Genomic DNA, 239,772 nt, shown 5'->3' with positions numbered 1-239,772 from the left:
TAATAACTTATTTATATTATAACCTAATAAGGGAAGTGCTTATATTATATAACCTACTAATAATCCTGCTAATTATATAATAACTTATAATGAAACCCTATAATACCTATAAGCCTTGTAATATAGCTTATAATATTAACTTATAACTTATTATAACCTAACTTATAAATGCTATAATCTATTATATTATATATATATATTTATTTAGTAATAATAAAACTTAGCTTATTAGCTATTAATAAAACTTCTTTACCTTAATAAGCCTAACTTAATTATAATTATTAAAGATATAATACTTATTATTACTTAATATAAATATCTTATAACTTTATAAAAAACCTAATATAAACTAATTTACTTATTTAAAACCTATTTTATTATATATTAATAGCTCTTATTTAAAATTATTATATTAATAATTAAGTAATATATATTATTAAGATATTTAGTAATACTAATTTAATATTTCTTTATATTAAAATACTACTTAATATTATTAAAATAATAACTAAAATCTAATAACTTTATAATATTATTTATATTTTATAAGCTTAGGTAAATATATATCCTGCTATAACTATTAATAAAGGCAGTAATAAATAAGACTTAGGTAAAGTACTTAAGCCTCTTAAATTAAAACCTTTAGAGGCTAATTTGCTAATATAATCTTATTCCTAACTTAAATAAAGGCTTATTTTATCTTTATAAAAATAAGCTAAATACCCTTATAAAGAAACTCTTATGTATTATAAGCCTAATTTAAAGAGATTAAAGAATTAGTTTAAACCTATTTTAAAGACTTCCTTAAAATAAAGAAAAATAATAAACTAAATACTTAAAATATTTAAAACTAAGGAAATTTTAAATAAGCCTTAAAAAACTTTAAAGTAATTAATAAAAATAATAAGTTATAATAAAGTTACTTATACTTAAATAAACTAAGTTATATATACTTACTTTATTAAGTTTTAATAGCTTATATTTAAGACTAAATAAAATAATAAAGCCTTAATAAAAATTTACTATAAAAGAATTAAGGAAGAAGTTAAAAATAAACTATATCTAGTTATAAACTTAAAAAAGGTCTAATTATATATATTATTATAATAATTAAGATTAATAAATAATAATATAAATAAAAAGAAAAAAGTAATTCTAATAAGGTAATAATTAACTTATATTACCTTAATTAATAATATAATAATAATATTAAAATAACTTTTAGAACTAAGGCTAATAATAAGGTAATTATTAAAATAATACCTTATATAAAACCTAAATAAAACCTATAATACTTAAAGCTATATAATAAGGTAATAAGGGAAAATAAGATATATTTAATATAAATACTATAACTATAACTAATTTAGATATATAATATAATAATGCCCTAAATTATAAAAACCTTAATAGTAAAACTAAGGTAAGTAACCTTTTAAATTAACTTAAGCTTTAGTAATAACCTAAAGTAAGTATAATATAGTTTTATATTATAAGTTAACTTTATAAAACTATTACTTAAAACTATAAGAAAGAAGAAAAGAGAACTGCTTTTAAAAAGGAAAATAATAAAGACTTTATAAAAATAAAATTAATAATAACTATTATTATAAAAAGATAAAAGATTTAAAATAAAAAAAATACTTTTAATAAAAATAAAAAAAGAGATAATAATAAAAAAGGATAATAAAAAAGGTAATAAATAATAATAACTAAAAGTTTTAAAAATAATATAATAAAAAATAATAATTATCTTTAATATAAATAAAAAGCTAAATTAATTAGTAAAATAAATAATATCCTTATTAAACTATAATAATAAATAAGCTTTAGAAAAGGAAATAGCTTTAATAAGAAATAAGAAGTAGGAGCTAGAATTTATAATTATTATTATTAATTTTTTAAAATATAAAATATAAAGGAAAGTAATATAAGTAACTATATAATATCTTTATAAGGAAGATAAATACCTTAAGTAAAAATAAAAATAACCTTATAAGCTATTATTTAATAAAGTAAGAAATAAGATATAAATATTACTAAAAGATAGGTATATATAAAGAGCTAGAAAATATAAAAATACTAATATAATTAAACTCTTAAATATTAAAGTATATTATATTAATAATATTATAAACCTATTATATAAAGAAGAATAATTTAATAAATAAAATAATATTTAAATATTTTTAATAAATAAATAATATAAGGAAATCTTATAGCTATCTTATAAATACTATTAATATAAAATATGTAAATAAGAAAAGCTTAATAATAATTACTTTTTAATAACTATTTTTAATATACTTAATAATAAACCTTACCTAATAAAGGAAATAAAAAGATACTTAATATATATATAATATAAAATCCTAAAAGTAATAAAACTATAATTTAATATAACTTATTATTAATAAACTTATAAAGTAAATTAACTTTATAAAGAGATTTAATAATTATAAAAACTTATTAAAAATACTAAAAAGGAATTTTAAGTAATTACTAAAGGAAAGTTTAATTACTTAAGGAGATTAATAAAAAAACTAAATTAAATAATAATAATATAATTTAAAAAAGAATTTTTACCTTAATTAACTTTAAGGAAATATTTAATTAAGTAAAAGTTAATAAAATAAAGAAAAAACATTAAAAATAAGAAAAGGAGTATTAAAATAAATTAATAATAAATAATATAACTACCTAATAAAAGAACTATTAGTTAATAATATAAGTTTAAGAATTATTAAAGAGCTAATATACTAATAAGAAGCTAATAGACTTTACTTATATAATAACCCTATAAATCTTTAATAACTTAATAAGATTATAATTATAAAAGATATAATTAATAATAAATAATTTAAATAAGAAACTATATTAAATAAGTAAAATATAAAACTAAAAGAATACCTTTAGTAATTATTATATAATAGAGAATTTAAAAATAATTATATTAAAGGAAAAGGATACTATAATAGTAATTATAAATAAATTTACTAAATATATTAAGAAATAAAAAATACTATTTATAATAAAGCTATAGATATATAAAGCATAAAGATAAGAATAACTTAAACTAATAAGTACTTTAAGAGCTATTTAAAATAATAAGCCTAATAGCTTAATATTAAAAGTTTAAATTAAGGGGAAATAGCTAAATACTTAAATTAATTATAAAACTAAATATAACTTTATTAACCTAGACCTAGTTATAGAACTTAAATTATAATAAAGAAAAAAGTAAGTCTTATATCTAGTTATTAGCATAACGAGATAACCTTTTAATTATAATAATAAAATAGTAAATTAAGAAATTAATTACCTTAAGGTCTTTATTTAAGGGAAAAATTAAAAAATAAACTTAAATATTATTTCCTTATTACTAAATATAAATATTATCCTTAATATATTATAACTTAAATAAATATACCTATATATTAACTAGCTAACTAGCTAAGTTACTTTTTATAATAACTTAAATAGTAAAAATAAAATAATTATAATAAATAGTAAAAGATCTTAAACCCTAACTAAAAATAGTAGTATAAGTATATATAAAGTAAAGAATTTACTAACTCTAAAAGGAGTATAATATAAATATATAAAAGGTAAAAAATAATAAAATTAATAAGCCTAAGTCTTATTAAATACTAACTATATAATTTAAATAAATAACTAAAATATTAAAAATAACTTAAAGAAAAGAAATAATAAAATTAATTTAAACATATTTTAAAAAAGTATTATATTTATAAAAAGCTATTTAAAGAAAAACTTAAAATAAAAGTATTATAATATAGCTATTAAGATTATAAAATATAGCTTAAAATAAATAACTTATTATTTTAGAAGATTTATAATCTTAATAAAAAAGAACTTATTACTTTAAGAGATTATTTAAATATAAAATTAATAAAAAGAAATATTAAGATATTTAACTTATTAATAAGATTTTTAATAATATTTATTTTTAAAAAAAATAAGAAATTATAATTTATTATAAATTATAAGAGGTTAAATGCCTTTATAATTAAAAATAAGACCTTACTTTTACTTATTATAAAACTTAAAAACTACTTATAAAGTAAATAGATCTTTATTACTTTAGACCTTAAGGGAGCTTATAACTTAATTTATATTAGAGAAGGAGATAAATAAAAGATTATATTTAAAACTAAGTTTAAACTCTTTAAGTATTTAGTAATATTATTTAGATTTACTAATATATTTATAATATTTTAATAAATAATTAATAATATATTTTAATAATACTTAAATATCTTTATAATATATTACCTAAATAATATCTTAATTTTCTTAAATAATAAAAAAGAATATAAAAAATATATTTAAAAGGTTTTAAAAGCCTTATAAGAAATAAACTTATTAATTAAATTAAAGAAAAGTTACTTTTATATAAAAGAAGTAAATTTCTTAAGATATATTAATATATTTAATAAAATTAAAATAAAATAAAAGAAAATCTTAATAATAGTAAATTAGCCTTTATTAATAATAATTAAAGAAGTTTAAAGTTTTTTAAGATTTATTAATTATTTTTAAAGATTTATTAAAGACTTTAATAAAATTATAAACTTACTTATAAAACTTATAAAGAAAGATAAGAAATTTATATAAAAGCTAGATATATAAATAATACTTAAAGTATTATAATAAGCTATTTTTAATAAACTTATATTAATTATATTTTATTTCTATAAACTATATAAGGCAGAATTAAATTATCTTATTTATAATAAAGAATTCCTAATAATTATTAACTACTTTAAGGAGTTTAGATATTACCTTATAAAAAGTATATATTAAATTAAAGTTTATATTAATTATTAGAATATTTTATATTTTATTATAATATAAGAACTTAATTAATAATAGTTATATTATGCTAAATACCTATATAAGTTTAATTTTATAATTATTTATTATAAAGGTTTAGACAATAAATAAGCTAATACTATTAGCTAATAATTAAATTATAATATTAATATAATAAAAGTAAAAGAATAACTTTTAAGAAAAAATAATAAGGGAGAATATTAATTTACTTAATAAGTAGAAATTCTAAGACTTATAAGTAATAATAAGCTTAAAAACTAAAAAGATTAAATAAAAAAAATTTAAAATACTATTATAAGATATAATATTTAAGATTTTATTAAAAGTAAAGTAAAATACTTACTTATAATAATAAATTATAAGTATTTAAATAATTTAGAAAAAAACTAATATAAGATATATATAAATATCCCTTATATAGTTATTAATATATTATAAAAACCCTAAAATATATCTAGATATATTATAATTAAAAAGGAATTAGGAAAATAATAAAAAAGGTTATTAAATAATATAACTTATATATAAAAACTAAAGCATAATAATATAAACTATATAATTTACTATAATTACTAGAAGTAGTAAAAAGATTATAAAGTTTAATTATAATAAACTATATAATTAAGCTACCTTTATTAAAAGAACCCTTAACTAGAATCTTTTATAATAGTATTTTATTTATAATAAATTAACTTATTAAATTCTCTTATTATATACCTTATAAGGAAGATATAAATATAAAATAACTTTTTTATATTTTCTATAATAAGATAGTTAGAGAATATAAATTACTATATAAAATCCTAATAAATAAAGAAATAATATTTATAAGTAAGTTTTAATAGGCATTAATATTATATATAAAACTAAATTACTAATTCTTAATAATATTTAAACTATAAATAAATAAATAAATTAAATAAATAAACTAAGTATTAAAATAATATTTATAATATTATATTAACTATAAATAAAATAATTAGATAGAAAAGTTACTAAATGCCTAACTTATATATAATATAATATATAATATAATATATAATAAAAGTATATAAATAATACCCTTAAAAGCAAACTTTAGATTTACCTTAAATCTATATTATATAATATAAGAATTAAAAATAATTAACCTAGCTATTATAATTAAAATTAAAGATTTAAAAACTCTATATAAGGAATTAAAAAAAGAATTAAAGTTTATTAAAGAATAAATAAAAAAATACTATAATAATAAAAGGATTAAGAGACTAACCTTTTTAAAAGAAGATATAATCTACCTAGCTATAAAAATATTATAATAAAATAGTTAAGTTATAAATTAGACTATAAGTATATTAGGCTATATAAAGTTAAAAGAAAAATCTTAAAAAATAATTATAAACTAAACCTATTATTAAAAGTTAGGCTTTACCTAGTCTTTTATATTATATTACTTAAATTAGTAATTAATATAATATAGGTTAAAATTAGTAATAAATTAAAAAAAATTAAAAAACTAAAAACTTATAAAGTAAAAGTAATTAAGAAAATATATAAGGAAAATAGCAAAAAGAATATTTAATTAAATAAAAAATTACTTAAAAAATAAAAATATATAAAAACTAGCTAAATACCTTATTAATACCTAATAACTCTTAAGGAATTTTTATTAATATTAATAAAAAAAACCTTACCTTAATTAATAATATTAATAGCTCTTAATAATTAAGCCTTAATAATAATAAAAGACTTTATATTATTTAAAACCTTAAGATTATTTATAGTTTTAATATTATAATAAAGTATCTTATTATTATATTCTTATATCTATTACTTTTAATAATAAAGATATATTAAATAACTTAAATACTTATTTATTTATTATTATAATTATAATAATTTAGTTTTAGCTACCTCTTTTTTATATTTTAAATAATACTTTTTTATAATAAAATAATTAGCTATAAAAAAATTAAACTTAATATATAAAAGAAAAAATAGAAAATAAGTAATAAACCTTTAAGAATTAAAATATCCTTATTATTATACTAATAACTATATTAAGTATATTATATATACTTAAAATAGCCTTCCTTAGCTTAATATTTTAAACCTTAAGGTTTATAATAACTATATAATATATTAAAAAAACTAGTATTCTTAATTAAAATAGCTTATACTTAATAATTATAAGTAGCTTTAAACTTTAATATAGTATTAGTAACTTATATAGATAATTATAAGTCTAAGTTAGTATATATTAAGATAATATAGAAAAAAGGGCAGATATATAGGTCTTAAGGATAAGACTAATAAAGAGAGGGAGATTATATTATAACCTAAATAAGGAGAAATGCTTATATTATATATAACCTATTAATAATCCTGCTAATTATATAATAACTTATAAAGAAACCCTATAATACCTATAAGCCTTATAATATAGCTTATAATATTAACTTATAACTTACTATAAGCCTAACTTATAATACTATAAGCTACTATATTATATATATATATTTATTTAATAATAGATAAAACTTAGCTTACTAGCTATTAATAAGACTTCTTTACCTTAATAAGCCTAACTTATATTATTAACTATTAAGAGATATAATACTTTGCTATTACTTAGTATAAATGCCTTATAACTCTATAAAAAACCTAGTATAGACTAGTTTACCTGTTTGAAACCTATCCTGTTATATATATATTATATAAAGTTCTTCTTTATTAGCTACCTTTAGGGCAGGCCTAATAGCTAAATTAAGATTATAGCTAGTTATATAGTAAGTATAATTATATAGCTATAGGCTATTTTATGTAATAGGTATTAAGGCAGTATAGCTATTATACTATTAGTAAGAAGGGTTAGAAGTTAGGTTAAATAATATACTTTAGAAGTATAATAGATAAATTAGGTATAGTATATTATAAAGGTTAATTAAGGTATAGTCCTTTAGATAGGTTAAAGGAAGAAGGTTAATTTAGCTATTAAGATATAACTAATATTAATACTGCTTAGTTAAGGCAGTAATTATATTATTAAGGCAAATAAACCTTATTTAATTCTGACTTTTATAATAATAGCCTGCTATAGGGGTCTTATTATTTAACTTATTAATAAAAAAGCTAAAAAGCTTAATGGCCTTATATAAGGCTAAAGGTAAGGGAAAAAAAAATATTAATTTAATTAATTTAAATTAAGTTAATAATAAGTTATTAAATCTTAAAGATTTAAAAATAGCTTTAAAAAAAAGGTTATCTTTTTTAATTAAATAAAATAGCTTTTTTTATTATCTTTATAAATAACTTAATTATATATAAAAAGTAACTTTTTATATATTTATAAAGGTAATTAATATTATTAAAAAGCTATTTTTAAATTAATAAAAAGTTTTAAAATAAATATAAGATAAAGGCAAGGTTTAGAAATTTAAAGGAATTATATTAAGTTTACTTTATATAAAATATTATATAACTCTTCTATTTTAGGAAAAGCAGCTCCTTTTAGCAAAATGCCCTACTAATTAGCATCCGGCGGTTTAACAGCCCACCACGAGTATCGCATGCATTTACGTTTCACACGATGTCACTAAATCCTGCATGGGGTATGGAATAGTTTATTTAGACGGTTTAATACCTACGAGAAAAATACATCTTTGTTTTCGTTATTTTTTTCAATGCTGAAATGCAAATCTGTAGGCAGGTATTCCACCACGACTTTTGTCTAAATGGCGGGAAAAGGTTTGGGTATCAACAAGCAGTCAGCTCTGAGTCGAACCACTTCTAGACCACTCGCCCTGTAGTTTATTTCGTATCAAAAGAGCCACAATAGTCCTAGAACTCCTGTTGTCCTTGCTTATTAATACTCACCATGCTATACGACTCCGGCAGAATGATTTAAGACCGTGCTTTTCATCAGCTGATCTTATTCACGCGACGGCAAGCCAAGGATATCTGTAATAGCCTCACGTTTCAATTTGACATAAAATGATCTAGATGATGGAAAGAGGATCCTAATACTTGCGGAAACTACTAAGTCCCCAACCTGGCCTGTCAAATAAATAAAGTGAGCAGGGATAAACAGCTCTATCAGTTCTGGTGTCTCAGGCATCATAAGGTAAGCAACATCCATACTTTCTACCCACTCAACATTGAACGCCTCGTTCAAACCCCGCATCTCTACCAACACAAGTACCGATAACATGAAACTCACACCAATTTCGTTCGAACAAGTCACAGCCCTCACACCTGTCCCTCGTGATATGGCGGAGTACATAGATATCTTTGATAAACTTGGTACTCAAGGTTGTCTCTTGGACTGTGACACATGGGCCGCCAAGCAACAGCCCGCTGGTCGACGAACCACGACTCAAGGCGAGAAACGAGAAAAGCGGAAAGATCTAAAGGCACTCGGCAAAGGATCAGTAATGAAGCAGCGTCAACGTTGAATAATGATACAAGAATCAACAACAGTAAGCTCAAGTTCAGGCGTAAAGCTTTCAGATTGAAGGACGCAAAGGCTTCTGGAGATCGTGGCTGCGAGTGTTGCCTGTTCTTTCATGACTTGCTGAAAGCCCTGATGTCTGCGCGTGGGAGCTTTAATATCGAGAATCTCGTCTTTGAGTGGATCCGTTATAGCTTTCTTCTTAAAGTGCAGGAAACACAGAATAGTTTTTCTTTCCAATTCTTCTCTCCTCTGGGTATATATACATCTGACCTATGAACCAACACCAACTAAGCTATGATTAAGGATCCATGTCACTCATCAACGGCTTCAGATCTGCCAAGGTTCTTTCAGGTGATACAAACACCTCAATTTCCCTTGGCCTGGCAGAAAGCTGGATAAGGCAATGTGAAGAGACTCACGAGCAATGCGGTTCTGGACGAGGTGTCCCCCTCCCGAAGCGATGTCTGGACCTTAAGCCAGATACTGTCCCTGATGGCTCAGTGATACAGCTGGTACAAACGCATAGTATCAATGGTATGCTTGCCTTTCTCATTGTTGGGGCAAGGACCCGAAACACATAACGACCACATCTCAGACTATCGCGGATCACTTTAAGCGCATCCGCCTTACAGCACTTCCCAAGACGTTCAGGGATGCTGTGGTACTAGCAAGAAAACTTGGGCTACGATACCTTTGGATTGACTCCCTCTGTATTATTCAAGATTCTTCTGAAGATTGGCAAATTGAGTCCAGCAATATGGCCGACATCTATCACAACAGCTTTGTTACCATTGCGGCAATCTCATCGCCTGACTCCCGAGGCGGTTGCTTCTCCCCAGGAAATCAAGGTGATATATGCTTCAGGACTCAGGGAGACCATGGCCTTGATACTCTGATTGCTGCTCGGTATTGTGATGGCGAAGGTGCAGCAGATGACATCAAAGCATTCCAGAAGACCTTTCCAGCGCTAACTCGAGCATGGATCTATCAAGAGCGTATGCTGCCCCGGAGGCTACTCTATTGTACATATACCGAGCTCCAGTTTGAATGCCGGCAAAACAAGACGTGTGAGTGCGGCAACCGCTTTATGCCTCCGCATCCAGCACCAAAGACTGAGGCCAGTCAAGCTATGGCGCAAGGAAAGGATCATTACGATCAAGTTCAAAGACTCCACGGTGTCAGAGGATTGTACTCGATACCGCAATTATGTCAGCATTGGCAGAAGACAGTGATGCAGTATACTAAACTTCGCATCACACAGGGGAGTGATAAATTGCCGGCTTTGTCAGGGTGCGCCAAAGATATTGGGCGGATCACGAGAGACGAATACATTGCTGGACTCTGGAGGAACAGTTTAGCTGAGGGATTTCTTTGGGTCGTCAACAAGCCGGTGGACCAGACTCGCCCGACATGGAGAGCACCTAGCTGGTCGTGGGCGAGCGTGGATACTACTAGAGGCATAGATTACACCTATTCCCTGAGAACGCGCCACAGACGGCAGTTACAAGATAGGATCGAAGCGGTTGAGTATGTCCCCGCCGGCATCGACAAGACAGGAGCTGCAAAATCCGGTCACATCTGCGTACGAGCGTCTCTATGCGCTGTGCACCTCCGCAGCATCTGTAGAGTGTGCTCGACCTCCAGAAGCACCACTCATTACACCATAGAGAGCGAAAGTTGGGTGTTGACACGAAGCCCTCGGATAACACCCTGCCCTGTGACACCAGGCCACGATATCAAAGGACTAAAGCTGAAGGGTGCAAAGCCGAGTTTCTTTCCCGATTACAAGTATGACGACAGATTTGACTTTGAATTCTACCAGAGGAACGACGGGTTTGCTTGTCGGCATGCCCAAGTGTTTCTTCTCCACCTTTATGATAGTCAGTCGTTTGCGACTGATGTGATTACCGATTACTTCCTTGTTCTCAAGGTATCCAATAGCAAGGACTCATTCGAGCGGGTTGGGCTGTTTACTCTCAGTTTTGAGAAAAGGGCAACGAGAGATGAGTGGTTTCAGATGGAGTATGACCTAGCGGCTGGAAAAGAGAATCATGTGAAACTTGTATAGTGCTAGCTTCTAAGAAATGAAAGAAACCGGAAATCTGACAACTTTGAGCCAGAAGACTGTCTGTAATACAAGTGACTCTGGTGAGCAGTAGCAGTCAGCTGTCATATTGATACTGTGAGGATAATTAGAATCAATAGATATATGTTCCTCTTTAATTTTCCTCTTGTTTTGACTTTCCCCGCCTCGTCCGGAAGCCTTCCCGGCCATCAAACCTGCAAGTCAATATCACGGATTATCAAGAAGGGAAAACTTTTAGGAACGGCTGTAGATCATCCCTGGTCTATCGAATTGCAAGCGCAGATCTCAACTTTCAACTAGCGGGGCAATCAGGGGTCGTGTGACTCAGGGTAGACGACGATCACCATTATTTTCTTATTCGATGCATGTCTGACATGTACACCATTGATCTATCGCATCTCGCATTTATTCGAAACGAAAAGCTAATCTAACCTTTATCGAATGGGGCATTTGCCGTTTGGACAAACACACTAGTCCTGTTCATTTCCCGTCAGACTCTGCTGCGTGAATTTCCACATATTCCATCTCAGGCTCAAACTTAATTGCAACACTCTCCTAAGGCTTTATAGTCACGCCCTCTCGGTAATTACCACGAATAGGTCTCTATATCTATCTAAAGCCATAGGACCTAGTTCCTGTTTAACTTTATTCCACTCCTCGCCCAGATTCTCCTTTATAGGCTAGATTATATTAATATTAATAACAGTAAAGTTGTCATAATAAACCCATTCCTCGCACTTATTGGTCCTCACGTCTCGTTTCAAAAAATCCTCCAGGCTGCTTTTGGGTGTCAATACCATCTGAATCCAAGCCAAACTGATTCGTGTTGAGACCCGCTGAAAGAACCAGAAAATCAAGTCGATCAAGGGATTCGCGCAGACCGCCAAAAACTTCGCGGATTTGAGCGAGGTTGCCCATGCCGCATTCTTTCCAGTCAATATCGGCGTTAGACTTTTCGTTCTGGATGGCGGAGATGGCATCCTGGCCTTGTTCTTCTTTGCGGTTGATCATGATGACTTTGCAGCCGGCGTGGGCGAGGGCGCGTGATACTTCATAGCCGATGCCCAGGGCGCCGCCTGTTACGATTGCGACGCGGCCTTCGAGATGTTCGGGTTTGACGACTTGGGGGCCGATGCCTGTTGTTTTTTGGAGGATGGATTGCATTTTGGTGCTATGCTTGGTTGAGTTGATCTGAAGTGAACGAAACAAGAAGGATTCGAGGTGAAAAGTTGAAGAATGTTTGCAATTCTCAGTTTGGAGATCTCATTTTGAAATGAGGTATTGTCCTATATATTTGCCTGTAAGTCGTGGTTGAAGCCAATCATGTATCACTGTGACGTTGACAAAGAGTTATTGACAGGGGAAAGCTGTTATGAATGACATCATTATTTCTTCAGCATCGCATTTCCATGTCGCATATCTCGCAAATCCATGATCAAACTGAGATAAAATTGAGTACACAATTATCATATCTATTCACTTTATACCGACTGATTTTGAGAGACCCAACGCGTAGAGCTACTATGACATGCTCTTTTTTTGCGCGGCTTATCAGATATGAACGCGACAATCCGTGAATGCAACACAAAAAGGACAGACGAAATTAATATCTCCCAATCACCCATCAAAACAAACCCTCGATTAATTTGGCAGACCTTACAATCGTGCTTTTCAGCTCTACACCAGCGCCCATGCACCTGTCAATTCCCCATCTTCGGTGATTTTTCGCGTTTAAAGTTCACCAGTCCAGGGTAGCTCCCTCTAAGCGAAGGCCTGTGCTTCAGCTGAACAACATCAGGTAGCATCGTGAAAAAATTGAGTTCACAAGTAGCGGAAATTGGCAGGAAATTAAACATAAAACATCTTCGGGTGAACCTAGCCACATCTAACAACCTCACCGTTTCCTAGCAAGGCAGCAGTACTCCACTGATCAACCGACCAAACATGTGCTAAGCAGTCTAAACTTCAGCTAAGGTGAATGCAAATGGTGATCTTCACTTACTTTGCAAATCTTGATAGCATAAAGCCGTTGTATTTCCCAGCCTGCAGATCTTCACACGTGGATGGTAGTCATTGTTGGGACCAAAAGTCAGGGCTGGCAGTGCGTGTTATTGGGGGTGTTTTGGGGGTTTTCTCCGTCGGCCGACACGACGATACAACCTTGGTAATTAAAAATCCTAAGGCTGAGGGAAAAAAACACCGACGGGCCTCGGGCCGGGTGCAAGTGAAGACGCCAAGTCTCCGAGATGATTCAACTTCCATAACGGGGTTAGCTATCTAATCACGATAATGACTGAGTCGCTGATTCAAAAACGGGTCATCGGTCGAACCCTCAGCTCTCGGTCCTCAGTGCTCGCTGCGTTTGACGACAGGTGTCAACTGTCACAGGCTCCATGATTTTGTATTCCGACGTCAGTGGCTTTCAGGCCGTTATTAAACTAAGCTAATCACCGTTCTTCTCCGCGATATCACAAAAGCCTCAAATTAAAATTACCCATCAGCCCAGCGCCTAAACGTGCATGTTCGGTTCAATAAAGTGATTCCGTCGGGGACCGGCAACTTCTGTATTCAATCTAGACCAGGGGTATTTTTCTCACCCAATCCCTGTAACAAATCGCGCGACAAAAGGGCCTACTTGCCTTAGCGCTTAGCATTGACAGAATGATTGTTAAGAAATAGTGGGAGAGTGGGTGGGCGGGCTAACAGGGAATTTTGGGGGGGGGGGGGGGGGGGGCTTAAGCGATAACAGGCTGATTTGAGATCTAGACCCAGCTACTTGGGCGAAAAAGGAAATCACCGGACTTAAGCAGGGGGAAGAAAGTGTTGTTGGTTTTGAAATGTGACAAATGGATGAAGCGAGAAAAGAGGAAGTGATAGACAATTGTTTGTAAGAAGAAGACAAACACCACCAAGTGAGATACTGAAGGTAATCGTTTTATCGGCAACCTATAGCAGTATGAACGTCATTCTGTCAATCGGAAACATTGATAGCCTGGGAGGATCATATCGTCCGGGGGTCAACGTTAACGCAAGGGTCAGCAGCCTTACAGCAAACCACCATGTTCCTGCACTAGCACTAGCCAGGGGTTCGACCCTCTCCATCCACAACCGAGTCAACGTGGTCTTGGACTATTCATCCCAAATTGTACGCCGTCCACATGCCAGTCCAGCCCACTACCTACTACGCCTCTTTTCAATAATGGCGCCCATCGTTAAAAACATGACGCTTAGCCTCTCTCTCCCTTCTCCCCCCCTCAACCCCCATCAGTCACTCTTTTGAACCCTCTATCTTGACTGTTTGAGTCAAGAAGTACACGCCCACGATGGCTAATTCACTCTTTACTTTTTTTCTTCTTACATTCCTTTCATTCTTTGTATCCGCCCAAGACGATGTTAACCCCGGTGATGTGAACCCCGTCCCCCCCGTCGGGGAGATAAAGACCGAAGATCCCATCTCCAGTCCTCTCACCGAAGGATGTCCTCAGCCTTGTAACATCGCGGGTAACGATCCCGCCAACTGGACGCAACTTCACAGTCTGGAGGAACTCGCGGGTTGTACTCTTCCTATGCTGTTTGCCTTCAATGTTGAGAACGATTACAGCGAGTCCGCAACTTTGTATACCTGCCTTACCGAGACGAGCTCTACACAGACCAAGAGGGATGAGGGAACAAAAGTTCAGGCGAGAGCGGCGGAGAGCTCTGTTTCTCTTGCTAGTAACTGCGGTGCTGAGAAAGCTACCGTAAAGACGACCTCATCTTTTGGTAAGACTGTTCTTCGATCTGGTAACAACGTCGCTGCTGCCGCTGGTCTTCTTGCCGATTATCTTGATCACGGCGCTACATGCGGTACTACCATCCTCTTCGCAAAGTCTGGTTCTTCCATCGCTGGCCTTTACGTCGGAGGTGAGGTTCAAAAGGGCAGTGCTTCCAACATTCTTCGTCAATCTACTTCTCGTCTTCAAAAGGGCGTTCAGGCATTCCAGGTCTGCAATGCTAATGACAAGACTGCTGAGACTGTTGGTCTTTTCGCAGCTGATAACGTGAATGGCCTTGAGGCTGTTCAGAATGCTGTGAGGACTTGGTCTCATGGACAGTGTGTTAGCATTGCCCAAGCTTCCAAAGAGTCTATCAACCTTGGTGTTCTGACTACTACCACCGTCAAGGCTCGAGATGTTGAGCTCCGCTCTCGCTTTGCGGGCGTTGAGTCCCTTCTTGCACCCCGCGCCGACTGTCGCGCTATTCAAGTTGTCTCTGGTGATTCTTGTGCTTCGCTCGCTAAGAAGTGCAAGGTTACTACCGCCAACTTCAACAAGTATAACCCCCAGAAGAACTTTTGCTCTACACTCGCTCCTAAGCAGTGGGTTTGCTGCTCTGCTGGTACTCTTCCCGATAAGACTCCTCAGCCTAGCAAGGATGGAACATGCTTCATTTACAAGATAAAGTCTGGCGATGGCTGCTACTCCCTCGGTCAGAACTTTGGTATCACTCAGAAGTTTATTGAGGATGTTAACAAGAACACCTGGGGCTTCGCCGGATGCAACCGTCTTCAGCTCGGTCAGCCTATCTGTCTTAGCAAGGGAAAGAACCCTATGCCTTTACCTATCGCCGGCGCTGTCTGCGGTCCTCAAAAGCCTGGATCTAAGAAACCCTCTAGTGCCAAGACAGGTTGGGATCTCGCCAATATGAACCCTTGCCCTCTTAACGCCTGCTGCTCTGGTTATGGTTTCTGCGGCATTACTTCTGAGTTCTGCACCAACACTACCGCCAAGGGCGCTGCGCCAGGTACAAGCCAGGCGAACACTCCCGGCTGTATCGGAAACTGCGGTACCAAGATCGTCGGTAACTCCAAGAAGCCCGCCAAGTTCCTCAACGTGGGTTACTTCCAGGGCTACAACCTCGGTCGACCCTGCTTGAACATGGACGTCACCAAACTCCCCCAAGTCACGACTCCTTACACTCACATCCACTTTTCTTTTGCCGGTCTCAAGTCCGATTTCTCCGTTCTTCTGCAACCTGATGTCCGTGAGCAATTCCTAAAGTTCAAGGAAGTCAAGGGCAGCTGGAAGAAGATCATCTCCTTCGGTGGCTGGGCTGGTTCAACTGATGCGTCAACATACCAGCTGTACCGCGATGCTATAAAGCCTGCGAACCGTGACAAATTTGCTTACAATATCATGACTGTTCTTAACAACCATAAGCTTGATGGTGTTGATTTCGATTGGGAGTATCCCGGTTCCGCTGGCTCTGACGGCTCTTCTACCGATACTGCCAACTATGTTGCGTTCCTCAAGGTCATGAGGAATAAGATTGGAAAGAGTGGAAAGACTATTTCTGTTGCTCTTCCTGCTGCTTATTGGTATCTTAAGCCGTTCCCTGTTACGCAGATTGCGCCTCTCGTTGATTACATGGTCTACATGACCTACGATCTGCACGGTCAATGGGGTATGTCTCCCTCCCTCGATTCTCGTTTATGACTTATACTAATCTGTTACAGACTACGGTAACAAGTTCATCAGCTCCGGCTGCCCCAACGGCAACTGTCTCCGCTCCCACGTCAACAAGACCGAAACTCTCGACTCCCTCGCAATGATCACCAAAGCCGGCGTCGACCCCGCCAAGGTCGTCATCGGTATCTCCAGCTACGGCCGCAGCTTCCGAATGAAAGACCCCAAGTGCACAGGCCCAACATGTCAATTCACCGGAAGCTTCAGCGTCTCTGAAGCCGAACCTGGTGTCTGCACCGGTGAAGCCGGATACCTCTCCGACGCTGAGATTCGTCTCATCGCGTATGATGCTAAGCAGGGCAAGAAGGGTGTCACGGCGAAGACTTGGTATGATAAGGATTCGGACTCGGATATCATGACGTTTGGAACAAAGGGTAAGGGTATGACTGATTGGGTTGCGTATATGGGACCTACGACGAAGCAGAAGCGTACGGATTGGGCGAAGAGCTTGAACTTTGGTGGTGTTGTTGATTGGGCCGTTGATCTGGAGACCTGGTTCTCTCCCAAGCCTTAGATAGTTCTTTTCTAATATGCTTGCTACCACGGATTATATATACTAATAGCTCATGAATATAATGAACTAAGACTGTGGTGCCTTTGCGTCTTCTTCGTATTGTTTCCATCGATATTCTTTCTCAATTCCTTTTCTTCTCTGCGCCGTATCACAGAGCTTTTCATTCCCGCATTCACATTCTGCACCCTCGCGAAGCCAACGATATGTAAGACTCCATCGAATCTGTCGTAATCGCACTGTTCCATCAGGGAGGGTATCTGTTTTGCGAGATTTAATCCCGTGCGTCCAGTGTAATCGTGAATCACCGCTCATCTGCATCATACTCCTCGGTAACAAGTCAACCTCAATCTTCTCGCCTGTTTCTTTGTTTGAGAATTGCATGAATAGTGGCGAGCCAAGAGATAGTGAGTAGAGCTGATCGAATGGGCCGTGGGTGTCGACGTGAGGCGGTATTCCTGTTCCTGGGGCGTATTGTTGAAGACAGACTTGATCTGGCGGACGGCCTTCGGTTGTTGGCAGCAAAGGGACTAGCCAGTCTGGAAAAGGTTTGAAGGGAGTTTCTTCATCGATGCCGAATGTTTTGTAGCTGAATGTGTAGCCGTAGTGAAGCGAGAGTCGTCCTGGTCGAGTTGGCCATTCTAGCTCATTCTCGAAAATGTGAATGAGTTTCTCTTCATGCTCTGGTGTGATGAAATCTTGTTGCATGAAGATACCCGAGGGTTTGATTGGCAGTTCCTCCATTTTAAGTGTTATAATTTGATGTATTTCGTATTTGGGCTGTGACGAGTGAGATTTCTTTATGGCCTGGATTTCTTGTGGAGATAAGTCCACGTGACATTTTGTGTTTTCATACCACATAAAGTACTAACTACTATTACCCTTACAATATGTAAAAATATATATAACTATTTTAATAACTTTAATAATTTATATATTATAATATTCTTTTCCCCTTGCCTTTAACCTTATAAAAAGCTATTAGGCTTTTTACCTTTTTTATTAAAAACTTAAATAAAAAAAACCTCTATAATAAGCTATTATATTAAAAGTAAATATTAAATAAGGTGTATTTGCCTTATTAATATAATTACGATTTTAATTAAGTAATATAAATACTAGCTCTTAATATAATCCTAGTAATTATCTTATATATACCTTATAACTTTTACTAATTATATATAATTATTATAAATTTATAAATTCTATTTATAAATGCTTTTATAAACTTAGCTAATTAACTATAATATAACTTTTTTATATTAATTAAGCCTAATATATATTAGATTTATTATTAAGAAATATAATACTTTAATAATACTGAATATATATCTTATATTATTTATTAATAATATACTTAATATAACTTAATTTAATATAATTAAATTTAATTATTATAATAAGGGTTTATATTATAAACTTTAAATAATACTTAAATTTATTAAAAAATAAATATAAAAATACTTGCCTTTTTAAAAAGAGATATAATTTACTTATATATTAAAAATATTATTATAAAGTAATTAATTTATAAATTAAATTTTAAATATATTAGACTATATATAATTATTAAAAATATAATTATAAACTAAACTTATTATTAAAGGTTAAGCTTTATATAATCTTTTATATTTTATTACTTAAGTTAATAATAAATATAATATAAATTAAAATAAATAATAAACTTATAAAAATTAAAAGATTAAAAGTTTATAATATAAAAGTAATTAACAAAATATAGAAAATTAATAAGAAAATATAATACCTTATTAAATAGAAATATTACTTAAAAAGTAAAAATATATAAGAATTATTAAAATACTTTATTAATACTTAGTAATTACTAAAGAATTTCTATTAGTAATATTAAAAGAGAAAAGTTTACTTTAATTAATAGTATTTATAATACTAGTTAACTAAGCCTTAATAGTATTAAAAGACTTAGTATTTTTAACTACTTCTAGTATATTTAAAGTATAATAATTTAAGTCTAATTATATTAAGCTAAGTTATACTAGGTTTATTATTAATAGATTATATATAATATATATTAAGTATTATTAAAGTATTATATCTCTTAATAGTAAATTTATTATATATTAGGCTTAATTAATATAAAGAAGTTATATTAATAGCTAGTAAGCTAAGTTCTATTTAATGCTAAATATATATATATATATACTGAGATAGACTGAGGTGCGTTTCCCTTGGACTGCAGGTTAAATGGTGTTAGACTGTAAGGATTGGTACTTCGGTCTTTATTGGTGTTGAGGGATTATAGCTTCTTAAGCTCGGTCTTAACGTAGGTCGATCTGATTAGTGGATAGAGCGGGAAGTTTTGTAGGGTACACGTGACGTAAGCGCGAATATTGTAACATAAAGTCCTAATATTTAATAAAGTATTTTAATATTATACTTATTTAGCTGTCTTTTTTAATAATAAAAATATATTAAGTAATTTAAATACTGATTAGCTTATTATTATAATTATAATAATTTAATTTTAATAACTTTTTTTTTATATTTTAAATACTGCTTTTTTACTATAAAATAATTAGCTAAAGAATAAATTAATATAAAAAAAAGTAAAAAATAAATAAAAAGATTATTTACCTTTAAGAATTAAAATACCCTTTTTATTATATTTATAATTATAATAAGTATATTATATATACTTAAAATAACTATCCCTAGCCTAGTACTTTAGGCCTTAAGCCTTATAATAATTATATTATATATTAAGGAAACTAGTATTTTTAATATATATATAATTATAAGTTTAAGTTAATATATATTAAGATAATATATAAAGAAAGTAAATATATAAGTCTTAAGGGCAAGGCTAATAAAAAGAGAGAGATTATATTATAATCTAAAGGATAAAAGCACTTATATTATATATACCTTACTTAATTTTTACTAATTATATATTAATTTATATTAAACCCCTATAATAAATTATAAGCTATATAAAATAACTTATAATATTAATATATAACTTATTTCAAGCCTGTTTTATAATACTATAAGCTATTATAATATATATATATATATATTTATTTAGCCTTAAATAAAACTTAACTAACTAGCTATTAATATAACATCTTTACTTTAATAAGCCTAATATATATTACTTAAATATTAAAAGATATAATACTTTATATTACTTAATATTATACCTTATATTATCTGCTAATATAAACCTAATATTAACTAGTTTATTTCTTATAAATTATAAATTATTATAAATAACTTATAAATTAAATAAAAAAAGTATAATATATATTTATTTATAATATATACTTATTAAATATATTATATTATAAAAATTATATTTAATTAATCTTATATATATATAAATAAATAAAATAAAGTTAATAAAAAAGTAATAAGTTAAGTAAGGGATATTATAATATAATATTTCCCCTATTTATATTAATAATATACTAATATTATAGCTAATTTGCTTATTTGGTTATATGGCTTATCTTATAACTTATTTAATCCTCTTTTTGCCGCCAATGCCAAATTCACGACTTCAGGTCTTTAACTTCAGGTAACTAAACTTATACAAAACTTAATACATTTCTTCTATTTTCCTGCAAAACCCCGCAATTACCCCGCTTCTATCCTCGCGCTCTCGTAGTCTAAGACCATAACCAGCCTGGTCTTTATAAGTTCTTAGTCTTCTCTAGTACCTCCTTGGCCTACTACTAGATATCCTTAAGCTACTTATTATATAAGCTACCTAAGTTAAGGGCCTTAAGGAACCCCCTCTCCCTCCTGCTTAGCTATATCTTTTTATATAGCTTTTTTTTTAAATCCTTAAGCTTTTACTTTTTATATTTAAGAAAGTCTTTATTAATTAAAGGGTTTTTATAAATAGATTATATAAGTAAGAAGATCTTATAATTAAAGATTATTATCTTAATATAGCTAGTATTATCCTTATTAAATTAGGCCTTTTTAATATTTATAGCTATTATATATAATATATTACCCTTGCCCTTATTTTGCCTAAGAGCTTCTTTAATCTTAAGGATTATATTATAGCCTTTAGTTAGATAAGGCTTATTAGCCCTAGGTGCCTACAGGCTTCTTTAGAGCATTATAGCAGGGCAGCTGTAATACTATTAGCGGTTGCAGCCAGAAGAGGGAAAGTCAGGTCAGATAACTTACTGCAGAAGTATAATAGATAATTAAAGCATAGTATCCATTTAGGTAGGTTATAGGAAGAAGGTTAGGGCCAGCTAATAAGCAGGTAAGGCTTTTTAGCTAGCATATATACAGCTAGGTTTAGGCTGTAATTAAGGCAGCTAACTATAATGATTTGACTTAATAAAGCTTTACTGGCTATAGGGGTAATAAATATTTAAACTATATTAGATTCTAGAGATATTTAGATATACCTTTTAAGGCTAACTTATAAACTTAAAAAAAAAAAAATAATATAATATTTAAGTTTTATTTTTAAATTATTATTAAGTAAAAGTTATAAGATAATTATAATAGTTATATAAGCTATTAAGCTATATGGCAAAAGATTAGGCTATAATTACTATATAAGTAATTATAAATATATTATAGCTGCCTTATAAAAGCCTTATAGCGCTATTACAGGCACGAATTATAATAATAATTAAATATTTTATATTATATACTTATAAATTATATAAAAATATTTAATAATAAGGTAAAAGTAAATATACTAATATATTAATATACTTAAGAACTTTATATACTTAAGAACTTTATATAACTTATTAGCATAGTATCTTTCCGCATTCTAGTTTAAAGCCTGCAGATTTATGTACAGCAAGTAATGAATCATTGAAGTCCTTGAACCAGCGCTGTAATCTCCTTTCCTATCCGCTCCACCATGACCCTGGTTTCCTCTTCATCCATTACACCTCCCTGCACACGGACACCAAAGTCAATCGCGTCTGTTCGAGTATTAGGTGCAACGTCAATGTAGATGTTTCCTTCCGGCAAGTAGGATATGTCGAGTTTGGAAACCGATGTAGCGGACCTTTCTTCATCCGGAAAAGGCTCTGGGGGTATGAAGTCCGTAGGCACGCCTATAGGTAGATGCTTCAACAAGCTGTTTGATTGGGTCGACTCTGGAGCGTCTTCCGTGCCTTGGGATTGGGGTTGCATCCAAAGTAGGTTCAGCCACACGTTGAACAAATGCAGTGAGGTGTCCTCAACGCCCTCCCTCCAACAGGTTAGGATATCACGTAACGAACTCTGTTCATACAGCACTCGTTCGGCTAGTGTGTCTTGGATCCAGCGGGCCTTTTTACCAACTCCAATAGGCTCAACCTCTCCATCAGGTAAAGCATCTTGAACTGTGAGGGGAGTCACGTTAAGACAAGGGCCAGTCACGCGATCAATGTCATTGAAAGCAGCCGATCGACCAGTTTGGTATAGACCCAGTGTTGGGCTTGATAGGCCAGTATCACGGGCAAGAATACGGGAGACTGCAAGGATGACAATGCTTTGAAGGGAGACGTTTGCGGAGCGACAGACCCTGTCTAGATGATCACAGTTCTTGACTGTCTCCCAAGCGCCGACGAACAGTTGCGTGTTGTGCGGCTTCTTGTTATCCACTTGGCCGCTGCGAGTACATTTGACGAGCGTGGGAGCGCTGTGGCCAATTGCTGAGCGCCAGTAGGCAGGCTCGTCCAGCTTCTTTAATGACTGCAGTGTGAATTCAATATATGAAGCAAATTCAGGTCTGGGTGGAGATTGAACTCGGCGGTAATGATCTGATAACTCATTAATGAAGATAGGCATTGTCCATGCATCGTATATAGCGTGATTCATGATAATATGAATTCCATCTCTATCGCCAGCCTTGAGAAGGAGAAGTCGTACAGGCGGCGTGTTTAGGGACGATGGCTTCAAGGCAGCTGCCCGTGCCTGAGCGATGGCAAGACTTTCGAGAGTTTCCGTAGATGTCATGACCTGGAATGTGCTGTCGTTGCGGTCACATTCGCTCAACACAACTTGAACGGCTTCAGAAGGCGAGACAGCATAAAAGCAAGTCCTCAAGACCGGGTTGTTATGGCGCAATGAGAACCAAGCGTCTCTCATAGTTTCCACGTCGATGCGCTCGGAGCATGAGAATGGCCATGCGGGCTCGAAGAGTATCCGCCCAGTCTGTAGCCAAGAAGCAAGATGATACATCTGGCCGCTGAGGCAGGGTAGGATCTTGTCGATTGCATTCGGCGTCAAGCCCAGCTGACCAATCACCTCTTGCTTGATACTGCTGTAGTCCTCGATAAATGAATCCTCGTTGATGGCCTCCTCGGGCATACCCTTGACCCGTAGAGAAATACCACGGAGGGTGTTTCCCTGAAGAACATCAGAAACTCCTGCCTTGAGTCCTGCAGCGCGGCACATGGATGCAACACGAATCGCAGAAAGTGAATCTAATCCTATTTTGAAGATGCTTGTGTCGGGTTGAATGGACTCCGCCGACACCTTGGAAACTTTGGATAGTATGTCTCGGATGATAGACTCATGAGGCGGCGCAGATGTATCAGCCACCGAGACCACGCCGTCAGCAGACGATCCAAGACTGAGGGGTAAGATCTGAAGCTCGTCTGAGAACATTGACACGCATCGTGAGGGGTGTTCAACAATATCGCAAAATGCTTTACTAAAGTCCTTGACAGCCTGGTCGAGATCCCCTTGAGCCATGACTTCTCCTTGGCACGAGACGCGAACCATGATTGCTTTGTCTGTTTGTTCAACCTCGAGATTCATCTTGTACTCTGAGTCGGGAATGTAGTCATCCGTGATATAGGGCACCCAAATCTTATCATCTGTCGGGTTATCCTGCAACATGTGCACATTATTCTGGAACACGAACAATGTGTCGACTAACGCAGCTGCACTGAGCGCCCCGTTCCGTCTCAGAGACTTCTGAACCTCGTGTAAAGGAGCATGCTCATGGCTTTGCGCCTCAATAGTGAAATTCTGTATCATCTGAACCTTGCTTCGATTACTGATGAATGTGGGATCTAGTGTCACCCTCATGGCCACTGTGTTGAAGAGAGGTCCAACCACACGTTCGGCTTCGGGTTCCAAAGATGAGCGCCCGGCAAGCACTTGGCCAAATGCAACGTCTTGTTTCCCTGTCATCTTGGCGAGGACCTTTGCATATGCTAGAATGGCAACACTTTGCACCGTCACCTCCATTTCCTTGCAGCTGTCGGATATGTGCTTCATACCAAGTTCAATCTCGGCTTCAGAATAGAACATTTCTGGAGATGGTTGGTGATGAGGGAATCGCGGTAACGGTGTGACTTCATAACCTTCGAAAGTCTTGATCCAGAATTGGCAAGCTTTGGACTGATCCTGAGACAGCGATCGGACTGCGTCTGCAAATCGTGGGCGATTTGGTAATGAGGTGCCATGGTAAGCTGAAGCTAGGTCATCGAAGATAAAGGGCAGCGAGACGCCATCATAGAGCGCATGATGCATGATGATAACTAAGAGTCTGCCTTCAGCCTCGTTCACGATCACGGGTTGAATTGGTGGGGTGGAAAAGGCCGATTCTGTATCCAATTTGACATATGGTGTGATCGCCTGGATGACGTCGGTTCCCGATGGAAGAGTGACTTCTTGCCAAGTAGCTGGGACATGGCTGTGGACGATGCCAATCCAGGAAGAGTCCATCTCGGGAGCCGGATGGAATGATGTGCGCAGTATGTCATTGGCCATGATGGTGAGGCGATATGCTTCCCTCAACTGATCAACACTAGTCGATTCTGCGAGTCTTACAACGTGCGGATGAACATATAGAACCCCGTTGGCTCCAATGGTTTGAGTGATCATAGCACTCTGTAGTGGACTACATTTGAAGACGGAGTCGACCGTGTCATCTGGACTGAGACGTTCCACTTGAGATGCAAACTCGTCGAGCTGGACATCATCATCGCAGTTGGACCGTGGCGGGCTTGGAGCCCCTGCCCTGGCTTTCTCAATAATACTGTGAGCCAATGCCCCAACGCATGGAAAGCGCATCACCTCGCCCGATGAAACAGTAATTCCAGCATCACGAAGCTGGCTGGAGAATCGTATGGCGGTCACTGAATCCAGTCCAAGACTCAAGAACGACGCGTTCTTGGATATCTGCAAGCCTTCTAAACCACAGAAACGCTTGACGATACCGCAAATCTCGAGCTCGAGGTTCGACCACTGATGGTCGTCCCAGTCTTTCCTGGTGTCCATCTTGGCGGTGGCGCCTGGCCAAGAAGAATGTAGAGAATCAAGGGGCATGGGTTGATTGGATACCACAGCAGACAGAATCAGATTGATCTTTGCCATGAAATCTTGGGCATCATTTTGGTGACCGAAAGCTGATGTAAAACCACAAGTCATGCGAACACACTTGTTCTTTTCATCTGCCTCCACCTCTAGGGCAATAGGGTAATCTGAAGGCATGGTGCTCTCCATTTCCTCCCATAAGTCGTGGCTCTGCTCTTGGGCAGATTTGATGAATGAGAACAGACAGTCGAAGATGGGGCCCTCTGCTTTGACCCATCGTTGAATGTGTCGCAGAGCTGTATGTTGATAATCTAAGGCCTCGGCGGTGCTCTTGTGAACATGTTGGATGACATCTTCCACGGAAGATCGGTTTTCTATGAGCAGTCTAGCAGGAATAGTAGTAATGCATGGTAAGAGCACAGAGTCGGCTCCTGTGACCGGAAGTGCCCTTCCAGAAAGTACGACGCCGTAAGTCACATCAGATGAGCCTACCGCGTCGGCCACGGCCAAAGCAAAAGCCGCCTGAATGAGTGAGGATAACGTAGATTTCAGTCCAGCGGCGCAGCTCTCGAGTTCAGGGAGGGATTGTGACAGTGTCGTGGAGTGGGCATGCCCAGTAGAGTCCCATACAGGTTTTTTGAAAATCGTTGGTCTACAATCGGAGAGTATCTGACGCCAGTACAATTCTGACTTTTCCATATTTTGGGAACAAACATGCTTGATGAAGGTCTCGGGTGATCCTCGATTAGGAGGCGGAACCACTGCCAAGTATCGTGCAGCAAAATCTTGCAGCAACATACCGAGTGATGCACCGTCGTAGAGACAGTGATGTATTGAGATGAACAACGCCAGTGCTTGTTTGGAGACGGGGCTAACTGCGTGCAGAATGCGAAGGGGTGGGACACACGCTATATTACTGGTAATATCCCGCCCGATTGCGTCCTGGCGACAGTGGAAGTCTGCCATGGCCACTTCAAAGCTGTCGTACTGCCTCTCCGTCCAATCGCCGCAATGGCTAGGCTCAAGTATGACCTGTACAATCTCCGAAGGTAGCGGGACAAAAACCGTTCTCAAGATTTCAGTTTCTTTGATAGTATCCTGCCATGCGGCTTGGAGCCTGGCCGGATCAACAGATGAGTTCATCTTCAGCACGATATGGTTGACGTAAAGATCTGAATTGCTGTTCATGGATCGTGCGACAAGACCCTCTTGAAGCGGCAAACAGGGTCTCACAGACGCTACAGATGACCGATGTATATTGGATGGTCGGCTTTCAAATAACTCGGCTTCTAGCTTTGAGAATCTCGTTTGCACTTTCGAGGATGAATCTGCCTCCGACGCTGGGCTTGAGTCCCGCGGGAGGCGAGCGAGCTGTTCCACTACAGGGTTGCCCATAACAAGTGCGACGGAAGCAGACAGGCCAACGTTTCGAAGACGGACCGAGAGATTGATTGCGCTCAAGCTGTCAATGCCAATCTCGAAGATGTTTGTATGCGGATAGATTGTGGACCGCTCAATTGCAATCGTGTCGCAGATGGCGTCTATGACAACCTCTTCATCCGTTGTCAACTCCCTGCCCTGGTGCAGACCGTTATGCATAGTCTCGTTGCCGCCAAGAACTTGAGGCAGGGGCATACTTGCAAACAGCTCCTGCAGTAGATTGCTGTTTACCTTGTCTGACATGGCAGCAAAGGGTATGTAGTTGACAGGAAGAACAATATCTGGGACCATATAACAGGGCAGTTTTCGGCGACACGCGCTTTGTATATACTTGCCCAATGTGTAAATATCATCTGAGATGACTGACGGGATGTCCTTCGAACTGCATCGCTGCGCCCCTAAGCGGGCGATGAATGAGACAAGCTGGCTGCGTGCGAGTCCAGGATGCTTGGCAATGATAGTGACAACGTCAATAGGGTCTCTGGAAGACGTCCTCAAAACCTCAGAAACCTCGCCCAACTCGAGCCGTTGGCCACGGATCTTGGTTTGATCATCGCCACGCCCAAGGTACTCGATACTGCCATCTGGCATGATTCTTCCGATATCACCCGTCCGGTACATTTTCTCACCACCAGGTCCGGTGGCAAACCCTTTGGTATCAGGCCTGTTCAAGTATCCTTTCCCAACAAGGTCCCCCGTGAAGCAAAGCTCCCCTGTCTGCCCACGGAGAGCATAGTCGAGGCTGTCGGGAAGAAGAACATGACAAGCACAGGACGACAAGGGAAGCCCAATGTTGCGCAAGGTCGAATGTTCATTGACCAGTGCAAATGAACATCCAACTGTCAGCTCGGTAGGTCCATAGGCATTCATGACGGCCACCTGACTTGCGCAGCCCCATGTATCCAATACCCTTTGGGAGATTTTCTCTCCACCGACACTCAAGAGTCTTAGACTAGGGCAGTCCCGGGGACGGATGTCAGCCTGATCAAGCAAAGACGGGACAAAACCGGCATGGGTGATCTCCAACTTGGCAACTGTCAATCTGAAATCGTCCACCAATAGTGAACGTGCGCCAGTGGATGTTGCCATGCCGTGGCGCCACGGGAAGAACATCTCGGCTATATGAGGATCAAAAGCTCGACTGGCCTGGCCTAACCAACGACCCTTGCCACCAAGGTCGAGAGTAGCTGGCGCAATCTTGCAAACGAACTCAGATAGAGACTCGATGAAAGAAGACAGATTACCTCGAGTTATCATGACGCCTTTGGGCTTGCCGGTCGACCCAGAAGTGTAAAGAATGTATGCAGTATCGTGAGGATCGGCTGCATAGGTCTTATTCTCGGACGGAAATCCTAGTAACTCTTGCTGGAATGATGGCTCGTCAATGCATATAGTCCGGCATTGGCTCGATCTATGCCGAAAGCTTGAGGCAAAAGCTGTTTCAGTGAATACTACAGGAGCATCGCCATCATCGATCAGAAACGCCTTGCGATCATCAGGAAGTCCTTCGTCAATCGGAAGATAAGCATTCCCAGATTTGATAATTCCAACAAGTACCGGATAAGAGGCAAGGTTTCGTCGAGAGCACAGAGCAACCGTCCGATTCTTGATCTTGTAGTGGTTGAGATAGGCTGCAACTTGATTTGCAGCAGAGTTGAGCTGACCATAGTTCATACAGAGCTTCTCAACTCCAGTTTCGGTGATTGACAATGCCTCTTCGACTGCTGTCCACATGGGGTGCTGTTCAGCGTTGATCTCGATCCAGCGTACAGGACTCAGATTTGATGATTCCTTCACAGCATCGCTTGAGTTAGGGGCTGAGACGGATATTAAAGACTTTCTGATCAAACTAGGAAGAGACTTTAGAGGCACATCTGGATTACAGAGCATGGCGCCAACTAAGGCATCGATTTGGTGGGCCAAGATGGCCAGTTGCTCAGAACTCATAATCGTGTCCAGCGACGATGCTTGAAGGATGACTATACCATCAGGATCCTGATACACGTTCAAAGCCATGGGATGCTCAACAGCCAACCCAAAGTCATCTGGCTTCGGATCCCAGACGGTTCCAGCAGAGGCAGCCATAAGATCCACCTCGTTGCTGGAGTGGAATGTAAATACGCCGGGATACAGACACTCGCCTCGTTTCTTGTTCAGGAGCTTGCGGATGACTCGTGCATGGATATGGCGGTACTTTCTTGCATTTGTGGACAAGCGATGCTGTTCTGCTAACACTTCTCTCACGGTGCCATTTGAGTTGAATGGTACGGGTACAACTGAAATGAGAGGTCCGATGGTACGATCGACATCTGCATCCAACACACGATCCGATAGTGTCTCTGCAAATACGACGCCGGGGTTTCCCAGGTAACTCAACAGCACAAGTCCAAAGACCGCTCGCACAACAGATGCGATGGATGAAACACCGAGTCCAGCAACCGTTGCTTCTAATTGCGAGACAGGAAATGAAAGCCGAACTGTCTCGGTGATGAAATTGCGGTGCTTTGCTTGCCCAGGCGTGGTTCTCTCCCCTGTGAGGTCCGGCCATGAAGGGACTTCAAGTTTTGCATACTCAGCAAGTTCTGGTTCCCAGAAACTCTGAGCATCGAGACACGCTTTGTTGCTGGGGAGCACGAGAGGCAGAACGTTCCGGAGTTGAGGCCTGCTGGGCACCTCAGCGCCGTATGCACAGCAGACATCACTGGTGATGTACCCAAGTGACTGGCCGTCGTGTAAGACGTGATGGACAGAGAAAACCATGGTTTTCTCTCCGTCATTGTCCATGATGGTGACAGCCCACGGCGGATGCTGGAAATAACTTGATTGATGCTCGTTCAGAAGTGCGACAATTCTCTGGTGCAAGTCTTGTCGATAACTCTTGTTTGTGCATTCAATGTACTTCCAGTCAACCTCGTGTTGCTCATAAATGATTTGTAAGACGCCGAAATAATCTCTGTGGCTAAAACCCTCCTTCTGAGTGGCTGCAACCGGAAGGAAACCAATCCGAAGCGCCTCGTTGTTCTGACAGACAGTGTCCCGCGCCTGCTTGAGTTTTCCAATGTCTATGTCTGAGTGAAGACTGAAGGAGTGATGGCTCCAATACATCTCCGAAGTTGTCAGTGTCTCGCTAAGGAAACTCTCTTGAATGGCCCTTGCGGGGCAAACGAAGAAGCTCCCCGAAACCAAGACCGACACGTCTCGGTGCCATTCCCGATTGAAATGCTCGAGATCAAACAAATCCTCCGCCTGACAAGCCTCCGACCATGAACCAGCCAAAAGGATCAGGTCTTTGACAGTTTCGCATTGTAGGACATCAACAACGGAGATGCGGTAACCCGCTTCGTTTAGGCGTGAGGCAAGGCGAATGGCTCTAATGGAGTCGATGCCCAAACCGCGAAGCCTACTCAACTCGTTGAAAGAAGTTACCGGGACGCTAGACAGGGATGAAATGTTACAGATGATGCTCTTCTTCAAATCACTATCAATCTCATCACTTGGTGCTTCGTAATTCTCATCCCGAGTATGGCAAGCTGCCTCCCAGCCGTCCACGTCCAAGCTCGTGTACAGAGCCTGAAGCGCACGTCGATCGGCTTTGGCTGACTGCGTTTTGGGGATGCTCGGAACAACGACAAAGGTAGACGGAATCATATGACCTGGGAGAGTGACAGATGCCTCCCTGATAGCAGAGCGAGCAATGCCAATCGCAGTGTCGTTCAAGAGGATGGTCTGTACTTGTTGGCTAGGCTCGACAGCTTGTGGGGCAGCGATGAAAGCCACAACAGCTTCGTTTGGTCTGTCAGGACGCTTGAGAACCATGGTTTCGATGGATTCGACCAATGGGTGACAGTGGCGTAGGGAGAAGCTGATTTCACTGAGTTCAACACGAATACCGCCAAGTTTAACAAGGTCGTCTGCTCGATTGATGTATTCCAACGAACCGTCTGAAAGCATACGGACTAGGTCTCCAGTGTAATAGAGAATCTGGTTGAATTCCTCGTTCCACACGTATTTTGCTTTGTTTGTCTCGGGTTGCTTTAGATAGCCAGGAGACAATTGAGGGCCACCCAGTGCCAGTTCTCCGACGGCATGCTTCATGACGAACTTACTGTCTTGTGTGACAAATACGGAGACGGATTTCAAAGGCCAGCCAATGTTTCCGCTCTTGACTTGATTTTGTTCGTTTCCAAACTCGCGAAGGGTAGAAACGATTGTTGCCTCGGCCGGACAATATGTGTTGAAGGCTCTCATGTTCTGTCCCCAGTCGTCAGCGACAGGCTGCGGGAGCTTCTCGCCAATCATAGTGATGGTCTGTAGAGTCTTGCAACTACTCCTCTGCAGACCAGCAGAGAACGTAGGGGTAAGGTGAGCATGAGTCGCGCCGGTCACGTTTGCGAGCTCCGCAAATGAACCAAGCATCACGTCTCGAGGCGCCGAAATTAACAACCCACCAGAGCTCCATGTGAAAAATAGGTCCTGAATAGAGACGTCGAATGTAGGTTGGGAGAATTGGAGACATCGAACGGGCTGTCCATCTCTCGTTCCGGGAATTGCTTCGATCAAAGAATTGATGCTTGCAAAAGCAGACGAATGGCTAATGGGTACACCCTTGGGCATACCAGTTGTACCACTGGTCCAGATCATATATGCCGTTTTGGTTGGGTCAGTGATAGGTGAGTCGCTAGCTTGGACGTCCATATAATAATCAGATTCTTGTGTGAAAGGGAACACATCGACTGTCATAACGCCGTTCGGTAAGGCTGCCTCCATCCCAATGCAGTCGCGAGATGAGGTCAAAATCAACTGTGCTTCAGTTCGGCCAATAAGGTCGCAGCGACGTTGGGGTGGTGAATACACATCGATAGGGCACCAAGCGCCACCAGCCTTCAGAGTACCTAAGATGGCCACATATAGCGCGGGGCTCTTCTCGATGTGTATAGGAACAATGGTCCCTGACAATGGTCCAAAGTGAGATACCATGAAGTTTGCAAGGGACTGGGCTTTAGCATTCAGTTCCGCATAAGTCCAGCAGATATTGGCTGGACTATCTCCGTCGAAGAGATTGCCTCTAAAAAGTAGAGCATGGTCGTCAGGATCCGACTTTGCGTGAGCTTCGAACTGAGAGTGAATGAGGGCATTGGGTGGAATCTCTTGGGATATGACTTGATCAAGACAGGATCTTAGTGACAAATCACCAACAAAACGGTTTCCCAAGAAGCTCTCCTCTGGTTGACTTAGGATGCGAGAGATGATGAGACTCATTTCGCGGAGCATTAGCTCAGCAGCGTCGTATTCCAAGTATGAATCATTGAAAGTAGCCCTGAGTGTCAGACTCGAGTCCTTTCCTGGCCAGGCTTCTACCATGACCGCAAAGTCATTCTCCATCGCAGGGTGGTGAATGGAAGTCCAGAGCCCTTCAGATGCAGACTCAGTGTTGAAGTCTTGGTAAGCCAAAAGTGTGTCGTAATGAAGGCGGCCGTCTGCTGTGACTACTGAGCCAAGTCGAGGTTGAAGGTGTGAGAGTGATGCAGCATTTGATGCTACAAGAGACTCTGCAACGGAGCGGTTGGTCCACTCAACCCCATTGAGTTGTTCGTCCTCCAGTCTAAGGCGAATGGGGACGGTGGTAAACGTTGGACCGATGCAGTTCTCAGTTCGTGGATCCAGTCTCCCTGATACTACGCTTCCGATCACAACATCTTGTTCTGGTGTTCCAGAATAAGCCAGAAGAATTGAAGCCCACGCCGCTTGGAGGACAGAGACAGGCGTGGCGCCCATACTCTTGGATGCCTTTTTCAGTTCGCTGTTCCCAATGTGAGAGTTGACCTCGACCATCTGAGTTTTGGAGCTTGAACCAGGTTGATACGGAGTGAGAGATGGGAATCCAACTGGCGAATGCCCTTCTAGATGCTTGTTCCAGAATCGCGCAGCTGCCTCAAAGTTGGCCGAGAAATGACGATGCACAATGTGCTCCAAGGATGTGCGCGTTCGCACAGGCCTGCCTTGGTAAGCATCAGTGACATCTTGCAGGAGGATTTCAAGAGAACCACCATCAAATATACCATGGAACATGCTCAGTACAATAGTACACTTGCTTGCGGAGGAGGCGAGCGAAATATGCGAAGGATTCATGCCAATATCAATTTTGGCTTCGGCATTTTGACAGGCCTGCTCAAGAGCGAGATCGTAATCGCCGTATGCCAGGCCAGCGCTATACGTGCTCCAGGTGGGTTTGACAAAATCGCCTCCCGGTTTGAGAATACACTGAGCGAAAGGAGACATGTTGTCATCCAGATGGCAAAATACTGTCCTGAAAGAGTCGTAGCTACTCATCACAGTGTCCCAGGAGCTTTTCAACCTTTCAATGTCAACGCCATCACAAACAGGCATGACTGAATGGTAGATATAGGTCGGGGTAGAAACAGTTGTGGCATTTGAACCTCGCAAGAAGCTGGCAAGCATTCCTGACTGTGTCGCTGTAGTTGGTAGCACCGACTGAATCTGGTCCTCACGTAATCCAAGCCTCTTGGCACAACCCGATAAGTTTCTTTTGGCGAATGAATCAAGGCTCTTCCGAAGTTGTGCTTCATCGATAGTACTCTTTGAGCTCGAGCCTTCAGTCTGAGAGGCGAGCCTAACTTTGGTTGCCAAAGCTCCAATAGTTCTAGATTGGAGGACGTCTCCAACTTCCAGGCCGTTGATAGAGTGATCTCGCAACTTCTGGAGAAGTCGCACTGCTCCGAGGCTTTCCAAACCAAGCGAGGCTAGTGATGTTTCTGGACTAATAGTAGAGCTTACTTCGGCAACCGTCTCGCATAGCGCTTCCATGAGAACAGTCGGAGTATAGGTCTGCAATGGCTTGTCGTATGAATCAAGCTCATCGTAGGTAGTGGACAGATCCTGAGACTCGCTTGAGGGAATGAACGTATGGTATCTGTTCGATTGTGATATCTCGGAGTATACTCTCTTGCGATCGACTTTCCCAGAGCTGGATCGCGGCAGACTATCAAGGAAGATGTACCTTGAAGGTCGCATGTAGGCAGGTAAGAACTTGTCACTGTTGCGAGAGCAGCTGTCAACAATAACCTGCCTTTCATCTGATGACTGCGTCTTCGTCACGATGCAGGCAACAATCTGGTCACTTCCCTCCCGATTACCACTCGATTTGGAGACTGCAACGACCAACTCAGTCACTCCATGTACAGTGGCAAGAACCGACTCGATCTCGCCCAGCTCGACACGACGGCCGCTCAGTTTGACTTGATCAGAGCTGATTCGTCCAAGGAACTCGATAAGCTGTCTGCCAGACTCATCCCAAACAATACGCGCCATATCACCAGTTCGATACAGCCGACCGTACTCCATGCTTGAGATATAAGCCTTGGCCGTCTCTTCAGGTTGATGCAAGTACCCTTTGCTTACTTGAGGGCCCCCTATGGCAAGCTCTCCGACAAATCCAGTCGGCATCACTTTGGGTACTTGGCTCCTATGATCCAGAATAAACATAGAACATGTTGGAAGAGCTTCACCAATGATTGACCCCCGAACTGAGTACTTGACCGGTGCCAAAAATGTGCAGTTAATGGCAGCTTCAGTCGGTCCGTAGAAATTGGCTAGGGTATAAGTAGTATCTGGTGATCGAAGGCCAAAGTTATCGATCACAGTTCGATTCAGCTTTTCACCCATACACCATAGGGACTTCAGTGTCTGGAGGCGAGATGGTCGTAACAACGCAGCTAAGCTAGGCGTAGCCATCATTATGGTTGCCCGTGCTTCGTTGATGGTCCCTTCCGGGTCTGTTAAAGTCAGGTTCCGCGGTGCGGCGCATAGCGTTCCTCCGTTGCTCAAGGTGACAAAGATTTCCATGATGGATGGATCAAAGGTGGGCGCTGCAAACTGAAACCAGCGGAAACTGCCATTTTGTGGTTCTGGAAGAACAATAGCTGTTGAGTGTGACCCAATCGAGCAGGCTGCTGCTGAATGAGATACTTGAACTCCCTTGGGTTTGCCAGTCGATCCGCTGGTGAAAAGCAAATAAGCCAACTGACAGCTGGAAATTGGCCGTGGCTGAAAATTGCACTCTGCATTCGTAACCGACGTGTCTAGATTTGACAGAGTTGTCCATCTAGACATCCGACTAACATCAATCCGGGTCGCCTGGATACCTTGATCGGCCCATGCGTCTGGCTTCTCACCGATACCGAGCACAACAGGAGGTGATATGTCCTGGATGAGCTCTCGTACCCGTTCAAGGGGAGCTTCCATGGGTAGCGGGGAGAATGCGAAGCCGGCTTTGAGAATGGCAAGGTAGGAGATATACAACTCAGGAGAAGTTGACATGTAGACTGGGAGAACATATTGATCTGCTGTAATTGTATCTTGAGATGCCAGGCCGACCAGGCAGGAGGCCAAATAATTAGCGGCGTTATTGAGTATACCGTAGCTCAAGACTTGATGCTGCGCGGGCTCCTTCGAGTTCGAGAGGGACAAGACGAAATCTACAGCGGGAGAGTTTGGAGTTTTGAAAGCCCAATACTCAAAGCCCGCATGTAGATGAGTCGCTCTGGTGGCAATATCCCAATTACTACTGAATCGAGGAGGTGGTTCTAGCAGAGGGGGGTGGTTGACAACAGAAGACTGGGGGGCAAGGTGATCACCAAATTCAGTGCCAGGGACAATTTGTGAAATGAAGACTCTGAGAAGTTGCGTGGCCGCTTGTTCAGGGATGCGTTCAGAAGGATAGGAGATATGGATAGTAACCGTGTTTGCTGCCGCGCTTGGTCGAATATGGAGGATGAACAACTACCGTAAGGTCAGCCTAAAGCAGAACAAACAAAAAACAGACTACGTAGCTCTCACATCTTGTCTTTCTAGCTTGGGGTCGTCACCAGGATCGGATGTGCGCAAGTCCAGAGCGAATTGTATCTCGTCTTCCTGGCAGAACGACAGATCCAATTCATCCCAGCGGGGCATGAGAGACTCACCCGCTTGCAGAGTTCCATGATGAATCACGGCAGAGACAACTGAAATGGAGGACAATGATGTCTCAGACTCCGAACCCCGGGCAAGGATGAAAGCGACCTCGTCTGCACCAGTACAGCCCGACACAAGTCGAGCATAAGACTCAATAAATTTGGCCTCGTTGGAAGTTTTAAAACAGTATGGTAGGTTTATTTTCTCGGTGAAACCTTTACAGTCTTCCGCGGGGGTAGCCAAGTAATGATCGAGGATATCCAGTGCTGGCACTTTCGTGGCTGGAGGTGTCCCAGCAGGTTGTTCACCACATATGATTGATGGTGTCATCTTTTCAGAGAATAGAATAGGAGATTAAAACGAAATAATTGAATGATTTTTTTATTGTAATTTTTTAATTCTTTTTTGTAGCAAAACTGAAGGAGTCAAAATCGCGCCAGATCTTCACATCACTTCCATACATAATCATTTAAAGCTTGCACCACCTCCCTATGGAACATTGAGGGATATAACCTTGAAAAGGACCGCCTTGGTTGTAACTGTCATAATTACCATGGACACGCCGATGCCGGTTGAAATGACATTGTTCATCAGGACCCAACCATTCCATAAAATTGGTAAACTTGTAGTTGAGGTCGCATGGCTATTGGAGAGCCCGCTTTGTTATGCAAATGTTGGGCGGTTATTTCTTATGGTACATGTTGTTTCGAGTTTGAATCGGGCTATACGCCCGAGTGAGGTGGACGATCTTATCAATCTGATAAAGTATGGCAATGAAAGCCCCCACGTCCCACAGAATTCATACATGGGCATCGGCCGGCCAACATCCCAGTTACCCTCTGATAGGTCTACTCTTCTCCGTCTTAAATGTCAGAGTTGCGTGATGATCCTAGTAGATGTGCGGCGAAACCCAGTAGCAAATACATCAGTGATACAAGGTCAAGAGCCAGTCCACTGCCAATTTCTGTTCTCTCCTCTGAATGCTTCCCTGTGCAAAGTAGACACGAGCTCTCTTGCAGCAACAATGTATTTGTAGACACCCATAAATTCTTACGAAACTAATCCCGGGTATCACGGCTGGAACCAACAGATGACTCCCAAAAATGAAAGTAGAACGAGATCCTTCGGTTTCCCGGGTATCACGGGTGGAACCAAAACGTAACTCCGAGAAAGGAAAAAAAAAGAGACCGGTCGGTTTTACAAAAGTCCCTCCAGCGCTGGCTTTGTAGATTCGTCCGGTCAACTCGTACGTTTCGAGAAGAACAGGGCGGTAGCAAACCTAGCCCGATCGAGAAATGGGTTTAAAGTTATCAATCTATCAAACGAATAATCTCGGATGATCGAGCAACCAAGTTTCGCTTCTGCATTAACCTCGTATTCGAGTGGAAATTGGATCCTGTGTGGACCGTGGATGCAGTGATTGGCCGAAGACGAAATGCCATGGGTCCCTCACAGAGCCAACACGAAGGTCAGGAGATTGATAAGTTGTTATTTTTTGGTCCATTTTTTTCTTTATGGATGCAGGTAGGGTAGCACGGTGTGTGCTCCTCTCTTTACAGTAGAGTAAGTAATAGGAAGTTAAGGAAAAAACTTACTTGCCATATACTTTATATTAGTAGTATTTAATAACCTTAAAGAAAGTATAGTAATAGTATTAAGGCTATATTTAATAACTATATTTATCATATAGTATATATATCTAATAAAGAACTTAACTTAATAGAAGTACTTAGTTTAATAATATTTTTATTTAAATAAAAAAAAACATAATAATATTAGTCGTTTTATATATTAGTTAACCCTTATAACCTACATAATAGGAAGGTTACATATGTTTTTTCTCGTCTGCATTTATCAATTAATCCATCCTAGATCCTTGCAGCATTATCCGCAATGGTACATCTCTCTCTCCCTGTACCCTTACGGCTGGTGATTGCGCCGTTATCGGAGTCATCACAGATTGTAAGGATCTCGGACAGGGCTTGTCTCTCGCTCACTCTTCTCTTTTTGACCCTTCTCACACTTCTAGCTTGGTTTCGACTCTGTAGTCACAGAAGCGCCAGTGTTGAACACCATGCGGTCAAGCAGCCAACCCAGTGTCCGCGAGGCATCGCACCTTAAAATGGTAAGTAATAGCATACAATCCATTGCAGAATGTCACGGCCGGAACACAGATTGACATTGGTTCAGACCCAGAGGGTCAAGGATATATTCCGCAAGTTCTTTGCATTTATACACCTTCTCTTTTCTTTGGGCTACACAAAGCTCGATGCTCTTCTCATCGCTGCTGGCACCTTCTTCGCGATCGCCTCGGGCATTCCGTTTCCCCTCCTGGGAATCGTCTTCGGTGAATTGATCAACGACCTCAATACTACAACCTGCTCCGAAACGGCGTCGGCGTCGGCATCGGCGTCGAATGATGTCACGAATGGTGTGCGAAAAAAGGTGCTCTACGTTATCTACATCACCATTGCCAACTTCTGCTTCATCTACATCCACTGCAGCTGCTGGAGTTACGCCAGCGAGCGCATCGCTCGACGATACCGCCGACGCTATTTCCAGAGCATCATCAGACAAGAAACGGCCTATATTGAAGGACTTCCCTCTGGCGACGTTATATCACGGCTGGTGCGTGACATTGAAGTGGTGCAGTCTGGTACCTCTGAAAAGGTTGGTATTCTCATCTCCACTGTCTCATACTTCGTCACGTCGTACATCGTTGCCTTTATGAAAGCCCCCAAGATTGCGGGCATGCTGGTCTCAGTAGTGCCCTGCTACTTCCTCATGTCGTACGTCGGAGGTTATTTCATCAAGAGATACGCGACTCGCATCAATAACCACGTCGACGCTGCCACCGCTATCGCCTCCTCCAGTCTGTCGCATCTTCCACTCGTGTATGCCTTTAGCTCCGGTGATCGTCTGATCAGGTTGTTCTCTGATCACCTTCTTGAGTCACGCAAAGACGCCCTCAAGAAGGCTGGCACGCACGCAGTGCAACTTGGTCTTCTGTACTTTATCGCGTACAGCTCCAACGCTTTAGCCTTCTGGGCTGGCTCTCGTCAGATAGCCGAAGCTGTTGAATCCAATCAAGGTGGCGTGTCTGTCGGTGCAGTTTACACTGTCATTTTCGTCTTGATCGACGCGTCTTTTATTCTCAGCCAGGTGGCGCCGTTCATTCACATGTTTGCTGCTGCCGCTGGCGCTTCTGATCGCCTACAATCAGTCATCAACAGGGACTCTCTCATTGACGGTACGTCAGGAGAGGGCGACACATACGCTCCCTTTGGTGAGGAAGACATCGTCTTTCGTGACGTGCACTTCTCCTATCCTTCCCGCCCCGATACACTTGTATTGAATGGATTCAATCTGGCGATCCCTCCCCGACAACATACAGCGATTGTGGGACCATCTGGAGGCGGCAAGTCCACTGTACTATCTCTCCTAGAGCGCTTCTACGATCCGGCATCCGGACAGTTGCTGATCGGCAGCCAACGCTTCCAGGACTTGAACGTTAAGTACCTCCGAGGCAGTATCGGCTATGTACAGCAAGAGCCGACATTATTCGATCGCTCCATCCTTGAAAATATTGCCGATGGGTTGGCAAACTCGTCTAACGAGAGTTACAAGGATCTGACTTCCGTGGTCTTGGGTTCCGCTCTGGCTGATCTCGCAGCAAGCATACGCAACGGCATGCCAGCAAACGAAGCTATTCGTTCACATGACCACAGGGTGGCCAGAATAGTTGATTTGGTTCGACAGGCGGCGGCGAGTTCAAATGCGTTAACATTCATCGAAACAATGGCGCATGGCCTAGCCACAATCACAGGGCCTGCCGGCAGTCAACTCAGCGGTGGGCAGAAACAGCGAATTGCTTTAGCACGCGCTTTAGTTCGTGATCCCTCAATCCTGATCCTTGACGAGGCCACGGCAGCCTTGGATTCGACCAGCGAAATGCTGATTCAAGACGCGCTGGCCAAGCTACAAGATCGTGTTACCATGGTATCGATAGCTCATCGACTTGCCACTGCCAAAGATGCCAACAAGATTGTGGTCGTCGATAAAGGCAAAGTGGTTGAGCAAGGTCCCCACGCTGAACTGGTTGCCAAAGGTGGCGTTTATGCCAAAATGGTCCAGTCCCAGAACCTCGAGACGCTGGAAATGCCAGTCATGTCTGAGGATACTGTGAGCCCCTATAAGAGTTCTATCCACTGTGAGTTGCCTGATCTCAGAAGCAAGGAAATGCCGGTCCAGGAGAGCGTTCGCAAGACCTCTGGCGAGGAAACCAAAACGCGAACTGGCTCAGATGACACGGTAGAGGAGCCGGACAACTTGAATCCTCCTAGGTGGCTCACCGCCAAATTCATGTTCGCATTGGTCCGTCCTAATATCGGTTATCTTATCCTCGGTCTTTCTGCGTCCGTCATAATTGGTGGTAGTTACATTGCGGAGGCTGTCATCTTTGGCCACACTGTCAGCAGCCTGAGCCCTTGTGGAGGAGCAGATAATATCCGCCACGGAGGTCACCTGTATGGACTTCTGTTCTTCATCATGGCTCTGGTAGAGTTCTCGGCGAACGTCGTCGGTGGATGTGCGTTTGGCTGGGCAGCCGAAAAGATTCTGACCCGGGTTCGAATCCTCTCTCTCAAATCTCTCTTGAGTCAGACCTTAGGATGGCATGTTATGGGTGATCGCACCCCTGGAACTTTGATCAGTTACATCATTAGCGATGCCAGTGCGCTGAGCAACATCACTGGCTCCACCGTTGGCCTTGTTCTCGCTGCCGCTGTCAATTTAGTTGCTGGGCTCGTCGTCTCTTTCGCCATTGCTTGGAAGATTGCCATCGTCCTGGCCCCGTGCATTCCTGTCCTCCTCGCTTCAGGCATAATGAAACTACGGACGCAAGCAAAGTTCGCTGAGAGACATCAGAAGGCATTTGCCCAGGCAACTTCGATCACTGTCGAGGCCGTCGACAACATTCGGATAGTGTCGGCTTTCTCGCTGGAGACCCAGTCAAACGTTCGATATGAGCATGCATTGCGAGAACCATATCAGGAGACGCTGCGTTCAATTGCATATGGCAACGTCTTCTTGGCTCTTGCTTTCAGTATTAGTAACCTTGTGTATGCCCTGGCTTATTGGTGGGGTACTCGACAGGTGGTGGCTGGTCTTTATTCTCAGACCCAATTCTTCATTATTCTGCCTGCCCTCCTCTTCAGTACCCAATCATGTAGTCAGATGTTCGCTCTTGCACCTGACATTTCCAAGGCGGGGCTTGCGGCATCTAATATTCACAAGCTACTCACCACAGACTCGGCAGATGACGAGCTGAACCCTCAGAGCTGCGGCCAGAAAGCCGGCAACTACAAGTTGCTTCTTTCTGAAAAGCTCTATGACACAGAGGCGGCGGGCTCGAGCGTTCCACTTTCATCTCGTGAGGGCATGTCCATCCAGTTGCGAGACGTACACTTCGAGTACCCATCACGACCTGGGCATCCAGTCCTCTGCGGCGTTAGCTTGAACATTCAGCCGGGTCAATTCTGCGCCCTGGCTGGCCCAAGTGGTTCAGGCAAGTCCACCATCTTCACAATGCTGGAGCGATTTTACCGCCCTAATCGTGGAGCTGTGGTCATGGACGGGACCGATATTACACGCCAACTTGGAACCGAATTTCGGGACGACATAGCGCTTGTTCCCCAAGAAAATGTGCTTTTCGAAGGTTCCGTCGCCTTCAATCTTGGCCTGGGTGCTCGACCCGGTTATCAGCCAAGCCAGGAGGAGATGGAAGAAGCTTGTCGCGCGGCCAGTATTCACGATGTGATTATGAGCTTGCCCCAAGGCTACCAGACGCTGTGCACCCATGATGGCAAGCAGTTCTCCGGTGGCCAGCGTCAGCGACTATCAATCGCGCGTGCTCTGCTGCGTCATCCACGCCTGTTGTTGCTCGACGAGTCTACTAGTGCATTGGATGGCGAGTCTGAGAGGCGAATCCAAGATGCACTTATGGCATTGAAAGGTCGCACAACCATCATCGCCATTGCACATCGCCTGAATACTATTCAGCATGCAGACTGCATCTTCTTGATTGAAGGAGGCCAGTGTGTGGAGCAGGGCACTCATCATGAGCTCATTGAACGCAGCGAAACATACCGCTCAAGCGTCATCCAACAATCCATCCAATCCTAGATCCACAATTATAACAGTTATTTTCGTAGAAGCCACTGGCTGCGCGACCCTTTAGCGTAGGATTTTGTATTTACTATAGATCAATGCATTAATCTTATCGCTGATATTAAAATAGAAGCGGAAGCTGAAGTCGTGATCTGCTGAAAAGCCGAGGACCGGCATGTATGTGTCCATATGGTGACACAGCCGTTGAGGTCTTACATTCACTTTGCTCGGGTAGGGTCTAGAGACCGACCCCCATGCTTTCCTTTCCACCGTAGGTGCCTGTGCATTAAGCATGGGGGGTAGACTGACTAGGTAAAGTGTTACGACCCTAGCGGTTACTTCACGTGAGCCCCATTATTGTTCCCAATCACAGGAATAGACCCACTCTCTCAAATTAGACCGACCTTCCAAACAGTTCAGTCTACTAATAAGATAAGGACTAAAGACTCTTTTTTAATAATCTATCTAGACTAATATATAAATATTACCTGTTTATAAGAGATTAATTCTACTTTATTATTAATCCTTATTATAATCTTAAGTATATAAATTATATTTATTAATACTTTTATAGATTTTAGCTTATTAGCTATTAATAAAACTTCTTTATATTAATTAAGCCTAATATATATTAAATTTACTATTAAGAGATATAATACTTTAATAATACTTAATATATACCTTATATAATCTGCTAATAATAAACCTAATATAGCTTAGTTTAATATAAGTAGATTTAATTATTATATAAAGAGGCAGGTAATTAAGGAATAAACTAAATGCCTTAGTTTTATATCTAGCCTTATTAAAAAATAAATTACTTTTTTAATTAAATTATCTCTTTTTATTATATTAATAATACTTATAATATATTATTTTATTTTATTATATTAATAATACTTATAATATATTATTACTTTTTATAATTATTATTATAAAATTACTAGTTAATATATATTATAATAATAAAATAATTATTTTATTTAATTAAAATAATAAATATATTAATTAAAAGCCTTAAATTAAGATTTATTTTAATATAAAAATATATTAATTTTAACTTTTAAAACTTTAAAATTTTATAATATATAACTTATAACTTTAAAATATATATTATTATAATTATTAAACTTTTAAAAAAGAAAAAGAATTTTATTATTAATAAACTTATTAAGTTATAAAAAATAATATATAAAAAGTAAATTTTTTAATAAAAAATAAACTTTTTATTTTTTTAAATAATAATAATTTTATATTCTTTTTTTAAAAAAAAATTAAAAAGAAATTTTATTTAAATTTAATATTTATATTATTATTATTATTTTTTTTTAAGTTTATAAACTAGCCTTAAAAGGTATATTTAAGTATTTCTAGAATTTAATATAATTTAAATATTTATTACCTATATAGCTAATAAAGCTTTATTAAGTTAAATTATTATAATTAGCTGCTTTAATTATAGCCTAAACCTAGCTATATATATACTAACTGAAATGCCTTGCTTATTAGCTAGCCCTAACCTTCTTTTTATAACCTAGCTAAAAGGCTAAGATACTTTACATTAGTTTTTAGTATTACAGACCACGGCTATAATTATAAAGCAAGGCGAGGAGGAAGTAAAACCTTAGAGACTAGGAAAGTAAAAGAAATATATAAAGTTTTAAATAAGTTTAGTTACTTAAAGTTAAAGATATTTAGTATTAGTAATAAAAAGAGAATTAAATAAGGTAATAAATAAATTATATAACTAAATAAGTAAATTAATTATAATAATAATATATTATTAATATAAATAAAAGAGTTTTTAAAATATATTATATTTTAAATATTTATTATATTCTTATTATTAGTTATTTAACTTAATTTTTTTTAATTATAATTATTATTAATAATAATTCTTTTCCCTTTTTACCTTTAGCCTTATATAAGGCTATTAAGCTTTTTAGCTTTTTTATTAATAATTTAAATAATAAAACCCTTATAGCAAGCTATTATTATTAAAATTAAAATTAAATATAGTTTATCTGCCTTAATACTATAATTATTACCTTAACTAAGTAATATAAATACTAAATCTTAATAGCTAAATTAACCTTTTTTCTTTAACTTATTTAAAGGACTATACCTTAATTAACCTTTATAATATATTATACCTAATTTATTTATTATAAAATATATTTTTTAAGTTAACCTTCCCTTTTAACCTTTTATATTAATAAATTAATAGCTATATTACCTTAATACTTATTATATAAAGTAGCTTATAGTTATATAATTATATTTATTATAAAATTAATTATAATTTTAATTTAGCTATTAGGCTTACTTTAAAAGTAATTAATAAAAAAGAACTTTATACTTTATATATAATTAATATTAGTATTATAAAAAACTTCTTATTAAAAAATAAATTTAAATTTATTAAAGTAAAATTTATAAAAAAGCAGTAATTTAAACTAGGAAATATTAATTACTAATAGTATTATAATACTAATTTATATTAACCTATAGCTTAATTAGGGCTATTATATAGTTAATTATAATTTTATTAATATAATTAAATTTGCCTTAAAATAAGCTATAAGTAAAAATAATTATATATTATATATAATTATTATAATTATTAAGAAAAACTTTTTCTAAAAAAGAAGTTTAACTTAATTAAAAATAATTATTTTTTATTATAGCCTAATTTAAATAATTAAGTATATAAATTTAAATTAACCTTAATTAATTAAATATATATAAAAAGGCATATAGTTAATTAACCTTATATATAAATAAAATTTAAAAAAAAATTAATAATTTAAATTAAAAATATTTCAAATATATAATAAATATATTTCCTAGCTTAAATTACTGCTTTTTTACTAATTTTACTTTATTTATTTTTAAATATAAGGTTAATTAGTTATATGCCCTATTATATATATTTAATTAATTAAACTAGTTATAACTTTAGGTTAGTTTAACTTTTACTAACTAACTTATATAAAACCTAATATAATTCCTTTTAATTTCTAAACCCTGCATTTACCTTATATTTATCCTAAAACTTTATATATTGTGACGGTTGTGGCAAGCATTCCAGGGTAAGAGGTCTAAGCTTCGTTAGTAGGGGCCAGATGGATATCTACGGTAACAAGGTATAAAAGGGTAATATCCCTTTAGGACTAAAGACTTTCCTTATGCTTTTTAAGAGGCTTCTTTAGACTTAATTCTTATTCTTTTTTTTTTTTTCTTTATATTTAATACTATTAAACTAATTATTTAATTCTCTATCTTATAATAAAGACCCTATCTTAATTAAACCTAACTAGCAGTCTATACTTAGCTTGCAGTTAAGAAGTATTAGAAGATATTATCTTATATAGTCTTTTCTTTATTATTGCTCTTTACCTTTAAATTAGTCCTTAAAACCTGGAAAATCTACTTTATTAATATAGTTAGTCTCTAAAGGGACTTTAGAATAACCTAATTATTTAAAGAGGAGGCACTTCTATACTGCCTAAACTATAGATTATAATAATTAAAGAGAAAGGAAATATACTAGATAAAGAATAGGCAAAAGGCCAAGATAAATAACAAAACCGCTTATAGAAGCAACAGGAGGCAATAAATCCCTTAGTTACTAAGCTAAAAGCAGTAAAACTAAATAGCTTATATATATAAAAAGTAATATTAGAATTGCAGAGCTGGTATTATTTTATAATAATTCCCTATACTAAGGCAGTGCTAGAATCTGCTATATAAAGAAATCTAGCCTTAACCTGGCAGGAGAATATTAAGATTATATTATATATTATAGATTATAATAGACCTAGTATAGCCTAGGATTAACTAAACTTAAAAACTAGCATTAGGGCGCTTACTAAGCTACTTAAGTATAGATTACTTAAAAAGGTTACTTTTATAATAACCGAACCTGCCAATATCCTAGTAAAATAGTCCGAAATCCTATAGAATTAACTAATTAGTTAGATTTTAAAGACTTTAGTATAAGATATTCTTATATTTATTATATTCTAGACTATTATAAGGAACCTAGTAGTTATAATAACGGCTGGCATAATTATCTTAATAAAGATAAATAAAAGGGATACCTATAGCTCCTTATAATTATTCCCCTATCTAGAAAAGACCTTACTAAAGCACCCTATATTAATTAATTAATTAATACTTACTATAATAAGCTTTACTAATACTTCCTTATCCTCTAATAATATAAGGACTGCATTTATTAAGCTAGTAACCTAGTCAAACCGACCTCAGGAAGTAATAATGGCCCTAGCTATAATAGCTAGCTAGCTCCAGGATCTTATTATGGCTATCTGTAAGTATAAGCCCTATACTATAGTTAACTAAATGACTCTATATATAGCTATCTTTAATAGTAAGGATATTTTAAAATATCTTTATCTCTTTAAATGCTATATAGATAATACTAATATGCCTAAGGGGAAACGCGCTATAATGCTAGAGATATGCATTATTCTAACTCTTATAGAAGATATTTATTAAGCCTATAAAGGGTATAACTAAGAGGAAGCTAAGAAAAACCTTAAGGAAATCTTTATTACTAAAGATAATACTACCTCTAATAGCCCTAAAGCCAGGCTTAAGAGGCTTAACTAGGAATAACTTCTTAAGGATTACCCCTAAATAATTAAATAGTTAACCTAATACTAGTTTGAGTTTAGAAAGCTAGATACTAACTATAAAGAGCAAACCACTTAGTTAGAAAACGTTCTTAATGCTATCCACTAAGAAGTCCTAAATAAGGTTGCCTTATAATATAAAAAGACTTAAGATAAGATAAAAACAATACCTTATAAGGATCTGACCTAAATAATTAGATTAACTACTAATAATAAGATAGCTAAAGCCAAGAATTACTATTATCTTAAAGATATTAAGGATATCTTTAAGATCTAAAAACCTAAGCCTGCTAAAAACCCCTTTAAGGTTATCTTTAAGAAGGACTTAAAGCTAGCTAGGGAACTTAATATTAATAACCTTACTAATATAATATAGAAGCTGCAGGTTAACTTAATAAATACTATTAAGGATTTAATTAAGGATTATATAGAGATACTTAATACTTAAATAAAGAAGAAGCTTATAAACTAAATAATATCTCTCCCTTAGTATTTAGGAATTTAGACTTACTTAATAGCTATTACTTTAACTAATTAGTTAAAAGAGGAGTTTAATATAAATATTAATACTTAGTATACTAATTAGGGGCAGCAGTATTAATACTAGTATTGCACTAAGAGAGGCCATTTTCTAAAGACCTATTATAACTTGGAGTATAATAGGAAGTATAACTTGGCTAATTATAATGTTTTAAGCGGCATAGCTTGGATAGGTGTTTAAGAAACCCCTATCCTAAGCACCCTTATTAATAGAGTTAGGAGTAACTTTAGGGTCAGAAGACTTATTTATGCCTAGATTAAGAGGTTTCCTAACTCTTACCTATACTATAATATAATAGCTATAAAGAAGTATAATAATAGAAGGATTAGTTAGAATATCTAAGGTAAGCTAGGAGAGCTTATTTAGGAGTACCTAAATAAGAACCCTCTATATCTAAAGATATATACTCTACCCTATACCTACCCTAGTAGTAATATATACCTTCTAATAGAAGTAATAAATAGAGTAAATAACTATATTTAGTTTAAGGCTTATAAGATAGCCTAAATAAATCTCCTTATATTTAATATTAGTAATAATAAGGAACTAACTAATTAGGTAATCCTACTACCTATAGACCTTTAAGTCTCTAATATTAATATAAATATAAATATAAGGAAGTATGTTTATATTAAAGATAAAGAAGAGATATAAGTTGCCGAGGTCCCTAAGAGGAGAACTATAAAAAAGGACTTAGGGAGTCTTAGTCTTATTAAAAAGGGGAAAGGTGCTAAGGGATTAGATAACCTAGATATATGCCAGGCTCTTATCTATAACTATATTAAAAGCAACTTTTATATAAAGAAAATTGGCATTTCCCTATCTAATCTAATAACCCTAGATATATAAATAGGTAAGGAGCTTGTAGATAAACTTATAGATATAGCAGATAGTATTTCTAAGATCTTATATATAATAATTAGAAACCCTAAGCCTAGTTAGAATAGCTTAATGCTTATAAATGCAATTTAATTTAATAATTAGGATTTTAGTAATAGCTATTAAGAAGATATAAGTAAAAGAGCTGGCATTTATACTATCCTCTTTAAGACTAAGGATTAAGAAAAGACTAATTAGTTAAATAATTATATATAGGATTATATATAGGATAGTAAAACAGGCCTAGTACTAACTAAAGGAGAGTATAAGGTTATTAAAGATAAGGATACCTTATAAGAGTCTAGATAAGTTATTTAGACTATTAAGGAGTAAGAAGAAAAGTCTTAAGTAATAACCCTATAAAACATATAAGAGGACTTTATAAATAATAAGGTTTTAATCTATATTAAGTAATTAATAAATCTAATAGTTAATAGTATTAGAGTTAACTTTTACTTAAGGGATAGTAATAAGACTTTTATATAAGTATAAGAACTACTAAAGATTATAGTTAGACTTAATAACCTAGATAATATAGTTATAAAAGCTATAGTAAATATAGGATTTAAAGGAAATATTATCTTAAAAAGGATTATAAGAGATTATAAGCTAAAGATTACTAATATAAATATAACTATAATATCCTTTATAGGAGATAAGCTTAAAATAGTTAGCTAAATAGAAGCTAAGGTATATTTAGTAAATACTTAGATATTATAATGCCTCTTTATGGCCCTAGAAGCCATAATATTAATCCCTTTTATCCTTAATATACCCTTTATTAAATCTACCTAAGCTATATTTAACTATTTACTATAAGACAGTTTAATACTCCTAATCTACTAACTAAAGAATATAAAGTTTATTACCTTAGTAGCAGGATTAGTTAGGTAAGAGCTAGTAAAGACTAGAATTAAAAGATTAGTTAATTTAAAATAAATATTAATTCCTTTATTAAGCCAGGAGTTAAGGATATTACAGGCTTAGAAGAGGATAATATCCTATTAACTATTAGGATAATAAGCCAAGAATCTATAAATAAGGTTATTAAGCTAATTATATAAGAGGGTATAAAATAATATAAGGAAGTCCTTAAGAGTATAAGTTAAGAGATTAGATAGTATATAGAGCTAGTAGCTATAAAGAAGAAAGCTACTAGAGCAGGAAAGAAGAAGGAAAAAGGAAAAAAGGACCTAAAATACACTATACCCCTAGACCCTAATAAGCTAGAATCCAGAACTACTAACATTAAGGTTAATATAATATATAAGCATAAAGGAGTTAAGATTTATTTAGTAAATAATATGCCTTTAGATGGTTTAGTTCTAGATAGTAATCCTCTTTAAAAGGAAAAGAAATAGGCTTAGATTAAGGATATACTTAATAATACTGCAAAGTATGCTAAGTAGGTTATTTTAAAGTTTTTTAAATTAAAGTAAGGAAGTAAATTAAAAAGGGAGAGGCTTAAGAAACTAAAGGATTAGGTAAGTAAAATATTAACTATAGCTAAACTTAATATATTTCTTAAGATTATATATAATTATAAAGCAGCACTAGCTTAAGACTTTATAGAATACAGATAGCTAGATCTAATCATAGCCCCTCTATAAGTACTAAAGGTAGTCCCTTATAAGGCATAATAAGCAAGAGATATCCTAATTCTAAAGGGATATAAAGCAGCAGTTATTAAACTACTAAAAGAACAGCTTATACAGGGAGTACTAGAAGAATCCTATAAAGCCTATTAAAACCCTTAGTTCTTAGTCACCAAGAAGGATAGAAACTTCTATCTAATTAACTCTATAACTCTTATAAATAAGGTAACTATAAGGGATAGCTTATCCCCTCCCTATATAGATAAATTCTTAGCAGATTTTACTATATATAAAGTTATATTACTATTAGATTTCTTCTTAAGATATAATTAGTTCCCTCTTAATAAGAAAAGCCGAGATATAATTATATTTAATATACTAATAGGACTATTAAGGATATATAGTCTTTTATAAGGAGTAATAAACTCTATTACCTAGTTTATAAGGAATATTATTTATATCCTTAGAGACCTTATCTTAAAAGTCTGTAGGGCCTTCCTTAATAATATCTACATTAGGAGACTAACTATAACTTATAATAAGGAAGAGGTTGCTCCTAGGGTTAAAAGGTATATACTTAAGCATCTTATTAACATTAATAAGGTCTTTATTAATATTAAGCTCTTAGGCTATACTATTACCGGTAGTAAGTTATAATTCTGCTAGAAGATTATAATAGTAATTAGATATCTTTATAAGATAAATAGCAGGGTATTAAATAATACTAAGGTAATTAAGATTATAAAGTAAAAGAGTTATACTAATATAGAGGAGGTATAGTTATTCCTTAGGATTACTAGGTATTATAGGTAATAGATTTATTACTTTATATGGATTACTAAGCCCTTTATAAAGCTGCTTTAAAAGGATATTAATTTCTATTAGGGCCAGTCAGAACAAGAAGCAATAGACACTCTAAAGGCTAAAGTTATATAACCTCCGCTCCTAATCACCCTTAACTACGCTAAGGAAGCCAGGGAGGTAATTCTTATAGTTAATGCTAGCCTTATAGGCTAGGGAGCAGCACTAATATAGGTAATTAATAGCAAGAGATAACCAGTCTAGTTTAAATTAGGTTTTTAGAATAAGGCTAAGTCTATATATAATATAATAAAGAGGGAGTGTTATGCAGCCCTATATATGTTCTAATAGCTAAGAGGAATAATCTATAGTATTAGGTTTACCCTTAAGATAGATATATAGGTACTTATATATTAGTTAAATAGGAAAGTAAATAATATGCCTAGATTACTAATTCTGTAATAGATTAGTTACCTCCTGCTCTTTAACTTCTAGGTTTAATATATATTAGGGAAGAAGAATAAAGTAGCTAATAGCTTATTAAGGAAGCTTATAAGACTATTTAATTAATTAGATATAGAGGTTAAGAATAATATTAAGGACTTTATTAACCTTTATCTTAATATAATTAAGATTAATAAAGTACTTAAGATTTTAAATAAAAACTATTTACTAGAGTTAGAATAATTAGCTTAATACCTAATAACCTTAGAAAGGCTACCTAATATAATAAATTCTTAGTACTATACCTTATAAGGCTAAAGTAAGAATTTCTTTATGTAAGGATATTGCCTCTAGAAACGCCCTTGCAGATATTAGGACTAGCCCCTACTAGTAAAAGAGGATCTAGCAGTATAGAGGCAAGTAATTAGATAATACTATAAGGCAAGTAGCTATAAAGGATAGGATATTATAGTAAACCTTATTAGAAAAAGGTATTACTAAAAGAACCTTTAGGGAGAAGTTATTACTGCCTTTTATATATGCTTTATATACTAGAAATATTACTTATAAAGACCTCTTAAGAAGGTTTAATATATAGTACTAGCTAATCCCTTTATTAAAGTCTATTTTAATATATAATATATACTTAAGGACTAAAGATATAAATATTTACTTAAGGTATATTATAACCTTATAAGGTAAATAAAAGTAAAGCTATTAAAGGTATTATTAATAAAGGCTATAAAGAAGTTTATTAAGGGATTAATCTTTTAGTATAAGATAATATTAATTACTATAGTAGATAGGGGACTTAAGATAAAGAAGGAGTTACCTAGGGTATTAAACTTATATAGTATTAGATAGATTAAGACCTTATTATATAATCCCAAGGCTAATAGCTTAAATAAGTATAGGCATAATATACTATATAAGGTCTTTAAGAAGCTATAGTATAAAGGGAAGAATATATAGGTTAAGAATCTTAAATATGCCTTATTTGCAGAATAGATAGCTGCAAAAGGATTGTATAGATACTTACCCTTTTACTTAATATATAGCTAGGAGCCTGTATACCTATTAGAAGTTAAGTACCCTACCTGGCGACTAATTAATTAGAATAAGGTATATATGCCAGAAGAGAGGTTATAGGCTTAAATCTATATCCTAGAAATAAAAAGGGTAGATATAAATAAGGCTAAAGTTAAGGTTATTAAATATTAAAAGCTTACTACTGCCTAGCATAATAAGGAGCTTAAGTATAAGATTAGGAAGTAGCTGCTAGAAGTTAAAGACCTTATCTTAAAATATAATATTCCTAAGGTAAATAATATATTAACTAAGTATAAGATAATTAAGAAATAGGATAGCCCTTTTTGCATTATTAAGCACTACCTAGGCATTAATTTCTATACCCTGCAGGAGCCAGGAGGGGAGCTATTAAAGAAGTCAGTATATAGGGACTATCTATATAAGTTTATGCAGGATAAGGATAGTTAGTAAATAAGTAAGGAAGATCTAAAGCCAAAGAATAAGGATAAAGAAAGTAAAGAAGATAATCTTGGGATTAGCTTTATAGAAATATTAAAAGAAATAGATTTAATTAATTAAATAACTTATAGGGTTATTAGGTTATAGGCTACTATAAATGCCTTTAGTAATTTAGAGAATAACTTATATAAAAGTAATAATAATAAGGAAGATCTTAATATACTAAACTTAATACTAAACCTAAGTTATAGACTAAGGATATACTTTAAGGTTAAGTTAAAGGGCCTTTTAAAGAGCAAAAAGGCGACCTATAAACTAATTAATTAATCTTAGATTAATTAGTAAAGGTCTTTAAAGCCTTATTCTTTAGGTATTTAGTATTAAGGAAGCTAGAATTGCAATATTAAAAGCAGGCTATAATATTCTGCTTTTAGTAGGGGAGGAAGTATATAGATAAGGTAATAATAGAAAACACTATTACTTTACTATAATAAGGAGAATAAAGAGGAAGAAAATGTTATTATATAAAGGAGCTTATAATCTCTATAGAGCTGCTTTTGTTTTTATATTTAGAGGGAAAGGAGGAAAGGAATATAAGAGTTTTAGAAAAAGGAATAAGAAGGCAAGATACCTAACTACTACTAAAATAGGGAAAAGATATAGCCTAAAAAAGGCTAGACAACTACTAATTTAGCACTAGATATAAGGGATTAGATAATAGATAGGGGAGGACTGCCGTAAATAGGTAATTCTAAGCTTAAATGTAAAAGGCAAAGATAAGATTTTAAGGAGATAATTTTACTTAAATAAGGCCTAAGAACTCTAAATATAGCCATAATACCACTTAGATAGATAGAATATATACTAGATATGCCTTAGATATAGCTTAGATATCCTAAATAGCAGCTAAATAAGTCCTAGATTTCTTAAATATAGCACCAAAATCGCAGATTTTCTAAACACTAATTTTATTCTTATTAAATAAAGCAAGATCTAATATAAGGAGAAGGCTATTTCCTAAAGCAGGATACTAACTAATTATTTATTTTTATGCCCTTTATATTCTAAAACTTATTTCCTCTTACTAAAGATACTTTATTTCTTACCTACTAGCTTATTAATCTCCTGCTTAATAGCCTTTACTATATCTTTATTATTTAATTTAAAATCCTAAGGCATTAGTAGCTATTAACTAGTAATTTAAAGGCATAACTAAGGGTTTAGTTAATCCTTAGAGACCTTATAAGGTTTATCTGCAGGGAGTGCAAAACCTGATTGCAGAAGGTTATCTTTCCTTAAGAGGGGAGCTTTAAGTAAGCTAGATTAAGGCTTATTAGCCTAATAGATAGAGAGAGAGCGCTAGTTACAGTTACTTTTAGTATTCTAAATATAATTAGAATACTAGCTACTTTAGAAACCCTTAATTAAGATATAGTAATAAAAAGGCTAAAAGATATACTTATTATTCTAGCTAGTTATTAAGAGGTAGGAAATAATATAATTATAGCATATTTTAGGATTGCAAATACTAAACAAACTAATCAGAAGGGCCTTTAGTTAGGGCATACTTCTAATAAGCTTATAAAAGAACTAGCCTTAATAATAGGCAAACTTAGCTAGGATATATATAGGCTAAAGCTAGTAATAAAGATACTTATTAAGCTAATCTGAAAGCGCGGCATTAGTAAAGCCTAATAAAGAGAGGATCTTTACTTAAAAAGAAACGGCTAACTAGTTAGTTATTATTATATAATTAGGAGGAGGGTAATATATAAGCTTAATATATAAAAGGTATTATATATAATTAAGAGCCTTATTAGCATAGATCTAGATATTAAATAAGTTAAAGATCTATATAATTAGTTAATATTAAGGTAATTTAGAAAGAAAAATAATACCTATAGTTATATAGGAAACAGATTCCTTAAATGCCTTTATAGTAATTTAAATACTACTGCGATTTCTCTATTAATAATTAATACTAGGGAGGAATTCCTCCTTACTAATATTGCATTTAGTAATTATAATAAGATTAGGAAGAGTCTTCTTTCCCTTCCTTAGGAGATTAAGATTATTAAGGGCTTTAGTAGTTATAATAAAGAATATAGGGATTAAAAGAGAAGAGAAGGATTAAATAAAGATATAGGTATTAAGATAAGGTTAAAGGAATTAAGGAAGAGAAGAAGAGGTAAAAAGGAATAAATATAAAAAGGATCCTAAGTTTAAGATAAGAGCTTTTAGGTATATAAAGAGGTTAAATTACTAACCTAGCTATATAAGAGGTTCTTAAGGCATAAAAACCTCTCCTTACTTTCTCCCTCTTCCTTTCTCTTTTCTCTCCTTAATATATTACTTACTTCCTACTTTATTAATTAATTAAATTGCCTGCCTTATATACTTTAGATTACTTAAAGCTATTTATAACTCTTAGCCCCTTATACCTGCACCTTACCCCTTTCCCTCTATAACTTATAATTTTATAATTATAGATATAGCTATTATATTTATAATTCCCCTATATATATTAATTTAAAAGTATTTAATTAGTTAATCTATTTACTTAATTTGCCTATCTATAGTCTTTATCCCCTTTTAAAGTGCTAAAGACCCCTGCTATCTGCACTTATATTTATTACCTTTAAATATTTCCTTTTATCTCCTAAACTTATCTATTACTATAACTAATAAAGAATATATCCTTACTAATATATCTAGCAGCCTTAGTAATATGCCTTTAACCTTACTAGCCCTAATTCCCTCTACTATGCCCTTAAACTCTACTACGCCTAGTAGTAAACTTAATTACTTCCTAAATAAGTTAGTAATATACCCTTTAATTATTAATAACTATATAGGAGAGAATAGCAAGGGAAGCTTTTTTAATATCGGCGAATCTGCTTCTAGGCGCTTTAAATACTTATTATTAATACTTATATACTAACTAGCTATTATATACCTATAAGAAGACTAAGGAAAGCTAGAATTAATTAATCCCTTAATTTATAATATTATATATTATACTTAATAATATAAGGAGATTACTAAAAAGGTGCTATATTTAGATAGGTTTATAGCTTTTAATATAAATAGTAAATTAATTATATCCTAGTAAGGATACTGCGCCCTCTTTATATAGCTATTATAGGAAATTAATAGTAATTACTTTACTAATAGGGAAGCCTTAACCAGGCTACTTATTATATTATCCTATAGCATAACTGATATTTATATAGCTTATTAGTATATTATTAAGGTCTAGAATAATAAGTCCTTTATAAATAACTCTTCCTTAAGTACCCCTGTTAACTTTACTATATAGTAATATAAGCTTAAGCTCCTTAATAGTATAATAAGGGTTAATATTAATTATAAAGGATATAATAACCTAAAGGATTAGAGAGAATAAGTCTTTAGGAAGAGATTTATTAGCACTTTTATCTTCTTTTATAAAGTATCTTATTAGGTTACTATCCTATAGGACTAAGTAAAAGGTTAGCTATATATCTTTAATACCTAGGAGAAAGGCAGAATCTTGTATATTAAGGTAATAGTCTTAGCTTAGAGGGAATAACTTAGGATATATAGACTTCTATATACCTTTAACTATTTTACTTCTCCCTTAATATACTAGCTAAATAATAATAGTTATAGGCCTTTAGCTATCTAATCTCTTAGTCTAGCTATATATAGCTATATTAGAGTTACCTACTATGCGCTTAAAGGTAATAAACCTTCTCTTGCCTTAAATATTAATAAGAGAAGAGACCCTGCCTAAGCTAAAGCTAAGCTGTGGTATTATAATTAGGTGCTTATATTATAGGAGATTAAAAGTAGAGAAGATATATAAAAGTAATGCAATATAGCCTATAATCTTATAAAACTTATAATACTTAAAGAGCTTAGGTTAATTAATAAGAGCTTCTAGCGCTAGAAGATAAATAAAAAGGGCAAGCTAATTAGGCCTATATATAAGGTTTATATAGGGATAGAAGGAGAGCTAATGCTTATTTAAGGGATTACTTAGAATATTACTAAGGATAATATATTTAATTACTTTAAAAGATATAATTATATCTTTATTATAAGGCTTAGTTAGGAGACCGGATTCTGAGGGCAATATAAACTTAAGAAGGTAGGATCTTCTATAACCTAGGGCATTATAACCTAGAGGAAAGAGAGCCTATATAAAGAGAGCCTAAGGATAATACTAATAAGGATAAGAGACCCCTAGGCTAAGAGGTTAAGTGCCCTTAATATAGCAGTCTATAAACTAATACTTAATAATAATAAGGTTATATTATAAGTAAGATTACTAATAGTAATTAATTTAAGTAATTAATTAAAACTACCTTTATACTAAGTCTTACTTATTATCTAACTAAAGTATTTAATATTACTACCTTTAGCTACTTTAAAGACCTTAAAGCTAAAAAGTCTAAAGACTTTAAAGAACCCCCTTACTAATCCTTAATCTATTAAAGTAACTCCTCTAGCTAAGCTTAAAATTACTAGTTTATTTCTTAATTTAAAGCTAAAGGATTAATTAAACTCTAGAGTTAATAATGCCCTAGTTATTATTAAAACTAATATTCCTCCTAATATTAAAGGCGCTTTCTATATATATAAGAATCAGGTTCCTGTACTAAATAAGCAAATAGCTAAATAAATAGTATAAGACCTAGAGACTTATATAAGAGAAATAACTATTAAGCCTACTTAATAGGGCTTGCCTGTGGTTAGTAAACCTGAATTTGTATATCTCCTGACTTTAAAGACCTAGGCCTTATTTATCCTAGCTAGACTAATAAGTCCTAGTTAATAGGATAATACTTAGAATTCTATAGTTAATGCCTTTTGCCCTTAGCCTATTACTAGAAGATTTAGGAAGGAATAAATAAAGAAGAGGAACTAAAAGAAGGAGGATTAATAAGTAAGTAATTAAGGATTAAATATTATAATAAGATTAGGGAGGCTTATATTTAGCTAGGAATGTTTATTTAGTATAGGATTAATTAATTACTTAATATAAAAGCTAAAAGCTATAGAAATAGGGACCTTATATATATATAATTACTTAGTATAGAATGCTTACTTAGTGTGGTTTCTTAAGCATAAGGGCATGCATTAAAACCATATAGGGACCTATGTAATAGTTATAGTAAGCATTCTAGGGTAAGAGGTCTAAGCTTTATTAATAGGGGCTAGATAGATATTTATAGTAATAAGGTATAAAAGGGTAATATCCCTTTAGGACTAAAGACTTTCCTTATGCTTTTTAAGAGGCTTCTTTAGACTTAATTCTTATTCTTTTTTTTTTTTTCTTTATATTTAATACTATTAAACTGATTATTTAATTCTCTATTTTATAATAAAGACCCTATCTTAATTAAACCTAACTGGCAGTCTATACTTAGCTTATAGTTAAGAAGTATTAGAAGATATTATCTTATGCAGTCTTTTCTTTATTGTTGCTCTTTACCTTTAAAATATAAACTCTCTCTATGCTTTTATAATCTAAGACTATAACTAGCCTAATTTATATATTTATATATAATAAAGAGAATATAAAGTATTTATTCTGCCTTTATAATTATATTAATAAATTACTTTTTATATTAGGCTAAGTTACTTATAAAGGTAATAAAAAAAGCTATTTCTTTTATTATTAAAGGCTAGTTATACTTTAAGGTTTTTTTTTAGCTTTTTTAATTTAAATAACATTTAATTAATTTAATCTAGAAATATTATATCTTTTAAATAGTTTAAATTTATATAATTAATTAACTTAATTAAGTTATAATTAAAAATAATTATTTTACTTAAATTAGATTTTATTTTTAATAAAAAGTTCTTTTTAATAATTATAATTATTATATATAATATATAATAATCTCTTTTTATAACTTACTTTAAGGCTAGTTTAATTATATTAATAAGATTATAATTAGTTATATAATAGCCCTAATTAGGCTATAGGCTATTATATATATAACCCACCTAAAAGGCACGCTTCAATTATCCATCACGCTTCTGCAGTAAGTCCTCCGACCCGACCCGACTTTCCCTCTTTTAGCCGCAACCGCTTACAGCATCACAGCTGCCCCGTCATGATGCCTGCTATCTAAAGAAGCCTGCAGGCACCTAGGCCTAATAAGCCTTATCTAACTAAAGGCTATAATATAATCCTTAAAATTAAAGAAACTTTTAGATAAAATAAAGATAAAGGTAATATATTATATATAATAGCTATAAATATTAAAAAGGCCTAATTTAATAAAGATAATATTAATTATATTAAGATAATAATCTTTAATTATAAGATCTTTTTATTTATATAATTTATTTATAAAAACCTTTTAATTAATAAAGACTTTCTTAAATATAAGAAGTAAAAGCTTAAAGATTTAAAAAGGAAGCTATATAGAGAGATATAGCTAAGCAGGAGAGAGAGGGGGTTCCTTAAGGCCCTTAATAGCGGCTTATATAATAAGTAGCTTAAGGATATCTGGTAGTAGGCCAAGGAGGTACTAGAGAAGACTAAGAACCTATAAGGGGGGATATTATACCGCGATATAGATAGAAGTAGGGTAATTGCGGGGTTTAGAGGAAAAATATATTAAGTTTTATATAAGTTTAGTTGCCTGAAGTTAAAGATATTTAGTATTAGCGGCAAAAAGAAGATTAAATAAGTTATAAAATAGATTATATAACTAAATAAGCAAATTAGCTATAATATTAATATATTATTAATATAAATAGGGGATTAACTTTTATTATAATAGCCTATTATAAAGGTCTTTTTATTTATATTATTAATAAAAAAGCTAAGAAGCTAAATAGCCTCTTATAAAGTTAAAGGTAAAAAGGAAAAAAATAAAATAATAAATATATTAATAATAAAAATTAATAAAACTTATATAATAATAAGAAAATTATATAAAAAGTATATATTTAAATATTAAAGAAGTTTAATATAACTAAATTATAAATATTAAATATATTAAATATTATAATAATTTATATATAATATAAAGAAAACATAAAAATAAAAAAACTTAAGTTAAATTTTATTTTACTTTTTTAATTAAAAAGCTAATATAAGGCAAGGTCTAGCTTATCTTTTTACTAACTTACTTTTAGTAAATAAGTAAAGCAAGGTCTAGCTTAGGTCAGGTCTATGGTCTGGCTTTCGTATATTAATTATTACTCTTCTAGGTTAATATCTCCGGTAAAGGCCGCAATTCGAAAGGAAATCCAAATAGACTTCCGAAGTATGCAAAAGCAAAAGTTGAGAAAAAGTCATTATCGTTTTACACACTGCACATCGATGTCAAGATGCAAAAGAAACTGCATTAAAACTATCTGTTAAAACCTATCTACAATTGCTTACAAGTGGTAGGCACTCGACATCCTTGCCGTCAGAAACTCCAGGCGGATCAAATCCTACAGATAGGTATCGGGATAGGTATTATCTCCATACGGCCTTGATCCAGATTGTGATGATTAAATCAAGGTTCCCTTGTTTTGGGCCTTGTCCACATTGTAGTTCTTCCACACGGCAATACAAGGAATGGCCAAGACGAGGATGGCAGTAGCAGAAATACAGTTGTACTTCTGGCTGTAACCCCATGAGTAGTTGATGGCGTCGCGCGTGGCACTACCGGGAGGATACAGCAACTGAGTTTGTGCTCCGCCAAGGTAGATTGTGGTCCAGTTGGCAAGTGTTTCTTGTGGAAGGCTATCTTGGAGAGCGACAGGGAATGTGTTGGTGTAGATGGCATTGGCGACAGCAAAGCCAACGGCTCCTCCAAGACTGGCAAACAAGTTGAGCATAGCCAGCATCATGGGCACGCCGTCGCGATCAGCCGAAGCCATAACAGCCATATCCTCGCCGATAACAAGAGTACCGCCGGAGATGGCGATAAAGATTTGGCACATGATGATGTAGCCAATATCGTCATCTTGACCACGAAAGTGAATCATAAGACCAGCGCCCAGAAACATGAGTGGGAGGCCAAAGAAGAGACAGGCGTACTTGAAGTGCTTGGTATAGCGGATGTATACTCCGAATACGACACCCCAGAAGCAGGAACCAATGTTGTAGATCTGGGTCATGTACCCTGTGTTGGAAATGTTGAGGTTATAGACAACCTGGACATAGTAGTAGAAGTACTGATCCCAAGAGTAGAAACTGAAGTAGAGGATAGCGGCAAGCAGGCAAGCTCCGAGGACAGTTCGGTTCGCCAAGAGCTCCCAACGAATGAAGTATCTTCGGGCACCATACTTCTCCCAGGCGGCAAAGACAAAAAATAAACAGAAGCCAATGATGAGCATGGCGATAAAGCTTGCCGACGAATAACCAGCACGGCCATTGCTGGCAAGGCTGAAAGGCAGAAGGAAGAGTACAAAAGCTGACATCAGAAGAAATGCACCAATTATGTCGAATTCATGGAAGTAATGAAAGATGGATTGAGTCAAGGTGCGACCGCTTCGGGCTTTGACAAACAGACCCATCTTCTCCGCCTTCATCTGGAAGAACTTGAAGACAATAGCCAGTGGGAATAGGACAAAAGCCATGATGATACAAAAGGAGCCAACCGCCCAGCGCCAAGACGCCATAGTAATGAATGACTGAGCCGCAAGAGGTCCGGTGAAAGCTGTGCAGATAAAAGGCGTGCTGACAAAGGCGAAGGCAAAGGCACGGTTGCGTAGGCCTGACGTATCAGCAATGAAAACGTCCATGATGAAGTAGACAGCACTGTAGCCGATATAGTATAGTACATAGCCCGCGGCGTAACTGTCAGGGCCATTGCAAGAGGCAATTATGATCATGCCCAAGAGGTAGACAGTGACAAAGATGACGAAGCCCTCAGCTCTACCCCAGAGGTTAAGAACCTTCGCAATGGGCAATTTGAGGACACCGCCAATGACGGAGGACAGTATCTGGGCGGTGGCGATCTGAGGGGCTTGTTGGAAGTCCGAGTAGGCGTAGTAGGTGACATTGTTGAGAATGGACTGTTGGAAGGCCAGCATGAAGAAGCAGACCCAGATCCTGTTTGCGTATTAGTCTAGTCCATGCTCGGGACGAGCCTCAGTCAAGTTCAAACACATCAGGTAGATTTACCAAGCATAAGTGATGTAAACAGTCTTCTTCGACCACACCAACGCTGCTGCTTCAGCCTTTTGGATCCCAAGCTGGGCTTCAGGCGTGACATGAGCGCCATTCTGAATAACCTCATTCTCGTTCTTGTCTATGAGGTCCAAGCTATCGGCTGAGGTTCCGGAAGATAGGACCCCGTTCTTACCGGGCGGGTTCGACGTCTGAGCAGTCTCATTAGGATGGTCTGTATTTTGGGCCGTCGTGTCTTTCTGCCCAAGAATTCTCTCAAGGAAAGGCATACTGCTGAGAACTTGGAGGAAAAGGTGCTTCCTGCCGTTATTGCGGAGAGACTGATTGATAAGACTGATTGATAAGATAAAAGAAACAATGCCAGCGGGTCGCACGCGTCATATATACATGTGAATCCCCTGAACTTGAGCGCATAACCCCCACGCAATGACAGGGGAAGAATAACATGGAATTGACATTATGTAACAGCCGGCGAAATCGGCGGCGGAATCTGATGCTACATCAAGACCCTGCGTTGGCCGGGGGTAGTCAGATGGATTGTGTAACGGTTGCACAAGCCGTTAAGCCACAGGGCAAAAGATCGGGCCATAATCGCTATGCAAGCAATTATGGGTGTGCTACAGCTGCCTTATAGAAGCCTTATAGCGCTATTACGGGCACGAATCGTAACACGATGCTCCCTCTTTAGGGGCTTTCGTCCTCGAAGCCCGCTAAAGCCGGCCGCCACAGGGGGAACCAAGCCCTGTGCGGTGCGCAGCTGCCAACCTCCCAAGGCGTACCCCGCAGTTGCCCCACTGCGTTTCGTAGGCACCCTTGTGAGCAGCTATACCAAAGGCTGCAAGGGGGAATCGAACCCTTGACCTTCGGGCCACCCGCTTAACAGCGATTATCGTGTAACGGTTGCACAAGCCGTTAAGCCACAGGGCAAAAGATCGGGCCATAATCGCTATGCAAGCAATTATGGGTGTGCTACAGCTGCCTTATAGAAGCCTTATAGCGCTATTACGGGCACGAATCGTAACAGATTGGCCGATAATAAAGGACTAACACGACAGAGGCTCTGGTTGTTTTAACTATTATTAAATAAGATTTATAATATATAAAAAGATAGATTAAGGTAGCTTAGTAGAAATATTAGTATATAAGTTATAAGTTTTATAATTATTTTTTCTTAAGTTTATAAAGTAATTTTTAAAGGTATATTTAAGTATTTTTAAATTTAATATAATTTAAATATTTATTACTTTTATAATTAATAAAGCTTTAATAAATTAAATTATTATAATTAAATGCCTTAAGTATAGCCAAAACCTAGTTATATATATATTAGCTAAAAAGCCTTATTTATTTATTAACTAGCTTTAACTTTCTTTTTATAACTTATTTAAAAAACTAATATATTAATAAAGCTTTATTATTTATAGAAATAATAAATATTTAAATTATATTAAACTTTAAAAATACTTATTTATACTTTTAAAGGTTAATTTATAAATATTTAAAGGAAATAAAATACTTTTAATTAAAAACAGGTTTAACTTTATTAAATTAAATAAGTTTAATATTTTTAATTAATTAATTATATATTTTATTATATGTATTTAATTAATTAAAGTTAGTTTAACTTTTATTAATTAACTTATATAAAACTTAATATAAATCTTTTATAAACTTTATTTTTATTTTATATTTATTTACACTTTATATATAAATTTTTTATTTTTATTTATATATAAAAAGAAAAAGAAAATACCTATTTTACCTTTATAATTATAGTAATAAGCTACTTTTTATATTAATATTATAAATCTAATAATTATATTATATATACCTTATAAAAGTTATGTAAGGCATTAGCTTTAAAACAGCATATCTATACTATAACTAGTTAATTATTTCCTTATTATATTAAAATAATAAATATTAAAATATAATATCTTAAGAAATAATACTTTAACAATAACTTACCTATAAGATTTATTATTTCTTATATAATTACTGTAATATATAAAATATATTTATTAGTATTTTTTTATAAATTCTAATATATTAATTATTAATAACGCTTCTTTATATTAATTAAGCCTAATATATAATAAATATATTATTAAAAAATATAATACTCTAATAATTCTTAAATTATATTTTATATAATATACTAATTATAAACTTAATATGTCTTAGTTTCTTATAGTAAAAACTTAATTAATATATATTAATAGCTTTTATTTAAATTAATTTATATAATACTAAGTAATAATAATATAATATCTGTTAACATTAACCCTATATAATAGTAAACTATAAATACTAACCCTTAAGGGTAATAAGCTATAATACCTACTTATTTTATATTTATTTTATAAGTAGTAAATAAACTATTAAATAACTATTAAATAAATAATAAAAACAACTTATCTTAAAGCTTTAATAACTTAGAAGTTAAATAACTTTATAAACAGCTTAAAAATATTATTAATAAAATAAATAAAATATACTAAATAATAAAGAGTTTTATAGCCTTATAATAATAATAAAACTAAAGTATATAAAGTACTTAGTAAGAACTAAATAATAAAGCCTTAATAATAAATATTAAGAAGGATCTTAAAGATATCTTTAAGCCTAATCTGCTTAAGCCTTTTAATAAAACCATTAATAAGTTATTTATATTTCTTATATAAAGATAAGTATTTAATATATATTTCTTAAACTGATTTTATTATAATTTTATAAGAGTTATATATAAAATAAAACAAGTATTTAAAAATATATTAATATTAAAGAAAGGAAATATATTAATTTTATAAAATAAAACAATAAATCTTAAATAATAATTAAGAGAATTAATATAACTAAGTTAAAACATAAGTTATATAACCCTAAAAGTCTTAATAATAAATATAACTTATTTCTAAGTAAAGAAGTAATTATTAAGAAATACTACTTTAATTTAATATTAAAATAATAGCTTATTCTTAGATATATAATAATAATTAATATATAATATAAGTATATAACCTAAAAATCCCTTACCTTATAATATTTCTATTTAATTAAATATCTTTTAATAACTAAATATATCTAGGTCCGTAAATAAAGCTAGAATCCTCCTTGCCCTTTAGGCCTTTTAAAATTAAGTTCTTCCTTACCTTTTATATTACTTTTTAAATTACTTTTATAAAAAGTAATACTGAAGAGGCTTTTAAAGGAGCTAGATTATATCTTTTAACCTAGAAATTATAATATTAAAGCTTAATATATAGCTATAAACTCTAATACCTCTTAAAAAGGTAATTAAGCCTTCTTTTTCCTAGACTTTAAAGATCTTAAAAATAATAATAAAGACCTAATCTTAATTTAAATACCTTACTAAATAAATTAAAAGACATTATAATAGCTCCTTAAAGTTAATTATTAAAGCTCTTTATTATCTTTTTAAAAGAACTAAAGTAATAATATATAAAATTACCTTATTAATAATAAAAAATAAAAAACTTTAATAAATAAATAAAATATTAAGTTAATATTATAAATAAAAAAGAATTAAATTATAAAAAAAAAAGATAATAATTATATAAGAAGTATTATAAGTAATTAATTAGATAAATATTAATACCTAAATAATAATAAAATTATTAAGAAATAGTAATTATAAAAGGTTAATTAAATTAGGTATTTAGTATTATAATATATATAGTAAAGGCAGATATAATATAAGAACTTATTAGGTATTTTTTAAGTTATTTAGGGAAGAATTTAATAAGTAAAAGCTAGCCTTTTTAAACTATAACTTAAGCTTTTAAGTTATAGTTTAAAAAGGTTAAAGAAAGTAGGTTATATACTTATTTAGGTTATATACTTCTTATATATATTACTATAAGTAAAAAAAAAAAAAAAAAAAAACAAATATCTAAATAAAAAAGACTGAAATATAATAAAATTATAAAAGACTTTAAATTTAAAGAAAAGAAAAATATTAAATAGGCTATTAAAATAAATAAAGGATTTAATAAGAAATAATATATAACTAAAAGTTAAATAATAAAACCTAGTTTTTATATTAAAAATATATAAGAATAATAAAAAAGGTATTATAATAATTAAAAAGAGAAATAAATTAACCTTAATATAAATACTAAACTAAATATTAAAAGACTTAATAAAAGTATTAACTAAGTATTAATATAAATTATATATAAAACTTAAAATACTTCTTAAAATTTAAATTTAAATAATTATATATGATTTGTGTTTAATAATAAATAATGTTCTTATTAAAACTATTTTTAAGTAATTTAATAAATATTATAAAAACTTAAAGTATTTTAGTATAATAAAAATATAAAAAGAGCTAAATATTACGAAAATTAAATAAAAGGAAATATAAATAATATAAAATACTAAAATTATATTTTTATTTAATATACTTAGATATTACTTAATAAAGTTATAAACTTATTACTTATTAATAAATAATATATTATATTTAATTAATTAAAAACTAATTATTATTTTATAAAATATAATTATAAAGAAAATCCTTATAAATTTAAATTAAAAATAATTAAGAAAGTTTTTTTAATAAATTTAAAAGAAAAATATATTATAAATAAATACCTTTCTAGATATAATATACTTACTTTTTAATAATTTAAGTAATACGATAAAAAGCTATGAGGTCACATTCTCAGGCGGGTCTTGGTGCTTAGCCGTCCAGGATATGCTAATGGCTAAGGATGAATGTCACTGGTAAAGTAGCCGACGGTTCCTTCAGATTGTATTATCTCATAATTATTGCCCAGCATCTGGTTCTTGACTGTCTTGTACACCACCACTGACCTCATCTTTGGCCGTTTCTAGCTGGCATTACTAACGACACCTTGCGACCAGAGCCAGCGGCAAACATCTCTCCGTTGATGACTATTCTCCTGCGTGTCTTTCCGTTCATTTTCGCTGGTCTGTTCTGTTGTTCCTCCTCGTCTGCACTGTTAAGCCTTTAGTCAACTGGGCAATGATAAAGGATGACAAGATACCACATACCAGATAACCCTGCGAACAGGTAATTCCTTCGCTGTTGTGCAACTACACAGAATGCGCATGTGTCCCGCTCACAGGCTCAGTACAGGTTTCTCGACAGGTCCCAATGGTCATTTCAAATCCTTCAAAGCCGCTCCGCTGCTGGGTCGTTGACGTCGTGAAGCGGCTCATCCGTTTTGGGGTCGCTGATCCCCGGCTCCGAGCCGCCATCGATGTGGTGGAGAGACTTGTTCATCTTGACCTCTGGCTTTGGCTGACACCTGATGTCGCGGAGAAGCTCCTCCACCTTGGGATACCTAAACTCCACCGTGAACCCAAAAGACTTCTTCAGTCTTCTCACCATGGATTGTCCAATCGTGCCAGAGTTATCAAGCGTGTCTGCCGCCTCGCAGAAGTTGGCGTCACCATCCCAACCTTGTCCTTCTGCAGCAACGCCAGAGTTAACCCACTTCCGAATTAACTTATCTTTGAAAAAGCACTGCGCGAAGTCAACGAGGAAAGGCTGATATGTAGAAGCTTTGACAACGACATTGCGAGGTGAGCTGTCGTCTAGGATGATGCCGCGCTTGTTGACCTCATATGTTGCGTCAATGGCTCGCTGAATGAGTGATGTCCAATCTTCCTGTGTTGCAGGACGAGTTTCCTCCTCAATAAGATCATAAATATTAACACTTGGATGTGTTCGAAGAGGATTCCGTAGACAGTTTGGTAATCTTCTTTAGGGGACGCTGGAGTAGCTCCTGGTGCGACGACGCGTACCAACGCATATAGCTTTGGAATCGAAACACCTTCAAGGTCTTTCAAGCGCTCGTAGACCTCAGCCTCGGTTCTGAAGTCCTGATTAGTGATCCTCCAGAGCGCCGCTTCAAACCTCACGATCCCATCAGGCCCCTCCCGAATCTCTGCTAGAGTACTAGGAATTTCCGAAGTGGCCTCATCCCGATCCATCTCTTCGAGAAAAGGGCCCATGGCGCCTTTCTTTAGGAATGACTGGTAAGCGGCTTCGACTTGGGTGGTACAGGGGATATGTTGGTCCCAATATTCACGAAAGTCTGTCCCGCAGCGACGATCGTAGACCTTGAGAATGGCGTGGCGATCGTGGAAGCGGACATGCATCACGGGAGCCATGGTCTCTGTGATAAGCTGTTCAACGACTACAGGGATGCCGTTTTGCGAGATCGACCAGGAACCGCTGTTGCCTTGGAGTATTTGCAATGTTATGACACTACCCGCCCGGTATTTGGCTGAACTGGTTAGCGGTGAAATGGCAAAGACGACGAAGAACTTACGAGGGCCGTCTGAAGGGGCCGACATGTCGAAGATGAGAGAAAGGATTCGGTGATGAAGATGATGAGCGCTACTGGTTTGTTATGTGAATGCGTTGGGTGATGAGTTGTGTTGATGTTGTTTGGAGAGGAAGTCTTGGAGGCACGTGCGGAGGCGAGCAGAGCAGTTGCTCCGAAATGACAGTGACACTCTGAGCCACGCCCTGACACTGTTGACCTGTGCCATGGGAGGTGACAGATGCACTGAATAAAGAACACTCACACCCCAAGGGAACAACTAGCCTCTCTCAAAATTGTGGAGCGTTTGTGCCAGTTGCTGTGATATGTTTAGCAGTGTCGGTCAGTTCAAACGAATCTTCCCTTCTACCTTTCGCGACTCTATTCAGGCCTCCCCAGTCCCCAGTCACCAGTCACCAGTCACCTAGCAACACCACTACGCAAGCTATGTTAGTAGGCATAGAGCACACTCCAGTCAGCATAGAAACCGTTCGACCGAGAGCAGTCAACCAAGGTGTCTCTGAGCGTCTAGGAGAATGCCAAGTGTTTCACCTCGCAGGCCATGTATGTCCATGAAGATGACCCCTCCAACAGCCTCTAAGTATATAAGATTGGAAAGAAGACTTATTTAGAATCTCCGACTCGCAAAGAATGAATCCTCGGGAACACTCGCAGTTTCTCACGTATCTTTCCGCCTGCTACACTGGGCAGATGAAGCAGTATAACCTTGTTCACCAGAGCATATATCTCACCAGCGCGTATCAATTACCCAGCTTTGCTAATATCATCGGCACGCTGTTGAAGGTTAGTGATCAAAGCAGCATGGATATGGGTAGGATTACGTATGAGAGCATGAGGGATGTGGGGATGAGTGATGAGAGCATGAGTTGGGGTTTGTATAAGGCTAGTAGAGAGCTGCGTGATGAATGCTTTCAAGGCGCAGGAACAGGGGAGAAAATCCTGTACGCGAAGAAGTTCAATATTGAGTAACACGCTCGTGTTATTATAAACAGGAAAGGCTCTTGTTAGGTTGAGAATGCGAGGGATATTGTGAGGACCCTAAGAGTATCGAGGAGGGTCCGGAAGACGGAGCATATCTACAGTGGACTCCTTATGTTCATTTCCCTGGGTAAACCGGCCACAGCATGCATAATAAGGCATTGTAGAGTATCTTTGAGTCACAATGCATACTTTATGAGCATAGCCTCTGTCCTAAGGTGTTGCGATACATTGTTCGTTGGCTCTCCGTTCGAAAACAAGGAGTGAGCGTTGATCTTCATTACCCTGCGTATAAAGTGCAAGAAGCCAACATTGAAGTCGGGTCACCGGGCATGAAAGTGTAGTATGTAATGACTCAACCCATGAAATTTCAAGGCTGTGCAAAATGGTTGGAAAAGTCGTACTCTGATAGGACTGATCATGGTAGATAAGATCAACCATGGTCCCGTTATCAGATTAGTCCAACGCCATTGTGTAACTAATTACCTTCAACATGGATGTGTTGATGGAAGCAAGGTTACATATCTTGACTACACCAATCAATCTTTGGAACCAAGGCGTATCGATGTACCCGAAGATGAGATTTCTCAGCTTATAAAGACATCACCATCCGGTTCGACGCGACTTGTCTTTGTTGAGAATAATTCGCCCGGAATCCTTATACTCCTTGGAGAGAAGCTAGATATTGACCCTTTGTTCTTTGCAGACTACATCCATGTTAGTTTTGAGAATCCAGCAGAGTCATCACCGCCTCCGTCACTAGCAACCCTACCGTCAGCCATAACAACAAGAGATCATATTCTTCTTCACTGCCAGAAAGTCATTGCTCTCGAGGGAACAGATGATGAGCTGAAGACTGTTCCATATTCTTTGAAAACGGAGTCGAATGTTCCGTGTAATATCCGACGGTTGGGCACTCTTCCTGGTGGACAACTGGCCCTATCGCAAACGTGTTGTTCTTCCACCATCAGGAAGATTGGAGACATACGTATCTGTAAGCATTCATCTAGAAAGCAATTTCACTTGTTTAACCGTAATAGGTCTATTCCTCGTGGACCCTCCTGTTACATCTGTTATTCGTTCACTTGGTGAAGATCAGACATCAAAGTACGAAGCCCGTACTTCACATGGTGTTTTTGAAGACTTCCGAGCACCGGAGTCCTTTTCTGCTTTCAATAAATCTCCCTCTGGTGACACCTGGGATAAGACATCAATGATAAAAAACATCATACACTACCTCCAGGCTTGTCCACCGCCGGGATTAGACATGAGTCACTTGACCCCTCCGAGTATACCAAGTATTGGTTACTACCCTATCTATATTACCTTATCCGAACGGAACATCTATAACCACCTGACAAGTCGGCGTTCTAAGCACTATGAGTACTCAGACCAGCTCAAAGCAAGCCATTTGCACGATAAAGTCCTGGTAGATCTCCAGCGCTGGAAAAGACGCAGCAAGAGCGGCCACCGGAAACTGAACATCCTAAGGGACGTTATCAGCTCTCATATCCTACCAAGTGACGATCCACTAGTCTGGAATGGCGCCCTTCAAGATATCAACTATCTTCGTGAGCAACTTCGCGATTACACTCAATCTTTTGAGCAGATGGTCGTGGTAGCGACATCGCTCGTCCAACTTCTCGACTCCCGACGTTCGATGTTGGAAGCTATCAATACGAAGCGGTTGACATTCCTTGCACTTTTCTTCGTGCCCTTAGCATGGGTATTGAGTCTTTTCAGTATGTCCGATGTGTATGTCCCTGGCCATGATCTATTCTGGGTCCATTTTGCTACTGCATTGCCGGTACTCGCCGTCGTGCTCTTACTGTCAGCACTTCCCTACAGTAAGTTCGCTATAGCTGTAGAGTGTTATAAGTCACGACTTCGAAATCAAGGAATGAGGATTCTAGAAGACCTAATCTAAGATATTTTACTAAGGTCATGAGCAGAGAGGTAGCGGCTAGGAAAGGTTTGGTATTTTATAACTCAGATTTAGGATGTTTATATGCCAGCCATGCTGGAGCTCTGTACCGTTTCTATTCCCTCAAGAGAAACCTACTGTAATGGTTTGAACTTGCTATCAGCACTCTCAACACAAGCCTTGACAACCTCATCCAAGTCCTCCTCGGGTAGCCCAAGAAGCTCATTGTGAAGCTTATCCTGAGTTTTTAGCTTTTGACCCTCTGGTGAGAAGATGAAAGAATAATAAGCCTGCACAAGTCCCATGATATTACCAGATCTCCCCATCGCCTTGCCATTGTCGATCCGATCAGCGCTGCTTTCATACTTGATGTCCCAGTCCGCGTCTGTCGTGTCCGTGACGCGCTGGATGCTTCTCAAAATATCCTTCTGGCTGACATAAAAGCTCGAGAGAAAGACAGGCTTGTTTTTGAACTGGGTGATAGTTGGGGATTTATCGTCTTCATCGTCAGGGACCTCTTTAAGACTTGCTAGTGCAGCAGCGGCACGACCGAACTGGGCCAAAGTACTAGTGTTGATCTTTGCTTCGCCGTCATCAAACAAAGTGACCTTGCGGTTATCGATATCAAAGCCCATGAAAGACTCTCCAGAGGGAAAACTGTAGTCGAACCAGACACCTCCTACGAGGAGGATCCAAGAGCTGACGCCGACCCGCTCGATTTCCTTGAGAAGATTGATTGGTGGAGCTGCGGGGAAGAAGTCGTCGACAGAGCCTTGGTTTTCAATAACAACATTGGCGGCGTAGATGTTGGGGATGATGTAGCGGATCCCTGCTTTTCCAGCTGCGCGAACGATGCGATGATGGACTTCTGGGTTGACATTGACGGCGAGGGTTATGATTAGGAGTTGCTGACCATTCAGAGCTGATGCGAGAGACTCTTCGTCTTCATAGTCGACGGGGATAACTTTTATCTTGTCTGGAAGCTTGGAAGTACTGCCGATCCGAGTCAGGGCAGTGATGGTGTGCTTTCCAGTCTTGAGAAGTTGTTCGGTTATATGAGCACCTTGCCGGCCGCCAGCCTGGATAGTGTCAGCAAGAAATGAGTCGTTATGAGACCATGGAACCTACTCCAACAATTGCAACCCTTTCGATGTGATTCGAGAAGCCTGCAGGCTGATCTTTTGCAAACTGTTGTGAAGACATGACTAAGTCTGAGCGTTGAATGATCGTTCTTCTGAAGGCTTGGTGATGTAAAGAGTAAATATTTATTGAGTTGAGGATGAGTTAGGAACGAATGTTGAGAGGCACCTCATCTTATGTACAAGAAGAGAAAACCGAGAATATATGGTTATTCGCGATGTTAAATCCGGACTTCGGCCGAATGTGTTTGGAGTTTAGGCTTTACGACCGTTTTTCGGCCGGGACCAACGGACAAATGATAGCAAAGGCAGTGATAAATTACAAATAAACGAATCCTTCAATAGCGATCTAAATGATGATTATGCAAACACGGAAACCCTGCAACTTCTGAACTTTTGCCAGTGATACTACTGCTCCTCCAAATAATGCTCTCCTGGCTCAATGGTTCTTACCGCACAGATGCTCAGCAAGTCTCAGCGAAAGTGCCGCCAGAGTCAAGGAAGGATTGGCCTCAGGACTAACAGGCAGAACCGAAAGATCACAGACCCATAAATTATCCAATCCTTTCACCTTGAGGTTCGAGTCCACAACACCAGGCCCCTTCGGCCCATCCATTCTCATCGTTCCACACTCATGAGAAAACACCCCAAAGCCCAAATGCTGCGGCCTCAATCCAGGATCAGGACACATTCCCGGATCAGCATACGTAGCTTGGTTAGGATTCAGCCCAACAAAAGCATCACGAACTCGACGGATGATATCTTCCATAGCACACTGAACCTCATGCTTGATCGGTGGTCGACGGATATCCAGCACAGGATCTAATCCCGGAAGACTGAGGACAGAATTCTCATCATCGAGTTTTCCAACAAACTCAAATAGTACACAAATAGTGTCGAAGTTCTCCTTCTCATCAGCCGCATCCTTAGTAGGACTCATGAGGGTACCATCACGACGATAGAAGTGCGTCGTGTTGAGTGTCGCAGAACTTCCAGCGAGGAAGAAATTCGCATTGATCGTCACTGTGACGAGACATTCTTCGCCGCCGACTTTGAGATGTGTTTTAAGGTTGAGGGGCTTTTCGGTGACGTTGTCGGACTTTTGCTTGGCGAAGCGCACGTAGCAGACGTTATGGTCGATGAGACCTTTGCCGACCAGGCGGTTTAAGTGGTCGAGACCGCTGTTGAGGGCGATGGAGGCGGTGCCGATTGTTCCGGCGGAGAGGATGACTTTGGCTTTGCCGACGTCGAGCTCTTTGATGGTGTTGGTGGCTTTGTCTCTGATTTTGAGAGCGTTGACGCTTTTGTTACTGCGCCTTCGTCGTCAGCTGGTAGCTTCAATTTATGAACGGATGTACTTACAAGGTGTTGCTAGCAGTGTGTTGAACAGCGATGACCTCTGTGTTGAGAAGAACAGAGAGATACTGATCGTTAGCATACATGCGGTTGATGATACCCAGAGTGGTACTGTATGCACCTTGGGCGAACTTATAAGGTGCTGGAGCATTGAATTGTGCCGCGATGGGCATGAGACTGAACTTTGATCCCGAGAGGGCATTGTTCAACATTTCATTTGCGTCGCCAATCTCTGAAGCGCTAACTTCATGCTTGCCATCGCCTTCTGGGTAGATGACATCGCCAGGCTGCGAATCGGTGAGGTACCTAAAGGCCTTTTTATACCCTTGGACTTGATCACCCTTGAGGTAATCAACAACATCGGGAGGGAAGAAAGCTCCAAGCGTCTCATCGCCAATCTCCGGAATCCAAGTACCCCAGAGATTCGACCGTCCTCCAACGCAGTACACTGGACCGCCGACATAACTATCAGAGCGATCAGTGCATTGGACCTTAGCTTTGACAGTGTCGTAGACACGCTCGTTACCCTCGGGAGAGTTACTTGCGCCGCGGTTGTAGTAAGGACGGGAAGTATTGAGAACGTGAGTTGAGAAGATAACGCTGCCACGCTCGATCAGCAAGACTTTGTATTGTTGGGATACGAGTTGTTCAGCTAAGGGACCTCCGCCGAAACCGCTTCCTACGATAATGTAGTCATAGGAGTTCAGTTTGGCGAGGAGACAGACGACGTCTGTATCGAGATGAAGGAGATGGTCCATTGTGAAGAATTGACCAATGGGAATGGTCTGAGAGAAGGTGTTGAGATTGGATGAGGGAAAGAGACGACAGAGACTTCAATGACAGAGGATTTGCGTGGTATTATAGATTCACGCCATGTAAGACAGAATTGAGGAGGATGTACCGATTTGGAGCTGACGAATGTGATATTGAGGTGATGAGTGCATAACATCAATCACATCCTTTACGGGAAATGTCAGCAAGCCACTTTTTGCTCAATTCAGCTGAAGTCGATCAACAATGGAACCTCAATATGCATGCAGAGACAGCTGAAGTCAGATCAATATTGAGGTCACTGGTGAGAAGTGATTGGATTGACGCAAATGCAGTATTTGGGGAATGCAACCAGGACAGAGGCTGTATCATGCGATGTTGAACTGTAAGTCCAGTCGGCAGATGTGTTTGAGGCCACCTGCGGTTGTTCTAGATGTGTTTCATTGCATTTAATACGCGGCACGGCACACGGCATGGACCGAGTCCGGTAAATAAACTTGATACGGCGGACTGGTATCGCAACATGTCGTGGATATGATGACTGGAACTTGGTCTCTGGAATGGGCCTCATCAGAGCACAAATGTTGAGAAACATGCAGAGTAGTCTTACTACAATTGGGACATCGAGAGACATAGGACTCGGCCAATTCTATCTGATGAAAAAACGCTGAAGCACAAAATACGCAATATTAATGATTGAGAAAATGCCAATGAGAAAACTTTTCAACGCCTCTTCCAAAAGAATGCCAAGATCAAAACATTGTAAGAAAGTTTAAGAGCACCGGCAAGAATAAACGCAAGCCAGAACTTATCCAATCCCGCAAACAAACCCGTGATATACAAACCAACACAACTTCCAATCGTCTTTGTAATATTAACAACACCCATAGCAGAAGTCCTCTCATGATCCAAAACCCCCGCCGAGATGAACGCCTGTCGCGGCGCATTATCAATCTCACGCGTAACAATTCTGAAAATGAAAATAACAAGAGCTATATACTTGTTCCCAGGCACAGACACCATGAGCAACGAGATGGAATTGACCGTGTGACAGAGAACCATGGTTTGCACCTGTCCGATGGCGCGTGACAGCGGTGACGATGCGAGGTTGAGCACAGAGGAGATTATGCCGGCGGTGAAGGTCGCGGAACCAAGGGCGCCCTCGGGCATGTCGTACTCGCGCTTGAAAAAATATGTCATCCATGAGATTTGTGCGAGACCTGAGCCCACAAAGTCGAGGATTAGTGCGAGGGAGAGCTTCCACATGAAGGTGAAGGATGATGGAGTGAAGAGACGCTTTTCTTGGACGGTGGCGATGACTTGGGCTTGTGTTTGGGTAACAGCTCCGTAGCCGGAGTTATTGTCATCGAGAAGAGGAGCAGTCTCATCATCAGAGATTTCTTCGGGGGTGAGGATGCCGGATTGGGGTGTTGAGCAGGATTCTTTTTGAAGGGGCATTTGCTCGACTTCTGAGCTGAGGAATAATGAGCAGAGGAGTTTGAGGAGGCCGATACCGGCGTAGCTGAGGAAGATGATTCGGTGGCAATCAACTTTTTTCATGCCGTTGTCTTCGAGGGCGTTGATGAGCCAGCCTGTTAGGAGATTACTTGCTGCTGTGCCGAACATGCCTAGCATTGACCACCAAGCAAACATGTCATTGCATGTATGAGATGTGCTGAGACGAGCAATAGCCGATTCTTCAAATGCTTTGAAGGGATCAATCTCATTCGCACTACATCGTCAGCTTCCCCCAATATCACAAACAAAGAGTGAACATACCTTGGATTGATAACAGCAACGATACTCGCAAGAAGCAACAGCCAAAAGTTCTCAAAGAACGCAAAGGCAACTCCTCCAGCACTCATCAACAAAGCACCAACAACAGCTGTTGATCGAACTCCAACACGATCACCGACCCAAGTGAGGATAAAGCTAATAGCAAGATCACCCACGAGCGTCAGCGTCATGAACAGACCAATCTGGGTATCATGAAATCCCAACGCGTTGAGATATAACGCCAGAACAAGGGTCGTTCCTCCATAGCCGAGGAGGCGGATGAAGCGGAGAAGGATGAGAATCTTTAGGTCTCGGCTTGACCGCCACAGAACATCGGCGCCGATACTAGAGAGGAAACGACCAGCTACCGCCATGATAATGCCCTAGAATCTAGGAAAAGGGATATGTACAAGCAAAAAACCTGAGGAGAGGTTGAGATGGTAGTTCAAGTCTTTGCCTCATTTAAACAGATATTTAATTTTCCGATATCTCTCCCCCGTCGTTTTTTGGCACCGTCGATCTTGTCTCGCACGGCCCTTCTTGTCCATGCATGTTCTAGATCATGCGATCGGACTAACCTTGGCTTTCGTCAGCTCCTAAGCAGAAAAAAAAAGAAAAAAGCGCCCCTTCTCAAAGGGGACTGCTACATAGACGAATCATGACCCAGACCGTCCTGCTGTGCGCGTGCCAGAGGCTCCCTTTGGCTAAGACGAGTCATACATTGCACAGCATGTGACCAATGAGGGTCAGGTAGTGTCTGACTTTTTTCTTTGCTACTTGTCATTCTGGCTAAGGTATTCATGTTTGTCTCGCCCGCTGATGCCTTACCGTGGGGGCGTTTACTCTACGGCATTGACCAGATTTTCTCCCTCAGGGGCAGAGACGGGCTATTTGCCTCCCGCACACTACGCCATGCCTCGTATTCTGCAAAGCGCTTCGCCGCATACCCTGCGTAGTCAAAGTCGATAGTTCCGGTCGCTGTCTCAGCCTGGATGAGAGCACATAGACCCCTGCGCAGCGGTGTATTAGTCCTGTGCTACCACTCATCTGTCTGTGAGACAATGAACTTACCAGTAAAACCCAGGAAAGCCCCTGTGATCGTCGACCTGACGCATGAGATGATCCACAGAAGCATCATTGACAGTCGGCACATTGTGCTCCCGAAAGAGTTCGGCGTGGGTCGTTAGATACTCTGCGATAAAGGCGCGTCGGGTTGATGTCTTGGGGAGGAGAGTGTAGTCGCACTCGAAGCCGGTCCATTCGGCGAAATGATTTGCCAGTTCGAAGGCCCGAGGACAGTATGTGGCGTGTCTTGGTGGGTGTTCAGTGTCTTTGTTTTGGGGACATATGTAATGCAGGGTATGACTTACTCGTAATCAATGAACCGAACTGATGCGACATCTATGCCATCACCCGACTCTTGTACAATTATGTTTGCGCACAAAAGGTCACCGTGAGCGAGAACCTGCGTGGGTCAGTCGCAGAGGACGCAAGAGAAATGCAACGACGTACCAAGGGTTCCGACATGTCAGTTGACAACAAGTTATCGGCTAGATACTTGAACTTTTCATGCAAATCGTCAATCTCGGCCTTTGTCCGGTGAGGATGTTTGGAAATAGCATCTAGCCATTTCTTCGCGGTGGACCAAACGCCCGGTTTGTAGGTCAAGACTTCTTTCGCGTCTGCTGTAGGAAGTGTCGCGTGCCACCGAGCCAACTCCCTCGCAACGCCGCGGAAAATTCTTGTGTCAAACATGTCGCCTTCAGAGCAGACTCGCCCAGAGATGAACTGATACGCATGTCCATTTTTGAAGCGAACCAGTGGAGATGAAGAGAGTTGACGCTCGGAGAGGAGCTTGTGTACCCTGAGTTCCTCTGTCGCAAGATGTCACGTTAGACACGAATCCAAAACGGAAGTTCCAGACGAGATGGACAAACAAAGACTGGGGGAAAGGGTACGTACTCTCGCGATCAATGGTGATGTCCGTGCCATCTCCGTAGACCTTGATCAGCACTGCATCTGCAGTGGATGCATCGATGGTAACCTTGAAAAGCTGCCAAATTGTTTTAGCGTGAAGCCCCTGTACCTGGATAGAGGAGGCCAGTATGAGGGAATACTCACGCCATTTGTCGTGCCCTGAGTCAAAGCAGAAATACGCATGTCGTCGATCTTCCGATCGGGGAACAGGAGCGGAAGAAGCGACAGGGCTGATCCATGAGGATCTGACGTATCAAAGACAGTATCCTTGAACGGGATATCCATTCTCCACTTTCGGCAGTTCAGCAGAACAAAAAATACCTATACAAACAAAGAATGTCCAATAAGGAATAAAAAATAAAAAGGTCGGGAGGATTAAGATGGGAAAGGCCTTAAAGTAGCTGTGCCTCTGGGTGTAACCGACCGTGCCGCTTTTCCAAGGGCGGGCTGTAAGCAGAAAAGATCGACGCTGGGGCTGCGGCTGAGATGAGACAGAGCAAATAGTTCTTGGCCATGCCTCACACTAAATGCAGATCCAGAGATGCTGTAGAATGAGAAAAGAGGAGTGATTGGAGGTGGCATAAGACACCACCTTGTTTCTTGCTGTGGCCCGAGCGGATGCGGCCCGCCAGAATGAGGATCATTACACTGCATACCTGGAAATATTGGTAAGCCACAGTCGCAACATCGGAGACTAAACACTTTCGCGTCTTGGGTTTATCAATGATTGTCAAGAGCTAGCAGAGCGATATACGCATCTCTGATATCATCTCGGGTATATAAGAAGAAAGGCACACGACACAATGAATCTTCAAATCATCACCATCAGTATTACATCATGGCACCTACCAACAGTCTTCTCTACAAAAACTTCCAGAAACATCCCGCTGCTCTTATTGAGTCGACGTCCGGGATTTATCTCAACACTAGCGATGGGCGCAAGATTCTAGACGCTACGAGTGGAGCGGCTGTTGCGTGTCTGGGCTATGATAACAAGGACGTTCAGAAAGCTGTTGTAGAGCAGCTTGTGAATGTTCCGTATTGTCATCCGGGCTTTTACAAGACTCAGGCGGCGGAAGATCTTGCGGGTTTTCTTGTCCAGTCTACGAATGGTCTTATGTCCAAGGCTGTTCTCTGTGGATCAGGTACGCTCCCTTTCATGAGAGATTGTAAAGAGTGTTGCTAATTGAGGTATAGGATCTGAAGCTGTCGAAGTAGCCCTCAAACTTGCGAAAACACACTTTTCTCATCTCGCTATCCCTCAGACCGAACGAAGTCACTTCATAGCTCGCGTGGGAGCTTGGCACGGCGCTACACTCGGTGCTTTGACACTGGGCGACTTTAAAGTACGAAAAGACCCATTCGTACAAATGATTTCGCAGAATGCTTCGCGTGTATCGGCATGCAGTGCATACAGAGGCCAGCGCGACGGTGAAGATGACGAGGCGTATGTTGCACGTCTCGCGCAGGAACTCGATGATGAATTTCTGAGGGTTGGGCCTGATAAGGTTTGCGCTTTTGTGGCTGAGACTGTTGGAGGGAGTGTAAGTCATCCGCTATCTTTGTCTTGCATATGTTCTGATCTGATATTTTTAGGCGAGTGGGTGTGCTATGCCCTTGAAGGGATATTTCCCTGCCATGAAGGCTGTTTGCGAAAAGCATAACGCTCTTCTTATCCTTGACGAAGTCATGTGCGGAATGGGCCGTACGGGCACCCTTCACGCTTGGGAGCAGGAAGATGTTGTTCCTGATATTCTTGTCGTCGGAAAGGGTCTTGGTGCAGGATACGCTCCTGTCTCTGCAGTCATGATCAACGCAAAGCTCGTTGAGTCGTTCCAGAAAAGCGGCAAGGGCTTTGCGCACGGTCAGACATACATGGCTCATCCCCAAGCCGCCGCTGCTGCCCTGAAAGTCCAGCAGATCATCCGCGATGAAAACATGGTATCGCACGTCCGCTCAATGGGCGCGTATCTCGGCCAACAACTCAAAGAGCGCTTACTCCCCATGCCCTACGTCGGCGACATTCGAGGCCGCGGGCTCTTCTGGGCCGTTGAATTCGTTACCAACAAAAAGACCAAAACACCCTTCCCCTACGATCTCGGCCTGAACAGCTTGTTGCACTCACGCGGAATGAGTGCTGGGTATGAAATCGCGCTGTTCAACGCTAATGGAGGGTATGATGGATACAGTGGAGATCACTTCTTGATCTGTCCGCCTTTTATTGTTACGAAGGAGGATGTTGATGATATTGTGGAGAGGACGGCGCGAGTGATTGAGGATACGTTTGAGGAGTTGGGTAAGGCGGCGGTTTGGGAGAAGATTACCCTGCAGATGGAGATTGATGAGGTTGAGGTTAAGCCTGTTGGGGCAATGGTTGCTGCGCAGTGAGGGAAAAGCTTATAAATTGATTTTTGTATTTATTTAGTAGATTTTTGATGATTATGTGTTATTTATTATATTGCTGACGCTTAAGTGCAGAATCATCTTGATGTGATGTTGGCGTTCATGCTTTGCCAAAATCGCCGTTGTAACGGTGCGGCTTAAAACGGGCCATTAAAGTTTCCAGTTCAAAAACTGATGACCCATCATGAATCCTATGAAGAAGTCAATCTCAGATAAAGCCCAAAACTATATCAAAGCCTCCAAGTATAACAAGCATGAATGGCTGCCGTTTCACATAACGGAACGGTATTGCCCGAGATGGGATGCAAAATCGCCGCAAAATTCCCGGCGCGAGCAATCTAGGCAGAAATTCAAGTTCCTTGTTCAACAATTCCGGGCGAATGGTTTAGTGGTATAATACTCCCTTAGCAAGTTTCGTCCATCAGATGCTCGCATCTGGGAGTGGTCCAGGGTTCGATTCCCTGTTCGTCCAATGAAGGTGGTTAGATTCCACCAAAAGTCCTCTTTTTGGTGGCTAAAGCAGCTGTCCTTTTGCCCCATGCTTTGTATATGTACTTTCACGACGAATTAGCAGTTGAATGATCAGTCTTTTGAACGGCGTGAACTGTGTACTGATTGATTTGAGGTTATTTCTTTTCATTGCCTTTAGTGGCAAAAGTTCACGCTCTGAAGCCAGCTCGACTCTTGCCTCTTGAAGCCCTATGGATCGATCGGTGATGAGAAAGAACCCAGGCCGTCACTTTCTAAAAACCCCCAATTTCTTTCTTGCCATATTGATGGAAAGCACGACACGTCTTCTACGCCTCCGATGGAATACCTAAACTTGCTTTCTCCAGTCACTCCCGCAATGTTTCCTCCTCTCTCATGTTCCCTTTCATCAATAACGCCCGAGACCAAAACCCAACAAAGCACTTTCTATTCTATTCAAACTTAAGAAACATTTTCTACATCACGGTGATGGACGACCTGACAGCCGGGACGCATCAAGCGACGCCAGACTTCGACGCGGACGAATTCCTCGCAAAGGTATCTTCCGACTACCACGCAAAAAGCAGAGGCGTCCTCAAAAGTCATTTCCACCGTACCGCTTCGCATATAGTGGCCCGTAAGAACGGGTTTATCTTAGCTGCGAAAGTATTCTACCAGAAAGACTGTGCGATCATCATTCGGGCAGACAATATCTGGCTAGCTATTCTTGCGCAGCTGACACCCTGGATCTATCAAGCCGCTCCCGTTCCAGAAAATCAACATATCCCGACCTTTACTCCAAATCAGCTCGATAACCCAGTCTGGGTGGCAAGGTACTTGTCCCATTGCGTCGAAATAAAATTTGGCCCCCAGGCCACGAAAGTTCTTATGCCGGATTTCTGCACGACCACGCCCGCAGATGCCACAGCGGCCGCCCTCATACTACTCGGCACACCTTGCACGAATCTCTTCTACCTGGCAATAGAGACGCCGAAGAAACATCCCAATTGCGACAATGTGTTTTTCAGAGGCGACAGCGCGAACTGGTATAAGATGTATCTAAGTCTTGAGGCACTCGGAACCTGGTCCACAGACCTGAATTACATCGCACTTCAGCATCAAGGCTTACTGCACAGCATTTTGACAACTGGGGAGAATGAATCATGGAGCGAGTTCTGGAAGAACATGATCATAATGGACCCCGAGAAATCTCTGATGAGTGGTTGGCTTTTTGCCTTCTTCAATTGGTACAAGCACGACAAAAATCCTTTATTTCCTGTTTGTACAGGTATGCCTTCTGCTGTTGCATCGCTGCCTATTATGGTCAGTGATGATCAGGGTGTCAAGAATTGCACAATGGTTGGAGGCTTAGCTGGGATTTCGGTTGAAGAACCAGATGTTATTGACTGTGAGACTGATATCGATGGTGTTGTTCAGCCGATGTCTGGCTGGCTGGTGTACTTGGACAAAGACCCTGAACCGGGGGAATAGGAGGAGCCAGAAGACATGGCGAGCGAGCCAGAAGACATGATGAGCGAGTCTGAGGAGACGGCGAGCGAGTCTGAGGAGATGGAAATATAGAAACAGAGGGAATTGAGCATCCAGGGCCTAAGAGTCCTATGCAGCTCTCGACTCTCACAAGAAGGATGGAAGCGACAAAAGAAAAGCGCAAACATGTTAGATAAAAAGCCTTGTTAAGTCTTGAACTATATACATAGAATGAGAATTAATTCTGACGCAAGAAGCCCCAGCGGATATACTGTCTTCGTCACGCCATACAACGCTTCAGCTCCCTTGTGTTCTTCAACACATGCCTGATTGCTAGGCGAGCTCTTCGACCCTGGTCGCTGTATAACCCGCTCTACTGGAACCTGAACTGAGCAGTAGTGACATCAGTGAGCACTTTCTCATTTCCATAGAAAATGTTGTTGCTCTCAATATGCCAATAAATAGGCGTCGAACCGCTCTCAGACTCGCACGATAGAAATCCCGCGACGACATCGCATTTGACAAAGTATCGATACTGGTTGTTCACGATGTTTTGACACGTATCAAACTGGAAGGAAAGTTGGGGACCCAGTGGAATGACGGTTTGGAGGTAGTATTTCGTGCCATCGGCGGTGGTGGTGGTGAGGCGACCGGTTGACGGCTCAAGGGTGAAGCGTGCAGGGATGTCTCCTTGATCGCTGAGGATCAGGCTGGAGGTGAGATAGGTATCTGTTACGGTTCCGTCGGAAAGAACTGCGACGATGGCAGTTCCTTCGGGGGCGGTTGTTGTAGTAGTGGTTGCTGCGACTATTGTAGTAGTCGACTCAGCGAGGGTAGTGGTGGTGATAGTGGGAGCGGCGAGTGAAGCAGTCGTCGACGGTCTGCATAGTCCCGCGGTAGCGAAACCTGCTTGAGTCGAGACCAGAAAAGGGCGAGAGACTGTACTGAAAAACGCATGATGAAAACGAATGGATGCAGTTAGCGAGTAAACGAGTGTGAAATGTCGAACGCCAAGGCTGGGGAACACGATCTCAGTTTTATAGATCGTCAATAAGGGGCATGTAATTTCGCAAATACACAACTATATCGGATGCTAATGGGTGACTATCAGCTATTGGTGTGCCGACCGGTCGGTACACTAGCTATAAATGCCATTAAGTTGAGCTATAAGGCTGGAAGAGTTAGCTATTGACGCCACGCTTCTTAGTTAGTCGTGGTCTTCCAAGGTAATTGGACCTGATTCGAGATATTACGAAAATATCTCAGTATGCTTCCCAGAGTCGTTTAACGCGATTTTACTTCAAGAGCACTAAATATAATCTATTTGCTTCAAGTTTGCATGGTAAAATTGCCTTCATGTTGACTAGACTGATACGTAAGTATAAGCTGTTCATGAGGCCAGGGACCACTTGTTCACTCCGCCCCTCAAGGGAATACTCAACTGTAAAATTAGGAACGCCCGCACTGATCATAAAGAGTGTTTTTGTATGTAGGTTTGGTTCTAAGCCCCGCTACCAATATTAGGAGAGTCGGGTCGTATGGTTCGGATAAACGTTTGATTCTGTGGACGATTGCAGAGGAAACTAATACACACCATGACTTTGTAAGGGACTGAACACACGGCCTAAGTATATGTGGTCAAGTTACATGGTATGATTGAACTTGATGTCATTCATATTTATAGTTTCCAGATAGAGAATCGACAAAAGTGGCCGTCTCCGAAAGCCCCTGATTTTCTAGACAACATACTGCTAGCCTTGCTAGTTACAAACATAGGAATAGCAAACATACCCTCCAGTAACAGTCGTACTACCCCCAGTAATACCACAGACCTTTCCAGCGTCACCAGCATTCCAATAACAAGTCCCAATGACCTTTCCATCACCTCCATCCTTATACATCAGAAAGGTGTTGCCGCTCTTGTAAAAGTTGAGCTTTCCAATGCCGTAGAAACCAGACTTGATGGAAAATACACTGTCGCCGAGAGTGCCGTCGACTTTACCCGTGCGGTCACCGCTGGTGAGACATTTGCAGTTCCAGTAGTTGGAGGGACAGGCGACGACGGATATCCAGCTTGATTGGCCGCCGGGACTGTTGACGACGGTGTTGCGGAGGTTGTCGATGTGGAAGTCTGCTAGAGTGAGGGTGGGAGAAGGGCGAGGGCGAGGGTTGAGAAGTGCATTTTGATAGGAGTTGGAGAATTGGGCTTGAGAAGTGGTTTTGGTAGAGGGTTTTGCTTCTGAGCGATGATTTTGTGACTGAGTATGAGTTTGAAACCAGCATTCTACAGAATGTCCAGAGACTTTTGTACTCAATTGGCGATCAAAGATCTTTCTATTGCGAATTTGGGCTGCGATGTCTGTCGAACGCTGCTGTTTGTATCGTGTGGAGATGCAACTGTGATGCGATAATACGAGTTTATACAAGGAGCGGCCGCTATATATCACCTCTTGGCATGATACATCACGATGTCCACATCACGCCAAGCATCCAAATTGAGAATTTAAAATCCTTCGATGTTCCTCGGCTTCCTCTCTTGGCACATATAAATCCACATGATGAGCTGTCAATTTGCTTGCTCAGCACTTACACGACTTTGTAATGTTCTTGATATTCTGAAGAATCAGATCAGAGGGACGTTTAAGACAATAGACGCACAATCATGCTACCGATATTCCGCTCTGGAGTTTTCAGCTGCCAGGCTAGTGTTGGTTGTATATACCCGTGCCGGCCCGGGCCGAATAAATGTATTGAACCTATCGAAGCAGCACTAGGGTAAAGGGAAGGAATTTCTTTGCACAAAAGTTTGTACCGATGGATGCTCACAATTTGCATAAATCTTCTGGCTGCTTTGTCACATAGAAAATAGGTTAAGCGATCGAAATATTTGCGCAACATGGGCACCTAGGCCTCATATCTCCATTCAATATTTACTACTCTTCGGGGTAAACTCTATATACACGAACAAAACACTCTTCAAGAGCTCAGGCATTAACAGTAGCACCGGTAATGCTAATAGTATAATCAAGACCCTTAGAAACCTCGGGGCTGAGGTTAAAGCCATCATACAGAATAGGCTTAGCAGGAGCATTGGCAACAACAACACTAACATCCTCGCCAGCTTGAACGGAAACAGTACCAGCTCCATCCTTTAGCGTAACGTAAGAAGACTCGCCGCCCTTGCGGTAGATAGCAACAGTGGCGACGAACTCAGCATCGGCAGAAACCTTGACCTCGAGTTGGGTACCAGTGACTTGGAGAGGGATGATGTTGGCACCCATGTAGCGAGGTTGACGATCAGCCTTGGGCTTGTAAGATCCAGTACCGGCAGCTTCCATGTTGGCGAAGCTGATCTCTGCACGTTGCTGGAAGAAGACCTCTTGGGCGGTAGGATGGCCGATGTCGACGTAGGCCATGCGAGCCCAGTAGCGACCGACGATGTCGCCAACTGTAGCGTTTTGCGAAACGCGAGCAAGAGTGTGAAGAGGAGTCTCGTTGCTATCCTTCTCGTACTGCAACTGAAGCTGTCGAATGGTATCTTGACCCAGACCAGCGAAATCATCGGGGTTATAGGTCAAGTAAGCAAGGAAAGGCCAAGCTTGGTAGTAATTACCAGTATCGACAGATCCATCGACAATAACCTGGTGAGAGTCACCGAGGACCTTCTTAAGCTCGATCTCAGTAGGTGAAGTCTCCTGATTATGGTTCTTTCGGGCGGGGGCGCAGATATCGGAGGTCTTGTACGTATCAGCGACCCAGTTGGCGAGAGTCTCCCACCAAGCACCGGTTCGACCCTGGTCAACCCAAGCTTTTTGATGATAATGCATTCCATGTCCGTACTCATGAACAGTAACGCCTGGAACAGCAAGATACTGATCAACGACCTCAAGATACGCCATGCCCGTTGCTTGATCACTGTGCATCACACCCGCCGCATTGGACAAATCACCAACACTGTAGACATTAGTCTTGTACCGAGGACCAGTATCAGCTTCATCGTTGAACGAAAGACCGGGAGATCGCCATTTCAGCGTTCCGACGAAGCACTCATATGCTGCTTCGAGCATATCAATTGCTTGGGCAGTTGCATCGGCGGAACCGGCGTAGATGCGGAAGTGCGCCGAGTCCTTGAAGTTGGAGCCGCCAGGGCCGATGTTGGGATTCGCGGTGTATGTTTCTGCTGCCGCCGGGGCATCAGCTGTTGGAGTCACGGCCTGGGGAAGAGCGTGAGCTCCAACGGCGAGGAGGGTTATAGTCGCAGACTTGAAGAGACCCATTGTAACGAGTGAAGAAACGAAAGTGATATTTTAAAAACAGAAAAATGAATGAAAGGAACGATGACAGCTGAAGCAACAGGAAGATGAGGATATGGGCGATCATTTTGTTTTTATGCTTGGTTCATGCTTAACTGGGACGTGCGAGGTCAAGTTCCTCCATTGGTGGACTTTTCATGTTTCGGGAAATAGTGGTTTCAATATGGAGTTTCAGAACAGGGGATTTGTTATGTTTAATTGTCAATACGAGAGAATTCGTTCAGGATCATCAAAATGCCAAGAGAAATTGGGGTTGTTTAATTGCAAAGTGGCACTGATAGTGTTTCATCTCGGAGTATTTTACACCGAGGATCCCGTTTGAGCTTCGAGAGTCCAACTGGCAGTGCGTTCAACTACGGTTTGAAGATGGAATGCGAAAGAAACAATATTATTACCATAACTAAGAATAGGTCTTAAGATTAAGCTTGTTTGTTGATCTGGTGACGAGACACTACCATCACGCCATAGCCGATGATTACCCGCCGTATCACGCAATGACCCACGGGTCATCCGGTCATGACTCCATCTCACAAACCCTCGACTCATCCTTGTTTCAACATCCTCAATACAACCTCTCATATAATCGCAACTCAAGATGTCTTCAGAACGCGCTGAAGACGCGAGTCAGCAGCCTCTTCTGGCTGAACATCGTCAAAGAGATCACGATGCAGCCGCGTCGCGAGGCACTTTTACGCGTAACCTCGGCGCCGTTGAAGCCTTCGGTATAGTCGTGAGTATCGTCATTGGAAGTGGTGTTTTTACTTCTCCTGGATCGATCGATACGAATGTTCCGTCGCCGGGCTTGGCGCTGGTTATTTGGTTAATTGGCGGTGTTTTGGCTTGGACTGGTGCTACGACCTTTGCTGAGCTTGGGACTGCTATTCCTGGAGAGGGTAAGATTCGTTCTGGTTGTTTTCGTGGAGATTGTCTGACGGGGTACAGGTGGTGTTCAACCATATCTTCAGCACATTTATGGTGATATCTGGGGCTTCCTCGCAGCATGGACATGGATCGTCACCGTCATGCCAGCAACTCTAGCAATCCTCTCCATCGTCTTCGTCGAAAGCGCCTACTCAGCCGCAGGCGTGACAAACGAAGACCACCGCATAACACACAAACTCCTCTCCATTCTAGTCCTCATCATAATGAGTGTTGCAAACTCTATCAGCACGAAAGCAAGTACTCGACTGAACGGCTTCTTCGTGGTCCTCAAGTTTGTGAGTATTCTTGTCGTGGTCATGGCTGCGCTAGCTGTTGTTGGCGTTCATGCTACGCACCCCGATAAAGAAGCTGGGGGAGGTGATTGGTTTAAGAAGAATTGGTTTGAGTATCGTGATACGTATAATCCGAATGGACCGGATACGGATTGGAGCAAGTTGAGCCAGTGGGAGATTTTTGGACATTATTCTGCTGCGCTTTATGCGGCTCTTTGGGCTTACTCGGGTTGGGATAAGGTGAGTTGAGCTTCTTGCGTGTATGGTTGGATACTGACGTGATCAGGCGATTTATGTCTCAGCTGAACTTTCACAGCCTGCCAAGCAACTTCCCCTTGCCATCAACACTTCAATCCCAACAGCGATCATCTGCTTCCTTGCCGCCAACGCTGGATACTACGTTCTACTCCCGTGGAACGTTGTTAGTACTACTGACAGCGTGGCAGTCACTGCTCTGACACGCCTCTTGGGAAGAGGGTTCGGCATCATCACGGCTGTCCTCATCTGTCTAGTAGTCGCAGGATCTTTGCTCGGCAACTCCTTTGTCGCAAGTCGCATGTGCGTCGCTGCAGCAAGGAAGGCTTGGATCCCTAGTCTCTTCACCATCGTCGGCCGAATTGGCGTCAAGCGTGATGCCGAAGAAACCGAGGAGTCTGGAGATGAAGGTGCCAAAGAAGCTGGAGACGCGCCCATCAACGCCGTCATTCTTTCAGTAGTCCTTGCATCTTTCTACATCCTCTTTGGAAGCTTTAGAGCCCTTTTGACCCTGAACGGTCTGGGAGAATACTCTTTCTTCTTCCTCACTGTCCTGGGCGCCATCATCCTCCGATATCGCGAGCCTGATCTGGAGCGTCCTTACAAGACGTTTTCTATCAACCCAATCGTGTTCGTATTGGTCAGCGGATTTGTGGTTGTTCGAGGAGCTATCTTTGCACCTGTTCAGGCAATTGTCATCCTAGTCATCTGGGCTCTGGGCATTGCCTTTTACAAGGCGCGACAGTATTGGGCCACGCGGTAGAGTTCGTCGTAAGTAGTGGGTGGGACGGAATTTGATTTGTGAGGCAATAGATAAAGCTGCCTCTGTCATAATGTGCCGATAGACAGAGTAATGGCGACATGGGAACTTGGCTTGGAAGTCATGGATAATAGTAAACAAATAACGCTAAATTCTCCATACGAATAGTATTTCGGAGACCGCTGATGTTGTATCTGATCGTCTCCGCTAACGGAGATTGTGCGGTTATTAATGCCGAGTATGGTAGTTCATGCGGCACGCAATGCTCATGGAGATGGCATCATCACAACTAGTATCTGCTAAACCACAAAACCGATTAGATCCAGCCATAGCATTGGACATCGATACAAAACATCATCGGAAGCATGTAACCTATCGTTATTTGTAAGAAAGATAGATGGTCTACCCCACAGAGTTAACGTTGATGTGCTTGTTGGATATCTGACGACTTCGCCGGGATGAAACCCAGCAATTTGGTAAAGGCTTTGTCGTGCCTTAGCCTCTGAGAGATCAGCATAAAGTGAACATCCCCCAACATTCAGTCGTAATTAGCATGGTAATACTGGCTTAGAATAAACATGTCTGAACCACCTGCGAGGAAGTGGTACCATTGGTACTCACCAACCGACACGCCTGAAGAAAAGAAGCTTATCTTGAAGCTTGACCTTCTACTGGTACCTTATGCGTTTGTTCTATACTGGGTAAAGTATGTCGATCAAACCAATATCAGTACGTACAACACCATCTTACGACAAGGAACCCACTGACAGTTTCAGATAACGCCTACGTCTCAGGCATGGCAGAAGACCTAGGCTTTCATGGCAACGAGTTAGTCCAGTTCCAGACGATTTTCGTCGTTGGAAATGTCGTCGGCCTTTTGCCTTTTATCTATCTCTTTCCTCGTGTTCCAATGCATATTCTAGTTCCCAGTCTTGACCTTGGTATGTCCTCCTCCATGAGCCGCTCAACTATCCGCTGACTTGTTAACAGGATGGGGCATCTTCACCCTCCTTCAGTACCGTGCCACAAGCTACGCAGAGATCATGGCCTATCGTTTCATGGTATCCATCTTTGAGGCATCATACTTCCCAGGCGTTCACTTCGTCCTAGGAAGCTGGTATAGATCAGATGAGATTGGCAGAAGAGGCGGTTTGTTTTATATTGGCCTGACCCTTGGAACCATGACTGCTGGTCTTCTGCAAGGTGCTGCGACTCAATATCTAGACGGCCATAGCGGTCTTGCTGGTTGGAGATGGAATTTCATCATCAACGCAATCATCACCCTGCCCCTTGCCTTTGTGGGGTATTTTCTCTGGCCTGGCACACCTGATAAGCCTAATCGGCTGGTCATGAAGAGATCTGAGATTGTCCTTGCCAAAGAACGCCTGGAACGCAATGGGTCAAAAGTTCGAAGCACACCTTTTTCGTTGACTTTGCTCCGCCGCATCTTCACGAGTTGGCAATTCTATCTACTCGTATTCTGGGACATTCTGTTCTTCAACACTAGTGCCAACAGCGCCGCATTTCTTCTTTGGATCAAAAGCCTGGACCGGTACAATACAACCAAGGTTAACCAGCTCGGGTCTATTAGTCCCGCCTTGGGCATCTTCTTCGTTCTGTTCATCAACTTCAGCGCTGATCTATGGATCGGAAGACCTGCGGCTATTACACTTGCGTCAGTAATCAACTTCACCGGCCTTGTTATTCTTGCGGTCTGGAATGTTCCCGAAGCCGCGAAATGGTACGCTTACAGCGTGGGCTACTCCGCCGTTGCAGTTTCGTCTGTCCTTTACGGCTGGGCGAATACCATTCTTCGACATAACAACGAGGAGCGAGCATTGACGCTCATTCTAATGACGGCTATAGCTACGTCGACTCAAGCTTGGATACCACTTCTTGTGTATCCTACTGTCGAAGCACCTCGCTTCCCGAAGGGTTATGTTTACTCAGCGATCATGGTTGTTCTTCTCGTGGCGATGACTCAGGTTATTCGTGTTGTTTATGGTAGTCATGGGTAAGTTTCGACGAAAGACGTTTATGGAACAAACTAACGATCGTATAGAGAAAAGGTTCGCACGCGAAGTGGAAGTCTCAGTGACGCAAGTGAGGATGGTGACATTCAGGCACCTCATGGGCTGAGCATTGGCAAAGATGCAGGGAAGCATATACAACCTTCCACGGTAGCTGTTTAGAGACAATGTTTTAGATCGCTAGGTATGAATAAGGCCACAACAGCAGAGAGTGGAATAGTAGGGACATCTACCAAGGAGACAATCAGGTATATGTTATGAAACGGGGAGTATTTGAGACTAGAATCTCTTCTATGTTGGCTTAATAAATGAGCCATCTTCAGAATTCTGATGAGATAATATTATGCAAGGGCGAAACTATTCACAGCTCGTCTTATGAGAATGAATGCTCTGGCCTACGGGTGTCCATCGAGGCCTCTTCGAAAAGCACGTATCAGGCAGCAGCCTTCAATGCAACGGGAGTATATCCATTGACTGGTCCAAAGCCAAGATACAGCACATCCCCCCTCTGATCAGACTTAGTCAGGGACTGTGTGATAGTTCTATACGTCCAGAAACAATGATAATCTCCACTTCCAGTTCCATCATGCGCACAAGCTTCCTCCAAAGCCTCGCACTCGAGCATACGATCATTAGCCTGGGTGCATTTGATATACTCGTGGCCGGAGTAGTCTGTGTTGCAAACACTGACAATACCGGGTTCATCGGCGCCAGTGGGACCGTCCCAGCCCGCGCACAAGTAACCGCCAAGCCTGGTCTTGAGACGGTTGGTTGTGGGTTCGATGGACAGAGTGTAGCCTACTGCGCTGTTGTCGAGAGGGTTAAAAGAAGCGATACTGCCTTCGTTGGGGTTGCCCTTCAGTGGTATTCGTTGATCGTTGTAAGTGACAATAGCGAAGATTTCGAGGGGGCCCTCTTCTTCAACAGTTGCAGTGGTGGCCTCAGTAGTTGAGCCGAAGTCTGCGGTCGTGGTGACAGCTTCCAAAGTTAGACTGCTCTCGAGCGATTCAGTCGAGCTGATGGCAGTTTTCAAAGACGAGAAGATGGTCGAGCTCGTAACGTCGGTCCAGACGGTAGAAGAAGACATGACGGCCAAACTTGTAGCTGAAGGAGAATCGGTTGCTGTGGTTCACGTCAGTGGAAGCTCAAACATCATTGGGGGTTGAAACCTTAGTGGTAGTATGAGGCTTGCAGGGGCTAGCAATAGCGACACCCGCCAAAAGGCCTGCGAAAAAGACAGAATGCATCGTGGTGAGTTTATGGTGTTTAAAGAAAGACAACGGTAGGAACGCCTTAAAATCACAATAACAAGAGACCATTCGGAAAACAAGGAGAGGTAAGCTTATTTATATAGATTCAAGCAATTTCAATACTTTCAACGTTATGTGTAGGCAAATGCTTTCCTAATAGAACAAGCAGGTGTCTAGGCGAAGTTGAGCCCCCGAGGCAGGTACACTGAATTGCCCATAACATCAATACGATTTTGACACGTTACAATCATATCAACGACCATTGTAAAACCACTCCTTTTCCCCATTGTCACTTGGTTACTTGTTTTTCAAGTTGGCAACTTCGACTTGAGACTGTTGCCCAGAACTAGATACAAGAACAAACAGCCGCCTAGGGAAACCCGCCGCCGAAAATGCCACCGCCGCCGAAAGGGTTTGGCCAGTTGGAAGGGTCGAGATCATGCAGAATCTTGTTACCAAAGTCTTCAAATTCTCCCCCGAGTGATTTGAAGGCTTGGCCAATCTGATCGGCGCTGAAGCCAATTTGTCCCAGCAAGCCGTTGATTTGGTCGGCACTCCAGCCGTACGCCGTTTGCAGGGCCGAAGCTATCTGCGCAGCGTCGTTGCCAAACACACTCTGTAGTGCCGAGGCCACTTCTTCGGCAGCAAACCCGACCTGCTGCATAGTTTGCGCGACAGCCGTTGCCGAAAGACCAAAGGCAGTTTGGAGACCACTCGCTATAGTGTTGGCGGCGAAGCCTGCGTCCTTCATGGTAGCGGCTACCTGGTTGGCGTCTTGGTTGAAGGCATTTTGCAAGACGCCTGCAACATTTTCAACCCCTGTGATGACATCCTGCTGAACCTTGTTGGCCCACGCGCCAGCCTCGTTCAACAGGTCGCCGAATATCTCCTTGGCATTGCTCTCGATATTGTCAACGATGGCCTTGAGTAGATCACTTAGGCTTGAGATGTTCACGTCAGCCGTGAAGTCGCCGAAGTTGCGCGTCAGGCCTTCGAAATCGAAGCTGCCCCCAACTGACAGCACGATGTCTGACGAGCTTGTATTTAGTGCGAAGTGCGCACCGACCAGTGCCTCCAAGGGAATAGAGCCCAGACTTATACCACCGATCGAGGGTAGCGAAATAGTGTCATTGAGGCCGTATTGGAACGAGGCGGCCAGGTTGTGGAAATCGGATAGTGTGCAACTCATGTCCGAAGTCAGGATTCCGCCAAAACCCACGTCGAACTTGATGCCGCTCGAGGTGATATCGGCATCCAGATGCCAATTTTCAACCTCGAATAGGCTTATAGCACCGTTGAGGTGCAGGAAGGGCGAGGCCAGCGTCTGAATCTTCAACACTGCGCCACCCGGGGGCACCATCTGCTTCGTCGTGGCATCTTTGAGTGCCTGCTTCTGCGCAGCCTTGGTGATTATCTGATTGTTTTTGATGGGATTGCCGCTGGCATCCACCTTCAAGGTAACGCCGGCGCCATCTCCCTTTATCGAGAATATGTTGCCGAGCGACAAGGGGGACATCTCAATGTCGGCTTTCACCCCGTTGGTGAGGTCAAGTTCCACGTCGCCGTAGAAGTCGAAGCCGAAGATGTCGGCAGCTGCGCTGAAGCCGTAGCCCATGTTGGAAAGGGACCCGTCAGGCAACACCACAGGTTCCATGGGGTTTTCGGACCACTGGAAGGAGAGATCGGAAAATAACACCGGCACGTCCACAGGACATTGGGTGTTGGTGAAGACTGTATACACGTCCGTCAGGTGCATCTTAGGCACGTAGAAGGAAATATAGAGAGGGTTTGGCACCTCCTCTATCAACTGGCAGACAACCACGAACGCGTCATCGTCAAGAGCCACTATGGTATTGTTGGCAGCGTCACCGATGTGCAGTTGACCTGACAAGCCAATTGCCGCACTTGGCGGCTCGAAGATGATTCCGATGCCTACGCCAAACGAATCAAAGTGCACGCCCTTCATCACTGGTGGCGCCGGCAGTGGGGTCTTGTCTCCCTTTATGACTACACCGAAGGCGGCCTCGATGTTGTCGATGGTCATGGACAAATCAGCCTCAAACTTGTTTCCGAATATATCAAACGGCATGTCGCCAGTGACGGTGAAGACGACGAACTTGAACAGTGGGTTGATGTCAATGGTGGCAGTGGGTTTATTGATGTTCAAGGTTCCCGCACCGCCAAAGGGTACGTGCATAGCATCAAGGCTGATAGAGAGGCGGGTGCCGAATATGTTCAAGCCCACAGCATAGTTGAACATGACCGAGACTTGGAGCTGCTGGACGTTGAATAGCGACCCGAAAAACTGCAGCGCCTCATCTGACTGGGCAGGCAGCTTCTTCAGGTCTATCCCGGCTTGAAGGGCGAGGATATCATTGTTAGTATTGCAAGTGAACTTGGTCACCACAATGTCCGGAAGGAATTCCGGCCAGGTTGCGCCTAGCAGCGTCGCGAGAGTACTGAGCGAATACAAGGCCTGGTCTATAGGCTTGCCTTTGGACTCTGGTTGCTCCGCTGTGTATGTAATACCCATCATGTAGGTAGCAAACGTGCAGCTCTTGTATTGCTCATGCTGGGCAAAGAATTTGTTCACGGGCGTGACCTGTGGCTTTGAGGTGTCTTTCCAGATGGCATTGAAGGCCTCCGTGAGCGGGTAGTTCTTATTCTTGGTGATGAAGTCGATGAAATCCATGGTTTGAGCCATGGCCTTGACATCGGCTTCCCCTACGGCAAATGGACCGGTGCTGACATCTTGCAAATAGATGATCCGCGCCAGGGGGGAATTAGACGTTGCATCGCTGATGATCAGCACCGAAGTTGGGTGCTTGAGCTGCACTGAAGCCGTAGTCTTGGCCGGTACAGTTGCAATGGAGGTCAAGGTGCCGAAATAGTTGGTCTTGTCTTGGTCACTAAATGAGTCGTAGACCGTGACGCTGACGTCCAAGTTATTGGCAAAAGATATTTTGGGGGCAGTGATGGGAGGAGACATGGCGACAAGGTTAAGCAGTGCTCAAAGAGAGAAGAGGGAAAAGTAAAAGAAAGTGATAAAATGTCTGGAAGCTGTGGTTGTTGCGGTGGTGGTGGTTGTTAATTAACTTGTTCCAGAGGAATGTTAACTGACATGCCGTTCAGGTTTCTTGTTAGTCGTTTGACACGATTAGCTTATGCGGGTGTACCCGCCAGATACCCGGGCCGTTCCCTCCGTTGTAACGCGGGATATCAGCTTCGCTTGTTGCGGGCGCTGTTTGTTCTAGACTCTGCATGTTTCTGCGAATTGAGTTAGAATCAGATGTCTGTGTGATGGCCGATTACTGCAAGCAGCCACATACGAATCAATTACGAGGCATGTTACTGAACCTTTTGCCATCCATGTAGACTGTTCATGCAGGGATGGGATGCTCCGCTCATTGACCGGTTGTGCGGCTGATGGTGAGTCCGGAGCTGACTGATTTAAACCAATAGCGACAGTGGTGGCTGGCTGATTCGAACGGCTGAATATGACTATTCATGTGATCGAGGTGTGATGGGCGGCCTGAGTGGCCCGGGCTCCTTGGTGGCGGTAGCTAGCTAGCAACAAATACCGATGATAGTGAGTCTACGGCAGCATGTTTCGTATCAATACCGAGAATGGTGGCTTACTGATTCGCAATCATAGTGAGACTAGTGGCTAGCTGAATACGACAAAAGGTCTGAGTTTAGGCATGTTGACTCCGCATGGGGGCAACGTCAACCATCCCAGCTGCGAGATTGATATTGTGAGCAACGCTTCCAATAATTCAATTCAAGTCTGTCTCAAGTCTCATTCAAGTCTAAAAAAGCAATTTCTGCCCTGCTCCTATTAGCTATATGCAGTTTTTAAACTGATCTGGCAAATTAGAAAGAGCCTTTCTTGCTTTTTTAGACTTGAATGAGATTTGAGACAGACTTGAATTGAATTATTGGAAGCGTTGATTGATAGTAGTAAGGTGAGGGCTGACTGACATCAGTAGTGAATCTTGGGCTGACCGATTTGAATTGGCGGTCAGAATCGTGGCTGGCTGAATTTCCCGTCCCTACAACGACTACACAATATGATACCTAGGCTTGTCATAGTATGTTAAGAATGAGTGTATTCAACGTCATCTGACAACACATGATTGGATAAGGACTGAGGAGAACGGGTAACGAGCATCCGAGACAGTGTGAGCGAGGCATCCTGGCTCTCCTTGTGCGGGACAACTTCAACAATTCCAGCCAGCACAGCAATAACAACACTATTCCGACTATCTTACCGTTTGCGTCTATTCCCAGTACTGTGGTAGACATTTTATGTATATATAGCTGCAAAGACTGCACTATTCACATCTATAGTCACTCGTGCTTACAGTCATTCAATACATCAAAACACTTCCTTCTCACTTAGCCATTCGTGCTTTTACTCTTTACCTTGAACAATCATGAGTTCCAACACTTCGAACAATCCTGTTGCCTCAATCACCAACAACTCTGGTTCTTCTGTGGACATATACGATGTGTTCAATCCCAGCACCGACCCCAAGATGCAGGGGCCATTGACATACACAAAACTGGCCACTGTGTCGAGCGGCAGCACCCAGCAGGTGCAGACCATTCATTTTGCCAGCCAGCTGCAGGCCATGCTTACGGGCAACATCACAGCACTGAGCGGCACCTACTACCAGCAGTTTCCTGTGGCCGTGCTGGCGGTCTCCCCTTTCGCTGATTCAAACGCCTTCACTATCACCAGTGACAATCAGCAAAGCATGGTGGACTCATTCAAGTTCATCAAGTACTCGCAGGCGAACCCGTCCTCGCAACTGGCCACGCAATTCCGCACAGCCCTGGGCGACACGAAAAGCCAGAAAGATGCGGTCAACAAGTTTTTCCAGAGTACTGGCAGCTTCAAGCTGTGCACAATCACTACCTGGACCGCGGTTTTTACTTGGCAAGCCCAGTTCACGAACCCCTGGCAGGGTACCTACTACCTCTACAGCCTAGATAAAGTCCCGGCTTTGGTAGCAACGCTGGCCATTACAGCTAGCGCTGCGAACAGCTCGGCAGTGCTAACAATGGCTGGTACAAACAACGAGAACACACCGGTAGTGATGGCAGGTGATGGTACCATGTCGGAGCAAAACCAAGGCACTGGCAACCTGTCCGTTGCGCTGACCCCCACCTGGCTGAATGTAGCCCAGACCAGCCAGCAGGACGGCAAGACCGTGTCCAACTATGTCATTGGAGCTGCGTTCACGGGCACCATCAACGGGCAGAAGGTGGCTGGCAACCTCAATCAGCTGGCCATCCCAAGCTCCTCTGATAGCTCCAAGAACGCCAACAATAAGAACTCGGCCAACGGGTTTTCTCTCAGCACCCTCGAGGGCTTGATCGGAATGTTGACCAGCATCGGTATGCTGTATTACATGGCCAAGGGCCACAAGCAGGCCGAAACCCAAAAGAAAAACGATGCGGAGAAAGACTCCACCAGCAAGAAAGACGCGCAAGACAAGGTTGAGAAGGTTGAGAAGGACTATCAGGCAGAATCAGTGCCAGAGGTGCAAGCACAGGCGCAAAAGGTGGAGGCCACCGTGCCTCAGGTGCAGCAGGGCTATAAGGAGGTCGTCCAGGCCCAAGACATCCAAAGCAAGCAAGATACTGTGCGTCAGCAGGAAAAGTCGCTAGAGGAGGTTTTGGAAGGTGGCGCTCCATCCCAGGCTACCGAGGACACGGCTGTGAACCTCGCAAAGGCCAGCAACGAAGTTGCAAAGGCGGCGGACCCTAACACGAGCCCGGCTGAGCGGGACGCAGCTTTGAGTGATGCCTCCACCACTCTGACCAAAACGAGCGAAGACATCCAAACGGCGTTGAAGGATCAGGCCGAGGAGCTTCCAAAGGAGGAGGCAGAGAAGCTGAAGGACGCTCAGGACGCGATCGACCAAGTGCAGGAGGAGGCCCAAGCTGAAAAGGAGAACCAAGAGGAGCAAGAGCAGCGGGACGAGGAAAGCCCGGAGAAAGAGGTAGAAGACACTACCTTCGACCCACCCGAGGGAAGAGAGGCACCTCCCTTCGAGGGGATCTAATAGGCCAAGCCAGTTGAGTACGACTCACCAGCGTTGCTCAAGTGCTCGATGTTAGGTTAGAACTTGAGACACTATCATTTAGTTGAAGAACCTAGGTACTATGTATGGAATTTGTTATTATAAAGACTGTTCTACACTTTAAGCTATTGCGTGATAGACTCCAGTTTCAGCTACAAGCGTTGTATAAATGCAGCACTCTGGATATCAAGAAAGTGCATTCTTAACATAAGGATCGAGACAAAATCTCATGTGTGATTTTATCAACATCACACCACCAGAGTGGCGATTTGCAAAGTTTTGTAACTTGACCTTGGAATGGCCGCAAGCCAAAATCGACCCGTGGCTTACGATTTTCCTAAACTATTGAAAATAGTTCACTTTGACAGGGCGCTAAGCCACGGCTTGCTTCTGACAACTCAGTCTATTAGAGTCTCGACTTTAAAAAGCGGGAATAATATGAGAAGCTGATTGTGACTGAAGAATTGACCAATACTTAATCTTGCGAAACTCCCCTATACATGAGGGCCATAGTTGTTCAGCCGGACGTGACGCAATCGTGGTTTTTCTTGAACGTTCAATACTCGAGCTATTTCGAGAAATCTGGGTGATGACTATGAGAGTCATACAAGATAGTAGCGCCTAGATTCTATTAATTGTCACAAGTGTTGTTCCGGACTTGTTGGTCCTCGTTCCTTATTAGCTCATGATCTGATATATCTTCAATGCTAGGCCATGACATGTCATCCGCCTCGTATATGGAGTTGAGTGCCGAAAAATTGTTGAAAGACGAAAAAAGGAGCCATTTAGGTCCAGGAACTCGTGATCGGGAAGTGGGAGACCATCATCTGACCAGACTTTAAGACTTGATCCTTCAATACCCTTATCAAAGTGTTCCTGAATATCACAATTAACAACGTGACATTCGGCAGTTAACCCTCCTCAAAATCGCGTCCCCTTTCCTCAGGATCCAGCCCCATCGAATAAAAACCACCAAACCCATGTCCATCTAAATTGCAAGCGAGCGCCGATCACTCCAACGGCTCTGGACCCTCATGGATATAAACCCTACCAGCGTACCTTTGGACCTAAGTGCAACCTATCAAAATAATTTCTATGTAGTATTCAGTGCAAAGTCGTAGCCGGGGAAGCCGTATAGCTTTTCCTGGCCGTTGGTTCTGGAAGAGGAGTACCCGTCTTGTCTGTTCATACAAAACCAACATCAGTCCACTTTCAATTGTTTCGTTCTGTTTCGTTTCTTTGTATGCATAATGTCTGGCTTCAAAGTTCTTATTATTGGCGCTGGGCCAACGGGTCTTCTGGCGGCTCTTGCGCTGCAACGAGCGGGCATTGAGTTTACGATTTTAGAGAGGAGGAAGGAAGCTGATTTGAACTGGGGTGCTTCTGTATGTCTTTGGCCGCAGAGTGCGAGAGTTCTGGACCAGCTTGGTTTGCTTGATGAGGCGCATGCCCTTCATTTGCCGATGAAGAGGAAGTGCAATCTTAGGCGGGATGGAAGTGTTATGAGTTGGAGTAACATGATTGAGAACATTGGTCACTAGTAAGTTGACGCACAGCTCTGTTAATTGACCCCAGCTGACCTTTATAGCCATGGCCATGAATGGATGCTCTTCCAGCGCGGCGATCTAGTCAATCTACTCATGGGCGATCTCTCCGACATAACGAACCAACTCCTCCTCGACAAACAAGTATCCTCCATCGCGTCAGGCCCCGACGGGGTCGAAGTCAAGTGTGCAGATGGCCATTCCTACAGTGGCGATCTCATTATCGGGGCAGACGGCATCAACAGCACAACCCGTTCCTTCGTCGATGAAATCACCTCCGATGCTACAAGCGGGGACTTCACAACAACATTCTACGGTTTTTACGGTCACGGCACCACTGTGTCAAAGGATCTCGAACCAGGCGTCGATTATGAATGTCACTCCGAGGGGTTCAGCTCCCAGCTCATCATGCCGTCGCACGAGAAATACTTCTTCACCATTTACTTGAAGCTTGATAAACCGACAAAAGATCGCTATTACATTACCGCCGAAGAAGCCGATGAACTTGCGAAGAAATATGGCGATATCTATCTTGCCCCAGGCGTCACGTTCAAAGAAGTCTGGGGTGCAAAGAATTGGACTCACACTGCACCATTTGAAGAAGGTGTTGCAAAGAAGTGGTTTAGAGATCGTGTCGTCCTCGTCGGCGATTCAGTCCACAAGATGACACCAAACATCGGCTTCGGTCTAAATACAGGATGGCAATCCACCGTCGTGCTGATCAACCTTCTTCGCGATCTTCTTCGTGACAACCCAAACCCCGATATCAAGGAGCTTACAAAGACGTTTGAAGAGTACAAAAGGACACGATTCAACCACGTTACAAAGGATGTTGAACTAGCGGGTACGTCTACGCGGGCTGTTATGTGGGATAATTTCCTGTGGAAGTTTTTGGATCAATATGTTTTGCCATATATCAACGGTGACACTATCTTGGCGAAGCTTATGTGTTCTCCGACGGTTCAAAAGGCTGTTACGTTGAACTTTTTGCCGGAGCCGAATTTTAAAGAGGGAGAGTTGAAGTGGCATACTAAGCCGGTTATTGTGAAGGAGTAAGGATAGTGGTTGGCAGTTTGGGGGGTTGTTTGCATAGAATCACGTAGCATAGCATGCTTTTGAGTTAAATGCCTAGTGTTTCTTTTTAGTCATCTTGTGTACAGTCTTGACCTTGAGTTATGTTGAATTGTAGCCAAACAACTTATCCTAGTTCCTCAAATCGGCTGTCGCTTCTTTCAAAGCCTCATTCAAAGTTGTCTTCCCATGAATAACATCCACATCGCTGGGTTTCGATAGATCTTTCTCAGCAATGCCACCTGGCAAAAAGCATGTACTCATTTCAACCCACTCATTCACAATCTGCGGCGCAAATATCTTGCCATAAAATTCCGCAAGGTCCTCTTTCTCAACAGCCTTGACCTCGACATCCTTACCAAGCGCCTCTGAAAATGCCTTTTGTGCGTCTAGTGGAGAATATGGCTCTGGCCCGTGAAGTTCCATGATATGCGGCTTGGTTGGAGGTGCCCAATCGCGAGTGAGTTGTGTCGCCATTGCTTCGCCGATGTCTTTGATAGCGACCATGGCGATCTTGAAGTCTAGTGGCGTGATGGTGGAGAAGAAGAAGGGGCTTGGGCCTTTGAGTGTTTCAACGGACATGGTCCAGTTTTCCATGAAGTAAGAGCATCTGATGATGATTATCTCAGGGATATCCGTTGACTTTAAGACTTGTTCGGAAATGTGATTTGTCTTGAGCTCGCCCTTTGTCTGTGAGCCAGTGAGATTCAATAACGGCGAATGGCGGACTCACCACGCCCTCCGAGAATTCAGCTCCAACACTCGATAGCAAAACAAGTCTCTTCACACCACCAGCTTTTTCAATCGCTGTTTTTACATTATTTGAGATTCTTTGCGCATGTTCAACGATATCGCGACCGTCGTAGGCAGGCGGAAGGACCATCAAAACAGCATTAGAGCCGGAGAAGTCTAGGGTATTCACGTCTCCAACATCACCTTGAACCGCCGAGAAGTTATTGGCAGATCTGAACTCATCAGGGACTTTCTTCGGATCACGGTACAAGCCTTTGACTTGTACTTGATTGTTTTGCGACAGCAGCGAGCGAATTGCTGCTGTGCTAGTTTTGTTGCTGGCTGGTGCGATTGTAACCTGCATGTTGGTTCAAAAGGGTGGTGCCAGTCGTGATACTCAACCGAGGGAAGATTAATTGGTAACAAGCTTATAACAAACTCGTAACTATGCAATATCATTGGCTTAATGCTTTAATCAGAGATAGTCGGTAATGTGCATATTCACGGTCGCTCAGCTGATGCTCCGCGTCGTTTGTGAACATTATCACGCCAGACGCCATGCCAGCCAGTGGCTGAAGAATGACGTCACGCTAGCGGACCCCTTTTGCACTTAGCCTATGTACCATTTGAAACTCCCTAGATAAGGTATTCATCTAGACAACCATGTATTGCGGATCCATAATATCTTCACTACACCTCCTTCTCTCTCATGTGATTGATGATGAGGTTATAGACATCGTAGTGGTCACGACCCAGAGCCAGAACTGCTGCCGTCTTGCCATCAACATCACGGATGCTTGCGTCGATTCCAGAGTATGACAACAGAAACTTGACTGCTCCCAAGCTACCCCCCAAGACTGCCTCGTGGAGTGGAGTCCTGTTCTTCTCTTTACTGCTGAGTTTCTCGGGTATGAGATAGTAAGTAGATCTTACAAGCCGCCATTCCGAGAAAGTGATATTCGGCAACTCAACCCTGTCCTTAAAATCTGCTGGCAGTTCTTTGAAGATATCTAGCCAGGTTTGTGGGGGTCTATCCGAGTCTGGTAGATAATCAGAGGTTGAATGATCGTGTTCAGCGTCCTGTCGCTGTGAAGGCATGCGCTCAGAACGAAGTAGTTCATTTTGAAGCCTCCATATATTAACTTTGCGGTCAAATAGGTTCGCTGGGAAAAGAAGGACCTTGAGTGCATCAACATCTCCCACAGCAGCTGCGTAGTGTACTGCCTTCATACCATTGTAATCGTGCTGGTGAATCGCGGTTTGTACCTGGTCCATGCCGAGGAAGTACAGGATATTGGCCGCTAGGACTGGATTCTTCCGTGCACACGTCTTCATTAACAATGTTTCGCCATCGGCATCTGATGCACCAAGATCGGCGGACTGACAGTATAAATTCTGAAAGCTTTTCTCTCCCGTATATGAACCCAGGAGTTGAGTCCACGTATCTCGACACTTGTAAAACCATGTTTGCTGGCCTCGCTTGCCACGGTGTCGAACAGATTTCCCTTCGCCGTAAACTTGGTCCCATGTCTGACCGAAATGGTATTTCCAATCTTTCGGATAGGTTGTCACTTGACAGGAATTACGAGAGTCAAGTTTAGACATTTGAGCGTGACTCCAGTTGTTATCAGTCGAAGGAGTAGACTGTTCTTTCTGACCAGGCTTTGGCACATGTGGGGATATCCGTGGTCTTGCTTTGTCCTTGGAGGTGTCTTGCAATTCATGTTGAAACTCTGATGTTGCGGTCTCTCCTGTCTCCTTCTGTACAGAAGGCTCGTCGGTCATTCCCAAATCCGAGAGTGTATTCAAGTATAGATCTCTTAAGGACTTCATTGTCACCTAGCTGTGCCTTTTGCTTCTTGTAATGTGTCCCAACGTTTTGAGGTTCGTCGAAGCACCGAGTTTGATCAATATCGCGAACTTGACAAAGCTCCTTTGCTCGAGCACAGCCTTCATCAGATAAGACTTCTGGAAAGAGCTCCCGCTAAGGACTGCACCATAGTCGACCAGGATTTGCAAAGCCTCAGAATTGGTGTTTTCTAGGAGAACGATTTGAAAAGGAGGTGCGAGCAAACGGATCACCGGAGCAATCAAGGCTATTGAATATATCAAGACGCATGAAACACAGAGTGGGAGTCATTATTAAGATATGCTCTTGTAACTGCTGTGACGGGCTGCAAGCTTTGCACCACCTACTTCAAGAACGAAGGCCGTGAGCTGGAAGATGTACTGGACATTGATCGGATGAGGAACTCGACGATATATTTGAGGGGCCTGCTAGGGAAAGTTCAGCATAGAGAATCTCGTATCAAACATGAGTTGTATTTTACGTTTACTGGTGCTGCGTAGCGCAATCGTTCCCTCTCAGTCACTGGTCCCAGCAGCCAGGACGCACATTAAAGCAGAGTTGCCCCTAGCTTTGTCACGAAGTATAATGCACTGCCAGGATGTTGTTAGCTTAATACTTCGTTACAAGGATTAACTTATGATATTCCTATTTATTTTAATGCTGACAACTCTAAACCAAGATAAAAACGAAAGAATAGTGTTGAATCTGACATGCCTTAGTTTCTATGGATAGGGATATGGCTTTTAGTGAGGTAAAAAGAAAGGCATTACTGTCCGGCCTGTTCTACGCTATTAATCATGGAGGGTACTGATATCCCAGCAATGCTACCCTAGAGCTGAAAAGATAAAAACGAAAAAAAAAACTCCAAGCAGTTGTGAAATGAGAGAGACCATCCCAGTCTTCCTTGGCCTGTTGAAAGTCAACTTGTCAAGTCTTCCGAAAACGGTAATCCGCTTCGGCTGAATTCCTGTGATCGACACCCTTCGGCAGTTATCGCCAAGCAAGAAAAGCCTCAACACCAAACCAACATCTCGTGATATAGAATCAGAAGACTTTTCACGGCATTTTAGGTAAAGGGGCCCACTAAAATAGGCAGCGAAATAAAAGTTGTTACCCCGTGTCATTGAATCCACAAAGTCTCCGCTGAAGAGAAATCCCCATGGAGTAGAAGGCCGAGAATTTGGCCGATGGGAACGGAGAACGAGAATCATCGGATGAAGACAAATTCAAGTGCTCACGACAGCTGTAGGATATCCCTTAGGTTGGCATATCATAGCAGCTCTGGTCAAAGCAGATTAGAAACAGTATAGATCAATTATAGCCCTTAGACTAGAGCCTCGATGCATGCGACAGGCAATCATGTAATAAATAAATGCAACAATCATCCAGATGAAACGTTTCGTCGCCAAGGATTGACTTAATCTCCATACCCAGCGCAACATTTAATTCTTGTTCCAGAAAACAAACCGGTAATAAGGAACCATGGAAGAAAAACCCACGCCATAAACTCCCGGAATTAATATCGCGATGGAGGCTCTGCGGTCCGTCATGCACCATGCACTTGACTCCCAAACACCAGCTGAAGCAAAAAAATTTGCTGGTGGAGAATCACGAGTCGTCCCCAGCGGAGCCCCAAATTGGGTCTGTCGCGTGCCAGAGACCCAGCGAGCCAGTCCAGTTTGGGGTTTGCAGCATGCTTATTCCCCAACTCAGTGATGACATTATTCCAGCTGCTGTACTCCGTGAGTCTGTTAATTCCGAACCCGCCAAGAAAAAGCCGAGAATTCAGGTCAGCCCGCCCTGCCCAGACACAGAAACGCTCGATCGCCCAGGACGGCTTCTTCGGGATGTCTCCTTGGCCATCTTGGCCATCAGCAAGTTAAACCCTCCGACCTGTAAAAGTTACAGGGGGTTAATGGTAGAGGCTGCAGAATGACGCAATAAACGCGGGAAATAAGCAGGACCTAAACTAAAAATTTCGAGCCTCCTTCGATGAAGTCATGTCATTGTGGAGCACAAAGAGTTTATCAAGAATTGTGCTGCCTGGTTGTGGACTCTAACGGTAAAACCGATTGGAAGACCATAAACATTAGTTGGTTGGTTGAATCCTTTGAGCATTTGTTTGTCGACGTCATCGTAGGACCTGACTCGGCCGAGTTCAAGCAGACAAGTCTCAATGATGCACCCCAGCTCAATGACCAGCAAATTAGCTGCGTGATGAAATAACCACATTCACTAAGCTTGTCTCCTCTAGGAAACCTGAACACCTGTAATATGTGCAAACCTCACCCTTAACTGCTGATCTCTTTCTTTGTGTCGGCTACAACGGCACACATCGAAAACTCCACATGCTCTCTTCCCCACGTACGTCCTTGACACCACCATCTGGGGACCATCGGTGATGTCAAGAGTGGATTCCCTCAAGTTCTACTCTCTGTCGAGCTGGTGATCCCCCAGCTTTTAAATATGCACTGCTATCCCCAGTTGCAACAAGCTTAAACCGCAGCACCAAAACTCGGGTAGCTGTTCAACATGCCGACTCACTTCTCAGACGATCCTCCGCAGGTCATCGATGCAGATGATCTGCACGTCGCTAATTCGCGTCTTCAGCAGAACTTGGATGGTTCTACGGACCAGAGCGGCGATGAGAGAACGCACAATGCTAATGGTGCTGGACTAGAGAAGCTGGGTACATATGACAAGTACGAGATCACTGAGGATGACTGCTACGATGAGTTGGGTTATTCGTTTCCCAAGTGGAAGAAGTGGTACATTCTTACTGTTATCTTCTGGGTAAGTTGCTCAAGTCCTTGGTGTTTTGACTGCTCTCTAATAATTGATAGGTCCAAGTGTCCATGAACTTCAACACATCCCTCTACTCAAACGCCATCCCAGGCATCTCCGAAGAATTCAACGTCAGCGCCCAAGCCGCGCGCTGCGGTGCCATGATCTTCCTCGTCCTCTACGCCTTTGGCTGTGAGCTCTGGGCCCCTTGGTCAGAAGAATTCGGTCGATGGCCCATCATGCAGGCCTCTCTCTTCCTCGTAAACATCTGGCAACTCCCCGTCGCACTGGCTCCCAACTTCGCTACCATCATGGTCGGTCGTGCCCTCGGTGGTCTTTCCTCCGCTGGTGGTTCCGTCACGCTCGGTATGATTGCTGATATGTGGGAATCTGACCACCAACAATACGCTGTCGCCTATGTTGTCTTTTCTTCGGTCGGTGGTTCGGTTCTTGGGCCTATTGTTGGTGGTTTCTGTGAACAGTACCTTCATTGGCGGTGGTCAATCTGGATCCAGCTTATTCTTGGTGGATTCGTCCAGATTGTTCATTTCCTTACTGTTCCCGAGACACGAAGCACTATTCTCATGAACCGCATCGCCAAGAAGCGAAGAAAGGAGACAAACGCCAACTTCTGGGGGCCTGATGAACTCGTCCCTTTCCGCGAGCGTTTCTCCGCCAAAGAAATCCTCATCACTTGGACCCGTCCCTTCAAGATGTTCCTCACAGAGCCCATCGTCCTTGTCCTTTCACTCCTCTCAGGTTTCTCCGACGCTCTTATCTTCATGTTTATCCAGTCTTTTGCGCTGGTTTACAAACAGTGGGACTTTGATGCTGTTCAGATTGGCCTTACTTTCCTCGCTATTGGTGTTGGATATGTCATTGCGTGGTTGGCGTTCATTCCAGCGATCAAGAAGAACATCAAGGAGCGACGGGAGAAGCCGAATGATGAGCGTGCGCAGTATGAGTCGCGTCTGTGGTTCTTGCTCTACACTGCGCCTTGCTTGCCTATCGGCTTGATTGGCTTTGCTTGGACGATTCAGGGCCCCCCTATTCACTGGATTGGCTCTTTGATCTTTGCTGCGATCGTTGGTATCGCCAACTATGCTATCTACATGGCTACCATCGACTACATGATCTGTGCCTGTAAGTTCACTCGCCTTCAAGTGAGGAGTCCTCAACTGACAACATTTAGACGGTCCCTACTCTGCTTCAGCTACTGGAGGTAACGGTTGGGCTCGAGATTTCCTCGCTGGTGTCCTCACAGTCCCTGCTACACCATTTTTCAGCAACATCGGTGCTTCATCCGGCAAGAATCTTGAATACGCCTCGACGATTCTGTTCTGTATCTCATTCGTTCTCGTGGTCGCTGTGTACGTCATTTACTGGAAGGGTCCAGCCCTAAGAGCCCGATCACCTTTCGCTCAGCGTCTGGCCGGTGAGCGTCAAGAAAACGTTGAGCAGGGCCGTCGTGGAAGCGTTGCCTACGATGCTCGACGACGGAGTAAGTCACCTGAATCACCTGACTCAATTATACATGCTAACAATACCTCAGGCTCAACTGCAACTGGAGCTTCTGATGTTGAACGTCCACCTGTTGCAGCCCGTCCAAGCTACGGACGTCAGTACAGTAACTCCAACCGTTTCTTCGGTGAGAGTCGTGTTACGCCTCGGGGCACTCCTAGGGGTACTCCATCAGCGAGTCGACGCAACAGCAAGCACTACTAGAGGGGATTATGTGGTTGCAAAGCTGTGAAGAGTATGAGTTGATTTAAATGATACCCTGTTGAAAACGAGTTTCATGAATAGTTTGCTTTTTATCTATAGCATTGCATAGCCAATGATTGATGGTTGCTCATTTACTACAATGACTCCCAGTGATTGCTTTCCCCCTTGAATTCGGTACCGAAAAGGCCCAGTGCTCCAAATCATGTGTTGTTAACATAGTAAATAAACCTACGTCATTGCTTCCGTTAAAAATGCCAGGTCAGTTGGCGAGTCAGGTCTTTCTAAGCTCAGTATTTCGTTTCCAGAGATTACGTCAACATGATGTTTCTTTGACGTGAGGCCTTTTGAAGGATCAAAGTGGACTGTTTAGTCATCAGTAGAATTCCATTATGAGCAGGTTTCCTTATCATAAGGGATCTGATCAACACGAACTCCGACAAATCTCCGATTACATTGAACCCCAAATAGGTGAGATGCAATGTATGGCCCTGTCAACCTGTTGGTCAAGATCAACATTTACGGTACACTGTAACGTCAACGACAGAGAGGTCATCCTAGTATTCCATGGACAAGAAGAAATACATATTAATACAAAAAAGAATTGAAGCTTGTTACATCATGTTTATAGACACAAGTTGTCTCGCCATTTACCATAGTCCAAGCACGTTCTTACAGCGGACCGTTTAAAGTGAGGGCAACCCCGCTGCTTGTATCAATCTCAACGAAGGACTGATCAGGGATAGAGTCGGGTTGGTTGTAGGAGTATTGGGAGAAAGGCTGGCCATTTTGAAGACCAACAGTAGCGCTCGAACCACGCATGGAGGTCTTATAGTACTCAAACCTGACCAAGCCGGGATAGTCTTCGTAGAGACTGACAGAGAAGTGCTGACTGGACGTACCACCACCACCAACGCCACCAACATACCACTCGACAGTGAACGTCTGTCCTCGGGCAGTTTCATAGACATCATAGTAGATACCAACTTGACAAACGCTACCTGCGAGGATGTATAGATCGTCCCAGTAGGGTACGATGGAAACAGACGGGATAGAGCTGCTACGTAGTGGTTGATTCACGAAAGAGGATGAACCTGTGAATAGGGACAAATAGCCGTTCGTGGAGACATAGACGGTGTTTGAAGTATCATCATCATAGATCCCGACCTGGAAAGGTACAGTGACCGCCCTGTATGAATCATCGTATGAATCAGTGGCTTCGGAGATAAAAATCGGGGTGGGGTTGGCGAGGACTAGAGTCTGGGCACAGACAGGCTCTGCGGTGGTTGTAGTCGCTGCTTCTGTAGTGGTAGTCTCGGCCTCCGCGGTTGTTGTCTCAACCTCTGTGGTGGTTTTCTCACCAATTGTAGTGGTAGTCTCGTCACCCGTGGTTGTTTTGTCTTCAGTAGTGGTAGTATCAACTGAAGATGCGGCAGTAGTGGTGGTCAAAAGCGTAGTAGCAGTCTCAGTCTCTGCCTCGCTGGTTTCGGTGGCAGTGCTGGTCTCAATAGTTGCCAGGGTAGTATCCGTGGTGGAGGGCACAGAAAGGATAGTGGTCGTAGACTCGGACAGCGAAGTTGAGGCTATGGAAGCTAGAAAGCATCAGTGAGGGTCCCAACACTGGATCGCATTCGCTTGATGCTCAGGGACCTACAAGCAGCAGAGGTAGTTTTCGGTTTGCAGGGACTTGCGACTACCGATTCCACAGCGAACAGGCTCAAAGCCAAACACAAAAGCTTCTTCAAATGCATGATTCTGAATGAGTGACAGGTTTTGCAAAGACTGACGAGAATTTAATGAGCGACAGTCTCTCAAACAAGAGACGAGAGGGAACGAAGGGGTTGATGAAAAGTACGGGTAGTCTCTGCGACTATAAATACCAGATGAGATGGTCCTTGTTAATTCATTTCAATCTTGAAGAGATCGATAGTCTATCACTACTATGGCTAGTGTTTTACTACTACCCGTTAGTTTGAACATGCATAAAGATAAGCATAATAAAAGTCATAGATAGCCTTTGGTATAAAAGGAGTGGAACAACAGTTATAAATCCAACTTGTATAGTTTGAAAAATTGAGTATAACAAGAAGTAACTGGAAGAGCTTGCAACTCAAGATACAGATTTAATATAGCAAACTGCTGATCTGCTAATGTAATAAGCAAGTCCAGCTGAAGAGAAAATCGGCGCTATTTTCAACCGATCACTAGAACTAGGTGCACTAGCACAGCCACATGCAGCCACCATTGTGCGATTTGTAAAACCTGAACGGCAAACCCCCTTTTCAATTACAATAACAAAACATTCATCGCGCCTCTGGACCTGCAATACCACCGGTAGAGCAGTCGAGCTGACGGTGTCGCATACGGAAATTTGATTGTGGATAACAAGGGCAGCGAAGGGCTTTGTTCACCGGTGTTCGAAGCACCAAATGACCTCTATTTCTTTATTACATATTCCATTTAGAGGTCTTTGCAATTAAAGGCATGGTAGAATGCAGAGTGTTGCCGCTGATTGACTTATCTGATGGCAAGTCAGACTCTGATTCTGAGCCACTACAAACAGCAATCTAGTAAATGTTAGGCTTCACTTGGCTTCGCTATTTCTAGGCAGTCGTAGAATTCTACAGCGATAACAGATGGGATGGGGAAGCCATATGTGAACTTTGGGCCTTTGACAAACGAGCATGAGCTATCCAAGTCGAGTGAGATGTGTATTGTCATACTAAGATACTAGTACTTGATGCATCCCTCCCATTTTGGCCTTCACCTATCTCAACCTTCCATATTAACCAATAATGATATCAAGTTCAAGGTTGTTTCCGTCCTTAACACGATACTTGGTAGAAATGTTCCTACGATCAATGTTCAAAATCGTCTGCTCAGTTCTCTGACTCTCTCGGCTTCGAGTCCTCTCAGAAGCCTCACCGTAGTACTCAGGCAAGGCCTTGACACCAGTAACGTTATCAGCAAGACCGGTGATGGTGTCAACCCAGGGCTTGTAGTTGTGCACGCCGAGGGCCACGAAGAAACCTTCCTTGCCCTGCTCGGTCTTGAAGCGGAGCAGGCCGGAGGTGCCGCTGCCGCCCATGTAGAGTGACAGAACGCCGTTCTCCTCTTTCCACTCGGAGCCGTTGGCATAGTGCCAGCAGGCTTTTTCGACGATGTGGAAATAGGCGTTTTGGCTGGTTTGGTAGACGCGGACTTTGATGGTGTAGGACATTCTGGGGCTGTTAACTTAGATCAAGAGGGGGAGCGGAGAGGACGGACTTGGCTGATTGTCTTGATGGGAAGACTAGAGTGAAGTTGTTGTGTTTAATTGTTGAGCTGCTTAGTTGGTAGTGATGAGAGATTGTTCTGGTGGCAGCAGTTGGGGCTTTTATATTCGTCTTTGACCTATTTTCCCCCCGACCCATTTTCGAAAGCTCGCTCGTCCCCTCATCGGCACATCGATCTCAACCTTGCACATCTGAAGTTGGGATCTTGGCGTCTTGCGGTGAAGGTATCCGTAGACGCTCGAGTGCCTGACGGATGTGCCGTGTCTCAGTCTCAAATTTTGTATCGTTGGTCAACATAAACATGCATGGATGATTGGCTCTTAGACACGCACGGAAAGTTGCGATTTTGAACCACGATGCAACACGGCACATAGTTTGTGTATGAGTTGCAGTCGAAAGAGAGGGTGTGCTACGAGACGAGTTTTCGAAGTCGGTGAAGCCATTTGAGAACTCACATGGAGTCGAGCATCATTTCGAGCGGAGTCTGGTATCAAACTCGTCCAGTAAGAGTTATAAGCAGTATTCCTCCTGGTTCAGTTCAAGCACATATTGTCACAAGCCAATACGAAGCTAACCCAGAACCAGGTTACATCCACCATCGAAGATATGATGAGAAGGACAAAAGGGTTGGACTGCAGTCTGTGTAAGACATCCTACGTAGGACGAATCTGCTCAACGTCTGCCATAAGCACCATAAAGGGTTGATACTGCGGGGTAAGGCGTTCTGATGCTCCAATAGTTCTGACATTTTGAGGCCCGAAACACAGAAATGGAGTTTCACGGAGATCTGGAAGGTGACATTTACAGATAGTTACTTACACCGAATGCAAGGCCCTCTAAAAGGACTTTACACAGGGAAGAGAATCATCCAATATTAGTGTATACAACGATTGAATTGGCTTCATGCATGGGACTTTGGTCTCAGCGGTGAAGTTTGCTTCACCAGCCAGCCACCAGACGGCAGATAGATCAGCCAGCCACTGAAAGCTGATCATGAGTACATTCAATATATTGACTCACAATGAAGCTTTCAGCTTTGAAAGTTCATATGATCGACGCTTTATTTTCCTAAATGTTTGAGACAGCTTTCTTGCCCCTCTTTACCCCTCCGCTAATTGCTGACGTATATGCATGTCGTCTAAAGGAGGATGATATTGGAATGCGGCCCGTTCCTACCCGGGGCTTGAATTCTATAGCTTTCTATCGTGATGCGGAGGCATATGTATGTTTCTAGTTATTGGCCTTGGTCGAAAGTTGATCTTGGTCGGTCAATGCGATTTGAGTCAATTAATATCATGACTGCATTCTGTGTCTCGGACATTATTTACGCGTCATCTCGGGGTAAGCGACAAGTTGACTGCTGGGCTGAGTATCCCGATGTCGGATGAATTGTGTCCCTAGGTGTTACCAGAAATGGTCACACCGCTCTGACAGGTTTTTTGGGAGAATAAGTATATGCAATACATGTGATCAAGTGTAAGTTAGCGAGGTCTGATGTAGCCTGTGAGTTGGCTGTTCCTGCTAGATGAGACCCGTCGCTGAGAGCTTGCATTCATCAGAGGTTGATCAAGATCAAGCCCGAAGGGTTGAAATAAGCATGTTGAAGGCCCGCTAAATATTAAAGTAACAACTAATACAAAATGTACTCCTCAATGATCTTCAAGAATATCATCTCCAAAGTTCCCATACTAACAGTATAATGAGCAACCCCCATACTCCTCTTATGCTGCTCCAAAGACTCAATCACCTCCACAACCTGTCCTTTTCTATTCTGAGATGCCGCAAAAGCTTCATCGGCACTATTATTCGCCGGGATGCTGAACCGAAATTGTCCACCTAGGCTCAGCCCTCTGAAGTTGGCACCTGGAAATGTCTGGCGAATCCACGCTTCCACCTTTTGCATTTCAAGCTGGTCAGAGGATGGTGCTGATTCTAAGACCAAATGTACTTCGTAGGAGTTGCTGTGCCTGTTGCGGAGTTCTTGGATTGTGCCGGCGGCGAGGATGCGTTTGGAGAGGATTGCGACGCGGGTTGCTAGCATGTCTGCTTCTTCCATCGAGTGTGTCTAGATATCGTCAGTACATCATTGCAAAGTGGGATTATAAAGGGGGACTCTAGGTACTGACCGTCAAGAGAACTGAGCGACTTGATGAGATGGATGAGAGCATAGCCCACATGTCGCGCTTGGCTATAGGGTCCATTGCTGAACTTGGTTCATCAAGGATGAGAATCGGTGGGTTACCTGGACTAGTCAGCTATACTCGGCGGTGTACGACGATCCAACAAACCTAGTAGTGCAATAGCCAAGCTCAGCTTCCGCTTGTTACCACCAGATAGTCGAGACGTCAGCTTATCGGCATGAGGTCGAAGTCCAACCTTGGACATGACCAAGTTGACGTTCCTCTGTACATCTGGAATGCCCTTTACACGAGCGTAGAAAGCGAGCTGTTGGCGCACGGTGATCTGATCCAAGGCGTCGAACTGTGGGCAGTCTATAATGTTATCAGCAGGTGAAAGGATCAAGTAGATGTCGGTGCTTACAGCCGATGCTCTGACGACCTGCTCGAATATCCTTCTGCATGTCCACGCCTTTGATGTAGATGTTGCCGTAGTCGGGACGAACTTCGCATCGCATCATGTTGATGGTAGTCGTCTTACCAGCGCCGTTGGGTCCGAGAAGTGCTACTCAAGCGTCAGTGTCGGTGGAAGAGAAAAGGCAGAGAACAGGACTTACCAAGTAGCTCTCCCTTCGCCATCGTGAGAGATACACCATCAACAGCAACATTACCTCCAAAAGACTTATGAATATGATCAACATCGACCAAGTTCCCTGTCATACCTCGACACTCTTTCATCGGCGCCATCTCGATGTGAGCATCCTTCACGTTCATCCTCTTCCTCTGATACAACGACACGATATGCTCTGCCCACAGACTTCGAAGTGTCCATGTTCTTCTATCGAGCAATAGTAGAAGAGCAAACAGGTACGCGATTTGAATACAGAGAAGAAGAATCGGGCCACCATATGCGTGGATGTTACCTGGGTAGCTTATCACTGCATCACCACGACATCCTGCGGCCCAGACGTTGAGGCCGACAACCATAGCACGGAAGAGATTGGCGACTGGGAAGATGAGACCGAGGATGAATACCGCTGTGTCCATGGAGGAAGATCGGTTGCCGGGACTTTGGTTGACGGACGCAATCTCACAAGTTAGTATCCGCCAGAAGAGAGGTTGAACTGACATACCATTAGACCCGCGACGGAAATGCCAAACATCAAAAGTGATACACAAAAGGATATACCAAAAGAAGAGAGTTCAGATCGGGCAAAGAGGGAGATGATATAACACGAGAGCATCATCGCAAAGCCATACAGCAGCATGACAGGAAACAAATGCCAAACGCCGTACCACTTCAAAATGATCAAAGAGATAAACAATGTTGATAGGCAGGAAATAATGAGAACGAAAACAATATCGATGATGATATGTGATGTCCAAAGTGCAAGAGGTTGGATAGAATTGGAGTATTGTAGGGTTCGGATCTTGCGAAGTCGTTCGTACGCCGGGTATAGGGCAAAGAAGGCTGGGTATAGGACGTGCAAAACAGTGAGCAGCTATAAACAAGTGAGTAATCTCCACTACACGAGGTCGAAAGTGACTTACGATAGCGAGAAACATTCCTGGGCCAGGGTCAGACTATGAAACTGGTTAGCAGAGTCAACGAAGCAGTGTGAAGTACGGACTGGGATAGATGAACTGAAGTACGCAAACGACAGAGAAATTGGAGTTTCACTCTTTAGTTGACTCCACATATTCAACATCAACATTGATCCATCCGGTCCAAGCTCAGCGTTGTAAGCAAGCGTGTTTTTATCCTTCCCATTCATGTACAACGCTCCAGGGACAAGCTCCCTCGGCTTATCACGAACTTGTTTCAGGAAAGCATCATAGTCATGTTGGAACTTGAACTGATCCTGATAAGCCTTAATATCATACTCTTTCCCAACAGGAAACTTCGATAAAGAGCGGAACAGGGTCTTGTTGAGAGAGTTTGGACCGACGAGCATAGATATATTGTCGAAACCTGCGAGATCGTAGTAACTATCTGGACGAAGAGCAATGGGCCACGGTTCGTCGAGAATTGATGAGTCGGCTGATACGCAGGGTGTTGGTTGGAAGGGAGTAGGATCGTTGGCCATGGCGCTGAAGATGGGTGTGAAGATTAGTGGGATTGCTAGGGCGAGTATATACCACCAGAAGCCTCTCTTGAGAACTAGAAGGCGCTTTACGAGTAGAGCTGACAGTTGCTGGAGGAATGAGGCTTGTGTTCCTGAACTAAGCTGACTGTCTGGTGTCTCGTTACCTCCAAGGAAAGGACTCCGATCAGAAGTTCCATCGTCGTCATCGTCACCGTCATCAGCGACTTTGAGGAAAACATCTTCCATAGTTGGCCCACTTAGCGATGTATCTGAGTATCCTCCCGCTTGTAGAGACGTCAAAAGCTGTGCAGCAGATGTCGAATCAGGAGTGTTGAACACAGTCTGCCCTTGATGTACAGTCGTAACATATGGCGTCTCCGGTGGATTCTGAACACCAGGTAAATGTACGCGATAACCTCCTCCGTGGAGGTTCTTCAATGCTGCTGTTGAACCTTGACATTTGACGTGGCCGTGTGATACAATGACGACTTGATCGGCCAAAACTTCGCATTCGTCGAGGAAATGGGTTGTGAGGATAAGGCTTCGTTTTTGACGTTCGGCGAGGATGATGTTCCACATTGCTCTTCGAGACACAGGGTCCTATACCTGTTATTGAGTGTATTATGGGTTGAAGGGGTTACTTACCATGCCGGTGGTGACTTCGTCCATGAGACATATTGAACTACCGCCTGCTAACATACATAGCATTTGGACCTTTCTCATCTGGCCTCCGCTTAGAGTTCCGACGGGACTATGCTTCTTTAAGGAGAGATCACAGGATTCGACGAGGGTGTCTAATGATTGAGGGTCTGTTGACCCGCCTTTCATCATGGCCCATAGTCTACCGTGTTCGAGAACTGAAAGCTCGGGCCAGTGGATGTTGCGTTGAGGGCAGATGCCTTGAGAGTTAGTTGAAGAACCAAGTTGTAGAGATGGACTTACCAAGATTGGAACGAGGAGCATTGACACGTATCGAGCCACTGGTAAGCTTTTGTGTACCAGCGATCAAACCTAGTGTTGTGGTCTTGCCAGATCCATTGATACCGAGAAGACACAAGACTTGCTTCCTCTGCATGGAAAAGCTAAGCGAGTTGACAGCGATCGTCGGACGAGCTCTTCGGCAGCACCGTCTCCAGAGGGAAGGTTTGTAAGTTTTCGTAAGGTCGACGATCTCAAGGGCAGTTGGGGAATCGGTCGTTCCATTGGCGCTTGAGAATTCCCTTCCCTTGTTGCTAACCCCGTGAGAACACTTCTCTATAAGGATAGCTACCAAGGGATAGAAAACTATGGTAAGGGACAATAGTCCCCATAGCATAGATACTGTGACTTCGTATATGCGAGGTTGATGGGGAGCTGGTTTCGAGATGTTCGTTGCGAGACCTTGTGATTCGCTTCGGCATAGTTGGTTCAGGAAGAAGATGTAGCTCGAGCTCGGGAAGATAGCGGATAGGATCAGGACGATAAGTGCAGGAACGTTCTCAGGTTTCGAGTCGAGGATTTCGCAGAGCGTGGCGAGGAGCATGAGCACAATGACCATGGATATGGCGGTGTATCGGATGTTGATGGTGGCTGCGAAGACGCTCATGCTTGTGAGGGATAGGCCGGATAGGATCTGCCAGAGGATGACGATGCCGGCGTTCGAGGTCGGGACAAGGAGGGTTGCGTACACTTAACGCATTAGCAGACACGACAAACAAGGGCTGGTCGATGGCCTTACAGGCTCCAAAGATGATCCAACTTGGCAAGTAGATGATATCAAAAGCAATAAGATAACTCAACACTCTCGCCGAAGCAGCACCACCCGTCATGACATCAATCAACTGCGCCATCCCCGCCTCCCTCTCAGTCGATATCATCCCAATGATGTGAAACACGGAAGATATCATACTCAGAAAACACACGATTCCAAAACCACCGACGATAGTCGCCGCAAAGTTACGACGCCTCAACTCGGCAGCTTCATCTTGTGTTATCCTCGTAAACATGTAGTTATTCGGAGTCGTAGTCGAGTTCGTGATGGCATTTTCGACGGCGAGTTGTAATGGTGCGTAGTGGTTCTTCGAAGGCGTGGTGATGTCGAATTTGGTTGATGCTCGTGCGGAACTAACCCTGATGGTGTAACTCCATGTCTTATTCCCCGCCTTGCTCAACGGCGAATCGCTGAAGATAATAGCAGCGTAACAATTCGTTACCCCGCTCAGACTCGTGGGACATCGTTTTCGTAAATCAGCCTCAGTATCAGCAACTTCAACACTCCCCTTCAAACCACTCTTGATCTTGTCAATAACACCCTCAACATCAGGCCCTGCGTTCGAACCCTGCACGAAAACAAGTTTCGTCCCAGAGGGTAGAGTCTCAGCAAGGCTTGGAATGGGGGATGGCTCTCCAACGCCATACCTGCTTCCATCGCCGGTGAAGTTCTGGATTTGAAGGACTAGAACGAGAATCAGGACGGGGATGAGGAGAGCTCGGAGGAGTGTTGAGAGCCAGTGCTTGACGAGCGTGATTAGGAAGATTTTCCTTATCAGGGCGTGCAGTTGCCGGAACCATAGTCTTGTGGTTGAGAACATGATTCGAGGATGTGTGAAGTATGGGGATATTCATGATATGATTAGATTGAGGTGCTATATACAGATTCATGATGGCCTAAAGAACTGGGCTGCCTCTGGACGAATTGGAATTGATAGTATTCGGCGGAGCTTCCATGATTAGGGGGTGACAGAAAACACGACAGCTGAATAGGCATGTGACCAACCAATCTTGGCTCAAGGGAGTCTTGTGATTTTTTGTCACAACGAGACCAGATGCATTATCACATTAACTGCCTTCTCAAACGAGTTAGAGGACTTACGTGCGTCCAGTTTCAGAGAGGTTGTTTACAAAATGTCACCAGAGAGTCTATAATAAGAAGGTTAAGGGGAAATTAAGTTGTGGAGACAAGGCTGATTCTGAGTTTCTCAGTAGGCATATTTCAGTCAAGCTCAACTAGATACGGCACCAAGGAATAAGTTCCTGCAGCCCTAAAGGGATCGTGGTGGCGCCTTGTCCCCTGAAGCGATGAAAATTGATTCTCGTATTGAAGATGTGAAACGGTGGGTACGTGCACCTTTGTTGCTCAGCCACCACCTTGACGTTGCCTTGCGGTCCACTATCACAAGCTAAAACAAGAGGGCACTAAAACAAACTATTGAGAATTTGTTTTAGTTCATCAGATCATTATTTGTGTATTGATTGGAGGTAGTTCGGTGATTTACTCTATGGGTTTAGCTTGCGGCTCGGTAGGTGACGTTGCATTCAGGTACACCAAGCGGAGTTGATACCATTGGAGGAATTGGCATGGTTTCCACCTTGCATTTCATGGTTTAGAGACCTTATTGGTTGCCCTTTTACGAAGTAGGAATGTCAGTAGGGAGGATTCTCGGCAGTGGGATCCTGGTAGTACCTGGAAGATGCTGAGACAGGCCGGTATTGGGAATGACACGAATAATGGGAGGATGTGAAGGAATGAGGAATATAGGAGAAGATAATCACAATCAATGGCTATTTCTGACTCTTGAGTTTATGGTCAGAGATTGACCAAGACTGTGTCAATTCTGCGGTGTTGGTAGTCAACCTTGACCGAATCCTATTGGCTGGCTGTCACTTAAAGCGAAGTTGACCTCCCAAACAGAATGCACCATAATACACTCTATAACTGTCAGACGTTGTCTTTCCTTTCAGCATATCTTACAAGTAAGCTTTAGCCAATTACATTCTACATGCAGTTACATCTTGGCACAAGAATCTCACCAATAACCTCGCCTTACAAATCAACGATTAGAAATCACAATGACACCATCTCCAACATCAACAACATCATCTCAACATATAAAACCCCCCAAATCAACCCAAACCTTTCACCTGAAAAAAACTCTAATCTTAACTAAACCACGAACCCACCATGGCACCAATTCGCACAGCCATCGTCGGCCTCTCATCCTCCGCCAAAACATCATGGGCTTCCAACACCCATCTCCAATATCTAACCTCGCCCCTCGGCCGCTCAAAATACAAGATCGTCGCCCTCCAAAACTCTTCCACGCAAGCCGCTAAGAACGCTATATCTCACTACAATCTTCCCCCTGAGACTAAAGCCTATGGTACGCCGGAAGATTTAGCCGCTGATAAAGACGTCGAGTTAGTCGTTGTAGCTACGCGTGTTGATGTTCATCATTCAAGTGCTCTCCCGAGTGTTAAAGCTGGAAAGGATTTATATGTGGAGTGGCCGCTTGCACAAGATGTTAAGCATGCAAGAGAACTTGTTGATGCGGCGAGGGAGAAGGGGGTGAAGACGATTGTTGGATTGCAGGGACGGTATGCGCCGCCGATAAAGAAGTTGAGGGAGATTGTCAAAGAGGGAAGAATTGGGAGAGTTGTTAGTGCAGAGTTGTATGCATCTGGAGGAACGAATGATAGGGAGATACTGCCCGCGAGCTTGGAGTATTTCACTCAACGAGCTGTTGGGGGTAATATCTTTACCATTGGTCTTGGACACAGTAAGTTAAGAATACCTAAGAAGTGAGGCAAGAGCTAACAATTCAGTCTTTGATCAGTTCCAGTACATCATCGGAGATATCACCAACTTCAAAAGCACCCTTCACAACCAACGCCCCAACATCCGCATCCGCGATCCCAAAACCAACGAAATCATCCGCACAACAACCTCCAAGGTGCCGGACCTTATTCTCGCAACAGGTCGACTCTCCGAATCCCCCACCGCCCAAAAAGACGCCGCCGTCCTCGTCCGCTTCCGCCGCGGTCAACCCTTCCCCGGTTCGCCTCACCTCAGTATAACCATCACTGGTGAAAAGGGCGAGATCAGAGTGCAAGTCTTTACCGGTACAACACTCCATGGAGCTTCGGCGTATGAGAAACCTGTTGTTATTGAAGTTCATGATTTTGAGAAGGATGTTGTTGAGCATGTTGAGTGGAAGTGGGAGGAGTGGCAGCAGGATATTCCGCTGCTGGCGAGGGGTGTTGCAGCTGTTTATGAGGCGTTTGCGAAGGGGGAGGAGTACGGGTTAGTTAGTTTTGAGGAGGCGTTGAAGAGGCATGAGCAGCTTGAGGGGTTGCTTGGGCAGTGGGATGAGGACAGGGCTGAGTGATGAGGGCGATTGAGTTGTGACTTGTAAAGATGTCATCATTTCATTCAGCATTCATGCTGTAGCAATTGGTCAGGCATTGTGGTATAATGTCTAAGTTGTGAGCTAAATGTGTTATTTGCAGTTGAGACCTGTGGCTGAGAGCATATATTCACCACGCAGAACTTAGTCATCATTTCATGGCATAAAGGACTATTTTATTTAATCATCACTCATTATGTCATTACTATTGGCCACGCTCGCCATCCCATGGGTTTGTATGGGACAATCAGGTTCTACATGGCATGTGGCGGGCTAATATTGATAAAGTCTTAAATGCCCGACGTCACCAATAGCGCCGTGGGATGGTGTTAACGGGCCATTACCAGGTAGCCTTTGCATTTCCATTTCTACATTAACAAAATAGACCAACTTCTATAGAATAATCAAAATATTGCTTTATATCATCTAATATATCGTGAATTAGTTATTCAACTAATCTAAAATTTGGTAACCTTAGACCAGACCTGCCTTCCGTGTCGCAGCTATTACACGGCAGTAGCAATCATAATGAACCAAACCACCAAATCAGCCCGCTAAGGAAATGGAATACTTATCGCATACCACCCTCGTATATCCTTTCAAGCATCCGTCTCACAAGATCACCTTCACAAAAAATGCCACTATTCTGAAGCCCGAGAACAAGCGAGAGAAGTGGCCCGAGTCTTTGAAGCCTCAAACCTACCCATCGAAAGGCAGAGAGTCAAGCTCAGGTCAGCGGGGCAGAGCCTCTCCACGGCGTATATATCGGCAATACGCCCCAAAAGAACTGTATCGCAATGTCCGTCCTCTACATCTTCCCGATGCTGTTCTTCCTCCTCGGCCTTTCAGGGCTCCTTTCTCTCAGCAATGCAGCTGTCGTCACGACGGCTCCTCCCCAGACAGACTATGATGCCATCGTCGTTGGCGGCGGCCCAGCTGGTCTCTCTACCTTGAGCGGTCTTGCGAGGGTGCGGAGAAATGTTCTTCTCGTTGACTCTGGAGAGTACAGAAACGGACCTACGACACATATGCACGATGTCATCGGATGGGATGGTAGGCAATCTAACCCATCAACGCAGTCATGTTCAGGTACTGACCTCGCAAAATAGGTGTTCAGCCTGCCTGGTTCCGCTACGAAGCCCGTCGTCTCCTATCACACTACAAAACCGTCAAGATGGAAAACGGAACAGTTACCAACATAAAACCCCTGCCCGGTATCAACACACGGTTCTCCGTCTCAGTAAAATGTCCCGCCCAGCCCACCAAGGAAATCACAGCTCGCAAGATCGTCCTCGCTACTGGTCTAAAGGACATTCTCCCCTCTACGCCCGGCATTGCTGAAAATTGGGGCAGGGGCATTTACTCGTGCCCCTGGTGCGACGGCCACGAATACGCTGATCAACCACTCGGTCTCCTGTGCCCTCTCAGCAAAGTTGCAAGTTACGTTAGAAAAGTCCTTACGCTTGATACAGATATCATCGCTTTTGTCAATGGGACTGATAATGACGAGATGAGAATGGCGGCGGATGAGGATCTTCCTCATTGGGAGGAGTACCTCAAGCTTCACAACGTCACGATCGATAATCGCACCATAACAGCTGTCAGACGTCTCAAGGATGGTGAGGAAGTGGATAAAAACCCCTGGTTGCCCTCGGTCCCCAAGGACGATCTCTTCAGCGTTCAGTTCACCAAAGGCGAGCCCATTCAACGTGTTGCCTTTCTGTCAAGCTTTCCCAATAAACAGCGCTCCAACATTGGAGAAGAAGCGGGTGTCGAGTTGACTAAGAATGGAAAACTACGGGTTACCAGGGCTGGCATGACAAATGTACCGGGTATTTACGCCGTTGGCGATGCGAATTCTGATGGTGCACCTAACGTCCCGCATGCGATGTACACAGGGAAGCAAGCGGCTGTGTCCCTACACGGTAAGTTACCTTATTCTTACAAGGTGAGGTCCTGTTTGTTTATGTTAATCATGCGCAGTGGCACTCGAGCGCGAGAAACAGGCTGTTGAGCTTGCAGGCATAGCAAACCACTTTAGATAATTAACATAATCCATCGCTCTACCTAGATCCAATGAATAATTAATAACTCTTTTTATACTTAACATCCTTATTAAAGTAATAAAAAGAAATATTAAAACAATTTTTAATATTTTTAATATATTATATAGGTTTTATAAAAAATTTATAAAGACTTTAGGGTGGCTGATGCTGAGACGATTGATATCCCCTACACCAAACATGGACTTGTCGCCATTACCATCGGAGATTGAACAGACAATCTAGATTTAATCTCGCTTCATGCCAAGAATAAATAAATATGCTGATATGATTGGTATATCTCAATGCTACTAAAATCCCATGCTGAACACCAAACATAATGCTTCGTGAGTAATCTTGCTCTATGGCAGATCCTCCCTTCTACTGTCATTGCCTCCACTCTATCTATTTAATCCCAAAGAACCCAACCCGCCCTTGCAGCTGGTCCATTCGGTTCATCTACACTAACCGCCTTGTTGGGTGTACTCGACAATTGGTGCACTTCAATCGTCTCCGGATCGCTGACATCTGTGTCCTCTCGGCCGTCGCTGGAGTGAAATACTTCACTTGGTTCTGCCTCTGTTGCGGACGTGATGTTGTCTGGCTCTGGTGTCGCTGGTTTGGATGTGTCGGATGCAGCTTGCGACTCGCTTCCCTTTGGGCTCTTTAATGGTGGAGTAATTGGTTTGGAAAAGTTGAATGTTGGGTTGACCTCTTCAGTATCAACGACAGCTGAGAGGGTAGCTCGAGTGTGAATATGGATCTGTGATCGCGCTGCGCGCTTGAGGCGGGGTTTGCGCTGTGCGACGGGAGACCCAGCGCGACGACGAGACTCCATTTCGATACGCTCCTCTTGCTCCGTCTCATCATCGGTGATAGTGTTCGTGTCAAGTAATAACCACTGTCGAGGTGCGACGTGCAGACTGCTTCCAGACTTGCGGCGATGTCGCTTCTGGTTCTTAATCTCTGTTGGCGGCTCAACGACTGCTTGGCCCTGCTTTACTCTAACCGGCAGCTTAAGAGGAATGTTTCCAGCAGTGACGTTCAAATGTCGAAGATCGCGCTGACTTTGCGAAAAGACAACTCGAGCGCGAAGTCTGTGTACAGCTCGATCCAATGCCAGTTCAATTGCGCATCGGTCGCGAACTCGGCTCAATTTGGGCCATGTCGCTCGTTCGCCCATGAGGCATGCTCGCATCATGAACTCTGGGCTTGGATTGCTTAATAACCGAGGCAAGTCGTTTATACTCATCTCGGGAAGAATGTTGATGTCGCCGGAATATTTCTGGCTGAGGACACTCTGGAACTTGGTCGCAAGGTTGGGCATGATACCGATTTCAGCCAGGAAATGGAGTCGATGCAAGGCCTCGTCGCGCGCAAGCGATGTCATGGTGTAGACCCAATCGTAGTCTTCTCCGTTGGTCTGTTGACCGCGTTCTGGCTTTCGGAATGGTGACAAGTGGTCGTCTTTCGCAAGAAAGGGCACAACGTGAGGATTGACTTGCGAAACAATGAAATGGTTCACGTTGAACATTTCCGCAAGGCGTGTCATGGGTAGATCATTATCCACAGACCCATCAATCCATCTTTGTGGTGTCGGGTTCCAAGGTTGATGCTCTCCAGTAATCGGATCCTTGACAAGCAACGGCGCCGCGCTGAAGACGAGAGGAACAGAACATGAGGCAGCGACGGCGGACCAAATCATGACATTTGGTGCAGTGACATAGTTGAGCAGTCTCGGTAGTTCGTACATCGAAGCCGTTGAAACGCAAATGTTCAGAATGCGCCGTGTCCGGTTATACGCTTCTTGAAACGTCATGTCTCCCATCAGTCCTCTCATTACCCGGGTAAGATTCTTTATGTCAGACCAACTTCCCTCTGTCAACAGTCGTCGCAAATTACTCCAAACACCATCTTGACCGCTAGGATCCTCGAAAACCGCAAGATCCCCATACGGAAACTCTTCAATAAGCTTCGGGATCTCCTCGTCCGTCCTGGTACACATGGCAGCGCATACAATACTTCCAGCGCTTGCACCTGAGATAATTCGCGGTAATAGTTGCGCTTCGAAAAGAGCTTTGAGAACACCAATATGCGACATGCCAAAGGTGCCGCCGCCAGACAAGAGCAATGCGCTTCGGCCATAGCTCTGTCGAGCGAATAATATCCCTTCTAGTAAGTCTCTGTTCTCGATACTCTGATCAAGGCGACTTTGCGTAACAACAGCATCAATAGTTCTTATTGTAGATTCGACATATCGTTCTATAAGGTGTTTCGTTCCGGAGTAAGAATGTCGGTAAAGATCAACGTTATCCATACCGCCAAGGTCGCGCGACAAAGCTGTACGGATCAAGTGCATCATTGTATGTACGTCGCATTTCGTCCGTGCTTCGTCGAGATCGTGGAGTCGTTGTTGGATCAATTCGGGGTTATAGTCGCCTGACGAAGAGTCGCGCTTCCATTCATCGTTGCCTTCGAGGCTGTCGAGCTCTTTCGCAGCACTTTCCCATTGTGCGTGGGACTCGGCCTGGCTGGTCAGTTGAGGGTTTCAGTATGGACGGGATGACGCACATTCTGCATGGACAAGCATAGCATGTGCTTCCTCTCCTCCAACTGCATGATCTTCAAACGCTGATCTTCTGTCAAGCCATCTTTACACCACTGCCATGTATCATTCGCCGATTTGATCGCTTTTTGTAGCGTCCCAACAACAGGAACTGAAGATACCGGCGGCCGCTTCGCTTTAGTATTTGATTTAACTGGAGATTTCGTAGATTTATTGTATAGGCTAGGAACCGCGCGGGCAGGAAGAATAAGGTCGGCCATGGTGAAAGCCCGCGCCGCGGAAGCGCAGGTTCGGTCGTGTGCGAGGTCGGAGAACGAGGTTATAGCATGGCAGACGGTGTATTGTATGTGTAAGTTTCGAGATGTAGTGTCGCAAGGCGTCGGGGGTTAAAGATATTATATTCGAGCAGACAAGTCGGACAAGAAATCGTGGTCACAAGTCGAGAAGCATTTGTAGGTGCGGTACGGTCAACGGAAGTGGTGGGGGGTAATGGAGGGGGCGCTGAGACATGAACAATTGGAGGTAGATATGATAAGGGAACGAGAAGGATGATCTTGAGGTGGTGATTTTGAACGATGAGATTATTGTATCCTTGGATTTAGAGTTAAAAGTGAGGAATTTCTTGGTTTAGTTTGGAAGGGAAAGACGAAATGACCCTTTCCTTTTTGCTGCCATTCCCAAATTGAATCCACTTGCCGAGCTGAGGCCCCATTCCCCACCAATTTTGACGTGGAGAAGCAGGGACCACTAAATGCCCTGTATTCAATCTTCTCCAGGGTTCCTAACAGCAGATTATCCCCAGCTAGAATTACTTTTTACTCAACAAGTTTAGCAGGCCATCACTGTCTTGATTCTTCTGATAGAGGTTATTTCAGCAAAATATGAACATCTGACTCTTGTCGTCCAGCCGCACACCGCTTGGAAAGGGTTGTATGACAGTCCGTCCAATCATGCAGCAGATGTTGGAGGTGCACGTGGTACAGTGGCTGTAACTAAACCAGGATGCGTCATGAATCGGAGCTGGGTCCCGTTCACATGTCAACAGAAAGAGTCTGTCGTTATTGGACTCTCCAGGTTTTGGAAAAGCCGATGTTCGGCAGGTGATTACTTTTTGAGTCTGGGGAATTTGCGGGGGAGTATGATATGATGGCTTGTAAATGGGGTTACCGTTAATGAGATTCTGGCTGGGAGAGAAGAGAACAGAAGAGAATGCAAGACGGCGAATTGCATCATGGCTTACGATAATTCTCGCCGTGACCACTCTTTCTTATGCACTTTCCCGTTCAAAAGTCCCGACTTCCAACTGTGGACAGCTGAAATATGAGACACGGGCTGACGCTCGCGAGCTTCGAGTCACCTGCGTCTCCTCCCGAGGTCGATCTTCAACGATCGAGATTCATCTCCTCAGATCTGCACTGACAAAGAAGTCAACCGAAACAAGGCAGGGAACAAGTATTCTTCCGTCTGAGCAAAATACTCCGGCTTCGGGTATTTGTGGTCCACAAAGTTCTAGCTTGACATGGAAACGCAAGTCTGGATCTTTAACTAACCTTGTTTGATATGCTTGTGACGTCTGTTTTCGTTGGTGTTTTTGTTACACGCTGTGTCTGGAGAGCTTTGTACTACAGCCACTTCCAGCTACTAAAAATATAACAAAACTGCTACTGGCTGTAACATAAATACGCACAAGTTGTATCGTTATTGTCCCATCATATGACAAAACGCATGCCCCTCTCACGATTCGCTACACAAATTACGTATTAGTGACGCCTCACACACGATACCCTCGCGTAACCTGAACCGTTCATTCCCCCGCATCCGAAATACCTGCTTTCTCTGTGCAAACTCCCGCAGTCTACATGTCATTGATGACGTTTTGTTTTCTTTACGATACATCCAATCCAATCATTCACTTGTGGCCGGAAACGCCTCAGGCAGATGCGGCGTAAGCTCTCGCCTCTCTTTTTATAAGCTCCCCACCCCAGCTTCGAGCTTCTGTTTCTTAGCTTCTTCATCGCCTTTTGCACTTGAAGATCTTCAATTGAATAGCTTCACTGATTGCTGAAATGGAGGCCTACAAGACTCATGGAGGGGTTGCTCCCATTCCCACCGTCGTTCGTATGTTCATCTTACCCTTTGGTGTAGATCTTCACTGATGATGATTTATTAGCTGAACCGACTCACTACCAAACAATCGGCCACAATGGCGTCCGCGCTCTATGGGTTCTCTTCGTCGCAATGACAGTCGTCTCCGCCATCTTCGCCCTGCTATCATGGAACGTCGCCGTCCAGCGTCGCATCTTTTACTTCCTCACAACCCTCACCACCATCATCTCTGCCCTCGCCTACTTCGCCATGGCATCTGGTCAGACATCGTACTTTAACTGTACCAGCGTGAGAGATCATCATAAGCATATTCCCGACACGCATCATGATGTTTGTCGTCAGGTGTTTTGGGCGCGATATGTTGACTGGACGCTTTCGACGCCGCTGCTTGTCCTGGAGCTTTGTCTTCTCGCGGGTGTTGATGGTGCACATACCGTTTTTGCGGTTATTGCCAATGTGATCTTTGTGCTGGCGGGCGCTTTCTCGGCGGTTGGACATGCGAATACTGCGCAGAAGTGGGGATGGTATGCTATCAGCGTCATTGCCTTCGTCTTTACCATCTGGCACGTCGCTGTTCCCGGCTCCCGAACCTCTCGTGCTCGCGGTACCAAGATCGCCCGCCTCTTTGGCTCCGTCTCCGTCGCTGCTCTGATCCTCTGGATCGTCTACGTTGTGTAAGTTATCTCACCATTCTTCAATTGGCATAGCTAATGGCATCAGTGTCTGGGGTGCTGCCGGTGGCGCTTGGAAGGTCAAGGTCGGCACCGAGGTCGTCATCTACGCCGTCCTCGACGTCCTCACCAAGGCTGTTCTCGGCCTCTGGATCATCACTGCTACGCGACAGAACCGCGACACTACTCCCGAGATTGGAGGCTACTGGGCCAGCGGCGCTGGTGCTGAGGGTACCATCCGCGTTGGCGATGACGACGAGGGAGCTTAAATGCGCCTCCAAAAAAGCCATTCAAGTCCACGGAACAATTCCGCATTGGACGTGGATGTTTCGTCATCCACTTTACAAACTTTCCGCTCACGATTTGACGAGTGGTTCTAAGCCCGAGCCAGCCGGTATGGAATGAATGATCAAGATTGTATGTTTTGGAATGAGCTGGGAAAATGCAACGCACATGCTCGATTGAAGGGAAATGGGCGTTTGGGGCGTCAATACGAGACATGTACCATATGATTCAAGTAGCATTAATGTGATGGGACACGAATACGACAGACCCCTCTTGACAGTGACACCATTCTGAGTTCCTGCATGTGTTTTTTATGCATCTGCATCAATCATGCAATATTGACGACAGAGATGACATGATCTCTTTTGTGATGAGCAAGACCTTGCATGAACTGATCGGTTCTCCGAATGCATATGACAACATCCGCGAATGTCTCCCGAAAGGTCCCGGCTGCCGTCAACCTGCCGTCCTCAAGCATTTCACGGAGCCCGAACAAGGATACAACCCCATTGCAGCAACTGCTCCATCAAGGTCCCCAAACCATGGCATCTATCAATTGAAGCATGATACAAACGCATATCTAAACAAAGACTCCAGCGGTAACCTTAACTCCGTCCCTGTCATCAACATATTGACTCTACCTTCTGGATGCGCTTATCAGCCTACCACTGCCATGTTTCATCTTTGCCTTTGCGATGGAAGCGTAGAGTCCTGTATTAGAGCCATTCGACCGAGTCCCGTAAAGCAACCTTAGGGATAGGTTTTAATTTTAAACATGATGCCTTGAATGTGGATCTGTCCCGGGCTTGTATTTCAATTAATGCTTGACCTCTTGTATTCACAAACATGGTAAAATTTGGCTTCGTGATCGAATCTACCAGCATATTGGTATCAATACGGATCTCAACCAGGAGCAATCTTATCATACATCATTTCCTAGACAAACAATCCAAAACTTCCGAACCTCATCCAAACTAACCCTGCCACTTAACACGCTTATCCCTAAACAAAGTAACCATAGCAATAGGCAACAACTCCGTATTAACAATATTCAACCTCCCAAACCTCTCAACAACGTCGGGCCCATAAAACGTAGCAACCCACGTCCAATACGCATTCATGTTATTCCACCATCCTACAATACCCTGCAGATTCGACTCCCTGCGCAACTGCTCCATCGCAGATGACATGTTTCCATCATCGGTATCAACCTTGCTGTCTTTAGGCCTCTTCATGAGTGTGCGGAAGATGCGGTGCAGTCGGTTCGTGGCGGTGAAGTGGCCGAAGAAAAAGGCTTCGCGGTAGCGGGTGAATTCTTCGAAGGACATGAATGTGTCTTTCTCGCGTTGGGACTCAGGTTCCCAGTCGGGGTCGTCGAGGGCGTATCGTTCATGTCTGGTTTTGCCGCTGAGGAAGGCTTCTTTGTAGCCTTCGTATGCGTGGCGTTCATCTTCTTCAAAATCGATCATGGATTGAGAAGGCTTCTTCGAGACTTCGTCATGAATTTGCATGAGTGAAATGAACGGGGACTGTAGATCAAGTCCGCCAAGCTCCATGGGGAAGTAGAGATAGCCATCGGGAATGTCCTTGATACCAAATCTCTGACTGATTTCTCGTTTCAAGAACTCGACCACGCTTGTGACTTGACCGTTTGAGAGCTTTGTGAAGACTTGCTTCTCAATCTTATTGTGAGTTGATAGCATGTTGTCAACGTGTTCACGACCAAAGCAATTAGCTGCTTTACCAAAATTTGACGTGAAGAAGGTCGCAGCGTAAGTATTCCAAGCTTGGATGAACCCAAGAATGCTCTTACGTTTGTCAAGTAGCTGCTTGTGAAGTTCATTGATGTGAGAGTCGACCATTTTCTGGTCAATCTCAAACCGACCTGTCCTGGGTGACAACCGAAGGAAGCCCCAACGAATCTCACCTTCGGGAAGTGAATCATCGATGGGAAGAGTTACATTGCTATCCTTCGAGATGCGGACTGTGCCTGTCTTGGTAGGATTGACACTAACGCCAGTGACGATGGTGAACTCATCAACAGTGTCCCAAGCCTTCACAGCAACCTTGTGGTCAGGCGACCAGAACCAAAAGTTATCATACATTCTCCACAAGTTATTCGAGGTAGCTTGGTTGACCGCAAAGTCAAGGCAAAACAGTGTTGTCTCGCCAAACACGTCACTCAGCACATGGGCTGCTGGCGTACCACGACGTCTCTTTCGTGCAGACGAGTCATCATCGTCGATAAACTTGAGAGGTGCCTCGAGGAACTTCTTGAAGAACCCAAGCCAATTGTCAGAGACACCAAGGAATTTGAGGATCGTGAAGACGGTTTCATGAGGAAGCTTGGGGTTCCAATCATCAAAAACGGAGTGGAATGCCGTCATCTCACCGTAGAGATGAGTGTTGATGGTGATCTCTGTTGATAGCAGATGAAGCAAAGTCTGCTTGAGTGCCATTGGACTGCGAGACTTGTCGTCCTGGTAATCTTCGTCATCATCTTCATCATCCTCATCCTCGTCAACCTCCGCCTGATAGACACTTTCAGGCATGATCTTGCGATGTCTCATCGCACCACTAGTTCCAAGACCTCTGGCCGTCGGTGCTGACATTCGCGCTGCTTTGGAAGCAAGCTGCCTACGTGGTGCCTGCATAGGTGCCTGAACTACAAGCCTGCGTTTATTACTATCAGCGGCGAAACGTTCGTACTCAGCCTCCTCTTCACCGTCAGCCGTGCCGGTGATTTCACGTTCATGGTTCATAAGCTGAGCCATGAAATATCTCTCTTCATTGACCTTGACGCGTTCACGCTGCAGGCAGGGTGAGTCCGAGAGTGGGCCGAGATAGTAACCCAGTCTCCGTTGATCGTTCCGAGGAATATCTTGTCTCTCCGACTTCCAAGCTCCAGAATCACGGAAAGCCTTGAAGGCGCTCTTGAAGAAGACACTCCATTGGACACCAATGTACTGTAGGAAGATTGCCTGGAGTAGATCTTCATGCATGTGGATATTGAAGACTCCACTAATCTTCTTCTCCATAGAAACCGGGACAGGAGTCTCCGAGTTCCAAGTCCACGACTCAAGAGCATTGATGCGCATGTTGAGGACATCTGCAATCTCCTTGAGAATCATATCATTACTTTCAAAGTCTTTGAGTACTTCTCGCTTTTCGTTAGAGAGAAGGTCAGATGAGTGAAGACCGGAAATGATCCACGTGAGAGAGCTAATGGTGAACTGATCAGGTGTTGACATCGATGCTTCGTGATCAGCGACAGATTGTCGAAGGCTTTTAAGACTATTGGCCATGGTCTTCTTATTCTTGTTGCTAGAGCTGAAGAGATGGCTGAGATAACTGTTGAGGGCCTTGGTATCGACATTGGCTGCTTGGAAGACAGTGTTTTCCCAGTCCATCCTGGACTGAAGCTTCGCTTGATCACCGACGTCTTCGAATGCCTCGCCCATCTCAACATCTGCTTCCGGTTCTTTCTCCTTATCGCCGGACAGCCATTCAGTTACAAGCTCCCCGTAGAGCCAAGCGTACTGATACTGAAGAGCTTGCATGTCGAGCTGACGAACGAGTGACTCCTCCCAGGTAGCCAGGATCTTGGGCGACACAGAAGGATCTGTCTTGGCCTGGCCAAGAAAGCGGTCGAGGTTCCTGAGGTCGATCTCAAGGCGTTTGTGAGTGGTGCGACGCAGGATGACTTTGTTCTCCTTGGTGAGCTTGATAGAGAAGCACTTCTTGACTCCATCGCTCAAGATGACAAGACGTTTAACAGCATCCTTCTCTGCTTCAACAGAAGAGAGGATAGCCGCCTTGGCTTCTTCAAAGCGAGAGCGTCTCTTGGAGAGCTCCTGGAGTTTGGTGTTGGTGATCTCTTGAAGAGTCTCGGAGAAGACACTACCGGAGGAAGCCATGGTGTAAGTGGTTTGAGGCTTAGGGGTAGTAGCCTGTTGTATATGTGTTGATCGTCTTGCTGTCTGTTTGGTTCTGGCCATTAATGATGAAGGGCCAGGTTTGGAAGATAACGGGATGATGGAATGGATATAAAAGAAAGGAGGGGAGGGGAGTTGAGGAGGAGGGTAGTGTGTCGTATATATACCAGGTAGGAGGAGGATTTGGTGTCCTCAGGCCAAAAGTTGCAGGGAGCTATGCCGTCTGGGCCGTATAAGCCAACAGCTTTGGCCAATTATCAGATGTCAAGACTGAGCTCGTATAATACAAAACAGGATCAAAAAACCAGATAAGTCTTAGTGGGTGAATAATAGGCCAGTAACGCGCGGCCGCACGTGTATCGCCGACCACAGGAGTATGAGTTGTAAGTTGTAAATGAAGGTGAAGTGAAGTGAAAGCTGAAGCGAAGCCAAGGAGAAGCTAAAATTGGCTGACTGTCCCTGTCGACAAAATTGATTCGTCAGATATCAGAATACAGTGGGTCACCTTAGGCTACAGCCTCTCGTGTTACATCATTTTCAACTCCATAGTTAACTCTCATATGAGTCGGAGCCCGTCAACAAAGCGTTTGTGCCTTGTACACAAAGACAAAAAGATCACAGATTGGCCCGTGGCCACTCTCTTCACCTTATCGAAACAGTTGTTAAGGCGGGACTGGTCTTAGGCTATATCAAGCAAATAACCACGCATCTCTCTTCAAACGCGATGACTAACAAAGCATAGGTTCTCTTTTTCTCCAATATCCCAATCACCCTGGCTCAAGAACAAGAATGAAACGGGCGGCATAAATTTGTGCAATGGGATTTGCAACTGTCACCTACGATCAGCTCATCGCTCTATTGTATGTTGTCCTTCTCCAGTATGTGGCCACAAAATCCCTCGCAGTCCACATATAAGCCCGCAAGGTGGTTCGATTCATTCAATCATCTCTAGCTTCTCCATTAGTTCTTTGAATGGCATCCTGCGGCTCTCTTCATCATCCTTTCTAACTTCATATACCCTTTCAAAGACTTCTTCTTTCTTCTCTTCTTCAACCCACAGAGTAATTCCAAGGTCTTTCAAGGCCTCATGATCAGGATTCCATGTAGACGCTAAAATCTGCTCAAGATTCCCCATCATTGATGGCAAAATGCGGTCCCAGAAATCCAAAGCACGGTGCTGGTGATATGTCTTATATATGGTAGTGTCACCCCTTTTTTCTTCGCAGTATCTGACGTTCGCATCTTCAGGCATGAATTGTTTGAAGTCGACAATCAGATTATTGATGAAGGCCGCCTTATCAGCGTCATCTTCCATGGGGTAGATTTGATCGTCAAGTGACTCATCCGGGGATTTTGGCCTGGTGGAACATGTATGAATCATATCGAGGTTTGCAAAGGCTGCTTGCCTCAATATAGCGGTGTATTGATACATTGTTAATTCTTGACCAAAGTCTTCCACGAATGATCGTAGCACGTCGGTATTTGATGAATACTTCTTCAGAAGACATCTTATCCCGTGCGTAAAGGGCGTATAGCCTTCAGGTGAACACTGACAGGTACGGCTGTCTGTGTATTCAATGGTCAAAGGGACGCTGACAAGATATTTCCAGAGATACTTTCTGTTGATGATGATGATTTCGGATAGAACAAAGCTGGATTCTTCTACTCTGCTGTTTTCGCAAATTACAGTCCAGAAATTCGGGCAGTGGTGGTATAACCACATCGCATATTGTGGCGAGATACAGTGCAAGACCTGCGGTACGTCTGAGCCGAACCGGTCGAATGCCTGCTTGCTTAGCGATGGATGCGTCCAGGTGTCATCAATATCGGTGAAATCCCGGTTCCAAAAAATAGATGCATCTTAAGGACATGTGATATCCAACCATATGGGTCTAAAGATGTGCATTTTAGTCCCCACGCCACTGATGTGTCCTGGCGGTGCTTTTAATGAAGTTCTAAATTTGGCAGTAGCTTTGTTTTGGCGAAAGGTGTCGATTTCAATAGATCGGACGTCGAATTGAGTTGCTGACGAACGCAAGTTTTCTGACCACAGTAGCGTTCTTGGAGCAAACTCTTCTAAATCTCGCTGACGCATTTGTAACTCCTCTGCAAGTAGGACCTTACAATGTCTGGAGGCACCAATTAACAGATTAAAAAACACCAGCATTCCAAATATATTGCGCTTCGCAAAATCATAATATGGTCTGATGGGGCATTTCGCTTCCAAGAGAACTTCGACTGCCTCAGTGCAGAGACAAACAGACCCGTTGGCAGTTCCACGACTACTGCAGATATCTTTGCTTATCTGGATCGCCCTTCCTAGAGGACTGATCATGCCAGATGCTATTCGGCATGGTTGAAGAAGCTGTCCTGGAGTTGCTCGTTTGACCAACAGTCGTAATATTTCCGGTTTCTCTATAGCCACGAAACAAGGAGTCTCGCCATAAAAGCTCACTTCTCCTATGCATTCTGGACTCCTATCAATCAGAACTTCAACTTCCTTCACATCGTTGCGTAGGATCGCAAGGGTCAATGGCCCGAACAAAGCTGTTCAGGTTCATTGTCAGCATAAAACCCGGTAAGACCAGGCAGCTGTCACATCATACCTTCGGCGATTCTTCCACTCACGCTATCATGCTTGGCAATGTCAATGGGGCCAAAACTGCTGCACCTCAGTTCTGGTCGCCTAGGAGCGGGTATCTCAGCATCGTCGACGCACAGCTGGGCAAGAATCGACGATGGAAGCACAAAGTCATCGGCAGCTACGTGTATGGCCAGGCTAGTTTTTGTCAATATTACAATCGCAATAGCACACGGCAAACATACCGACCGTCTGACCCTACGGCCGACACTGGAGTACCTGCTGCGATAAGGAAATCGAACAATGACTTCAGACCCGGATGTGCACGCTGCTGCTGGGTTAAAATCCGGAAGTCACCAGAGTTCATCTGTTAGTGTTAGTAAGTAGGCGAGTTTGACCTCATGGACCATGAGAACTAACCGCAAAAGTCAACTGATGGAGTAAAGAATAGCCCCGCGAATTAATATCGGTAGGCCTAGCCTTCCCGGAGCGGAAGATCACCTGGAGTTTCCGAGTAAGCGACTCGAATAAGAGTCCTGGGTAACTTTCCATAGCCCAACGGGCTCCGAGGCGGCTTTCCAATAGCAAGTTAATGACTCTAAAGGCTGGAGATTTATCTTCATCGACCATAGCAAAGTAATTGAGAGAGGGGCTGATACTGAATCCGCCTGCCCCAATAGTCGTGCGTAATGTTAACTCAACAGCTCTTCCTATCAGTCTAGTGAGTCCAGTGAACCTCAAGATTCTTTGTCGCGAATAATCATTAGCAGTAATATAGAAATCGCAGTCTCTGAAGTGAGGACGATGGGAAACAATTTGAGCCCGCCCAGGTAGCTCACAAGACCGGAACAGGTTTTGAGGCCAATTGGAATGATCGCAAGGGCTAGCTCTGCCATATCATTGACTGTTATGCGGAATGGAGAATGAGAGAGACAATACTTCGATCAAGAAGAAATGGGATGTTGGGGGAAGTTGATGCGCAAATCAGGCTACCAGTAATATCTCACCACGTTCGAGTCGCACCTGCTGCGGAACATTCACAATTACAGACGACGTAAGAGGCTGAAAAACACAATACTATTGGCTGCCTGAGTCCCTGCGCCTGAAACGATAAAGATCAGTGTTCATGGCAGTTCAGTGCCATATCATGATGTGAAGTATTTAGACCGTAGACAGCCCATATGATTTATTGCCAATGCTGTCATCGTCTCACGCGGGACAAGGTTTCACTGTCCCTCAGGAGCGTTTATGAGCATTTCGGTTGCTCCGGCTGGCAGCAATGCGTTTCTTGCTGCACGGCACAACCAATATGTTGTTGGCCCTTCTGATCGACCAGTGGCTCCAAGCCAAAGCACAGGTCATGTTTCAGTAAAATAGTGCTTGAATCACGTATTTTAGGCCACCGGGCGCCAAAACCAAACCTCTAAAACCCTCATTCTTCTCACTCCATTGCCAACTTGAGTCATCACAATGAGAATTTCCGAGAGTCCTCTGACTGATCGAAGCGCATCCGAACCTCCTGAGATCCAACTCGATCTTGAGAAAGAATATGCCATCGAGCAACTCTCACTTCTTCCCACTCCTCCTCCTCGCTCTCGCAGCATTGCCCCATCAGGCTTTCAGGAAGTCGTTGCAGAAGAGCCTGAACTACCAAAGCCTCGATTCCAAGATTGCGCATACTATAAACTACCCCCTGAAATCAGAAGACTTATTCTGCGACTTTCTTTTGGTGGTCGGCGCCTTCACATAGACTTCGTGTACAATCATCCGGACATGTCCTCTGAACTCATCACATCATTGACTGAGAATCACTGCGGCATTGCCAACGCGGACTTCGAGGATGGTAGATCCAGGGTCATCGACGATAACAAGCCAAGATCCTGGCATTGGTGGGGATCTGTTTGCCATAGACTCCCGCCAAATCTCGAGACGGGGCAAACAGGTCCGATGACCCATGGAGGACCTGATGGACCTTGGGCTGATACTTGTCGCATCGGCGAAGCTAAACATTGTCAATCATGGCCGGGTTCAATGCCTTACAAATGCCACATTGGTGTTATGGGATGGCTTTTGTCTTGTCGCCAGAAGTAAGTTGTTCGTATCTGTTCAAGAAGAGTACTAGCTTACGAATCGTTCAGTTATGCCGAAGCTATCGACGTGCTTTATTCTACAAACACTATCATTATGGCCAGCGAAGTAATGATAATGTACCTGTCAAAACTTCTATTGGCGCAACGTCTCCTGACCATCACTTCACTGGAGATCAGTTCGATCTTGAAGATACAGCTAGTGGGCGAAACCAGAGATGCCGTTGACTCGCCTAGTCTAGCTGCAATGTTGGAAACTATTTCCACAAACTTTCCTCAATTACGCCGCTTCTATCTTTCCCTCGAGGAGCCAAAGCAGTGGTGTCATTGGATGCCGCGCATCTGTGTCACAATTTGTCCACTACCAGACAGTTTTGCCCAGCGTATGCAATCACTAAAAGAACATGCTGTTGCGTTGCCAAACAGACCATTCGACGACCTATTCAGAATGGTTGGAGGAAGTAAGATCTGCTGTGCTTGGAGGAGAAACGTTATCAAGTCGTACTACCAAATTTGGAGACCACTTTCGGGCGACATGGAGATTATTCGTCTCCCATATGTTGACAGCTACCCAGATAGTCCCTACCATATTGCTTCTGACAGTTCTGGTCCGCCGGGCTATTGGATTCTCAATGGAACCAATGGTTGGAAGGAGAAGATTGTATACGTCCGCCCGGTAGCACCTCCTGTGATGGATAACAGTACAAGCTTATCTCTGGAAGGCTGGGATAAAGATGAGATCGCGACATTATTTTCATGGCCAGACCCTTGTGATGATCAATATTTTAACGCCAATCTATTTTAAGATTATGGAACGGAACTCTTGCCAAATCATCCTTTAGCCTTACATTCCTTATCGTGGAATCTCATAAGGATAGAATTCCAAAGTTCTTACAGGGAGGCTTTACGCTATTTTGTTAATGCCTTGGCTCAGCCGTATTTGCTATAGCTAAGGTGGGCATTGCAAGCCGTAAGAATGGACTTGAAGCCACCAGCCGGACTAGAGATTGTGCGTCGGGCATAAATACGGAACATGTTTAATGGGATTTTGGGTCAAGCGATTGGTTTTCCTTCTTAATCACTCATGATGTATATTTTAAGCCATGGTGGGCCTAAGCCAGTTGTATCCTCTGTAGATTCGGTGACCAGCCATGATCGACAAGTCGCTGGAGAGGTGCTATAATGTAGTTGCGGGCTTGTTAGATTTCATTGGCAACTATTTTGGGATCATTAGTACCTATATGACTGTGACTTTGCTGTTAGGTTCCGAAATAGATCAGGCGGCGAAATAAAATAGGAATCAATGAGAGTGACAACAGTCTAGGCAGCAAGACACAAGGAACCTACAAATACCACGATTATCATTCCATATACGACAGGCCATCAAACTACCGATAAGTCCAATCCAACTGGGAATATTTTCACAATGACGGTAACCGAAGTTGGCTGCATGGGCGTGAAGCCCAAAATGAACATCATGGACCATACCACGCCAGAGGGCAAAATCCTGACTGACGCTTGGAAGACTGTCATCAGCAAACCTGGTGGTCCTCAAAGAGTTTACTGGGGCTTGGAATCAGTTGAACCATCCAAAGTCTGGTGCTTTTTCGACTTTGACTCGGTCGAGCAACATCGACAATTTGCTGAAGAGTAAGTTCTACATTAGGATCCGACGCTAGGGGACTAACTGTCATAGATACGGCGCAGATGCAGTCAAAGACATTCCGAAGATTTGCACGTATGGAGAGTTCTCAAAGCATATCGAGCTGGTTCCGTCTTCCGACGTTCTTGAGTCACCTCTGACACAGATTGTACTTGCTTACTTCCCTCAAGACATTTCGGATGAAAAGAAACAAGCTCTTTCGTTTCAGATACAGGGAATTTTGAAACAAGGTTTTTCTAATGAAGCCAGAGTAGTTCACGCTTGGGGCTTAGAGAACGACTTTCCAGCGAGAAGTGAAGACGGGCAGCCGAGATCAGTTCTTATGGGTTTCGTTGGATTGTCTCATTGTGAAGCTTGGGGGGATTATCGCCAGACAGATGGTTGGAAAGAGGCACTCTCGAGTATTGAAGGGTTGGAGGGTTGTACGAGTACTTATAGTTTTGCAATAAGCTGTCAGCATCTTGAGAGGTTTTGAGGAGGACAACCCTTTAGTTAATTGGTCAGAGTATCTAGTCGTCATTGTGACTCTTTAGTTTTCCTCGATTGGTCATCCTCAAAATCCAATTCGAGAAATAATGCATCTTCTGCAAAGCCATGTTTCGGACTTTCGGTCATTTCTCTCTGGATATTTGATAATCAACCCTCCAACTCTTCCCTTCCAACCATTCCAACATGTGGAGCCGTAAGAGTCACAACTCCATCTTTTCCAACCGAGTTTTCTTTCAGGCGGCAAAGATCTCCGCTTCTGTCCGTCTTATCTCCACGACACTACTCTCAACAAGGCAATCCACGCCTCTTGGTTTAAGCTTATTCGCTGGATCGTGGTGAACTACCACTTTGAGATTAGCTGAGTCCGAAAGTCCGAAGATCCGGTGGCTTTTGGTAATTCCTATTCTGGATTATCGAGGGACGTCAGAGGGGTTGAGTTTGAATTTTTAAACATTTTGATGATCTAAGATAGATCTCGATAGTAGATTATATGCAGATGGGTATTTAAGACTATCTTTCGGATCCTACTTGATAGGTTTTTGTTGTAACTTCATCATATCATCCTGAGATCTCGTCTTCCGACAACAACGGATCCAAAATCCACAACCCCACACCCAATACGGTATAACTTGACGAAACCCTCCCAAATCTTTCATCACCGCCGTCAGAACTCAACCCAAACATCCTCTTTATCAAGTTATGACTGAAAAAGTCAACACTCCAACCGGTGTTCTCGACCAAGAACACAATGCCTCCCGCGAACCTTCACTCTTTGACCAAAAAGAACTCGATCGTCTAGGTCGAGAGCGTCCAGCATGTTTCTCAAATCTCTTATCAGAGCTTGGCTTTATCTTTGCGGTCGTGGGTTCGATGATGGTTAGCGAGTATTTTGTCTCTGGGTTTAATATTATCTTGCCTTCGTTGGCGGTTACGCTGGAGATTCCGGATCAAGTTAGGACTTGGCCTGCTGCTGTTATTAATCTTACTACGGCTGTTTTACTCCTTCCATTCGCGAGACTCTCTGAGATTCATGGTGGGAGGTTTATCTTTTTGGGTGGTCATGTTTGGTTGATTGTTTGGTCTATCATTGCTGGTTTCAGTCAGAATCCAACGATGCTTATCGCCTGTCGAGCGATGCAAGGTTTGGGACCTTCAGCTTTCTTGCCATCAAGTGTGGCGATCATGTCACGCATTTATCGCCCAGGTCCTCGAAAGAATCTCGTTTTCAGCATGTTCGGCGCTTTTTCATGCATTGGCTTCTACTCTGGAATTTTCTTTGGGGCTTTATCTGCCCAAGTCCTTGGCTGGAAGTGGTATTTCTTCATTGGTGCTTTCTTTTGTGCCAGTATCTTCATAACAGGTCTTTTGACTATTCCAAAGAGCCATGGGGATCCACTACCTGATTTGAAGATGGACTGGCTGGGTACGGCTACTGTTGTACCGGGTCTGGCATTGGTGGTGTATGCGCTGACTGACGGAGGAAATGCGCCTCAGGGCTGGAAAACACCTTATGTCTATGTTACCTTGATCTTGGGTATCATCTGTCTCGTGCTGTTTGTGTACATCGAGGGGTGGAGGGCCAGTCAGCCTCTTATGCCGGCAGAGGTTTTCAGGACGAAGTACATGAGTCGGTTGGTCTTTGCACTGTTCATGTCCTATGGCTCGTTCGGTCTGTTTCTTTTCTACGCTAGTTTCTAGTAAGTCCCGACTCATCAGGCCGCTTTCCTTCTTAGCTAACGTGTTCCTCAGCATTGAATCAGTCCTGCATATTGGACCTTTACTGACCGCCGCTTGGTTCATCCCTCTTGCGGCTGGCGGTTTCATTTTGGCTGTCGTTGGCGGCTTCGTTCTTCATATCCTCAGCGGACGACTGCTCCTGATCATTTCCGGCCTTGGTTTCCTCGGCTCAACAGTCCTTTTCGCCCTTATTCCTGACAGTGGAAGGTCCAGCACATTCCTTTACTGGGCATTCGTCTTCCCCGCCATGATTCTCGCAACAGTTGGAGTAGACATCGCCTTCAACGTCACCAACGTCTTCATCACAACATCTCTTCCTAATCATCTTCAAGCAGTCGCAGGTGCACTGATCACAAGTCTTCTCTACCTCGGTATGGCGTTTTGGTTGGGCGTTGGTGAGATGGCTGTATCTGCACAAAAGGATATCAAAGGTGCTGAGAATGTTGATGCACGAAGCCAGTATCAGATCGGATTCTGGACTGGTGCTGGACTTGCTGTAGCGTCACTGTTGATTTTTATCACGGTTAAGATGGAGTCGGCCAAGGCTGATTTGACAGCTGATGAGAAGGCACAGAGAGAAAGAGAGAGAGCTGTTGAGCAGAGTTTCGGGTAGTCAGCCTGAAGTTTGGCATAGGGATACTTATGACTGAATTTGGAGTTTCAAAAGTTGATTTACGGATCTGTAAAGGGAATAGAATACACTAGAATAATAATATAGAGGTTGTCGGATTTTGAGTACATTCCCATGATACGTGCTGAAGTTAAAGAGTTACAAGTCTTTTGATGACAGAGTAGCTCAAGATTTGGATATACTTCTATATGCTAAGACACAAGAGATGCATCTTTCGAGGATCATAAGTTCTTCTCATCACCGAAACCTGAGCACAACTCTGGGGTATCCGTTCTAGCAACATTGTGTGGTAGCATGAAATTGAGAAGAATATGTCCTCAAGCTCTGATTTCACTAATATGAATACATCTAAGCGTTTGTCGATAGTCCATCTCGCGCCGCACCTGTACATGATTTAATTAACTCTATCTCCAGTTGAACTCTAGACCAGTCTTTTGCAGTCTCGCATGATGTCCGTCCGTAGATAAGTCGGTCCTACCAGGGTCACATCTAAAGTTCTTATCCTCAAGTTTAATTACAGCTCTGAAACCACGACAGGGAACACCCAGCCGCACAAGCATCCAGACCGCCAGCACCCCAAAATCACGAACCCTTACAACAAACCTAATCCTTGAATTAAAAAATGTCATCCCTTCTCAAACAGTCGATCCGGCACCGTCGCCCCCTCGAATTTAATGTTGGGGTTTGCGGGGGAATTACCTTCCCAGCGTCGATGGGGGCGGGGTGATCTACCGCTAAGAATGGGGAAATACAGCTCCACGGGAACTCTGAGCCGCGGATAATTTACCGTCCACGAATGAGAGGCTGCCGCTGGGAACAAGCTTATTCAGAGGGCCACTGCAGACGTTGCTTTGTTAGCGAAAACAACACTTCTATCTGGGGTTTGTTAACTTTTGACATGAGACGAGGGCTATTAAACTATGCATTTTTGGGACCCGCTTGAGATACTGGGGGTCATGTATTCGGGAGTACCTCCGAAATGATCATCCACTCTTGTATATAAAACCTCTAAACATCCCTATGATTTTTTCTTCTGATCCTCAAGCAACTCATCTTCTGCACTGTCAATCCTTTCACAATGAAGATCACAAGCTTCTTCTCAACCCTCTCCCTCTTCGCAGGCGTTCTCGCCGAGGCCATCGACCTCCCTGCTGGTGTTCCTCGCAGCATTGAAGAGTTCCGCGCCAAGCATCCCTATGAACTTCCTGTCAAGAGAAGTCATCGTAAGGTTTTTACTATCAGACATAGTAAGAATGATAACGATGATGTATCCTCGGAGTTTTACAAGGGCTTGAAGAAGGCGAACAAGGGAGGTACTCTGTATCTTCCCAAGGGTCAGACTTTTGTCATTGGAAAGCCCCTTGATCTTACCTTTTTGAATGATATTCATGTTCATCTTGAGGGTGAGATTAAGTTTACCAATGATACAGAGTATTGGCAGAAGAATGCTTATAAGCATCCTTTCCAGGTATGTCACTGTTACTTCATGATGAATGAGTTGAGATGAGACTAATGTTTATAGAACTCCATCATGTTCTGGAAGTGGGGTGGCAAGAACATCAAGCTTTACGGAAAGGGTGTTCTGAACGGTAACGGTCAGCGATGGTGGAACGGTATGACTCCTCTCAACGTCTTTCAGATTGTATACTAACAATTTTCAGAGTTTGCCGGTAAGGAGATTCTCGACACGACCAACGCCTACCTCCGACCTATTCTGTTCTATGCTCAGAACGCCACCAACCTGGACATCCAGGGTGTTCACTTCAAGGACTCTCCCTGCTGGACTAACTTTGTCGTCACTTGTAAGTAATCCTTACCAAAATCTCGATAACCATGTACTGATATCCGTTTAGCCAAGGACATCTCCTTCAAGGACGTCATCTGCACTGCTCGCTCCACCAACGCCACTGCTCTTCCCAAGAACACTGACTTCTTTGACTCTCTGAACGTTGAGAACCTCAATGTTGAGCGTGCCTGGGTTGACATTGGTGATGATTGCTTCTCCCCCAAGAGCAACGCTACCAACGTCCACGTTGACACCATGTACTGCAACGGTACGTTTTCTCACCTTGATCAACATATACATCACACTAACAGCTTCAGGCACCCACGGCCAGTCCATTGGCTCTCTCGGTCAGTACAAGGGCGAGATGTCCTTCGTCAAGGATGTCGTCATCGAAAACGTCTGGATGCTCAACGGCCAGCACGGCGCCCGTCTCAAGACCTGGGCCGGCCCCGACATCGGCTACGGCTTCATCGACAACGTCACCTTCCGTAACTTCTGGGGCGGCAACAACGAGTACACCGCCTTCATCGACTCATGCTACTTCAACATCAACGCTACAACCTGCGCCCAGTACCCCTCTCGCATGAACATCACAAACGTTCTCTTCGACAACTTCACCGGTTACAGCTCCGGCAAGTACGGCAACGCTGTTGCACGATTGACTTGCTCGACTAGCAAGGATGCTGTTTGTGAGAATATCAAGTTTAAGGACTTTAACATCAAGACTCCTTGTGGTGGAGATCCTGTGTTCTTGTGTGATGGTGTTAAGGATATTGGGGTGGATTGTGTTAGTGCTACTAGTGCGGCGGGTAAGGCTGCTTTGGCGAACAAGTGCGTTGCGCCTCAGGCTTCTGCGAGCCCTTTCAAGGTTCGAAAGTTCAACGGTTAAAGAGTTGAGGGGGGTTTGGGGTAATTAGTGTTGTACGATGAATGAGATATCGACGTGGCTTTGGCCATTGACTTTGAAATGAGTACTATGATAACCAACTGTGATATCGTCTGTGACACAAGCTCGAAAAAAGACAGAGAAATTCATTATGAGAAGAATAGAATCGTGCAAGAATCTGATCAAGGTTGAAGGGGTTGAATCGAGAATTGAGGTTGCTCTCGTGATAGATATTCAACAGATAACGGAAATCCGTGGACGAGCTGAATTTAGCAACTATACTTACGATGTTACAGCACTGGGAGACGCAAATTAGCTGTTGAATCATTCTATGACACATAGTTATCGACTTTCTGTCGGGTGATGCTGTCAAAGTATCAAAGATTATTTTTCAAGTTACCAAGGTGATGGGAAGCTTTGAGGGTTCTACGAACTTGTTGTCCATTTGGGGTCATGAGATTTTACACGGCGAGAACTTACGTGCTTGAACATGAATGAAACACTGTAAACACCTTGAGCTGACAGCAGATCAGTGATAGGAATCAGTTTAAAGCACCAAGGAGTCTATCACTGTATCGACTACTCTTTAACTCAGTGGTCTCTGTCGTCATCATTGTTCACGGTGCGATGAGTGGACGATCCAGGGTAAGTCGAAGGAGCAATTTTGGCCTGGATCACAATGGAAATGATGATTGGGTCGTGGTAAGAACTGCCGGGAAGTGGGGCCTCTCAACGCTCCCCGCGTACCGACCGCGCTTGCCCAGTGCGAGAGACTCGCTAGACTCGGTTGCTGGGTTGTCACTTTCCAACTAACGCGTGAGGACGCGTGCACCCTGTACCCTATTAAATTACCTGGACGCGACTCCCGAGTCAATCAAAGAAAGTCATGGCCCTCCCAATTTGAAGCTCCCATCCACCATCCTCAACTTCTTTCAATCACCAACTTATTCTTTTTCGTCCAGACTTTTGCTGTTTTTGTCAATTGTTACTGATTGTTTGCCTACTGACACATAATCGTCGTCGAATACTGTCCATTGTCTCTTTTACCTGATTCACGTCTGTCGAGTCCCCTGCCTAGCACCTTTAATCGCTACATTCTGCTGAAGCCATTCACCATCATGGCGAGCGAACGATCAACTGTGGCCCGAACGCCCGCTAAAGCGACCAAACCGGCCGCCACTACTTCTTCAGCCAAACAACGTTCAATCGTTTCCTTCTTCCAAAAAGCGCCGCCCTCATCCCCCGCTGCCGCATCATCACCGCTGGCAAAGGCTTCGCCCGCAAACAAGCAGTCCTCGTGCTTGAAAGAAACAACCAAGGCAAACTCTTTACCAAAGACAACTCCGCTCTCCAAGGCCAAGGCCAAGCCAACTGTCGCCGTAAAGCAAACAACCCCCGTGCCTGATAGTGATGCTATTGAGCCTCCGAGCTCCCAGGAGAATATTGATTCGACCATGAAGGTAAAGAACGCCCCGAGAATGCGTAGCGACGCGAGCTGATACGGAATGACAGAAGTCTTCAACCAAAATGAACCACGACGCTCTCCCAAGCAGTCCGACTCGAAAGGTGAGACATTCGCAACGCACGATAATAGCAAGATCAGCCACTGATGCTCCGAAGGTCAAAAAGGTTGTTAGTTACGCCGAGTCCTCAGAGGAGGACGAGCCATTTCAATTTGGCGGGCCTGCAAGCTCGCGCCGAAGATCAAGAGCTCGACCGGTTGTTAGGGATGAGGACGATTACGAAGAACAAGAGGATGAAGCCGCAGAGGAAAACGATAGTGGTACGCCTCCCCGTGTCTGATTCACTGTTCAACTCTAACGATTGCAGATACTATGGATGACTTTATCGCATCAGACTCAGACGAAGATACCTCTCGGTCCAAGAAGCGAAAGCGAGCCTCAAAGCCCGCTGCTCCCCGGAAACGGTCGAACAAGTCATCGCCCATACCTGAACCCGATATAGATATCAAGGATAGCATTCTTGAAGAGGATGAGCTGATGGATGATGTGGGAGGCTCTACGGCCTCTCAGTGGAGCTATGATGCCACCTCTACCGATAGGCAACCGGTCGTGAAGCCCGCTGAAAGAGTGGCTATGAGGGACCCCAAATATAAGGAGAAGGCACACACCAAAGACCCCGATCAAAGGTATCCTTGGCTTGCCAATATTATGGATAAAGACAAGCGAAAGCCCGACCATCCTGAGTACGACAAGCGAACAATTTACATTCCTCCTGCTGCTTGGCAGAAGTTCTCTCCTTTCGAGACTCAGTACTGGAAGATCAAGCAGAACCTTTGGGACACAATTGTCTTCTTCAAGAAGGGCAAATTTTACGAATTATACGAGAACGATGCGACTGTAGGGCATCAGGAGTTCGACTTCAAGATGACAGACCGTGTCAACATGCGTATGGTTGGAGTGCCTGAGAGTTCGCTCGATCACTGGGTAAACCAGTTTATCGCCAAACAATATAAGGTTGCTCGTGTCGATCAGATGGAGACAAACTTGGGTAAAGAGATGCGCGAGCGACAGGATAAGAGCAAGAAGGCCGACAAGGTCATCACCCGCGAGCTTGCGTGCATCCTTACAGCCGGAACACTTGTCGACGGTAGCATGTTGCAAGACGACATGGCCTCCTACTGTGTTGCTATCAAGGAATCTCTCGTTGACGATCTCCCTGCTTTTGGTATCGCCTTTGCCGACACTGCTACTGGACGCTTCTACCTTTCTACTTTTGTGGACGATGTGGACTTGACCAAGTTTGAGACTCTTATTGCTCAAACCGGCCCACGTGAACTACTTCTCGAGAAGTCCCACCTGTCTACCAAGGCACTCCGTATCCTGAAGAACAATACTAGCCCAACCACCATCTGGACACACCTCAAGCCGGGTGCCGAGTTCTGGGAGGCGGATAAGACCCGTCGCGAACTCGACTGTGGAGGCTACTTCAAGGCAGAAGATGCTGATGAGGAGGTTTGGCCCGAGATTCTTCAGTCGCTACGAGACGATGACTTGGCCATGTCGGCAACCGGTGCATTGATCTCATACTTGCGCTTCCTCAAGCTTGAGAGACCTTTGTTGTCGCAGGGCAATTTCGAGCTCTACAACCCCATCCAAAAGAATGGAACACTGATCCTGGATGGGCAGACGCTTATCAACCTCGAAATCTTCTCCAACTCGGTTAATGGCGGTTCCGAGGGTACGTTGTTCAGCTTACTTAACAAGTGCGTCACGCCCTTTGGAAAACGTCTCTTCCGATCATGGGTCGCGCACCCGCTTTGCAACATTGATCGTATCAATGAACGTCTCGATGCTGTCGAGATGCTCAATGCCGATCAGACAGTCCGTGAACAATTCGCCTCACAGCTTGTCAAGATGCCCGACTTGGAGCGACTCATCTCCCGAATCCACGCTGGGGCTTGCAAACCCGAGGACTTTGTCAAGGTCCTAGAAGGCTTTGAGCAGATAGAGTACACCATGAGCCTTTTGGGAGCTTACAAGGGCGGCAATGGCCTTGTCGACCGCCTGATTTCGTCGATGCCGAACCTCGACGAGCCATTGAGCTATTGGAGATCAGCATTCGATCGCAGCAAGGCACGCGACGAGAAGCTTCTCATACCTGAGCGTGGTATTGAAGAGGATTTCGACCAGAGTTCCGATCGCATTGAGGAGATTAAGCAGCAACTTGAAGATCTCTTGGCCGAGAAGAAGAAGGAGTTCAAGTGCAAGCTCCTCAAGTTTACAGACGTTGGTAAAGAGATCTACCAGCTGGAAGCTCCCAAGAGTGTCAAGGTCCCTTCAACTTTCCGTCAAATGTCAGCGACAAAGGACGTCAAGCGATGGTACTTCCCCGAACTCTCCCAACTTGTGCGAGAGCTTCAAGAAGCGGAAGAAACCCACTCACAACTTGTACGCGAAGTTGCGTCGCGATTCTTCCAAAAGTTCGATGTTGACTACGAGACCTGGCTGCAAGCCATCAAGATTATCTCGCAGCTGGATTGTCTTGTCAGCTTAGCCAAGGCATCCGCGTCTCTTGGCCAGCCAAGTTGCCGCCCAGAGTTCGTGGACGAGGAGCGCAGCACTGTTGACTTCCAAGAACTGCGACATCCTTGTATGATGAACACAGTGGACGACTTCATCCCTAATGATATCAAGCTTGGTGGTGACCAGGCTAAGATCAACTTATTGACTGGAGCCAACGCTGCCGGTAAATCTACCGTCCTTCGCATGGTAAGTTCTGTCTTGTCTCCCTATTATTTTCCAATGCTAACATCTACAGTCTTGCGTTGCCGTCATCATGGCTCAGATCGGCTGCTATGTCCCTGCCACTTTCGCACGCCTCACTCCCGTCGATCGTATCATGTCTCGTCTAGGCGCCAACGACAACATCTTCGCCGCTCAATCGACCTTCTTTGTTGAGCTGTCCGAGACCAAGAAGATTCTCTCTGAAGCCACACCCCGATCGCTGGTCATTCTGGATGAACTTGGTCGTGGAACCAGCTCTTACGATGGTGTCGCCGTCGCCCAAGCTGTTCTTCACCACGTCGCTACTCACATCGGCTGTGTCGGCTACTTCGCTACGCACTACCACTCTCTTGCGACAGAGTTTGAGAACCATCCCGAGATCCGAGCACGAAGGATGCAGATCCACGTTGATGATGAGGAGCGTCGCGTTACCTTCTTGTACAAGCTGGAAGATGGTGTCGCCGAGGGTAGTTTCGGTATGCACTGCGCCGCTATGTGCGGTATCTCTTCTCGCGTCATCGACCGCGCAGAAGTCGCCGCCAAGGAATGGGAACACACCAGTCGACTCAAGGATAGTCTTGAGAAGGCAAAGACAGGGTGTTACATCCCGTTGGGTATTCTTAGCGACATCGGTGCACTACTCGGCGATAAGGGCGAGATGGGAGATGCAGGAGTGGATGTTCTTCTTAATGCTATCGAGGCATTATAATATGACACAACTAAGGCCTGGAACAAGGAGGAACGGACAGGGTTCTAGAGGAATTGGTGATATCTTGCAAGGCGTGTATGGCGTCGACTTCACATGTATTCGGACTGATGACCTCTGATAGAGTTGTCACAAAGGGATAAATAGGCGTTGCAATGGAGTTCTATTTGAGACAGAATTGCGAGATCAATGTGCTTTGGGGTGTTACAGACAGTACAATGAGAGGCGATTGCGATGGCGGTAAAGATATCTAGATACATAGCAAAAGATACAGGTTTCCAAAAGACCAGTACCCACCCATTCGTCCAACTCACCGAACAAACTCAATATAACATGACGCCATTCCCAAATCTTAACCAAACAAGAAAGTTGATACTTAATCAATCAGTTCAACATACAAATCACCCATCCCCATCTCAACCAAGAGTGGCCAATCCAACTCGTACACCATGCCGTCAAACAAATCACCTATCGGGATCACTGCTATCATAGTCAGGCTCTGGAGCCAGAGTCGCAGTCGTTGAAGCAGCTGCTTTTGAAGAAGCAGGTTTCAAAGCAGGTGCCGCTGCTGCCGCTGTTGAAGGAGCAGTCGACGGCGCAGGCGAAGCAGTAGCAGTTTTCTGCATTCGAATTCGACTCGAAGCACGCGAAGGTTGAGTGCTGGCTTTACCCGCCTTCTTACTACGCTTGACAGTATTAGTCCCTGTAACAACATCAGTATCCATTCACAACAACGAAATAAAGAGTAGGAGGGAATGGCGAGGAGAGTGTTGGGGCTTACCAGTCCTGGCCTTCTTCGCAGCAGGTTCCTCAGTCGCCTCCTCAATCGAAGTAATCGCACTCTCAGGCCTCTTCAGTGCCGGATTAGCATCAATGTTCAGATTACTAATATCCTCCGGAACAGCCGCCTGCATCGACCCATCAGTGTCAGAGTCGCTCTGGTACCTATACAGAGGATCATGAACCTGTACTCCGGTATACATCTCGCGTCGCCTTCGTCCAGCTGAGGTATCGTCCCATGGCAGATCGGGTGCCTCCCACGATCCAGGGAAGGGAGGATCTCCTTCGTAAGGAGGCCAGGGAATGTCCCACCATTCTTTGTTTTCTTCGTTATTGGGATCGGAGCGCCAGACTGATGCGAACTGGTCGTTTGAGTTGGTGGGATAGACCGTGCGTGCGTATGTTGGGTAGCGGCGGCGGAATGATTTCTTGATTTTGCCGAGTGTCTTGGGGATATCGGAGCCTTTGATCCAGCCGCTGCGGTTGGGGAGATGTTCGATAGAGCCTGGAGCGTTGCGGATACCACAGCATCGATGCTTGTCGGTATGAGCCTGTGATGCTTTAGTATGCATGCCTGTGAGTATGGTAGGGATAGATACAAACCTCGACTTCTGCATCGCGACCGATGGGCGAGTGGTTGGGACTCTTGCTTCGCTTCTTAGGTACCTTGCGGAGACATTTGGAGCAATACATGTCATCATCGGGATCAAAGTCGGGATCTTCAGGACCGAGTCTCTTCACCCAGTCTGGAGACTTGGCTCGACGACGAAAGGGCTTTCCTCCTTGCTCATTCGGTTCCTCGTCGTAGTCATCCGTCTCGTACCCATCATCTTCATACTCGCCATCCTTTTCTCCCGTACCGAGAGTCTTCTTGGCCTTCTTGGTCCGGGCTCGTCCTCCGGCGGCAGGGCTCGGAGCCTCGCTGCTTTGTGCTTCAGTGGAGGAAGTCGCTGTCTCAGGTGGTTCGGCTTGAGCTTTCTTGGCATATCGCCGTCGACCACGAGAAACTGTAGAAGCGGCTTCACTGTGACTCTCAATTGTCGATTCAATCTCCTGTGTTGGGGCCTTGCGTTTCTTGCCCCCTTTCTTCGCAGGGGGTTTCTTGGGGGCAGGCTTCTTGGTTACCACCACAGCACCAGCTGACTGGTTGGACTCATCCACAACCTCATCGTCTGAAGAGACCTCAGTCACCCGCGGAGTCGGAGATTTGCTCATCGAGGCATTTCTAGCGGGAGAAGGATTTCCACGAGCAGGTTTAAGAACAGAAGACTGTCGCTTGCTAGAATCGCTATGATCACCGCGATCTGCCTCGTCATCGTTGCTCTTACCCTCGTCATCTGATGGGAGCAAGTGCACCTGTTCCTCTTCATGCCATTCCCTAATATGACGACGATACTCCTTTACATCCATATCCCCAATGACAATACCGCACTTCCCGAAGTAGGCACACTTCTTGACAGGCGGAGGTCTGCACTGTCGAGCTTGAACTAGATCTTCAACTCGAGCGGCGGCTTCCTGTTCGGCCTTCTTCCTGGCTTCCTTTTCAGTCTTTTTTCTAGCCGCCTCTTGAGCTCTCGCTTCTATCTCTTCAGCCGCCGTTTCTTTGATCCTCCGGACAGTTTCCACCTCTCCCCTCACTGGGCTCTGGGTGTTCTGAGGATAGACCATATACGGACGTTCGTGGACTGGCTGTAGATGATGCCAGAGCTCATAGATATGACAGTCCATGTGCTTGATACACTCGTCTTCCTTTCGCGTACTGCCTATTTCTTTGCCTTCCCCATCTGTGCCCTGGACTTCGAAGAACGGAAGATCGCAGAATGGACACTTACTAAGCGTATGAAACCAATGGTCTTGCTTAAGGTGTTGCCATAAGCCCCAAGAGCCGAGGTTGCTGATATCAGGCATAGAGACGCACTTTTTCATGGGACAAAATTGTGGAGGATCGATGACAGCTGTCGGTCCAGTCATATCATACCAGGCAAGGGGGTTTGAGAGACTTCGTGGAGCCTGAGGGAGTTTATATTTATCCCCCGTCTTTTTCGGCGGTTGCCGCCAAGCCCTGGTGATACGATCCGGAAGCTGGAGCTTTTCCATTGCCTCTACCGGCGGTCGCCTAGGCATCAAACCAGGGCCAGAGATGTTTGGTATCACTGTACCAGCTGCCGGAGCCGGGGCTGTACGAGGTTCCATAGGAGCTACAGGAGCTGGGCGGCGAGCGGGGGCTGAACGAGGTGCAGTAAAAGGATTGGGAACCTGTCCCAGAGAGAACGGTTGAGCAGATTGGGATTGAACCACTGGCTGAGGGTAACCCGGAGGTTGCTGAGGAGGTTGGGCTGGGCGCGGCACTGCAGCCGTCGTCCTAGGAATAGGTTTATCCACAATACCCAAGACATTCTTCAAGTCCCTGGTATGCTTCTCCCGCATATGCTTCATCCTCTGAGGCTTATCCCACCATTCAAACATAGGCTCGGCGCACCAGGGACACGATCGTGACTTATGAGCTTCCATAGTATGTTTCTTCCTGGCCTCATGATCGTCAACCCGGCAGGTGAAGTCGCAGTCCTCGAAGATGCACTGCATGGTGCGCTTGAGGAGCAGGTTACGAGTGTCCCAGAGGGCGCGCTGAAGCTCAGCCTGCTCGGTAGGTGTGAGGATGGCTTTGGAGATCATTGGGACATTGCCGGAGTTAGAGGTGCGAAGCATCTTCTCCGCAGGCGCAGCAGTCACCGGAATGCCAATTTCAGCTAACGAAGACCCGGCTCTGAAGTTACCGAAGATACTGGGTTGAGTGGCCCATGTACGTTCTCGGGCCTCTCGTGGCGCGTATTCATCAAAATTCCAGGGTGATCTGTTGGAAGGACCAGGTTGAGAGGCAGCGATGTGTTCGGTTCCATTGCCATCTTCATTGTCATCGCCATTATCATCATCCATGCCCCCGTCATCGTCCCCTCTGCTTGATTCATCACTGCTGTGATCACTGGAGATTTGTATCTCAATCCTTGGGTTAGGGACGTCTCCCGACAATGAACCATCTCCCGAAGACGAATCATCCCCCGTCAATGAACACCCATAAGCTTCCGAATCCGAATCTGAATCTACCAGCCTGTTAACCCGAGGAAGGCGTGCAGGATAAGGCCTGTTAGCCCAGTCAGGTCGACTGGTTGCCAAGACACCAACATCATACTCCTGCTCCTCCTCAGCTTCAAACTGGCCATGAAGTACCGGGGCCTTGGGCAAAATGAGTTTCGGAGCTGGAGGCTCTCGAATTTCAACATGAGGTAGCGTAGGGCTCAGGAACGCCTCAGCTCTGTAGGATGAGCGTGCTCGGTCAATCTTCTCGTTATCCCCAGGTGTTTTGGGTGGGAGACGTTGAGGTTCTGAAGGGTAATTGACGACAGGGTCGGCTATTTCATCTTTGAGGTTCCTGATTTCAAGAACATCGTCGCCTAGCCGAGGGCGCACGACATAAAATTCGGGGTTGAAATCACGAATACCCCAGATGTTGTTCTCCGATATACATGTGTCCCAGTCGACATCCGATTTCTTGACAAATGACACTGTAATTTCTGGAGACGTGATGGATTCTCTCACACGATACCATTCAACTTCAGATGAGTCAGGGCTGATAAGATACGATGGTGTGTCTCTAGCTCCAAGGCTGTCGGCACAAGGAGTCTCTTTGAGCAATATATGATCCCGGCGCATGTCTCTCTCGTACTTGGTCTTGGATACCAGCTGATTTATCGCCTCAAAGAGCTGTCTGATTGAGGATGTCAGAGGTGGCAACTCTACAGAGACTTTTTGTCCATCGTGCCAAGCGGGGAACAGACGACAGTGCCCAGGACGAAAATGAGGGTGAACGGTAAAGAACCAGGTCGACAGAGTTTCGATCTTCTCACCAACGTCGCGTCCGCAGGAATCATTGTTCCCACCGCGATAACCACGTTTCGGAAGAATCTCCAAGCCCTTGATACCATCCCCATAGCTATTTGTGGGGTCGCCCTCAAGCACATACACTGTCTCAAGCTTTGTGCTCGACTCGTCGTCAAAAGCCTCCGTAGCAATCTCACAAATCGGGTGAAAGGCATCATGAAACTCATCTCCAGAATTACTGTCGCGTGCCAACAAGTGAGGGTTAGGCTTTGGGTAATAGTTGGGAAAGATAAGAGGTTTCACACCGGGGTCGAGCCAGGTGCAATCAATCATCCAGCAAGCACCTGGGTTATTCAACGGGTGAAGAAGCTCCCAGGCCGATTGCGGCAGACCCATGGCACCGTAAACGACAGGTACGGTCAATGAAGCGTCTGGCTTGTTCTTGTCATAGAGTCGGAACAAGGCATGGTTGTACTCGGAGCATCCTGCATCATAGTAGCCCATAGGTCGACCAAAGAGGATATCCGTGGCGGCCCTGAAGTAGACATTGTACTGCTGAGACCCGTAGTTGCTAGCGACGAAGCTTGGGGTATTGGTTTCAGGGAATGGGATATAAGCATAACTGATGGCATCCTTCTCAGGTCCATTGGGGAAAGACCCAAGAGAGCGCCCAATTCTGAGAGTGTCTGTCTCCAGTTGTTGCTGGGAAGGCTCCCAGTGCTCAACTCTGTTGTCGGGCTCCCTCCGAATTTGATCAATAAAGAGAGTACAGCAATCCTTGTGTGACTTATCTGGGCCATTGGCAAAGTGTTCCTGCAGGAAGGTCATTGCTTCACTATCCCTGGATAAGGGCAGTTTGTCACGAATGGTCTTCCGGTCGCCGGTCTTCTTGTCAAAGACATGGAGGTCGTATTTGTACTCCCTCTCCCTAATGTCGTCAGGGTGACCATGCAACAGTTGTCGTAGGACGAGTGCAAATGATCGCCACTTGCCAGTGCGAAATGGTATGCGCCCATAGAGGCTATAAAGATAAGTCCATCCATCCTGAGGGATGGCGGGAGTCTCGTTCTCGGGACGTAGTCACAAGCGATGCGATCATCGCATGTGGGTTGAGATGAGCGGGGTCCTTCGCCTCCACGAAGACTCAAAATCGGTTCGCTTGTCCTTGGAACCGGGACGGGCCAACTGAAGGCTTCCTTGGCTTGATGTTGTTAGTGGTGTATTGGAAGATATGAAGAGAGAATAATAGTCGGCTTACCTTTGAGGCTATCCTTTCCCAAGTTGCGACGATCGTGAGCTGTAAGAAAATGCAGTGGTGGTTTGATGTTGTACAATGGGACTTCCTCCTCCAGACCAACGGCCATGGAGAGCTCTTTGAGAATGTCCTCCATTGGCGCAATTGGCAGCCCAAAGTACATCATCGTGAGCTTTGTTTCCAAAGAGTCCCCGACGCCCTTAAAACGATCCTCCAGAAGGGCCTCGTAGCGCTTTGTGTTGGCAGCTTGCAATTCCTTCACGTCTGCGCGATCAGATGGCATCAACATGCGACTCTCATGGTATGTAAAGTTTTCTCGAATTATGTCTTTGATGGGAGTATCCGACTTCAACCTGTCGGAGAAAAACTTGAGCTTCTGCACCCATTGTGAATCGCTTGGGCCGATTAGAAGGTCGAGGCGCGTCGCGGCAATGTCAGGCGGTACGTAATCGAGGGAGGATTCATCCTGACCCGCGTAGGAGAGGATATCCGTCATTTCCTCCATTTGTGTGAAAAACCATATACTATCGCAAGATGAGATGCTCGTCAAAGGCGGATTGCGTTGAGGGTTGCGGTCTATGGGTATAATGAAAGGTCAAGTAAAGACACAGAGATAAAGGGTATCAACCAATGAGTGTATGTGTAAGTATTCTGGGAGCTCAGTTGGTGTGGAAAGAACAAGGGAAAGGACGATAAAGAGAAAGAGGTCATACTGGTCATACTGGTCAAAAAGTCTGGAGGGTCACGGAGGATGTTAAATCGCACACCTGGTGCAAGAAGGCCCTTTGAGGTGAACCTCGCCCGGTGGCCGTATTGGCCTGGGTGCAATACCATTGTTCTCAGACTAGCATCGCCGCACGTACCAGAAGTGGTTTGCCGTGGTGTTGGCAACAAAGAGAGGTGCCCTTTGACAAGTTGATGGGTGGTCTGTGACGAAGATCGCCCTTCCTCGGCGTTACCGTTCATCCTTTGGGCTTAGTTGGTCTTGTCTTCGAGGGTTAACTCAAAGGTCTAAAATCTTGCGCTGCATGTCGACTGCTGTACTAAAGCATAATTCAGTTTCTATGAGCGTTTTGTCTGTCGCAACCCGTGTTGATGCTTTGAGACAGAGAAAAAGACCGTTGGAAGCAAAAACGGTTGGTGACCTGACGGCCAATCACCCAGCCACACAAAACGTCAACCCCAAAAAGGTCGACAATAACACCTATTGATACAAAATTAGCAACAGACAGGCCAAAGCTTCAAGCACTCCTTGATGAGGGTGCAATCAAGCCTTCTCAAACAGAGAGGTGTGCCTGTTCTTTGTCTCCATCCGGGCTTGATAGGTCCGAAAAGAGGGGAAGCTCAGTCAATGTAAACAAAGAAGCTGGAAACACACGGCTGCATGAAAATAGCAACTGGCAATCTGTTGTTTTGGCTTCTTTGTTCATTCGCAAATAACGAGGAATCACGAGAAGGCGATGGAGGGTTGTAAATGAAGTCGTTCATTATCGTATTGTAAGGTGCTTCCTTTGTCCCAATTCGGTCTGGGTACCGGATGTTGCAGCACCAGCTTGACAGACCGATGCATCCGGAATCATTCAGCATGCTGCTTCACAAGTTCCTCGAGCTTGTCTTGGAAGTCGGCGAAGTAGTTGATGGCCTGGATGATCTTGCCTTCACTTGAGCCAAAGCCACTTCTGGTGAAAGCCATTCTCCATGAGCTTTCATCCTTAACCAGGGCATTGTAGTCTTTCGTTTCCCAGCTCTTGTTTGCAGGACCTTGCGCGAAGCATTCGCCTAGTTTGCCATTCCAGGCCGACAACTCAGTAGAAACGAGTCCATGGAGCAGGTTCGGTGAAATTGTGACATGTTGAATCCCGGCAAGCTGCATCACTTCATCCACAGATGTGAGCGACGCTGCCAAAACCTGTGTGCGGAATGAATGGCCAATGTAGTAGGCTTGCGCTTCTCGGCAAAAGTCAAAGGCTTTGTTTTCATCAACGTATCTACGCTTGTCAGATAACTGAGGGTCGCATGGCAAGTCGAACTTACCCAGCTTCGAAATGAACCTTGAGCTCATTGACATACGGTGCGATGTAGGTACACTGAGCCTCGGCAGCTAAGGCCGCTTGTTCCATGCAAAACATGGTGGTCGCAAGGGTCGCGATGCCTTTCATCTCAAGTGTCCGACACGCCTGGAGACCTTCCCAAGTGGCAGGGATCTTAATGCACACTCTCTTCTCATCAAAGTCAGGTGCCAGTTGTTTGAAGATACTCACAATGCCTTGGGATCTAGTGAGCATGGACAACAGAGACGGGCAAGGGGAAGCTTACGATAGGCATCGTCAATGGTACCAGCGGTTGAGTAGGACAGCTTTGGGTTGGTCTGAATATGCACGTAGCCTGTAACGTTAGATACGATCAATAGTTGAAGTTTTACCATCTTGTTGAATCAGTAAAGTTCCATCGCATCGGGTTTGCTACTGCCATACCAAGATCTGTACAACAAACTCTTCAAACGTCGCGGATCCTTGCAACTCCTTCAGCGCTGCACGAGCGCTTTGGATGGCCTCTTTTATGAGCGCATCATGATGCAAAAGGGGTTCTCCGGCGAGTGGTCTCGAGATCTCCGAGAATGCAATTGCCTGAACGAGGTTAATGCTACCATCGAGCTCGGGAATGGGAAGCTTGCTAACCTGGTTAGAAGTGCAATCGGCAAAGGGACCTAATTCATGAGCGACTGGATTGCAGTCAGTAAAACTGAGGCCTCAGACATGCTTGTGGCCCGTACCATTGGAATCAAGAGTATCGCAGTCCACCTGACTGGTCTGGCGAAGAGCGTCCAATAATGTCGTCATGTCAGCGATGTGTCAATTGCGACTGAGCTACTTCCTTTGAATATATTTGAAGAAATAGCGATTCAATTGTGGTATAAATAATATTCTCGTCAGTCTCGGCAATATTTGGCTTTATCATCAAACTCGTCGATGGAGTCGTTCTGCTCAAGTCAAGTCACCAAGCCGAACTGACCCCCACCAGATTTAGAGCACGACGGAAACTTTGGCGGCCATTCGCTCGGCTTGGCTACCCGAAACGCTTGTTTCTCTCCTGTCATTCGGCTGCAATTGCCACGATGAGAATGACGAGGCAAGAGGGGTTTCCTTTCTCCAGGCAGCCGTATTTCCAGATCCCAATTCACTTGAATTGATGGGGTAGAAAACTTTCTACGCCAATGTAGAGACGATGCTGTGATCATGTGGTGGAAACGCGTGGGTCGAAGTGGTTCTCTGATTGTGAGCTTGCTGTGGAGGGAGGCGATTGAGTTGTATCGGCACTTGTCGGTTCTTCCACTCAGAACTATCCCAAGAATTCCGCGAGGCTTGAGATTGATCTTCATAAGATCAGAGTTTGGTAAGATAATGAGAATCGTTGATGAGTTTGATTGGGTTTAGCGGCGTTCAATAAGATTTCATGGATTTCGAATGACAGCAACAAGAGGTCGCGGGGCCTTCTCCAACTGTTCCTGCACGTGATAAATCACGTTTCTTTCCCCAGGAATTCCCCAATCGGGCTATCCACCATTGCATCAAGAATCTGCTGCAGCATCACCAGCCCAGTCGAACCACCTCCAATCTCACTCCCTCACGCCCTGTCACCGTTGAACCCGGCGTGTCCAGCACCGCCATGAACCCAATCGCAACCTCCACGCCATAATGCGACCACCACGATGTCTCCTCCCCGCAGCGGAGATCCTCCTCAAAGCATCTGCACCCACCAGCCGACGGTGCATGTCCTCCGCCGCAGCCTTCCAACCGCCTAGAATAGTCGCTGCCACTCCATGGAAGGGGTCTTCGTTTTTCCTCTCGAATAGATTGTTTGATAGATCGACATGTCTCGATTTTGTAATACTACGGCGTGCCAATGGCATTAGATCCACGTCGGCTTCGGCGGCTACGATATCTTCTACGAATACTGCGCAGGCGGAACCAGAACAGGAATTAGCACCTCATCGAAGACGGCAGGCTCAACGGAGAGAGAAAGCAGCGGCTGAAGCTGCGGCCGCTGCAGCTCGAGGCGAAAAACCACTACCTCCCGATGCTTCATCACTCCTCGCTTCCCACGCCGCCTCGCAAACGAGTTCTTTCCGCCGCTACCTCTCCGCATGTCTCTCCCTCTCGAAACCCCGATTAACAATGCTCGTCGTCCTTACAGCCATGGCTACATACGCTTTATACCCTGTTCCCGAAATGCTCTCGCCGAGTACGACCGAGACACCGAGTTTGAGTCCTTTAACATTATTATTCCTTACGATCGGCACGACGCTATGTTCCTCTAGCGCTAATGCTCTAAATATGCTTTATGAGCCTTCGACGGACGCTAAGATGACTCGAACTCGAAACCGACCGCTCGTGCGAAAGCTCATTTCTCAAAGAGCTGCAGTTTTGTTCGCCGTCTTGTCTGGAGTTTTGGGTACAGGCGCCTTGTACTTTGGTGTCAATCCCACTGTGTCTGGACTCGGATTTGCCAATATTGTCATCTACGCTGGAATGTACACACCTCTCAAGGCTGTGACGGCTTTTAATACCTGGATCGGTGCGGTGGTCGGCGGTATTCCTCCTCTGATGGGCTGGGCTGCAGCTGCTGGTGAGACTGCCACAAAGGACGGTTCATGGCGTGAGCTTCTATTCTCTCCCGACGGTTCATCTATTGGTGGTTGGGTCATGGCTGGTCTACTATTCGCATGGCAATTCCCCCACTTTATGGCGCTCAGCTGGCCTATCCGCGAAGAATACAAAAAGGCCGGGCTTCGAATGCTGGCATGGACAAATCCCGCACGAAACGGCCGAGTCGCTCTTCGGTACAGCTTCGTCTTCATTCCTCTCTGCGTTTCTCTATGCGCCGCAGGAGTAACAGAGTGGTCCTTCGCAGTAACGAGCTTGCCAATAAATGCCTGGCTTATCAAAGAAGCCGTGCGCTTCTGGCGGTACGAGGGTCACCAAGGCAGCGCGAGAAGCCTCTTCTGGGCGAGTGTATGGCATCTCCCTGGGATTATGATCCTGGCTTTATTACACAAGAAGGGCATGTGGAGTAGAGTTTGGAGGAGTGTTTTTGGCGAGGAGGAGGGAGAGTGGGAGGAGGAAGAACTGGATGAGATGATGAGCATGGCCGCGGAGAGTGCCAATAGCCAGTTGCAGCGCGAGAGGCCTGTACGGTGACGTGTAGGATAACGAATGAATATGTAACACCAATTGTACTCGTGATGGAAAATAGATTTGTAGCATTTGGCTACTGTGTCAACTGTATGAAGCTCATATATCACCACTGTAGATTCTGTTAATAGCAAGACATCAACGACGAAACACTTCTTCATAGCGAATGCGTAAATAGATTGCAAAGACAATGCGCTGCTAGATCCTCATGCACCTCATGTCGTGGTATCTCTATCTCTAGTTATACAAAGGAAATGTGCCATGATCATTCCCACTCCTTCTGACCACCATTTTAACAAACAGACAAAGAAAGAATACTAATAAAAACATTAAGCAATTAACGCCTATAGAGCAAAATATCCTGCGTTATCGTCGTTATAACTGCCCAAAGCGCCAAACACCGCGTGAACCCTGCTGCTCGCCATGCAGTATGATGGATTAAAGGATTGACAAAAAGATTGGACGGCGAGGGTGGGTAGAACCTCCGATGAGGTTATGTTGAAAATTCGTGAAACAAACGTGTGAAAGAGAGAATGGAGCAAGGTTAAACACCTCTTCCTGGACGGTTAATAAGATTCCCAATCCCCATATCCGAACTCTGCGGTCGCTGCGTCATGTACTGCGGACTGTTCCCCTGACTATGACCATGATGGCCATACGCATGACCCGCACTCGCTTGGGAGCTCACGCTTGAAGAGTATCCGTGACCGCCGTAGCCTGGCGCATAGGCTCCGAGGCTGTACTGGACGGCAGCGGCCATGTGGTGAGGCTGGAGCTGCTGGAAGGACGTGTTGGCCGAGGCCACGACGGACGAGGCGGTGGTCTCGGGGCTGCTATAGGATGCGTCTAGTTCGTCAACCGGTGTCAGGCCCATGCCGGAGATGCCGCTGTCGTCGTCATACCCTGAGAGAGCGCCGGACTCGAGACGGTCGCGGCGGGCTGCGGCGCGGGCTGCGCTTTGCAGATTCTTGAGGCCATTCGACATGCACTGCACAATACATTAGCAGATGTTCTCACATGAAGAGTAAAGACGATTACGTACCTTGGCTTCGACTACGTTCCACTTCTCGCCCGTTCGAGCTGCAAGACCACTCCAAATCTCCTTTCTCATAGTCATGTACTCCTTAGCCAGACGCTGAAGCTTGAGGTTATCCCAATCATCAGCACCCTTGCGTTCCAACAATCGCTCATGGCGCTTGCGGCAGGCATTGGGAGTCTTGGAGGGAAAGTAATTCGATTGGATCTGTTGCCAGTTGAGACCCTGCATCCTCGCAGTGAGAAGTTGCTGGTCATCTTGAGGTTGCCAAGCACCGGAACTAGCTCTGTGTTGGACAGGCGCAGGTACGGAAACAGGTGGTGCGGAGGTTGTAGCGTAGGATTCGTATGTAGGTTGTTGAGCTTGTGATTGAAGGGGCATAGAAGAAGAGGCAGTGGTTTCCATGCCGTAGTAGTTCGGCATGGTCATGCGCTGCTGGTTGTATAGAGGAGAGGGGGCGAGAGAAACTGGGATACCCGCATTATAGCGGTTCTGAGATGAGCTTGTAGCTCGAGAGTGTTTCGGCATCATGGAGAAAGAGTAGTGGGGGTGTAGAAACGAGAAGTGAGGGGATTCACAAGTGACTCCTGTAACAAGATTACAGATTAAGCGTAAAAGAGGAATAGGTCCGGGTCAACCGGCCTGGTATGCTTGATCGGTCTTTAAGATGACGGCCCAAAAAGAAAACGGATCCTCGTCCAAGCGAGAAGTCCAAGTGTAGTAGTAGCGAGAGGGTCAAGGAAAAATAAAGCACAATGGGTCAAGAAGCGACAGATGGGATAGCGCCAAGATAGAACCACAACGAGAGAAGAAAGGAAAAATGAACCTAGGAAAGATGTAAAAGTGATGTTTTGTCTGAAGAATGGAGAACAGGTCCTTAGAAGGCCGGATATGAAGCAGCTTTAAGGCCTTGAGGAGAGGACAAAGACCAATCTCGAGGTGGGCGGCTCTGGCACTGAAACAAGGTCCAGAGACAATGAAACAGCACACTCGTGTCTGAAAGAAGCAGTTCCTCATGAATGGGTTGCTGATATTGGCTCAGGGAAGCGGCTGTTTGAAGAATGATGGGCGGTTAAGAGAGTGGGCGGTTACAGTCAAGATGGATATATCTTGGTGGAGAGAGGTTCATCCGTACTACCAAGTTTGAGCAAGCGCCCTATGTCCGGGGCGTGTATGTGTACAAGCAAGATATTGTTTAAACTAGAAAGCTAAAGCAGGAACACAGATCTCGAGAACCACCCGATTTGCATATGTGGATGATCCATGAGGGCGCCTGGGGAAATTACAACGGGGTTATTGCATGGTGTGAGTGAACACAAGCGCGGGAAAGAAGACTAAAAGCGGAAAAAGGATGCGCATCATAGTTGCACCGGCAGATGAAACAAAGACACAAGCGTCATGGCAGCTGAGCAAAACAGAGAGAGAGGGACGATACAAAGGGCTTGGTGTTGAGAAGACTCCAGAAATAAGGTAGTGTGGATTTGGAGGGGTCGTGTAATTGGCCACGGGTGTTGGAGGCGCGCGTTTAAAGTATTAGGCGACGCCTGAAGTGGTTTAGTGTGTCTATTTTGGGAGTTCTGGGGATGTCTGATTGGGAGATGTACTGACGCTTGGAGATTGGGAGAGGAAGTACAAGATGGAACTCTGGGAAGAGCGCTTGGAAGGGTCTTGAAAGAGGTCGCTGGGCGTGGAGAGAGGTAGATGGCATGTTTCAGGTTGTTCTACAACGGATGACATTGTTTTTTCTGCGGCTTTATTAGGTGTTAAAGAATGATAAGATAAAATGTTATTCTAACCCTAGTAAAAGGTTTGTCCAGGATTGACCACTTCACTTCATCCGTGTTAGTCGTTACCCATCATTAGCACCGTAGATTCCACTAAGGCAAACGGCGCTAGCTCTGGACTGCACGCCTAACACCATTAAAAGCATTTATCTGATATCGAGGTGAATTTACAAACCGATATAGATCCGCAAACCATGATCTGATGGTTTCTTTACCTGTTTTAACTTGATTGAAAGTATTCGATATTGTCAGGTTGCTGGGGAAATAAAATTGGTGGCTGATTTAGAGGGGCAGAATGCTGAAAGTTGTCTCACTCAGTAGGTACCATAGGCAGACTCCAGCCAAGCAGGCTTAATAAGGAAACTTCCATCTATCAACTTAACTCTTCTCCAAAAAGCTCGTCAGCACAATCGCGAGCGCGGAATGACTTTCGCAACGCGCCGGAGTCTTCGCCGCTCGCAAACCATCGACCATGATGAACTCGCCGATACTAAAATTGGGTTTATCTCGATGCTTCCTTCCACTCAGCCAAAGCGTCGGGGACGACCCCCAAAGTCTTCAACATCGGAAAGCTTCCCGGCTCCAAGCCTCGTGGAAGGCCTCGCAATACTGCTCATCGCATAATGTCTGACAAGCAAATCGCATTCAAGTTGGGTTGGCGAATGCGGAAATCCACAATGGGAAGCGAGTAGGCGATGCCGCTCGAACTGTATTCCGTCTTTCGCGCCAGTGGCCATGGGAGTTCCTCGCAGGCTTCGTACCGAAGAACTGGGTCATCGAGATTCTGGAGAGTTTGAGGAGGCTCTTGAGAATTATCCATCGAAACTTCGCAATGCATGATCATCGGAACGACTTTCAGTTTGTCAAAGATTATCTGCGCGAATGTGCATGAAGCGCGATCGACGGCGTCCACATTTGAAGAACTGCGATATCCAGGACGCATGCGCTTATTTCACTGATGATAATCATACGAAACGCGATGTTATGCACACAACAATGACGCGACTGAAGTGCTCAATCAGAACGGTCGTGCCAGAAGACGAAGATGGATGGCAAGACTATAGAGGCTATGACCATTTCGACGACGACGACGATGATGATGATGATGATGAATATGTCGACATTGCTACTCCTACAAAGCGACCAAGGACACCCTCCTCACCCTCACAGAGCCCGAAGCGAGCACGAACGGCCGAGTCTACTGAGCCACGCACACAAACCATCACAGACATCACCAAATCCTTACAATCATTGCAGGCCCAAAAGCAAAAGGAGCTCGAAGCGGTAACCAATTCACTGGGCGAGATTGCAGCTTCAATCCAAGCAAATGAAGCAACTCAATCAAATCGCGTCAACGCAAAAATTGACAGACTATGCTCCGACGTGAAGGCCTACGAATCAGAACGCGAAGAGATCCTCAAAATTCGGCAATTCGTGGAACAGCACCACGAAGTTATGAGGATGGGAGCAGATGATCTCGCCAAGACACTACAACAATATACGTCACGACTTGAAGAATGCGATGAATTAATTGCGCAGGCAAACGCCGATGTTTTAGAAGAGCGGGATCAGATTGCGCAGAAGGATTTTGACCTCAAAGATGAGGAGGAGAGGTTGGAAGGACGTGAGAAGGAAGTTCTGGAGGAGGTTAGACATTGCAGTGTTATCGGGACGTTGATGAGGTTGGGCCCTGGGGGGATGGCGAAGTTATTGGGGAGGCTGGAGGGGAATGGTGTTGAGTTGGTTGAGATGGCGGAGAGTATAATGGATAATAAGACCGAGGGATAATGCTGTGCATCCGATGTTAAGGTTGGTGATCATGAGTCTGCGCTTATCGCGGCATCACCAAAATTGTAGCACTCACGGATTCACTCTGCATTGTATCATAAGCACTGTATCGGACATTCAATACCACGAAGCCATCTCAAGTCCCCCACAAAATACTCCATCACGACACCTACGTCTCTCTTTTCTCCCCCTATTTTCTCCATAGTTGGGCATAGTCAGGCTCCTTTCCTTATCATCTCTTTTCTTTTTATCAGACCGCCATTCACTCATCAACTGATCATCATCCAATTCCTCCAATAGATAGAAAAGTTGATGTCTCACACTGTACAGCTTCTCAGTCTCGACCGCGGTGATCAAATTCACGATGTGACACATCGTTAGTGAATACGGCTGGGCATGTCTCGGGAAGCAAATAAAACGCGGACACCAACGCGTTAGTTGATACCAAATTTGTAGTGTAAGTCAGTTGCGTGTATTTTATCAAAACAACTGAGACAAGTTATGCCAATCTCGCAATATAGCGGGCAATCAAACTCACCGTATCGTCATTTTTGAAACTCAATTACCCTCTCCAATGCACTGTGCAAAATGTCCAAATTCGACGTGAGATATTACCTCTTTGGGTAATACTTTTAATGATCTCTGATTTTTTTATTCGTTGATTCGTCGATTAACCAACATGCGTCAAGACATTTGTTCGAGACGAACTGGGCAGCATTTTTCTACACTGTTAGAGCAATAGACCTAGTCATATATCTCAAGCCCCAGCGCCATGGAAGAATGCCATTGGTAAATAGGAAGACTGGAATTTTATATTGATGTCATAGTTAGCTGATCAACTAGGATGTGAGGGTTGTCGAAGTTATCACATCTTTGACTGACCTCCTTTTTGACACATCTTCGAAAATGGTGGACTTTTAAAGAAGACGGTATGACCCGTGCAAAAGGAATGAGTATAAATACTTCAACACCTCGCGATCCAAAATGTCCATTCAGAGCTGGTCATCTGGTGTTTCATCCCTTCCGTCACTTGCTGCACAATGTCCAATGTAATGGCTAGTGATTCTTGCTGCCGTGGTCGTCGAGGCAGACCCTACGGCAGTAAGGATTCATATGCACCACGCATCAAGAGAGGATTAGCATCTGGCGACTCTTTTTCAGTATCCAAAAACAGAGCACCTCGGGCACCCGAGGCTCTATCAGACGACCAGATCAAACTGAAGCTAGACAAGAAACTCCCTCCTCCAGATCCTCGCATGTCCCTTGCAAGAGACGTCTTGAACATCACCAAGCAGTGGCCATGGGACTGGGCTGAAAACTTCGAGCCCGAGAAGTGGACCGTTGTCATGATGAGGGACCTGCGGGATCTGATCAAGGGGTTTCAGGGCAAGAAAAATCTTTACGGTGATGGGTGTCATGATCTCAAAGTCCTTCTCATTCGCTCCGCGAGGGAGAGGGATAAGCATAATCCAAAGCTGAACAGAGATGATTTGAGTAATGCCTTCAAGTATCATGATCTCGAGACCAAGGGAGAAAAGAAGCAGAAGCAAGTGTCTGTGCCCTGTGAGAATACCACAGCGATAGTCATTGTGGTTGAGGATACGCCGCCGCCAGAGACACCGCGCGTTGTCTCATTGGCTTCTCCGGCGCCCTCTTCCCCATCGGTTGTGTCCGAGTACGCGTCGGCGTCCTCTCCTGTTTCGAGGGCGTCGAGTGTCACGACGGCTACGCCGGATTCTCCAGGGGCTACACGTGCGGAGTCATCATGTCCGACCGTCCACGAAGATCAAATGGACGAGACGATGGACGAAGACTCTATGCTTGTGGAAACAGTATCAGATTTCCCTGAATACAGGAGCTCCAGCGCCGATAGGGGAGAGGACTCCAAGTCGACTAAATCAAACCCACCGCCGCAGCCCGAAAGCATGGATTCTGGACCCGAGGAGCAATCTAGACCTGAGGATCCCTCTGAAACTGCTGAGCGGCCTGAAACTCACATCAGAGAGTCAGTAGAATCAGAGATGCAAATTGATACTGAAGTGCCTGTCCACGAAGCTGTTGCTGAAAACGCTACAGAATCAAATTTGAACTCGGTAAGTGTAAACGTCTTCGAAAACTTAAAGTCAACACGTGCTCACTCGTCGTCATAGTCACAACCAACCTCTTCACTTCCTTCAACTCCTGAAGACATCATCAAAAGTCTAGAACTCCTAGAACTACAAGAAAGATCAGAAGGAGAAAAACTCATACCCTTTCTCACAACCACAAAAACCAAAGTGCAAGCCACAGAGTCCGCCATGGCAGCTACCCAAGGCCCCAACAAAAAACTCCAAGCGCTCTGTCAAAACCTTCAAATCTTCCAAGCAAGAAAGGCAGAGATCGTCGACGGCTTGTCATTTCTCAAAGAAAATCTTGAACGACGAAACGTTCATCCAGATTCAGACGAATACAGAAGAACGCTTCTGCATCACAATTCAAGGCTGCAGCACTGCGAGACTACGATACGTAATGTGCAGAAAGAAGTCGAGGAGGAATTTCAAAAGGCGACGCATAGGGAGATTGAGATCAGGGGACAGCTTGAGAAGGGGTAATGCGGAGTTTGAGCAGCTGCAGAATCAGGAGAGGGCGATTTGTCGGAATGTGCAGTATTACAGCTTTATAGCCTCGTTGTTGAGGCTGGGTCCTTTGGGGCTGGATACCTTGTTGTATAAACTGAGGTACAGTGGTATTGATATGGTTGGAGAAGCCAAGGTAAGTTCTCTTGTTCCGTCAAGGGATGGATGGTTTGACTAACTGAGATTATAGAACTCTTCGAGTGCCGTGCTGGATCACGGGGCCATGATGAACTGAGTGTATTTTAGTCAGAGGGTCTGACAATTATGAAAGACGTGTATTGGAGTATTGTGGCGTGTATTGGAACATTCTCTTCTATATGGTTATGGTTAAGGGTTTATGTATGTTTGGGTTATGTTATGGAATGGAGCGAGCGTTGCAAGACCTCATGGCTGAAAAGCCTGCGATGTCACACAGGTTTGGGACAATACCATTCTTGATTTCTCTTTCTCTTTATACTACTGAGCGCCTGCGTGTTGAGCTGTGGAGTGAAATCTGTGTGCTGGTGTTATCATGAGTTAGGACAAGGACCAAGCTCGGGGCATCTTGTGAGATTGGCGATGTTTCATGGTGGTTAGAAAAGAAATGACGTAGCGACGTTTAGTTAACTTCGGGTTGAAACGTGTTTCAGACAGCTTGAGAGAATTGCGGGTCAACCGCTACCAATTCTTGACGGCGCTTCGCCTCAAGTGTTCAAAGAATAAGTGTAGAATGCTTGAAAAGTCATAATATCATGGTATTACTCCAGATTTCATATGAGCAATACTTCCACTTCTTATGACTCCATCATCTAAAGGCTCCACCATTATGCTGCTTCGTTAAAGGCCTAGTTGGGTCTGGTTCGCCAACTGCCCCAGGGTAGGCATCAACGCAGATGACTCCGCCAAGACAACAAAACACCATCTTTAAAGCAAACCAATTAATCCCATCGCATCCCAGTCTTCTTCAACTGCGATGATAAGGCTGACCAAATACGTCGACACCCCTCATCTGCCTAGACTCCACTTACAGGCAGCTTGTGATGTTGTGAAGTGGGGTAACCATAGCAAAATACCCCTTCTGCTGCAAGGATGTAATGCAAAGTTGCCGGAATGGCTTTGGTTTTGATGGTACTGTACGAAGAGGCAAACCACTCCCCACTATTGAAGGGACAGTTAGTGGTGAGGCACAGTGGCTTCTGCGGTATTGATGCGTTAAATGGTTGCCTCTTTGGATGCAACGGCAAAGGGTGACAGAAAGTCTAGAGGATTTTTAAAACATTTTGTATTTATTTAGAGAAATATTATATTAAATGAGTAAAATTAGGTAGAGGTGAACTAAAAGAAGGAAATGTCGTGCAAATATTTTTTTTATTCTTAAATATCTTTAACACTTTACAATATATCCTCCTAATTTTATGATAAGTTTGACAAGTCTTAGGGTAGACCAGTCATTTCTTTTGTCACCTCAGGGGGCAGTTCGCTTGTGATGCATTGCCTTATGCAGGTGAGATTGTTGGTCTACGTCTACGTCAAAAGAGGCAGTGAATAAATGCGCTGAGCAGTAAGTGAATGACGAAAAAAGGCAGCCAGCGAAATATATAATCTTCCTCTTTTCCTCTCTTCATCTCAATCACTCATCATCATCCTCCATCATGGACTCAAACACCACGTCCACAAGCACAAAGAGCATCCTCGCACTGGGCTCAATCAGCAGCCTAGTGGAATCCTTCTTCCCCGGCGGCACAAGCCTCCCGTCGGTCGCATTCCTTCTTTACCTCACACCCTATCTCTTCCAAGCTGTTGGCAGCGCCGCAAAGTCACAATTTATCTCGAGTGTCGAGATTAAAGCGCATGATGAGATCTTTAACTATGTCATGAGCTGGGTTGCTCGTCATAAGCTCTCGCGCAATAACCATCGTCTTTTGGCGTCGAGCACCCTGGACCATGAGCCGTTTTCGTTGATCCCGGCGCCGAGTAATCAGACTGATGGGGATGGGGATGATGTGGATGATGTTGATCCGACTGCTAGCCTCGATGAGTTGAGATCCAAGATTTCGCTTTATAATGCGCGGCCTCTGCACTGGACTCCCTCTGTGGGCACGCACTTCTTCATGTATGAGAATCGTCTGATCTCATTCACAAGATCTGTCGAGAGTCAGGAATCGTCCCCGTTTTCGCGGCGCCCGGAGAAGATTGAGCTTTCATGCCTCGGTAGGAATGCCGACGTGCTCAAGCGCATCATTTACAATGCGCGCATCGAATACCTCGAGAAACAACGAGGCCGTACAAGCATCTATCGAGCCGTGAAGACGTATGGAGACGAACTCTCTTGGACGAAGTGTATGTCCAAGCCGACACGACCTATGTCCACCATTGCACTTGACGAGGTGATCAAGCAGAGTCTCATCAAGGATCTTTCGCGATACTTGAACCCTCGTACTAAGAATTGGTACGCCACGAGGGGTATTCCCTACCGACGAGGCTACCTCTTCTCAGGCCCGCCCGGGACTGGAAAGACGAGTCTGACACTTGCCGCTGCTGGTCTCATGGGCCTCAACATCTACATGATCAGTCTCAGCTCGCCTAACCTCTCGGAAGATAGTCTCGCAACGCTCTTCCGCGATTTACCTCGGACCTGCCTTGTTTTGCTAGAGGATATCGATGCAGCGGGCCTGACCAACAAGCGCAAGAAGCAGGAGACCCAAACAGACGGGCCGCCGAAGCCCATGCGCGAACCTATTTCTTTGTCAGGCTTACTCAATGTTATTGACGGCGTAGGCGCACAGGAAGGTCGCGTCCTAGTCATGACGTCTAACCACACCGAAAACATCGACCCGGCCTTGTTGCGCCCTGGAAGGGTCGACTTTTCTGTTGAATTCGGCCTAGCATCTTCTGATACTATCACCCAACTATTCCGACTGATGTACGGGACCTCCCACGACGAGGTTGGATCGATTGAACATGCGACGGAAGCTTCAGAGAAGGTGGCCACAACAAGGTCTGTAGCTGCTTTGGCGGAGGAATTCACAAGGTTAGTTCCGTCACTGGTGTTCAGTCCTGCGGCTATCCAGGGGTATCTACTTATGCATGAGGATCCGATTGGGGCTGTTGATGCCGTCGGGAAGTGGGTTGAGGAGCAGCAGAGGTTGATGGAGAAGGGTAGGGATGATGTTATCGAGGCCGGGGATGAGGGAGAAAAGAAGGAGACACTTGTGAATGGCACAGAGGAGACCAAGGAAGGGGAGAAATAGGCAAGCCTCTGACCTACATAACTTCCATAAAGTTTAATAAATTAGGTAGAGTTATCACATATGAGCTAAATACTTTAAGAGTTGCTACAATCTCCTCTAAAAGCTGGTTATCTTTATGGTGATATTGACTAATTTTATAGAAGCGGGCAAAGGGGTATCGGGCATGGCAAACGGAGCCCATGAGGAGGATGAAGTCAGGATCGAAGTAAAAACTGGTACTTCAAATTTAATATTATAAGGATCATAGTATAACCATCCTAGGCCTTGTCTTGACCAAAAGATCATAAATTGACATCTATTGTTCTATATCCAAGCCGTTTGATCTGTCCAAGTCTACAGCTTCCAGCGCAGCAGAGTAAACGAGTGCTTAGGGAACGTAAACAAGCCCTCGCCATTCCACTTGGACTCCTTAATGCCAACCTCCTCCTTCTCAGCAGTGTTGACAACCTTGACGTCCTTTCCACTGACAGTATGAACCTCAACCTCCTTACCCCCAGTCAAACCCCTCAGCTCCGTCTCAAAGTCCTTCTCTTCATGGATGTTCACAACAGCAAGGTTGACAACACCATCCTTATCCAGCGCAGCACTAACATCCAACCAAGGCGTCTCAATAGCACCGCGAATCCACTCAGGATGTGTAGGGCCCTGGTATTCACCGGCGCGAACATTAACAGCAATGGTAGAACCACGCATGTACTTGCTGTAGAGAAGTAAAGACCACCATGTTGGTTGCTTGAGGAGTCCGTCCTTTGTGGTCATCAAGGGAGAAATGACGTTTACGCTTTGGGCGATGTTGGCCATGCCCATGTGCTTGGATTGGCGGACGAAGACGTTGAGCCAGATTGCGACGGCGAGGGCATCGGAGAGGTTGTATTTCTCTTCGGCGCCTTCTTCGCCGGGGGCGCGGACGGGATCCCATACGTTCCACTCGTCAAAGCAGATCTTTTGACGGCGGACGGAGGGGGGGACTTTGTTCTCGATGCGAGCGAGATCAATAAGACCGGCTGTGATCTCGATAGCACGCTCAGCAGAACGAGGGGCTACACTTTGTCAATACCTCCATCACTTAAACCCTGAAGATGAGAACTTACCAGTAGCGTTCTTGTAGTGATCCTCACTAGCAGTGTAAATATGAATGCTATGCTGATCAATAAGACTAGCAGTCGTACTTCCACCCAGCCCGTGAATGTCAAACTTGATACACTCCTTGATAACATACGCGTCCCAAGAGCTGTGGCCTGTTTCTCCGCAGAGAATGAGCTCAACATTGGGATCGAGGAGCTTAATGGCTTTGGCCCATTGGTAGGCTTTCTTGGCGTAGTCTTCCTTTGTCATTTGGCCGACTTGCCAGGGGCCGTACATTTCGTTTCCGAGGGCCCAGTATTTTACCTGAGAATGTTAGTGGTGAGCGTAAGAGGACAGGAGGAGGGGGTGAGGGTACGTTGTAGGGCTTTTCGCGGCCGTTTTGACGACGCAGGTTGGCGTAGTATGTTGGTCTGTCGGAGTTGCAGTACTCGACCCATGCGAGGGCTAAGAAGTCAGTATTTGGTGTTAAGAGGGTGATGGTGAGACCGACCTTCATCAAGAGTACCTAAACTCAGTTAGTATATGTTTCTTTTATGGGGGATATGAGACTTACCAGTTCCAAAGTTTAGGGCAAAGTAAGGCTCAGTGCCAACGACCTCACACCACTTGAGAAACTCATCTGTTCCAAACTCATTCGTCTCTGTACCAATCCACGCAAGTTCAGGTCTACCTGGTCAGTCCTTTCTCACTCAATTGACTCAAGAGGCACTCACCTAGCAGGTCTCTTCTCCTTAGGCCCAACACCATCAAGCCAATGATACGTAGCAACAAAGTTACCACCAGGATATCTCACAACAGGACAGTTGAGCTCCTTGAAGGCCTCAATAACATCCTTTCGGAAACCGTTCTCATCGGACAGGGGGTTTCCGGGGTCATAGATGCCACCATAGATGCAGCGACCCATGTGTCTATATACGTCAGGGTGTGATCAAGCTGAAGGCGAGGCTGGACATACTCTGTGAAACCTCCATAGATGTTATCCTCAATCTTGGAGATGATAGCACTAGGGTCTACCGAGATGGAAGGACGCTCATCATCTGCAATGCGAGTGAACGTAGCCATTTTGAACTTTCTTTACGAAATAAACTCAACAATCTTCACAAAAATAAAAGAGAGAAGTCACCAATTTATGCCTGATTCTACCATCTCCATACTAACGGTCAAGTACGGCGAACCCCTCATCTTCCACAATCCATCAGGCGCAACATGTCACTGCGCTTGTTTAAACCCTGTATAAGGCGTTTCTTAACCCACCTTTTACCTCCTCTAATTGGCGCGCTTGTCTTCTCCGCAACACGAGACCTTCACTGCTCTCGGCCGGGAGATCCAAGTCCGGAAGCGTCTCCACTGAAGAGTCTTCGCCTAACCCGTGCAAGTCAGTCAAAACTTTGCGCACCAGTCATAGAGTCAACAGGTACGCGTAGAGGCTGAGCAGCGGTACAGAGCCGCACTTTTTGTGCGCTCCAATCGGAAGGGATCGCATGGTTTATAATCTCCGTGTTGACAGGTGAAAGTCGTCAACATCCACAGGAAGCCTTTGTAAACTCCACCAAAAGTTCTCCCCATGGGCAATTTCTCCCGCAATGACCCGCTGTATTCCACCTCCAGACCCCAGTTTCTGAACTAAAGTTATCTCACCCCATGGGAAAAACACGTTCGATGTCTAACTCAAACTTGCTTTGGGCGTCGATGATCCTTTCTAAAGTTCCTCACAACGTTCGGGTACTCGGAACGACCCTTGCAATGATACCTTACTCTACAACATGTATAAATACACCAGTAGATCGCCTCATACTTACTCACTTCAGTAAATAAACATCATCGACATCATGGCTCTTCCACCAAAGTGGTATCAATTCCTCGTTTCCGTCTTTGCCTCTCTCGGCTCTCTTCTCTATGGTTATGATCTTGGTGTAATTGCCGAGGTCATTGCCTCTGGGAACTTCAAGAGCAAGTTTGGCGATGACCCCAATGCTACGTACGTTACCTCCCTTCAGTCATTTGAGTTAAGCTAATGGGTGCAGTGGCGCCGTTGTGTCTATCTTTACAGGCGGTGCTTTCTTTGGTGCCATGTTCGCTGGTTATGCTGGTGATCGCCTTGGAAGAAAATGGACAATCATGATCGGTGCTTTGATCTTTATTCTTGGTGGTAGTTTGCAGACTGCCGCTGATCACATCAATTACCTCTACGCGGGCCGCTGTCTCGCTGGTCTTGGGTATGTCCTCTCAGAACCCCCCATATGATACACAACTAACACAATCAGTGTCGGGTTTCTCGTCATGATTGTCCCTGTCTACCAGGGAGAACTCTGCCATCCTGACATTCGTGGCCGTGTAACAGCCCTCCAGCAATTCATGCTCGGTATCGGCGCTCTCGTCGCTGCAGCCATCGGCTATGGAACATACACTGGCATCGGCGACGATAACTCAGGCCAATGGCGTATCCCACTTGGTATCCAGAACCTCCCTGCTGTGTTCCTCGCCGCTCTTATTCTCTTCTTCCCCGAATCCCCTCGTTGGTTGATTGACCACGGCCGTGAAGAGGAGGGACTTCAAACACTTGCCAAACTTCACGCGCATGGTGATGTCAACGATACTTGGGTGCGCGCTGAGTTTGATCAGATTCAAGAGCGTCTTGCTATGGAGCATGAAGCCTCTGCCAAGAGCTACAGTGAGCTCTTCACTGATAAGTCATGCTTTCGCCGTCTGTGGCTTGCTATCTCTGTTCAAGTCGCTGCGCAAATGACTGGTGTCAGCGCTATTCAGTACTACTCTGTTGAAATCTACGCCAAGATCGGTATCAAAGGTGACGAGACTCTTCGATACCAGATGATTTCGTCCGTCATCGCCCTGGTCGCTCAGTTCATCTGCATGCTCGTCATTGACAGAACCGGACGTCGCTGGCCTTTGATCGGCGGTAACATTCTCAACTGCATCACTTTCATCATCGCGACCGTTCTTCTCGCCAGTTTCCCTCCTGGATCTGAGAGCACTGGAGGTGGTGCAGCTGGATGGGGCTTCATCGTCGTCACATGGCTCTACAACTTCTCTTTCAGCGCTACATGTGGTCCTTTGTCTTGGATCATTCCCGCTGAGATCTTCGATATGAAGACTCGTGCGAAGGGTGTGTCGCTGGCTACTATGATGTCTTTTGCTTTCAACACCATGATCGGCCAGACTACATCTGTTGCTCTTGATGACAAGAACGGCATTGGCTGGAGATGGTACATCCTCTTCATTGTAAGCTCCCCTTCTCACTTTAGCTCGTAGCATATACTGACAATTTAGGTCTGCAACTTTACCAACGCCCTTTACTTCTGGGCTATTCTCCCCGAGACTGCCAACAGGCCCCTCGAGGAGATGCGCTATCTCTTCACTGAGGCTCCTTTGTTCGTTCCTCTGATGGATCAGGCCAAGTTTGCCGCTGGTCAGGATCTTGAGCGTCGCGTTGAGAGGGTTGAGCAGAAGCAGGAGCTCGAGCACCAAGAGTAGATGAGTCATCGGAATCTTGTTGTATCCGGCTGTTGCATATAATTGCGATATATAAATTCATGGATCAACTCACCATATTGACTTGCCTATCATTGTGTTCATCAGCGATCTCTCCAGGAACCAGCTCCAAGTGAAATATTTTCTCTGCATTCATTACTCGTTTCTGGCCCATCCTTTGCCATATACCAGCCATCAATTCAACCTATCCGTGAAGTCCAGTAACACATTACTCCATCATCCCAAGAAAACGCCCATATAAACCTCCTATCCCGCAAGTAACTCATCAGCAAACCCCCCAACCCTCTCCCTCAACTGTTCCAAAACCCCCTCCTCCACCCAAAAATGTCCCGCCGTCTCAATCTCTGTCCCTCGAAATTGCGATCCCATCTTCCCTTCCATTTTCGCCTTCCAACTCCTAAATCTCCCCACAGGCGCAAACCCATCTTCATCTCCGTAAATCACAAGTGACGGATTTCGCAACAGCTTTTCCTCCGCTGCTACATCCTGTGGATCTTTGTTCTTCACCAATGCTGAAGGGAGGAGAGACATAGTCGCCAGATGTGTGACCACGCCTTGGGGAGGTGAGATCATGAGGTAAGCAGGTCTCGGCATAGTGAGATCCGTAATCCTGGGGAGATGTTCTCCCGGCTCAGGCGGTATGACCGTTGTAGGTGGATTCTGATTCTGCGAAACATTCCGTGAATGTCTTCCCGCTCTCGCCTTGGCAATAAAATCGTGAACACCTCGTCTAAACCTCTCATCATCCAAAGAAAAGCTCCTCCTTGCACTAGAATGACTTCGTCGTGGACTCCCACCCTCATCACCTCCGATTCTTACACCTCGCTTACTCCTCCCCCGCGCTGACCCCTCCATCATTGCGGCGCGGGCACTCGCAAGCACAATATTCTGCTGTTCAGCAAGATGTGCAGCTCGTAGTCGAACTTCTGCGGCGTCAGAGCCTGCGATGGGTGATATGAATGGTTGGAGAATTGCATCGAGGGGGGGTATTTGCGTTACGATCATTGCGCCATAGGAGTAGCCGCCCATGAGTAAAACGGGTCGTGGCCGAGGAGCTGAAGTGACAGCTGCGTCTAAACTAATCGGCGCTTCTAACATTGTCGGCGTCGAGGGTTCGCTGTGGAGAGTATTATCGATATGCTCTCGGAAGGGATCGAGGTCGTGGACGTAGTGTAGAACAAAAGCGACAACGGTGGCATAATCGTCTCGTTCAGGTTTCGCAGTCCATGAAGTCCGTCCCGCAGATCCATGCGCACCTCTACACAATCAGCTTCAACCCCCCAATACCAACAAAATACCTACCGAAAGTTAAAAGTCCCTACCAAAAACCCCTTCCGTAGTAACTGCGCAGCTGCTTCTCCAACCACAGGATCATCATAGCATCCTCCCATGGGCGCATAAGGATGAGCCACGACAGCAGCATGTTTCAGCCATGTTGGAGCTTTCGGGTTCGCGGACAGTGAGAGCGGGTGATAGATTCGACAGTCGAGGGTGATGCCATCGTGGATGCTGGGGAGGGTTAGTGTGAGTGTTGGTTCTGGAAGCATTTTGGTCGTGTCATGACATGTTGAGAGGGTTCAATTGGGTTTGGATAAGCAGGAACAGGGAGAGATCAGGATGGCATGGGATTGTGGAGGGAATATGGGTTACGTCAAGAGCTGGCGCACAGACGGGGAAAAAGAGCCGAGATCCGGGATAATCACAAGTAAAAATAGATCACCTCAACCACGTGGCTTACATTTACACATCATAATGACAAGCAATTGGGAATACAAAACGGAAACATACTACTAATGCTCATATATATCTTCTATATCAAATCTAATCTCATTGGGCCTTCTTCTCCCCCGCATCCTTTGCCCTCTGTCTCCTCCTCTTAATCCATCCTCTAAGCTCATTAATAAGTCCCATAACCAATGGAACACCCACTGGTCCAAGCAACGGTAAATACACCGCAATCTTATGTTCATCAGGGAAGTATAACTGCCCAACCATACTCTTCTCAAAGAACGCTCGCTCTGCCTCTTCCTCTGCGATTCTAGCGTGCAGAAGGCCAGAGGGAGCGCCCAAGCTGGCGCACGCTTGTTGAAGATGCTCCATCGTTGATGCGACTCCGTCGGCGACGCTGTGAGGAATTGAGATCGAGGGGAGGGCGAGAGATAGGCGGGCGAGAGAACCGAGAGTTGAGGAGGCGCGGAGGAGGAGATCTGCTGAGCGGATGCGAGAGAGGGTAGATAGTCGCAAGGGGAGGGAACCTGATTGAGGTGTACCCAGGAGTGACAACAAGTGTCCAGTGAATGTGAGCATTGGCTGCTTGAGTGTTTCACTGGATACATGTGTCGTTGTCTCGGGGAGCGAAAGCAGGTATACACTGCCCCATTGAGGAAACATCCACGATTGTGACGTCTCTGCCTCCGAATCGAGGCCAATCTTCTGGTCGCCAATGTAGATAACAAAGTTGACAGTCGGAGCGCCAGCAATTGAAGGAGACAATGGCCATTCGGCAGCATTGATAAAAGATGCAAGATCTTCCTTGCTCAAAACTTGCGATTGAGCACCAGGTGTCGCATAAAGCTGTACCTGAGTATCAATCGTAAAATTATGGATTGGACCTAGCACATCAAGCATGGGCTTCATGTACTCCTCGATCGCCTTTTCGATATCCCATGTACTCGGTGCGGCGCCAGCTGTGAAAAGGGAGAATGTAAGATGGTACGTCGGCGAGTATCGTAGGGATCGTGTAGTTCGCTTTGACAACATGTCGACAACCTCGGGGGTCAATCCCTGTGGCTTAGCATCGGGGGCCGAAGACGTCGATAGGAGGTATGAAATGATGGACTGTTCTTCGGAGAATGTAGACTGGAGCTCATTTGCGATATATGTTGCGAGGGCGGAGGACGATGAAGATGCGGAAGGAATTGCGTTGGAGGGATACGCGATGTTGAGAACAGCCGAGTCAGGATCTAACGTAGCAGAGTTGCTTTCGCCAGGCGCAAGTTGGATCGTTAGGGCGACGTGCGAATCATCGTCGGCAGCGGGTGAAGGTGAAGCGCCCCCCTTAGGGGCAAGTTGAAGACGCAGATGATGCCCAGAGAAGTCGTTGTGATCGTCTAGAGCATGCTGCGTCAATCGCACAAGATTCTGCGCTTCATTCTCCTGAAGCGCATCTGCTTTAACAGAAATCTGAAGAGGAAACACAGGACGACAAGCCTACCCCTTCATTAGCAACCACATACCAACCCCATATTACCACCCCAGGTCCCTGCTCACCTTTCCCTCAGCCCATTGCATCATCCCATCAAGCGGAAGATTCGCTCGGTAAATCGTAGTAGTCTTCCACCATATCGGCACACCCAAACACAGCACGATCAACCAAAAGGAGATGACGATGCGGGTTCTCCTGTAAATGTCAGATGGTTTCTCAGGAGGCGGTGCGGACGGCGCCGCGGAAGTGTCTTTGACGTCGCCGGGCGCCATTATGCCGTTTTGATTGAAAGGTTGAGGCGGGGATGTTGAAGAGGCTCTTATCAGAGCTCCCTGTCGATTTGAGCGATGCGTGGAGGGATGGGGAGCTTAGCTACACGACATCACGATATCACGTGAGATCGGGGAGTCTAAGGTCCGATGCCGATAGCGATTTACCAACTCAATGGTAATGCTAACTTTGGTCAATTGTATATGTTCCTGGTTCCTTGCAATTATATGCATATTATAATATAAAATTCTCTTTTTCTTGTAGTAGTGAGGTAAAAATCCAGTTAATTCGTCAAACTCAGCGTTTGCGCCAAACGCTCTACCTTGCAACGCCAACCTTTCCAACGCTTTAAGCCCCTAACACTGTTTTGTGTTTGTAACCCTACCTACCAATCGAACGAAGTTTAGCTTAAACAGAAGAACAAACTCTATTCTTCTCATAACCGTTCTAGCCGTTCTGTTCACTGTTATCGATCAACTGCCTTCAGCGCCGGTCCATCGCATCAACCCCTGCAAAGGCCGTGCTGACTGCATCTAACAACGGGCGCTATCGTTAACAGATCGCCAGGAACCATCAATAGATCCATAATATTCCATTTCCATATTTTACTACATCCTTTATAGATCCTCCAATATCTCAACTTCCCCAGATTCTCCCCGCATCAATTCTGCTACGCCTCATTTTCAGCCGAGGCATCACAATCACCTGTTCAAAGCATACAACATCAATTATAACAAGGTTGCAGAAATCTAGTTCAAATGGGGCAATTGTCTCGTCGTGGAGTGCCAGCTGAGCTGCTTGGTACCCTTGGCGAAAAACTGTAGCATTCATGAACCAACAAACTCGTTTCTTGACAATGCCAAGCAGTTTATAGTGTTTATAACGTTTATATAAACTCTCGGTCGTCGGTGCTTTAGTGGAGTTGCGCTGTCGTCACCGTCTTATCGCTATCAGACCATCGACCCACGTCAACGACTTTGACCCTTTCTTCCTCATCAACTCTTTCTTTCGCATTAACAACAATGCCTCGTAAGTAAATCTACCAAATTGAGAGGAAATGACAATCTAATTCGTTAGTCCCTCTTTCGATATCCGCCCCCGCAATCGCGGCCTCGCTAGCATACTTCAACGCCCGATCGTCAACATGGTACGACCTCTTCCTCCTTCGCTGCGTAACCATCGCCGCATCACGAATGTACTATCGCGAATGGACCGATCGTCTCAACCTATACTACCTCCTCGAAAACATAGCTACCAATTCTTCAACATCCGATCGCGCATTACTTATATTCGAGGGAAAGCGGCTTTCGTATAAAGATGTTTACGATCAGGTATTGAAGTATGGACAGTGGCTTAAGAACGAGGGTGTCAAGAAAGGTGATATCGTTGCGCTCGACTTTCAAAACTCTGATACGTATATCTTTGTTTGGTTGGGACTTTGGAGTATTGGAGCGAAGCCGGCGTTTTTGAACTATAACCTCTCAGGAGCTTCGTTGGTTCATTGTTTGAAGGCTGCTACGACGAAATTGTGTATCGTGGATCCTAATGTTGAGGAGAATGTTGGACAAGATGTTCGTGATGAGCTTAAGGATATTCGCTTCATTGTTCATACTCCTGAGGTTGAAGCTCAGATCGCTGCAACAGAAGGTGTTCGCGCGCCGGACTCCGATCGATCCGAGAAGAGTCTTTCGAGTATGGCTATTCTCATTTACACCTCTGGTACAACTGGCATGCCCAAAGCAGCCATTGTATCATGGGGAAAGTTGATCGTTGCTGGATCAATGGCCGAGCAACTCCTTGACCGATCAAAAGGCGACATTATGTACTCTGTAAGTCCTCATCCTCCTTTTCTCAAACCATGCTAACCATTCAGTCAATGCCTCTATATCACTCCTCCGCAACAATCTTCTCCTTCAGCGCAACCCTCCTCTCAGGAAGCACTCAAGCCCTCGGTCGCAAATTCTCAACCAAGACTTTCTGGAATGAAGTCCGCGACTCGGGCGCAACATCAATCCTCTACGTCGGCGAGACTCTTCGGTACTTACTCGCCGCACCACCACAGCACGATCCTGAAACAGGTGAATGTCTCGACAAGAAGCATAACGTCAAAGTAGCTTTCGGAAACGGGTTAAGGCCAGATATCTGGAATGAGTTCAAAGAACGTTTCGGCGTCGAAGGAATCTGCGAGTTCTACGCTGCAACAGAAGGAACTTTCGCAACGTTCAACCTCAGTAAAAACGACTACGCCGCCGGCGCAATCGGTCGCAATGGCTGGGTCTACAACCTCATCATGAGTTTCTCCGTCGCTTTGGTAGAAGTAGATTGGGAAACTGATCTCCCAAAGCGCAATCCCAGTACAGGACGCTGCTACAAGGCTCGTACCGGTGAACCAGGCGAAATGCTCTTCCGTCTACCGTCAGGAAATCCATTTGGTCGCTTCCAAGGTTACTACAACAATCGCGCCGCTACAGAAGCAAAAGTCCTTCGCGATGTGTTTAGTAAAGGCGACACATGGTTTCGAACAGGCGATGTCGTGAGATGGGATAGCGATGGACGAATTTATTTTCATGATCGTATCGGTGATACATTCCGCTGGAAAGGCGAGAACGTATCTACCGCTGAAGTAAGCGATGCATTGTGTAAACACCCCTCCGTCAAAGAAGCAAACGTCTACGGCGTATCGCTCCCCCATCACGATGGAAGAGCAGGTTGTGCAGCGGTCCATTTATCCTCCGATCCCACGGGAGAAACAATGCAGGATATAGCTACCCACGTGCGCGCTGAGTTACCCAAGTTCGCGAGACCGTTGTTCTTGAGAATTATGAGTGAACTCGGCGGTGGACAGATCACGGGGACTATGAAGCAGCAGAAACATACGCTGCGAGAGGCAGGTGTTGATCCGACGGGTGATAAGAGTCTTGGAGAGATTTATTGGCTTAAGGGTGAGAGCTATGTGCCGTTTACGGAGAAGGATTGGAGGGAGCTGCAGGGTGGAAAGGTGAAGTTGTAGAGGGAGTTGCATATAGATTGGATACCCATTGTATTGTTCATTAGCATGATTTAAAGTATGTGTATAGAACGGATCCTATGAATGAGGATCGAAGTTTGGTGAAATGTTTAACAAATGAACTCATCAGACGTGATGATATGCTATTTACTATGAAGTGCTATGTCCATCAATGCTTCATATACGCTCCTACAAAATCCACCTCTTCTACAGATCGTGACTGGGTTCATTACATGTCACAATATTTTCGCCGAGTCCATCCCTAACCCACTTCATAAATTGCCCTGATCAGCTTATGATCCTGCTATTCCTAGACCAACACGCTGTTGGCCCTGTCCACCTGTGTAGCTTGGTCCCATGCCGTTTCCACCAGCTGCTGTGCCTGTTCGTTCCCTCATCCTCCTGCCCTCCATCAAGCCTCGAAGACCTCGCTTCTGTAGGCCAATTACACTGCTTAGTTCACCGTTCCATACAAAGTTGTCGCGTTCACTACCACCGATCTCTGATGAACTCCATTCTGATCCGCTCTGACTTGTTGTAGCAGACAGCTCATCGCTGGAGGGTCGACTCAATTGTTGCACATTGGTGTTGAGAGTGAGACCCTCAGTTCGAGTCTGTATATCTGATGAGAAGCTGTCACCAGGCGTGTGTCCCAGAGAAAAGTCAGAGGTGGCAGTAGGCGAGCCAACAGGATCTAAATTTCCAACAAAGAAATTAGGGTTGAGAGATCCATCAATGCCTCGGCCACCGCCAGCTGCCATGGCTGTAGCGTTGAAAACAGCCGCAGCGTTGCGACTGTCGAGCAAGGCGTGAAGTCGCTCAACTACAGCCTCCAAGAGTCCATCTATGCGGTATGGCCGGGCGATCTGGAGTAGCGAGCAAAGAATCTGTGGGGTGCAAAGAGGAGATGTCGGAGGGGGTAGAGAGCTGGTGTAGAGGAAATGAAGCAGCGCCTGGATCGTAAGGTATGTGTGTGGGAGGTAAAGACATCTCGGTCGTGAGTTTGGTGGTAGTGAGTGAGGTGTAGGCGCCGCGTTGATGTTCGTCGGATTGGCCTCATGGCCCATGGCGCCTGTGGTAATGCTTGATGCTGCGGTGCTTGAAGGGGCACCAGAAGAGCTCAGTGATGAGCCAACAGTGCTGACCATAGAAGATGAGCTATCTGCCACCCTCGAGTTTGGTGTGATTGTAATAGCCGACGCGCGTAGAGGGTTGCTAGATAGACCAGATCTAAGGGTAATGGCATCGCTTCCATCCTGTGTCGCCGTTCCTTCGCGAAGAAGCTGCACAAAGTAAGGTCCCCATCGCCGTCCGACAATTCTCGAGTTGACTGGAATGCGCTCGCCACCAATGCATAGAATATCCATATCGGCAAGCTCGCGCATGGCGAATGACTTCTCACCAAGCTCCTCGCTCGCCCTTGAGTGATATCGTCCACCCGCTGTGTATCCAGCTTTGCGCGCCAAACTCAGACCAGGCCCAGCATAAGGGCTGCTGGCTGAGATGAAACCTGAAAGCGGACTTGTCTTGCGGGGATTGTCGTAAAAGCCGAATGCTTCCAACTCGACCATACACACGTTGGAAAAGTTGATACGTCGATGATTATAGTCATCGACGAGGCTCCTTTTCCTGTTGCCCAAGATCACAAATGTGTTTCGGCGGTTCCATAAAACTCCACGATTCCAACTGCCCTGGCTGAACACGCTTCCTCCGGCGTCGATACGGCTCCATGTCAAGGTGCGCAGATCCAGAGCCCAGAGCGCATACTCTTGTCGAGACGAGGTAAGGTACGTGCCGCTGACGACGAAATGGGTATCGATAACTCCGCCGTTCGGGAATCGCAATCCTGGGGGTGAATAGTTGCCCGACATCGGTCTCTCCGTGAGCGTACCGTCTGGTGCCCGGATTTGTAGCTCGAGCTTGACGTCCAAGAAGTTGTAATTGCAGTAAATCAACATCGAAGCGCCTGGTTCCCGAGCTTCTTGACTGATACCTCCATCATGGCGATGTATGCCGTTCGATTGTCGTCGGCCAAGCTTGGAAGCCACTGAAGGTGGAAGAGGGGCGGTCACACTCCTATACGCACCCCAGCTTCTGTCCAAAGGCTGTGTGGAGGTCCATTTCAGGCTTCGCAAGTTGAAGACACTGATCTGCTCAATGTAGTTGTTCCTGCCATCCTGTCCACCAACAATGACCATTTCTGCACCACCTGAACCATCAATATTAATGCCGATTCGGCCCTCGTTAGGGTTGCTAGTCGAAGGATTATGTTGCAGAGCAGAAAGAGGAGCGCGGTGCGAAGAAAAGGTGGCGGATGAAGGGAGGATACAGGCGCAATGGGCGTAACGGCCCTGAGGAGGGTCTTGTGTCGGAATAAAGGTCCAGGCTCTGGTATTGACGTCGTAGATATAGATATCAGACATGACAGTGATTTCGGGTTGCTGTTGGTCGCCACCAGGAGGTTGATTAGGGGCGGGTGACATGCCACCGTAACAAACCATCTTGGTGTCACCCAAAGCGCACATGGAGTGAAAGTATCGAGGTGGTGGAACGTCGCCTGTTGTTTCCAGCTTGGTCCAGTGTCGACGAATGAGATCCAACTCGTACATATCCGATGTCAGAGGAGCAGGTCGACTTCTAGACAAGATCCGGCCTCCAAACACATAGAGCTTGTCGCCCAGAATGGTAGTTGTAGCTCCGACTAGGGCATGGGGCTCACGGCCAGTCGTTCGGTGAACATTGCACATGAGGCCAGATAGATGTGTTGAAGGACCATTGGAAGGCCCGCCTACGGGGTTTGACCGTCCCTGAGCGACATTAGGCGATGGCCCAGCAGAAGCTGATCCAGTACCTCTGGGTTTCAGACCATCGCTTTGCTCTTGCGAGTCATATCTGGAGGCACTCGACACACTGCTCATGCTATTATTGGCTTCGTGGGCGCCATATGGGTGCTGCGGTGGCGCAGAGGTCGACTCCATGGTGCTTGATCGGCTAGCAAAGAAACTCTCTGTCTTCGGGGGCGGTGTCGGTAGTGGTGAAGTCGATGGTGACGGATCGAAGAATTTCGGTGAAGGAATCTCCCCCTCTGGCACACTAGGTAGATTGGGGGAGGTCGAATCTTGGAGATGTATAGATTCTTGGTACGGCGGCGACCGTGGTAGAGGTTTCGACAGACTATACTGAAGGGTCAAGTTTCGAGCATGCTGAGGAGGTGCTTCGCTTGCGGGGGGTGCACTCGAGGTGGAGGAATGAGCGGAGTGTAGACTACCAGATGAGCTCTTTAAGTGCAACCGTGAAGGACTTCTCGAGAGCTTGACTGAAGGTAGCTTTCGAATTCCTCGATAAACGCCAGCAAGAAGATCGGGTGTGTATCGGCCGGTAGGTTTTTCGTCGTTAACGAGATCGGGGAAACGAGAAGGTTCGTCGCCTGCTGAATCCTGACGGATTGTTAGTTCCGGAGAATCAACCATGATGCTTTGCTTGAGGATCGTGAATAGCGAAACATGAGGCGATTGAAGTGCAGCAGTTTGCGACGGAGGGGAGGAGTAAAGGAGCTTGAACAAGGGGCTGACCAAATAGGAAGCAGAAGCAGCAGCAGCAGTCGAGGACCCAGGCTGCAGAAGACGGGAGCCAAGGCAATGGAAACGCCCGAGACGTCGCGCTGGAGATCGTGAGTTCGATCCGGTGAGAAGAGGACAGGGGCGTCACCGCCAAAGACTGGGTCCCAAGGCCACTTCACGACAGGGCCAGGCCAGATGGACAGGGCCAGGGGATCGCGAGGAGCCGGATGCTGATCAGAAAACGTGGAAGGACTGAAGCGTTTGTCAAGGTCACGTCAACGAGATACAAGGAGTGCTAAACGAGGAGAGTAGCGGGCGGGCGGATAGAGTCGTGGCGGTTGTTGGTCGCGGGGGAAGAGGCTCCGTCTGGAGACAGGACCGAGATGGTCAACCAAAGGAGGATAAGAACGACAGGGACGGGGCGGGACGGACAAGACAAGACAAGGGCAGGGCCACGCGGTGGAGGCAGGGAAGACGAAAAGGCCAAGGGATAGAGGAGGAGATGATGAAGACGAGATGGCGTACGTACTGTAGATGCTGGAAAGCTAAGGCTAGGTCGTTAATTTCGTGTGAGTCGCAAGGAGAGAGGAAATCTGGTGATGTACGGTGCGGTACGTACGGATAAGGAAGGGTAGGGTTCAGGAGGTTGGAGAAACAGAACAGTCCAGTCCAGAATCAGATGCCGTAAACGTAACCGTAACCGTAATCAAGTCACCTGCAGATATGCAATGCAAGGCGAGCAGTATGTGGCACGCACCACGCACGGCACGGCACAGTATGGTCTTTTTTTTCCTTCGTGACTGGACCGACATATGCCAGGGACAAAGGCCCTGAAGTCGTGATGAAGGGATTGAACCAATACAGTGTCAAGGTCAAGGTGGAAAGAATGGAGGTGACAAGGGGACATTTGGCAGCTGAGTGCACGGACACCAAAAGTTAAGGAGAGGGTTCAAAAGATAGTGGCCTATAAAGTGATTGATGTGACGCTGCGAATAGAGCACAGCATATAATACTTGGCAGATATACATATTCTGTTTCGTATCTTTTAATTGTATACACGTATTGTTTCTATGTTTGTTTGATATTCAATTTCTGCATCTGCAGCCTTTAGAACGTCTCCTCATCTCGTAATAGTCCCCTACAAAAAGGAAGCGGATCCATGGATGGACTGTCGACAGTTGTCAACTTGGGCCAAAGTTTATTAGCTCCTGGCACAGGCTTGGTTTCGGATACAGGGGACACGACAAAGCTTCTGGAACCGAATCCTTGAGAACGAGATCGACTATGACGACAAAGGGGTTTCGATGGGGATGTTTCAGATAGACATGATAAAATTTCCGCGGAGATGTTTTATTTTTCCTTGGGGAGAATCCGTCTCTTCTCCGTCGATAGATATTCAGGAGTCGAGGTAACATGACATTCTGTTCAAGCGCTTCGAGTTGGGACGAACCAACCAATAACATCCTCCACTCAAGCGACTGCATAATCGACCCAACTGCGGCACATTTGCAAGCGAATCGCCCAACACAACCCTCCTCCACTGTCCTAGGCCCTGCTGACTGAGAACTACTCCGTAATGGAGACACAAACACAAACACGGCTCAGGGGAAGAACTAGGATCGACATAATATGCCTGGTAATAATAACAAGCACTTGTTATTACTATAGGTCCGGGTCTTATAGAAACGGCTTGTCATCGCTTCGTCCTTAATGTTAAATCATCATAAAGGAGAATTATCGTCAAGGGGTTTCTGAACCATTTCCTCGGTCCCGTCTAATCCACGTTAGTTGACGGGGCCCCCTAAAGGAAAAACTGACAGCGCCTAGAAGGCTAGTGGAAGCAGTTGGGCTTTTTAGCGACAAGGGGGCCCCTGTTTTGTACCCAGAGAGCTGGGTTCGTGAATGTCATCACTAACATGAGGGAGGAGATAACTTGTTCATAACTTTGTCAATTGCGCATAAAACCAATAGATGGATTGTTATTATTTGTATTGCCAAAGTCCAACGACAGGGAGATTTGCTGCCTACGATCCATCCATCCAGGATTGGGTTTCCTCTAACGTTAGATGGGGCGAAGCAAAAACCACCCTGGTAGAATCCTTCAAAGCTGAGTTTATCGTCGACATGTATCCGAAGCTTTCTCAATTTTTATACCCTCCTGGTTTTCCTTGCTGGTACTATAGTTGGAATTCAATTCATCCCTGACGGTTTCTTTCCCCCTCGCTGAACGTCAAGGAGAGCAATTCGTGCCATGCATTAGTGCTCAACTCAATCGTTTTGAGGCGAGATATCCGTATTACGGACGCCAGTGAATGACAACATGAGGAGCCACAATTGGTACGGTTGAGATTAATCGACGTTCTCGGGCCGTAGATTCAGATAGAGTTGAATGCGGGGACACAAGAGCGCGACATTCCAACGGCGCCTGTTGAGGGTATTCTAGGCTGGTGATTAGTGGTCCACCAGCCGTGAAGTCGTTCAGAGTCGTCGTGAAACTCGTCTTTCTGTACTAACATATCACTAGGGGCTATGTCTTAGTCCATCATTTCCTCGCAATATTACCCCTTTGGACGACTGCGCCCTTATCTTCAGTGATATAGCAACCACTTTCCTTTTAGTGATGGAGATGACGATACCAATGGTAGACACGACGGAACGGCATGTCACCAGCGGGCCCTTGACTCGAAGGCTTTGAGTCTTTCCATAGATCATATCACGCTCCCGCCATGGCGGATCTGCCCCATTTCCAAAATTCGTTTTCTAAGTCTAGTCCGAGGCACCAGATCTGAATGTGTGGAGACATTGGTCCGGTCAGTGGCTGTATAGTCTAAGGGGTGCCTTTACAAACTTGTAACCACACACTTTCGACAAGAGAAAACAAGCGTACTATTGTTTGCTATAATAGTTAGTTTCAGTCTGCTGCATCCTAGATCGATAATGTGCGTTATGTGACTTGAAGGAGATAGTTGTGGCTGCTTATGCTGCGCTACTATGATCAAGCAAGATGACAAGGATACAATACGAACTGACTCTCACATATGTCTATACACATGGTACAAAATCTTTAGCGAAACTTGAAGACTATACATCGTGGAAAAAGGTAACGTAGAAGCGGATGTTTTCGCCTGTTAATGGCTTGAGCTTCAGTGCTCTGAGCTGTCTCTTGGAGATGGCCCAAGGGTTTCGCCTTGCATTCTTCAATGAATAGATTTGCTGGCCAAATCTGAACAGCTCTTCCTGGTTGTGACTAGATTCCAGACAGTCAACAAGTTATTACGGAGCAGTTCGACCAACATCCTTATACCAACACGTTATAGCCACGAATAGCAAGTAACTAAGGTCGGACTGCGTTGGGCCTTACCAGTTATTAAATACAGTGATATATGGCATGGATCTGCTATGGTCCTTATATTCCAATCATACACTTAAATACTCGTTCTCTTTGTATGGTTGTTGATGCATACTGTTACTTGGATGATCGACGATCTCCATACTTATGAGCGATGCTCAACAGCGGCACAGAGAAACTCCGAGTCAGCTGTGGCTTTCTCAGCTTTGAAGTTTCATATTTGTAGATCACTCTCCGGCTATATTTCATACTAATATCGGTGCCTCATACCAGGATGCGATATGATTTAGCAAACAAGACTTGCTCAAGTTGTTGCAGCAAACATGATATCTGACAGCTCCAGGTTAGCTCAGTCCACACTTAGCAATTGAGCAAACAAGTTCACGAGACAACCGGATTGGATCCCATACTCCTACTTAGAAGAAGATGCACAAGTTTTACTATGGCGTGGCCGTGATGTCGTTCAGTTTCTCCACACAATGGTGAGCCTCGCAGTTGCTGCGTTATCAAAGTGCATGTTGTCCCACCTTCCAATTGGCTCCCGTATAATGTGGTCTCACTCACTTCCTCCAACCCCGCACTCATCACCACCAACACCATCATCAAACAAAATGCCCGTGTCAAAGGAAATAGTCCAAGATATCCTAAAGACAACCCCAGCCCGCATCCGCGGTCCAGGCGGTGCCGTCGCCGTTCTCTCAGATGGAGCCCTCGTTGATCAGCGCGTCTGGGGATACGCAGACTTCAACCGCAGAATCCCCATGAAGGATGATACGCTGATTCCTATATGCTCAATCTCGAAGCAGATGCTCTGTGGATTGGTTGCGGATCTGGAAAAGAATCCTACGCCGAAGTTGGCGGAGAAGGGTGACGTGAAGGAGCAGTTTGAGGAGAAGTTGAAGGAGCTTCTTCCAGAGCTTGCCAAGACTGGGGAGTTGAAGATTGATCATTTGTGCAACAATCGATCTGGGATTCGCGACTATTGGGCTATTACTTTACTTTGGGGTGCGAAGCCGGAGGATCCTTACTCAATTGCTGAGCACAATGAGAAGGTGTTGAAGACGATCAAGTCGACGCATTTCACACCTGGAACGGAGTACTCTTACTGCAACACCAACTTCAACATCGTAGCCCGAATCGTCGAAGCTACTACTGGAGAGTCACTTTCAGATCTACTCAATGAGCGCATCTTTGGACCGGCTGGTATGAAGACTGCTCAGCTTGGCGCTGACACGGCGAAACTTCCCCCGCCTTGCGTTGGATATGAAGGTGATGAGGACCGAGGTTATATCCCTGCTGAGAACCGCATCGAATGGGCTGGCGATGCAGGTATTATTGCCTCGCTCAGCGACATGATTGCTTACGAGTCCTTCTTGGATCGCAGTGTGTTCGATCCTACAAGCTGGTACCGCGCAATCTTCAAGCCAACGTCTTTCACAGACGGTGTTCCTTCGATATACTCCCAAGGTTTGGGTCACAGCCAATATGGCAGCGTATCCGGAATTGGCCATGGAGGCGCTCTTCGCGGTTTCAGACTTTATCGGGCTCATGTACCAGAAGAGCGTCTTTCAGTTGTTGCCATGTTCAATCACGAAGCTGATGCTGCTACACTCGTCGAACATATTATCCAGAGTACTCTGGCTCTTCAGAAACCTCCGCCGCCGACGCTTGTAGATGCTTCGCCTGCTTGGCCTGGCATCTATCTCGATGAAGGAACTCAGTTGGCTGTGACGATCAAGAATGGCAAAAAGGGACAGATCGTGGTTAACTATGCTAACTACGCTGAACCTGTTAATCTGACAGACCCTGAACGTGCTGAATCTCGCGCAATGGTAGCTGTCATCAACGGCGATGATCTTCGAATTCACCGTCTGAAGGAGAACAGAACTCTCAATGCGAAGCGTCTCAAGATCGGCGATACACCCGTCGATAACTCAACTTTCACAGGAGACTTTTACTCCGAAGAGATCGGCTCAACGTTCCATTGCGTGGACCAAGGTGGACTCATGTTTGGCACGTTTGAGGGGTTCTTGGGTCATAGTCCAGCTCAGTTCATGAGATATCTTGGAGGGGATGTCTGGGCGCTTGCGAACCCGAGAGGTATGGATGCAAAGCCGCCTGGGGACTGGACGCTTGTGTTTCATCGGGATGAGAACGGTGGTATTGTTGGAGTGACGATTGGATGTTGGTTGGCGAGGAAGATTGAGTTTGTGAAGAAGTGATTGAGAAGGCCCTGGGCAGACTACGAGGCACTGGTTCTTGTACAAAGAATCCCTCGAAATGTTGAAGCAGCGCGATCATTTATGATAGAAACGGGCTCATAAACATAAATTACAATTTTACGAAGTCAAGTTGAGCAACAGACTCGTGTTTGCACGTTAGTTGCTGTAACATGATCACTGTGGCTTTGGTGCGCGGGGTAATTAGAGACCACGTTCTCAAAGCTGGAGATCTCAAGCCTGGACAACTTCTGAAGACATATACGTATTGAAGAATCGCTTTCGTGATTATCATACTCAATCCGGCTTTGTTTCTCCACCGAGGTTATGATGAATTCACAAGCTTGTGTGGACCCTGAAAGCTTAACGCCGGTATCGGTGACCGATGGCCCGAAACCCCGCGATCAGAAATGACCTCGTCGCATGAGGGACGTGTCAACAATAAGAGGGAGTTCTCATGGTTTCACGCTCATAGAGTCAGAAAGTTTGATCATTTCTTCATTTATTTCATCTCAGAGCTATCACAAATGGCTCAAATCTAGACTAATCTATTCCGGACCGGTCGTTCCATCACAAGACCTCAATCTCATGGCGTACTAATCCCCGTCCTTTGCGCTCATCTGCAAAGGTATCATAATATTAAACCGCTTTTTGTAACTTTGTTTACTGAGGGGGAAGAACCTTCTCCTTGGGGAGAGGGGTGAATCGGAGGTAAGGCTTGACGATGCGGAACTCGGGGAACAGGGTCTTGGCCTCCTCGTTCTTGACGGAGGGGTGGACGATGACGTCCTCACCGGGGACCCAGTTGATAGGGGTGGTGATGCGGTACTTGTCACCGGTCTGGAGGGAGTCGATGACGCGGAGAACCTCGGCGGCGTTGCGGCCGGTGGAGGCGGGGTAGGAGAAGATGGTGCGGATGGTCTTCTTGGGGTCGATGATGAAGACGGATCGGATGGTAAAGGCGATGCCCTTCTCATCGACGTTGGTAGCATCCTGCTGGTCGATCCTAAACACCATTAGCTTAATCCAATCATGATCTGTGTAAAGAAGACTCACATGTCGTAGAGGAGAGAAACCTGGCGCTGCTTATCGCCAATGATGGGGAACTCGACGTTGCCGCCGGTAACCTCACCAATGTCCTTGATCCATCCCTCGTGGGACTCAATAGTGTTGGCGGAGAGACCAATCAGCTTGACACCGCGCTTGGTGAACTCAGGCTGAAGCTTTGCGAAAGCACCGAGCTCAGTGGTGCAGACGGGAGTGTAGTCCTCGGGGTGAGAGAAGAGAATGACCCAGTTGTCGCCGATGAACTCGTGGAAGTCAATCTTGCCCTTTGTGGTCTCGGCCTGGAAGTTGGGGGCGGTAGAGCCCAGACGAAGGGGAGCGGGAGCAGACATTTTGTGTAGATTTTTGTGTTGATGAAAGAAATATGAAGAGAAGAAGGTGTTAGTTTGGAGGGAGGGGTGGAGAGGGGGGATTATATAGGGAGATGTGGTTTCTCGGGGAGGGAGCTTGGCTTAGCTTGCACCTTGTTGGAGCAAAGGTGTTAGGGGCAGATTGGAAGAGGCTTGCGTTATTATGCTAAGATGACGATCTGGGTTGTTTGGCCGGGCAATTTGAATACGCCACGAGGGTAGTGATATTGGTGATTGGAAAGCCAAGCTTGGGGGGGCTCGGATGTTGGCGTTGGCGTTGTAACGGTAACCCCTCAGACCTTGAATAAACCATCCCTCATACGAATGCATCCTATTTTCGAGTAACTAACACATGTTTACCTATATTATTTTTATTGTCACTTATTTACTCAAGCTATCCCAGTCATAATATCTCTATCCCTCATAATGAAGTTCTACAAGGTCTAAAGGTCCATCATGACAACCCCGCCAAAAAAAGAAGCATCGCGATACAGCACCCCTCACTAAAAAGGGTGTGCCCCCACCATAATCAGCCCCTCACTTGACCCCAGAGGGGCAAGGCTCACAATTGCGTGCTGTGGGTGTGTGGTGATTGGTTGGGTCTGGCACATTGTGCCATCGGGCACGGCAATGCTGCCATCGAGCTGTTCCTGACGCAATTGCTCTCCATGAAGAGGCGATGGGCCGGGGGGACTTGTGGAGGTTGAGGTTCGGAAGTCGGGGTTCCTTTGAAGGATCAGTGAAGCTGTTGTTAATCAAGACCAGAGGAAAGTGAGTTGTGTAAGTTGAAGTATTATGGGAGACGTTGGGTTTTACATACTATGTAGTATCTTGAGGCGAAACTACTCTCTTGATTGAACAGATGAAATGGTGGTGTTGCGGTTCATCGCTGATGGAACAAACCCCGCCTGTCAACCAACCCATCTTCACAAGACGCCATGACAGCCAAGCCTGTCACACAACTATCTCATCACATCGCGTTACAGCTCAGTATGAAGATGCAATCGCAATCACAGACACCTACCGATATCCAAGACAATCCATACCGCCCGAGCCGACCGGTGCTGCTGTAGCGCTGACATTTTTGAATTCAGTTCAGGGTAATCGGCGAGCCTAGAAACATTTAGAGCATGAAGGGCATGCGAAGGTGAGGCTGGGATCGTATTGAGGATCAGGATGCTGCAAATGGAACATTCAGTTTTAGTGCTTCTTTATGCATGTAATAATTATAGCAATGCTTACTTCCCATTGAGTTCAAGTACCAGCATCGTCCAAGCTCGTTGAGTCGAGGCATGTCAAACAAGCAAGGTGCTCGAGAAACTTACTTCACAGCCACGTCAATATAAAGCCGATGCGCGCAAGACCTTTGATCCAGTCTCGCGACAGCCTTGGAAGTCTGCAACGCATCAACAACCTAACCACGACCCAAGCGCACGGTTGAATGAGGCGGATCTCAACCAAGAAATGGATGTCAGCTCCATTCATGGATACGGCTGACACCCTAGTCCTTCAACAAACAAGATCGGGCCGCGTGGCCTAATGGCTAAGGCGCTAGATTTCGGCTTTCGAGCAAATCGAGAAATCTCTAGAGATTCCAGGTTCGACTCCTGGCGTGGTCGATTTTTTGCACTTTCCCACAATTTTACTTCCATCCTTTTTTATCCCATGTTTTAATTAATTCGATGTTTCAGTTTATCTGGAGATGACGTCTGCAAGGGATATTATTTTTCAGCTCCTCCTGTCACCAAGTGTCTGGCTTGGCTGTTTGATTTGACTGTGACAGAAAGTTAGAGTTGCCAAGCTCATCTTGGCAGTGGCGTTGTTTTTATGCATCATTCTAGAACCGAGGCGTTTTAAAGATCGGTAAGCTTAAATTTGCTTCTTAACTCAATCACTCTTTCAATAACGCATCACTCAATAACATCAACCCATAAACATCATCTCATAGAATAATCTCGCATGACTATCATCTTCGATCGATCATCACTTTAAATGAATCATTCTCAGCCACAGTGACATCTTCATCATCCAGTGGAACCTCACTCATTGCGATCGCCTCAGGCTTATTCGCATCTGATACGTGCAAACCCACACTCCGAAACCAAGGGACCCACGATCTAGTGTCAGAAGTTAAATAATCCCGTGCAATAACTGCCGCTTCTGTTACGCGTCGGACCCTATTCCTTGTTTCTTATACACTCCGACATCAAATCATGTAGCAGGTAATTAAGGGGTAGTGGAGAATGATCAACACTGTGGTTTTTTTCTGGAGCGATGTAATCGCAGGACGGAGTGTTTGGGATCAGGAGCTTGAGTTTTATAGAGTGTTGCCCCAGGTTGTTCAATTGATGCTGTTTTTTCCCTTTTTCTTGTGTTCTGTTGTGTTGTGTTGTCTTAGCCACTCTTTTGTATTTTCCTTTGAAACGTCGTCTTGATGATGATGTCTACAATGTCGCGTTCTCCATTGATGACGTGCGTTACCATCGCAGCCATTCTCTCTTTTTTCATCCTTGTTTTCACATTTTTCCAAGAATCATTAGAAGTTCCGTGGGTTTACGCACATAACAAAGCTGAAGAGTATTGGGATAATGCTTTCTCGTATCCGTACGTCAACATTCCTTAGTCTCTTCGACCGTTGGGTTCCCCCGGAATTGATGACAGCACGCGAAAAACCTTGGCATTGTTCTTGGCTTGCGCTAACGATTGTTTAACTTTACTACAGATCACCACAGAACAATACCGCCTCCAACAATTCTACACCCGAGATTCCAGAGTTAAACTGCGAAGATCCGTATCGAAGACCTGGCTATCTTTATATTCCAGCTGATATAAACGGTACCGATCAGTACAAAAAGACACAATGGATTCCTTTTACAGATGATCTGCTTGAGGCGGATGCGCCCGATTATGCAGTCTATCCTGCGGCTGGCGAGGTTATCTTTAATGCGACGGAACCTGAAGATGCATTCGTCAAACTTGCTTCTACACCGCGACAATGGCTTGCTGAGGCAATTGCTGAGAGTACCCGACGAAAGAAGGCGATAAACGCCAATGGCGAGGCGAGCGTCCAGGCGTTTGCTGAAATGAAGGATGACGGCGGCTTTGGCTGGCTCTGGGGTCGTCGCATCATTCTCTTCAGCGATTCAGTCGATCGATTCATGATGCAATTCTTCTGCGGCGAGTTCAAGCGCGGCATGAAGCAACCTAAGCCACACACCATCGCCTCCTGCGATATTCCCGAGTTCAACTTGACGTTCCACCATTGGCACTTCGCTGGTAGTATGACATACCGTCCCGATTGGTGGTGGATGGATGACATGGAGGAAATCGCCCTCGAAGAACGATGGGATAAATACTGGACTCCTCTCCACGATCAAGTCCGCGGTCCAAACGGACACCCAGATCTAATCCTCTGGCAAAACGGCCTCTGGGACCAACGAGCATTCTGGGAAGCTGGTGAAGCTAACCATGAGAAAGATGTATATCCCATGGGAACGCGCGTTCGTCAATTAGTCTGGCAAGAAATCCGTTTCGTCGCTGCTCGAATCCGCACGTTTGTTGAGAGAATACACACTGAATTCGGGGACGCACCTGTTATGTTCCGCGCTATGACTATGCATCGAGAGAGCGATGCTAGAGATGCGAGTATTTATGATCTTGAACGACTTGCGCGTGCGACGGCGGAGAAGGCGGGCCATGAAGTGTTTGAGTGGGGACGCTTGATCTCGTCGTTGTCGATGCTGTATAAGGATCAGACACATCCGGGCAAGGGACCCGCGAGCTGGCTTTGGGGAAACATGGTGCTTGAGTATCTTGCGAGAGTTGGGGGTGCGGGTGATGAGAGGAGAAAGCCGTATTTCGAGGGCTGGGATAAGTGTCATGATAAGTTGGTGCATTGGGGTGGACGATAGACTGCATATATACACACATACTTTATGACAATAAACTAATATAATGTTCAAAAATAATTCTGTATAATGCTTTGTGAAGCTAGCGATTTACGTTGAACGTTGAAGATACTGTCGCTGAAGGTTGGGCTTACAGATAGTTGGGGATGGTCTCAATAAGACTTCAGACACAGACAAGACACGTGCTCTTAACACTCACTGGCGGAGGTCCCGATAAGGAGCAAATTTAGACGCTCTTTACAGATACTTCGCATATTGCGAATGCAGGCATTTCGTGAATTGACCAGAATGTAGTAACAAAACAGTTCAATTGCTCGCGTACGTTGAGTAATGCCATTCTATGTAACCAGTCTCTTTCATCACGCCAATCCGTCCCATTAACTCGTTGAAAGCCTGTAAGTTTTGTCTTATAAATGGATAGCCCCCGTGCCATTTAACCCAAATTTCTCTTATTCGCGCGAAGTAGCTTCCACCAGGCTCTTTGAGAGTTCCTTGACCCTTGCGACCGCGACCGCAGCCCTCTCAGCATCAGGTGCCTCCGATGTAAACACCAGCGCCAAGACAAGAGCAGCATCAAGCCTCAGCAGACATTCCTCTTGCGCAGTGACATCAGGCCAGGAGGTTATCTCAGTGTAGCCTTTCACAAAGCTCTCGTCGAGTTGACTGAACTCCAGCGTGCGAAAGAGGTCAATGGCTGCTGGGCCGACGAGCGCGTTTGTCCAGTCAATAACAGCGCTTATTCGTCCATGTTTTTGACGAAGATTTACGTCGCGAAAGTCCATATGCAATAAGCTTGAAGGGAAGCGCTTGAGGCCTTCGAGGATGGTGTGAATGAGTTCCCAGTTTGTTACCCAGCCTGAAGCTTCGGGGACTGTTTGCGACAGCACTAAGAAGCGTCTTTTGAGTCTTTTTTCAATAGTCGAGAACACATCGGCAGTTTCGAATGCTACTGTCTTCATTGCTGTATCGGTTAATGGCGTTGAGTGAATCATTGCCGCTACACGTCCCATCTCCTCAAACGTGATCCCTATCCCGTCGTCGTCCACGTACTCGCACAACATGGCTGGATAGCCATCTTCCTCAAGGTACTTATATGACTTAGGTACAGGTACCGAACCATCTTGAAGAAGCTTGTAGATCTTCATCTCTTGTTGGATGAGATCACTAGAATTGGTGTTTGGGTCATTGGCGTTCTGGTAGACCTTGACTCTGGGAACTCTGAGAACGACTGGGCCATAGACTGGCGAGCTTGCTTTATAAACGAGGCATTCGAGACCTTCACCGGCGATTTGGACGTCGGTCAGGTTCTCTGCCTTGATGAAGTGCTGAGCTACCTCCATTGCCATTCGCGAATGCTGACTTGCTTGGGCTACCGAGAATAATTTTGTGATTTTGGCTTTTTTCAGAGAAAACTATCAGGAATATGTAGGTTTCTTCTTGGCAGGAGATTCCGGATGAGGCTCGTATATGCGCGTATAGCTTAGCGTCGAAGGATCGCGAATGAGTCACAAAAGAGGTGAGATCTAAATGAGTTAGAATCCACTTACTGATTCGCCAACCTTCAATTGCACAACGATATCTCGGAATGCTTCAAGCGATAGCGATAAGAAGCAAGAACCTATAGATACAATTTTAAAGAATAGACTGTATTGCTATCATAGAATGTAGTAACCATAAGACTGAGTTGCATGGTCTTGTTTAGCTCTTTCGTACCAGCTCATGAATCATCGCACCGCAACAGACTGCCCCAAAAGCAAATGGGCGAACATCCTACGAGTCATCTTCCGATAATTCATCCCAAAAAGAGCTCACACTTCGCGCCCTCAAAATCGAAATAACATCGGGTCTCGTTGCACGGAAGATGAACTCGGGTGGCGGGAATATACTCCCGGCCTCTTGTTGAAACGAGATTCTGTATCTCTCAGATAGTTCTCTGAGGTTGTCCAAGGTGTAAGGGACCTTGGAAGCGTCGAAACTGCTCTGCAAGAAGGACCGAAGTTCGGGAAGCAAACCAGCTCGTTTTTCTTCGCCCAGTGCCACCATGGGCCTGTACATGCCCTCATGGAGGTGTTGTGAGTCAATTCTGACTTCAACAATGGAAGGGGGGAGAAGTTTGACCAGACTTGTCGGGTCGCGGGCCTCCATTTCCATACTTTCAGTGCCAATGGTAAAAAGCGAGGTCCCACCGAGAACCAATGTGTTGAGTTTGCTGAACTCTGGCTCTCTGAATGAGCCGAGAATTGTGCTTGGCCCGGTGATGCCTGTCTGCCAGAAGTATTCCAGGTAACGCAAAGTCGATTGAGACTTTTGGAGTACTCCTGGGAGTGCTTCAGGCGTTATCGTTGCACGAGTGCGGTGATGGAAGATGCATATGAATGACTCGAGCGGACCGCATCTCTCCAGGACCCCTCGAAGAGTATGTTCGGATACAGAAACGTTCAGGAGCTTGAGACATGTGAGATATGCGAGGGGCACTTGAGGAGCTCCCTACGTCTTGACAACCCACTCGAGTTGACCGAGCTCGATGGCAAGTGTCTTGATATTTGGTGCCATAACGAACAAGTTGACCACGTTGGACAAGTTGCAGGGGTAGTCGGGCCGTGACCGTCCGGTTCCAAGATACAGATATCGCAGAAAGCCCAGACTTTTATCGGTTTTCAGTGTCTGACAGTCGGCGAACCCATATCCATACCCACGGTCCATCAGAGAGAGTAGCTGAAGCTCAGGAGTCCTGCATAGTAGCGTGTACAGCGGAAAGCGGTTGGGCTGATACGTGAGGCTGCGGATCTTGGATCTCTGCTCCATGTGGCGACGCTGATCCCTCAGGAATTCACTGATCTTGTCCTCGGACCATTCGACTGCGTTGATGTTGTGTAAGATGATGCAACCTCGTTCAGGGGCCGACAAGTCCGTGCGAGGCTCACAAGGCCGGTGATATCCTCAGCAGAAGTCTCTTCTCATTGCTTGTTGGGATTAGGAGTTGTGAGTGAGTTTGGGTGGGGATAGTGACTCAGATGCTTGTATTTGCAGTGGCTGCAGAGATACCAACATATGTCGGCCAGAATCTCTGGGGGCATATGATTGAGAGCAGGTTTGATCATGATGAGCTGAATGCGAGACGCATGAAGGAAAAAGAAAAGAAGAGAGAAGATCTGGTGGGTTGAAGGGGATTTATGATGACTTATTGTTACACAAGCAAAGGAATAGTGACGCGGTGATTGGTCTTGACGCGTGAGGGAAACGCGTGAATGTTGAGATAGCCTATGCTGCTGAGATATCCTGCATGCTAGGCTGCATTGCCCTAAGGCAACACAAGAAGCCACAAGAAAATAAACGGTAAAATTGCTTTAGATGCAGATAAACAATATTGCTGTCGAGATCAAAGTCGACGGCTGGCGTGACAGAGCTGTGAAACTATACGCATATCTCTGGGAAGATGCAGAGAATGGTAACAGATACCCGATGCAACATTCGTTCTCAGTTATCGAATCAGGTAAGAAGCACTAAGAATACAATCAGACTGCCAGTAGATTAATGGAGAACGTAGTTCTAGTTCTAAATGCTTTCCTGCCCTTCAGCTCGCCCATATAGGCATCCTATCTCTACCGCTATCTATCCATAAACTCGAATGAACTAGTACAGCACCTCTACACTAAAGTGTCACGTACAAAAAGTTCCTTCTCGTATACACAGAATGACACATTGCATCGTCTGCTTAGCTTTAACAGCCTGCCATGCAAGAAGTTCCCTTTCCGTCGAAGTTTCGCCGTCGAAGCCCCTCCAGGTCTCGATATGGATCATTGTCTAGTCGAAACGGACCATTGCCTAATGTCTGCATGATTGCGAGCGTGAAACCCAGCTTCATGCCGAAATTATACTGTCGGACCTCTTTCAGATTCGGAAATGACCCGTTTCTTGTAGCCTCGGCCAGTGCGCACATAGGCTCGTAAAGGTTTTGGTATTTTGATTCGATAGTGACGCTGTGGATTGATGGTGGAAGCAGATCAACAAGACATGATCTGAGTGGGATTCTCTTCTTATCATCTTTGAAGGGGAAGTCTTGACCGCCGAAGATAAATGTTTCAAGGTTGGTCAAGTCTTTGAGCGAGCTCATGATGCTCGTTCCAGAAGGATAAGGCCCCCAGTAAACTTCGAGGTAGCGTAGTGTGTTCTGGCGTAAAGAAAGAACTTGCGGCAGTGTCTCGAGTATCACGCGATCTGCACCCAAATACGGCAGTGGGGATGGAGCTTTTGAGTTAAAGAATATGAACGACTCAAGCCGTGGGCATGAATCAACAAGAAAGCTGAGATCCCTCTGGCTAACAAAGGTGTTGACCATTTTGAGACATTTGACATTCCCAAGTCCCGTTGATCTTGACGACCAGGACAATATACCAGCTTGGATGATCAGCGTGTCGATCTTGGGCGCCTGCTGGAACAGGTCGGCAAATTCCAGGTTGCAAGGTTCTGCCCTTCCTCCGATAATATCAGGACCCTCGATGTGTAGATACCGCAGTGACTCTAGCGTTGTTGATTCGGGGATATTGATTTTACGCTCGAAGGAGAGGGTTATGTGCAAGAGCTGAATCCTCGGCATCAGCTTCACCATGTCATTAAAAGTGATACCGCGTTTTCGACGACCCAGCAATTGATTGTTCAAATGGGTGATTTCCCTGGTATACGCCAAGCTGAGACTGCGCACATTTTTGAGGGCATCGGTGCGGTAGTCTGGGCTGTAGACGGGAAATCTCAAGTGATCGATGACACCGCTCTTGGAACTGACGCGGTGGTAGAGATGGGAGAGGGCGAAGGTGTTCAGCGCTTGACATGTCTCAGAGAGGTTGACGAGAGCTTTGACTCCTTCAGAATCATGTTCCCAGATTTGACTTGGGCAAGGTGTGACGAGGGCTTGTTTGTGGGGGAAGTGGGATAAAGACTCGGTTTGACAGTGGCTGCAAAATAACTGGCATATTTTGTCAAGGATCTCTGGGGGAAGGGAAAGTAGAGCCATGGTGATGACTATGAAAGGGGATATGAGTTTGGGAGATTGTGAGGGATGAGATAGGGAAGGAATAGGACAACTAATAAGATACACCAGCTAGACCGGTGCATCAGAATAAGCAAAATAAAAACAGGCACAGATTTCAGGAAGACTGTATGCAATAGCCCGTAAGCCACTGTTGTACTAGGAAAGGGGGCGCTTTTTTTGGTGCGCCGGCGAGGCTGTCAACTGAGACATCAGTTCTCAACGGCAAACAACTTGGTAGCCAACTCAGACGAAATATTTGTGTAACGCTCTTATTACATTTGGTTGGCCAGGAGTGAGCAAGATGTGTCATAGACGATGCTGGGAGTTTAAAAAGGTTGTAATACGAGGAAACAAATTGAAAGCTAACGGCATTATGCAGAGTCCGTTTCATGTTAGATGAGGATGAGAAAGAAGAAGGTTTTTGGAGATCAGTATGCTCCAGGATGTATTTGACTAAAGATCTAGAAGTTTGGTAGCGTCTTGATATAAGGATTTCCTAAACTGTACAAAAGACCCGCTAATATCCAAGGCGGTGATGTGCTTCCATCGCCGCTGCCCCAGGAGTGCTTGACGGTGTCTCAGCCGGAGGAGCAGGTGCTGAAGGTGCAGGAGCCGAAGGGGCTGGAGGGCTTGCAGCAGGAGGACTCTCAGCAGGGGGTGCAGGAGGAGCCTCTTCCTCAGCCGGAGTAAACGCTGCCTCTGCCAAAGGAATCTCTCCAACTGTTCCGCCTGTAGCTGCACCAGCGTCGACGTTGGCCAGGGCACCGGCTGCCTTCTTGGAGAACTGGACCAAGTTTTCCTCAGAGGGGCTATGACTCGTTAGTAGCTGTGTCGTACAGAGTGGAGTTACGCTTACGGGTTGATGGCCATCACCTGACCAATCTGACAGTGCGGCCCAGTAGCACAGTACAGATAGATAGGCTCCGTGTTGTTGAGAGGAACATTAAACGTTCCAACGGTAGTCTGGCCAGCCTCGAAAGGGATGTGCCCGCTGTGAATAACTCCAGACTGTGTAGCCTGGAGTGGCTGGCATGGGGAGTCTTCAGAGCTTTGAGTGACGGTATGGTTTCCAGAACTGAACTGGAACTGGATCACGTCTCCGGCTGCTGCTCGAATCATATTCGGAACGAAGGTATCTTGAGCACCGCCAACGACGACGGGGATGATTCTGTTGGCTCGGGCCTCGAGAGGTGAATTCTTCCTGACTGGGAAGTGTGAGTGAGAATCCTTTGGTGTGTGATGAGGGGACTTACTCGAGACTGGCTGGTGAACTTCAAGCTCGTGGAGTTCTCGTGGAGACATTTCAACGAGAGGCATAGCAGTAGCAACCGCAGCCCACAAGAAAACCTTGGCCAACATCTTGAATATTAACAACAAAAACGAAACTCAAAAGCTGGTTGGTAATGAGCGAATCGTAAAGAAGGTCCAGCCAACTAGCAGTTCAAATTCAAATCGAATTAGCAATTATAAATCCTCGCCAGGAGGGTAAAAAAGAAGAGAATTTCAGTAACTCAAAGAGGGTAAGAAGGATAAACTGATCTGTGAATCAGACCATTATTTCCGGCTGCAACTCAGGATGATCTTATAACATTTTCAAATTGCTGATGATCGGGCACACGCCGAGCCTCATCTCTGGGCCGAAACTCGAGCTGAGACAGAAATCTGAATAAAGTTGCTCTTTCGCAGAATATGAAAAATTCGCTAGCAGCCAAGATGTTTTGCAAACTTTGCTTGTTTCAGGGTACGGTTACGTGGGTGTTGGAAATCGCCGAGATTGTTTCATCAGCCACTTGGAGATATAACCGAGATATGGTTTTGAGTAATATTTCATGTTTTACGTGTTGATTCATGTTTTAGAGTGATATTTCATGTTTGCATGCATTAAGAACAGTGACAAATTGATATTGGGTTTTGAAACGGGTATGCGTGGCTTTCGGTATGTGGGCAGACATGTCGGGCTTGGCGATCTTGATAGAGGTTTGATGTGATGTTGCATGAGTGATTCATCTGATAAAGCGGTTGTAATGGCCAGAAAGGGATGTTTAGGGGCCGAGCCTTTGAGCCGCAGGAGGTGAAATGATTCCTGATCGCCTTCAAGCTTGTTTCACCAACATCAGGGAATGAGTGGAGATGATGGTAATGTTAACCATAAATACAGACCACTGCCACTTTATAGGCTTATCAATTAAGTTTAATATCTGTTGCGCATGAAAGAAAGTGTTACAATGAGTTGGCATGATGTCACGGAGGTGAAGCATGATACAGTCTTGATCGCGATGAATCCAGTGAGGTCACACCAGCCAGCCACTTCACCTATCGCAAGACAAGACCTCTGCCTATCAAATTCGCACAGCTATTCTGCAGACTTACGCTCAATCTCCCATGAGGTCAGAGCAAGGACTACCCCGTGGGGGCATTCTCATCCCCGCAGAACCCCAACCCCAATTAGCCTGATGTTACTCCCCCGCAAAGACCCCAATCTGAATATCGTCACTTTGCCGATATTAAATTCCAATTCAACGCTGTCGTTGGTGGAATTTTAATTACCGATCGTGCCTTGACAGACTAGTGAGGTTCCATTACCGGGGCTCATCGAGAATTATGTTAACTACGGCATCGAATATCCGAATAAGCTTGCTGTTAATATACCTTCTCGAATGTGATTTGTGGATTTTAACGTTTGAGTTTGCATTTGTTATATGCTTTGGGGGTTTAAATGAAGGAGGATCGTCCAATGCGAAGCTGAACTAGTAAATTTGTATAAATGGCTGTTGGACCGTAGTATTTTGGTTTGCTTATCGTGTCAAGTATCTCGACATGAAGGGCTTCATCCTCAAGACGGCTTTTATCGCCGCGACTCTCTTTTCTACTGCGACTGCATCCCCCAAAGGCCCCGTTGATACCTACAAAAAATGTCAACGCCAGACAAAGCGTGCTACGGAAGGTTGTCCCAAGGGAACTCTTTTCGTAGCCAAAGATGATCCACGAGCAGACTTCGCCTCTATCCAAGAAGCCATCGACTCTTTGGGTAACACAACAACCGCAGGCCACATTCTCATTGCTCCTGGCAACTACAGCGAGCAATTGAATGTCACACGCCAAGGTCCCCTCCATCTCATCGGCGCTTCAAACAAACCCTGGGTCAAGGATCTCTATGCCGATATTGACGTCAACACCACTACTCAGAACGACGTCCAGATCTGGTTCAACCTTGCGAATACGAACAATGGGAGTTTGAGTGATAATGTGTTCACGAGTGTGCTCACCGTTGGACCTAATTTCAACGCTACGCTGACCGGATCTGGTCCTACGGGTTTTCCTGTGCCTGCGGACACGCCGTTCGGATGTACGGATTTCAGGGCGTATAATATTGACTTCAGGAATGATTTTGCGCCAAGATCTTCTGGGCCGGCGCATGCGGTTGGTGTGAGTAGGGCTAATGCGGGCTTTTACTCTTGTGGATTCTACTCTTATCAAGACACCGTAAGTCACCGCACTCAAGAATCTGGTACATAGCTGACTTGGTAGGTCTATGTCGGAAAACTTGGAAACGCTTACTTCTACGACAACATCATCGCCGGACAGACAGATTTCCTGTATGGATTCGGCACAGCATGGATTGAGAAGTCAACACTATCTCTCCGAGGCTGCGGAGGTGGCATCACAGCTTGGAAAGGCACCAACACAACCTTCACCAACAAATACGGAGTCTACATCGACAACTCCCAGCTCATTCCTTCAAACTCCACCATTGCTACAAACTTTGTAGGCAAATGCGCTCTCGGCCGACCATGGAACTCACAGCATAAATCCATCTTCATGCAATCGTACTTTGATGCTGTGATCTTGCCTGCTGGGTATATCGAATGGAGCAAGTCGACACCAAGAGTTGATAATTATACTTTCATGGCGACGTGGAATGACCATGGCCCGGGATACAATGCCGAGGCTGAGAAGGCGAGTAATGTTACGAGGGTTTTGACGGATGCGGAGGTTAAGCCTTATAGAGCACCTGCGGATGTGTTTCAGACTCCTGAGGGAAAGTTTGGACATGTCAAGTGGATTGACAAGAAGGCTTTGTAGAAGAGTTTCGGCTCGATTAGGATTAGGAGAAAGACATCTTCCGCGGCTTGAATACATCACATGTGATTCATCACCAACACTCGGCATCAGAAGCCGAACCCTCAACCCTCCATTTGTCCGAATGTCTCACACTGTCAGCCTCAAGCAGGGCTACGTGCTATGTCTCAAGCCATTACGACTCTGAGATATTATTCCCGCCTTACTTTCGTGATTTGACGTCAAGAATTAACCGCTGCCAAGTCAATGAGGATCCCCAAAGCGAGATGAGATTTGAATCCATCATGCAGGGGTATAAACTCTGTATCCAATGGTGTGTTTCACTTATTTAATTGCCCCAGATTTAGTTTGCGGGGTAAAAGACGCTAAGATTAGTGGTTGGATGATCAGGATGGGGACTTGATCTTCACATCAGAAGAAGAGAAGATGCTACAATACATGAGCATTGGCCTCTATCAAGGAATCAGATATATGATCCAAGTAAATAATAGAGGAGAAAGAAGCAAAATGTCTTGAATTAGCAACTTATTAGGGCGGAATAGCTCCCGAAACTCTAGGATTATCTATGTCATATGAAGTAATATTATTGACACCAGTGACAAACTAACCAGTTATATCCCAACAAACAAGCCACTTCCTCATCCCCGGAGGAAATGTTCCCTGGTAATAAGAATTTTTCAACGGGTTCCGTCAACACATGCCCCCCCTGCCTGATCTACAAATCTGACATCTCCCTCCTCCACTTTCTCCTCTTCACCCTTCAACCTCGCAGTATGAGCTGACGAGACATTCTGCCTTCGAGGCGCCTTCGAAATGGGCTACTCAGGCGGCGACGACCAACGTAGCGCTTCGATAACAACACCCATTGCAGTCTGTATGGGCATTTCTCTCTACAACGTTATTGAGCTCAACGTTCTTATCCTTACTACGTTCAAAACACGGAAGAGCTTGTACTTTTGGAGTTTTCTTGCTGCTACGAATGGAATTGCACCTCATACCATTGGATTCCTTCTCAAAAATCTGGTCTTTTCTGATAACTTTATCCTCTATATCACGCTTATTTCTGTTGGTTGGGTTTTGATGGTCACGGGCCAATCACTGGTTTTATACTCCCGACTACACCTTATTTTCTGGAATCAGTTTATACTAAAGCTCGTGTTGGCTATGGTTATCACCAATGCTGTTGTTTTGCATATTCCGATTATTATTCTTATGTACGGCGCCAACAGCAGCGACAAGAATCCATGGGTACATCCTTATCAGATCTACGAGAAGATCCAAGTCACGGTGTTCTTTTTTCAAGAACTCATTATCTCGGCAATTTACATCAAAGCGTGTTCTTCGTTCTTTGGGACAGAGGGGCTTTTATACCGGAAAGGTGTTCGACGAATGAGAAGGCATTTACTCTTCGTCAACGTTATCATTATTCTTCTCGACATTCCGATCTTAGTCCTCGAATTTGCAGACTTTTACGACTTTCAGACTGCTTATAAAGCAATTGTCTACAGTATCAAGTTAAAGCTTGAGTTTAACCTTTTGAATCGTCTTGTGGAGGTTGCGCAGGGGAATGACACACGTGGAACGGAGAGTGGAAATCAAATTGTGCGCTTGAATGTTTTTGAGCAAGATGGTACTGGATATGTGGCCAAGGATAGTGAACGGGTGAACACGGGAAGGGATACAAATACGAAGAGACGAAAACGACGGGACTCGATGGCGGATGATAGGATATTGATTGAGACGGAAATATCTGTTAGTTGTATCGAGAGGAGGGAGGATGATAATGAAAGTACGGGATGAAGGATATCGATATAGGACTGAACTAAGGAATGATATGGCCTGTTTCTTCAACTGAGATATTGGAGAAAACCTTTATCACAAGTTCAAGTAAGACAGTAAAGTCGAACTTGAAAGGTAAACTTCAAACTTTGAACTAGTATAGACAACTATGGAGATACTCGCAGGCCATGAGGTTAAACTTTAGGAAGCCAATACAAATGACAGGAACACGATATTTCTTTTTCATGATATAAGTTTCTACCCAAAAGCTTCCATGATGACTATTAAATCTAATTTGTAGACAAGAGATTTCTTATCCCTAGTTTTTCAGGCAATATAAACTTATGCTTAATTTTTCAACGTGAAGCCAAGGGGATGCACACAAAAGAATAAACCATGCTGCTTACACCTCAGGTATTAAACTTCACCTCGTTAACCAGAATATTCTTTATGCTTCCAAGTGACAAGTGGCAGTAACTTACTAAGCGCAAACTCTTGTTTCTCCTGTCTATAAATAACCGACATGATACCTTCTTTCATCTCAAAATATCATCCAATTTCTGGCAACAGCAGCACCAGCACCATCTACCTCCATCAAAAGCTTTGTCATCCTTGGGGATGCTGCCCGTCTCATCTCGACCTTGAAGAAATGCTTCTTGCGGCAGAATTCAACTGCAAATAACACTTCTAGCTCAAAGGGATTGCTTGCGATGAAAGCAAGGTCCTCGATCCAGCTTCCAGCTTCCAGCCTCCAATGCATTACCAACAATCAACTAAAGCACAATGCCTAACCATTCATAAAGAACACGGGAATGAACCGGCGGGTTTGGAAAAGCTCCTTAAAAAGTTGCATCTCAAAGATTCTTCTCGCAACTTTTGTCGCAACCGCCGTGCTGAGGCAGTCTTTGTCTATGGTGTCCGAGCTATTTCTACCAATGTTTGAGAATTGACGCTTATTAGACGAGCGCAGTAGAACTATGCAAAGATAGTTTAGGGAGAGCTTCTTCTGGCGTGGGAGCGTGCCATGAATGCTACATGGCTCAAGGTCCTTCTCTTGGGGACCATACTGCCTGTCCTGCGCTGTCAATGATGGCGAGTCGTGTATTCTTCATGACACTACGAAAGGATGCGGCAACAGCGGCGTGAGCCAAAGCTGCACCTCCATGCTGGGACTTGGACAGTCTGAGAGACCCTTATCGCTGATTCCGTCTCAGCCCGAATGTGCGACAAGAAGCTAGTCAAAAGACGCTGTCTTCGGTTGACTGAAGAACAAGAAGAAGAAGAAGACTACGACATACCAGTTGGGTACGGAGAGGAGCAAGTTCCCGATTACGGACCTGTCGAAGAACAGGCCAAGCGTCTCTGTACCTGGCCGTGATTGCCATAGGTGGTGTCTTGCTACTCATGGAAGTGCTATATTCAGCACCTGAGCTGCTCTCATTGGAGATGTTCTGTTCTCGACTTATAGGGCTCGCCCAAGTTCTGAGTGGTAATTTGCCTGGCGCAGCTGTCTTGATGGCATTGGATGTGACCATATGAGTCGATATCAGCATTAATGAGATTACATCTGGGTAGTACAGGAGGCCAGCCACAAAGACAGATGGCGCATTTCGATCATGGCTGTGACGATAGATCTGATTGTCACATTCGTCTCGAGTAGCCATGCAACTCGGAATTTTATTTTCCTTGATTTACTAAAGTAAAGGCGAATAATTTGGGGGCCGTTTCCTAGCCGCATATCTGTGCCCCTCAACTGCGTGGTCATCCGTCTTACATCGCAGAAACAAGGTTATTACTGAATACCCGGATAGTATCTTTCGACGATTATGTGCTTGAGAACAATTGAACCTTGAACGGCTTTCGAGGCGGGAGTTCCAATATCTAGAGAATAGCCGCAGACGCCCGGTTACAGAGACAATGGGTCTGTCACATAAAAACCTGACCGCTTAATGGTTGTTTCTTGAAGGATTGCAGTCTAAAGAGGGCTGAGCTAGGATCCGCAAGTCTAGGACGGAATTGGTTACCTGCGCGGCGACCTTGCATGACCGTTGGACAGGAACGACAAGGTTGTTTCAGCTTTGGGCAGGGTTGGAAATTCACTCAAACAAACGTTCAGTGGTTCTAGAGCACAGAATTAATGTACGATGCCCTCTTGTTCAGTTGAATAAGCTACATAACTTGGACATGTTCAGAGTATCGTTAGAATGAAACAATGTCCGAAGACTGCTGCATCGCAGCTGTCAGATCTTGGCGTTATCCTGAAGCAACATGCCTAACCAGGATCATCGTGACAACCCAACTAATCCGGCCATAGAAAGCCTAGCCATGTCTCTCAAAACTGCCCATCAAAAACGCCTCGTTCTTGGCACCACTCAAGCCCTCGCTCCAAGCACCAACCACCCCCCGTCAATCCTTAATTTTCAGCTCTGCGTCCAAAAGAGATGAGAAACCCCGCCCGTGATTTCTCATCTCTTTCCTTTATTCTTCGCTTGCTGACCATTCGAGTCGTCATTGTTAACGTGAAGATGAAGTATCACGGTCTATTGCTTGGTGTTTCCGCCGGAGCAAACGCTCTAGCCATCGCTGAAGCGACAAAACGACGAGATGCGGGCTACATGTATCAGCCTGATCCTACCCCCATTGTGGGGATTTCTGATCTGAGACATTTGGCGCTGGGGAAACGACAGGAGACTACGAGTGCGGAAACGACGTATACTCTTGTTGTCAGTCCTGATTCAACTTGTGGTTTTTTGTCTGGCTCGCCTGGAAATGCGATTACTTGCGCCAATGGAGACAAGTGTAGTTGGGAGTTGCGATATGCTACTGCGATCTTTTGCGGTTCTCAGGCGTACAATCGGTGCTATGAGAGGGATGATGCTCTTGATACGAAACTCTGCGATGATGTTTGTCAGAGCAACGCTTATAACCTCCTTTGGTGAGTTTGATAATTAGTCTGAGAGTGAGAACACGACTGACCCGATTAGCACCAATACTGCTTCGCCTTATTGCGGGACATATGCCTATCCTTCTGGTGTTGTTGGCTTCAGATGCGCAACGGCAACAGTGACGAGAGACCAGGATGTTGAGTTCACATATACCAGCCAAAAGGGCCGCACATTCTCTACGACATTGGTTTCTGATGAGACTTCATCAACTATTGCCTCAAGCTCAGAGTCTGGATCATCGACAACGGAAGCTTCATCAACGACTACAGAGCCTGAGCCCTCTGAAACCGAATCAAGCGGCGGCGGAAGCTCTACACCCGTCGGTGCCATTGTCGGCGGTTCAATCGGTGGTTTCGTCGCCCTGTCACTTGTAGTTCTCGGCGCATTCTGGCTTTGGCGAAGAAATAAGAACAAGAACGCCGCCCAACCATCACCTCAACAACCCCCCGCGACAGCAGCGTCCTCTATGCCTCCTCCAGGCCCTTATGGTGATACTGTACCCCCCATGGCGCAGCATTACCCTAAATCAGATGTCACGTCGCCTACGCAGTCTGAGTGGAGGGAGTCTATGATTACCGCGCAGACTGCTACTACACCTGTGCAGAATCAAGCTTGGGGGCAGTATCCTCAGGGGTCTCCGTATCCTCAGGCGCAGCAGCCGCAGGAACTACATCCGCAGGGAAATCAGGGGCTGCAGGATGGGCAGGTTCATGAGATGCCATCTGATAATAACTTCCGTTGAGACGGGGTAGGGGAAAGGATCGAGTAGGAGAGTGTTTGTGGAGGAGAGATGACGGCTTTATATATATCAAACTGACGAATGTTTTTATGATTTGTCTTTGTAATTCTTTCTTGCAAAATGAAACAATACCAGAGTTCTTTTTAGTAACGTTAGCCTTTATGAGCTTCTAGTATATAGAATTCAGATTTTGATAAATATCAATAAACCAAATATCAAAACGATCTCAAGTATCACCGCATGTGCTGTCACTGAGGCTCTCACAAGTGTCCTAAGATTAAGCTTAAAACGCCACGATTGCCCTGACGGGTTACCTCTGGATCAGCCTCTAACTAGCTCTTGTGTACAACATTGCTATCTTCAAATCTCCGCAATGCATTGAGAACAATGTAGACCTATTCCAAGTCAAAGGTCCGTCTCAACGGCTGAACCAAGTTGAGTTTAACTGCATCACAAAGATATAGAATAAAGTAAAATATAGTCATCAATTCATTCGCTAAATCAATTTAGATCGGCTAATCAATCTGGCCTTCTCATCCTCATCTCTCATAACAATCTCATTCATCTCATATCTCATTCACCCATTCTTACAGACGGTATCGAACCTCAAGCTCACCAGGTGCCTGGTAAGTAGGAACCTTCATCTCCAAAGCCTCACCAGAGTATCCAAGATCCTCCGCAACAAGCATAGCAGCCTTCTCACCAATGAGCAGAGCAGTAGAGTACGTGTTGCAGCCGACGTTGTCAGGGCAGATGGACAAGTCAGCGACCTTGAGACCCTTGACGCCGTGGACGTTGAGTCTCTCGTCGAGAACACCGTGCTTGACGATGCTGTTGCCCTCCTTGGGTGCCATGGAGCATGTTCCGAGGCAGTGCCAGGTTGACTCGGTGTGACGCTTGACCCATTCTGTAGACGTTAGTTAGCATAGGAAGCAGAGAGATGGTTATGATGGTGATAGGGGTAAGGGGAGGGAGCTTACCCTCGACGGCCTTGATGTCAGCATCACTGTACTTGAGCTCCTCGCGGATGTGAGCCTTGTTTGAGTTGAGGATGTTGGCTTCGGGCTTGCGGTCTGCCTCGGGGAGAGGAGAAGACCAGCTTCCGTGACCAATACCAGCGGTGAGGTTGCCGGGGAGAGCGTATTGCTTGGTGGTGTCAAGGTCGAGATCATGAGCACGAGCAGGGCTGTCATATTCGAAGAAAGGGTGCTAAAAGAGTCAGCTGCTGTTGTACACTAAGATAGTGGAGGACTTACCATGTTCTCGACTTCACCAGCATAGGCATCCATGCGGCGGGCAGTCTCACGGGACTTGATGTATCCCCAGACCATGGGAACCATATCACGCTCATCGTTCATCTGAAGTCGTTAGTAATGATTCGTGGCAGTAGGTAACTTGACTTACGAAACCAGCGTCAAAGTCGGGAGTATCATATGGATCAGCACTCTTGATGTGAGTGAAGCCACGAGAGAAGGGATACTCGAGGAAGTGGAACATGGAGAAGAACTTTCCAGGGGGCCTGTAACCAGTCAGTACCAGCACAAACTTGACCGCTTCTGTGGACTTACATGAGCATGTGGTCACCAAAGAAACCGGCAATCACAGAGTAATGCATAACAGGCTTGTCAGGCTTGTTCTTGAAGTAAGACTTCCAGCCCTCAGTGAAGTGAGGCGTAGGCCACCTCTCAAAATCCTTGAGTTCTTGCTCAGTGGGTCGAATCTTGACACCAGCATCAATGCCGTTGGTGGCAAGGGGTCCAGTACCCTTGAGGTGCCACTCATCAAACACGCGCTATTCATCTGATTAGTACAACTCAAGTCAAGTGGCTGTGAAGGGGTCTACCTTTTGAACCTCAGGGTCTCCACGAACAAAGTCATCGAAACTCTCGGTATCAGGCTTAGCCCGATAAACAGAGAAGGTAAGATAATGATCCTGGAAGTTAAGTCCAACACCAGGAAGATCAACCTTGGGCTCAACACCAGCAGCACGAAGCTTCTGGGGGTCACCGATACCAGAGCGCTGAAGAATCAAAGGCGAAGAAAGCGTACCGCCACTAACAACAATCTGCTTTCTAGCACGGAAGATTCGCGTCTGCAGCTGGTTCGGGTGCAGCGGCTTGGTAGGAACAGTCTGAACACCAACTGCGCGACCATTCTCCATGATGATCTTGTCGACCTTTGTGTTGCAGGCCAAGTACAAGTTACTATGCTTAGCACGTGTGGCGTGGACATAGGCGTGAGCTGAGTCGCTGCGACGGCCCGTGTCGCGGTTGATCCATTTGAGCCAGTGCTCTGCGCCGTGGCCGGTGGAGAGATCTTGGAGATCGTCGACGAAGGGGATGCCTTGGGATTCAGCGGCGCGGAGAAAGTCGTCCTTTACGGGGTAGGTGTAGTTGCCGAAGGAGACTTTGATGGGACCTTCGAAGCCGTGGATGTCTGGGTTGACGGAGTGGCGTTGGTAGGTCTCGTGCTTCTTCATGAGGGGGAGGAGTTCCTCAGTAGACCAGCCTTTAGCTTGGAAGTCGTCGTCTGAAGTTGTTAGTGGTGTTTTTGGTGGTATCAAGTGAGTTGAGCTTACAGTCTGAGGCACTAGCTCGAGTGTACATCATGAAGTTGATGGATGAACCACCCCCAAGGATCTACAACAGTTAGTTCATGATCTTATTCCTTTCAACTTCTACTCACATGAGCACATGGCACAGTAGCAGCACGACCAGCAAGCCACTTGCTAGGACGAGACTTGTAAAATGAAGCAGTCTTGGAGTCAAGCTTCATGTTACGGGGATAGATACCAGGCCTAAACACCCAAGGGTTGTTGAGGTTGCTCTCGCCAGCCTCGATAAGCAGAACCTTGAGGTTATGGTCAAGATTCGCCAAGCGTCCAGCAACTACACAACCACAACTTCCACCACCGCACACAATGATATCGAACTCCTCTGGCAGAACACCGAGGCTGTTCGCGTACGAATTGGGAGTCGCCATGATGAAGAGCTGTAACTTTGAGGTTGCTTGATATTCTGACAATCAGGAGAGTCTACAGCTTATTTATAACATGTGCAGAGTCTGTATATAGATCTTTACTGTGTATCAGATGCCGAATGATCCCCGAAGGTTGGATGCGTGTCCAGCGGATGCTGGATGCAGTATCATCAACTCTGCGAACCCCTCTCGATACAAGATTGCGGGCACCAATGGCATATGCATGGTAGGGTCATCTGGGGTAATAAGATTGTGGATAATGGTTTCATTCTCATCAGCTCTAGCTTTTCTTTCGTCTGGGGAGAAGCTGGGCACAGTATCTTGCTTGGCCTGCATGTCAGGGATATCATCTGCTTCGCCGCTTTGACTGCGGGTTAAAGTTTCCCGAGACTTCCTTCTCCTATTAGAAGAGAATAAAGAGGTAATTAAGTTTGACAGGTTGGTTTGGGAATGTTGTTAAGGGGCATTGACATCCGTTTGATCCGGTCTTGAAACTCACGGTCAACTTTGGTAGTAGAACTGACTCGCACTTTCATATCCGACCTTCAGCAAGTTCAGTACAACTCTGATCCCCGCCGGATAAAGCAGCTTCCACCATCCTGCAGATAGTACAAATATAACGTATCATGTATGATATCCTACATCAGGCAAACTTCCCTTATCCCGAGAGCGAACCAACCCACTCGATCAAACCAACACAAAATACCAAGGATTCAAGTTGCATGTAAGATTACGACTTTACGGGCGTTCAGCAGCAGAGCTACCCATGTCGTTTTACGTCCAGGGTTGTTCCCGGACAAATAGGCTTTGGTCTCTGGAACATCCGGATCCATCAACAGCTTCTAAAATGCGGGGAGAGAGCCACGCCAAGAGAGGGCTCGAGAGTTGATGGTCGGCAATCATTGTTCTTCCCCCCGGAAAAGGATCACTACGAGAAGATGACGAGCGGGGGTGAGCAATGGATCAGGGTTGCAATTGGTCTGGGGAAATTGACTTCTTTGCGGGTGGGATCTTCAACTTGTGTGGAGTGCGGCGATTCCCCCGCAATCTGACTATCGAGGTTTTGGTAACTATATCGGCTCTATTCTTGGCATATCAACCAACACAACAGCATAAAGATGAGCATTTGTAGGACACAGCAAAAGATAACATACAACAGCGGGGATTCGCTGGTCGTCACCGACCCAACTACTAATCCGCCCCTTACCAGCTTGACTATGGGAGAGCGGACGGGATCCCGTATTTTCTAGTAGGTATGGTCGTATGTGCTCGACTCTCCTTCAGTCCACATTATCATCACGGCATTGGGATCCCGACAAGCTTCACTTTTCCCAAAAGGATGGTAATACATAAGCTTTACACGGTGTATTGCGTTCTGGAATGATAGGTCCGCAACTGTATCATCTGCACTGCAACGCTACCATGTCCGCGTCAGCATTCGGATAAGTTGCAGCGAGGAAAAGAAACGGCGGGTTTCATTCACGTCCTTGGCTTTGGATGTTCCTGCGGAATGTCTCAGTTCGTGTGTATTGTTATGGTGATCAAAATTCTGTATTTCGTATATAAACAACAATTATATCCTGGATCAAGACGGATCAGGGTCCACACTGCAGTGATGCTGTCAACAAGGATAACGTCTGTGCTGTAGTATTCGTCTTCATGCCGAGACGTCTTGTGCTCAGATGCCCAGCGAGATCAACACTTGATCGTCGAGATAAAAACCTGCTCCGCTTGTCAAGTGGCTCTGCATTGGCAGTGGAGGCCTTGTGATTCAGGCATTGGTGGACAATTAGATGCCGATTACTAAGATGCATCATGAAGTTTGAGCAAGTTGAAGCGAGGATAGGTTTAAGTGAGGGGAACTCATGCGGAGACGTATTCTATGAGCTAGAACCAAAGAGGCGCATGGAAGCTTTCAATATGGAATGTACGCGTATAAGTGAAGCATAGCCTCCTGTTTGACTTCATGTGGGTTTATGTGGGCTCCCCACATGAGAATACGGGGTCTCTTATACATGGTAAGTGTATGAGAGTTCATATATAACTAGATTAACATGTGTCTCATAGATAGAACCCGTGAGTTTCAGAAAATACTTGTTCAATGAGTGATTAATACTTCGTAGTTGAGTTCTCCGACATGATGTCTGGCTGATAAAGAGAGCGCTTGCTGAGATATCATCCTAGTGAGATGCCTTATAAAGCATGAATCAAAATATTAGAACTTCATAAGTTTCTGTATAGAGACGGCTTATCTGGTGTTCGACTGATAACTCACAATAGATATTGAGTGAGTCTATCAGCAGCCGAGACCATTTTGCGTCTTTACTCAACATCGGCTTTTATTTGACAGAATTTCTTTTCAAGCCACTCTGATAGTGTTACAACTCGCTTTCTATTATTTATTGGCATAGTTGTTTATATGATAAGCGCGAAACATTCTTTTGCAGTTGTTATTATCTAAATCCAGCAGACTCAACCTTCCAACTATCGGTAATAGGTAGGAATATACATACTATATTAGTATTTATCTCGTTCTTTTGGGTTTCCTTTTGTGTCTTGTACGTCAACTCACAACAGTTCCTTAGGCCAACTCAAGTGATATAAATAGCATAAATCTGCAGAAGCACAAGCTGATCTGAACAAACTGACCAAGTCTATAGTGAGACATTTCAGGGTTGCAAAAGTGGACATGTTCTCCGTCACTCGGTTGCCAATTTGTTTTGGAACTGCCATATTACGCCATGGAGCAACGAGAGCTGACCTGCGTGGATACGCTGTTGTCTCAGGGCAATTGCTCCACCATAGGAAGCCCTCATATACTATTGAAATATGTGAGGATCCTTGAAGTATCATGAGTGTATGTTCTATATCTTTTAGTTATCTTTATCTACAGAGTCTGATGGAAGGGCAGTGTTCGGATCTTTATTGTTTCCGGTTGACCAAAGTAGGATAGAACAGGGCCTCGTTCTTCATTCCAGGCCTTGAGCAATACATCATGATACAAAAACTATGAGATAGTATTCAACGTTGTTTCAACATTGTTTCATGACGTATGCGAGACGTAGGTCGGTCGGCATCTACAGACTACGCTTCATTTGCTCTTCACATGCAGAATGGGATACCCTACACCCTTCAAAACCACCATCTAGAAAGACAAAAGAAAATATCATCACACGAGAATTGACATCATTTATCTATAAACTTCACCAACCTCAATTTCAGGAACTCTTTAATACGTTATCAACCCACGTGGTGGCTGATCAACCTCCCCATGACAAACTCCAAATTGCGCCATCCAGATCACGTCTTACGAACTCTCACCAACCAGCCCATCACAAGCCAAGGAACACGCGGATGTCTCGCCCCGAAACAGGAAACAGCTTATCAATATGAATCCTCTCAATCACGTCTTCATTCCCCAAACCCATAAGAAACCATCATGTCTCGAATAACTCACCAGCAACGTATGCAAAATGGCAGACTCGTCGAACGCGCCGCTGCTTCAATCGCGAAGCTCATACGGTTCAACCGATAAGACCTCTACGCGCCATGATTCCATCGATAGTGAAACTGCGGGAGAGATACAGCCGAGTCGAGATGTAGAAGATGATGTACTTCCTGAGACTTCTACCATCGGGCGGAATTTATCGTGGCAAAGCGCTTATATCCTCGTTATATCGCGCGTCGTCGGCAGCGGTATCTTTGCGACTCCAGGAACGATCGTTCAATCTGTCGGAAGCGCAGGACTATCACTATCGCTATGGATAATCGGCGCTTTCATCGCAGCTTGTGGTCTTGCTGTGTCGCTCGAGTTTGGATGCATGCTTCCTCGGTCGGGAGGCGATAAAGTATACCTCGAGTTTGCGTACCGACGACCACGATTACTTGCGTCTACGCTGTTTGCGATGTACGCTGTTCTTTTGGGGTTTACGGCGAGCAATTGCATTATTTTTAGTAAATATGCGTTATTTGCGCTGGGAGTTGAAGCGACCGATGTGCTTAGCAAAAGTCTTGCTGTTGGACTTTTGACATTCGTCTGCATCACACACAGCGTATTTCCCAAGGCAGGCGTCAAAATACAGGATGTTTTGGGTTGGATCAAGATTGGCATCATCGTCTTTATGATCCTCTCCGGCTTTTACGTTGTCATCTTCCGTCCCGACACGACATCCGCTCCCCTCACGCATCAACTCGCATGGGAACATCTTTGGGAAGAAACGAGCTGGAACTGGGGTGTTATCGCGACAAGTCTGTTCAAAGTATTTTATTCATTCGCGGGACTGGATAATGCTGCGAATGTTATGAATGAAGTCAAGCAGCCTGTAAGGACGTTGAGGTCTGTTGCCTTGACTGCATTGGGGACGGCGTGTGGATTGTACATGCTTGTTAACATTGCGTACTTTTTGGTTGTGCCGATTGAAGAGATCAGAGGGAGTGGTGAGCTCATTGCTGCGTTGTTCTTTGAGAGGTTGTTTGGGGAGAAGTTTGGAAGGGTTGTTCTTCCGACGGCCGTGGCATTATCGTCGGTTGGGAATGTCATGGTTGTCGCTTTCGCAATGGTAAGTCCTTCAACCATCGTCTACGAGTAATTGTTAACGGGAACAGGCACGAATGAAGCAAGAAATCGCAAGACAAGGCTTCCTCCCATACTCCTCCCTCCTCTCATCCTCACGACCATTCAACTCTCCAATGGGCGGCTTCATAATCCACTACATCCCCTCCTTTCTCGTCATGATCCTCCCACCCTCTGATTCAATCTACTCTCTCATTCTCGACATCGACGGGTACGCCGCGCAGCTCATCGGGCTAGCCGTAGCAATCGGCCTCGTGAGGCTCCGCTTTCAACGTCCAGACCTCAAGCGACCCTTTAAAGCGTGGATGCCCGCGGTGAGTATTAGAATAGCGATGAGCTGCGCTTTAATAGTGGCACCGTTTTTTAGACCGCCGAACTACGAGGGGGAGGTGTTTTATGCGCTGTATGCGGTGTTTTCGTGGGTTATTCTTGTGGGTGGTGTAGGGTATTGGTATCTTTGGACGAGGGCGGTGCCGAGGTGGAGGGGGATGAGGTTGCAGGAGGAGACGTGTGTTTTGGAGGACGGGACGACGATCACGAAGCTAAGGTACTCTTAGAGAGATTGGAAGAAACGATTGATGTGCATTGCAGATGAAGATTTGTCGATCATTCAGGTCCGAGACATCCTAGATAGAGACTACCGGTACGAAGAGCATATCTTCAATAAATAGATAGAGGTCTGGTTCCAAACTTGGACAAGACTTGCATAAATTCAACATGACACCCTAATTTTATGGTGAATATTTGCAGACTTATCGTAGTGAGAAAGAACTCTGTTGCCATTTCTTCCGTATTCACAAACCCCGAATGACGTCCACTTCCACAGCGTTCCAAATTCTCGGGTCCGCAATCGATTTGCCAAGCCCTTATCGGGGCATCGTAAGATTGCGTTATGGGTCAAATCGTTCTAGCTCGCAAACATGTCTAGCTTTATTTCGTTATTCGTGTCCATCCACCACGTTTCTGTTCTTTATCTCTACCAGAAAGAAAAAGAACCAGCCTCGAGTGGAGTTAGCCCAACGTCAGTGGAGTAAGCGTTAGTTGAAACGAGACCATGTCAAGCCATGTTTTCTCGGGCAACGGTGGATAGGCCGAGAGAACAGCGACTATTCATGTGATGAGTGAGTGAGTCTTTGTTGGGTGAGGGAGGGTCTGAGTGTTCGTCAATCATTACATGTCATGAGGGCGAACGTTTTCCGATCCTCTTGCTTGAGGCTGTTGCTGCTGGCCTTGGCTCTGCTCTGTCCGGCTGACCTTGCTGGGCGAACTGTCTCTGGTCTGAACTCTGAGGCTTAACTTGGTAGGAGAGCCATCTGAACTATGCCTGGCCTGGTCATCATGTCGTGTCTTAGAAGGCGAACTACCTCTAGGTGGTCGGTTTGTTGTTGTTTGCAAGGGTGGTATGTCAGGTTGCTGCATGGCAAGAACTGACTGCTCCAATACCCATTCTCGAACCGCCGTAGGTGCTGCATCTCCCTCCTCATCAGGATCAGGAGGGAACTCTGGCCAACCCGCAGAACCAGCCATAGTTGCAATCTTGACACAAGCCCACTGGAGATCCAGTACTGTTTGGAGCTTAGAGACATCCCCAGTTGGTACTTCCATCTTGATACACCGCCCTGAGACAAGAGGGACGCCATTCTTAGCATGGAGTGCCGCTACTATCCCATCCTGGGATGGCAGTTGAGGAGCAGGATTGTTCTTGTCCTGGAATGTGCGAACTGTTGTAACCATATCCATAAAGCTGTCGTTCTCCCCGCCAATATGCATATCTCTCGCTCGCTTACGATCATCGCGCATCATCCAGTTAAACTGAATGTCAACCTGAGACATGGGAGGATCGTCTGTAATAGGCTGGTTGCCAAGAAACTTCAGACCGATAAGTCCGCGGTCAAACCAGAAATGGAGTTGATGGTTCATGCAGATAGCATTCCATGGATGGTCAGAGCTTCCTGGATTTGTAGCATCGGCGAGCAGACGGCTGTTGGTAGATGCCCAATCTTCCTCTCTGTTCTTCTCTGCCATTAAGGTCTGCATCGCAAATAAAAGACTATCAGTCTTTCGGATCTGGGGATCAGTTAAATTCCAGCTAACTGGAATTATATGGGCAACCTCTGGATTGCTTGTTCGTAGGAAGACGCAAGCGTTGCCATCCCGTTTCTGAACAGCCTTTTTGGTCGCTGAGCCGCGTGGCTTGTCATCTGGCTTGTAGTTCCCATCCTTCTCGTCTTCGGTGTAAGGGCGCTTGTTGCTGCCTCTTTTGCTGGACACGGATGCGGATTTCTTTGATGGGGGTTGTGTCGAGTTGTTGGTCGAGTCTTCTTTAAACTGTGCATCGGTGTACCTGTTTAAATCTGTTGAAAATCAGCACTGTTAGACGTTAAGATAAAGAATAATCAAGCACTCACAATGGTGCGAGAGTCTAACCAACTCGTTGAGCGTTTTCTTTAGCAGCGCCAAACTCTGCGTAGTTGCAGACAAGTTGCCATTTGGTCGCAGTTGACTCAAAGGAACAGTAAGGATTACAGCCACCTGAATCGCTGTCAGGGAAAAGCCCGGTTCGCGTGATTGCAATTTCTTCTGGATGTCTTTGGCATGTGCGTGTCGTTCTGCGATATCATCGGCTGGGAGGATGGGTTTCGGGCTTAGGAACACGACATCCGCCGATAATGTTTTCTTAATCATTATGGCTCTGTTCTGTTGGTCTGCCGTCTGCTCCTGGTCAAAGAAGTCATCTACCAGCTTGTGAATTCTCGCGCGCTTGTCGGGAGGAAGCGGAGGATCGCCCATACTGGCGGCGTTGTTTCATCTTTCAAGTGTGAAAGAAGAATAAATGAAAGGAAAGGAAGGTTTTGCGATACAGGCGGGCGCCCTGTCAATCCCGCCTCGCATCACGCAGCGGGGTTTTCGCGCCGCGAGAACTGACACGTGCTCACGTGACCGTTTCAAGTGGAGGCTTCATGCTTGAGCCCCCTGACTAGCCACCTCCTCCCCACCACGACACCGTAAGCTATCGATTCTCCCATCCCCGAATCGTGATAGCTTCAACAGGTGAGGTCCAGATTTAGAAGATGGCTTTAACGGTTCGGCGCACTTTTGGTGTGAGATTTGGATCTTTGGTGCTAAGTGACTTCGCTTGCTAGATCGTGATGTGAGGTGGATGGATCGGTAATTAAGCCAAGAATTTGATTCAGGACTCTTATATATCCGTTGTCGTACGTTCGTTCTCTGACTGCTTTTCCTCAGCGGTAACACTCACTTTCTTTTCTTGCTGTTGCTGTGCATTTGCCCCGTCACTCTTTTGACTTGATACTCTCTACCAACTACATTCCACTCACTTGCGAGAATCTCTATTCTCACTTACAATCGTTACTCTTACTGCAATAGCCTAATACCCTCCTTTCACAATGCCTCCCTCCAAGGTCTTTGCAGCCATTTTGGCTGCTCTGGCCGTGGCCGACGCCAGTCCCTGTAAGCCCAAGCCTGTCACAACAAGTGGTTCAACCGCTGCTGTTGTCACTACTTCTGGCTCAACCAACATTCTTTCTTCTACTGCTACTACCGAGACTGCTGCTATTACCACTACTGGAGCTGCTTGCTCTCACTACACTCCCTACACTGAGATCGTCCCCGCTGATTGCGGTAAGACGGGCGTTGCACCCAATTGCGCTGATAAGGTCATTGGATCTCCTATCACTGTTACCGACTATGCTGAGTGCGGTAACACTTGCGGTATGACCGTTGGCTGCAAGTCTTTCTCTATCAAGGGTTCTTCTTGTACCCTTTACAAGGCCCCTGTTTCTTCGCTTGGATATGTGTTTAATGAGGGTTCCGATGTTAGCCACTTCTATGATCTTGATCTTTGCTTTGGATGCGGTGAGGGCACGACTACCTCTGGTACTGAGACTGCTACCGGACCGGAGACTACTGCCACTGGAAGTGAGACTTCTGGTACCGAGACTGAGACCTCCGCTACTGGCTCTGCTACCGAAACCACCGGTACTGCTTCAGCCGAAACTACAACTGCTACCGGATCTGAGACCGAGACCTCTGCTACAGGATCTGCCACTGAAACCTCCGCCACTGCCTCCGAGACTGGAACAACAACAGTTACTGGCTCTGAGACCGAGACTTCTGGTACAGCCCACGCTACAGGCACAACCGACACTGAGACTTCAGCCACTGGATCCCAGACCGAGACTACAACTGCTCCTGGCTCTGCTACTGAGACTTCAGCTACCGAGACCCTCACAGCCAACACAGACACAACAACAGCTGCTGCCACAACAACCACCTCCGCAGACTGCACAGCCTACACCCCCGTCGCCAACCCACCCGCCACCAACTGCGCCGTCCGAGGCACCACCAACGGCCCCAGTGCCTTCTTCAACAACCTCGCAGGCTACGGTGACTCTACTCCTAACGACTGTGCTCTCAAGTGCGGCAACTACCACGATGCTACCAAACCCAACGACAAGTGTGTCTCATTCTCTCTGGATGAGAGCAACACTTGCTACTTGTACAAGGTTCCTGTGAGCAGCTTGGGTGTTGGTGCCGGCACGCCTGTCTCGGAGTTTTATGACTTTGAGGCTTGCTATTCTTGTGATGAGGGTGGTGTTACTACTACTGAGAGTGGAACTACGACTACCGAGGGGTCTGGATCATCTACCACTGAAGCTGGTGTTGACACTACTACTACCGAGACTGGCTCAGAGACTGGAACTACTACTACTGAAGTCGGTGCTGGATCTACAACTACTACTGCCGCTGGTGTTGACACTACTTCTACCGAGGCTGGCTCTGATACCACTACCACTGAAGCTGGCGTCGAATCTTCCACCACTGAAGCTGCTTCCACCACCACCGACTCCGTCTGCACCGGCTACACTCCCGTCCCTAACCCCCCTGCCACCAACTGTGCCGTCAAGGGCAAGTCCTATAAGAGCTACATCTCCTACGACACTGGCAACAGCGCTGATGTTTGTGCTAGCAAGTGTAGCGAGGTCTCTGGCTGCAAGTCTTTCGCTTACAAGGCTTCTTCATCTACTTGCACTTTCTATACTTACACTGTGAGCGAGCTTCAGATTAGCAGCTGTGCTTCTACTGAGGAGTCTGAGTTCTATGAGTTTGAGGTCTGCTATGCTGGTTGTGGTCAGGCTACTACTACCACTGAGGCTGCTGGAGCTACAACGACAACTGAGGCTGGTGTTGAGACTACTGCTACGACTACTACTGAGGCCGGCGAGGGCTCTACGACCACCACCGAGGCTGCTGTCGCTTCTACAACTACAACCGAGGCTGGTGTTGCTTCCACAACTACGACTGAAGCTGCTTCTACCACTGAGGCTCCTACAACCACAACAACCGAAGCCCAGTCCACAACCACCACCGAAGCTCCCACCACAACCACAGAAGCTCCCGTCTGCACCAACTACATCCCCCTACCCAACGCCCCCTCAACCTGCGGCAAGCAAGGCAAAGTCTCCTGCCGCTCTGCCCAAAAGCTTGGCCAAACCACCTCCGTCACCGACGTCAACGCCTGCGGCAAACTCTGCGGCACGACCCTCACCTGCAAGACCTTCTCCTACAGCCCCAAGTTCCGCAGCACCGGCGGTTACTGCCAGCTCTACTCCGCGCCTCTGTCACAGCTCAGCTTCACAGCCTGCAACACGGGCGTCAAGTTCTACGATCTTGATACCTGCTACACTTGCTCCAACACTCCTACGCCTACACCGCCTGCTACGTGCTCCAAGTATGTTCCTGCGTTTGAGAAGTGCGCTAAGGATACGCATTGCGGAACACGCGGTGAGATCTGTCAGGAGGAGAAGATTAATGTTGCGGGTGATGCGTCGTGTCTTGAGAACTGTGCCAAGAGCTGTATTCAGTATGGAAAGGACTGCAAGTACTTTAGCTATCAGCCTGAGTTCTACGGTACGCCTGCCAAGTGTAAGCTGTACAAGAGTGGAAAGATCACCAAGAAGAGTACTTCTTGGGTCAAGTTCTACGAGCAGGATTGCTTCAAGTGCCAGCAGTCCAAGTAAGCGCATGGGACACGATGGAAAAGGGATGGAAGGGAGGAGTCGCAGAACAACATTCTTTTCGTATTCTACGACTTTGAACGTTAGCATTTTTATGTAATTACTTTACTTTTTTGTCTATTTTAGATGGACATATGATATATACACTATGACTTGGGCAACCATTTACTTGTCCCTGATCGATCTACCGAGCCAGTTGCGAAGCCCATACCCAGCAACCATATAATCGCAAGAATGATAAAGACAGATTGTTGATCTGTGTCTGTTATTTCCACTTTGTTCATGGCGAGTCCGCTGTCAGACGGATATTAATGTCCATGTCACAACACCACCTTTCTTTCTAGCCGTGGCGCCTTGCTTTTTCGTATCTTCGTTTCAAGATCCAACATCTCGTACACGCTAGATTACAATAATATACACCTCAACACTATTGAACTTTTAGCAGCGCTGGCTGACAGCTTGTCTTTGACTTTAGCATCGAGCCGCAAGTCCCCATTACACCCCTCCTTCACTCGTACCTACACTCCCACCACTCTCCATCTCAAGTTTCTCTCTCTCCTCCTTCTCCTTATTGATATTTGCCTGTTTCCAAGGCGGGACCTTGGGTTCTCTCTTCATAACAACTACGCCATATTAGCATATCCCCTGCGTCCCTCAAACAGGCACAACTTACGTCTTTGGAACAGATCATAACTCGTAACCAAGAAAATCGGCATCCCAACCATAAATTTAAGCCAATTCCTCTCCAACTGTTTATACCTCCTCTTATAATCCTCCTTCTCCGCCTTCTCCCTCTCTTCCTTCGTCAACCCAGTCTTCTTCTTCTCCTCAGCCTCATTCGTTCTCTCCTCAACCTGCTTTGCCTTTTCCCTCCGATCGTACTCAGCCCATCCCGTCCTCCTCTCGCTAGGCGCCATATTCGCCCTTGCCTCTGGACTCTTCTTTGCATCCGCAGAAAGCTTTCCTAGTCGTGCTGATCTTGCCTGTCGTAGTTTCTCTTCTCGTTCTTGTGCGATTTTTGTAGCCTTTTCGATGAGGCTCTTTTCGATCTCGGCTGATTGTTCGGGTGTTGTTAGGGTTATGGTCATCTTGGCGGGCTTTTCGCCGGGCTTGACAAAGTCGACTGGGCTGGGTATTCGGGGGCGTCGGTTGGAGGGTTGTGTTGTTGAGAATGCGCATTTTGAGGATCGTTGGCTGCGGAGAGGGCATTCGTAATGAGAAGGTCGAGGGAGGGCGCTTGATGCCATTTTTCGTGGCGCGATGCGCAGTGACATTGTTTCTGCGTAAGCAAATATGTCAACTCGGGCGCAATTGGCGAGGAATGAAGTGTCGTAATGCCGGAAAGTTGCTTGAAGTTCAAGATTTACGAAGCCAAGTGGGAAAAGAGCTTAAAGTCCTTATCGATAAAGCCATAGCTCCGGCTCAAAACCTCACGTCAACAAAGTTGAATCAACATTTTGATAGCGAAATACTCCTCATATTGACAGTCAATTCAGTTCGTGCTCACTCATAGTTCTAATCTCACTTTAAATCCTCAATGTTAACCAGCTTTCTGCTATAGTTTTTGATTATACAATATTTAATCTTCCAAAACGCCTTTTGCAAACCCATTTACAGCCTGTCCATGCCTTATGATCTTACTATACCCTCCCAATCAATCGTCATCGGTGTATCGAGGACCAGTGGCGGCAGGCGTCTCTGGAGGAGCATATGCTGCAGGCGTAGGAGCACTATAATAACCGGGCGTAGGAGCACCAGCCGCAGGAGTAGGAGCCGAGTCTGCTCCCCATCCGCCTTGCCAAGAGGCTCCCGGCGTAGGTGCGCTGATGGCCGCGGGAGTCGGTGCGGAGTAAGCACCAGGTGTAGGAGCGCTCAATGCACCAGGAGTTGGGGCACCGAGAGCAACACCGGGTGTAGGGGCGTCGTAAGCGCCTGAACCTCCCCATGAGTCGTTTCCACTAGCTCCAGGGGTTGGCGCAGATACTCCCCAAGCAGGAGTCTTGGACCCTGAACCCCAACTGTCACCACCACCGCCATATGCAGGTGTACGTGAGCCAGCACCGAAAGCATCTCCAGGGGCAGGGGTTCTTCCACCGGCCTGCCAGGCAGGTGTACGTCCACCAGAACCATAAGCAGTACGGTTGCCGTCGTAAGGGTTGACAGTTCGTGAACCATCGGCCCACGCGGGAGTTCGGGCTCCGGACATGTCTGGGGCCTTCCAAGCGGGTGTGCGTCCACTTGCTGCTGCAGGTGCTACATCATGTTAGCATACTGAAACGAACCAATTGCCAAGAAACTTACTTCGTGATCCCCAAGCAGGCACTCTTTCTGAGCTACTACCCGCCATAGGTGTGCGAGAACCACCCTGCCATCCTGGCACACGATCACCACCACCTCGTCCAGCACCACCACCATATCCACCACGGCCTCCTCGGCTAGCGATGTCAATTGTAGCTCCAGTCAACTTGTTCTTGAAGCTCAAACTATCCTTGGGCACCGTAATAGTCTTGCTCTTCGTATGAAGCTCAACCCGGGCGTGGGTGTCTGTTGTATCCTTGACAATACCCAAAAGACCTTTGTAGGCTCCCTTCCTGATAATAACAGTCTGTTCAATTGCCTTATCTCGGCCAAATGATCTGGGTTGTTGTACGGGCTTGTTTTCGGTCCCGTTCTTGTGAAGCTTGAGTGCTGGGTTCATCGCTGTCAGGTCAGGACCAGCAGATGCAGCAGCCACACGACCTCCCTTGGCTGCAACGGTGTTGACCATGCTAGCCTTGGTGACAAAGACACCAGCATTCTCCTTGCTGTCATTGGTGTGTAGGAACACATATGAGCGATGGATGTGAATAATCTTGCCCTGTCGTTGTTGCCCTGTGTACTCCTTGACGACATCTTCAAGCCTAATCTCAGAGCCACTTCGGTCGGCCGCTACAGCCGTCTTTCGCTTTGGAAGCTTGTTGGCAATCTGTGACGGCATAACCTGGCGAGTATCTCCAAATTGGTCAAGAACAACAAGCGACTCGCGATCAACCTTGACAACACATCCCACTGTCGTAGGATCAAGTTGCACCAAATCGTGAAGAGAATACTGTCCCAGTGATCCTTGGCCACCGATATCACTAGCTTCACGCAAATCCTTGCTGAACACAGTGACTTCAGAATTGGTCTGATCTGTCAGAAGAGTAACCTGATCGTCCTTGATGTTGACAACCATTCCGACCTCGTCGCGGAACTTGCTGCCACCAATGACCTTGACGTGATCACCGATCTTGAAGCGCTTGCGAAGAGATCTGATGGGAACATCGATCTCTTGACCAACAAGATCACCTTCAGTGACAGTGATCGAGACGACATCGGAATGAACTCGCATAGCCTTTCCGACAACACCCTTCTGCTCGCCAGTGTACACCTCGACAATATCGCCAGGGAGGTACGTAGCTAGAGCGTTGCTGTCCTTTAGACTGTGGGCCAGAGCCTTAAGATCAAGGTTTTCAGTTCCATCCTCAGCACCTGAGGCGAATCGAGTGACTTCCTCTAGTGAGGGATTGACATCAGTAGTAATAAGTTGCTGAATCTTGATATCCTTGACCTGGAAACCATTCTCGAACTCGTCACCCATGTAGGTCCATGTACCAGCAGTAGGGTTTCCCTGGATGTGTCGAGGATGGCGCTTTCGGGCCTCAACCTCGCTAAAAAGCCTCTGCGGTGGCTTAGGACCAGCCATACCGAAAGGTCGCTTTCGCTTTCCATCGGCGGTGACTGAAGAGAAGGCATCGTCTCGCATACCATAGTCCAATCTGGGAATGAAACGGACACGAGCCTCCAGACCGTTTTCAGTAACATCAATGACCTGAGCAAGATCGCCATTGTGCTTCATAGGTCTTCGGAGACGAACCCAGGCACCAGGCTCCAGAGTTGGTGTTTTGGAAACGCGGAACAGCTCAGGCATATCCTTGATATCGACCAAGATCATCTTGGAATGAGGATACACATTCAGCATACTGTCCAATCCCTTCAAAATGTCGGTTTGACGTCGGGCTTCAACGTAGACAAATCCCTTCATGACAGAGTCAGGGCCTCCACGTTCAAACGCAGCAGTGATGGCCAGTTCATCCTTAGTGCCAGCCCTCTCTTCGATGCGCTTCATAATCGAGAAAACGACTTCTCGCTCCTTGCCTTCTTTACATCGTACGGCCCAAATGCTAGGATCGTCCACACTAGGGAGGAGCAGTCGTTTGGGAACAACCGATGCATCTCTGAAGCCCTTGCCAGAACGTCGATTGCCGTATCGCTGTCGCAAGATCTCTGCCTGCTTCTCGGCGTCCATGCTGGAATCTATCTCGCGACGGCGATCGAGCTCACGATGTCGTCGGTCATCATCGATACCGGTTTCAGCCATATCGTCCGGATGATCGTTTGTGATAAAGTCGCCTATCTCTTCACCCAGCATCTCGTCATCTTCGGCTTCGTCTTCATCGTCGACTTCGGCTTCAATATCGAAGAAAGCTGCTCCTCGTTCCTTTCTGCGTTTTCTGCGATGGCCCTAAAGGGGGTTAGTATTTCAAGGGCAGGCAGGCAACGCGCCCAGGCAGAATCAGAGTCTGCTCACCTGCTGGACATCGTCCTCGTCCTCGTCATCTTCCTCATCTTCTTCATCATCGTCGTCATCATCGCGACGCTTTGGATTATCTTCCTCTTCCTCTTCTTCCTCCTCATCGTCGTCATCGGCGTGTCGCGACTTTGATGGTCGCTCATCCTCGTCATCGTCATCATCGCGAGGCGCAGGGCTGCTTCCGCGCTTTATCTTCTTGTCGTCGCCATCTTGCTCTTCATCGGAAATATCGGCGGGCGCTGGGTTGAAATCTTCTTCATCTTCAGAATCGTCAAAGCGCGAAGGATCGTGGGAGGACATGGTGGCGAGTGAGCCGCGCGACACGAAGCGTGTCTGCGATGATTGGTGAGCGATTGGTGAGAGATTGGTCGCTGGAGTTTGAAAGATTAAGAAAGTATTAAATGCCGTCGATGCGAGACAAGAAGAATAAAAGGCGCTTGATGGATGACAAAGATAAATAAAGAGAGGTTCAAGTAACTTTGAAGTCAATGTTAGAGCTTCAGACGGCAAAATGCCGGGCCTTGTGCAATGCACAACCATGTAATTGGTGGGTTCCGAGTTGTGCAGGATTACAGTGGGTCTCTTGTGAAGGTCATTAATTGATCTCATAACTGTAAAAGAGTTTACGACAGAAATGTTTCTTGTTCAAGTCTTGCAGAATCGTATGTCCTGTTCTTAAGGCTTGGAGGGCCTATCTCAATTATAAACCATGGCTCAGTGAATACCCAGACTACGTGAATCTTGGCCTCAACACTGACGCTGCTATGAATGTACTCGACATAAATTAGCGACAGTGAATAAGGTGAACGTTAAAGGGACTGTAGAGTGATTGGTTGGCCACTTTCTCGAGATTCACAGAGAGGTGTTTTTGAAGAAGCCAACGAGACAACCCTCACCCAGTCACACTCAAACTACTGCATCATTCAGTGATATCTGGTTATAGTCATCATATTGCATATATCTTCTCATCATCTATATCTACTCCAACGCTAACTCCCACCAGCGCCGCCCTCTATGTCCACCCATTCCCAGGCTTTGCACAAGCTAGAACTCAATCTGGCCGCTCAAACTCCTCCTCATGCACAAGACCTCCTATAAAGCGCAAGTGTCCAGGATATAGGTTCGTGTTTTTATATCGACCAGCCCAACGTTTTGATCCCAGCATCTCGAAGATGCCCCCAATCAGACTTTCAAAAAAACCCTTGAATGAAAACTCCAGGCTTTGCGGAATGCAATGACCATGCCCTTAACCAGCCACACTTTACATGAATCGAGTAACGTTTCTGGAACAGAACTGGAAGCTCTGACCTACGCTTTACAAATGATTTAAGCCAGTTCATTACTGCTTCTTCACGCGACTCGTGTTCCCCAGATACCGCGTCCTGCACCAACGCCGAGCCATTCGCCGTACTCGGAGTTAGGTAGTTGAGGTACCCAGCCAAGGTTACCAATCTCGTAATCGCATTGCCAGCTAGCAACAGGGCTTTTGGGGTTCTCTTGTTGAGGAGCGCCGTTCATAGGCTGGTTGGAATTGTAAAGATCCCAGAGGAGGACCTGGCAATCGTCACCACCTGAAGCAAGCATTCCTCGGCGATGAGGTGACCATTCGATGCAGTTGATGTTTCCGCCATGACCGCGTAGCTCGAGCAAAGCCTGGCCGGGTTGTCGCACATCCAGAATGCGAATAGCGTTGGAATCCTGAGCAAATGTAGCGAGAAGATGGGTATCATGAGGTGAAGTAGCAATCCGTAGTAGCGGGGGAGGATTCGCCATCGTTTGCTGAGCGAGTGTTGGACTAACACGGCCACCGTTGGGGTCTATAAGGTCAGTATATGATGAAGAAAGAGCGGATGAACAACCTACCTCGCTCTTCCTTGCCCGTAGGCTCGTAAATAATTGTAGAGTGCTCCAAACTTCGAAGATCAAACATACGGACACTACCGTCTTGACCACAGCTAACAAAAACATCCACACTCTTGGCACAGAACCTAACATCATAAACTTCTTTATCGTGGGCAATAAGTTGGGTCTTGGCCGTGAGTGAGGGAATATCCCAAATAGTACATGTCGTGTCTATGCTGGAAGTAATGATGAGGCTGGGAGAAACGGTGTTCCAATCGAGCGACGTTAGAGGCGCAGTATGATCTGGTGTCTTGGAATTGGAGAGTAACGCGAGAGGTGTCAACTTGGTGGTAGGGTTGTCGCGGCGACCGATGGTGCTGCTAGGCGTAGCAGGATTCTCGTTAGGAAGAGACCACAATCGCAGGTGATCGCCCGAAGTCGCGAGCAGGTCAGTAGACTGCTTCTGCGACGAGGGCGGCTCCCATAGCAAGCGCGTCACAGGATAAGAGTGGGTAGCTTCGGCAGCCTTGGTGAATTCGAGACTAAATTTAGATGAGCCAGGTGTGTAAACATCTTGAGGTGTTGGTGTGATGTGGCTATCGAGGATTTGGATCTATAAGAGTCAGCGATTGTAAATGATCAATTATACGCTGAGACGCACAAAGTTATGACCATCTTCCAGATAGCTCCCCACGGCGAGCTTGCCAGCACTATTGCCCTGGGCAGGCCATTTGCACCAGTCGAAAGCGTAAATGGCCCATGGCGCGAGGTAATTGCTTGTTCCTGGCTGCGCGCTATTGGCGTCATATCCCATAGTAGCTCCATGGCCATCGGACATGCTCGAGTCGGCGCGGGGACGAATATCAGCTAGGCCAAGCGGGGTGTTGGAGATGGTGCGCTGAGATCCTGGAGCATTGTATCTGGCGGGATCGATTGGAGACATCAAATGTGAAGATGAAGCACCGCTGGGAGTAGTGGGCGTGTATGCGTGGTAATTGGAAGAGCCATCGTAGCCAGCGGCTGGGCTGGAGCGAGAATAGCTATGAGACATGCTGAGTGGTGGTTTGCTCGCAGCGGCAGAGGGCGAGTTTGAATAGTCGTGGGAAGGCTGGCCGTGCTGCGAAGGGATCTGCAGCGGCTGCTGTGAGTGATGAGGATGCTGCTGGTGTTGACCTTGCGTCGGCGGCTGGTGAGGAACAGATGAGGCAGCGGGAGAGGATTGCTGCATCGGCGAGGGCAAGTTGGGCGAGGCTGGGGCGCCGCGAGCGGACAGGCCACCGGCGGGTTGGAGGACGTTGGGCACCGAAGAGTTGGAGGGGTTCCTGTAGTGGACGTTTGAGGGCGAAGACTCGAACTTGATCTGAGGAGGGTTCTCGTAGTCTTGAGGCGACATGGAAATTGGAGCACCAGTTTGGCTCAAGCCCGACATGTGCAATTCGTCGTGCTGGGGCTGGGGTTGAGGGCCGGATCCAGAGCCAGAGCCAGCGCGAGGAGCAGACGCAGACGCAGAAGACATGGAGCCCACCTGCGTCTGACGCAGTGAAGGAGGAAATTGCTGTGATTGGCTCATTGTTGGATGGTTTGACTGTTTCTCGGCTTAGTAGCTCGGGGCCTGTGTTTGACGGACCTGGCCTGGGGCTGATTGACTCGACAAGCCTCGAGGTGGCCTGGCGCCAAAGGCAAATAGCAGCAACGTTGGAGTGAGAATGAGTCTGAGGAGGAAATGTATGCGACAGTGCAAGATGAGGGTAGTCGTTAATAAAATCGAGGTGGAGCAAAGAAGTGTTCCTTACAGCTCAACTGGCTCGCGGGCGTCGGCAGTTGGTAAGCCAAAAGATCAGCAGCAGTCGCGGTGCTTGAAGTTCCCGTCGGTTCAAGCAGAAGTCCGAGGGTGAGGCTTCAGGGTATTGACCTGTGAGAGCAAGGAAGAAGAAGCGGAAATTTTGACGAGATGCAAGAAAGAATGCGATGTGGAAGGTTCCTCGTTCGTGCAAGCAAGGTTTCGGTCTGGTCTGGCCCGGTCTGGTTCGGTTTGACTTGGAGAAGGGCGGAGGGGTTAGTGAAAAGTTGCCGGCTGATGGCAGTCTCGTTTGAGTAGATAGGATTAGGCAAGCATAAATATTATTATTCTCGAAGGATTCAAATGATGTATGGCTTCTTTGAAAGTATCACTATATTTGACTGCTGAAGTTCAGCCAATGTTTGCACTGCATGAATATAATTTACTCACGGGAAGACGCGTGAAATTTGGAAGCTTCGAACCTCTTGACGAAACTTGCATTTGTAGATCTCTAAACCCTGGTCAGAAATATCTAATCGTATTTCGTGCCCATCCAGGCCAGAGTACCTTGGGTATCAAGTAGGTATGAAGTCTTCCCCAAGCAAGCTATCTTGTATGTGATGCTACTTTATGAGCTCACAGCTTGACCTCATTGATTTTGAGCCGTCTGGTCGTTTTACATGCAGTGAACAATACTAGTTTCACGATTCCCTTAAAACCGAGTTAGATATATTGTAAAGAAGTATCCGCTTCAATGTGAAGCGAGATAACAGATTACTTGCGCCTTTTCATAGTACGAACTGAGCTTCAGTTTGAAGCTATCATCAAATGTTCAACAAATGATTGACATTCATCACATGAAGATAAGCCCGTGACGCGGTCGTGGTTCAGATCCACTCCCCGCCCTGTGGATCGCGGTAGCTCATGGCAGGTGCACCCCGGAGCAGGTGGGCACATGCCAACCCCAGATAGTGTCCAAAGCTTCCATCCAGTCAAGCTCCATCAAGCTCTTCTCTTATGATCACTACCAACGACTTTAACGACTCATCACAGCTTATACAACTAACCTACCTATCACTGAATATTCTGATATACTTCAGCTAATGTGAAGCACCGCGACTACAGACTCCGCAGCTATAAAAGCTTCTAGCCGTGTCTATCCGAAATCGAGCGAATGTTTGCGACAACTTCAATACTGCAACCACTCTCATCATTTCCATAGCCGATCCTCGCGTATCTCTATTTATAAACCAAAATGTCTTCTCCATCTATCCTCGATCGTATTTCCAGTCCGACCCAGCGACTCCTCAACAACCCACTCCGTAGCCCTCCTATTCGAGAAGTCAGCGAGTATGACTTGGACGAGCTCGAACCTCGAAGTGAAGACCCTCTCTTCGACCAGGGACCTCCACGCCCGAGACTTAGAAAGACGGCCCAACCTACCTCTACTACATCGACCCGGCGATCTTCATCACCTGCTTCGTGGGACAGCAAGCATCGCTATGAGAATTCACCTTCTCGGAGGAGGTCGAAAGTTATCTTCGCAGGACCACCACCTCCGATCGCATCCTCAGTCCTTATGAACCAAGATCCTGCACGACAATCAGTATCCCCGAATCACAGCGACAGCGGGCGAGGGTTCGGGTTGCTTTCACCAAGTCGCTTTGGGTTGAGTGACAGTCCGAGCCAGAAGCATTTAGATAATCGCCCACGACTCGATTCAATATGGAGAAGCTTACAGCGACGAGAAAAGGCTTTGGAACGAGATATTCAGCAGCTTTTAGATCTTCAAGCTTCAGGTTTGGTTGCTGGTAGCGGTGATGGGGGCTCCGAAAGCAACTTTGGGAGCGATACTGGTACGGGGGAGAGTACTTTCTATTCGACAGCTACGTCGAAATCCCGAATGATGAATTCATTACATATGCCGATACGCTCTGCGCCAGATGGAAGTGTTATACCTGTGCGACAACCCGCTCCAAGCAAACCACGCGGCCTCAAATCAGCTCGAGCTGGTCTCCAGCGGGCCATGGCTGCTTTATCGGACTTGAAAGCGGAGGAGGACTCGCATCTGAACACGGCGCTAGAACAACGAAAGGATGCTTTAGCATACCTTGACAAAATGAGCAAGAGGAGGGACGATATATATGCTGAGCTTCATGCCTTGGAAGACGACGAAGAAGAACCTTTGGGCCAGGAACTCCGTGAGCTAGGGGCAGAGCAGCAGGCTTTGGACCACGACATACGACTTTTAGAAGAGAAACTGATTGGAATGCGAAATCGGCGCAGATGGGTGCGAGAGAAGATAGAGGATGTAAAGAATCGACGAGAGGCTGGCCTGAGCGGATACAGAGCTGCTGGTCGAGACGTGGACACAGAAGTAAGGGCACTGATACAAAGACCGCCTGTTACACCGCTGGATATAGATGCCCTCGGCGCCGGTGCAAAATCTCGATCTAAGGAGAATACCGATATGCTGCGAGGTACCGAGTTCCTGCAGCTCAGACCAGAGCGCCGGACGGTAGAAATGGCTAGAACGTGGTGGCAAGGAGAAATCGCTGTGCTTGAGCGTCGCAAGGCGCAAATATCAGAAGACCGCCAAGCTTTGATTGAAGGCTCCGAAGTTTGGTCTGAGGTTACAGGGCTTGTCGCACAATTCGAGGCAAGATTGCGGGAACTGATCAAAGCCAGTCAAGGGGGAGATGCCGACGAAGAGCCTCAACAAGCTGCAATACGAGATCAGTTGTCCCAGATGGACACTGTTGTTGAAGAGTTGGAGAAGCGATTGCAGCTGGCTGAATCAAAACAATGGAATCTCCTTATATGCGCGATTGGCGCAGAGTTGGAGGCGTTCCTTGAGGCCAAAGCACTCCTGAAGAGAACACTTGGAATTTCAGAGGAGTCGGTCACTACAGAGGATCATTCAGAACATAATGGGACACAAGACAATACAGAAAGGGAAACCCACGAGAATACTGAAGAAAGTCACGATGAGAGCGATAACGAAGTTCCAGCTGACTTGTTGGTATCTCGGCTCGAGGAGCATGACCACGATCCTCCGGACAGCCCTCAACAGAGCGTAGTGTTACGACGGGTTAGCTCTGAGAACGAGGTTCCAGCTGAGTTTCTAGCAGAAAACAAGGAACAAACCAAGGTTGACTAGGAGGAAGAGTTTGGGACGTTGATTAGGCTTATGAATAATGACACGAAAGGTTAGGTAGATTTGAGTAACTCGGTTCAGGTTGTTGGTTATTCTCAAAGCAATTCACGACAGCAGGTTAGAAGCTCATGGCCTTAATTGAGTATCAGTATCATTGATCCAATTCACATGCATAGTTAGTCATATATCCGAACGCCTATCTGAAAACCCAGCGCGTCGAACGCGTATCAGGTAGCTTTGGCCATTTCCTCCGCGCGATCGTTAAGTCGTTTTTTAAGTCATTTGCAGCTGTAAAACTGAGTGGGAAGTCCATGGTATCGATAGCTTAAAAGGGTGTTGTTGTTGTCGTCGCTCATCGGGTTCGCTCAAAGTAGCCGCTGGAGCCTGCGATCGCAACGGATTGATCCATGACCCATTCTCCGACACCGAGGTATCTATCGATCCAACCGGTGAATTCCTTGTTCTCGCCAGCGACCTTTTCAGTCTTGAAACTATCGCTTGTTGTTAGATGTGTCGGAGAGTATTTCGGAGGGTTTAAGGCTCACGTCAGGCCGGTAGATCGCTTCATGCCGGCGAGGAAAGCCGAGACTGTGCGGCGTTAGTTTTGCGCTTTCGCGGCGACAAAGAAGGGAAGTATCTTGGACTTACAGAGAACGGCGTCAAAGGCATAGTGTGTCAACCGTCCGACCTTTGACCAGAGTCCCAGAGTCAGCAGGTTGAGGAGCTGTGAGAGGAGTCTTTAGACTTGCCAGGCCTCACGGGCAGAGCTCCAAGGGGGGACAGGGGGAGAGAAGAGGAGGGTACATACCACCATGATGTAAGTGTTTGCAGCGGAAGAATTGTAGAGTGTCGTTTGGTGTTGGATGATTTCGCGGTGTGAAGCGTCGTGAATGGAGTCGTTTTCTGGATCTAACCTTGGTCTAGCTTGGTCGTCATGCGACACAGACACAGCCGCGGCGGGAACCAGGCGATAGTGGAGACTCCGGCGTGCCGGCGCCGAAAGCTCCGGGGTAAAGCCACATCACGTGTTTAACATGTTTGACCCAGACGGGACCCAGGCATTTGGATCTGTTGCAAGTGGATGTGCATGGTAGATGTTACAATGCAAAACATTGTGAGATGTTAGACGTCTCATGAGATGATATTATTGGCATCTGTATCATGTTCTTCTTAAAATAACTAGACTCAAAATAGAATGGTAGATCTAGTATCGAAATATCCAAAAGCGGATATTCATGAGTAACCCCTCAAGGTGTAAATAGCTCAACATGCTTCATCTCGAGATTCACATTCCCAGCGGAAGCTCCTGATATGGAAATGCGCCTGTATAGAATCAACGGGGCTCAATAATCACGTTGCATCACAGCACGTTGCCGCCGCTAGTCTCGTAGTCGCCGGTCAAAAACAAAACCGCTTGTTCGCTGGCATATCGGCGTTATTTACAGGAAAACCCACTCACAACTGTTTTTTCCCTTCACCTCAACGACTGGCGGTCCAGACGCGAGAGGGGTTCAAGGGTCCAGAGAGACATCGCCGAGTGCATCGCCGTGTTCTATCCCAAGAAGAGCAAAGACGAGGAGGGGGGAGTCATGAAGCAAAATCCCTCACTCATGAGGGATCCTCTTTTGCAACAATTGACCCCCGCGCCGCCAATCTTTTTTGACAAACATAGTTTTTACCCAATGGGCTTGGTATCTACTGATATCTGAAAACGAACTCGTTTAAAGTGCCGTTTACTCAATGCGATGTGCTGTGTTTGACATATTACTCGCGCTTATTGGTGAGGGAGGGGCGGCTGGTTATTTATTTTTCTGTTGAAAAGGACATGTCGGTCAGCCACAAGCTACGGTATGCGATCAATTAGTCAGTAGATGGGGGTCTATCTGAAGAGCTGAATGATAGCGACTCAATGGTGATCTCCGCGGCCATGATAGAGGGTTTTGAGTGGTATATTCCGTCAGGACATTGATGGTTGGAACCGACGTCGATGGCTTGAACTTAGGCTGAACCAAAAGCCAAGAAAAAAGACGTTGAGCTCAAGGGTTGATAGTTTGAAACGATAGATAAGACTCGTTTATTCCCTCGCGTCATAAACATGACTCTGCTAAAGACGTAGGCTAAAGCACTTGTCATGACATTCATCAACAGTAGTGTCCTGCCTGAAAAGGAAGAGGATAATGAGAAGCAAAGTTGATGTGTATCATGCCAAGAAGTTCCTTACCTGTATGTAATACTAAGACAAACCTCAACCCAATCGTAGCAGCATGCCTGGCAAGTAATTGACTGATTGGTCTTGCATTTCAGCCCAATCAAAGTTTGATGACTGTTGTTGAGACGTTACAAGCTCAGGTGAGGCCAATGCTTCCAAGGTGAGAGGGCGATACTTTATTCGTTAGAAATTAGGCGCTTTCTGACTCCAACTCCGACTCTGTTGCCACCATCAAAATACCCTGCCACTACTCAACGAATTGGTATTGAGTCAAGGGATGAGGTAACTACGGTCAGCATGAGTGGCGGGGGATTGACATTTGTTTGCGCGTTTCATGACAACAGCCAATGCACTTGATATGATAACCCACCTGAGTTTTGGCTAATATGAACATAAATCACCAAGTAGTGGCAAGGTAAGGTATAGATAAATTACCGATTCGGGGTTGGGAAGAACTGTTCGTAGAGGGAGAGCTACTGTCGGATGCTGCAGTAGCGGGCGGAGTGCTTTGCCCCGAATATGCCGCTGTAACTTAACGATGCTGATGGATGGCAAAAGCCACCAAACACCCAAGCCAAGCGCGATAGCGGGGTCGAGTTTGGTGGGGGAACAGAAAATAGCTACACGACTTTGACGAGGGCGGGCAAGACAATGACTCCAAATTGGAGACTTCGAGAATATGATGATAAGGTTATATAGAGTTACATCACTTTATACATTACTACTTAGAAGTTTAGAGCATCGTGAGCATACACATCAACTCAAAAGCTAAAATATATACTTCAAGGCCTGTAAGCTTGCATCTCACAGGAAGCGGGGTGCAAGGAACAGCTCCCCATAATTTCTGAACCAGATCGCCAGAAAAGAAAAGAAAAAAAGAAAAAGGCAAAAAAAAAGCTCTCCGTATCTCAACCACAGAGGGAGCTCAGACACTTTCACCAAAGCGGGCTATGAATTCACCGTACTAAGTACATCTGAGGCAAGTACTCCGTAGCGCTACTCCATGCTTGGCTCTGACCCCTCCAGTCATGATGGCTGTGATTTCTCGGTGAGGTACAAATCTTTGTTGATTGGGGAGGCAAGAGTAAAGTACCCCCCTACCTTGGGCTGCCCTGAAGGTTCGCTGTGCTGTACTACGCTGTGCCAACTGGGCTCTCCCGTCTTTATTATTATCATCATCACCACACCAAATTTCTTCCTCTCTCCCTCTTCTTCTCTTTTTTTCTTCCTTCTCATCTCTCAACCTTTTTCTTATCAACGACAAAAACAGATTTTAGTACCCTCCCGCCCCCTTACGCTTCGACCTTTGCGAGCTCCCTCCATCGAACGTCGTCAATAAATAATACCAGGAAGAGCGCACGTTCCTCTGCCTCTCTGACCACATCATCCTTCTGGGTTATTATCGTACGGTGCAACATTCGTACAACAAAATCCATATACTCCCGTAAGTCAACATGTTGCTGCTACTGTTGCTGTTGCTGCACATGAATGGAGACGATTGCTGTGGCTTGGGCCTTTGGGGTTTAGTCTATCGACCCTCCAAATGATGGCGATAGCGATATGGAGGTGTGGCATATACCCGTCTTTGCAGATGCGCTTCTGGCTTTTGGGTTGCAAGGGCAGTTCAGAAACACTGCATTCTCTGTGACCCATTGACAGTACGAGACAAGGTGTCGGGTTTGGACTCGGTTCTTCTGGCCCGATTAGCGATTATCTGACGATTCTGTACTCGGCCCATCTATTGAGCTCATGGGTCGTCTTTTGTCCTTCTCGCCAACCAAGCCAGCCAGACTGTGTCGCACCGACTGCTCTGCCCACCGAGAAGTGCCACGCCCCATTGCTATC

At 44.7% G+C, this 239,772-nt stretch overlaps 73 protein-coding genes and 2 non-coding genes across 75 annotated transcripts; 35 read left to right on the top strand and 40 right to left on the bottom strand.

Moving 5' to 3' along the window:
* The first annotated feature begins 8,769 nt into the window (after positions 1-8,769).
* BKA55DRAFT_681586 (heterokaryon incompatibility protein-domain-containing protein) lies at positions 8,770-11,403 on the top strand. The gene is made up of 4 exons (XM_046198256.1): positions 8,770-8,959; positions 9,082-9,542; positions 9,593-9,823; positions 9,922-11,403. The coding sequence occupies exons 2-4, from the start codon at positions 9,170-9,172 to the stop codon at positions 11,355-11,357; spliced, it is 2,040 nt and encodes a 679-aa protein (XP_046041536.1). The 5' UTR covers positions 8,770-8,959; positions 9,082-9,169; the 3' UTR covers positions 11,358-11,403.
* A 604-nt stretch (positions 11,404-12,007) lies between these two features.
* On the bottom strand, positions 12,008-12,753 carry BKA55DRAFT_586044 (uncharacterized protein). The gene is made up of 2 exons (XM_046194521.1): positions 12,736-12,753; positions 12,008-12,675 (listed from the first exon to the last, which is right to left on the bottom strand). Exon 2 carries the CDS (start codon positions 12,537-12,539, stop codon positions 12,114-12,116), a length of 426 nt encoding a protein of 141 aa, XP_046041535.1. The 5' UTR covers positions 12,540-12,675; positions 12,736-12,753; the 3' UTR covers positions 12,008-12,113.
* Positions 12,754-14,698: 1,945 nt separating this feature from the next.
* On the top strand, positions 14,699-17,393 carry BKA55DRAFT_529502 (glycoside hydrolase superfamily; the record flags this gene model as incomplete). The annotated part of the gene is made up of 2 exons (XM_046189082.1): positions 14,699-16,817; positions 16,870-17,393. The coding sequence occupies 2 exons, from the start codon at positions 14,699-14,701 to the stop codon at positions 17,391-17,393; spliced, it is 2,643 nt and encodes an 880-aa protein (XP_046041534.1).
* Positions 17,394-17,459: 66 nt separating this feature from the next.
* BKA55DRAFT_529482 (uncharacterized protein) lies at positions 17,460-18,134 on the bottom strand (the record flags this gene model as incomplete). Its single annotated transcript, XM_046189077.1, has 1 exon — positions 17,460-18,134. One exon carries the CDS (start codon positions 18,132-18,134, stop codon positions 17,460-17,462), a length of 675 nt encoding a protein of 224 aa, XP_046041533.1.
* Positions 18,135-22,217: 4,083 nt separating this feature from the next.
* Positions 22,218-36,407, bottom strand: BKA55DRAFT_529322 (ferrirhodin synthetase; the record flags this gene model as incomplete). Its single annotated transcript, XM_046189064.1, has 2 exons — positions 22,218-35,906; positions 35,964-36,407. 2 exons carry the CDS (start codon positions 36,405-36,407, stop codon positions 22,218-22,220), a joined length of 14,133 nt encoding a protein of 4,710 aa, XP_046041532.1.
* A 1,744-nt stretch (positions 36,408-38,151) lies between these two features.
* On the top strand, positions 38,152-42,260 carry BKA55DRAFT_600042 (multidrug resistance protein 1, 2, 3; the record flags this gene model as incomplete). Its single annotated transcript, XM_046196468.1, has 2 exons — positions 38,152-38,202; positions 38,274-42,260. 2 exons carry the CDS (start codon positions 38,152-38,154, stop codon positions 42,258-42,260), a joined length of 4,038 nt encoding a protein of 1,345 aa, XP_046041531.1.
* Positions 42,261-59,998: 17,738 nt separating this feature from the next.
* Positions 59,999-62,173, bottom strand: BKA55DRAFT_261826 (major facilitator superfamily domain-containing protein). The gene is made up of 2 exons (XM_046185422.1): positions 61,776-62,173; positions 59,999-61,703 (listed from the first exon to the last, which is right to left on the bottom strand). Exons 1-2 carry the CDS (start codon positions 62,048-62,050, stop codon positions 60,155-60,157), a joined length of 1,824 nt encoding a protein of 607 aa, XP_046041530.1. The 5' UTR covers positions 62,051-62,173; the 3' UTR covers positions 59,999-60,154.
* Positions 62,174-66,931: 4,758 nt separating this feature from the next.
* Positions 66,932-67,949, bottom strand: BKA55DRAFT_600040 (uncharacterized protein; the record flags this gene model as incomplete). The annotated part of the gene is made up of 3 exons (XM_046196467.1): positions 66,932-66,962; positions 67,082-67,464; positions 67,494-67,949. The coding sequence occupies 3 exons, from the start codon at positions 67,947-67,949 to the stop codon at positions 66,932-66,934; spliced, it is 870 nt and encodes a 289-aa protein (XP_046041529.1).
* Positions 67,950-69,523: 1,574 nt separating this feature from the next.
* Positions 69,524-70,981, top strand: BKA55DRAFT_546834 (uncharacterized protein; the record flags this gene model as incomplete). The annotated part of the gene is made up of 3 exons (XM_046190962.1): positions 69,524-70,097; positions 70,144-70,933; positions 70,966-70,981. 3 exons carry the CDS (start codon positions 69,524-69,526, stop codon positions 70,979-70,981), a joined length of 1,380 nt encoding a protein of 459 aa, XP_046041528.1.
* A 180-nt stretch (positions 70,982-71,161) lies between these two features.
* Positions 71,162-74,332, bottom strand: BKA55DRAFT_681581 (uncharacterized protein; the record flags this gene model as incomplete). Its single annotated transcript, XM_046198255.1, has 4 exons — positions 73,529-74,332; positions 72,620-73,476; positions 72,156-72,268; positions 71,162-72,106 (listed from the first exon to the last, which is right to left on the bottom strand). Exons 1-4 carry the CDS (start codon positions 74,278-74,280, stop codon positions 71,162-71,164), a joined length of 2,667 nt encoding a protein of 888 aa, XP_046041527.1. The 5' UTR covers positions 74,281-74,332.
* A 486-nt stretch (positions 74,333-74,818) lies between these two features.
* Positions 74,819-76,601, bottom strand: BKA55DRAFT_628359 (major facilitator superfamily domain-containing protein). Its single transcript, XM_046196895.1, has 2 exons — positions 76,073-76,601; positions 74,819-76,025 (listed from the first exon to the last, which is right to left on the bottom strand). The coding sequence occupies exons 1-2, from the start codon at positions 76,441-76,443 to the stop codon at positions 75,017-75,019; spliced, it is 1,380 nt and encodes a 459-aa protein (XP_046041526.1). The 5' UTR covers positions 76,444-76,601; the 3' UTR covers positions 74,819-75,016.
* A 212-nt stretch (positions 76,602-76,813) lies between these two features.
* On the bottom strand, positions 76,814-78,402 carry BKA55DRAFT_586031 (kinase-like domain-containing protein). Its single transcript, XM_046194520.1, has 6 exons — positions 78,191-78,402; positions 78,032-78,122; positions 77,582-77,943; positions 77,440-77,534; positions 77,141-77,380; positions 76,814-77,079 (listed from the first exon to the last, which is right to left on the bottom strand). Exons 1-6 carry the CDS (start codon positions 78,329-78,331, stop codon positions 76,914-76,916), a joined length of 1,095 nt encoding a protein of 364 aa, XP_046041525.1. The 5' UTR covers positions 78,332-78,402; the 3' UTR covers positions 76,814-76,913.
* Positions 78,403-78,434: 32 nt separating this feature from the next.
* Positions 78,435-80,513, top strand: BKA55DRAFT_744398 (pyridoxal phosphate-dependent transferase). Its single transcript, XM_046201595.1, has 3 exons — positions 78,435-79,191; positions 79,244-79,590; positions 79,643-80,513. Exons 1-3 carry the CDS (start codon positions 78,885-78,887, stop codon positions 80,432-80,434), a joined length of 1,446 nt encoding a protein of 481 aa, XP_046041524.1. The 5' UTR covers positions 78,435-78,884; the 3' UTR covers positions 80,435-80,513.
* A 310-nt stretch (positions 80,514-80,823) lies between these two features.
* On the top strand, positions 80,824-80,921 carry BKA55DRAFT_t301. Its single transcript has one exon. It is a non-coding gene; the product is annotated as a tRNA-Ala (tRNA).
* A 392-nt stretch (positions 80,922-81,313) lies between these two features.
* Positions 81,314-82,408, top strand: BKA55DRAFT_546829 (uncharacterized protein; the record flags this gene model as incomplete). Its single annotated transcript, XM_046190961.1, has 1 exon — positions 81,314-82,408. The coding sequence occupies one exon, from the start codon at positions 81,314-81,316 to the stop codon at positions 82,406-82,408; it is 1,095 nt and encodes a 364-aa protein (XP_046041523.1).
* Positions 82,409-82,778: 370 nt separating this feature from the next.
* BKA55DRAFT_546828 (uncharacterized protein) lies at positions 82,779-84,869 on the bottom strand (the record flags this gene model as incomplete). The annotated part of the gene is made up of 4 exons (XM_046190960.1): positions 82,779-83,421; positions 84,000-84,029; positions 84,197-84,802; positions 84,853-84,869. The coding sequence occupies 4 exons, from the start codon at positions 84,867-84,869 to the stop codon at positions 82,779-82,781; spliced, it is 1,296 nt and encodes a 431-aa protein (XP_046041522.1).
* A 520-nt stretch (positions 84,870-85,389) lies between these two features.
* Positions 85,390-86,682, bottom strand: BKA55DRAFT_657117 (uncharacterized protein; the record flags this gene model as incomplete). The annotated part of the gene is made up of 1 exon (XM_046197473.1): positions 85,390-86,682. One exon carries the CDS (start codon positions 86,680-86,682, stop codon positions 85,390-85,392), a length of 1,293 nt encoding a protein of 430 aa, XP_046041521.1.
* A 631-nt stretch (positions 86,683-87,313) lies between these two features.
* BKA55DRAFT_529489 (amino acid/polyamine transporter I) lies at positions 87,314-88,950 on the top strand (the record flags this gene model as incomplete). The annotated part of the gene is made up of 3 exons (XM_046189078.1): positions 87,314-87,611; positions 87,661-88,172; positions 88,219-88,950. 3 exons carry the CDS (start codon positions 87,314-87,316, stop codon positions 88,948-88,950), a joined length of 1,542 nt encoding a protein of 513 aa, XP_046041520.1.
* Positions 88,951-89,525: 575 nt separating this feature from the next.
* BKA55DRAFT_529506 (major facilitator superfamily domain-containing protein) lies at positions 89,526-91,139 on the top strand (the record flags this gene model as incomplete). Its single annotated transcript, XM_046189083.1, has 4 exons — positions 89,526-89,676; positions 89,724-89,888; positions 89,938-90,961; positions 91,010-91,139. The coding sequence occupies 4 exons, from the start codon at positions 89,526-89,528 to the stop codon at positions 91,137-91,139; spliced, it is 1,470 nt and encodes a 489-aa protein (XP_046041519.1).
* Positions 91,140-91,339: 200 nt separating this feature from the next.
* Positions 91,340-92,252, bottom strand: BKA55DRAFT_586028 (uncharacterized protein). The gene is made up of 2 exons (XM_046194519.1): positions 92,152-92,252; positions 91,340-92,104 (listed from the first exon to the last, which is right to left on the bottom strand). Exon 2 carries the CDS (start codon positions 92,062-92,064, stop codon positions 91,411-91,413), a length of 654 nt encoding a protein of 217 aa, XP_046041518.1. The 5' UTR covers positions 92,065-92,104; positions 92,152-92,252; the 3' UTR covers positions 91,340-91,410.
* Positions 92,253-92,296: 44 nt separating this feature from the next.
* On the bottom strand, positions 92,297-95,477 carry BKA55DRAFT_586027 (uncharacterized protein). Its single transcript, XM_046194518.1, has one exon. It carries the CDS (start codon positions 95,214-95,216, stop codon positions 92,598-92,600), a length of 2,619 nt encoding a protein of 872 aa, XP_046041517.1. The 5' UTR covers positions 95,217-95,477; the 3' UTR covers positions 92,297-92,597.
* Positions 95,478-96,663: 1,186 nt separating this feature from the next.
* On the top strand, positions 96,664-98,301 carry BKA55DRAFT_529354 (uncharacterized protein; the record flags this gene model as incomplete). Its single annotated transcript, XM_046189068.1, has 1 exon — positions 96,664-98,301. The coding sequence occupies one exon, from the start codon at positions 96,664-96,666 to the stop codon at positions 98,299-98,301; it is 1,638 nt and encodes a 545-aa protein (XP_046041516.1).
* Positions 98,302-99,569: 1,268 nt separating this feature from the next.
* BKA55DRAFT_529501 (uncharacterized protein) lies at positions 99,570-100,919 on the top strand (the record flags this gene model as incomplete). Its single annotated transcript, XM_046189081.1, has 2 exons — positions 99,570-99,859; positions 99,908-100,919. 2 exons carry the CDS (start codon positions 99,570-99,572, stop codon positions 100,917-100,919), a joined length of 1,302 nt encoding a protein of 433 aa, XP_046041515.1.
* Positions 100,774-102,300, bottom strand: BKA55DRAFT_586024 (uncharacterized protein). Its single transcript, XM_046194517.1, has 2 exons — positions 101,668-102,300; positions 100,774-101,618 (listed from the first exon to the last, which is right to left on the bottom strand). Exons 1-2 carry the CDS (start codon positions 102,028-102,030, stop codon positions 101,067-101,069), a joined length of 915 nt encoding a protein of 304 aa, XP_046041514.1. The 5' UTR covers positions 102,031-102,300; the 3' UTR covers positions 100,774-101,066.
* Positions 102,282-102,947, bottom strand: BKA55DRAFT_586022 (uncharacterized protein). Its single transcript, XM_046194516.1, has one exon. It carries the CDS (start codon positions 102,939-102,941, stop codon positions 102,357-102,359), a length of 585 nt encoding a protein of 194 aa, XP_046041513.1. The 5' UTR covers positions 102,942-102,947; the 3' UTR covers positions 102,282-102,356.
* A 2,604-nt stretch (positions 102,948-105,551) lies between these two features.
* BKA55DRAFT_586019 (major facilitator superfamily domain-containing protein) lies at positions 105,552-108,257 on the top strand. Its single transcript, XM_046194515.1, has 4 exons — positions 105,552-106,308; positions 106,359-107,442; positions 107,492-107,800; positions 107,852-108,257. The coding sequence occupies exons 1-4, from the start codon at positions 106,048-106,050 to the stop codon at positions 108,022-108,024; spliced, it is 1,827 nt and encodes a 608-aa protein (XP_046041512.1). The 5' UTR covers positions 105,552-106,047; the 3' UTR covers positions 108,025-108,257.
* A 254-nt stretch (positions 108,258-108,511) lies between these two features.
* Positions 108,512-110,183, bottom strand: BKA55DRAFT_628329 (uncharacterized protein). Its single transcript, XM_046196894.1, has 2 exons — positions 109,676-110,183; positions 108,512-109,613 (listed from the first exon to the last, which is right to left on the bottom strand). The coding sequence occupies exons 1-2, from the start codon at positions 109,770-109,772 to the stop codon at positions 108,694-108,696; spliced, it is 1,017 nt and encodes a 338-aa protein (XP_046041511.1). The 5' UTR covers positions 109,773-110,183; the 3' UTR covers positions 108,512-108,693.
* A 623-nt stretch (positions 110,184-110,806) lies between these two features.
* On the bottom strand, positions 110,807-111,241 carry BKA55DRAFT_529263 (Cytolysin/lectin; the record flags this gene model as incomplete). The annotated part of the gene is made up of 1 exon (XM_046189059.1): positions 110,807-111,241. The coding sequence occupies one exon, from the start codon at positions 111,239-111,241 to the stop codon at positions 110,807-110,809; it is 435 nt and encodes a 144-aa protein (XP_046041510.1).
* Positions 111,242-112,926: 1,685 nt separating this feature from the next.
* On the bottom strand, positions 112,927-118,218 carry BKA55DRAFT_668613 (uncharacterized protein; the record flags this gene model as incomplete). The annotated part of the gene is made up of 12 exons (XM_046197905.1): positions 117,898-118,218; positions 117,218-117,818; positions 116,443-117,168; positions 116,146-116,399; positions 115,045-116,100; positions 114,965-114,997; positions 114,547-114,915; positions 114,031-114,502; positions 113,838-113,978; positions 113,585-113,788; positions 113,423-113,538; positions 112,927-113,361 (listed from the first exon to the last, which is right to left on the bottom strand). Exons 1-12 carry the CDS (start codon positions 118,138-118,140, stop codon positions 112,927-112,929), a joined length of 4,650 nt encoding a protein of 1,549 aa, XP_046041509.1. The 5' UTR covers positions 118,141-118,218.
* A 1,117-nt stretch (positions 118,219-119,335) lies between these two features.
* Positions 119,336-120,834, top strand: BKA55DRAFT_744385 (uncharacterized protein). Its single transcript, XM_046201594.1, has 2 exons — positions 119,336-120,035; positions 120,082-120,834. Exons 1-2 carry the CDS (start codon positions 119,441-119,443, stop codon positions 120,642-120,644), a joined length of 1,158 nt encoding a protein of 385 aa, XP_046041508.1. The 5' UTR covers positions 119,336-119,440; the 3' UTR covers positions 120,645-120,834.
* A 625-nt stretch (positions 120,835-121,459) lies between these two features.
* Positions 121,460-122,707, top strand: BKA55DRAFT_720130 (uncharacterized protein; the record flags this gene model as incomplete). The annotated part of the gene is made up of 3 exons (XM_046200984.1): positions 121,460-121,715; positions 121,772-122,587; positions 122,646-122,707. 3 exons carry the CDS (start codon positions 121,460-121,462, stop codon positions 122,705-122,707), a joined length of 1,134 nt encoding a protein of 377 aa, XP_046041507.1.
* A 128-nt stretch (positions 122,708-122,835) lies between these two features.
* BKA55DRAFT_586009 (acyl transferase/acyl hydrolase/lysophospholipase) lies at positions 122,836-125,909 on the bottom strand. The gene is made up of 2 exons (XM_046194514.1): positions 125,276-125,909; positions 122,836-125,231 (listed from the first exon to the last, which is right to left on the bottom strand). The coding sequence occupies exons 1-2, from the start codon at positions 125,528-125,530 to the stop codon at positions 123,114-123,116; spliced, it is 2,373 nt and encodes a 790-aa protein (XP_046041506.1). The 5' UTR covers positions 125,531-125,909; the 3' UTR covers positions 122,836-123,113.
* Positions 125,910-127,336: 1,427 nt separating this feature from the next.
* Positions 127,337-128,316, top strand: BKA55DRAFT_546811 (opsin-like protein; the record flags this gene model as incomplete). The annotated part of the gene is made up of 3 exons (XM_046190959.1): positions 127,337-127,388; positions 127,441-128,050; positions 128,097-128,316. 3 exons carry the CDS (start codon positions 127,337-127,339, stop codon positions 128,314-128,316), a joined length of 882 nt encoding a protein of 293 aa, XP_046041505.1.
* A 798-nt stretch (positions 128,317-129,114) lies between these two features.
* Positions 129,115-132,655, bottom strand: BKA55DRAFT_586004 (uncharacterized protein). Its single transcript, XM_046194513.1, has one exon. It carries the CDS (start codon positions 132,328-132,330, stop codon positions 129,307-129,309), a length of 3,024 nt encoding a protein of 1,007 aa, XP_046041504.1. The 5' UTR covers positions 132,331-132,655; the 3' UTR covers positions 129,115-129,306.
* A 546-nt stretch (positions 132,656-133,201) lies between these two features.
* BKA55DRAFT_681562 (uncharacterized protein) lies at positions 133,202-135,813 on the bottom strand (the record flags this gene model as incomplete). The annotated part of the gene is made up of 5 exons (XM_046198254.1): positions 135,269-135,813; positions 135,094-135,215; positions 134,874-135,046; positions 134,392-134,814; positions 133,202-134,127 (listed from the first exon to the last, which is right to left on the bottom strand). The coding sequence occupies exons 1-5, from the start codon at positions 135,476-135,478 to the stop codon at positions 133,202-133,204; spliced, it is 1,854 nt and encodes a 617-aa protein (XP_046041503.1). The 5' UTR covers positions 135,479-135,813.
* Positions 135,814-136,318: 505 nt separating this feature from the next.
* Positions 136,319-137,740, top strand: BKA55DRAFT_546808 (uncharacterized protein; the record flags this gene model as incomplete). The annotated part of the gene is made up of 2 exons (XM_046190958.1): positions 136,319-136,935; positions 136,987-137,740. The coding sequence occupies 2 exons, from the start codon at positions 136,319-136,321 to the stop codon at positions 137,738-137,740; spliced, it is 1,371 nt and encodes a 456-aa protein (XP_046041502.1).
* Positions 137,741-138,273: 533 nt separating this feature from the next.
* On the top strand, positions 138,274-139,270 carry BKA55DRAFT_585995 (uncharacterized protein). Its single transcript, XM_046194512.1, has 2 exons — positions 138,274-138,585; positions 138,632-139,270. The coding sequence occupies exons 1-2, from the start codon at positions 138,362-138,364 to the stop codon at positions 139,071-139,073; spliced, it is 666 nt and encodes a 221-aa protein (XP_046041501.1). The 5' UTR covers positions 138,274-138,361; the 3' UTR covers positions 139,074-139,270.
* Positions 139,271-139,548: 278 nt separating this feature from the next.
* BKA55DRAFT_668607 (major facilitator superfamily domain-containing protein) lies at positions 139,549-141,558 on the top strand. The gene is made up of 2 exons (XM_046197904.1): positions 139,549-140,784; positions 140,837-141,558. Exons 1-2 carry the CDS (start codon positions 139,787-139,789, stop codon positions 141,435-141,437), a joined length of 1,599 nt encoding a protein of 532 aa, XP_046041500.1. The 5' UTR covers positions 139,549-139,786; the 3' UTR covers positions 141,438-141,558.
* A 137-nt stretch (positions 141,559-141,695) lies between these two features.
* Positions 141,696-142,159, bottom strand: BKA55DRAFT_585992 (uncharacterized protein). Its single transcript, XM_046194511.1, has one exon. The coding sequence runs from the start codon at positions 142,082-142,084 to the stop codon at positions 141,860-141,862; it is 225 nt and encodes a 74-aa protein (XP_046041499.1). The 5' UTR covers positions 142,085-142,159; the 3' UTR covers positions 141,696-141,859.
* A 165-nt stretch (positions 142,160-142,324) lies between these two features.
* BKA55DRAFT_681558 (exopolygalacturonase) lies at positions 142,325-144,130 on the top strand (the record flags this gene model as incomplete). The annotated part of the gene is made up of 5 exons (XM_046198253.1): positions 142,325-142,923; positions 142,978-143,068; positions 143,117-143,257; positions 143,309-143,509; positions 143,553-144,130. The coding sequence occupies exons 1-5, from the start codon at positions 142,534-142,536 to the stop codon at positions 144,128-144,130; spliced, it is 1,401 nt and encodes a 466-aa protein (XP_046041498.1). The 5' UTR covers positions 142,325-142,533.
* An 818-nt stretch (positions 144,131-144,948) lies between these two features.
* Positions 144,949-149,370, top strand: BKA55DRAFT_628302 (muts domain V-domain-containing protein). The gene is made up of 5 exons (XM_046196893.1): positions 144,949-145,587; positions 145,640-145,693; positions 145,748-145,910; positions 145,958-148,359; positions 148,409-149,370. The coding sequence occupies exons 1-5, from the start codon at positions 145,246-145,248 to the stop codon at positions 149,081-149,083; spliced, it is 3,636 nt and encodes a 1,211-aa protein (XP_046041497.1). The 5' UTR covers positions 144,949-145,245; the 3' UTR covers positions 149,084-149,370.
* Positions 149,371-149,544: 174 nt separating this feature from the next.
* On the bottom strand, positions 149,545-155,496 carry BKA55DRAFT_698099 (uncharacterized protein; the record flags this gene model as incomplete). The annotated part of the gene is made up of 5 exons (XM_046200486.1): positions 149,545-149,783; positions 149,862-150,411; positions 150,464-154,804; positions 154,909-154,937; positions 154,995-155,496. 5 exons carry the CDS (start codon positions 155,494-155,496, stop codon positions 149,545-149,547), a joined length of 5,661 nt encoding a protein of 1,886 aa, XP_046041496.1.
* Positions 155,497-155,503: 7 nt separating this feature from the next.
* BKA55DRAFT_261311 (uncharacterized protein) lies at positions 155,504-156,262 on the bottom strand. Its single transcript, XM_046185419.1, has one exon. The coding sequence runs from the start codon at positions 155,955-155,957 to the stop codon at positions 155,568-155,570; it is 390 nt and encodes a 129-aa protein (XP_046041495.1). The 5' UTR covers positions 155,958-156,262; the 3' UTR covers positions 155,504-155,567.
* Positions 156,263-156,567: 305 nt separating this feature from the next.
* On the bottom strand, positions 156,568-157,831 carry BKA55DRAFT_698098 (uncharacterized protein; the record flags this gene model as incomplete). The annotated part of the gene is made up of 5 exons (XM_046200485.1): positions 156,568-156,979; positions 157,026-157,257; positions 157,308-157,416; positions 157,466-157,713; positions 157,765-157,831. The coding sequence occupies 5 exons, from the start codon at positions 157,829-157,831 to the stop codon at positions 156,568-156,570; spliced, it is 1,068 nt and encodes a 355-aa protein (XP_046041494.1).
* Positions 157,832-158,515: 684 nt separating this feature from the next.
* On the top strand, positions 158,516-160,334 carry BKA55DRAFT_585985 (UbiA prenyltransferase family-domain-containing protein). Its single transcript, XM_046194510.1, has one exon. It carries the CDS (start codon positions 158,687-158,689, stop codon positions 160,187-160,189), a length of 1,503 nt encoding a protein of 500 aa, XP_046041493.1. The 5' UTR covers positions 158,516-158,686; the 3' UTR covers positions 160,190-160,334.
* A 124-nt stretch (positions 160,335-160,458) lies between these two features.
* Positions 160,459-162,163, bottom strand: BKA55DRAFT_261386 (uncharacterized protein). The gene is made up of 2 exons (XM_046185421.1): positions 161,226-162,163; positions 160,459-161,171 (listed from the first exon to the last, which is right to left on the bottom strand). The coding sequence occupies exons 1-2, from the start codon at positions 161,748-161,750 to the stop codon at positions 160,728-160,730; spliced, it is 969 nt and encodes a 322-aa protein (XP_046041492.1). The 5' UTR covers positions 161,751-162,163; the 3' UTR covers positions 160,459-160,727.
* Positions 162,164-163,756: 1,593 nt separating this feature from the next.
* BKA55DRAFT_261279 (uncharacterized protein) lies at positions 163,757-164,958 on the top strand. Its single transcript, XM_046185418.1, has one exon. It carries the CDS (start codon positions 163,886-163,888, stop codon positions 164,789-164,791), a length of 906 nt encoding a protein of 301 aa, XP_046041491.1. The 5' UTR covers positions 163,757-163,885; the 3' UTR covers positions 164,792-164,958.
* Positions 164,959-165,554: 596 nt separating this feature from the next.
* Positions 165,555-167,120, top strand: BKA55DRAFT_261266 (uncharacterized protein). The gene is made up of 2 exons (XM_046185417.1): positions 165,555-165,580; positions 165,635-167,120. The coding sequence occupies exon 2, from the start codon at positions 165,832-165,834 to the stop codon at positions 166,939-166,941; it is 1,110 nt and encodes a 369-aa protein (XP_046041490.1). The 5' UTR covers positions 165,555-165,580; positions 165,635-165,831; the 3' UTR covers positions 166,942-167,120.
* A 1,917-nt stretch (positions 167,121-169,037) lies between these two features.
* Positions 169,038-170,636, top strand: BKA55DRAFT_600012 (BCS1 N terminal-domain-containing protein; the record flags this gene model as incomplete). The annotated part of the gene is made up of 1 exon (XM_046196466.1): positions 169,038-170,636. The coding sequence occupies one exon, from the start codon at positions 169,038-169,040 to the stop codon at positions 170,634-170,636; it is 1,599 nt and encodes a 532-aa protein (XP_046041489.1).
* Positions 170,637-170,969: 333 nt separating this feature from the next.
* BKA55DRAFT_529350 (glycoside hydrolase superfamily) lies at positions 170,970-172,784 on the bottom strand (the record flags this gene model as incomplete). Its single annotated transcript, XM_046189067.1, has 7 exons — positions 170,970-171,676; positions 171,728-172,025; positions 172,078-172,166; positions 172,213-172,227; positions 172,276-172,388; positions 172,436-172,630; positions 172,678-172,784. The coding sequence occupies 7 exons, from the start codon at positions 172,782-172,784 to the stop codon at positions 170,970-170,972; spliced, it is 1,524 nt and encodes a 507-aa protein (XP_046041488.1).
* Positions 172,785-173,551: 767 nt separating this feature from the next.
* On the top strand, positions 173,552-175,214 carry BKA55DRAFT_546795 (general substrate transporter; the record flags this gene model as incomplete). Its single annotated transcript, XM_046190957.1, has 4 exons — positions 173,552-173,700; positions 173,747-173,938; positions 173,987-174,962; positions 175,011-175,214. 4 exons carry the CDS (start codon positions 173,552-173,554, stop codon positions 175,212-175,214), a joined length of 1,521 nt encoding a protein of 506 aa, XP_046041487.1.
* A 38-nt stretch (positions 175,215-175,252) lies between these two features.
* BKA55DRAFT_585975 (Alpha/Beta hydrolase protein) lies at positions 175,253-176,920 on the bottom strand. The gene is made up of 2 exons (XM_046194509.1): positions 176,535-176,920; positions 175,253-176,490 (listed from the first exon to the last, which is right to left on the bottom strand). Exons 1-2 carry the CDS (start codon positions 176,777-176,779, stop codon positions 175,479-175,481), a joined length of 1,257 nt encoding a protein of 418 aa, XP_046041486.1. The 5' UTR covers positions 176,780-176,920; the 3' UTR covers positions 175,253-175,478.
* A 66-nt stretch (positions 176,921-176,986) lies between these two features.
* Positions 176,987-178,770, bottom strand: BKA55DRAFT_657053 (phosphatidylinositol-glycan biosynthesis class S protein). Its single transcript, XM_046197472.1, has 2 exons — positions 178,503-178,770; positions 176,987-178,442 (listed from the first exon to the last, which is right to left on the bottom strand). The coding sequence occupies exons 1-2, from the start codon at positions 178,707-178,709 to the stop codon at positions 177,060-177,062; spliced, it is 1,590 nt and encodes a 529-aa protein (XP_046041485.1). The 5' UTR covers positions 178,710-178,770; the 3' UTR covers positions 176,987-177,059.
* Positions 178,771-179,729: 959 nt separating this feature from the next.
* On the top strand, positions 179,730-181,717 carry BKA55DRAFT_698088 (uncharacterized protein; the record flags this gene model as incomplete). Its single annotated transcript, XM_046200484.1, has 3 exons — positions 179,730-179,736; positions 179,785-180,536; positions 180,581-181,717. 3 exons carry the CDS (start codon positions 179,730-179,732, stop codon positions 181,715-181,717), a joined length of 1,896 nt encoding a protein of 631 aa, XP_046041484.1.
* A 290-nt stretch (positions 181,718-182,007) lies between these two features.
* BKA55DRAFT_600006 (uncharacterized protein) lies at positions 182,008-184,692 on the bottom strand (the record flags this gene model as incomplete). The annotated part of the gene is made up of 1 exon (XM_046196465.1): positions 182,008-184,692. One exon carries the CDS (start codon positions 184,690-184,692, stop codon positions 182,008-182,010), a length of 2,685 nt encoding a protein of 894 aa, XP_046041483.1.
* A 4,511-nt stretch (positions 184,693-189,203) lies between these two features.
* Positions 189,204-191,303, top strand: BKA55DRAFT_585967 (beta-lactamase/transpeptidase-like protein). Its single transcript, XM_046194508.1, has one exon. The coding sequence runs from the start codon at positions 189,235-189,237 to the stop codon at positions 190,843-190,845; it is 1,611 nt and encodes a 536-aa protein (XP_046041482.1). The 5' UTR covers positions 189,204-189,234; the 3' UTR covers positions 190,846-191,303.
* Positions 191,304-191,330: 27 nt separating this feature from the next.
* BKA55DRAFT_744362 (thioredoxin-like protein) lies at positions 191,331-192,492 on the bottom strand. The gene is made up of 2 exons (XM_046201593.1): positions 191,899-192,492; positions 191,331-191,848 (listed from the first exon to the last, which is right to left on the bottom strand). Exons 1-2 carry the CDS (start codon positions 192,237-192,239, stop codon positions 191,506-191,508), a joined length of 684 nt encoding a protein of 227 aa, XP_046041481.1. The 5' UTR covers positions 192,240-192,492; the 3' UTR covers positions 191,331-191,505.
* A 1,290-nt stretch (positions 192,493-193,782) lies between these two features.
* Positions 193,783-193,876, top strand: BKA55DRAFT_t302. The gene has a single exon. It is a non-coding gene; the product is annotated as a tRNA-Arg (tRNA).
* Positions 193,877-194,706: 830 nt separating this feature from the next.
* On the top strand, positions 194,707-196,168 carry BKA55DRAFT_529355 (uncharacterized protein; the record flags this gene model as incomplete). The annotated part of the gene is made up of 2 exons (XM_046189069.1): positions 194,707-194,861; positions 194,980-196,168. 2 exons carry the CDS (start codon positions 194,707-194,709, stop codon positions 196,166-196,168), a joined length of 1,344 nt encoding a protein of 447 aa, XP_046041480.1.
* Positions 196,169-196,454: 286 nt separating this feature from the next.
* BKA55DRAFT_585960 (kinase-like domain-containing protein) lies at positions 196,455-197,621 on the bottom strand. The gene has a single exon (XM_046194507.1). The coding sequence runs from the start codon at positions 197,509-197,511 to the stop codon at positions 196,615-196,617; it is 897 nt and encodes a 298-aa protein (XP_046041479.1). The 5' UTR covers positions 197,512-197,621; the 3' UTR covers positions 196,455-196,614.
* Positions 197,622-199,770: 2,149 nt separating this feature from the next.
* On the bottom strand, positions 199,771-201,258 carry BKA55DRAFT_720079 (uncharacterized protein). The gene has a single exon (XM_046200983.1). The coding sequence runs from the start codon at positions 201,174-201,176 to the stop codon at positions 199,887-199,889; it is 1,290 nt and encodes a 429-aa protein (XP_046041478.1). The 5' UTR covers positions 201,177-201,258; the 3' UTR covers positions 199,771-199,886.
* A 413-nt stretch (positions 201,259-201,671) lies between these two features.
* Positions 201,672-202,746, bottom strand: BKA55DRAFT_657033 (uncharacterized protein). Its single transcript, XM_046197471.1, has 3 exons — positions 202,448-202,746; positions 202,051-202,399; positions 201,672-202,003 (listed from the first exon to the last, which is right to left on the bottom strand). Exons 1-3 carry the CDS (start codon positions 202,551-202,553, stop codon positions 201,712-201,714), a joined length of 747 nt encoding a protein of 248 aa, XP_046041477.1. The 5' UTR covers positions 202,554-202,746; the 3' UTR covers positions 201,672-201,711.
* A 1,215-nt stretch (positions 202,747-203,961) lies between these two features.
* On the top strand, positions 203,962-205,332 carry BKA55DRAFT_585956 (pectin lyase fold/virulence factor). Its single transcript, XM_046194506.1, has 2 exons — positions 203,962-204,677; positions 204,723-205,332. Exons 1-2 carry the CDS (start codon positions 204,012-204,014, stop codon positions 205,275-205,277), a joined length of 1,221 nt encoding a protein of 406 aa, XP_046041476.1. The 5' UTR covers positions 203,962-204,011; the 3' UTR covers positions 205,278-205,332.
* Positions 205,333-206,010: 678 nt separating this feature from the next.
* Positions 206,011-207,299, top strand: BKA55DRAFT_585954 (uncharacterized protein). The gene has a single exon (XM_046194505.1). The coding sequence runs from the start codon at positions 206,088-206,090 to the stop codon at positions 207,072-207,074; it is 987 nt and encodes a 328-aa protein (XP_046041475.1). The 5' UTR covers positions 206,011-206,087; the 3' UTR covers positions 207,075-207,299.
* Positions 207,300-207,547: 248 nt separating this feature from the next.
* Positions 207,548-209,203, bottom strand: BKA55DRAFT_585952 (uncharacterized protein). The gene is made up of 3 exons (XM_046194504.1): positions 209,078-209,203; positions 208,352-209,028; positions 207,548-208,128 (listed from the first exon to the last, which is right to left on the bottom strand). Exons 2-3 carry the CDS (start codon positions 208,715-208,717, stop codon positions 207,841-207,843), a joined length of 654 nt encoding a protein of 217 aa, XP_046041474.1. The 5' UTR covers positions 208,718-209,028; positions 209,078-209,203; the 3' UTR covers positions 207,548-207,840.
* A 375-nt stretch (positions 209,204-209,578) lies between these two features.
* On the top strand, positions 209,579-210,740 carry BKA55DRAFT_529456 (uncharacterized protein; the record flags this gene model as incomplete). Its single annotated transcript, XM_046189075.1, has 2 exons — positions 209,579-209,988; positions 210,038-210,740. The coding sequence occupies 2 exons, from the start codon at positions 209,579-209,581 to the stop codon at positions 210,738-210,740; spliced, it is 1,113 nt and encodes a 370-aa protein (XP_046041473.1).
* Positions 210,741-211,203: 463 nt separating this feature from the next.
* BKA55DRAFT_585948 (GMC oxidoreductase-domain-containing protein) lies at positions 211,204-213,743 on the bottom strand. The gene is made up of 8 exons (XM_046194503.1): positions 213,423-213,743; positions 213,316-213,376; positions 212,581-213,266; positions 212,306-212,529; positions 212,142-212,256; positions 211,994-212,095; positions 211,718-211,946; positions 211,204-211,644 (listed from the first exon to the last, which is right to left on the bottom strand). The coding sequence occupies exons 1-8, from the start codon at positions 213,717-213,719 to the stop codon at positions 211,325-211,327; spliced, it is 2,034 nt and encodes a 677-aa protein (XP_046041472.1). The 5' UTR covers positions 213,720-213,743; the 3' UTR covers positions 211,204-211,324.
* A 3,446-nt stretch (positions 213,744-217,189) lies between these two features.
* Positions 217,190-218,846, top strand: BKA55DRAFT_529377 (methionine permease; the record flags this gene model as incomplete). Its single annotated transcript, XM_046189071.1, has 2 exons — positions 217,190-218,275; positions 218,322-218,846. 2 exons carry the CDS (start codon positions 217,190-217,192, stop codon positions 218,844-218,846), a joined length of 1,611 nt encoding a protein of 536 aa, XP_046041471.1.
* Positions 218,847-219,459: 613 nt separating this feature from the next.
* BKA55DRAFT_546778 (uncharacterized protein) lies at positions 219,460-221,079 on the bottom strand (the record flags this gene model as incomplete). Its single annotated transcript, XM_046190956.1, has 2 exons — positions 219,460-220,643; positions 220,698-221,079. The coding sequence occupies 2 exons, from the start codon at positions 221,077-221,079 to the stop codon at positions 219,460-219,462; spliced, it is 1,566 nt and encodes a 521-aa protein (XP_046041470.1).
* A 214-nt stretch (positions 221,080-221,293) lies between these two features.
* On the top strand, positions 221,294-224,441 carry BKA55DRAFT_585939 (uncharacterized protein). Its single transcript, XM_046194502.1, has one exon. The coding sequence runs from the start codon at positions 221,697-221,699 to the stop codon at positions 224,328-224,330; it is 2,634 nt and encodes an 877-aa protein (XP_046041469.1). The 5' UTR covers positions 221,294-221,696; the 3' UTR covers positions 224,331-224,441.
* On the bottom strand, positions 224,442-225,754 carry BKA55DRAFT_585938 (uncharacterized protein). Its single transcript, XM_046194501.1, has 2 exons — positions 225,001-225,754; positions 224,442-224,950 (listed from the first exon to the last, which is right to left on the bottom strand). Exons 1-2 carry the CDS (start codon positions 225,599-225,601, stop codon positions 224,823-224,825), a joined length of 729 nt encoding a protein of 242 aa, XP_046041468.1. The 5' UTR covers positions 225,602-225,754; the 3' UTR covers positions 224,442-224,822.
* Positions 225,755-225,800: 46 nt separating this feature from the next.
* On the bottom strand, positions 225,801-229,407 carry BKA55DRAFT_585935 (Spt5 C-terminal nonapeptide repeat binding Spt4-domain-containing protein). The gene is made up of 3 exons (XM_046194500.1): positions 228,937-229,407; positions 226,629-228,870; positions 225,801-226,580 (listed from the first exon to the last, which is right to left on the bottom strand). The coding sequence occupies exons 1-3, from the start codon at positions 229,237-229,239 to the stop codon at positions 225,982-225,984; spliced, it is 3,144 nt and encodes a 1,047-aa protein (XP_046041467.1). The 5' UTR covers positions 229,240-229,407; the 3' UTR covers positions 225,801-225,981.
* An 882-nt stretch (positions 229,408-230,289) lies between these two features.
* BKA55DRAFT_599993 (WD40-repeat-containing domain protein) lies at positions 230,290-232,351 on the bottom strand (the record flags this gene model as incomplete). The annotated part of the gene is made up of 3 exons (XM_046196464.1): positions 230,290-230,756; positions 230,803-231,394; positions 231,443-232,351. 3 exons carry the CDS (start codon positions 232,349-232,351, stop codon positions 230,290-230,292), a joined length of 1,968 nt encoding a protein of 655 aa, XP_046041466.1.
* A 1,465-nt stretch (positions 232,352-233,816) lies between these two features.
* Positions 233,817-235,721, top strand: BKA55DRAFT_529255 (uncharacterized protein; the record flags this gene model as incomplete). Its single annotated transcript, XM_046189058.1, has 1 exon — positions 233,817-235,721. The coding sequence occupies one exon, from the start codon at positions 233,817-233,819 to the stop codon at positions 235,719-235,721; it is 1,905 nt and encodes a 634-aa protein (XP_046041465.1).
* A 349-nt stretch (positions 235,722-236,070) lies between these two features.
* On the bottom strand, positions 236,071-236,532 carry BKA55DRAFT_698069 (uncharacterized protein; the record flags this gene model as incomplete). Its single annotated transcript, XM_046200483.1, has 4 exons — positions 236,071-236,209; positions 236,264-236,306; positions 236,367-236,442; positions 236,527-236,532. The coding sequence occupies 4 exons, from the start codon at positions 236,530-236,532 to the stop codon at positions 236,071-236,073; spliced, it is 264 nt and encodes an 87-aa protein (XP_046041464.1).
* Between the last annotated feature and the right edge of the window lie 3,240 nt (positions 236,533-239,772).

This window comes from Fusarium redolens (assembly GCF_020744475.1).
Source record: "Fusarium redolens strain MPI-CAGE-AT-0023 chromosome Unknown BKA55scaffold_32, whole genome shotgun sequence".
NCBI classification, from domain to species: domain Eukaryota; kingdom Fungi; phylum Ascomycota; class Sordariomycetes; order Hypocreales; family Nectriaceae; genus Fusarium; species Fusarium redolens.
This window is presented reverse-complemented; position numbering and strand designations above follow the sequence as displayed.

What these genes read in the sequence shown, in the direction of transcription:
- BKA55DRAFT_681586 (XM_046198256.1), top strand. Translation starts at nt 9,170, where the DNA reads ATGGGCCGCCAAGCAACAGCCCGCTGGTCGACGAACCACGACTCAAGG. An exon ending in CCAATTCTTCTCTCCTCTGG is followed by an intron (nt 9,543 to 9,592) that starts GTATATATACAT and finishes GCTATGATTAAG; the next exon opens with GATCCATGTCACTCATCAAC. An exon ending in ACAAACGCATAGTATCAATG is followed by an intron (nt 9,824 to 9,921) that starts GTATGCTTGCCT and finishes TCCGCCTTACAG; the next exon opens with CACTTCCCAAGACGTTCAGG.
- BKA55DRAFT_586044 (XM_046194521.1), bottom strand. Translation starts at nt 12,539, where the DNA reads ATGCAATCCATCCTCCAAAAAACAACAGGCATCGGCCCCCAAGTCGTC.
- BKA55DRAFT_261826 (XM_046185422.1), bottom strand. Translation starts at nt 62,050, where the DNA reads ATGCCTTTCCTTGAGAGAATTCTTGGGCAGAAAGACACGACGGCCCAA. An exon ending in GTTTACATCACTTATGCTTG is followed by an intron (nt 61,704 to 61,775) that starts GTAAATCTACCT and finishes ATACGCAAACAG; the next exon opens with GATCTGGGTCTGCTTCTTCA.
- BKA55DRAFT_628359 (XM_046196895.1), bottom strand. Translation starts at nt 76,443, where the DNA reads ATGGCGGTAGCTGGTCGTTTCCTCTCTAGTATCGGCGCCGATGTTCTG. An exon ending in GTTGCTGTTATCAATCCAAG is followed by an intron (nt 76,026 to 76,072) that starts GTATGTTCACTC and finishes CTGACGATGTAG; the next exon opens with TGCGAATGAGATTGATCCCT.
- BKA55DRAFT_586031 (XM_046194520.1), bottom strand. Translation starts at nt 78,331, where the DNA reads ATGGATATCCCGTTCAAGGATACTGTCTTTGATACGTCAGATCCTCAT. An exon ending in GTTCGGTTCATTGATTACGA is followed by an intron (nt 77,381 to 77,439) that starts GTAAGTCATACC and finishes ACACCCACCAAG; the next exon opens with ACACGCCACATACTGTCCTC. An exon ending in GGCTTTCCTGGGTTTTACTG is followed by an intron (nt 77,080 to 77,140) that starts GTAAGTTCATTG and finishes ACCGCTGCGCAG; the next exon opens with GGGTCTATGTGCTCTCATCC.
- BKA55DRAFT_744398 (XM_046201595.1), top strand. Translation starts at nt 78,885, where the DNA reads ATGGCACCTACCAACAGTCTTCTCTACAAAAACTTCCAGAAACATCCC. An exon ending in GGCTGTTCTCTGTGGATCAG is followed by an intron (nt 79,192 to 79,243) that starts GTACGCTCCCTT and finishes ATTGAGGTATAG; the next exon opens with GATCTGAAGCTGTCGAAGTA. An exon ending in CTGAGACTGTTGGAGGGAGT is followed by an intron (nt 79,591 to 79,642) that starts GTAAGTCATCCG and finishes TGATATTTTTAG; the next exon opens with GCGAGTGGGTGTGCTATGCC.
- BKA55DRAFT_586028 (XM_046194519.1), bottom strand. Translation starts at nt 92,064, where the DNA reads ATGTCTTCTTCTACCGTCTGGACCGACGTTACGAGCTCGACCATCTTC.
- BKA55DRAFT_586027 (XM_046194518.1), bottom strand. Translation starts at nt 95,216, where the DNA reads ATGTCTCCTCCCATCACTGCCCCCAAAATATCTTTTGCCAATAACTTG.
- BKA55DRAFT_586024 (XM_046194517.1), bottom strand. Translation starts at nt 102,030, where the DNA reads ATGCAGGTTACAATCGCACCAGCCAGCAACAAAACTAGCACAGCAGCA. An exon ending in CTGAATTCTCGGAGGGCGTG is followed by an intron (nt 101,619 to 101,667) that starts GTGAGTCCGCCA and finishes TCACAGACAAAG; the next exon opens with GGCGAGCTCAAGACAAATCA.
- BKA55DRAFT_586022 (XM_046194516.1), bottom strand. Translation starts at nt 102,941, where the DNA reads ATGGACCAGGTACAAACCGCGATTCACCAGCACGATTACAATGGTATG.
- BKA55DRAFT_586019 (XM_046194515.1), top strand. Translation starts at nt 106,048, where the DNA reads ATGCCGACTCACTTCTCAGACGATCCTCCGCAGGTCATCGATGCAGAT. An exon ending in TTCTTACTGTTATCTTCTGG is followed by an intron (nt 106,309 to 106,358) that starts GTAAGTTGCTCA and finishes AATAATTGATAG; the next exon opens with GTCCAAGTGTCCATGAACTT. An exon ending in CTACGATGCTCGACGACGGA is followed by an intron (nt 107,801 to 107,851) that starts GTAAGTCACCTG and finishes ACAATACCTCAG; the next exon opens with GCTCAACTGCAACTGGAGCT.
- BKA55DRAFT_628329 (XM_046196894.1), bottom strand. Translation starts at nt 109,772, where the DNA reads ATGCATTTGAAGAAGCTTTTGTGTTTGGCTTTGAGCCTGTTCGCTGTG. An exon ending in GAAAACTACCTCTGCTGCTT is followed by an intron (nt 109,614 to 109,675) that starts GTAGGTCCCTGA and finishes GATGCTTTCTAG; the next exon opens with CTTCCATAGCCTCAACTTCG.
- BKA55DRAFT_744385 (XM_046201594.1), top strand. Translation starts at nt 119,441, where the DNA reads ATGGCACCAATTCGCACAGCCATCGTCGGCCTCTCATCCTCCGCCAAA. An exon ending in TACCATTGGTCTTGGACACA is followed by an intron (nt 120,036 to 120,081) that starts GTAAGTTAAGAA and finishes CTAACAATTCAG; the next exon opens with TCTTTGATCAGTTCCAGTAC.
- BKA55DRAFT_586009 (XM_046194514.1), bottom strand. Translation starts at nt 125,530, where the DNA reads ATGGCCGACCTTATTCTTCCTGCCCGCGCGGTTCCTAGCCTATACAAT. An exon ending in TATGCTTGTCCATGCAGAAT is followed by an intron (nt 125,232 to 125,275) that starts GTGCGTCATCCC and finishes CTGACCAGCCAG; the next exon opens with GCCGAGTCCCACGCACAATG.
- BKA55DRAFT_586004 (XM_046194513.1), bottom strand. Translation starts at nt 132,330, where the DNA reads ATGGCCAGAACCAAACAGACAGCAAGACGATCAACACATATACAACAG.
- BKA55DRAFT_585995 (XM_046194512.1), top strand. Translation starts at nt 138,362, where the DNA reads ATGACGGTAACCGAAGTTGGCTGCATGGGCGTGAAGCCCAAAATGAAC. An exon ending in CATCGACAATTTGCTGAAGA is followed by an intron (nt 138,586 to 138,631) that starts GTAAGTTCTACA and finishes TAACTGTCATAG; the next exon opens with ATACGGCGCAGATGCAGTCA.
- BKA55DRAFT_668607 (XM_046197904.1), top strand. Translation starts at nt 139,787, where the DNA reads ATGACTGAAAAAGTCAACACTCCAACCGGTGTTCTCGACCAAGAACAC. An exon ending in CTTTTCTACGCTAGTTTCTA is followed by an intron (nt 140,785 to 140,836) that starts GTAAGTCCCGAC and finishes CGTGTTCCTCAG; the next exon opens with CATTGAATCAGTCCTGCATA.
- BKA55DRAFT_585992 (XM_046194511.1), bottom strand. Translation starts at nt 142,084, where the DNA reads ATGACATTTTTTAATTCAAGGATTAGGTTTGTTGTAAGGGTTCGTGAT.
- BKA55DRAFT_628302 (XM_046196893.1), top strand. Translation starts at nt 145,246, where the DNA reads ATGGCGAGCGAACGATCAACTGTGGCCCGAACGCCCGCTAAAGCGACC. An exon ending in ATATTGATTCGACCATGAAG is followed by an intron (nt 145,588 to 145,639) that starts GTAAAGAACGCC and finishes ACGGAATGACAG; the next exon opens with AAGTCTTCAACCAAAATGAA. An exon ending in CAAGCAGTCCGACTCGAAAG is followed by an intron (nt 145,694 to 145,747) that starts GTGAGACATTCG and finishes GATGCTCCGAAG; the next exon opens with GTCAAAAAGGTTGTTAGTTA.
- BKA55DRAFT_261311 (XM_046185419.1), bottom strand. Translation starts at nt 155,957, where the DNA reads ATGAACGGTAACGCCGAGGAAGGGCGATCTTCGTCACAGACCACCCAT.
- BKA55DRAFT_585985 (XM_046194510.1), top strand. Translation starts at nt 158,687, where the DNA reads ATGCGACCACCACGATGTCTCCTCCCCGCAGCGGAGATCCTCCTCAAA.
- BKA55DRAFT_261386 (XM_046185421.1), bottom strand. Translation starts at nt 161,750, where the DNA reads ATGATGCCGAAACACTCTCGAGCTACAAGCTCATCTCAGAACCGCTAT. An exon ending in GGAACGTAGTCGAAGCCAAG is followed by an intron (nt 161,172 to 161,225) that starts GTACGTAATCGT and finishes TGTATTGTGCAG; the next exon opens with TGCATGTCGAATGGCCTCAA.
- BKA55DRAFT_261279 (XM_046185418.1), top strand. Translation starts at nt 163,886, where the DNA reads ATGTGCATGAAGCGCGATCGACGGCGTCCACATTTGAAGAACTGCGAT.
- BKA55DRAFT_261266 (XM_046185417.1), top strand. Translation starts at nt 165,832, where the DNA reads ATGTCCAATGTAATGGCTAGTGATTCTTGCTGCCGTGGTCGTCGAGGC.
- BKA55DRAFT_585975 (XM_046194509.1), bottom strand. Translation starts at nt 176,779, where the DNA reads ATGCTTCCAGAACCAACACTCACACTAACCCTCCCCAGCATCCACGAT. An exon ending in GTAGGGACTTTTAACTTTCG is followed by an intron (nt 176,491 to 176,534) that starts GTAGGTATTTTG and finishes CTGATTGTGTAG; the next exon opens with AGGTGCGCATGGATCTGCGG.
- BKA55DRAFT_657053 (XM_046197472.1), bottom strand. Translation starts at nt 178,709, where the DNA reads ATGGCGCCCGGCGACGTCAAAGACACTTCCGCGGCGCCGTCCGCACCG. An exon ending in TGCAATGGGCTGAGGGAAAG is followed by an intron (nt 178,443 to 178,502) that starts GTGAGCAGGGAC and finishes ATGAAGGGGTAG; the next exon opens with GCTTGTCGTCCTGTGTTTCC.
- BKA55DRAFT_585967 (XM_046194508.1), top strand. Translation starts at nt 189,235, where the DNA reads ATGCCCGTGTCAAAGGAAATAGTCCAAGATATCCTAAAGACAACCCCA.
- BKA55DRAFT_744362 (XM_046201593.1), bottom strand. Translation starts at nt 192,239, where the DNA reads ATGTCTGCTCCCGCTCCCCTTCGTCTGGGCTCTACCGCCCCCAACTTC. An exon ending in GTTTCTCTCCTCTACGACAT is followed by an intron (nt 191,849 to 191,898) that starts GTGAGTCTTCTT and finishes AATGGTGTTTAG; the next exon opens with GATCGACCAGCAGGATGCTA.
- BKA55DRAFT_585960 (XM_046194507.1), bottom strand. Translation starts at nt 197,511, where the DNA reads ATGGCAATGGAGGTAGCTCAGCACTTCATCAAGGCAGAGAACCTGACC.
- BKA55DRAFT_720079 (XM_046200983.1), bottom strand. Translation starts at nt 201,176, where the DNA reads ATGGCTCTACTTTCCCTTCCCCCAGAGATCCTTGACAAAATATGCCAG.
- BKA55DRAFT_657033 (XM_046197471.1), bottom strand. Translation starts at nt 202,553, where the DNA reads ATGTTGGCCAAGGTTTTCTTGTGGGCTGCGGTTGCTACTGCTATGCCT. An exon ending in AGTTCACCAGCCAGTCTCGA is followed by an intron (nt 202,400 to 202,447) that starts GTAAGTCCCCTC and finishes CACACTTCCCAG; the next exon opens with TCAGGAAGAATTCACCTCTC. An exon ending in CAGGTGATGGCCATCAACCC is followed by an intron (nt 202,004 to 202,050) that starts GTAAGCGTAACT and finishes AACGAGTCATAG; the next exon opens with CCCCTCTGAGGAAAACTTGG.
- BKA55DRAFT_585956 (XM_046194506.1), top strand. Translation starts at nt 204,012, where the DNA reads ATGAAGGGCTTCATCCTCAAGACGGCTTTTATCGCCGCGACTCTCTTT. An exon ending in TCTACTCTTATCAAGACACC is followed by an intron (nt 204,678 to 204,722) that starts GTAAGTCACCGC and finishes CTGACTTGGTAG; the next exon opens with GTCTATGTCGGAAAACTTGG.
- BKA55DRAFT_585954 (XM_046194505.1), top strand. Translation starts at nt 206,088, where the DNA reads ATGGGCTACTCAGGCGGCGACGACCAACGTAGCGCTTCGATAACAACA.
- BKA55DRAFT_585952 (XM_046194504.1), bottom strand. Translation starts at nt 208,717, where the DNA reads ATGGCTACTCGAGACGAATGTGACAATCAGATCTATCGTCACAGCCAT. An exon ending in CTCCTCTCCGTACCCAACTG is followed by an intron (nt 208,129 to 208,351) that starts GTATGTCGTAGT and finishes TTGACAGCGCAG; the next exon opens with GACAGGCAGTATGGTCCCCA.
- BKA55DRAFT_585948 (XM_046194503.1), bottom strand. Translation starts at nt 213,719, where the DNA reads ATGGCGACTCCCAATTCGTACGCGAACAGCCTCGGTGTTCTGCCAGAG. An exon ending in TCGAGCTAGTGCCTCAGACT is followed by an intron (nt 213,267 to 213,315) that starts GTAAGCTCAACT and finishes TAACAACTTCAG; the next exon opens with ACGACGACTTCCAAGCTAAA. An exon ending in GAGACCCTGAGGTTCAAAAG is followed by an intron (nt 212,530 to 212,580) that starts GTAGACCCCTTC and finishes TCAGATGAATAG; the next exon opens with CGCGTGTTTGATGAGTGGCA.
- BKA55DRAFT_585939 (XM_046194502.1), top strand. Translation starts at nt 221,697, where the DNA reads ATGCCTCCCTCCAAGGTCTTTGCAGCCATTTTGGCTGCTCTGGCCGTG.
- BKA55DRAFT_585938 (XM_046194501.1), bottom strand. Translation starts at nt 225,601, where the DNA reads ATGTCACTGCGCATCGCGCCACGAAAAATGGCATCAAGCGCCCTCCCT. An exon ending in TTATGATCTGTTCCAAAGAC is followed by an intron (nt 224,951 to 225,000) that starts GTAAGTTGTGCC and finishes AATATGGCGTAG; the next exon opens with TTGTTATGAAGAGAGAACCC.
- BKA55DRAFT_585935 (XM_046194500.1), bottom strand. Translation starts at nt 229,239, where the DNA reads ATGTCCTCCCACGATCCTTCGCGCTTTGACGATTCTGAAGATGAAGAA. An exon ending in ACGAGGACGATGTCCAGCAG is followed by an intron (nt 228,871 to 228,936) that starts GTGAGCAGACTC and finishes AACCCCCTTTAG; the next exon opens with GGCCATCGCAGAAAACGCAG. An exon ending in GCCTGCTTGGGGATCACGAA is followed by an intron (nt 226,581 to 226,628) that starts GTAAGTTTCTTG and finishes AACATGATGTAG; the next exon opens with CACCTGCAGCAGCAAGTGGA.